Source organism: Raphanus sativus, chromosome 1, assembly GCF_000801105.2.
Source record: "Raphanus sativus cultivar WK10039 chromosome 1, ASM80110v3, whole genome shotgun sequence".
NCBI lineage: Eukaryota > Viridiplantae > Streptophyta > Magnoliopsida > Brassicales > Brassicaceae > Raphanus > Raphanus sativus.
In genome coordinates, this window is record NC_079511.1 from 24604863 (window position 1) to 24816762 (window position 211900).

Below are 211900 nucleotides of genomic sequence, written 5' to 3' on the forward strand. Positions count from 1 at the left end.
TTGGCTAGTGAGAAGGAGGATCCTTCCCACCTTCCAGAGTGATGGGAGGACTGTGAGAGAGAAGCTCTTGAAGCTTGATTGGATCATCTTGGACTGTGGAGTGATGATGGCCCTTGCACTTGAGAATGGCTTAGACCTTCCCTTGCACTTGATATTATACTCAATAGCTCCATCCTTGAGCTTCATTGGGTGGAGAGTGAGGTGTGAGGAGTCTTCTCAAGAGGTGGAGGGTGAGATTCCTTCACAATCTTCTTCTTGCCATGGGAGGCCTTTGTGGGGCTTCACTCACCTCCTCCTTTTGAGCACTTTCCAAGTGCTCACAACTTCTCCTTAGGGGACTCTTCACCAAGAACCTCTTTCTCAATACCACTCAGCTCAGCCTTTGTCTTCTCAATGGAGGATGCTCCACAAGTTATTGTGCCACAATACTCAGGTTTCAACTTAGGTGATTGAAGAGGGTAGGAGACAGCTTTGTTCACATTTAGGAGTGTGACTTTGTTGTTGGCAAAGTCTATGCAAGCTCCCACTGTTGTGAGGAATGGAGTGCCAAGGATCAATGGGACTCTCTCCCAGTTGCCATCTTCAAAACAATGAGGTTCTATAGGGATGGTGCATGCTCCAAGCTTCAAAGGAAATCCTTGATGATACCAATTGGGGTTGTAGAAGAGGAATCCCCCAAATTGGAGCTTAGTGTGTCTTGTAGCATGTGCTCAATCCCTAGTCTTTCATCACCTCAAGTGAGATCACATTCACACTTGCACCAGAATCCACTAGAGCATCATCAAAGTTAAGCTTTCCAAGGGAGCAAGGCAAAGTGAACATCCCTTGGTGTCCTAGTTTAGGGAGGGACTTAGGTGGGATTGGTGGATCAAGCTTGAGTGTAGAGATGTCCAGGAGCTCTGCTACTTCAGCTTGGTGGTCTAGAATGTCTTTGATGAGTATCATCTGGACATGAGCAGCTTGCATGTTGTGAATCTCTGGAAGCCTTACTCCAATATCACTCAAGTCTTTTCTGAATTTGGAGACCACCTTCTTTTGAGCTTTGGTGAGGAATCTCTCTGGAAAAGGGAGCTTTTCATAGGGGGATAGCTCAACCTAGTGTCTTCCTGCTTCACCACATTCAGCCTCTGATCAGATATTCTCTCAACTGGTTTCTCGGCCTTGTGCTCTCTGCTCTGCTCAACCTTTGCTGCAACTATCCTGTCAGCTTCTTGCACAATCTTGGACTCAGCTGTTGCAACAACCACATGCTCAACCTGTTCAATTTCAGTTCCAAACACCAATCTTTCAAACTCATCTACCTCTCTCTTGTAGTTGGCGACCTGAGAAGTGTCACTAGAGAGGAGAACATTGCAATGTTCTCTTGGGTTTGCCTCTGCTTTCCCTGGTAGAGTTCCCATAGGCTGCTTGGAGGATGAAGGCAAAGAAGCAACCTGGCTCTCTAAAGCTTTGACGTGAGAGGCAAGTTGCATGTACTTGTTGTTGAGGTCAGAATAAGTTCCATCAATCTTGGCATGAACAGCCTTGAACTCATCTCCAATGTCCTTAGCAAATTTTCCTTGAGCTTCTAGGATTTGTTTGAACATAGATTCCGTGGTTGAACTTGGAACTTGAGCTTGAGAAGAGCTTCCTCTAGCTTGAGTAGGTTGGTTGCTTTGATAACCACCTTGTTGGTTGTTGTAAAGGGCTTTTGCTGGTAGTTGTTTTGGTATTGAAAGTTGGGCTCTTTCCTATACCAAGTTCCATTGTTGTTGATAAAGCACACCTCTTCATGTCCTTCCAAGCCATCAATCTTCTTGATCTCAGCAACCTGCTTTTGTTGCTGTTTCCCAACTAATTTCATCTGATCCAGCTTAGCTTTATTGGCAAGAAGTAGGTCCAGCTTCTCTTCCAAAGACTTGAGGTCTTTCTTGGTCTGCTGATCATCACTTCTGTTGACTCTATCATGATCCTCACTGTATACTGAGTCACTCTTGGCCATGTTCTCTATCAGCTCCTCTGCATCCACCTCGTTTCTGCCCAAGAAGAATCCATTGCTGGCTGTATCAAGTCTGTTTCTACACTGTGGTATAGCTCCCCTGTAGAAGGTACTCAACAAGCTTTCTTTGGAGAAGCCATGGTGTGGCAATGAGCTTGGTAGCCTTTGAACCTCTCCCATGCTTCACTGAAACTTTCTAAGTTCCTCTGCTGAAACCCAGAGATCTCATTCCTGATATTAGCTGTCCTGGAGATGGAGAAGAACTTGTCTAGAAAGGCTTCCTTGCACTCATCCCAAGTAGTGATAGAGTCGCTTGGGAGAGACTTCTCCCACTGTCTTGCCTTGTCTCCCAGAGAGAAAGGAAAGAGCCTGAGCTTCAAAGCATCTTCTGACACTCCATTGGTCTTGGACAAACCACAGTAGCTATCAAACTTGTCCAAGTGGTCAAAAGGATCTTCAGTAGCAAGACCATGATACTTGTTGTTCTCAATGGTGTTGAGTAGTCCTCACTTGATCTCAAAGTTGTTGTTCTCTACAGCAGGTGCTCTGATTCCCAACATATGACCATGAATGTGAGGGCGATCATAGGTTCCAATAGCGCGAGCTTGGCGCTGTGGGTGTTGTGGTCGAAGGTTGGCAGCTCCTTGACCATTTTCCTCTTGGGCAGCTTCCAAGGGGATCTCTCTATCTTGATTCGGGTTCTGATGGTGAGCCATATCAAAACCCAATCTGTTGAAATGAGCATGTTGCTCCTCTTCTCTCCTTCTTCTTGTATTCTCTCTTTCCAAAGCCCGGATGTCTGATACCAGAGGAGTGAGGTTTGTAGTCCCTCTACTTCTCAAGTTCATACACCTGAAATGAAAAAGAAAGAGGAAAAAGCAGAGCCAATATAACAATAATAATAAAAATGACTTAGTCTCAAGCAAATGACTAAATCTCAATGTCAAAATCACAATAGAACTTGGCAACGGCGCCAATTTGATAACAGGACTTCTCGGGTCCCTATCAAATGAAGTAGTATGTGAGATGTCGAACCAATCCTATGTGATTTCAATGCACTGAGAATACAAATCTATGCTTAATCTAAGTGCAAACAGATTTTGAATGATGATGTGAACTAGAACTATGCTAAAATGCAATAAAGGAACAAGCTTTCAATCAATCTAGGACAATAGGACTCATGGGGCTAGGCATTTGATTTTAAGTGATTAAGATCCAAGCTAAGGGTGGCAAACTTTAAATCAAATAACTTCCTTAAGTCTAGAACACTGAAATAAGCAAACTCTATGGTCAAGAAGAATGCTCATTTGCTTTAATCAACTAGACATCAAAGGTCTTTGAGCCTAAAAGATCTAAGCAATCATTGGGGATGAGTCTATTAACTATCTAAACTCCCTTAACACAATGGTCTTTGTGTAAGGTAAGTTTAGAGCAAGCTCTACTTGGTTCAGACATTTCATCAAACACCTTGTGGGTGGGAAATGTCTAGAGCTCTAGAATAAAGAGGCCAACTTTAATCTAGCATTAAGAGAAGTAGACAAGCAAGGAAACAAGAGATCTAACACTAAACACCCTTAGATCTTCACTTAATCACCCTAATCACCCTAGCCCATGAATCCAAAAGGTAACTACTCACTAATAGACATGAATAACCCAAAACCCATGGATGATTGAAGGTTAATCATGCTTAGTGGTCAAGATTGATCAATAATCACAAGAGATAAAGATGAAAAGAAGCTCAAGATTAAGTCTTTCACCAAAATAGCTAATGTGATTACAATGAAAACAAGATCTGTCTCAAAATTAGGTCTAAAGGGTATTTATAGAAGTCTAAAAACGAGCTGGGTCAACCCAACAATCCTGGGTCAACCCAATAAAAAAGCAGTCTTTTTCGCCCGTAGCGACCTTGCTTCCCGCTACAGGTAGGTCGCTACAGAACTCTTCAACTCTTCAGGATCTGTAGCGACTTTGCAAGTCGCTATGGTGGTCGCTACGCTCACTCGGGTGGCCTCCTAGCGACGTGATCATGTCGCTACGCAGAGGTCGCTACGGACACTTAGTCATTTCTTGGGTTCTGGCTTCTCCTATCATAGCGACTTGGTAAGTCGCTACGCATGTCGCTATGATGGCTCGGGTTGCGTCTTAGCGACCAGGCGAGGTCGCTATGCTGAGGTCGCTACATAGTTGATATGCCTCCAGTAGATTGATCATAACTCCTTCAATACAGATCCAAATGACTTGAAACCACCTCCATTAGAAAGCTAACTCAATTTACTTTGTCTTCCCAAAATTTAAGCTTCAAAAGATATCTTTAAGGCTTTCATCCATGTTCATCTTTCACCCTTTTGACTCAAAACCCCTCAAATGTCTCCAAAGTCACCAACAAGCATCTCCAATATCTGATAGAGACAAATGTAATGCAATGCAACCTAAATGCACTCTAAATGCATGCAAAGGAACAATATAAGGACTAGAATGAAGCTTAAAAACATGTAAATACACAAGATATCATACGACCACCATGTAAGCCCTATATTAAAATTGTACATATACATATGTATGTAGATTTCCAATTTAATAATATTTGGTTTAAAATATTGGTTTGACACAATAATTGTTCAAATTTATGAACACCTATTGGAAGGTCGGTTCCGCAGAAACATTAAGCCAAATGACCCATATTATTTAGCCGAATGAGATATATATGAATTACCAGGATTCTTCGTCCTACACAATTCACGCCCACGAAAACTCATCTAACTCCCGTATTACATTCGGATCGACCAAGCAACAAGGATGTTGAAAGTTACGGACATAGGTCCAATCTTTCCAGTTCAAAACTTCTCTCCTCAAATTACGAAAGTCTACTGCATTTAGCTACTACACCCACCGACTTACCAGGTAAATCACTTAGCACAATTTCTATTAAACAAACATGGTATCGTAACTAAAAAGGAAAAGAAAAACCATGTGCAGATGTTGTTGGACAAATACTCGTGATGCAAAAAACAAGTTCATACCTTCTAGAGGGGAATACATGGGTCACAGTTGATCTGTTGCTAAATAGGTAATTCTAGACAAGAGAAAGCAACAAAATCACAAATCTTCTTCATCAATACAACTTTATTTCAGGACGACCATGGTTAAGCTCATATTGTGCAATAAGCAAGCAGCAGATTTTAGCATCCTACAGAAGAAAAAATATAGGAAATTTAAAGTTGTCATCTTCACAAGGATAATTCCTAAACTTTTTAAAGGTAAATAATCTTTTACAAACAAATGAAAATGTTGAACAAATCAATTTATTTCCCCGTCACCGAACCAATAATATATAGTATTTTGCAGGCAAGCTACAACTCAATTCATCACCCGCAACAAATTTCTACTTCAACAAATCAATCGAATACATCAAGCATTTCAAAGGGCGAGTAAGAGATCAAGTAAAAGCATGAAATGAAGTGAGATTTAAGATCACACAAAACCACAAGAGGAGAACTCAAAAGAAAGATTCTATCCAAACATCATTCAATTTTTATTCTCATTCACACATAACTTCATACTTGGATTTATTTAGTTTTTTTAAAAAAACTTATCATTGTTGTTTAATTTTAAATTTTTTCTCCAGTTAAATACCCAGTATTAGCCATTCGACTATCTAAAATTTATTTATTTTTCAAGCAACCCGTTCTCTGGTTAAATACCTACGACTATTTCTTGACGATGGTTTCTTTGAAGAAATCTTGGCTCTCAAGAAACAAGATCTCTAGCCTCATTCCTATCTCCTTCGTCACTAGGCTGCCTGATCTAATAACATTGATCTTCGACCAACCAACTAAACGGAAAGAGCTAAAAAGTAACAATAAAGAGCTAAGAACTTCCATCACCATAAATATCCTTCTTACCAATCATAGAAAATAGTAATATATTAAAAAATTGTTATTATAAAAAATCACAACTAACAAAATCTTCTTAATACCAATGATTACAAACACATGATCCACATTATATTTATTTTTTATGGTACATATTGAAGCTTCTCATCTCCAAATGACTTGGTAACTATATCAGAAATTTGATATTCACAAAATTTCCATTATTTTGGATAATTCAATGCTCATACTCCAGACAAACAAATTGAAACTTAAAATAAAAATTCACAATACAGCAACTTATCCGCGCGTAGCGCGGAGACCGGATATAGTTTTATCAAAATTCGTACTCACTGATGAGAGTACAATTGATTTAAAAATTATTAGATTAGTTGACACAATTTAAAGTATTAAACATCTTTTATAATTTTAGTGGTGGGCGATTAGGTGTACGCTAAGTTGGAGACTGAATTATACAAATCTCTAGAATATAATAATATAAGATTTCGTTGTCTTGCCTCCATGAACAAGAATCTTTACTAATTTTGAGTTGTTCAGTTGGAGCTTTGGAGGTTGACTTTATATTAACCGCAGTAATTGCTCTGTTAAAAATGCTAATGGAACAAATGGACCGTGTCTAATTTGATAATCGTTTTATCAAAATTCAAACTGGAAAATATAATTAGAATTTGCCAAATCGAAGAGCGAACCGACATCCCGTTCAATTGGAAGAATCAGATTCCACAGGCACATAAAAACAGGCTATATAATGGACCTAACTGGCCCAGTAAAATAGAAATAAAGCCTGTTTACGGGTTATTTATTTGATTCTGTAAACACATCCTTCCTAATTAATACGTTTACACTATGTTTTCTAAATATACTGACGTTTCGCCTTCATAATCGTTTGATATTTAATGCGTTCGCACACTAAATTTTTTAATTACACTCGAGATAATTTAATGTATTCGAATTCTATTTTTTTTCAATAAGCTCTTTTGGTTAATACATTTTTAACATTTGTAATAATGAATCAAAATTATTTAAAATTCTCTTTGTACAACTACTGAATAATATCATTTAAAAAAAAATATTAAGATTCGTATCAACTAAAATGCTGAAGTGAAAATGTTTTAGAAATTGAAAGTTTCATATCTAACTTGGCTTCTTGAGAAGAGACATGTGACAGATACAATGATGAGTAGGGTCCAATGTTATACTTCAAGTGTATAGATTGTTTCAAAATATTACATGTGATACCAAATAGCGTCTACACAACTCATGGAAGTCTCTTTCAAAGCTCTTCTCGGGTCTATTCTCGGGTCCATGAAAATAACACTTTAATGTTGGGTTCTTTAGATGAACTTGACAAGATTGAGAGAAGGAGACAGGTTGGTGAGAACGACGATGATGATGATGATGATGATGATGATGATGATGATGATGATGATGATGATGATGATGGGAATATAACTCTAAACCATGTTTTATGGTGTGTCCATGGATGGTTGATGGTCTGAACGAGAGTAACTCAAGGGGTTTCTTTGGGGAGATGATTGCACCGAAAATTTTTCTAAAACAATCGAAGTTAAAGGTAAGTGGTTAACTTCTAATGATGTTTTCGTATGTGATTATTTAAATTTAATGTGTTTTGTTTACCGTTTTAGATGATCATAAGATCACATGAAGGACCTGATGCAAGATCAGATCGAGAAGACATGGGAAACATGCTATGCAGCTACTCATATCAACATTAATCAAAATTTACATTATTAAACTCAATAAAAACCAATTTCTATGAATATAAATATACAACTTTTTATATTATGTCTAAGTTCAAACAACAAAAATAATATTATATTATCTTACATAAAATACAAAATCTTAAAATGTCACCAACATTATTTGTACAAACAATACAAATAATATTGGATGTCTTTTTTCTTAAACTATTATTTAAATTTTATTTGATTTTGCAAGCATTTAGAAATTTAAAAATGAAACCATTGGTTCGACATAAGAATTGTCGAAAATTCATATAACATGAAGCCAAACAAATATAATAGTTTTAGGTTTATCACCGAAAAATGAAAAACCTCGATCACTTCAACCGAACAAAAATAAATAATTATAGATTTAGAATGGTATTTATATTTTAGGAGGCTAAAAAATAACGTAATACAGAGCGAATATCCAGATTAAACATATATAATGTCTTTTTATCTTAAAAAGTAGGACTAGGCAAAATATCCAGAATGGAAGAACCGACCCGAAACCGAACCAAAAATCAGGGTCCCTAACTCGATCAGACACATGATAAATAACCGAATGGTTCATAAACTGATGTATCTGAAGAACCGGTACTCAACCCGATCTGAACCGAAAACCGAATGAGTATCCGAAGATTTCTGAAATGCAAATATATATTTTAAAATATTATTTATAATTATATATATATAATTATTTAAAAATTAAATTTAAAATTTAAATTAAATATACTAATTATTTTGAGTATTTTCAAATAAAATATAATAGTTTGTATAGAATTACTCAAAAAACCGTGTCTAATGAGTAATTTTAGTTATTTTTGGTACATTTGGGTAGTTTGGAGGGCCTTTTGCAAAATTGACTCAAAACTCAAAGTCAAATACAAAACTAACCTATGCTTTTTTTGAATTTTTCTTTTGTCTTCTTCACCCCACAGGTTCACATTATTCACGAACATGCCATTAATTTTTTTTTTCTTTTTTTTTCGAAAGTGACATTTTTACTCTCTCAACCTCATCATCTTCAAGTATTTACAAGATTACCATTGCCATCAATACCCTAACCACCATGAACAACCAATTTGAAGCTCTTAATGCATCTCAAATCGATTTACACTCTTTTTTCCCAATTGTTATGAACTAAAAACAACATTTCTTTCACTTTGTCTTCATATTCATCCAAAAAACTCAAGTTTTTGATTATATGGTTGATAGAACCATTCAAGCTTATGATTCTTGGTGGGTTACTTTCGTTTGAGGTTCTATGTGGTTGGAAAAGACTTATGTGTGTTAAAGAAGTCATCTCACTAATTTAAGGTATGAAATTGAATTTTTTTCCAGATATGTTCGCCTAGAAAGACATACAGGTAAGTCTTCTGGCTGTAGAAGACTTACCTGTAAGTCTTCTGGCTGTAGAAGACTTAAGGGTAAGTCTACTGGTCAAACTAGATGACTTACTTGTAAGTCGTCCAGTTTTGTTTGTTAAAAAAAAAAACTTCAGACGACTTACCAGTAAGTCGTCTGGGATAAACGGGTTAGTTTTGTATTTGACCGAATTGTGTCAGATATTTGACTTTTTCTGGACGACTTACTTGTAAATCGTCTCTAGGAAAACAGAAAAATCAATATTTTATTATTTCTAGACGACTTACAAGTAAGTCTTCTCAGGTTAGTTTTGCAATTGGAAAATAAAACTTAAATATTAAAATTTTCCTAGACGACTTAAGTCGTCCAGTCAGACGATTTACTTGAAAGTCGTCCAGTGAGATGACTTAAGTTAAGTCGTCCAGAATTTTTTTTCTGAGATTCTGGTCAAACCTTACTTATCTCAGACGACTTTCAAGTAAGTCGTCTGACTAGAAGACTTTCAAGTAAGTCGTCTAGGAAAAATTAAATATTTAAATTTTATTTTCCAATTGCAAAACTAACCTGAGAAGACTTATTTGTAAGTCGTCTAGAAATAATAAAATATTGATTTTTCTGTTTTCCCAGAGACGACTTACAAGTAAGTCGTCCAGAAAAAGTCAAATATCTGACACAATTCGGTCAAATGCAAAAATAACCTATTTGTCCTGGACGACTTACTGGTAAGTCGTCTGGAGTTTTTTTTAACAAACAAAATTGGACGACTTACAAGTAAGTCGTCCCATTTAAAAGTCAATTGCAAAAATGACCTCTCCAGACGACTTACTTGTAAGTCTTCCAGACGACTTACTAGTAAGTCTTCCAGACGACTTACTAGTAAGTCTTCCAGACGACTTACTAGTAAGTCTTCCAGACTTATGTTTAGTAAACTTTCATTTTCTCTAATAATATAAAGAAATTTTAACATTTTTTTATTAATTCATGTATATTAATCAATATTGGAGATACTGAATGAAATTTATAACATAATTGGTGATATATATGAGGTTACCAATATTCATGTTACTCAAAGTCTCTAGCTAATATGTTTTTAACTCATACATGTTCTATCTTTGTTAATGTGTTTTATTTTGAATTTTTGCAGATGACACGTTAGATACATGCATTATATGGAGAATCAAAGCATTCAGATGTTGTGTATAAAACAATACAAGTCTGAAGATTTAACAATTACAGAAAACTTACCAGTAAGTCGTCTGATAAGTCTTATACACAAAAGATTTACCAGACGACTTACTGGTAAGTCTTCTACAAAAAAAACATTTTCAACACAAACTTGTAAAAAATGTGTTATGCTTTGACTAGTTACTATTATTTTTTTCCATCTCTTAAGTATTTTTGTTATAGAAACCAATGATGATTATTGTTATGAGTTGGAACAATGGTTAAAATGCTTCTTAAAATGTTGTATCAGTATGAGGCTACCAACATTCTTATTTATTACATATATTACATCTTGGGAAACATTATTAATGATTTTACAAAAATGTCACAACTAAGGGAGTACACATGTAAATCACAAAACATACCACAAACAAACTATTATATATCATTTCTCTACAAAGACAAGCTTAGACTCCACTTAATATGGAAGAAAATTTCTTCACAAGTCTTCTAGGAGGTCCAGACGACTTCCAAGACGTCCAGAAGACTTCAAGGACGTCCAGACGACTTCCATGAGGTCTAGACGACTTCTAGGAAGTTCAGACGACTTCCATGAGGTCCAGACGACTTACAGGAGGTCCAGACGACTTCCAGAAGGTCCAGAAGACTTCCAGGAGGTCCATAAGACTTCCAGGAGGTCCAGACAACTTCCAGGAGGTCCAGAAGACTTCTAGGAGGTCCAGACGACTTCCAGGAGATCTAGAAGACTTCCAGAAGGTCCAGACGACTTCCAGGAGGTCCAGAAGACTTCCAGGATATCCAGAGGACTTCCTGGAAGTCGTCTGGACTTCCTGGAAGTCGTCTGGACTTCCTGTAAGTGGTCTGGACTTCCTGGAAGTCGTCTGGACTTTCTGGAAGTCTTCTGGACCTCCTGGAAGTCGTCTGGACCTCCTGGAAGTCGCCTGGACCTCCTGGAAGTCGTCTGGACCTCCTGGAAGTCGTCTGGACCTCCTGGAAGTCGTCCCAGAAGTCTTCCAGATCTGAAAAACCTGAATATCCATATCTGAAAAATCAGCACATCCAAAAACGTTCAAATGGCTTAAAAACATAGAAAATGAGTGGAAGATTAGATAAACATACTTATATAGAACACACAACGTACATATCCAAGTGGAAGTTGAGAACCATCTGATTAAAAACCTGCAAAAAAAAAAATAGATTATTCAGAAAGACATGAGACAAAACTGAAAAATTCATATAAAGTTTGGTGTTTTCAAGTCTAAGAGATTAGAGTGGCTTTGGAGAGTATTAGTTTGAGGAAAAAGGTAAGAACTTTATGCAACAAGAAGTTACAAAATGAAAAAAAAATGAGACATAAAAATACATTTCTAAAATTAATAGATCTACCTTTAAATTAGTGCAAGATGGGAATCATGTGATGAAAAACCTGCAAAAACAAGATAAATTAGTGAGAAAGACATGAGACAAAAACAATTAATTGATATAAGCTTGGTGTTTATAAGTTCAAAGAGATTACAGAGAGGTTTGAGAGTTTTAGAATGATGAACATTACATTTTTGTTGCAGCCATTTGAGAGGAGGAGAGAGAATGTATAAATTTTTCTTTATATAGGGAGACAAAAAATCCAATTAGGTTAAATATTTTAGATTCAGAAGACTTTCAAGTAAGTCTTCTGAATAGAAGACTTCCTAGACGACTTACTTGTAAGTCGTCCAGAAGACTTCAATATTTTTAGCGGGAAACTCAAATATTTTTAGTGCGAAACTAAATATTTTTAGCGGGAAATTAAATACTTTCACTCATCTATGTTGAAAACAATCACTTTTATTGTATCTTAATTTATATCACTTATAACATATGTTAATTACATGATTTCAATTTTTCATTTATCAAAATATTTTTTTATAAATTTTATAAATTATTTTTAAGATCAACTATACCAGAAGACTTACTTGTAAGTCGTCCAGTCGTCTAGAAGACTTACTTGTAAGTCGTCTAGTCGTCTAGAAGACTTACTTGTAAGTCGTCTAGTCGTCTAGAAGACTTACTTGTAAGTCGTCCAGACCCTAAATTTAACCCCTAAACTAAATTGACTAAAATTAACTAACTAAATAAGTTATAAAATCAAATTAAACTTGCTTAGCGTTTACTATACACATAAATAAACACATTTGGGTAAATTTCATATTTTTCAAAAATACTTTTATGCTTTCCAAAATCTAACCCTAAGAACACATACAATACTACAACATATGTTGGCAAAACCTAAACCAAAGAATATCATGACTCACTACTTTCACTCATCTATGTTGAAAACAATTCACTTTTGTTATATTTTAATTTATAACACTTTTAACATATCTTAATTACATGATTTCAATTTTTCACTTATCAAAATATTTTTTTTAAAATTTATAAATTATTTTTAAGATTAACTATACTGGACAACTTTCAAGTAAATCGTCTGGACGACTTACTTGAAAGTCGTCTGGCTAGAAGACTTACTGGGGTTAAAAACGTAAAAAACTGTTTTTTTTTGTTTGGTCATAAGGGGTTGGTGGTAATTTCAATAGTCTTTTAAGTTACTTCTGCATTTGATTCAAGTTTGGGTATACTTTTGCATTTGAAATCAAGTTGTGAGTTATATTTGGCAATTTTCCCTAGTTTGGATACAAAATACCCGAACCTTATCGGATAATATGGTTACTTTGAGTATGAATCAGTTTCAGATATATTAGTTATTCGGCTATTTTAAGGTTCTTTTACATCAAAACCGAACCTACTCGAACCCGGGAGGACTCGACTCGAACCCGACTCGGAATTTTGTAATACATGAACGAGACTTAATTTTCAAACCCGAAAAACTCGATATCCGAAAGAACCGACGGATACCTAAATACTCATGTCTAATAAAAAGAACAAAATCAATAATCTCATCCCGTGCAAGGCACGGGTTATTACCTAGTTTTTATATTAATATAGACTTATCCTTTTAATATACTTACTTATTAACAAAAATAATCTGGTCAACAATTTCTTTCACCTATTAACCTTAATTAATGTTTTTTCGTTCAGATATTTTTTTCCCATTAAGAATATGTTCTAGATCCGCCTATGGTCGATTTTTATAAATAAATTTGGTTATGCATGCAAAGTAAAAAAATAAATGTTTTGTCACAGACTGATTTCTACACAACAATCAAAATGTGCGGTCTTAACATTTTTCACCCTTATGATTTGCTAAGTCAGTTTTTCGAAAAAATCGATCAGCACTCAGAAAGAGAATGATAGACATTTTTGAGAGATATTAGAGCTTTATGAAATGATTTCTTATTAAGACTGAATGATTTATAAATGAGGATCTTACTCCTTATTTATGCAAAATCACCTCCTCAACGAAAGGTGGAGATTAAAACGATCTAATGGTTGAGATCAATTCCCTCTAAAGAAGTACATTCACCATGAAGTAGCTTCACTCTTAAGTACTTTACCTTTAAGTAATCTACATACTTCCACACACTTCTTATAATATAAAATACTTGGATATTTTACAAAGGTACTTCACACTTAAGAAACCTAAGTAAATGTGGGTTTGAATCTTCTTTGATCCGGCCCGATGCTTGGCTGCAAGTCATGGACGTTTTGGGCTTCAAACGGGCCGTGACATCCTCCCCCATCTAAGCCCGAGGCGCCTTCGTCGCCGAGTACACCCTCAGTGCCTTCCGAAATTGCAATAATTCATCTTCTGGTTCCCAAGTCACTTCTGTCTCTGGTAGACCTTCCACTTGATGAGAAAATGAGTTTGACGCGGAACACCTCGCTTCCGTACCTCCTTAGACGCCAACACCTCTTTGATCTCCTTGTCATATGATTTGGTCATGACTGGTGGTGCTCTGGTTAAAACTCCTCTATTCTGGCCGTTGGCATCATCATGGTATGGCTTCAGCATACTCACAGAGAACATTGGATGAATCTTGAGTGTATCTGGCATGTTAAGCCGGCAGAAAAATTTTCCCATCTTCCCAACTATCTCAAACGGCCCTTCGTATCTCAGGATTATGCCTTTGTGTAGGCTCCGGAATGCCTTGAACTGTTGTGAAAGTAATTTCACCAGAACAAGGTTGCCCACCATAGTACTCTGAAGGTCGTCTCTTCTTATCTGTCCATTTCTTAATCCGCTTTTGGACTTCTCCAAACATGCTCGGGCAAGATCAGCATGCTCTTTCCACTTCTTAGCCATTATGAATGCCCATGGACTCTTCCCTTCAGTCCTTGGTGTCGCCATGGTATGTGGAGTCAATGGATGTTGTCATGTTGCAAGCTCGAAAGGACTCCATCCTGTCGCTTGAAGCTTGTATAAGAACTGGGCTATATCCAGCAACTTCGCCCAGTCTTGTTGGTTGGCGCTTATAAAGTCGGAGGTAGTACTCCAACAACGCATACCCGCTCGGTCTGCCCATCAAATTGTGGGTGAGATCTTTTTGAGAAGAGAAGTTCGATCCCCAACATCTTGAATAGCTCGGTCCATAAGCACCCAGTGAATCGAGGATCTCGATCACTCACAATTTCCTGCGAAAGGCCTCATAACTTCACTACTTTCTTGAAAAAACGGCTTTGATGCCTCTTCCGCGGTGCAATCCTGATTGCAAGCCACAAACGTTCCATACTTAGAGAAACGATCCACTATCAACATGATGGATCCGAACCCTTCAGACTTATGCATTGCGATGATTAAGTCTAAGGAAAACGAATACCAAGGTCTCTTTGGAATTGAAAGTGACTGCAATAATCTCGCGTAATACTTGTTCTCTGACTTGTCCAGCTGAAACACAAGGCAAGTCTTCATATAAAGTTCCATGGTATCCCTCATCTGTGGCCAATAGTATCCCGCTTCAACAAGTGCCATCGTCTTCTTCTATCCAGGATGGCCCGCCCATCGGGTATCATGGCACTCTCGAATAATTTATGGCCGAAGACTCTGCCACTTCGAGATATAGATCGACGATCTTTGGTGTAGAGTAGCCCGTCCTCTATCCAAAATCGATGCACCTTCCCTTCGTTGGATAACTTCACTAGCTCCATAGCAACCAGATCACGTTCCATTCCCTCCCGGATGCAAGCCATAATGGTCCCCTCGACTTGGCTTATTGCTGCCGACTCTGCTTTCCGACTTAGTGCATTCGCCACTACGTTCACCGTTCCTGGCTTGTACTCCAAAGTGTAATCAGACTCAGCCAGGAAGTCTTGACATCTTGCATGTTTTGGGGACAACTTCTTCTGGGGCTGGAAGTAACTAGTCGCCACGTTATCCATATTAACCGAGAAATGTGATCCCAAAAGATAGTGTCTCCAATCCTACAAACGATGGATTATGGCGGTCATCTCCTTCTCTTGCACTGTGAATCCTATTCTGCATCAGTACTACCCCAATGGCAAATTCAGAGGCATCCGTGTAACTCGAAAGGCAGGCTGAAGTTGGGTAAGGCAAGGACGGGTTCTTGGCTTGCTGCAGTTTTCAGCTCCTTGAAGGTTTCTTTACAATGTTCGGACCACTCCCATGTCTTCTCTTTCTTGAGTAGTTCAATCAGTGGTGCAACCTTCTTCGAGTATCCCTCGATTAAATGTTAGTAATAGTTGACCAGATCAAAGAAAAATTTCAGCTCCGTCACCTTGGTCAGGGCTTCCCACTCCATGATTGATTTAAGTTTCGGTTCATACATCTTCAGTTTCTCGTGCTTGATGACATGGTTAAGGAACTGAATTTTTTCTGTGACAAAGGTGCACTTTTCTTTCTTCGCGAACAGATCATTTTTTCGGAGAATCTGAAATATTGTCTGTAGGTGCTATATATGTTCTTCTATTGAGTTGTTGTAGATAACGATGTAAAAAATCGCCACAAGTAGTTATGAAACTTTGTATTAATTTTATTTCTGTGATAGAAGTAAAATCGTATATCAATTTGAATTTTGGTTCTTTTTTATCAACTAAAGATAGAAAGAAAAAAGTTAAAAGTATAACAACTTGGTGTGGCCTAACGTAGAAGAGAAATGCTTATCCTTAACCTACTATCTCTTGTTGTCATCCACTGTGTATGCTTTATTTTGTACCATCTGAATGTAAGGACTAAGGGTCCCTTTATAATTCATTAGGTTTGACTAATATTCCAAATTGATTTTATAATTGAAAACCCATTTTACCAAACATTATAGTGACATCCCATAAAGAAAGAGAATCCTCTTATCTTTTGTCGTCCTTTCATTAGCCTAATAATCTAGAGGGAATGTCTAAACAACTTCGGAAACGATATTTATGACTACATTTATGTCGAAGCACACCCCTACACGTTCTTGCAAATTTGAATTTTAATCTGGAGAGTTAAAAGAATGGAGTTGAATAGATGGACCATTAGAGAAAGCAAATTGTTAAAATATGTACCAACCGCACACTATATGATGCTGCTGCAAATAGTAGTACCATTATAATCGAACTACTATCATCTTCTAACTGATGCTTAATTACTACATACTTACAAATTTTAATGGCATTTGTAATAGTTGTAAGACATTGCTAAAAGCTAATTGAATATTGATCTATTTACCATGAGCATTCTTATATTTAAAAATTTCCTATATGTATTTAAATTTTTCTTATAGTGTATTCTTTTTTGCAAAAGTTATAGTGTATTTTTACCACCTTATAATGTCTACTTAGTTAATGTAGACATATTATCAGACATCCAGAATAATTTTTTGAAGCATTCTCATCAAAAAAACTCTGTCACATCACTATAGTAAGTTAATAACCAAAACAAAAGGGTTTATAGTTGTGGACACTATATCAAACTTCCAAACACTTGAATAACCTTTTTATTCAGTAAATATACCGCATATATGACATGCGAGAAGAGAGGACAAGCGAGTTGAAAGTCAAAGTCATGGGTTCGTGCATTTCCTGGAAGGACATGGAAAGGAACACAAAACAAATGCATGTTACATTTTCTTCTTTTCAACCACTTATTTTGCAAATGAAATGCAATCACAAATCCTCAGCTTATCGGCTTTTTGTTATATGAAAATCTGCAATATAAATGTATATTCAAATAAAAGTAATATTTTACTCAATTTTTAAAGAAATTTCTTTATGTTTGTATAAAAGTATAAGAAATGGAGTAGGAACCCAGAAATGAATTTTTGGTCTAAGTGTTTCTAATTTTCAAATATTAATTGGTTATTTTCTCAAAATTATTTATTGTAATATTTTTGATTAAATATTTATTATTGGATCACACCCACACGTATAATATATTACTTCTAAGTGATGTGAATCTTAGGGATTAAAATATTCTCTTGTTTACTATGTTTGGGTCATTATCAAAACTAGTGTTAAGCCATATCAGTGGTAGACATTTTTGAGCTTCTAACAGCAAAATTTACTATTTAAAAACTAAATATATTAAACGAAATAAATATAAAATAATGTTTTCAAAATTTTATTCAAATCTCTCAGACAATTTTTGTTCTATTGTTACGGAAATTTTTTTTAATATATACACATATTTTTATATGAAAATCTCTTTAGATAGTAATAAGTCTTCGTAACAATTATCTTTTGTTTCTTAAAATTGATTATAATCGTGTTATAAATGTGTGTTTGTATGTGTGTATGTGTGTTTTGTACTTCTATATATATTAAAGAAAGATATGATGCGAAAAATGAATTTTCTTCCTATTTATAAACTTTCATCACAAAAAAGAAAGTGATAGGTAATGTCAAAAACCATGTAACAAAAACTGAGAATCTAAATAATTTTGTTTTTGTTACTTATCTAGATAATCTGTTATAAATAGAATGGTCATATCCTCCTGACTACAATAACAAGATATTTGAATACTTAATAACTAAAATCTAAACATAAAACTAACAAAAAATCCATTGATCAATGTTCTTAGTTATAAATGAGAGATTCTTATCTTAAAAATCAGGAGTGTCAAAATAAACATGAGCTTATGAGCTGATTTAGTTCAATTGCTTTTTTCACGAGCACAAGTTATGTATTTAGGCCCATTTTAAATGAGTTTAATTATTTGAGCTTGATGTAGCTTGCGAGTTATATCATATGAATGAGTTTTAATGAACATAAGATAACTCATGAGTTTGATTTTAGAGTAAATAACTATATATATATATAAAATATTTTGTTTTACATTTGAACTATAAAAGATGATAATAAGTGATAGACAAATTATCGTTTTGAAAATTTATTTAAGATTTTCTTATAAAAATATGCATCGTCACACTTAAATTATGCAAAACTTCTTATAAACACATATATTAGATCATTGGTTCTTCCAACATTTATCTCAAATTCACTATTTATCTTTCACATTTTGAAACTATTTATAATATTTAGTTTTAAATTATATTCTAAAGTTTATTTTAATATTTCAAAATTATGATATATTATTATATTTATTTTTGATAAATCACGAATTAACTCATTTAATTCGTGATCATGATAATCTGAATTTGAATTTACATGATCGAGTTTACATGATAAAATTCATATAAAAAAATTTTCAAGCTGAGATAACTTATGAAAGATCCGAGTTCATCATTAGTTGAGCTAAGTTGAGTAAACTAACTCATTTTGACATTTCTACTCAAACCTTGCAACTATTAATAAATATTGAGTATTTTCTAGGTGCACCATTATCCTATTGTTGTTTCTGTAATACATATGTACCTATTGTTAATTTTATATTTAAAATGTTGAAATATTGATTGATACTTAATTAGATGTTCAGAATATGAAGAGTTAAACATGATTCTTAGATGGGATATTTGCAGAATTATGACTGATACGTAGATGTTCAGATATTTTGATTTTAAATGATATCTAAATATTTGCAGAATAACAAAATCTATATAATCACGTAGTCATCATATGTAATTCTTAAAATACCAAGTATTACTATCCGATCCATGTTCCTAATTTGCTCAGTAACCCGAATATCTAAGAGATTGGATCCGGATCCGGATAACAAATTTTCATATCTGTTAAAAAGTTAAAATTAAATTAGGATCCAGATATCTTAATTTTTAAATTTGAAAAACGGATATAGATCCTTTTTAATATACTAAATTTTCATCTTTTATTAATACTTATTTTAATATATTAATATTAATATTTATAAATTAAATTTATAATTTTATTTTCGAAATTTTATAATATATATTTCTAAAATGTTATATAAATTTTAAACTATAATTTTTTTTAAAAAATTATATAACTTTATTTGTTTTTACAAATTTGAATCCATCTACAGATATCAAAAATGTTTAGAGGGATATTTGAAAGTGAAATTCGAATACTGAAAACAGGGATACAGATTTGGATACTCTAAAATTTTCAAATATCCTGATATGTTCCCAGGCCTAAAATACGGTCTTGATTTTGAATGTATCACCACCACACAATGACGCATGAACACAAAAGCGGAAGAAGACATAAGCTAATTATTATGTGAAAAAGGAGAAAATGTGAAGTACATGAAAAAGTTTAAAATACAATAAAGAGAATGCATTAAATCATTCAAAATGTTTGCAGGAGAGTGGGTGAAATTTGAGTCAGAACTTAGAAGAACTGAGACAGACAAAAATAACTATTTTGAGAAATACAAATGGAGAAATTTGAGTCTGATAAGTCAAAAAAAAATCTGAGTCTGATGAACTCTGACACATTTGTTTTAAAAAATACTTGTTTGCTGAAACAAGTAATGAAATAAATTCGGGCTAACGTGCAATTCAAGCGATCTTTCAGTGATAATTGTATCCAACTATTCATACTCTACAGTCTTCCCCACGATCGATCCACAAACATTATGATTTACAGTATAAAAAGGGAAAGTGTCCAATTCTACTTTGTATTGGTTTAAAAAAAAATATTAAAATTCTAAATCGAAATTTACTATAGTTTCTTTTTGGCAAAAACATTTATTATAGTTCTGTTCAAGTTTTGCTTTCGTGTTTCTTGAGAATGTGTGAAATAGTATTTCTGCTACAAAAAAACTTTCGTTACTCGGGATAAGAGAGAAAATACACTCAAGTTATGAAGTTAATATGTAGGAAGATCCATGGATCCCAACGATACCGGCTAGGCTAGCTACACATGTAGCACCAATTATGAATCCAAATATGAGGGTCAATGATCTTATTAATCAGGAATCAAAGACATGGGATGTTGGCTTGCTGGATCAATATGTCAATCCTGAAAATATATCTCTTATAAGGAGTTTGGCCATAAACACAACTCATCGACGTGACACATTCTGCTGGAACTACACAAAGAATGGCCAATACACGGTCAAATCTGGATATTGGGTGGCCCAGAACCTCCTCAAGAAAAAAATGAAAATTAAGTGTTAGAGCCAAGTGTGACTAAGCTTCAAGCCTTTGTTTGGAAGCTAAAGGCGCCAAAGAAAAATTGTCATCTTATATGGCAATTGTTAGCTGGACAAGTGACAATGACGAGGAATTTAGTAAGGCGTAATATGAGATGTGATAACTACTTCCCAAGGTGTGGTGAACCAGAAGAATCAGTAACCCATGCTATTTTTGAATGTCCGCCTGCTCTACAAGTTTGGGCACTATCATCAACTCCAACAAATCCTGATATTTTTCCACTACCAAACATCTATGCGAACATGGATTATCTATTCTGGAGAAAGAATGGCATAATTGAACCTGAAGAAGACATAAACTCTTATTCCTAGATAATCTGGTTTATTTGGAAGGCTCGGAACAAACTCTTTAAGGGGATAGATAGGGATCCTCTGGAACTAGTACGATATGTTGAGAGTAAATGTCAGGCTTCGTTTGATACAAACGAGGTGGTGCCATCAGTGATACAAGAGAACAATGTCGAGGAACCCCAAGTCATAAGCTTGGGTAATATTTGCTTACTAGATGGATCATGGATAGCCCATGATCAATTTAGTGGCTTTGGATGGGTCTGGATGGACAGTGGTGGAAATTTTCAACTCATGGGAACACGAAAACTACCAAGACGAGAACCATCTTTGCATTCAGAAGTAGAAGCACTACGATGGGCGATGGAGAATATGCTTGAACATTCGACATGCTAGAGTTTCGGTACAGACTGCAAGGAGCATATTGCTATGATCAAGGAGTCTCACGCTTGGCCAAGCTTTGCCACGAAAATGGAGAGGATAGAAACACTACTGATATGCTTCCCAGATTTTAACATCTCTTATGTTCTTCGAGCGCCCAATCAGTTTTCAGATTTTTTTAGCTAAGACAACTGGATCCTTCTATAGGGAGTTACTTTTTATTGGTTGTTCTATTCCGGTCTGGTTACCAAGACCACCTCAAATTTGAGTAATAGAATAGCCGTTTGCCGTAAAAAAACACAATGTTTCTTGAGAATTTATTTAACAAAAAATGTTTATTTACTATTTGTTGATTGTCTCCTTATTTAAATCACTTCTTATGTAGTTTCTCTCGACTTAGCCTTCACTAGGTTAGTATTTTTTAATATACAAATTTTAAATTGCATAATCCGAATTAAAGTAGGTTGAGGTATGAGTTATGTTGTTAAAAGGGTTATAGATAAATTTCATGTGGTTGTTCTCATTTTTTTATTATCTTTTTTTTTTCTTTCTTTTTGCTCATAAACAACATTTCATTTAGCCAACGGATTCATCATACATCGGTTTATCGACTTCAACATAATTCTTCAACCACCTAAGCACTACAAAATATAACTTAGATACATTAGATTGAAGGTAAAAGTCTCATTCACTATTCTATCAGCTGCCTTGTTTCTTTCTCTTGAATAATACCTCATTACATAATTCTGAAACTGAGATAAAGATTACTTTATAACCTCGATAGTTGAATGTAGTTTTGGCCACACATCTTCTTCTCCATTCATCATTTTTGAGAGCTATAAAAAAGCTATTTCGAAAATGATGTTTGCATATCCAAATGCAAAACCAAAGTTTCTACTGCCTGCCTTATGGCTATGGCTTCCGCTTCAATACTTGAACTCAATCTTGTCTCGTTTTTTTGCACCAGCCCATAGCATCTGACCCTTCTTGTTTCTCTAAATCCAGCCGACTCCACTGTTATTCCTCTGTTGGTGCCATGCTCTCCATCGGTATTGCATTTTAACCAGTTCATTCCTGGGGTTTCCAAGCTTACTGTTGCTAACGGGGTTGTTATGAACTTTACTCTTCGCCTCACTGGATTCATCCTTGTTCGCGTCTCTCCACCCCTCAACATCCTCATGTGCTTTCCTCAGTAAACTCATAGCCTCATAGTCCTTCCACTTAAACATGTAGTCATTTCTGTTTTTCCACAATCTCCACAACAACCAAGGTACTAAACCTATTGGAATATTATCTCTGGGGAACTCTTTCTCAAAGTTGAGGACATGGAACAAATTTGAGTACAAGAGAATCTAATGTGATACTTCTGGAGGTGCTGGGATTGGTTACACAGCCCACACTAGTCTCGCTAGTGTACACTGAAAGAGGACATGATTTATTGACTTATTTCCTTTTTCTTTGAGCAAACCTTAGACAGCTTGCTTCTTTTGCCATGTGTCTCTTTAACATATTACCCGCAACTGGGAGGGAGTTACTCAGTCACCTCCAAAGAAATGATGCACCTTCGGGCGTGTGTCCATCTTCCATGCCCAATTGATAAAACATGTCCATACTCGGTTGATCCTCCAACACTTCAGCTGACCTCTTGTCGATGATATTTACTTGGACCCAGTAACTTGACTTGACTGAGTAATAATATGCCTTTGTGTAATCCCATACATATGTGTCTCTGCTCCTTCACCAACTTCTTGTTCAATTCCCAGAACTTTTTCTCTTCTTTCAACTGAGATGTTTTTATCAAAGTAGATACTGTATTTTTGATAGTTGATCTTCTAGGTAGAGGCAATGCTGTAGTTTTTCAAGATCTGCACTAGTTCCGCTAGCTTTTCTTCATTGCTTTTGCAGTAGAATATACTATCATCTGCATATAAAAGTGAGAGACCGGTGGAGCTTTGCAAGCTACTTTAAGTCATGTGATTCAATTTTACCTCTCCGACTTATGCAGCATCTGGACCAGCATTTCGGTGCAGATGACGAACATCTACGGGGATATATGGTCTCCCTACCTTAGTCCTCGAGTTGGTCTAATATCACCATATGGAGTGCCATTGATCAGTACCCGGTATTATGCAGATGATATGCAAGCCATAATCAGATAACACCACTCCAGAAAAATCATTCTTTTTCATTATTTTCTGGAGAAAACTTCACTTTTCTCTGTCGTAGACTTTAGAGATATTAGTTTTCACTATGATGAATTTTTCGCAAAATGTGTTGTTCAAGTTTAGCACATCAAGCAGCTCGTGCGTTACCAAGATATTGTCTAAAAATGATTTTTCCTTCCACGAATGATGTTTGCGTATTCGAAACGAGGTTGAGAACACCTTGATCAGCCTCTTGGCAAGTATTACTTATTATCTTTTAAATGAAAATGTTTGTCTATATTTTCTCTCTTTCCAATCTATCTTATTAAAACAGAAACATTACAACTTCTTCTAGGTGAATTTTAAAGTTGGACCTTATGTAATTAATGTTATATTAATTTACTTATTGTTAGACATGCCTTTTTATAAATAATTAAATATCAACTATTACCATAGTTTTTCACTTCTTACCTTATTATTATACCCACTACGCATATTTCCTTATATTGCATATATTTTACTATAAGCTAGATACATCCACTAGCATATTATACTATAAGATAGATAATTAATAATACATCTACTAACATATAATACTATACGACAGATTACTAATAATGCAATATATTATATGTATTCATTAACTTGCATCGATCAATATTAGCAATACTATAAAGACAACTAACTCTATACTTTGAACCTATAAACCATGATATACTAATTTATAACAAAATGATATTACTGTTACAAATTAGTTTTTATAAAAAAATATTTATAGCAGTAATTTGCTATATAAGATAAATTTAATCAAGACCCAAATTTTTTGTTTCCTGTTCAGAAAAAAAGAAACATACAAATATATACTGTTAAGTTAGCCAAAAATCTTCCGAATAAATAATAAATCTCACCAAACCAAAAAAATGAATTAAAAATATAACAAAAGATATTATGTTTGAAATTTAGCTCACTCGGTCGGGTATAAATCTGTTCATTTCAAGTATGAGTTCTTCGAATTCTCAACATTTGGATTTAAGTAGGTATTTGATTTTTTTTGTCCGGGTCGATTTTTTTTGGTTTCGGATCATTCTAATCTTTTTATATTATAAATATTAAATAATATATAACATGTATACAAAATATATGAATCAAAAGATAAATCCGCGCATACGCGCGGGTCATGATCTAGTAATGTTATTAAGTGAAAATCAACTGAAGTTGTCATAAATAGACGTTGAAGTGTATGACTCAAAGTCTCAAACTATTACTCCAGCAGTAATAATGAAATATCATAACAAAATATTTATATCATTAACATAAAAATAATTTAATACTGTAAGTTATAGTATATCCAAAAGAAAAAGAGCTTTCAGAGTATCCGACACCCACGTGCAAGGGGGAATGAAGAAAGTCACATTAAGTATTTTCTTATAAGACACTCACATTCACTCGCATCATTGTCACTTTATTATTCACAAGGTTTACAATGAATTGCATTATTGTACACTAATTACATTGAATATTGTTGAAAAATACACTGAATACTTCCACACATTATCTTACTACTGGAGTTATCTTTCTCTACATAATTCAGCATTTAAAAGGAACATATAAATTTTTCTTTTTGATCAAAAGGAACATATAAATTTTGGACTGAATTAATTCAGCAGTTCTTTTTTTGTCAACATTTATTCAACATTTTGTGAGATTTTATGGATTTTCTGGCAGAGTACTGTCAATAAGCTTGACTTGTGAGCAATGAGTTACGACTGATGGGACGAAACCGGAACAATAGCTTTTTAATATGATTGCACTAACTTTAATGAGTTCTTTATCATTCTTTAGATGATAGTATGATACTAACGAATAAAATATTTAAGAAAATACTAGTCTTTAACGGAAAAGAGAGAAAAATAAAAGAAATCAGAGACAGCGAAAGAAAAAAAAGCTGGTAATCTCATGGGATGTTTCGGCTTGTTCAATTATTTCGATACTTTTGATATGATTTTGTTCCATTCCTTTTTTGATTAATCGGATGTGAAAGCTATCTGCTTTGTTTATTGTATAAATGATGAAGAGTTGTAATTGTTTCTTTTTTACAATTACATAAAATTGTGCAGCTCGGCTTACCGGACACCCCAATTTTTTTAATAAGAATTTCTTTATAAAAATTTTCAAGGGTGTCCACTACCTCAGCTAAAACTCTTTTAGAGTAACTCTAACCGTTAAAAACATATAAGTTTCTAAAACAAAAATTATTAATATTATAATTGGCCAATTATATTTTATCTTTTTAAGCTAACAAAAACACTAACTTATTCTCACATGATGACATATTTGTTTTGGGTATACTATTACTTTCTGAAAAAATATGAAATAAGAATTTTTGGTCTTCTCTTTCTTAATTTTTAAATTTTGTTATTTTTCTTAAATGTTTAGAACTCCTATTGATACTTATTGTTGGAAGTGTTCTTACCACTGCGTAAAATTATGCAGCTCTATTTTTCTTTATAGAATCTCTGTTTAATTCTTATAAAGACGAAAGGTTAATGGTGACTACACAAATTCTATGGTCACTACAAAAATTATACTCCTATTTGACAACTATTTTTCTTAATCATAATGCGCGCTACATAATTTTTTATGGCAAAACCAAATTTTATGGTTATTTTAACGTAATATAAAGTACAAACATAACTGTTTTCCCTCTTTTTTTCTTTATATTTGTAAACCATACGAACATGGTCGAATAGAATGGCGGATTTAGAAACTGCTAAACATTAGAGTTGAAAACTACCAAACTCATATTTATCTATTTTTATGGTTAGGTAACATAAATATCTATAATTTCGTTGAAAGCAATATGGTTTTCCAGATGCCACGGTGGATAAGCCTCAGGGAATTAATCGCTTGGAACTTGGTCTGTCGGACAATTATGAAAAAATTGTATTTGTAAACTAATTTTTGATCTAGTGATAAAAGAAATCCAGCTTGAATTTTTTCCTTGGGTTCGAATACCATTAATCATCTATCTGTGTTTTAAATAGATTTAATTCGTCTGTATATGGAAATAAGGTTTTGTGAGATTTATTTTTGGATTTAGAAAATATTTAGGATCTCCACATTTATAAAAAAATACTATATTTGTATAGTATAATAATGATATTAAGTTATAGTATGCATTATTGTTAGGGTATAATAGTTGTTGAATATATTTATATGCTAGATGTTTTTTATATTTTGAAGATGTTTGTTATTATGCTTAGATGGCATAAACAATTTGGTTGGGTTATTACAATATTTATCGGATGCAAGAAATCAATTTTAGTATATTAAAAAATACCCTCATCACAATTTTTGTACTTATAATCTGAATTAAAACCAAATTCGAACCAAACCGATTCTGAATATAAACTAACCACATATAACCAAATTTATAAATGATTGTCTTCCTTAGTATGTAACCACATATATATTAACATCTATGCCTTTCAAACTTTTAATTTAGTTTGTTCAGCAAACAAAGAAAACATGTAGTCTTTTCCATTCTTCAAATATTAGAAAACAAAATTGTAAATATGTTTCTGCGTTTTGTTTTTTTTTTTACATAAAATGTCTTATGCATTATTTCCTTGATGTTAACATATACTAAATATAGGGAGATACATATTTTACATACAGTTATAATTAATAATTACAAATGATGTCTCTGCAAAAGAGAACAAAAGGAAAGGAAGAATATTGCAATACATTAGACGGAAAATATAAATACCAATAACAATAGAAATTTAGTATATCCGAATAGCCAAAAAAAAAAAATACATATAGAGAAAATAATCAAATATCTAACTATTTCTATTCAAGTCCATGTTAGTCCAATTATGATTACACCATCTAAACTAAAATCCCTTTTAATACACTATTTTCACTAATCTGTCTGAAAATGAAGCAGATATTCCTATATATTACTATTAATTGCACACTTATCGTGAAAATGAAGCAGAGATACCTCTCTATCTGAAAAAAAAAATCGCATTAACTCTCAAATCACTTAACAAAGACAAAGATCTTCCTCTTCTTGTTCCTAGCTTTTACCTTCCTCTGTCTCTCTCCTATATATAAACACACCACACCATAGTGTTCATCCACCAAACAAACTGAAACAATGGAGAACCCAACGAATGAAACAGAGGCTAAGCAAATCCAACTCAATGGAGAAAAGAAACCAAAGGGTGGAATCATCACTATGCCCTTTATCATAGGTATAGTTACATTTTCAAAATCTTCTGATTATCACTTCTCTTTGATTTCTGAATATTTATATTATATTGTTAATTATTATGGTGAAGCTAACGAGGCTTTTGAGAAAGTGGCGAGCTATGGATTATTACCAAACATGATCATGTACTTAATCAGAGATTACAGATTTGGTGTAGCAAAAGGAACCAATGTTCTATTCATGTGGTCTGCTGCAACAAACTTCACGCCTCTCTTGGGTGCTTTTCTCTCTGATTCCTACTTAGGTCGGTTTCTCACCATCGCCATTGCATCTCTCTCCAGTTTCTTGGTAATTTTCAGTCTCTTCTCATTTTTTTTTCTGGCAAGATTCACTAAACCGGTTTACCTTAACCATTCTCGTTGGATTTTGAGACGGTTGTTTAATTCATTTGGTTTCTATGCTGAAATACGACGGTGTAACTTGGTTTTTAATAAACCGGAATTGAAATTTCCGACCTCTCTTCGGATCGAACTAAACAAAAAGAAAAAATATATATATATCAAAGTTCCGGTTTAGCTGTCGGTTTGTGAAATTCCGTAACTACTCACTATGTCACTAGACTGATAGAATCCGTAACGGATTTCGAAAAGCGGACAGTCTTTTTAAGAGTTCCTACAATATACTTTTCCGTTATATTATTACTTGTTCAAAATAATTTCTAAACAATATTCCCTTTGTTAAATAATATAAATTGGTTTAATAGAAAAACATGAATTTTTTTTGAACGAAACAAAAAACATGAATATGAATATTAAATAATATAAAATGTTTAAACATATGTATAAACCAATTAAAGAGTTGTATAAGTGTAATGGTTATCCAATATCTAGTAAATATAAAAATTATATACAAATATGAAAAGTAATTGTTGAAGGATAGTGGTACGAGGTTTTTCTTTTATTTTTCAGGCTTTTTTATAATAAAATGTAGAATAATTTTTTATAAAAAATTGAATATTCGGATGTATTAGAGCGGATTAATTTAGTGTCAGTCGTTTTCATCTTTGCTGTGCCATTAATAACGTCATATTTGTATAATATTAATTTTAAACAATACTATACAATAATAATTTGTACAGTTTTAGTAATTTCACACTTTGCATGTGACCTGTAAGACATTTAGAACTCGTTCTATGAAAAATTTTGCTGCGTTATTGTTTGTTTTCTTATGTTTTTTTTTTTTACTGAAAGTCGTTATTGTTTGTATTGCACTAAAAGTCGTTCTCGAATGAATTTTAACATGCCAATTCCATGTGTTTTGTGATATCTAATTTTCAATAATTGCTAAATTTAAGATGTCGCTTGCAAGTGGTGTGAATGACTCATAAGTGACCACAATCCCATAATTTCAGATGTCACAATATTCCGTTTATGCAGATCAAAAGTAAGGTGTGTGATTGCATAATAAATAAAGAAAAAAACTATTATATACACAAACAAAAATTAGTAAAAGAAACTTTTTGGAATAAAAAGGGTATCTCTAAGTTGAATAACTTTGATACAATGCATGCGACTTTGAATTATTTGTTCCATATCGTCGACGGTCGACATGTAGATGTTATCAGGCCTAAGCAATTTCAACCGTGCGTGACCATACTTTTGTACAACTTGTCCAATTCTAAGGGCATAATTATCGGGGGATTTAAGTGGGTTTCTTAGTGGTGGATCTCAGTAGTTTTGCAAAAATTGGTTCTTAGAAATGTGAAATAAGAATCAATTTTGGAAAAGTTTTTGCACTATTTGCGGATTCTGCCGAGACATGACGGCCCACAATTACACAATTAGTTCGTTTTTTAATTTTTTTTTCTTTCCAAAAAAAATTGCTAAGAGACTTGTTCACGATTTCAGCGCTAACGATGGTCTTAGATAAAAATTGACCATTTTATTTTTAATTTTATTAGATGTTTGAAATTTTGTTAATGTCGACTGATTTGACATGTTGGTACAATTATTTATCCCTATCTTTTGATTTTAATTTTGGTAGGGTTAATGACATAAGACTTTACATTAACCTACCAATATGTGGACGTGGTCACGGTTTTGCTGCCGATATGAATATTGGAATTTTCTTCTTGGAAGTTTTTCATACGTTTAAAAATGTTTTTTTTTGGACAAAAAGTTAAAAATGTTTAAACATAACAATATGTAGCTGGACATTGTGGGCTACAAGTAATTTAGTAAGGATTTTAATAAAAATATCTTTTTACGTAGAGACTAATTATATTTATGTAAATTATTTTTTGAATTTAGAAGCCATATGCCAATATATCATTTGCCTATGCATATGACCGGCTGCTAAAGTTTAACTGGGTCATTTTTGAATCATATCACAGGGAATGGTGCTTCTATGGCTTACAGCAATGTTACCACAAGTGAAGCCATCTCCATGCGATCCCACAGCGGCTGGAAACCACTGTGGTTCTGCAACAGCATCTCAGTTGGCTCTTTTGTACTCTGCATTTGCCCTTATATCTATCGGATCAGGCGGGATCAGACCGTGTTCATTAGCCTTTGGAGCTGATCAGTTAGACAACAAAGAGAACCCAAAGAACGAAAGAGTTCTCGAGAGTTTCTTTGGTTGGTACTATGCTTCCTCAGCTGTGGCTGTACTTATCGCGTTCACTGGCATTGTTTACATTCAAGAGCATCTTGGATGGAGAATAGGTTTTGGTGTACCTGCGGTTCTCATGTTGATCGCTGCTTTGCTGTTTGTTCTAGCGTTTCCTCTCTATGTTAGACGCAATGTGACCAAGAGTCTCTTCACTGGTTTAGCTCAAGTGGTTGTTGCAGCTTACGTGAACAGGAAGCTAAGTCTACCAAATCAGCGGGACTCATCAATTACTTATTATCACATAAAAGATTCTGATCTCAAAGCTCCAAGTCATAAATTGAGGTATGTTTTCTCAAGTCTCTTGAGTTCTTGATTATTTCACAAGCAAGAAAGTCCACACTGTCTTGATTAGTTTTTTTAGGCAAAGCAGTCTCTTCAATTTAGATGCTCTCTTGATATATTTTTTTTAACAAAGCTTGTTATACAAGAAACATGCTCTCTTTATTTTTTTTTATTTTTTTTTTTGTCAAACTCTCTCTTTGTAACTTCTGTTTTATTTTTTCTTGATTAGGTTTCTGAATAAAGCTTGTTTGATAAGTAACCGAGAGGAGGAGATTGGATCAGATGGGTTTGCTTTGAAGCCATGGAGGCTATGCACAACGGACAAAGTAGAGGAGCTTAAGGCATTGATAAAAGTCATACCGATATGGTCCACAGGTATTATGATGTCCATAAACACTAGCCAAAGCTCATTTCAGCTGCTGCAAGCTACTTCCATGGACAGGCGCTTGAGCCGTCATGGTTCAAGCTTTCAAGTACCAGCTGGATCATTCGGTATGTTCACCATCATAGCCCTAGCTATGTGGGTTGTTCTATATGACCGTGCCGTCATCCCATTAGCTTCAAAGATCCGAGGAAGAACATTTAGACTAAGCGTTAAGCTAAGAATGGGATTAGGGCTATTCATGTCATTCTTAGCAATGGCGATATCCGCAATGGTGGAAACCTTTAGAAGGAAGAAAGCTTTAAGCCAAGGGTATGCAAACAATGCTAATGCTATTGTAGACATCTCGGCGATGTGGCTCGTGCCACAATATGTGTTACATGGGCTAGCAGAAGCTCTGACCGCGATAGGACAGACCGAGTTTTTCTACACCGAGTTTCCTAAAAGCATGTCTAGCATCGCAGCGTCTCTGTTTGGTCTAGGTATGGCTGTGGCTAGTCTATTGGCTAGTGTGGTCCTCAACGCCGTCAATGAGCTCACCTCGAGAAATGGTGAAGATAGTTGGGTTTCAGACAACATTAACAAGGGTCATTACAACTATTATTACTGGCTACTGGCGATTATGAGTTTCATCAATGTGATATATTACGTGATATGTAGCTGGTCGTATGGTCCTTTGGTCGACCAGGTGAGGAATGGTAGGGTGAATGGTGTGAGAGAAGAAGAGGAGTTGCTTGACATTGTTGGGAAAGGGTTCAAAAAGGAAGATCTAAGAGACATTGTTAAAACAAATTAAAGGAATTAAAGATCTTGCAAGATTGTATTTTGTCTATAGGATTGGTGTCTATTGCATTTGGTGTGCGTGTTGTACTCAGGTATTAAGGTCTATAATATAAGATTTGTAATTAGATTAAATTGTTGTGTGTTTTCATTTTAGGGGTTTTGATACAAAAGGGTTTATGATTCTTGGCTATGTAATTCTTTTACATGCCAAATTGTTTGTTGTGTTTTATCGTGTCATTGCAATTGATGGTGTCTTCTTTGTATATATTGTTGGTTTGTTTACTTAGTTTTATTGTCACCAATATAATTATGTACTAGATTTTGATCATCGCTTTAAAAATGTGGGTATATTTTTATTTTAATATAATATAACTGTATTTATAATTTTGATTAGAGAATAAATAATTTTAAAGTTTTCTATTTTTGTTTTAAAAAATTGTTCTATTATAATAATTGATTTTCAAGCGTTGTTTTCATTCCCAATCCAGATCTATGATTGAACCGATAAATTCAGTGATATGATAGTTCAGTTCAATTTAATAAAAAAATTATAATTATAATCTTAGAAAAACTGTTAAAAATCTAAAAATCCGCTATTAACCTAAGATCCGATATGAGATGACCGCTGAAAACCAAAAAAATAAATAATATTTTTGAAATGTTTATTAAATAATTTATACTTCTTAATATTATATAAAACTGAAAAAGTAATTATTTAGACTTTAATGAAATTTGTATTATGTCATTTGAAAAAAATGAAACAATAATAATATGAAACTTTATTATTGATATAATCGGTGCTCTAAAGATTTCAAAATACATATATATGTATATGTTAATATTAATATTTAATTGTAGAGTTATTAACTTTACGAAAAACACAACCCAAAATATCTGAAAAATATCTGAAAACAGATACTTTAAATTACTGTTTCCCGTAAAATTAAGAACCATATAATTAAATACTAATATTAACATATACATACACATATATATTTTGAGATTCTCAACTCTACATATCAATGGGATGCTCTAAGAATGCTTTTGGCCAAGAAGTGTTTATATTTTCTCCAACCAATTTTTGTGGCGCTTCCGAAGATTGAAGTGAAAAAAGATCCATAAATCAGAGAATGATGACTTGTAACTATCTAAATGAACAAACAAGTAACGTCATAGTCTAACGGTGTCCACGATGAAGACTTTGCCTTCAAGGCTTCAATATATATATACCTATATATATTCCAATATACTGTAGTAGTATAATTGATCGGTGCGTTGATTCCACCTTTTTCAATTGGTTTTTCTTTTCTCGGAAATGCCTTTAAGATTTTAAGTTAACATAACATGATTAAATATATTTGGCGTCACTAATTATTTATATTTTGTTCTTGCCACTATACCATTTGGTTAAAGCGGCTGAAAACTTCGTCATTAGAGATTTTGATTTATGAGGAAAGGATACCCTTACAAATCAATTAGGTATTTACAAATCGTTCGGTGTTTTTCTATTTTGGCGAAGAATTCTCCATGAAAGCAATCCTGGCCGTTGATTGACCAAAAAAACTTATGATAAAAGCGAACCTAGTCGTTAATTTTCTTGCAATAGAATAGCATTTTTATGAATATTAAATTTATTCAAATCAAAAAAATATTTTTATTTATTCAAATCAAAAAAATATTTTTATAATGAATATGTCCTTTAGTTAATAAATTTTGAAATATTTAAGCTTAGGAAATAATATTTCAGAGCATTTGCCCAATGACAAAATCATCTCGTGGCGAACCAGAGCTGCCTCAGCATAACATTCATGAAGTTTTCCTCTGGACGAGTCAATTGGAAATATAGCATTTTTTAATTATCACCAAATTGTGGATAATTGTATAGTTTTTAACCGAAAATTAAAGCAAGGTAAACTAATTGTTTATCCATAGTCCTAGTTGAATTGAGGAAATATCTTTACCCTTTACTCAATTAGTTAGAACCGCAGAGAGCAGAAAAAAATGGTAGAGCAAACCCGTTGACAAAACAAAAACCAATTTAGTTACTTCAACAAATAACACTTTCACAATAACCAACAACTGAAAAATAAATCAAACCAATTTAGTTACGTAAAGAAAAAACGAAAACAACAAAGTCCAAAAACTTGAAGATGTGGATGTCTTTTGTTTTACATTATATAATACATATACCACACTGGCATTGTATGATGGTCGCAAATAATGTATATAAAATTTGGAGGTTAACTACGGTATAAATCTTTACTTAGACATATATTGCTTTGGTGGAGCAAAGCTTGGTGCGTCACTCTCATGTTGTCCTTGCCTTTGAGCAAGTATCCCATTCCAACCTGCAATTATAAACAAATTTATTCACATTATTAAATATATATATACAGACATTATCTTTTATAGAATTGAGAAATTCTTCTATGAAAAGCTCATAATATTTTCTAGATCATGAAACGGCCTGTTTAGTATCAAACCGTAAATCAAAGTATTAGTATGTTTACTCAAATCCGGTTATGATAGAACCAAATACTTCCCCTCTAAGGCTCTAACCGATTAGACCGACACCATTTGAACATATATAAGTAAAGACTGGAATTTTAAGTTAGTACCCAAAGAAGGATCAAGATTCCTAGCCTTGAGCTCTCTATATTCTTGACAAAGAGAGCAACAAGAGCATAAGACATGAGTGGCACAATCTGAATATGGAGCTTCCACAAGATTAAATCTTCTCCTCATTTTTTCCCTATACTTTGATCCCATCACCCACTGTGAGCACAAAGCCGGCATCATCAACAAGTATATGAAACTTCCAAGAGGACAAGCTGCATAAACAATTGTGTATATGAGCTTTATATTAATGAATAATCTAGTCTTGGTTTCAAATTGTGCAAACCATAAACATACTCATCTCGCCTTCATCCAACACCTCAGCTATTTGTCCAAATGTCAAACATGGTAAGATTGCTGTCATCACGGCTGCACAAAGTAATAAAGATTAGTAAGTCCATTAATATTGAAATTATTCAATAACAATAAAGAGATCTATGACTATAATTAGACTAATATGGATACAATACCATTGGTTTGGTCTTCTTGACAATCAAACAAACCACTTCTCCATGGAGTCCCAACCGATATGTTAACATTAGCTTGATGATAACTAGGCGGTGCAAACTGGCTCATGGGAACTCCGGTTTGTTGGACCGGTATACCGGTTTGCTGAACTGGTGAACTGTCATCTGGATTCTCCCTTTGTGGAGTAGTAACACGACCCATTGGTTGATAAGTATAGTGTAGCTGAGCTAGTTTGACGTGAAGGGTTGTTTTATAGGAGAAGGAGAAGCCTTCTTATTTTTCTCCTTTTTTTTTTTGAACAACTTTTTTCTCCTTAACTTATGAAATAATCCAATAATATTCAATAGAAAAGTTGCGTTTTTCTTATTGATAAAACAAAGAAACTTGTAATCTCTTACGACGAAAAGAAAGAAGAAATTTCGGATTACGTAGTTCACATTTAAAGTTTTGACTTCTTCAACGGTTGCTAGGGTAAAAGTCAATGGGTTATACGAGTATATGTCTTAATCGAAGTCAACGTCTCGAACCTATCGTTTTGATTTTATTTGTTTTTTCAAACAAGTTGCAAGCGTAACCAAATTAATCTGATTAAATACCAAATTAATTGGTCTACTTAATACTCCCTCTGTTCCTAAATACTTGATGTTATGGATGATGGCACAAGAATTAAAGAATGTATTTTTATCTTAAAAAGTAGCATTGGAAAAAAAAATTAAAACTAATCCAACCAATCATCAAAAAGATTATGAAATTCTATTGGTCACACAGTTTTCAATAAAGCTATAACTAATATAAAAATATCAAAACATCATCTATTTTGAAACATCCAAAACTCTTCAAAACATCATCTAATTTGGAACGGAGAGAGTATTTGAATCATATTTTTTTGTACAAGTAGGGCTTTAAGCTTGATACGAAATATTTTGGATTTCTAACTTTAAAATAGGAAACGCGTTATTCAATACAAAAAAAAAATCAAAGAAAAAAGTTGCAACACCCAAAACATTTTATTTGAATACCTATATATATATATATATATAACTTATATGTTCTTCTAGATTTAAAATATATATGAATCCTAAGCTCTTACAAATAAATAAACTGTGTTTAAGCAAAAACTGATCTTGATGTCTTAATTCTTTATATGAAATGATTGATTTGTTCACAAGAAACAGCAACCAAAACCCAAATACAGTATTTACAGGTTCAGAACATGAACATGAACCAGAGATAACAACATCTATCATGTCACAAACACAAATCATCTCAGGATACCACATGCATTTACTGCCTTACTGGCCAAGTATATTTTTTTTTTCCTTTTGAGAAAGGGTTTTCTACTGGCCAAGTATATTCGTCACTGATTTCTTGACAATTTGGGATAGCTCCTCTCTGAAAGAAAGAGTTTGGTTAATAGATTAAAGAAAAACACTTAATTTAATTTGGTTTCAAGAACCGTGTTTAAACGAGGACTTAAATTACCTGTCGGGTTTGAACAAGAGATATCGATATGTAAACCACTGCCAAAACAAAGATCAGGTTACATGAATTAGAGTGATAATCCATATACATATACTCGTATTGATATGATCTCAAAGCTTACTTACCGTGGAGAACAAGATACCAACTAGTTCAAACCCAGAGGAGATAACAGGCAATTTGTCGATTGCCTAATGAAGAAAAATAACAATTTTGTGAAAAAAAAATCTCAGAATATTTAAAACAAATATACAACCAAGAAGGTTTTAAGTGTTTTATACTATACCGTGATTATGTTAAGTGACGCCCAAAGAGCTACAATAGCAGCAAAACTCAAACCAATAAGACCTAAACGATCTTCAGACTTATCCCACTGAAACAAGTTACATTCCAAGAAACCAAACAATGACCAAGTCAAAACTTAACACATCATGTGTGTTTAAATAGAGCAGAGGGGTTTTAAGAACTTACAACATTCTGAATTGAACTAATGACGTCAAGATCAGTCGATGATTCAGAACTTTTACCATTAGCTTTCACCATAACACCCATGCTAGGGCTTCTTCTATCTACAAGGAAGCTCAAAACTCAGAAACTCTGATCTCCTATCAAACAAGGAGAAGTATGAATCTTTACCTCGAATAAGAGAAAATGGGATTTTCTGAACTGATGTGAGATTAGGTTTTCTCTGAGTGAGCAGCAATGGTGGAGGCAAACTTGCAGAAACTGACGCCATTTAGAGATTTTTTTCTCGTTTATCTGAGGAAGAAGAGACCGTCCAAGTAATTGTTATTGGATAGCAAGAAACAACTTTGATCCGAAGTTTTAGATAGCCTTATCTTCCTCTAATCCACGTGGCATCTCATGAGTGGCATACGAGATCTCAGAGATGAAAACGCATTTCGCCACGTGTCAAAACAACATCCAAGTGAAGTAGATTCTCTAGATATATACAAGTTACAACAAGCCAGTCACTTACTTTAGCAACAACAACAAGGAGAGAAGTCTTTATTGTGTGTTTGATCTGAGAAACATGGCATCGTTTGCAACCATGGCCGCGGTTCAACCATCCTCCGCTGTGAAAGGACTCGGAGGAAGCTCTCTCACCGGAGCTAAGCTCTTCATCAAGCCTTCTCGCCAAAGCTTCAAACCCAAATCCACAAGGTATATAATAAACCCCTTTATTATTTGGAATGTTGGATTGAGATTAATGAGAATGTTCCTTTTGGGTTAGAGCTGGTGCCGTGGTGGCCAAGTATGGAGACAAAAGTGTATACTTTGATTTAGAAGATTTGGGTAACACAACAGGACAATGGGATTTGTATGGATCTGATGCTCCTTCTCCTTACAACCCACTTCAGGTTTTTTTTCTTTTTTCGAAACCCTAAATATCTTAGATGCTTCTTCAAATTATGAGACAATGATGAGTATGAGCGTTTGCTTGCAGAGCAAGTTCTTTGAGACATTTGCTGCTCCTTTCACAAAGAGGGGTTTGCTTCTCAAGTTTTTGATTCTTGGAGGAGGCTCTTTGCTTACTTATGTCAGTGCTTCCTCAACTGGCGATGTTCTTCCTATCAAGCGAGGTCCTCAAGAGAAGCCTAAGCTTGGTCCACGTGGCAAGCTTTAAATTAGCTTTCTAAATCCCTTGAAAACATCAGAAACTTTCTTCCCAAGTCTCTGAACTCCTGTTACTGATCTATGTATATTGTGTTGTGTTAATTGCTTTGCAAGCTGCTGAATTGTAATGAATCAATGAAAAATTTGCATTTCAAGTCTGCTACAACACAATGGTGTCTTTTTTCTTTTTCATTTGAATCATGGAAAAATCAATTGCATTTAAAACCTAATTTTACAAGATTTTTTTTTCTCAAGAATATCTTGCGGTTGGACTCCTCATAGTTCCAAGATTATCAAGATAAGAACTCTTTTTGTTGGGTGTCATAATACCTGTGACTTTAGACAACAATGGTTTCTCTTTATCTCCGTAATAGCTCTCTTTCTTCACTTCATTGTTTTTATTACCCCATTGCATAACATCTGAAAGTGATGTCCCTGAAAGCCTTTCCTCTGAGAAACTAACTCTTTCCTCCTTGGGTTTCTCTGCCTCTTTCACAGAAGAATATCTATTCTTATTAGGTGCATTTGTAGGTTCTTGAGTAAGCTGGTCAGCGTAGAGCACGTCTTCTATTCTTGACATCACTGTGTGAGCCAAACTCTCAAGCACTCTTGAGTAACTCTCTAGTATAGCAAGTCCTACATCCTGCAAAAAACAATCCAAAAACCCTAATAATCAGAAGGGTCAAAACAGCAAGTGCTAACATCTTAAAAGGTGCATTTGTAGGGTTTTTGTTTTTACTCTGTTGCATTGAATCTTGGTGATATCGAGTGTGGATTGAGAGATTCCAGGAAACCCTAGTTTGAGAAGAAGCAAGATTGTTTCAGCTCTTTCTTCAAACTGTTCTCTCTTCTCAGTACTCACTGTTGACCCCCAAGCAGACTTTGTGTCCTTCTGTACCATTTTCCTCTTCCATATCACAATCGACGCTTCGATTCTGTTCTTTAGATCAAGAATCTTGTGCTCAGATGATAAATCCATTTCAATTAGGAACTGATCTGCATCAAACATCTCTACTGTTATCATTTTGTATATCACATCTCCCAAGCTAGCTCTCCCATTCTGTTTCCAATAAAAGAAAAAAAAACATCGGTAAGGACCAGATCATTAACAGATTTTTGATGAATGTTTATGTGTTTGTTGAAGTAAATAACCTTAGGAAGTGATTCTAGGTAGCTCTCAGGAATCTCCATTTCAGACAGAACTTGAGCGTTTATTGCCATTGCAGCTTTAAGAACTTGGTTAACAGATTCCTTTTGGCTCTGTAGAAACCTTCTTGATATCTCTGAGAGGCCATTAGGTGGGACTTTAACCGCTGGCAACCACCATTTATCATCGTTTCTTGTCTCGCCAGAATCAGGAGAATCCTTTTTGACATAATAAAACTCGTCCTGATCTTTGAATTTATCAAGACAATCCTGCAAGCAAACAAACAAACAAAAATGTAAAATTTCAAGAAAATGAATATAAAATGAGAGAACATATTTTTAGTAATTTGTGTTATTGTTCCTTCTTACAAGGAGCATTGCATCTAGTTTCTTAAGTGCAGGAATGTTGCAGAGAAGATCTGTTCTCTGTCTTGTTGACATGACTTCCATTGAAGTTCCATCTTTGTTTGTTTGTTGCGTTGGAGCGAACTCAACTATATGATCAGCCACAGAGATAAGCCATCCAATTTCTCTTCTCCACCGCGCTTTTCTATCAGCCGCCATTGGCTCTAAACGCCGTTGTTCACCAAACGCAGACGCTGCTAGATTGGTAATGGCATTAGATAAAGCCAAAGCCGAAGAAACGCCTTTTCCTCCTCCAGACATGTCTTCTCCAAGAAGCAGTTTCGAAAACTTTTCTTTCATTTGATCCATTGCTGTAATAACATAAGCAGAAACTTTGTTTTATTTGCCCTAACTTGCGACCCAAGAACAACCCTAACTTGGGAGACAAGAAACATAGAAGATATGAATCAGTTTAATTCGATTCTCACCTGCTTGTAATGCCTCCACGGATTCGTATGAAACCATCCTCGCAAGCTTGTCGTTGCGGTTGGGCGTTGAACCACCGCTTAAAGGCAATGACGGCCGGTCAACGCTACTGGCTTTCCCGGGTTGACTTCTGAACATCATCATGTCATTGTCATCTTCATCAGAATTGTCTGTACCGACGCAGTCTGAGCTCCAGCTTTTAACACGTCTTGAAGCTGAATGTTCGCTCATGTTCTTGAAATGAAACAATCTTGATTTGTAACTCTCTTGTTCTTGCTCCATTGCTTTGACCCTTCTTAATCAAAATAATAAAGAACGAGAAGAATTCTGTATTTTGAATTTTCTTTTTTTGATCTCTCTTGTTTTCTTTATCTCTTTTAATAAAGAGTAGTTTTAGGACATTATGGAGAGAAAAAACAAACTTAAGCTAACCGAAAACGGGGTTTGATTTTTCAGACTTAGCAAATACAGAACACCATTGTTTGCTTCCTGTTAATGGTTTTATTTATTTTTCTAAATATCTGCTTTATTTTAGTAACTATTATGATTCGTTGTCCATAACCATAAACAATTGAGTCTGGTCAGATTCTTCAGGAAAATTGAATTTATTTATTCTTGGAATGTTTTTACTATTTATAAGTGACTACTTGGTGGAATGTGGCGTGCACGATATTTGGAAATTTAATTTCTCAAGTATACTTTTCTAAAACCAATCGTATATCATCAAGGAGGACATGTTACAAACCCTTATCTGTAACTATTATTATTTTTTCTCTTGTTGCATCCGAAAAGATAAAAGATCTTAAATCAAATTAAGGATATGGATGATAATGTCATCCTGGAAGGCTTCTATTTTTAAAGACTCCGAATAGTTTACTATATATATGAAGCGGAGTGGATGGGACATTGCCCATAAATTGTGCTAATGATGGTTAATCAATGAACCTACTGTTGGTGGAGATTATGTATGCAATTTAATAAATCTATTCTATTAAATAACACTAATACTTATATATAGAAGTATAGAACTATATTATTTATATAATGAAAAGAAAATTTAATCTCATTTGCTCTTTTAGCTTTTGTTTATTAGTCTAGTCCGGCGGAATGTTTTCCCCGTTAGTGTTCTTTCCGATTTCGTCTACAATTTTTGTACGGAGCATAATAGTCCTATTGTTTTGATAGAGAGAAAAATCTATGATTAATTTTCCAGAAAATTGCAATAAAATTATCCAATCCAGAATGGTCCTAAGAAAACATGATCCTACGCAGATACTTGATATGTTCTTTTTTTCCATGCTCATCACAAGAGAAATATGAGTATTTATGTACACGTTTGGATACATATGGGTTTCTTGGATTTTAAAATTAAATTTCACTTAGATACTCACTACAAGAAAACATGCATATACCGAGGGAAAAAATCGTCGGTATGTCGTCGGAATAAAGCTATTCCGACGACATACCGAGAAAATACGTCCTCGGAAAAAACTCCTCGGAATTTTATATTTCCTCGGAATTTCCTCGGAAATTTCTGACGGAATTCCGAGGAACACAAATTCCGAAGAAATACCGAGGACCACTGTTCATCGGAATATACCGAGGAATACGTCCGTCGGTATATACCGAGGACTATTCCGAGGAAATTAATCGTCGGAAGTTCCGATTTGTACCGAGGGTATATTCCGAGGAATCCTTCTCTCGGAAAATTCCGAGGAATTTGTTCCTCGGAATTTTCCGAGGGAAGTGTTCCTCGGAATTTTCAAAAAAAATTTATTTTTTAAAAAAAAAATATTATTTTTTAAAATTAATTTTTGAATTTTAAATTTGAAAATATAAAATTTAAATTGGAAACATATTATTATATAAAATTCAAAGTCGTACAAATAAAAAAAAACATTTCGAGTTTATAAAAAAAAAGCTACGGGCTTTGGACGTTCGGGTCTGGCATGGTCGGGAGCACCTCGTTCGGGTGCAACCTCCTCATCATCTCCAACATTTGCTCGTTGAGCTTCTTCTGTGCCTCCCAGCCCGCATGTTGACTTGCCACCGTGGACTCCAACGCAGATATGCGATCATCCTTGTCCTTCATCTGACCCAAAAGTACTTCTGGATCAACAAAGGGCGGTGGTGCAGCAGAAGACGGAACCGACCGCGAACGACGACCCAAACCGAACAAACGTCCCTTCTTCTTTGGAACCCCCTGAAATAGAAAAGTGTCAAAATTAAATAATAGAAAAAATAAATTGAACATTAAAAAAAGAACTTACCGATTCAACGATTTCGTTAATCCAAACCCGAGGCAAGTAGGTCGAACCCGTGGAATCGTCATCCTCGGTTTGAAGCTGAGATCATCAACCGGCTCGCTATCATTAGGGCGAGATCATCAACCGGCTCGCTATCATTTTTCTCCGCCTTGTAAAAAACATAAGAATAGTACTGATCATCATAAGACCTGTATATATATATGTAAATATATATTTTTTTAAAAATAAAATCCCAAATAATAGTTTTTAATCACAAAAGATGTTTTAATACATATATTTTTTAAAAAATATAGTTTAAATATATAAAAATAGTTTAATAATTACAAAACAGTTTTAATATATTAAATTTGTTTAATAATTACAAAAATAGTTTAAATACAAAAAAAAAGTTTAAAAATGACAAAAAAATAGTTTAAATATATAAAATAGTTTAATAATTACAAAAATAGTTTTAATATATTAAAATTGTTTAATAATTACAAAATTAGTTTTAATATATAAAAATTATTAAAATTTATAATTTGTTAGTATACATGATTTATACATCTATAAAAAATTATAAATCGTTTATAAATAGAGAAAAAAGGTTTATAAATTTTTTAAAAAATTTTAAAAAAACGTTTTATTATTACTGGAAACTTGAAAAACGTTTTTAAAAATAGAAAAAACGCTTTTAAAAATCAAAAAACGTTTTAAAAATAGAAAAACGTTTTGAATTTTAACCAAAACAAAAAATAAATCCAAAAAAAACTAAAACAACAATCAAAACAACAATCCTAACTTAAACTACCCATTCAATCCTAAACTATCCATCTAACAACCTAAAATCCGAAATTCTAATCTCACAAACCATAATCAATCAAATTTTTTGAAGAAAAGAGAGAGGGATAGGTGCTTACATGATTTGGCAAAGAATTGGAGGAAACAAACGGTGGGATTCGCCGGAAATCGATGGAGGAGGAGGAGGAGCCGCGTAGAGGAAGAGAGGAGAGGAAGAGAGAAATGGGGAAGAAAGAATCGAGATACCCTAATTTTATGAGGGGTCCGACGGACATTTTCCGTCGGAATTTCCTCAGTATATTTTTAAGGGTCGTCGGAATTTCCTCGGTTTAGATATATCTGATTTTCCCGAAATGTTTGGCGGCTAGGGTTCCCGGGTAAATGAAAAAATTCCGAGGAACAAGGGTTCCTCGGAATTTCTTCAGAATATTCTGAGGAAATTCCGAGGAACCTTGGTTATGTTCCTCGTAATTTCCTCAGAATATTCTGAGGAAATTCCGAGGAAACAGGGTTTGGGGTTTCAAATTCCAATTTTTTGCCGTATTTCATTTCTTATACAAATGTAATGCATACCATTGATGATTCTTTGTATAGATGATCATAAACCATGAAATAACAAAAATTCAAAAATAATTGTAAGTATTCCCTTTTACGTTTATTAAAGTGTATAAGTGTTTATCTTATGTTGTGTGGTTTTCGTTCAAGCAATCGTAAAAGTGTTTGTTATTATGTAAAACACCAAAGTTTGACTTCATAATATGGTTAAGACACTTAATGAAGGTTATATACGTGTTATTCAATCCGCAAAACGTTGTTTTCGGTTTAAAACCCCAAGTTCCTCGGAATTTCCTCAGAATATTCTGAGGAAATTCCGAGGAAATTCTGAAAATCAGTACTTTCCTCGGAATTTCCTCGGAATTTTCTGAGGAAATTCCGAGGAACTAGGGGTTTTAAACCGAGAACCCACATGTTCCTCGGAATTTCCTCAGAAAATTCCGAGGAAATTCCGAGGAACAATACTTTATAATCAAATTCCTAAATCGAGAAGGTAAATTCCGAAGAAATTCCGAGGAAACCCTAAAGTCCCTCGGAATTTTCTCGGTATTTCAACAAAAAAAAAACAAAAAAATAAAGCTACTCTGATTCTGAGTCAATGGCTTCTTTTTTATGTTTTGTGAAGGAGAAGTGATATCTTGCATATTTGCATTGTTTTATCCATTCGTTCATAAGCATTTGATCATATAGATTAGGACTTAGACATGTTCTGCTTCCGGTTGTCGGCGAACTAACCTCATGAATTCGGTTATACCTCGTTGGTATTCTTTCGTAAGCAATCTCGTCTCCGGATCCAAATGAGGTCGATCGATCCAAGAACGAAAATAATTTGAAGAAGACATGTTTTTTTATATCAATTTTGTGATAGTAGGAGAGAAGAAGAAGAAATGGAGTGAATGAAAATGAAGAGGGGTAAATCCAGCCGATATAGTGAGGAAATTCCGAGGAAAAACTACCCTTCCTCTGAATTTCCTCGGAATTTTTAAAATCGTCCAACGGCTCTCTAACGGCTACAAAATATCCTCGGAATTTTAGAAATATCCGTCGGTTTTTTTCCGACGGACATGGTTTCCTCGGTATTCCCTCGGAATATTCTGAGGAAATGTGTTTTCCTCGGAATTTCCTAAGAAAATTCCGAGGAAATTCCGAGGAAATCACATTTTTGGCTTTCCTCGGAATTTCCTCGGTTTTTCGTCAGAAAATTCCGAGGAAATCATTTTCCCTCGGAATGTCCCTCAGAATACCGATGTTTTCTTGTAGTGACTATATGAATTTTCAAAGAGTTCAAATCGATAGGTTCATAAGAACTTAAATATATCTTATATATATAAGTTTAAAAGTGTCACTAAACAATCTATAACAAGGTAAAACTAACATCTGCGCGGATATTCACATCAAATTCTAATGATATGTTATAACATATGTAAGAAATAGTGTGGAAACGTAAACGAAGAGATTAACTAAGTCTATGGACAGAGAAATTTTATTAATGGGTGTGAAACATATTTCATATACAATATGGTATAAACACAAACATTCTGATTGGTTGGGTTGTAGCCTGTAGGTGTATAAACCGTACTCCAGCTTAAAATTCTAAACTAATAGGCTCAAAAATTTTGTTTCAATAAGAAATTACTAAAACGAAAACTGAGTCCCGTATAAGAAAATAACTTATACCGTTTAATGGAAACTCTTGCTATCTATTGAAGCAAATTAGAGAAAAATTAAGAGATATATGAAGACCGTGTACATTACATTTTTGTTGATCACCAAACACATGATAAAACCTGGAAATAAAATTCCCTGCATCTCATTGAAATCAATAGCCCATCTTGGGTCTATTTACAGACCTAGATTCAAAGCTATAAAGAGCAACAAAAGAAAAAGAAAAAGATCTTGATAGGCTCTTCAAGCTTTTCTTTCACAGATTTTCATAGAAGGATAGAAAAAGATTTAACATTGGCTTAGGGTTTGTTTTATTAAGGAGTACAAGAGCCTTTGAAGACTAGGAACTTAAGTGTCTCCAATTGAAAATAGATGAATGTCCCTTTAGAATGTGTGAAGAAACATCCAAAATTTGATCCCACCACACATTGCCATCCACTCCCATATCTCTCATCAAACTCCTGAATTCATTACAAAAATAAAATCATCCAATGAAGTATAGATGATGATGATAATAAATAAAAAAGTATAGACGATGATAATAGTGATGATAATGCTAATGCAGTAAAAATATCCATTTATCTAAAATATTTTTATAGCCAATCAAGATCTTAAACATAAGATCACTACATATTGTCAAACTAGGATTCGAGTCATCTGAGAGTGAAGATTCTAACCATGGGACCACTACAAATTGATACATAGTGACAATGTAATCAGGAGTAAATATGTATGTATGTAAGAGTTTGATGATATAAAAGTGAAGAAATGGAACCTTCTTGATGTGGCCAGCAATGGATTTACAGTCAACGACATCAAAGAGATCAAGAGCTTGAGAAGCCAAAGCCATGGCTTGTACCTGCATTTTTACTGGCATGTCTGAATCTTCCACCATTGCTTTTCCTTCCAACATCTTCTTAATCTTTCTCTCTTTCTCTCTCAAAAACGTTTTTCAGATAATCTGCAGAGAAAAAAGACAGACAACCAAATCTTTATAGACACCAAAAAGACACAAATTCAAGAAAAGGCCATACGGAGATAAAATATGTCTGCTCCTATTTAAGCATTGAGAAATTTCTTGGGAAATGTGCCTCTAACCTTTATCCTTTGTCTTTTTTCTTGACTGGGTTTGAGATGATGCTTCCTCACGGGTTCTTGGATGATATCCAAAAGAGAAAACACAATGGCACGAACACAAAAGCACTCGTTTGTGTTCTTTAATGTTTGAACTCAGGAATTTCTTTTTAATTTAGTCAAAATGTTGAAAATGACGAAGCTGTTAAAAAGGCAACAAATCTGATATTTTCGGCAGGTTAAAAGAAGGAAAGACAGTAAGAAAATAATTTATTTTAAAGGCGTAATGACTCATTTTGAGTAATATGCGTCTCTCTCTTACGTGTTTCCATGTCCTTTTGTCTTTGGCCTTTATAGTGGATAACGATGGAGAGGTGCATAATTGATTACAAGTACATTACTGCTGTACATGTAAATAATACTATATTTTTAACTTTGAAATTAAAATATCCAGTTTCCACTAAATATAATAAATTATAAATATAAATAATTATTATATTTTATAAAAAAATTTCAGTATTATATTTCACAAAATTTATTATTAAAAATAAAAATATTGTTCTATTATATCTAAAGAGAGAATCAAATATATATCCAGTTAAATATATAGAAGCTTTACTGAATATATATTCAAACACCAAATATTCAAATAGTTATAAAGTAGATAAATTACCGATTTAGACAAAATAAAACTGATCATGAATACCTCAAAACTCTGAATTAAGGGTAGGTGTTCGAATATTCACTTGGATTCGAATTCAAATCTATTCAGGTCTTTAGGACTAAATATTTCAATTCTAGTCGAATATATCTAAATTTTGGTTTGGATTAGGTTCAGATCTTTGCGGATTTGGATAACTCACTGAAATTATTTTAAAAAATTTAAAATTCATTATATACTTTAATTTTTTCAAAATCTATAAACAAAATAGATTACATATAAATTTGAATAGCATATGTGAAAATACATAAACTTAACATATAAATTAGTTTGGTAGGATATTTAGATCGCAATCAATAAATACTTTAAGTATTTTTGGTATTTTGAGTATACTTTAATTAGTTTATATATTTACTTTTCACTATATGTATATATTTTAAATATTTTGAAAAGTTTAAAAATATCTTATATATATATTGAATGTTTAGTATACATTAAATCCAAAAATAATTACTATATATATAAATATCTAGATATATTTCGGATACATTCAAATACCTAAAATAGTTTACTTCGAATCAGATTCGATTTTCTAAATATCAAAATTTTAAATTCATTTGAATATTTAATTAATTTTAGTTTGAATTCAATATTAATTTTTCAAATCTGATTTGGTATGATTCTTCTAATTCTTCAACTTTGAACATCCACTTCGTTGACTAGCATGAGCTTCCTATCAGAAGTGTCGGCGTGTGTACCAATGGTATCAAAAGGCCCATTACTAAAGTTCAGGGCCCATGTGACATATGTCCACTGACTCATATACCTCCCGCCGTAAATCCCGGTGAGATTTTAGTCTCCTTCCTCAATTTGACTACCATCGCTTCTCTTTCTCCGATCAATCTCACTCCCCCCGACGAACCAACAATGTCGATTCATCCAAAACCTCAATTCTTCATCCTCCTCTTACTCCTCACTTCTCTAATCATCTCTGCCTACTCATCATCACCCGACGCCGATGCCGAACCGAACCAACCCGGATCCGACGAAGAATCCGACGATCTGGAGCAGCTCCTAGCGGTAGACGAGCAGTTACAGCAAGATCTCCCTCCTCACCACCACCACCAGCAATCGGAAGCCGAGACGGTGAGCAAGGCGCAGAGGATCGTGCTCGAGCTCAGCGGCGACAACGCGAAGCGAGTGATCGGCGGGAACGAGTTCGTTATGGTCCTAGGCTACGCGCCCTGGTGCGCGCGCAGCGCGGATCTGATGCCGAAGTTTTCGGAGGCGGCGACGGATTTGAAGGAGATCGGGAGTCCGGTTGTGATGGCGAAGGTGGATGGAGATAGGTACTCGAAGGCCGCGTCGGAGATGGAGATCAGGGGGTTCCCTACGCTTCTTCTCTTCGTTAACGGTACTTCTCAGCCTTACACCGGTGGATTCTCTGCGTAAGTTTTCGCTTCTTTAAGTTTGTTTGTGAAGTGTAGAGATTAGAAGAGGTTTTGTGGTGTTGTTGATGATATGATTGTTTAATGGTATTTCTGAGAGATTATAAGAGGTTCTGTGGTATTGTTGGAAGGCCTGTGCATTTCGGGTAGTTAAGATCGGGGCTTGAGGATCTATTTACTACCTGAGGTTAGCAGTTTCGGGTGGGTTTGGTTCGGATTGTAAAACTAGGAACCAAAAAATATCATAAAAAACAAATCGGTGCTCATTTGGATTCCGATTCGGTTATTTCGGATAGTTCAGATCAATTAAATATCGGGTATTTTAGATAATAATTAGAATAATTCAGATAAGAAAATTTATATATTTCGGATTACTTTAGATATTTCGGACAAAAATATTTGGATACTTTCGGTCTGGTTTGGTTCGATATTTTGGCTCCGGGTGCGGTTCTTTGGTCACAGTTTTTTGACCTAGGCATAGTTGATATGATGTTTAATGGTATTTCTGAGAGATTAAAAGTGGTTTTGTGGCATTTTTGATATGATGTTTAATGGTATTTCTGAGAGATCAAAAGATGTTTTGTGGCATTTTCTATATGGTGTTTAATGGTATTTCTGAGAGAATAAAAGGGGCTTTGTGGTATTGTTGATATGATGTTTGAATTTAAATGGTATTTCTGAGTGATTTCTGTTTTTGTTATCTTCAGAGAGGATAGTCATATGATGTTGGCAGTTTCGGGTTTGGTTTGGATTGTAAAACTAGGACCTGAAAAATATCATAAAAAACAAATCGGTTCTCGTTTGGATTCCGGTTCGGTTATTTCGGATAGTTCAGATAAGTCGGGTTAAATATCGGGTATTTTAGATAATATATTGAATAATTAAAATGATTCAGATAAAAAAATTACATATTTCGGACAAAAATATCCCGATATTTTCCATCTGGTTCGATATTTTGGTTCCGGGTGCGGTTCTTCGGTTACGGTTTTTTTACCTAGGCCTAATTGATATGATGTTTAATGGTATAGATTAAAAGTGGTTTTGTTGCCTTTTATATATGATGTTTAATGGTATTTTTGAGAGAATAAAGGGGCTTTGTGGTATTGTTGATATGATGTTTGACTTTAATGGTATTTCTGAGTGGTTTCTGTTATTGTTATTTTCAGAGAGGATATAGTCATCTGGGTGCAGAAGAAGACTGGTTCACCCATCATTACAGTTAACACAGTTGATGAAGCTCAGAGATTTCTGAACAAGTATCATACTTTTGTTGTTGGTCTCTTCAACAAGCTAGAGGTAACTATATATCAATTATACTGTGATATGCAGGCTTGCGTTGGAATTTGACTGTTGATATCTTGGTTGTTTATTTGTTTGTTTTAGGGTTCTGAATATAATGAATTTGTGAAAGCTGCAAAATCAGACGACGAAATTCAGTTTGTAGAAACAAGTGATATCGATGTTGCGAGACTTCTGTTTCCTGAGCTCAAGACCAGTGATGTGTTTATTGGCATGGTTAAAACTGAGGCGGAAAGGTACACTACATATGGTAAGCTTGCTGCTGATTGTGGAAGACCTTTCTTGTTATTATAACAGTCTGTATGTTTGATCTTTTGTTAAGATGTTTTTTGTTGTGATGGTTTTTTGGAACCATGATGATAAAGTCTTGTTGTGGTTCATGTAGATGGACTTTACAAAATGGAGAAGATATTGGAGTTTCTAGGCAAGAACAAGTTTCCGTTGATTACAAAATTGAGTGAAAGCAATACTGCTTGGGTTTACTCTAGTCCTGTTAAGCTTCAGGTTTGAAGTTTTTGTCATTTCAGTTTGCAGTGTACCTCTAACCAGTTTTGGTTCTATCTTTGTGTTTTTAATAGTAGTTCTTTTTTTCTTCCTTGGTCAGGTTATGATCTTTGCCAAGGCTGATGACTTTCAGAATATGGCTCAGTCTCTTGAAGATTTTGCAAGAAGATTTAAATCGAAGGTACTTTCTTTATGCTGAGTCTTAAAGGCCAGATAGATTTAGTTCTTTAGATTCTCCCTTAACGTATGCTGTTATTTTGCTTGCAGCTTATGTTTATATATATTGATATAACAAATGAGAACCTTGCGATGCCATTCTTGACCTTGTTCGGAATAGAGGATGCCAACAAAATTGTCGTAAGTATCTGATGTTGTTTCGGTCTGCGTGATTGACACTTTGTGATCTACTGATAATAAAGCTACAAGCAATTGTGGATTAATCTATTGTTTTATTAACAGGTTGCTGCTTTCGATAACAAACTCAACTCCAAGTATTTGCTCGAGTCAGATCCTTCACAAAGCAATATAGAAGTACAATTTTTCTTTGATCTTTTTTCTTTTGTCTTTTTTTTTAATTTCAAATACTCAATATTAGTAACTGATTCAAGTGATCTGTACTGGATTTGCAAATTAGGATTTCTGTTCAGGACTTGCAGATGGAACCGTTCCTCGCTACTACAGGTCAGAGCCAGTTCCAGATAATGTGAGTAATGAAAATTGTAATCCTCTTTGACGTTTTTTGGGATATATTGGAGACTGTGTACGAGCCAAGCTCATATAACCCCATGAAAAACTGCAGAAAAATGCAAGCATAGTGACTGTGGTAGGAAAGACTTTTGATGAGTTGGTATTGAACAGTCAAGAAAATGTTCTTCTTGAGGTAAGTGAACCCAAAAGACCTCTCTGCTTAACCAAAGTTTCTATTAACTGAAACCGACATAAAAACTCATGGATCTTGTGGGTAAAACAGGTACATACACCATGGTGTGTGAACTGCGAGGCAATGAGCAAACAGGTCGCCAAGTTAGCTAAGCATTTCAAAGGCTTTGAGAATCTTGTTTTTGCAAGAATCGATGCGTCTACAAATGAGCATGCCAAATTACAGGTGAATCAAGTCTTACCTGCAACAAAGACTGGCCCATTACCCAAACATGAGCTAATCTTATTGATTTTGTTGATGACAGGTTGATGATTATCCGACGATCTTGCTCTACAAATCTGGTGAAAAAGAGAAGCCGGTAATACTAACTTCTCTGATAGAGCATCTCTAGCTTAGGTCCTCTTTTGACTTCTTTAACTTTTTGTTTTATCTTAACTGGTTTGATTTTGCAGTTAAAGCTATCAACTAAATTGAGCGCCAAAGACATGGCTGTTTCGATCAATGAAGAGTTGAAACCAAGAGGTGGTTCTGTTAAGGATGAGTTGTAGTCAAGTTTTTCTAAGGATATGTAGACAAAAGAAGAGACAGAGAGAAAGATACACAATGTGATGAAATTACATGTTTTTAATGTATCGTCTGTTATTGGAAAACAAATCATTTCAACGAACTGACATTACAATTGATATTGTGTGGTACAAAATAAAAATTTGAAAAAGAAAAACAGAATACTAGTAGACTAGTAGTACCCTCTCTGTGATTAGCATTCACACCCTGTTGATCTTTGTTGCTGACCTCCAGCAACATCAATGGTGTCTGGCATGTACCTGCGAGTTATTCACGGGAAAACATGGAGTTAAGACTACAACAACAAAGGATGTGTGTTGCAGAAACTAGTTGGTTGCTTACGGTTCTTCTTCAGGTTCATTCTTGAATGCGTTTTTGGTAATGCACTCAAAAGCTGCATCTACATTGAACCCTTCTTTGGCAGATGTCTCAAAGTAAGGAATGTTTCCTTTAGATGCACACCATGCCTTTGCTTTCTTCTCAGAAACCTGAAACAGTTTGAGATATGACAGACTTTGAGCGTTAAACCAAACTCTCAAGTAATCTAAATGAGACAAAGAAGAAACAAAACGTCTCACCACTCGGCTTTTGCCACCATCAACATCGGTCTTGTTTCCCAACACGACAAACGGGAAGTTTTCAGGATCTGATGGGCTAGCCTAAACAATCAAGACAACAAAACAATTTGATTGTAAATACTAACCAAATTCTAATAGTAGAATGATATGGGTAGATGGAGGGAGATAAGACCTGAATCAAGAACTCTTCTCTCCAGTTATTAAGATTCTCAAAAGACTTCATAACATTGACATCGTTCACAAGAACACAACAATCAGCTCCTCTGTAGAAAGCAACTCCCAAACTTTGGAACCTTTCTTGCCCAGCAGTATCCCAAATCTGTAAAATGGACATAACAATAAGAGATGTGTATCCCTACTTATACTACTAGGTAGGCACTATAGTTTGATAAATCTCTATAGACAACAGTACACATTGTAACACAAGAGGAGAGTCAAAATGTTTCTAGAAAAGCCAGATTTGAACTTCTCCTACTTAATAAATAAATTAAAGAGTCACAATGACGCCAAAATAAAATAAAATAAAATAAAATTAGTAAAATGAAAGATTGAATAAGAATATTCCAAGAATCATAAATGCAAAAAAAATAAAAGAAAAAATAATAATTTTTCAAATTATTATTCAATAGAAAGGAAAGATTTTAACCTGTAAAGTGAAGATCCTGTCATCAATTTGAACCTCTTTAGTCAAGAAATCTGCTCCAATCGTCGCTTTATACTGATTGCTAAATTTGCGATTCACAAACCTAATCAACCAAAACCCAATTTCATAATTAAAAAACAATAAGAACATAGATTAATATCAAATCTATAGATCTGTAATAACAAAAACGTACTGATTCATCAACGATGTCTTCCCAACCCTGCAACAAAAAAAAAAAGAAAAAAAAAACTCTTATCAATGGACAAAAAAAGAAAAACAAATCGGATTTGAGTTTTGTGGAACGAAAACAGAAATGGAAGAGATAAGAAAAATGACCCGCTATCTCCGAGGATGATGACTTTCAGAAGAACTCTCCGGCGAGACGACATTGGCGGAAGATTTTAATTTAATTTTTCTTTCCGGCGAAGAAACTCTCTCTTTTTCTCTTCTTTCTATTGTCGCTCTGTTTCTTCGTGTGTGATTCAGACAAAGGCGAAACTAACTAACTACAGCAAAGAAAAGGACACTATTTTAAACAATTTTTTTATTTACACAACTGACCCTACTTAAATTAGTCATTACTATTCTCTCTCTATTTTGAAAACAAAATTAAGAAAGTAATGATCATACGTACCAAACGGTCAAATGGGTCCCGATTATTATTATTACTTTTTAGCTGTTTAAAAGTCTCACAGCGAATACAGTTTAAGGCTTTGAGCTGATGAAGCTGCTGCCTTGTTCCTTGGCTTAGCTTCGGTACCTAAGCACGAGAAAAGTGCAATGGTAAAAGGAAAAATAAGCTAGTGAAGAAAGATTCAAAGAGTAACAACATTGCAAAGATACCTCATCCTTCCAGTGGATTGCCTTCACACTCCAGTTGTCTAACAACAATGAATAGACATATCAATCAGAAATTGCAGGTTACTCGAATTCAAAAATACATCAATTTTGCTGAAGAAATAAAATGAAATCAAAGAAGCCGAACATGAAGAGACTAATAAAGTGGATGTCTTTTGTACTGATGTCTAATTGAACTGTCTGATAATCAATTAGATTTTGCAGTACTCAACTTATCTGTTTATTAGGAAGTAGAAACAGTCACTAATTCAAGTGAAGAATGGTTCAAAACATACATGAAAAACCAAACATAAGCGACTGAAGCATATATTTTGTACTGCTCTCTCATTCTTACCGCATATTTTATATGCCGAACACAAGTTTAATCGAAGAAACAAGTTCTGGCTGAAAATTAATTAGATTTGAACCTTATACTAGTTTCAAATGAAGAATGATTCATGTGGCTAACATAGCCTTACACAAAGAACTTGAATTCAAAACACGAATTCAAAAGAAGAAGGATGCATTTCTCAATCGAAATCAATGAAGAATAGGTCAGAAGGAGAGAAGCTTACAGACGAAACATAAAAGGATCCATTTTTGGGTTCACAATGCACTTGGATTATTATTTAAACTTGAAACATAAAAGGGTCATTACTAGCACAACCGAAAAGGTTCAAAGCGACAAGAAAACAGAAAAAGAAAAACAGTTCAGACGATCCATTTTCGCAGAAGCAAACAGAGATCACCCCCCAAGTGCATTAACGAAGCTCAAACAACAACACTTTTGACCGCATAGCTCAGAAGCTTCCACCACGAAGACGAAGAACCAAGTGAAGAGTCGACTCCTTTTGGATGTTGTAATCAGCCAAAGTCCGACCATCCTCAAGCTGTTTCCCAGCGAAGATGAGCCTCTGCTGGTCCGGAGGGATCCCTTCCTTGTCCTGAATCTTCGCTTTGACGTTGTCGATCGTGTCAGAGCTCTCGACCTCCAAAGTGATGGTCTTGCCTGTCAAAGTCTTGACGAAAATCTGCATACCACCACGGAGACGAAGGACAAGATGCAACGTAGACTCTTTCTGGATGTTGTAGTCCGCAAGCGTGCGACCATCCTCTAGCTGTTTCCCGGCGAAGATGAGTCTCTGCTGGTCCGGAGGAATGCCTTCCTTGTCCTGGATCTTTGCTTTGACGTTATCGATCGTGTCTGAGCTCTCAACCTCCAGAGTGATGGTCTTGCCTGTCAAAGTCTTGACAAAGATCTGCATACCACCTCTCAACCTGAGAACCAGATGGAGAGTTGACTCTTTCTGGATGTTGTAATCGGCAAGAGTGCGTCCATCCTCTAGCTGCTTACCGGCGAAGATGAGCCTCTGCTGGTCGGGAGGGATGCCTTCCTTGTCCTGGATCTTGGCCTTGACGTTGTCGATCGTGTCAGAGCTCTCGACCTCGAGGGTGATGGTCTTGCCGGTGAGTGTTTTCACGAAAATTTGCATCTGGAAAAAACAAGAAAACAAAGTATTAATCCATCATCCAAGAACTAGAATACAAATCAAACCAAAGCGAAAATAAACGTATCTAAGAAAGACAAATAATAAAGATCAACCGTCAGTTTTCTCCAGACGTTCACAAAGAAACCCTAAATAGAGAATCAAATCATGCAAAGAAACTACAAATTGCGATTATAGTCATCAGCGTTCATATATATTTACCAATAAAGCTTAGCTAGATCGATCAAAACCAACCAATAATTTCTATCATAGGATTCAATACTCTTTATGAAAACAGAATACGAGAATCAAGATCATCATAACGAAATCAAAAGCATTAGTTCAAAGATTATACCTTGAAAGAGTGAGAGAGAGAGACGTAAGAGCGATTTAGGGTTTCTGAGAGAGACGAAAGGATGAATCAGATTGTTGGAAGAAGGTCTTTCTTATATACCCGACGAGTTTAATTAGGTTTGTTAAAAAAATGTCAAATAATCAATTTTGAGAAAATCTCTTTATTTTGAATTTAAGATTTAGACGTTTGACACGTGTCTTTATTTAGCACCGTTCGTTTCATAAAGACCGACTCGACTAGAAACATCCATTGGTGGATGGATTAGGTGATTGATGGATGACTTTTGCACGCACCCACTGCCAAAACTCAAATAATATCTTTCCTTTTTTTTTGTGTGCCAAATTTATTTATTTACTAGATTTTGACCCGCCCTTTAAAAGGCGGGTATATATTTTATTTTAATTTAATTCTCATATTTGTGTTTTTATGATTATATTTGTATTTTTCTCTATAATCATATTTGTGTATTAAATTTTTGTTAAATAATAACAATTTAAAAATTGATCCGGTATATTGCTGGCCGAACCCGCCAATCCGCGGATCATATAAACAAAACTGAAATCTGCGGATTGGCGGATTCGACTGGCAATATACCGGATCAATTCTTATATTGCTATTATTTAATAAAACATATTTTGATTAATATTTATACACAAATATGATTACAAAAAAATATAAATATAATCACAAAAAAACATAAATATGAGAATTAAACTAAAACAAAAATATATCCGTCCTTTAAAACGCGGATCAAAATCTAGTTAATTATAAAAGTAATTTACTAATAGTTAATGACTTACTTAAGTATTTAAAATATTTATAGAAAGATATTGAAATGTAATCTTAGAAAAAAATTAGGGTGTCTTTTTGGTTATTTTTGGAAATATTTAAATATTTTATGTATTTTCGACCTTATATTAGTAACATGAGGAATTTTCAATTTATTAAATCATATATGATGATTTCAATATTAAAGTTTGGTCGTAGTTTGTAAAAGTAAAAGAAAACAGTGAAAATGGTTATATGGAATGGTTGATATAATATTACAATTGATGTTCTCAAAAAAGAAAATATTTCAATTGCATGTTTAATTATAAAACCAAGGATTTCAAATGCAAGAATTTGCTATCATGTCATGTGTCGTTTTCAAAAAATAAAAAAAGAATTTGCTATCATGTGTAGATTAAGTGATTAACTGATGGTTGACAAAAAAAAAAAAAGTGATTAACTGATGCATGACCGTATTATATGTGAGTGAGCTTGCTTGTTTTCGTCAACAGTTATTAAAACAAAACTCTTCATTTATATTAAAGTCCCTTAAAGTTAAAATACATAAATGTGAAATACAAAGCCCAAAGGTAAAAAGTCCAATAACTGAAACACAAGATTAAATGTACACATTTAACAACACGTATTTAAAGATGAAAGATGAAGGCACCACGCCACTATGGCTTTTCATCGCTGCCGCTTTTCGTTTCAAACTCAATCCGACGGTGATTTCTGGGTTTTCCGGACAATAAAAACTAACTTGAAAATCAGAGATAAATCTAGAAAACAGAAGTCAGATTGGATTCATTTGACAGACTAAACACATCTAAAATCAGAAAATAAGTTGAAATCGCTAAAAGTCAATTAGAAAAAAAAAGATGAAATCTCTAACATGATCTGATTTGGATGAGAAACATAACAAAAACTAAAATTTACGGTTTAAAATGGAAGTTTATTCTCAAAGAATTTGATGTGAGAGAAGAGAGAAGTTATGTGAGTGGTTATCAACATTAGATTTATTCCCCCGTATTATGTGGCGTGATATGGTGGTGATTAAGTTACAGTTATTATATAAAAATGGACATAACTTCATATCAATTGGACATGTTGAAAAATTAATAGAATAGATTTGGTCAAGTTTACCAGATTCTTTCTATTTAGTTACAAAAATATTCTTTGTCAAGAATATGTCTTCTGCCAAGAATATGTCTCGGTTCACCCAACGCAACAAGTAATTTTTTTTGTCAACAACAACGACTAGTAAATTACTATATTGATTATGATAATATATATTTTTCTTTTAATATTAACATCATCAATATTTGGTGCATGGGATTCTCTTCTACTTTGATCTATACTATTAAAGTAAAATACCTAATAGGTATTTGCTTTTGGTTTTTAAATTATTTACAAGAGAACGCCACTGCCTTTTTTAATTATTTTAATTATTATCTCCACATATTGTTCAACCAATGGCAGGTTTCCTTTTTAAAACCATCCGAAAATCTCACGCTTTAGATTGTTTAGGGCATCTCCAACCCTACTCCATTTTCTACTCCAAACATCATTTTGGAGTAAAATTTTCTCCAACCCCATTCCATTTCCAACTCCAAAATAGAGTAATGGCTAGGATTATTCCATTTATGGAGTAATCTTACACATTACTCCATTTTGGAGTTGAACTTTTTTTATTTATGAAATGGTCTTTTAGATATTTAATGTTCTTATTTTTTATTTAAATAATATTTTAAAATAATACAACAACATAAGTTATTTCATTATTTAATAATTTGACATAAAATACATAACATAATTAAATAACAAAAATAATATAAAATAAAAATATAAAATAAATGATTTAAATATCCGATTTCAAAAAAAATTACTCGATTTAAGAATATCAAAGATAAAGAAACTCATTTTCATTACGAAATGCATTAATCGATCATTTGTGGGGAAATATTCTAATGCTTATTATTGAACCAACTTATACATTATGTTTTATTCTATTTTTATGATTTTTTGTACCTTTTAATAATAAATTTTTAATTTAAATAAATTATATTTTAAGTATGTTGCAAACATAAAATAGTTGGGGTTAATTAGTAAACTTTGATAAGTATAAGATACTATTAAAAATTATTAACTATTTTTGAAGTAAAAAATGGAGTAATACATTAGAGTAAAACATCATTCCATTTTGGAATAAAATTTGGAATAATACATTGTAGATGTTCTTAGGAAAGTGAAAAAGTATTTGTGGCAAATGTTAATGACACCATAATATGGACATATGTGCCAATAAGACTAAAAATGAAAGTATAAAACGGTCTCGGTCAAAATTTTACCAACACATAAATGTAAAGCCCACCATTAAACACACCTTTATGTGCTTTATTATTTATTTTCAGTATATGTTTTATATCTAAATGATTTTAACAATATGTCATAACCTATACTATCATTATTATTTTGATCAAAACAACAAGCAATATAACAATCAAATAGTTAACGATATTTTTGTTTATTTTCATCGAAAATCTAATTTAAATATTTTAACGTATATATGTTATTGTTACCTAATAAAATAGCCCATATCTAATTTAAATTCTGTATTTATTTAACAAACAAGAACATTCCGAGAGTCAAAATTAAAAAGTAAATATTTTTTAAAATATAGAAATTTTAAAAATAAAAATTTAAAATTTAAATAATGTATAAATTCTTTATTATAAATATATTTTTATAATAATTAAACTAAATAATGATTTTAAAAAAAATATATATAATCCTCAGATAACCACAAAATTGTGCGTGTACATAATTATTTATTTGCGGGTCATGTATGTCAGATTTTTTTACCGAAACAAATCTGAAAATCCGCGGATTGGCGGGTCAGCAGAGCCTTAACTGTGCGTATACCGTATCAATTTTTAAATTGCTATTATTTAATAAAACATATTTTGGTTAAGACTTATACACAAATATAATTACAAAGAAAAATAAAAATATTATCACAAAAAAACATATATATCAAAAATTAAATTTAAGACAAAATATATATCCATCCTTTTAATGGCGGGTCAAAATCTAGTTTTCTATTAAAAATAGAACTTATCTACCATTGACCAACAATAAGAAGCTATCTTGCTAAAATAATTTAATCTCCTAAAACTTTAACCTAATCTTAGGAAACACAGTTAAATTCTTTAGATTCAATTCACACTCTCACGTGTATGTGCGTGTATGTACGATGATAAAAACAATATTACTACTTTCTGGTCAAAAAAAAATAACTATATTACTTATTCTTTACAAACTGGTTATATTTTGGTAGACGGAAAACCGAATAAAGCCTAAAATGTGGCTTTAATCGAGCCCAGAAAACTACGAATTGCATCACCTTATATGTGTAAACAGGCCATTACTGTTTCAAGTCCCAGTTTATTGTGATACAATGATCCAACTCATTGGATTGTGATACAATGATCCAACTCATTGGCCCATCAGGAAGCTGCTTATATGTTGACTTTCTTTAACTATGGTGGTAAACTCTACTATAACCTGAGCTAAATAAATCCAGTATACTGTTCTTTAGCTAAGTTATTGTCTCATTAGTGCTCTTCTCCGGTTCGATCACTCGCGTTGTACATTGGACTTATGTTTTAGTAATATCTTACAAAAAAATGTAAAAAGTATCACTAATAATATTTTCATTTCGAGTTATAATAGTATGATATTAACAAATGGTAAAGCACTAAAGCACAACAGTATCTACAACTGTAGCAGCGACCGCTAGTTAAACTTACTAGATCGTTTTCCGCGTTACGCGCGGATAATTTCTATTTAAATTTTACTAATAATTTTGTTGCGTTAAAATAAAATATTGTAAAATTTTCTTGTGTTTGTAAACTATCTAGTGTGGAAAATTTAGTATAAAAGGAGAGACATATTTGGTTTTTTGTTGTTTAAATATTGCATACAATTTTATCTTACAATGCCGATGACTTAACAATCGTTTTGGAATTAAACTATTCTTAAAACATCTAGTAAAATACGTGTACAATCATAAAGCTAAAATAAAAATATGCATACTAATATATTAATAGTTTTTATATATTAAAATATTTTAAATGGCAGTTTAAAATTTTTATTGCATATCGTAAAAATACTTTTTATATTATAGTAATCTTAACAAAAAAAGATCTTAACATTTCTAGAATTAATGCATTTTCGAATTCAAACAGACCACATAACTACTAAATATTAAAAATTAAAAACTTCTTCATGTTGATTATATTTTGCTAAAGTTGTAAATATTTACAACCAAAATCTTCACTTAGATTATATTTTAATTAAAAAATATTTGCACACATCATAGATTAAACTCTTGGTTCTTAAGATTAAGCGGAATAAGTATTTAATTAGATTTTCTTTTAATTTTTTTTTGTTTTGTCTCTACCTTTTTTAAAACTATTTTGTGCTTAATTTATTGATATAAATAGATAATTTAGTTTATTTCTTCCCCAAGAAAAAGAAGCAAAACAAAATTTTAATTGTTCCCTTTATAAAAGAAATATTTACCTGCATTCCTAATGCGCGAGCTTCATCCCTTATATGTCTATTGACTAAAAGTTAGAAACTAAAAACCCTTAACATTAAATTTAACATTATTATGAATCTAAAAATTAAAGCTGAAATTACGTTATAATATATATAGATATAATTCGGTTAATAACTAAATATATGTTATAAAATTTTATTAATATTTGACCTAAAACATATTTAGAAGTAAATAAATATATAATATTTTATCAAACAAATTTTCGTATAAATTATTAAAATATCATGATTTTATAACAATGGATTTAAAGAGTTTTGGCTGTTTTTTGTTTTTGTTTTTGGGAATCATGAACCAAGCGATGTGTTAACATATTTCCTATTTATCTCAGCAATATATTTTTCTTTGTGAGTCTTTCTAAAGAAGTAAAAGAACTAATCATTTATAGTTTATAATTCTTCATGGAAGCTTTATGGAAGATAAGCACAATTTTTTTAGAAAAAAGTATAATTAAAAAGGAGTTATTCTTGGGTCACCCTAGGATAAACATGTAGGTTCACCAACCAATATGAATATGTTATTTCATAATTGATATTTTTTTAAAGAAAAATAAAATATTCCAAGTTATATTATGTTTTAAAAATAGAAAATATAAAAAATAAAAATAAATAAGTAGTCGTTGCAAACAAAAGAATATTTTAAAAATATTTTAACGTCGTCAAAAGAGGACTAAACCCTAAACCTTAAACCCTTGAATAAACTCTAAAACATTGGGTAATCCTAAACTCTAAATCCTAAATGCTAATATATGCAAAAATTTATTTTCTTTTGTATATTAAAGAAAAGAATGTTTTTTAAAAATATATTAACATGATCAAAACACTAAACCCTAACCCCTAAAATCTAAACTCTAAATTCTTGGGTAAATCCTAAACTTAAACTCTAAATCAAAACAGTAAACACTAAATCTTAAAAACAATTAAAGATTTAATGTTTTTGATTTAGGGTATAAGATTTATCTAAGAGTTTAATTTATCCAAGAATTTATGGTGTATAAAGATATATATGTAAACAGAAACAGAGATAAATATATTTTTTTATCTTTTTGCTATAAGCATTAAAATATATTTTTTATTTTTGTAGCTTATACTACTATTTTCTTTTATTTTTTGAAAGCAGAAACAGAGATAAATCTTACAATTTATTAAGGTATTATTAATTATTTACAACATCTAACTATATTAAAAGGGGAATAAGATCAAAGGGGAGGCTGTCCACGTCGACAAGAAAATTCGACCAATAGGAGTCTTTCTTTCTGCCACGTCAGAAATATGTGGGTCACACTTGAATTTTTTTTAAAGTTTTCAGACGACGTCGTAGAAGTTTACCAAAGGTTTCCTGCATCGCTTCAGACAGCCTGGAAACTCACATTTAAGTTAATTGCTTCTCAAATATAATAAAAGGCTTGCAAGAGTTTACAATACTAATACCCCAATGGATAACAAATGGGAAATATTATCAGGAAATCTTCATACACACTCAGTTGGCATAAAACGAATGTGAAATCGCAAATTGTACAATAGATTTTTCAGTAAAAAGGGACAACGAATAAAACCAAAAGCAACCAAATGAGGTTTTATTCCATCTCCAATTTTCAGACATGGCACTCTCCTTTATTGTTTTTCACTCTTCGTCAGAGTAAGAACATGTAGACAACACTGTCGTGAATCAACGACTTCTGGATCTGTGTAACACATTCACATATCCGCATTAGGTTCATGTTCTCCTACTTCATCAAACTCATATATTCAAAGAACACTGCATAATTGAACTGTAAAACTCGGCCACAATTAGTATCAGGCATGAGTTCAGAAACAACTATAACAACACATGACTTACGTACACCAAACACTTGGCTGCTTCCGCATCAAATTGCTCAAAGATAAAGAGAGACCTAAAGAGTTATACAGATGATAAAACTTTCTTACCGTCCAACCTTCAAAGTTGTAGGACTTGTAGATCCAGGAATTCTTCTTCGCTCTATGCCTCTATCCCGAGCTTAATTTCTGGAAAATAAAACAGAAGCTAACGTCAACAAATGTCTGTCTCAAAACAAATATCATTCGTCGTGACAAACTCATTGTCTCTCAGTCGTGTACCAGTTAATACCTAATTAACAAATAAAGTTGATATTCAACAAATACGGGTTTACTAACCAAGTGATTTAAATAGAAACTCAGTTAGTCTAGTGGTGACTTGTAAAACACTGATGACAAAAGCAATCACTTCACACAGAATCTAAGTGGAACCAATACGCCAATGGTTTGTGATAAAGGATTGAAATATTACCTCTTCGAAATGTGTGAGCTTGAAATGTTTTGTTCCCAATCTCTGTCCACCTGACCCGATCACAGCCTTCACCATTTTTTTTAGAAACCTGGAGCAGAAAACATAAACACTGAGCCTGGAAACAGTGTTCAAGGTTTCCACTTACAGGAAAGCTTAGTATCTCTAGTAGCAGAGGTTGTACAATAGACAACTCAACTTTGTTGGTGTTACCTCAGAATCAATCCGGTCGGCCATATGACCTGTCTTTGCAAAAGAATTAATAGGAATTAAAACTATTGCACCACCACAGCTTGTAGTTAAAACCGAATGGAACGAAAAAATAACATAAAGTCAGATAGTCATCTTTCTTTATATGAGGAAAGACGCCATCTCCAGTATGCACCATCCATAGAAACCAGAGTATATCTTTGAGACATTCCACATCTAATATATCTTTACATATAGCAAGCTCCTCGTGACCATATAGATAGCTGTAATAGAAATATCAAAACCATGGTTATAAAAATTAGTTTAGAATGTTATACCACTGAGTGAACTATCAGTTGATTGCAGAATGCTACTTACCTGAGACAAATTTTAAAGAAGAGTTTCTCAATGTCCTCTCTTGTGAGCTCAGTGCCAATGCGGCATAGTAAAATGAACCAATTATCAGTAGCTTCATTCTCCATTCTTCTTCGAGCTGATCTTTGTTTATTCAAATATCATTCTGCTCATCGTCTGAGAGAGCTCCTCGATTTAAAATCTCCCCTTGAATGCCTAAAGGATTGTAATCATGTTTCCAGCAATCTTCATGTCTATAAACTGAGCTACCAAAGATTTCTCAAGACAATAAGAAGCTAAACCATCAAACCTGTTCTTTTGTGCCAGATCTATCTAAACCCAGTATCTATATATACAATTATTTCAAAGCATGATGATCAGAGGATATGACACCACGCTGTATGCTTGAGACCTAAAACAATGTTCATATTTATCTGTTTAAGAGCATTCACGAGGAGAGGAACTTACACAATGGAACCGGATTTCAAAGATGGCCGGTAGTGATTGACACGTCCCACGGGTATGAAACCAAAGATCACGGAATTCTGGACACAAAAATATAATTTATAAGTTGTAACACAGATCAGAAACCCATATACGATATTACAATAACAAAGAGACAAACTTTTCTCCGCAGATGATGTCGGTAATAGTCAACTACTCTAGCTAAATTGGATTCAAAGATCAGAACTTTCAAACATGAGAAATCGATCTACTGGAATTCACATAAACTGAGAACATATTAACACCACCAGCTATCACACACAATCCAGTGAAAACAATTATATTGGAGATATGTGAGATCAAAGATATATTTACCTTTTCATTAAGGAAAAGAAGCATGACTCCCATGAATTCACCTCCTTTCTTGATGTTGCGTGAGTCATATAGAACCGGAGGAGACGACCTACTATGGTCTGAGTTGTACGAAGAAGCCGGGGGGAGTCGAAAACTGATGAACGGACATTTGGATAAGAGTATAAGAGTAAAGTCGATCAATTTGTGGAAGATGGAGATTTGGTCGGTTTAAGATGACGGATATATAATGAGGGTTCAGAGATGAAACGAATCATAACCATTTATGATGAATTGATTAAAAAGGGGAACATGAAAAGTCTGCCGGAAATAATCAGATAACGAAAAGACAAAGGAGAAGAAAGGTGAGTTTCCAGGCTGTCTGAAGCGATGCAGGAAACCTTTGGTTAACTTCTACGACGTCGTCTGAAAACTTTAAAAAAAAATCAAGTGTGATCCACATATTTCTGACGTGGCAGAAAGAAAGACTCCTATTGGTCGAATTTTCTTGTCGACGTAGACAGCCTCCCTTTTGATCTTATTCCCCTTTTAATATAGTTAGATTAGAACAAAGCGCCATAAAGTGGTCGTAAAAACGCGAGCTATATTGCAAATTCTGACAAGTAGTCAAGATGTAGGTCTATATTGATTTGACGTATACACAATCGATTTAACTTATATACTGAGAAGATTCATAAACAATATAATAACAGTTTTTGGTCAATGGTAGATAATCTCCTAAAGTTTATGGTCAAATTTAATTTGTAAGCATGGTTTTACGGAATTGAAAAACAAGAGATCAAATTGCATGAATCTAATTGATACAGTCAATAAAAGACGATAGGGTAAGAGACTTGCAAATTGAAGAGGCAAAAGAAATTTCATCCAAGTTCAAAACTTTTTTATAACAAGTAAACAACACAACGAAAGATATTACTAATCAAATGATCAATAATAGTTGTAGTACTGCGAACAAACTCAGAAGCCAAAAACTAAGTTTTAACTCTTTTCCCTGCGAATACTCAAACAACAGTTTAAGCTGATGAAGCCGCTCCCTTGTTCCTTGGCTTGGCTTCCGTACCTAAGCAAGAGAAAGGTGCACAATAGTTAGATTACAAAACACACAAGATTCAAACTGGTGGAACTGTAAAAGAAACATTAAGTTTAGTGAAGAAAGATTCAAAGAGTGTACCTTCTCTGAAACCGGTCTTGAACCTGCGAGGCACATTGCGGAGATACCTCATCCTTCCTGTTCCTGTAGTCTTTCTACGGATGGCCTTCACACTCCAGTTATCTGTTTACATTGAATACAAACCACCAATCAGAAACTGCAGATTTCTTAAATTCATTCTTTTTAGACATAAAATGAAAAAAAAAAGAAGAACAGATGTCTTTTGTACTAAAGTCTGATCGAAGAAACACAATGTTCTGTCTGAGAATCAATGAGATCTGAAATATTCAACATATCATAACCCTCTAGACAGATAGAACCTTACGCTAGTTCAAATGAAGTAGCACACTAATTCGTGTATACAAATGAACCCTAATTGAAATGCTATCAAACTAAGTAGAGATAGAGAAACCGAACATAAGAGACTAAAGCAAATGTGTTATGAAATAGTGTACTAATACAAATAAAAAATGATTCAGGTGGCTAACATAAACCCTAATCACTATACGGATCCAAACGAAGAAGGATCCATTTCTCAATCGAAATAATAGATGAGAGAGAGAAGCATACAGGTTCTCTTGCGAGCGGCGGGGTAAGCACAGGCGGAGCAACGGCTCTTCTGGATGTGGAAACTGCGGCGGCCACATCTCACACAGAGAGTGTGACTCTTGTTCCTCCTCTTTCCGAAACTCCCCGTTCCCTTCGTCTGCAATCCTCAAACACACAAACCAACAAATCAGCTTCAATCGATCAAATACACGAAACATAGATGACAAATAGAGAGAATCGTAGAATCACCATTGCAGAGGATGCGAAATAACTTTAGGTCTCTGAGAAGTGACGGAACTAGGGCACCAAAAAACTGTTTATAAACCTAGGGTTTTCTTCTTAGGGTTTTTTAAAAAATGGATCATTTAGAGGCCCATTAAGGTTTCAGTCGGATCATCAAGCCCACGATTTGTTTTGTGTAGGCTCATTAAGGTTTTAGTCGGATCATAACGCCCATATGTGTTTATTGTTATGTTTTTTTTCTGAAAACAAATCCAAACGACTTTTTTTTTTGGTTCTTTTGAATAATGTATTCAATTTTCAAATTAAAAAAAATTCAAAATCATAAACATCTTATTATATAAAGCTTGGTTCTTCAAAGTTACTAATTAACACGATCGCGACATGTATCAGTAATTTTTTTAAGATTGTGACATGTGTTAAAATACATATATGTAAATAAAATCAATCTTATCTTTTTAAAAGATTAAACCAAAAATATTTAAACAATCTTATTATATAAAGCTAATTTTCCTTTAACTTAATGCTAATTTTCCTTTAATATAAAAGACTTTTAAATGCTAATTTTCCTGAATTCAAATCCTAATTAAGAAGTGCATAACCCAAAAAATATATTTACATATATAAAAAACGATTTAAAAAGTTAAAATAAATAAAAAGTAATATTTACATATATAAAAACGATTTAAAAAGTTAAAGTAAATAAAAAGTAAAGATAGCTATGAAAGAAATAAAAAAAACTGTACATAAATATTAAATGTTATTTTCCTTTTTTAAAATGTCGAAGAGTTTTTAATGTTAATTTTCTTTTTCTAATCCGGCAAGGCAGTACTCTATTAGAAGTTGTTATGAAGTCAGTGGTTATGGCTTTACCAAATCATGTAATGTTCATGATCTTAATTTTAAGATCGCGACACATGTCAGTTATATATTTAGGATTGTGACATATGTTAAATAAAAATTTTGTTTTTAAAAAAACTAAACCAAAAGAATTTTAAAAGTTAGTTTACTTTTTTCAAAAAGCCTTGAATAAAAAAAATGTAAAGAAATAAATATTTCCATATAAATAATTAATTAATAATATCTTTTTAAACGTGGGTTTAAAATAATTATAAGATACATAAAATTTTGTAAGATAATTTTGTTAAAGAGATTAAAATATTTTTAAAATATTTTTTATAAACTTATTATAAAAAGTTTTATTCTTCAAATTTTCAAGATCACAACACATGGCAATTATATATTTAGATATAACATGTGTTAAATAACAATTTTCCTTTTTAAAAAACTTAAGCCAAAAAAGTCTTAAACAAGTTTGGTTCTTAAACAAGTCTCATTTTTAGAAAAGTCTTAAAAAATTAAGCCAAACAAGTTTTCAAGATCATGGCACTTAGCAATTATATATTTAGATATAACATATGTTAAATAACATTTTCCTTTTAAAAAAACGACACATAGCAATTATATAGTTAGATATAACATGTGTTAAATAACAATTTTCCTTTTAAAAAAATTAAGCTAAAAAGTCTTAAACTTAGTTTCTTTTTTTTAAAAAAAAATCTTAACAAATTTGGTTCTTCAAAGTTAGTAATTAACAAGATCGTGACACATGCCAATTATATATTTATGATTGTGACATGTGTTCAATAATATTTTTCCTTAAAAAAATCAAAAAAAAATAAATGTTAGTTTTCTTTTTTTTCAAAAAGTCTTAAATAAAAAACTGTAAGGAAACAAATATTTCAAGTTAGTAATTAATGAGATTGCAACACATGTCAATTATATATTAAAAATTGTGACATGTGTTAAATATTCGTTTTGAAAAAAAAACAAAAGAATTTTAAAATTTAGTTTTCCTTTTTTCAAAAAGTCTTAAATAAAAATAGTAAAGAAACAAATATTTCCATATAAATATTATTTAATAATATCTTTTTTTAAGTGGGTTTAAAATAATTATAAGATACAGAAAATGTTGTAAGATAATTTTATTACAGATTAAAATATTTTAAAAATATTTTTTCTTATAAACTTATTATATAAAGTTGATTCTTCAAAGTTTTCAAGATCAAAACACATGGCAACTATATATTTTGATATAACATGTGTTAAATAACAATTTTCTTTTAAAAGAAAATAAGCCAAAATAATTTTAAAACTTAGTTTCCTTTTTCAAAAAATTCTTAAACAAAAAAACCGTAAAGAAACAAATATTCCCATATAAATAATTATTTAATTATAGTATTTCTTTTTTTTCAAACATGAGTTTAGGATAATTATAAGATACAAAACTATTGTACGATAATTTCGTTACAAATTAAAATATTTTCTTATAAATATTTGATAGTATTTTTCATGTTAAAAATATTAAATCAAAGAGGACAGTAAAAAATCGTATAAGTTAAACAAAAAAATATTGGGTTAAAATTTTATAAAACCTATAAATTTATTTTAATTATAATTTTCATTTTTAAAGAACCTTATTTTCAAGCTCGAATAAAATATATGGATTTAAGATAATTACAAAATCAGTAAACATTGGTTTAATACGAAGAATTTTCTTAGTAACAAAAATAATTAAGAGATGAGTTTTTTGTTATATAAAAGTTGGTACCCAAAGGTCCTAATAAGCATAATCATGACACATGGTAATTATATATTTTAGATTATTATATGTGTTAAATAACAATTTTTAAACTTAAATCAAGAATTTAAATAGTTTGTTTTTTAAACAAAGTTGTAAGCAAAAAAAAACTGAAAAGAAAAAATATATTTCTATATAAATAATTATTAATAAAGTATTATATTTTAAACATGGGTTTAGATAATTACAAAATACAAAATATCATTAAAAAGTTGGTTATAGTAATTGTTTCTTGAAAGTTAATATTTGATAGTTTTTAGTTTTATGTTAGTAACATGTACTAGAAAAAACATGTTCAAAAAGATGAAAATTACGAAAGAAAAGAAGATAGAAAAAAAATTAAGAAAATGACATTGCTTTAACAAAATTTAGAATAAAAATGTGTATTAAAAATATCTATAGTAATTAGAAAATAATATTTTAATTTAAAAATTAAAATAGTATTAAGTAAACTATTTTACAAATATTTTTCTTAAAGATTTTAAAATGAAATTTATCTTATAAATTACAATTAAATAATTTTTCAATTTAAATATAATATTTAATAATTTGAAATATTTTTTAAAATTAATTTTTAGTTTCGAAGTATATATATTTTTAATCATAAAATATTCTTATTTTGCAATTGTATTTTGTTGAAAATTTTAAAATGAAAAACTACTATTAAATAATATTTATGATTTATCATTAACAAAAAATGTTTTTGTTATCTTAGTATATATATTTATGAGATAATTTAATGCATATCCCATTTTTAAATATATAATTATCATGTGTCACAATTATATTAACTATACTTTTGAAGAACTATGCTCAATATAGTTTTTATAATAAGATTTCATTAAGATTTTAGAAAAAGAAAATTAGTATTAAATAAATTATTTTTAAAATCTGTTTTTTTTGTTAATTGAAAAAGGAAAATTTCTACAAACTATTAAATAATTTTAAAATTGTTTTTAACATTAAATAATTTTTAAAATTAGTTGTTTCAAACTTCATTTTTTATTTTCTTGGTACATATATTTTAATCATTACATATTTAAACACATATCACAATATTATAAAACAAATTACTATCAAATAATCTTTTGCAGTTATCTTTTGGTTAGGATTTTAAAAATGGAAAATTACTATTAAATAATATTAATATTTTTTTAACAAAATTTGTTTTGGTTATTAACTTAGTATATATACTTTTAATTATGAGATATATTAGCACAAGTCACAATTTTTAAATATATAACAGTCATCTGTCGCCATTATATTAATTATCAAATTTGAAAAACCAAACAACTTTTAGAAAAAAAAATATTAAACAAAAATAAATTATAAAATACAACAAGTACAATAAATTATTTAGTAAAAATCATGAATAAAAACTATCTTTTAAATAAATAAATAAATAAATAAAACTCATCTATGCACCATGATTATAAAATACAAGCTTTGACTTGAACTTAGGTATGAAAATATTTTTTAAAATATAAAATAAATATCACAAAACATATGCAAATCAATCATAAAATTAAAATTAAATGATTATTATTTTATGCTCTTTATTGAATTAAAAATCAAACAAAACCCGTTGCAACGCAACGGGCTCATATCTAGTTATCTAGATATATTTTAGACTTCAAGTAATATCGAAAATAATATGGTCCCATTACATTTCGTTTTATCAATTCAAACTAAAACAACTGAGATGTTCTTATAAAAACGTCAATTACTACTATTTAGACCAATAAATTGCATTTGGTTCAACTACTCAACTGTTAAATTTCAATACTAGATTCATCGATCAATGAATAAAACTTTGGTTAGGATCTCGAATGTCAAGAATGAAATATTGATTGGATATTTGGTAAATATTCTAATTCAATAAATTCAATTTTTATTCTAAGTATAAATCTCATATTCCTTCAGAAGATATATGAATATGAGAATAAAGGGAGGGAAAAAATCACCATTGAAGCTATTGCGCATTAAGAAAATGGTTCCACTTCAGAGAGACGGAGCTTGTCTACGAAACTTTATATAAAGTTAGAATTATTATTAGTATTAGTGTTTTCTAAAAAAAAAATTCTTTTTATTTTAAAATATTTAATGTTAAATTTAAAAATAAGATTTTATTATTTTTTAAAATTATTTGTGGCTTTAGTAATTAAAAATATTTATTATTATTTATTATTATTTTTACGAATTAAGATCCGAATATACTGATAAGACAATATTTAGACATATATTCGAAAGTTAAAATCTGGATACGGATACTAAATCAACGGATATCCGAATCCACATACACCAAATTTTCCGGATATGTGGATTCGTCCCAATCCTAACGCTTGGTATTTTTTAGAATTTTTGTTAAAATAACAAAAAATTGAAATGTTCTTATACTATGTTACAAAAACAAAAACAAAAAGAGATAAAATTTCGTTTAATTTATAGAAAAACAATTGGACAAATGATTGCATATGGTTGATTTAGTTTTAAACTAATATATGTTTGTTTCTTGTTTTGTTTTTTGAAAAAGGGAATAAATTAATATATGATTGTTAATTTGTAGTATATCTATCTATCAAGAAAACTTTTGTTTGAATCTTAAGTTTTCAAGAATGGAGTATTGATGCGAATGCTTGGGGAACATTCTAATTCCATTATTGTGGTTTTTCTTCCAAGTATCAATTAATTGCCTTTTTCCATATATGTTTGTCAGTTTTCCCTTTTTGTTTCATCTTGTTTCCTTTTGACACATGTATAAATTCATGCAAAACCATCGACTATTTCAATGTTAACATATAGGAAGGTCACTAGAGATCGCCAAGAGGAATCACAAAACCATCTTCTCTGCTGAGGAAACCATCAATTCATTGCTCTCCTTTCATGGTAACTTTCTTCTACCCCTTTTTTGAACATTCTTCTCTTTATTTGTTTTCTTCAAAGAATTACATATTCAACAAAGAACATGTTGGTTCAAGACTTCACGTAACAGATTCACTTGAATATTTAATCGATGTTATACTTTGACATGCATAGGAGATAACAAGCATTACTCAAAAGAACTTCTTTTGTGCTTTAGACTTTTATCAAGTTGGTTTTTAAAGAATTTTTATTTTTACTGTCCCGTTTAGGTGATTGTACCATTGCTAAGTTCAACAGTGAAGCTAGTCACTTCTTTGGCGGCTAAACCAGTGGCCTCCGTCTCCGCCTTACTATTCTACGGTGGTCTTCTTCCTCGGAATCTTCAATTGGAAAGGCTAACCGGCCGAGAATTTTCAATTGATGGCAATGACCACATTGTCCGGTTTATTGTATCTTTTTTAAACTGTGTATGTTAGTTTTCTTTTCTTCTTTTAGATTGTTCATTCATTTAGCTCCTTTTTTGTAAAGACACATTGATCAATGATTTCAATTATCAAGAGAGCCAGAGAGATTATCGCTGTGAAGTTGTGGTCGCATTATGAGTAATGGTACTGTAAATTTGTTAAATTCCAAATCTAACACCATTCATATATTTCTTTCAATTGTTTTGTTTCTAATAATTTTCTAGTATCGGTGGTAGGCGGTAGGCTCGACTCCTTTGAAAACGTTTCTTTTTAATAAAACTGCTATATCTTATTTCCCACCAATCGTACGAACTCCAGTTTTTTAATTGGATCTGCCCCTCGAGGTGTCTCAAGTCCCATTGTTGACTTAAAGCTCCTCACATGTCTTGTCTTTGCTCCTGACTATCTTCCTCTCTCTCTTCTCTCTCTCTCTCGCCGTAGACTATGGCCACCGTCACCACCGATACGCCAATCCGAATTGGAATAATGGGATGCGCAGAAATCGCTAGAGAAGTCTCCCGTGCCATCAACCTCGCTCCAAACGCCACTATCGCAGCCGTTGCAAGCCGCTCTTTAGAGAAAGCCAAAACGTTTGCTACCGCCAATGGCTACCAACAATCTGTGAAGATCCACGGTTCCTACGAATCGATTCTTGAAGATCCAGAGGTTGATGCTCTTTACATTCCTCTCCCCACTAGCCTCCATGTCGAGTGGGCCACACGCGCTGCCGAGAGTGGAAAGCACATCCTTCTGGAGAAGCCCGTGGCTATGAACGTAGCTGAGTTCGATAAGATCGTCGCGGCTTGTGAAAAGAATGGTGTTCAGATGATGGATGGTACCATGTGGGCTCATCATCCTAGAACGGCTAAGCTTAAGGAGTTCCTCTTCGATTCAGACCGTTTTGGTCAGTTTAAAAACGTAAGTACTTTATCAAGATACTATTTCGCTAAACGTTTGATTGTCAGATGATTCAATAGCTCTTGTTCTCAGATTAGTGGTATAGAGTTTGGATTTATTGAGTTTCTATTTTATGAAAAAACTTACTAATCATCAAAATCAAGATTTCAGGAATTTGATATTTCCCTTCTTTTATAATATTTTTTGTTCAACGATTTTTTTAAAAACAAGTTTTATCCGTGTTTCCTATTTTATTTCAAAACATATAATCTACTTTTCATATTTCAAAACCAATCACATAATATGATCTCTTATTTTTTGGGCAACGCATAATATGATCTCAAACGCAATAGACAGTTGGTATATAGCAGACGAATATTTCAAAATTTATATATTTTAATTTTAAGAGAAGAAGTAAAAAAGTTTAAATAAATATTATTATGTAAGAAAAAATTATTTTAATGATTTAATAAAATTATAAAAAGACTTTTACAAATGTAAAAAATGGAGATAGATATATATAAGTTTTAAATGAAATTTGATAGGTTAAAATCTAAGAAGAATAATTTAAGAAAATCAGTTTCACAAAAAGATATATAAGGAAAACAATAATTAGAAGATTAGTTTCTGGCTAGTGAAAAATGTCAGTTAAACAATACTACGTTACTTTACTTCTCAAATTCCTAAGTAAACAACATACAACATAACTTAATGTGGTTGCTTCTCTTGAAAGTCTTCGTTATTGGACATGTACTGCAGATGCATAGCTGCTTCTCATTGGTGGTGGATGAAGATTTCCTCAAAAACGACATCCGTGTGAAACCGAATCTTGATGGTCTCGGTGCCCTCGGAGACCTTGGATGGTACGCAATCCGAGCAGCCCTTTTCGCCAACAACTTCGAGCTTCCCAAAATCGTGGCGGCCTCTCCAGGCACTGTCCTAAACGAGGCTGGAGTGATCCTCTCGTGTGGTGCATCTCTGAGCTGGGAAGACGGACGAACCGCAAGCATATACTGCTCTTTTTTGGCAAACGTAGGGATGGAGATAACTGCCGTTGGAACAAAGGGCACACTTTGTGTTCAAGACTTTGTTATCCCCTTTGAGGAGACCCAAGCAACGTTCACCACTTGCTTGAAATCTGGGTTCAATGATCCATGGGTTAGTCGCCCGACCGAACACACGGTTAAGACAGAGTTCCCGCAGGAGGCGTGCATGGTGAGAGAGTTTGCAAGGTTGGTTGGAGAGATCAAGAACAAAGGTGCAGAGCCTGAGGGTTTTTGGCCAAATATTAGCCGGAAGACACAGCTGGTGGTTGATGCTATCAAAGAGTCTGTTGATAAAAACTGTCAACTGATTAGTCTTTCTGGTCGTTGAACCTTATGTTCATTCCATGGTGGCTTTTAGGTAGGCTTTTCACGTTTCTCCTACCTCTTTGTTTCTTTGTTTGTGTTGCACTGTTAAGAGCTTTGACTTACCAGTTTTTCAGGTTTCACTTTGTTTATTTTGTTTCTTTCTTCTTTAATTTGATAATAATAAAGGGAAATTATGAACTTGGTTTAATCAATATTCTTGTACTTAGAATGTGCAACCGTTAGATGTGGGGTACTCATTTAACAGAAGTCCCAGTAAAACACTTTTAGTTTGACCACAGAACTCTTGGACATTTCTTTGTTTAACTATTTTTAATGCAAAAAGAAAGATAAGATAAGAGCCAACAAAGATGTTTCTTGGAAGTTTACAGCTAAAGTGCTTCTAAACCAAGTAGCTCTGGATAATTAATTGAACTTGCTCTCTAAGCTTCATAGAATATATAAAGACCATACTGAAAGGCATTTCAAGAAAAAGTCATTCTTCTTTTGGATAACAGATAATCTTGAAGTCTCTTCAGAAGATACTTTTTTGGTTCGTTTCTTTGCTTCATAGCTTTTGTTATATTCTGATTCTGAGAATTACTTCGATTCTGGTCACTAAACCACCGGTTGATTCTTCCTGATTTGCATATTTAGCATTGGTCATTTTTCATTTTTTCTGCCTCAAGAATCTAAAAAAATGAACATCTTCCTTAGGTGTTTCAAGCCCAAGTTCTACAAGAAAAGGTCAGCTTTCTTTGCTCTTTGTCGAATGAGTTTCTTTGAGGTACTTACGAATTATCGTTGTTGAAATGAAATGTAGTAAATCTGCAACAAGTTACCTGAAGATGCGGCTCGATATAGTAAGGAAAAGAAGGATTGCAATGGTGAAGTTTTGGAAAATGGACATTGTTGAGTTTCTCAAGAATGGTGATGATTATAATGCTTATACAAGAGTAAGACTCACTCACCCTTCTTTCTAATATTCTAAAACCCTAAGCTTCCTCTGTTATTGAGAGTTTTTTAATTACTTGTTATTGAAGGCAGAAGTATTACTTGAAGAACTTAGGATTATATCGTGTTATGATATCATCGAAAGATTCTGCGATTGTATCTCCGAAAATCTCCCACTTATGCTGAAGACAAGGTTCTTAACTTTGTCGCTTTTAATCTACTGTTTTCACTTTAAATATTTACTAACTTATGTTTTTTGGTTTTCCTTATAGGGAATGTCCTGAAGAATGCAGAGAAGCTGTTTCCTCTTTGATATATGCAGCTGCATGGGTTCCTGATGTTCCTGAACTTAAGGATTTTCGGGCCGTGTTTATGCGTAGATTTGGGAACTTCACTGCTTCTTCTGTAAATTATGAGGTTGGTTTGTTGCACTTAGTAGTCTAAGGTTTGCTTCTTGCACTTATTGACAAATATATTTTCTTGAAATCTTGCAGCTCGTTGAGAAAACTGAACTGCGAAAAAGACCATCACGTGAGCTCAAGATTCAGACAGTGAAAGATATTGCAAAAGAGTTTTCTATTGATTGGGATCCTACAGCTTTGAATCTATTGCTGCTTAGACAAAGTTCAGCTCTTCAAGTAAGTTTGTATACCTATCAAACTCTCAGCCTTTGTTGATGGCGAAACTAGGTGGAAGGGTGTGGGGGCAAGTGCACCCACAATTTTTTTTTAAATTTCAAATTTTGTATGTAAAAACATCAAAAATTTGTAAGTTCATATGGTAAAATGTAGTTTGTGCACCCATACTTTTCAACTGTCGATCCCTTTTATATGCATTTTTTATTTTTATTACCAAAGGTGCACCTATGAATTAAATGGTCTAGCTTCGACTCTCTAATGTCCAAAAAAATATGTGTGTTAAATTTATTCATTCTTTCAAAAAAAAAGTGTAGATTGAGGATAAGGTCGAGACAGGAGCTGATGATCCGAAGATTGAGAGAAAGAAAAGTATTGTAAATGATCAACTCGAGGATGAATCGGTTCTTTCACAAACTTGGACAAGAGATTCATTGTCAAACCGTAGTTTAAGTTCGAGTTCAAGCTCGAGCGTTGGTACTCCAAGAAGAGACCCTGAACAGAAAAAGAAGAAGAGGATGTTGCCTTACGGAATAATCTCTTCTCCAAACACGAAACCAGGAGGGCGAAACGATGAGAAAGGACAAGAGGAGAAAGAAGAGAAGAAGAAGAGTATTGATCAAGAAAACTCGTTACCTAAGCCACAAGACAGCGATAAGGAAGCTTCATTAACAAGAAAGAACGAGAGAACGTCGTCGTTTCAGAGACCTAAGCTCTTGAAGTATGATGATGTAGTGGCTCGGCTTGCAGCTCTTCGCTGGAGATAAGGTTTTCTAATTGTAATTAGCTAACTAGATTGCATTAACTCTGTAAGTATATATTCTTGTTAGCTTGAAGTAGTTTAGCAAAATCGATATCAAAATGTAAATATTTGGTGTTTCTGTAAATTATTTTGACGTTAATTTCAAAATTTATTGAGAAATGTTTCATCAATTACATTTTATAACCTTTTGCATAATTGACTGAATTAGTATAATTTTCTAATTTTTTTGAAGAAAAATAGTTTGTATTTTTAATTCTCGTGTTAATACATTTTAAAATAGAATGGATATTATTTATAACACTTTTGTTTTCGTGACAAAAGCATTGTACTAGTTTAATGATTTTATCGACTGAAATATTAAGCACAAAGCTTCTTCTAATGCTTGACAAGTAGACGACAGCGAACAAAGGGTGGTGAAGGCCAAGCCGGAATCTACAGAAAGTGAACCTATACGGCTATACTGTTCAATGGGTCCCATGAAAAGCATCTTCTCCGACAAATTTAAATATAAACAACCTTTGCTTGCCGGGTCGTTCGTAGCCAAGTGGCTACTGAGCTCTGCCTTCGGGCCCTGGCGTGAGGAGTTCGATCCCTCCTTACCTCAGTTGGAGGATTAAAGGTCCAAAGTGACCAAAATTGACAAAAAAAAAAAAAAAAAAAACAACCTTTGCTTATTTAATTCTGCTTATCTTCCATGAAATTTACACACCTAATAAGAGAAAAACAACTTGCATGATATGATATCATTGATATCAATCAACTTCGTAGATTAGATATATATATACATATATAATTAACCACTGTTTAAAGTATTTTAAAATAAATTTATCGTTTTTAATAATATTTTGAGTATTGGAAAAGTTTATATTAGTTCAAAAGATTCGTGAATTGTAATTAGCAAAAACATTGGACTCTTCCATAAATCCTAAAGATTAGGGGGGGTTATTGGGAGATGAATTTTCATGAATTTTGGAAATTTTGAGATTCCTTTGTTATTGGTTCTTGGATTTCATAAATCTTAATAGAATCCATTGTTATTGGTTTAAGAATTTTTAAAATCCATTCAAATCCATTGTTATTCAAAAAGTTTTGTTATTATAAATTCTCTAATTCTAACTAAATCTATTGTTATTGGGACATGAATTCTATTCATTTTTATTCATGAGACTCAACTTTCAAAATATCATATGTATCCATGTGATTTTCAAAATCCATGTGCAACTTTTACCAAATTATGTCCAAATCAATAATTCATTACATTTTGTATACCAAGTGTGTCTCTTTAATGAAACCTCTTTTGGTAATCCAAGTTAATGAAAAGCTAGACAAATCTAAGAAAATCATGATCAAATTCTATAAGTCAATGTATATACATTTTCACAATCCACATAACTTTTAAAATCAATCAACTCTTAAAATTCACAAATTCTATACAAATTCTTCTCCCAATAACCCTCCCTTAGTTTAGCTTCGGCTTGAATAATCCAATTAAAAAAATGCAAAAAGAAAACAATTTAAAAAAGTGAAAACGTTATATTCGTTCTTCACCTTTAACTTTGTCCACGTCATTACCTAGAGTAGCTGAACGACAAATGGAAATATCAAGGGAAAGAAAAATGGAAAAGAAAAGCAAAAATTGCCTTTTCTAACCACTAAACCGACGTCGTAACATCTTCCTCAATTATTCTTCTTACAAAACTTAACTCGAAAGCTCCCCCCCGAGCTTAACTTTTTGTTCTCCTCTCTCTCATATCTCTTCTGTCCCCAGTGATTAGATTCGATCGATCCGAAACTGTAACTGGTGAGAGAGAGAGGAAGATGGGTTGTGCTCAATCCAAGATCGAGAACGAAGAAGCCGTTACTCGCTGCAAAGAACGCAAACAGTTCATGAAAGACGCCGTCGTCGCTCGTAACGCTTTCGCCGCCGCGCACTCCGCTTACGCCATGGCTCTCAAGAACACCGGAGCCGCTCTCTCCGATTACGCCCACGGCGAGTTTCTCGTCTCCAACCACCACTCTTCTTCCTCCGCCGCCGCCGCCGCCGCCGCAGCTTCCTCCGTGCCCACCGCCGTATCTCCTCCTCCGCCTTCCTCCACCGCCGTGATTTCCAACTCCGTCGCTTCCTCCTCCTCCGCCGCCGAGATCTCTCAGCCTATGCCGGAAACTCTCCCGCCGCCTCCTCCTCCGCCGCCGCTCCCTCTCCAGCGCGCCGCCACCATGCCGGAGATGAACGGTAGATCCGGTGGTCCGCCCGGGAGTGGACTCAGCGGGGCTATAATTGAGGAGGACGACGACGGCGACGATGACTCGGAGGTGGAGAATCACGACCGGTTGGTTAGGAAGTCGAAGAGCCGCGGCGGCAGCACTAGAGGCAGGCCGATGATTGATGATGATGATGATGATCGCCGCCACCACCATCATAACCAAGAAGCTCCTCCTCCTCCTCTTCCGCAGTCCATGGCGGCGAATTCGAGGCCGATTCCACCGCCACGTCAGCATCAGCAACAAGAGCACTTGGTGTACGACTACTTCTTCGCTAGTGAGAACATACCTGGAACCACTCTAGAGGACACTCCTCCTCCTCCGCAGCCACATGCCAAACCTGCTCCTCCTCAGCCAGTTTCACCATCCTCAGAGGAAGATGATGAACTTGATGAGGAGGAGGAGGAGGAGGAGGATGAGCCGGTGGTTGAAAGGAAACCGCCGGTGGTTGAGGAAAGGCCGAAGGCGAGTGTGGAACTTGAAAAAGTTGCTAACTTTAGAGGGATGAAGAAGCCTATCGGCGGAGAGAGGAGAGGAGGAGGAGGGAGGTTTCCGGCGACGGCGACGAACTTGGCGAATGTGTTCAATGAGCTTGATGATAATTTCTTGAAAGCTTCTGAAAGTGCTCATGAGGTTTCCAAGATGCTTGAAGCCACCAGGCTCCATTACCACTCTAATTTTGCAGATAATAGAGGTATGGTTAGTGATTTCTATCCTCCAATAAGATTGTATCATTAAGCTTAAGATGATGTTTTTGTTTTTTGTAGGACATATTGATCACTCTGCTAGAGTGATGCGTGTAATTACATGGAACAGGTCGTTTAGAGGACTACCAAATACTGATAATGTTGGGAAAGATGATTTCGATTCAGAAGAGAATGAAACTCATGCTACTGTTCTTGACAAGTTGCTAGCATGGGAGAAGAAGCTCTATGACGAAGTCAAGGTAAAAACATATCAAACTTTCTGTCTTATTATGTTTGTCTTTTGAGGAAATATTCTTGTAGCTATGTTTAGTCCCTCTTTGGTAACTTAGCTTAGCAAAGATGATGCATGTGTTAAGTCCTGTTGGTTTGGCTCTGAGTCATTTGGTTTTCAGTTTCGGTTAGCACAGTATTGTGCCGAATTGAACCGAACAGAAAATAGGTTCGGCATTCAGATGGTTCGGTTAATGAAAATTCTACCAAGATTAACCGAAGTTCTCGGTTTCGGTTTAGTTTTGGTTAAAAGTTCTGTTTTTCTGTTAAATTAGGTTAATTCGGTTCAGAATTTTGTTTTGGGTTTTTATGGTTTAGTTATAATTTTTTTATGACATGGAAAACCGAAGCTATAACCGGTATTTGCATAATCTACCGAATTGAACCGAACTTGAACCAAAAACCGAAGTCTAATTTTGGAATAAACTTTTGTTGTGTGTTTAGCAAGGTGAACTGATGAAAATCGAGTACCAGAAAAAAGTCGCTCACTTAAACCGGGTAAAGAAGCGAGGCGGCCAGTCAGATTCACTAGAGAGAGCCAAAGCAGCAGTTAGCCAGCTGCACACAAGATACATCGTCGACATGCAGTCCATGGACTCCACAGTCTCAGAGATCAACCGACTCCGCGACGAACAGCTCTACGTCAAGCTCTTTCACCTCGTCGAGGCGTAAGTATCTTGATCATATCCCTTATAGTATGTTACTATGTTTTAGACTATACAATTCTGAGTTTTTTTAATTGTTACAGAATGGGGAAGATGTGGGAGATGATGCAAATGCATCACCAGAGACAAGCCGAGATCTCCAAGGTTTTGAAATCACTAGACGTGTCACAAGCGGTTAAAGAAACAAACGATCACCACCACGAAACGAACCATCCAGCTCCTGGCCGTGGTACAAGAATGGCACACGCAGTTTTGCAGGATGATTGATAACCAAAAGCTATACATAAAATCGCTCGGCGGGTGGCTGAAGCTGAACCTCATCCCTATAGAGAGCACGCTCAAGGAGAAAGTATCGTCGCCGCCGCGGGTTCCGAACCCCGCGATACAGAAGCTTCTGCACGCTTGGTACGACCGTTTAGACAAGATTCCCGACGAGATGGCGAGGACGGCGATCATCAACTTCGCGGCGGTTGTGAGCACGATCATGCAGCAGCAAGAGGAGGAGATGAAGCTGAGGGACAGGTGCGAGGAGACGAGGAAAGAGCTGGGGAGGAAGATCAGACAGTTTGAGGATTGGTACCATAAGTACATGCAGAAGAGAGGGCCTGAGGATATGAACGCGGATGGGTCTGAAGGTGATAACGAGCATAAAGACGAGGTTGTCGTAAGGCAGTTCAATGTGGAACAGATTAAGAAGAGGTTGGAGGAAGAGGAAGAAGCTTACCAGAGACAAAGCCAACAAGTTAGAGAGAAGTCGATTGCTAGTCTTAGAACTCGTCTTCCTGAGCTTTTTCAGGCAATGTCTGAGGTTGCGTATTCGTGTTCGGATATGTATAGAGCGGTTGCGTATTATGTGACTCAGCGGCAAAGCCAAAGCGAACGGCATCAGAGACCACCAAGCCAGAAACCACAAAGCCAGGGACAAACTTCCGTAAGAACCGATGTAAGACAAGAGTGATGTCTTTCTTTTTTCTTTGGTCTGAATTTTTCAGCACACACAAATACAGCTTATAGCATATAGTTATCTTTGCTTTTTTTATATATTATGTTTTGGGGTTTTATAAGGTTTGTTACGTCTGTGTTATATATAGACTTGATTTTTAATGAATTGGTCTCGAGTACTAAGAGTCTTTGTATTTGACTATAGAGATCGTGTTGCAGTTGTAATTTTGTACAGTCATGAATCTTTGTAACGACTGAAAACCTATATTGTACAGTGCTTTTTGGTAGGTTTGGAAATTATCCTGAACCAAAAGAGCTGAGCCAGATTAGAAGATTTAATTTGGTTTTGTATTTTGGTTGTAATTAACTCATCTTGTTTGAATCAAATCAAAATTGAATAGAATCTGAATGAATATTCAAAATATTATGTTTAAATTTAAATTATCAAAATATGCAAAATAATAATTTTAAAGATTTTAGATTAGAAAAAAAGTAATAACTAAATAGAGATATTTAGCTATATATACATATCTAAGGATGATATTAGAGAACTACACATAATAAAACATAAACATGTTTCATCATATCTTTGGCACCAAAGAAGTTGAAAATACCCATTCTTTCTTCTTCCTGATTAAATTCCTTATATATATATATATATATATATATATATATAATTTTTTTGGCATCTAAAACTCCATATTCTTATTAAGATGATTCCAACCAAGCGGTGTCAATCACCAGTTAAGTTCGGACTTCTGTGTGTACATGGAAAAGCAAAGACCACGAGACCGTGCACTTTTGGCAAGGCGATCAGCTCGGAGGTTCTTAGTACGAGAAGTAAATAATATGGAGCAAAACATAAACTTTGAACGGAGAACAATAAATTCATCAAACTCAGCCATAAGACTTGGCCATTCTTCTTCTTCCTCAATTAGCTTGACCAAGCAATCCGATACAAACGTCATCGAGTCGTGACCGAGAAGTAGTGAGAATTTCATGGCCTATAACAGAGTTAAACTCGGCATGTACGGGGGACAGTACTCGGTTACTAGCAATGAACCAAATACTGTGATCCCATCCTCCTTCTCCATCACGAAACCGCCACCATACCTAGCATCATCGTCTTTCCACGATGCATCAAGCTTGCATATCGGCTTCGGTAGTGGTGGGTTTTGTAATACCTGAATAGGTGTAGCGTCTTCAGTTACTGGTTCCTCCGGGGCAGCTTGTGCAAGGTTCCAACTGATAGACTCAGCAGTTGCCGCCTGGATAATCTCCAGAGGCAGGGTATCTTTCTCTTCGAAAACCTTGGCGTTTCGCGCTTTCCATAGGAACCAGATGATCCATGGAATCCTAGCTAAGTTCTCCTCGGTTCCTTCCTGGTTTTGAACTCTGAAAAGAAGGTAATCAAAGTTACTATAGATGGAAGAGCACGGGAATTATCCCCGAGTGGGGAGCATAGCTAACGCCCACGTTTGTGATGCCGACGGGCATTCGAACAGCATGTGGTTGACGGTTTCATCTTCGTGTCCACATTTTTGACACGTACGGTCTGAACGGCAATGGCGATCCGTCAGGCGACTGCAAACAGGAACACAATTTGTTAAGGCTTGCCACATGAAGTGCTTGATTTTCCGAGATGTTTTTGTCGACCACACTTGCTTGATTAGCCCGTTTGTGCTAGGCTCGAGGCAGCAGTCAGTGTTCTGGTCATTCTCAAACCGACTCATCGCGTCATAGCCAGTCTAGACGGAGTATGCTCCTGATCTCGTATGGATCCAACAGAAGCTATCCATTTTAAAAGACCTACTGATCCGCAGGCTAAGAATCAACAGGATGTCTTCGGGCGCGACTGTTGGTCTCAGTGTATCAACGTTCCAAGTTTTGGACGTGCGATTAATGAGTTCAAAGACCAGTAGGTTCGGTTTCTGAATCGGGGCTATGGCAGTCGGTGATCTAGGTGGGTTTGAGGGAATCCAAGGTTCGTCCCAGACCCTTGTATTATATCCCGAGCCTATAAATTTTCGCAGGCCAGACTTCAGGAGCGGCTTGGCTGCCATTAGGCTACGCCAGACATAAGATGGTTGGCTAGCTTACTCGACATCAATCAGATTGGTATTACGGAAATATCTTCCTTTCAAAACCCTGGCTAATAAAGATGATGGGTATTGCACCAGCCTCCACAATTGCTTGGCCAGCAAGGCTAGATTAAAAGTTTTCAGGTCTCTAAAGCCCAAGCCACCTTTATCAACAAGGACACAAATCTTTTTCCATGCAACCCAGTGCAGACCTCGGTTATTTTGTTTAGTACTCCAACAGAATCTTGCTATTGCGCTTGTTAGTTTTTTAATAATGTCTTGCGGGAGAAGAAAGCATGACATTACATAGGATGGAAGAGCTTGCGCTACAGATTTTATGAGAACTTCTTTACCACCCTTTGAGAGTAGCTTTGCGGACCAAGAGTTTAGCCGATTCACAAGCCGTTCTTGGATGAAGGCAAAGACTTGTTTCTTTGATCCACATATGTTCTCTGGAAGCCCCAAGTAGACTCCCATACCTCCTTCTCGAGTTATACCCAGCGCTTCCTTGAGCTCAATTTTGATGGCAGCCGGGACCTTACTACCAAAGAAGATCGAAGATTTGGAAATATTTAGCTGCTGGCCCGAAGCTCTGCCGTAGTCCTTAATGATCTTCATAAGCTCTCTACACTGTTGGGTTTCTGCTTTAGAGAAAAAGAAGCTGTCATCCGCGAAGAGTAAGTGAGATATTGGTGGGCTATCTCTCGCAATCTTTAGGCCAGTGAGTCTCCCTTCATTTTTCGCGCCATGTATCTGGGATATGAGTGCCTCCGTTCAGGGAGACCCACTCTTTCCTTATATATAAATCTAAAATTATTTAAAAAGTTATAACATGTAGTTTTTACTAGTTAAAAAATTGTACTGCCGAATTGTCACATAATTGGAATACTAATTTTACTTACTTGACAACTTGAGAATCAATTGAAAATTTCTTTAGTCCAAAAATAAATTGTTAGAAAATGTTATATTATATAGTATGTCCATTGTGTTACAAAAAATATATAGTATGTACATTATAAACCATTTGTTTATCAAATTGAAATTTATTAATTATTATTTCCTTAAATAAAACCTACGGAATTACCTAATATGATTGAAATATATAAGACAATTACTGACTTTAAATAATAAAAATTTGCTAACAATCTCTATACTTTCTATCATTTTTGATTAATTCTTTATTATTAAAATAAATTACACAATTACATTAATCATATAATAAAAATATATTTTTGTATATGTTGTATTTTGAATTTTTCAAAACGAGTATAAATTATCAAAACTGTTAAAATTATCACATATATTTTTGTAATCAATGTTTAATTTTTAATGTAATAAGATACAATGATTATAAAACCATATGATTAAATATTTTTTTAATAGGTGTTTATGTTTATATATATATATGTGTGTGTTTCATATTGTTTAAATTAAACAATACATCATATGAAAACACTACTTATATTTTAATATTTGAATTGAATATATATTGAAAAGTTAATATTTTAATTTTGAAATCTTCATTATTTTTCAAAATGATTATAAATTATTGAAATCACTAAACATCCCACATTAAAAAACAATTTGTTGGTGTAAAATTTTGTTACACAAATATGTAAATAATCATAAAATCATATAAGTAGAAAATTCATTTAATAAATATCCATATTAAAAATATACTATGTATCTATGTTAATATAATTTAAATTTAGTTATACATCATATACATAGATAAGATTGATTATTTTGATATATTTATCCTAAAATGATTGTGAACAAATAAGAGTGATCGTTTGATTTATATGCACACACCAATTTATTACATAATATAAAATTATTTCTTAGTTATTTAATATATAATTATCATTTTATTATTTTATAGTACGCAGAAAAACATAAAATAAGTAATAAAATATAAAATATTTATTCTGCACAAGACGCATATCTTAACCTAAGTATATATCTCTTTAATAATTCTAAATCTTAAACATTTCTAAATCTCAGATCAAACAAAAGAAAAAAATGAGAATAAACACCAATCAATATTTATATCGAGTAATAACCAAAATGAGAAAAGCAAACATAAAAGGAGAACAATATTGAAGATAGATATGATTGGCACGTGAACGTACATAAACTTCTTATAACCATAATTAACTTTTAAATTGCTAAATCATGATATAAAAACGAGCTGACATAGTTTCATTGTAACCAAATAGTAGGCCTGAGATTCTTCGACCTAAACGTTAGGTACTTATGCGATAAGTGATTTGTTGACCAAAAATATTTTTAAAAATGGGATCATATCATCAGTAAACAAATTATGTAATTAACATTTTTCTTATAAAAAATTGTTTAACGGCCAAAATACTAATTCAATCAAGAATATAAATTTTATGTTAAACTATTTCTTAAATAATTTTCATATAAAATTCACCATGCGCAAGGCGCATGTCTTATCATAATTAGATTGTATGAACAGTGTTGAGCCTTTAGGTCTGCGCATATCAGGTTCACAACATACTTTTCCTGTAAAAGTCTCTCTCTTCTCCATCTTTTTTTCCAATATCTCATATCACTTAAAATATTCTTTTCGATAAAAGAAACATTAAAATTACCTACATCATTTCTCTCAAAAACATCACGTTCTTAGAAATTGTTTTTTTTTTATTTGAAGTTCAAAAATTAGGCTTTTGATGTCAAGATCTGAAGAAAAAATTGTGGTTTTGAAGATGAAAACTATGTGAATTTTTTAGCAATGAAGTAATTCTATTAGAAATTTGTACGCTTTGAAGAGAAGAAGAAGATGAGTTTTCGGCTGAGCACAATGAGAGAAGGTGGCAAGAAGAGGAGAAAGCCAATGAATCTTCTTTGTTCACTCCACTCTTCTTGCCTGGTTTTATCTTCTGCTTTCCACAGCACTAGTGACGACAACAATGATGATGAACATATTTGCTTTTGATTGGAATTAGCAATTAAATCAAATTCATAATTGTGATCTCTTTAAGTATGTAATGGAAGTGTTTCACAAAGAAAAATCAAAATAAAAGATAAATGTGATTGTGGTGTTAAAGAAAATAAGAATTGCAGCTGCTTAACAAAAGGTTTAGTTGCTAACAAATTTGTTAGCGTTAATTTTGTTTGTGAGTGCTACTGTCGATGCTTATCAGGCAACAAGAGACTTAACTGATAAAGCAAAAATCTTTCTTTGGTTTTGTTAAATAATAATTAGGAAGGAGAAGAAAAAAGGGACAACTTGTACGTCTGATGGTTGGTGAATGAGAAAGGTTTCATCAAGGGTTCATGAGATTCCAAGTCGATCATACAAAAGTTAACTACGATGTGGTGCTAAGGAAGAGATTAGATAGAATTTTAAATAAGTAATTTCATAAAGAAATATGTAGTTAACAGTTAATAAAATGATTGATTGTATTATGTATGAGGGATCATGGTTGGGTGTAGGCTAACTATGAGGTTCTTATGGACATATGAAGTTCTTATAGACATATGTATCGCAAAGGAGATCGAGGAAATACGAAGAACAACTATCTCTTTAACAAGAGCTGAGATAAACCCACCTATTAGTCATCTACCAACTCAAGGATACTTTTTTTTGTCATCAAACAAACAGACTCATATAGACTCTGCGAACCAAGCTGGGAGCTCTGCATCCATGTGAACGACGAAAGACGATTGCTGCCTGGCACTGCGTGCTAAACGATCCGCCTTTGAATTCTCCGTTCGTGGTACATGAATGAGCTGTGAACTCTGAAAACTGTTTTGTAGACTCTTAATATCCTCCAGATAACTTGCGAATGCTGGCCACTCTTCTGGTTCCGAAACCATCTTCACCAATTGAGAACAATCGGTTGCAAACGTAACCTGAAACTGTCGTAAATTTTTCATACACTCCATTGCCCAAATTAAAGCCTCTACTTCCGAGTGGAGGGGGGACATACTTGCCCGCACATTTCGCGCTCCCATTAGTCCCTCAAATCCTTCCAAAGTACTATACCAACCTTGTCCTGAGAAAAAATCTTTATCCTTCCACGATCCATCGATAAAGCACCATCGCCCTGGGATTGTGACAGTTTGATGCCCTTGAGATGCTATAGTATGTCTTAGATCCAATTCCTGAGCCGCAGCCCACATAGTAGACTCCGTTTCAGCTAACTTTAATGTTTCCCTGACATCGATATCCAGATTACTAAACACCTTACTGTTCCTTGCTTTCCAAATACACCATATACCAACTCAAGGATACTTTCTAGAGGTGAATTAATGGTAATGTAATTTTGTTGTTAAAGATAATCAAGATATATGACGATTAAGTATTAATGTAATTGTTAACTATTTTTTATGTGAAGTTAACTCTTATTTATATGTGAAGTTATATACAAACCATGTATCATTTAAAGATAAATTTTTGTAACATCTTTTGAATCATAGATCAATAATTTGGTATCAAATATATATCAACTAATAAAATATGTATCAGATAACAAATAATTTATCAACTACCAAATTATTTATCAAACAAAATATTAACTAACAGTCGACATATCAACATATTTATATGCTAATAAACCATATACAAAAATATAAGTTGACAAACTATTTATCAAAGTATTTATCAGTTAACAAATAATGTATCTGTACATCATGTATAAAAGTCTAAATATATTTGCATTGTTGTTATGTTGAAAGTTACTATAAAATGTTAGTTATTATATAAAATGTTGACGAATAATCGTTTAATAGATGAAAATATCAGAAGGTATCATTGAAGTAGCATATAAACAAATGAGTCATATGTAAATGAAAATATATTTTTTAGTTTTTAATATTAAATGTTATAAATTACATTAACGCCTAAATTTATTAGTCAACTATACTATTGTTATGTAAATGGTAATGTAATAAGTACATTTGATGAAATGTAAAACAATAAAAATATTAAAGGAGAATTATTATGGTTAACAATAATTCATATTGTTAAACGAGAAAAAAGTCAAACACAAAAGTTTATAATTAACAATAATCCATAATGTATGTATCTTGGGCATCAGTTGAATTGATTATATTTACAAAACTATCTATCAATGACATGAATACAAGTCCAAACATGTTGTCAATGCCGTCATCTTCTATCTCGTTCTCCCAGACATAGTTATGTCTAGGACCATCAACTCTATAACGTCATCTAATGTGTATTTCTCATGGATCTAGAATGATATGAGATTAGAGAATTGAGAACCCACATAATAATTTGCTGAAACACCAAAAGTACAATATACATATACCACATAAAAAGTCATGGGGTATCAGATAACAAATTATTTAACAAACAACATATTAACTCACAGTATGTATCAGTTCATTTGCCAACTAACAAAACAAGAATCAAACAATGTACAAGCTGCCAAACCATTTATCAAAACATTTATCAGGTACACAACTCTTAAATCAATTAACACCAAATCTTTTGTGACGTCATACCAATTTTAATCAATATCTGGTATCAACTATTTATCAGCTAACAAAACATTTAACATGTAACAAATTATGTATTAGATAACAACTTATTAAATCAAAAATCATTTATCAATCCATTTGCCAGTAAACAACTCAAACATCACACAATGTACAACCCGACAAACTATTTATCAAACCATTTAAAAGCTACTCAAACCATGTAGGAATTAACGAAGTATTTTGTAACATTATACCAACAATTTATCAAAATTTTGGTATCAAACTGTGTATCAACTAACAAAATATGTACCAAGTAAAAAATTATTTATCAGATAACAAACATTTTATCAAACAACCTATTAACCCCATAAACATGTATCAACCAGTTTATCAACTAACAAATCATGTATCAAACAATGTATAAATTGATAAAACTATTTATCAATTAACAAACCATGTATCAATTAACAACATGCACTTTTTAACATCTTATTAACATTTTATCATTTAGCAGTGCATTGTTCTAATAGCTAACACAATATTTATACATATATATGTTTTTGAAAGAGTGGAAAAATAAGAATCGATAAAATTGAAGATCCAATATAACATTATTACTTTCGGATAAGTGAATTAATATAGACTAAAATAAATGTTACCAAAAATAAAAATATCGGCTAAAATAAAGATCCAAGAAATAAAAGATCCACAAGAACATTTTTATCATTGAAAATTGAAAATGAAAAGCGATTTGGAATTGAAATCGACATTATCGGTGAGAGATAATCAAGATTGTACCTTGTATTTATATTTTACCCCCAATTGAGAAAATCAAAATTTGCGACACCAGACCTAGAAGGAGATTTAAAACAACATATGAAATAAAAGGTAAAAATTAATAGTGAGTGGATGTGGAATGATAGAATTTTGTATAATAATTATTAGAGAAGTTGAGAACATATTCCGAAAGTGAATGGAGAATAAAAAACATATGAAAGGATGACAAAAATATTAGAGAGAAGACGAGAAAAACAGATAAAAGAATCATTTATCTGACACAGTGCATAAGTTTATACAGTAGAGTTTCATAGAATATATGAACAATTTCAGAACAGAAAATAGATGGATAATAGTTTACTAATATAAATTGCTTCTATGACTATATACGCCGGTTTTCTCTAATTGAATATTCTAATGTTTTTGATCCATTAAAAGTGAACATTTCATGGAAAAATCAATTAAAATTCTAAAATTTATAATGTAAACATATTTACCTGAAATTTTTGACATAATTGTTTGTTTGATTTCATTTTTTTTGGATCAAAAGTATGTTTGATTTCACTTAATGCTCAAATAAATAAAAAATTTGGTAATGAGCAGTAATTATTTAAAAAGTAAATGTAACACAACAAACAATTATGTTTCTTCCATGACTTTGTAAAAACTCTCTACAAATGCTAAAAGCTAGCAATCGTAGATAGAAAAACAAGATCACAGATTGACAACAATGAGCTCCATAGCTAAATTATTTGACACACATTGACACAGAAAAAATGATCACCTAAAAACTTTAAAGGAGTGGTTAGTGCAAGTAAACCCACCATCAACCATCAGATTATCACCACTCACATACCGCGACTCATCACTCGCCAGAAACAAAACCGCGTTCGCCACATCATCAACAGTCAACTCAACACCTTTCAGATTCGCGTTCGCAGCAGCGAAACCCCTGAAACCAGCGACCACGCCTTCAGTCCTCTCGTCCTCAGGCAAATGAGCCAGCGCGAGGTTAGTCAAGACAGCGTAAGGCGAAACGCAGTTAACGCGTATCCCATGCTGTCCTAGCTCAGCCGCAACGCTCCTGGTCAAACCTAGAACCGCGTGCTTGGAGCCAACATAAGCGTGCGGACCAACGCCTCCCACAACGCCACCAACGCTGCATAAAGACACTATCGACCCTTTCTTGGCAGGGATCATCACACGCGCCGCGTGCTTCATCCCTAAGAAAGCTCCTTTCACGTTAATATCAAAGACCTTCTCGAACTCGCTCAAGCTGTTGTCGCGGATGTCCGGACACGGGGCTCCGCTTATCCCCGCGTTGTTGATGAGTATGTCGAGGGTCCCGAAACGTTTGACGGCGAAGTCAACAGCGTTGCTGATGTCGTCTTCTTGTGTGACGTCACCGTGGATGAAACAAGCTGACTCATCCTCCGAGTTCGCTACAAGTGTTTTCAATAGTTTGTCTCCGAGATCGTCTTGTACGTCGACGATGCAGACTTTGGCACCGTGCTTGTGGAAGAGACGAGCGATGCTCTCTCCGATCCCTGTGGCTCCTCCGGTTATCAATGCCACTTTACCCAAAAGCCTGTTCAAAAAGGAATGTGCTATAAATGAAACTTAGGAAAAAAAATAATTATTATAATAATATTTAATTTTTAAAAATAATTATAATGTGCTATAATATGACTTATTTCATAATGAGTGATAGATTAGCCTTTTAATGTAAAAAAAAAAAAAAAAATAAAGACCAGAGAGATTGAAACCAACAGAGATCAAAAGATTCGGCATGAGACAGAAGACATCCGAATCAGACAAAACACAACTAAACAGATCTCAAATCTGTTGTTCATCCGACCAAAAGACACTAGTGTATTGAAAATACATTCGATTGGGTTACTGGAAAATTGACTACACGGCATATAAAATTCATAATTTTTAAATAAATAAAAAATGAAGATCTAAAAGAGTGACTGATCAAAGAGTATTATTCAGCGAGCAAGAGATCAAAAAAGAAAAGAGAGAAAAGGTGATACCTTTGAGTAGGGAGAGAAGAGTGTTGAATGTTTTCCGTTGACATGATGATGATGATAGCTACTGATTTGCGCCGCTTTGAAACCCTACTCAAATGCTTCTCTACTCTCTCTGTAGACGACTTATATGTCTCTCTGTGGTTTTTGATTAGATAAGCTTTGACACGTTTTGTACAAATCCGACTCTTAACTACACCACCTTAAATCAAAGATCCAAACGAGGAATCTAATTAAAAAATCATTGACTACAGAAAGAAAGAAAGAAAGACCATGTGTAGACCCACTCGAAATGAGTTGAATCTGTGGCGACAAATGGAGAGAAAGAGATGAGAGAGAACCACTCTGAATTCTTCTCTTTTTGATTTCTTTCTTTATTCCGAGTTGCGTTTATTCTCAGCACTGCCTTTATTAATTAAAAACATAAAAAGATGATAAAGCCAAGAGACCATGTGAAGAAACCGCCGTTACGGACCGGACTCACCCCGCTTTGCTGTGTTCGGGTATGAGCCTTAAGCCCATTAGATAAAAGCAAGTTTTAGATTTGTTTTACACCTTGACTTTTTTTTTTGCATCGCTAATCAAATTGGCAAGTTATTTGTGTTTAGGGCATATACCAACATAAAATTTATAAATAAATTTTGAGAGTATGAACTAATTTTTGTTTAAAATATTTACTATTGTTGACAAAGATACTATTATTTAAACCATAATTTTAAACTTATTCAAAATCTATTTATTTAAATCAATTGTTATTAACTTTGACATTTTATAGAATACTTTAAAATTTAGGTTTTAGCTTGTCATCTGTCTTCTACCGCCTTTGGTGACACTAGATGGTGATGCAACTTATCTCTAGGCTAAACAAAAAATCCGAATATGAAGAACCAAATCGAACTCGATCCGAAAAAATAGTATTGGATCCGAATCAAAATTGATTAAATATTCGAATGGTTTTAAAATTTTGGTATTTTAAAAATCAAAACCAAATCTAACCCGAACCGGAGTATTTTTGATATCCGGAATAAATTTATACACCTAAATATATTAATTATTTTTGATTTAATGTATATTAAAAACACTCAAAATATGTAAAATACTTTTAAGCTGTCCAAAATACTTAGAAATGTATACAAATAATGAAAAATAAATGTATGAAATATCTAAATTATACTCAAAACACCAAAACACTTAATATATATATTTATTATCTATTCAATTCAAACCAAACCAATTTATATGTTCATTTAGGTATTTTGACATATGTTATTCAAATTTATATGTAATCTACTATTTTGTTTATAGATTTTGAGAAATTTAAAGTATAGAATGATTTTTTTTAATTAATGGGTTATCCGAACCCGAATCGAACCCACAAAGATCTGAACCAAATCTAAATCGAAATTTATAAATACCTGAATGGAACTGAAATCTTTGATCCTGAAAATCCGAAATCCGAATATACCCGAGTAGAACCCGAATGAGTACCTGAACGCCCACCCTACTCTTTACCGTGGAAATCACTTCACTCTCATGGTATGTGTCGCTAGTTACTCAATTTGCAGGTCAATAGAGCTCGCTTTGATTCAATAGATGCTGTCTTCCCGTTTCCGATTCATGTATCATGTTCATTGTTGGTTGGTTGTGGTCCATTTGGTCACAGTTGTAGGTGTGCGGTTTCTGTGGTGGAGCGGAGTCTGTACAGTCCAGTTAGTATGTTACTTTCTTGTAAGTGTCTTCAGCCAACTCCTCTGTATTTGCATTTGGAGCTTAATCGACAGTGGAGCTTACAAGTCCATCTGAAGGAAGATATTCTGAAGACGACATGAAAAGATTTTGGTATCCGAAACATCCGAAAAAACGAGAAGAATTTTTTATTTGTCGTAATTTCCGTCGAAGATCGAGAGAGATAACTGATGTTCAAAGATTTAAAATTTGGTCTAGTGGAACACACCGGGAATATGTAAGAGCAAAATTACACTAAGAAAATCTTGATTTATGTGCTTTTGTTCAAGTCAAACTTGTAACCAAAATTGTATCCCTGTTATCGGGTTTGAAAAAAAAAAGATTTATAATATTAAATTAAAAAAGTTTGAGAAAATTATATGGTGCATGAAGAGGAAATGAAGTGACTGGATAAGTCATGGCCTGTGGGAGTGGACCATATTACTTACGCTCTAAGCTTCTCTTTGTTATTCATCTTAAATAGATAAACTTATATTTTTATCCCGGATCTTATGGTTTGAATGGTAAAGTAAAGATCTAAGATTCCAACAATTTTCTAGATCAATCCGTCAGCTACATGAAACTAAATCACATTATAGTGAATATCTATACAAATATAATTTTTTTCGGCCTGTTTGAATAACCAGAAAAAAATATATCTATAAAATGCATTTCTTTTTGGATACTAATCCGAATGCTTCTATAAGTCTGAGATATTTTCAAATTAATAAAAAACTTATATTTCTGAGGTTACATATATTACACCAACAGAAACTTCTATTTTACTATTTTTATAGTAATTTGTTTGTTTTTTGAAAAGATCTTTGTGATTGGCCACCCTAAGCGTTTCACTATTAAATATATCAAGACTAACATTCAGTCAGCTGATTAATCATAATAGTAAGATTTGTATGTTCTTAGAAGTGATGTTTTTAATCTTATCTCAAGATTTAAAATGGCTACTAGCTTTTCTTTCTTTAGCTTGGATATGACTTAAAAGGTTCGTTTGGCCTACTTTCGAGACTTTTTAACAAAAACACCATTTTGTTTTTCGCAATACTTTGTAGAAGACCTATTAAACAAGATGGAAAAATATAAACGAATAAGACTGCAGTATAATTCTGTAATAAAATAGATTATTATGGTTAATACTCCAAAAGGATACTGAAAACCAGGTGTTTAATCAAAACAAAATTCCAAATAAAACTTCTGACACGTAAGAGAATGAAAGAAAATTAAACTTAATCGAATAAAATTCCAACAAAAAGAAATTGAAATAAAAACCTCAAAGTAGGAAGGCTCCGCAAATAACAACCACCATATAAAGACTACAATCTATGAACATTCCACGTAGAGCTTGATACACAACAACTCCTCTTTCAAGAAGCTTCTCTGCATCAGACCAATTTTCACCATTACTACCATCTTTACTCTTAACTTCTTCTTCCATTTCATGACTCAATCTTCCTCCAGAAGCTTCTGTGGTGAGATGAGACATTACTATAGCACAATCTGTAAGCAGAAGCAACCAAAGAGGTCTCAAAGCTAAGATAGTGTCTGATCTTATGATGTTCAATCTCGGAAGTAAAATCACAAACACAGCTATTGTGAGGGAGCTTATACTCCGACTTCTTTCTGAGCTTATGATGCAAGCATTGAGTTTCTTGGAGCTAAAGAAAGTCGTAGGTCGTTGACTTTGACTCTTTACTGATGTTGTTTCTTCTGGTTTTGTTGGTTCACTTTTTAGGGGTTTGTGAAGCGTGGTTGAGAGTTTTGATTCTTCTCTTGGCTTTACTTCCTCTGCACTCATCATGATGAGTATAAATCAGGGACAATAGCCAGTAACCAGTTCAGCTATTTTTAAAAACAAGTGTGTTATGAGTCTGACATCTAATATAATTAGAAAAGCATTTGACTGTCCAAAAGTAAGAGTCAATTCGAGTTTGTTTGCACTTTGACATCTAAAATAAGATTATATCGAAAGTACAATCTATACAACACATAAACAAACACTTTCATAGCTAATGCATGGTGTTTAAATTTCTGTGAAGCCTAACAAAATGCAATGTGTAAAAAAAATGCAAACTAAGGTCTTTTTATGTTTGGGTTTGAGCTTAAAACAAATTCGTAACAACAACATTATCATTTCACTTTTTTTTGTCAAAAAAACATTATCATTTCACTTGGTGAGAGCAAAAAATAATATTATAATATGTAAACGTAACGCACAAAAGGAGGCATCAACCAATAATAAAACAAGAGCAAATATACTATAGTTTGTGTACCTTTGAATTGATACTTAAGAGATGGACTTTCTCGAATTTGACGATGCTCAGATTGAGTTTGTGGCATGAAAGATTCACTGTATGTACGTTGGTGAGAAGTTGATGATGAGGAAGAAAACGATGGCGACGAAGGATCGACATTTTGTAATTGGCCTGTGATTAGAGCTAGGCGATCCGATCCTCTTTCCATGATTCTTCTTCTTCTTTCTTCTCTATCCATCACCATACTGTCAAAGAATAAATGAAAAAAAAAAGTAAAAACGATCAAATAAAAGAAGTTGCCAAAATTTAGAGCAATAAACTTGTGTTATATGTTTAGCTTTTGAAACTCTCCAAATTTAAAGTTTCTAAAGTAGAAAGAAAGCTTAAGAATAGTTCTCTGAAGTCTAAATTTAGAATGTATAAAGATGTTTTCTTCCCTATTTTTAAATAATAATAAATATGTAACAAAAAAAGAAAAAGAAAAAAATAGAGATAGGAGATAATAAATCTGTAGCGGATTCACCGAACTGGATCCAATCCATACCAAATTCGAATCGAAACTGGTTAAATATTCGTATGAGTTCAAATTTTTAGAATTTTAAAAATTCAGAATGAACCCGTTCCAACTGAAATATTATGGGTATCCAAATATATTCGAATCAGATTTATATACTTAAATATATAAGTTATTTTTAGATTTAGTGTCTAAAATATATAAGATATTTTGAAGTTGTCCAAAATATTTGAAATATATAAATAATAAAAGTAAACAACCTAAAACACCCAAACAATACTCCAAACACCAAAAATACTTAAAATATATTTTGATTTTTAACTTAAATATTCAAATCAAACAAGAATTTTATGTTAAAATTAGATATTTTGACATTAATTATTCAAATTTATATGTAATATATTATTATTATTATTATTTTTTTAAAAAAACTTACGTATATATAAACTCAAAAATTTTAAAATAATTTAAACTATTATCTGAACCCAAACCGAACCATCAAAGATGCAAATTAAATCCGAACTAAAATTTATAAATATCTAAATGAGCTAAAATCTTCAAACTCGAAAACTCGAAGTCTGAATAGACCCGAACCAAACTCGAATGGGTATGCATGATTACCCAAAGCATTGTAGCTTTGCAAATCCCATATTCAAAATTTCAACCAAATTTTATAGCTATCTATATTATTAAAGTTGAAGTACAAATTGAAGATGTTTGGAAACAAGGATATTAGAATAAATGAGATATGTTTGGCAACATGGATAGTAGAGATGTGTACTTTCTTTTATTTACACATTTGGCCATTGTATTTTCAATAAATTAATAACAAATGAGAATTGCTTAGAAACATGAATGTCAAATTTAATACTTCTTTTTATTTAAACATTTAGCCATTGTTTTTATAATAAATTAAACAACTTTCTTTCTATATTTCTTTTTATTTACAATTCTATCACTATATTTACAGATCTTTTCATTTACAATTTTTTATGGTGAAAATGAAAACATAAACTAAAATATAAATAGTATATTATATAAAAAAAAATTTAAAAACAGTATTATTATCTTATTTAGTTTATTCAAATATAAAAATTTCAAGAGTTCAATTTTCAAAACAAAAATCATAAAATTAATAATAACTCACAGAAAACTAATGCAAAAAAAATTAAAACTTTGAAACATGGATAAAAGTATGTCAAGAAGAAGAAAATAATGGCTTATGTTATTAATAAAAATTGGAAATCCATTATATCAGTTTTAAAATATACAAAATGGATTAATATAATTACCTAAAAACATTGTTTTGTCTAAAATAATCATAAAATAAAATTTAAATTTTATATACGTATTTCAATCAAAATAATAATTTAGTTGATTTATATCAAAAATTGATTTAAAATATGCATATACTAAAAAAAATATTTTCACTAAAATATTTTCCAATAACCATTATTAAAAATGTTTTCAATATATATAAGAAAAATACAAAAAAGATTAATTTTATATATTAACTTAAATTATGGTTTTTATATATCTATAAAAACCATAATTAATTATATGGTTTTTGTTGTCGAAAGGCTATTCTATTATTTATATAATGAGCCAATACAATTAATTATATGATGACATATATATGATACATAATAGTGACTAGGGCTGGCGTTCAGGTATCCATTCTGGTTCGTTTCGGATCTGTTTGAGTTTTGGGTTTCCAGTATCAAATATTTCAGCCCATTCATATATTTCTACATTTCAGTTATGACTAGGACTGGGCGTTTAGGTATCCATTCGGGTTCGTTTCAGATCTGCTTGGGTCTTGGGTTTCCGAGGTCAAAGATTTTAGCCCGATTCAGATATTTCTAAATTTTAGTTCGAATTATATTCGGATCTTTGCGGGTTCACTTCAGGGTCGGATAACCCATTTAAATTTTTTTTTTTAAATTCATTATATATTTTGAATTTCTTAAAATCTATAAAAAAATAATATATTGTATATAAATCTGAATAACATATGTCTAAATACCTAAACTTAACATATAAATTGGTTTGGTTTAAATTTTGGATCAAAAATCAATAATTATTTTAAATATTTTTGGTATTTTGAGTGTACTTCCACTATGTTAGATATTTATATTTGACTATTTTATATATTTTCAAATATTTAAACCAACCTAAAAGTATCATATATATTCTAGGTGTTTTTTATAAAAATTAAAACTAAAAATAATTAATATATATATAAGTATATAAATCTTTTTCAGATACATTTTGATATCCAAAATACTTTGGTTCGAATTGGTTATGGTTTCGGTTGTCTAAATATCACAATTTTGAATAATTTGGATATTTAATCAATTTTGGTTGGGGTTTGGTATTACTCTTTCGGATCGTGATCGGTTCGGTTCTTCAGATTTGAATTTTTTATTCAGCTTTGATATTGACATGAAAAATAAATAGCAATATATTTTTGAAATATACACCCGCACGAGTGTGCGGGTCAAAATTTAGTTTAAATAAAAATGTAAATATTTAATTAATATTGAAATATGTCACATTGTTTAAACAAAATATTAATGTAAAAATATTGTAAAGTTGCGTTCTAAAACATTTATTTTAACTGCAAGTAAAATAAATATGTTGATTGGAGGGGAATAAAATAAAGCTAGAGAAGCACATAGTTTACCAGAGACACCTTATGTGTCAAATTTATTATAAAGAAAATTTCACAAAATTAAATACATTCAATAACTATAAACAAATAATATATTTCATAAAAGTGAAAAATAATATCCGCGCTTTCGAAGCGCGGGTCAAAATCTAGTTTACATTTAAGATCTTTGTACAAGCCTAGCCTTTTTATTATTCGGCTCTTTTTTTTTTTGACTAAGTTGATTAATAGGCCTATAAGAGGAAGGCCCAACCTACAGTGGCAATTCCGTAAAATTCCCCTACTCAGTCGTTCTTAATTCCTAAGCAAAAAATTCTCTCTCTGTTAGCACTTTCTTAGAGCTAACGTCGTTCGTCCTTCGATCTCCGATTCACAGATTTAAGCGAAGATAACACGAGATCCGAAGGGCACAACATCCTTTCTTCCGCTGTAATCATGGTGAGTAGTGACAATCTCTCCTTCTCTACTCTTTCGATCATCTCCAGATCTCGAGTGAATCTAAGCGTGATTTGAGTTATGGATCGTGTAATCTCAGATCGCTTTTCGATTTTGTATAATCTGATATCGAGTTGTGTTTAATGTTGATGGAATGAAATCGAGTGTACATTTTGGTTTGTGGAATTGAATCAAGGATTATGATGAAGATCTGGAATCGGGATTTAAGATTTTGATCTGTTTTTGATTTACGATCTTTGGTTTGTTAGTCTAGTACTGACTTCTGGTTTTTTTTTTTGGTTGAAACAGCCGCTCAGGCTCGAGATCAAGGTACTATTTCTTTACTTGAGGACTTCTTGTAGATCATTCACTCTGGTTTTATTCTGTGTTAATAATTTGTTCTTTTTTTTTTTGTTTTTGTATCAGAAAAAATTAGCTCAAAGGTCTGAGAGAGTGAAATCTGTGGATCTGCATCCTACAGAACCATGGTAACTTTCAAGCTTTCTTATTTGTGGAGTTGGACAATTTTTTAGTTTTTTTTTACCTTTTATTTTATACACTACTAGTGACTGAATGGAACCTGTTTTGCAGGATTTTAGCAAGTTTGTATACTGGAACCTTGTGTATTTGGAACTACCAGACACAGGTGTGTGAATTACTTTATTCTCTTTATCTGTTTTCTTATGCATATTTTTTCAGTGAACAATTTTGTGAAATGGAATGACCTAAACTGCAGCTGAAAGATTATTTTTCTCAGTGTATTCTATGAGATTTCGCAGTGTTACCATAGATTTTTTACTGTTTCTTTCTAATTATTCCTGAAACTTCCTCCTATCTGAATCTTGCTTGATGTTCCTCAGGTGATGGCAAAATCTTTCGAGGTGACCGATTTACCAGGTATTCAATTTTCGTTCTTTTGCTTCTTTAGTTATAGCGTTTTAGTTTTAATTCTTTCTTGTTATGTAGTCTTGTTTAGTTTGTTACTTTTACTGATTTCTTGTATTATGACTTTGCAGTTCGGTCAGCCAAGTTTATTGCACGAAAGCAATGGGTTGTGGCTGGAGCTGATGATCTGTATATCCGTGTATACAATTACAACACCATGGACAAGGTTAAAGTGTTTGAGGCTCATTCAGACTACATCAGATGTGTGGCTGTTCATCCAACCCTTCCATATGTTCTGTCATCTTCTGATGATATGCTCATTAAGCTTTGGGACTGGGAAAAGGGTTGGGCATGCACTCAGATATTCGAGGGACACTCGCACTATGTGATGCAAGTCACATTTAATCCAAAAGACACCAACACTTTTGCCAGTGCATCACTTGATCGTACTATAAAGGTTCTGAAATGCTCTATGCTTTTAATTCGACTATGGCTTAGTCCGGATGTTTCCCAAACGTGTTAGCTCATTCTATGTTTACATGTTTTTCATCTCCAGATCTGGAATCTTGGTTCTCCAGACCCGAACTTTACATTGGATGCCCATCAGAAAGGAGTCAATTGTGTGGATTATTTCACTGGTGGCGACAAGCCCTATCTAATTACAGGCTCTGATGATCACACTGCTAAGGTCTGCTTCATCTTCACTGCTCTTTTAGATGATACATTTCTACGGGATATTATGTGCTTTCAGGTTATTTACTAGTTGAATTTCGGGAATCAGGTCTGGGACTATCAAACAAAAAGTTGTGTCCAGACCCTGGACGGGCACACACACAACGTATCTGCGGTATGTTTCCATCCAGAGCTTCCAATTATAATCACTGGTTCTGAAGATGGCACTGTTCGCATTTGGCATTCAACTACGTACAGGTATCTTGATATGAACCTTTTGTTTGTTGGAAATTTTGATAATTTATTAATTTAATACGTCTTGTATGCCTGTGTAAACCATGTTTAGTTGGGCTTCATTCTTGCTCATTTTTCTGCTATTACCAATTACTTATGTTGTCCTTCCGTCTGTAATTCAAACTTACTGATGTCTGTTTTCTCTTGCAGGCTAGAGAACACATTAAATTATGGCCTCGAGAGAGTTTGGGCCATTGGTTACGTTAAAAGTTCACGCCGGTAAGCTTTTGTTTTTTTTTGCTTCCTCTGATTAATAACTGATGCTTGTCAGATTTATTTTTCGGGAGTAAAATGTTCTCTTGTGTTGATAGTAAAACAACAATCAATGAACCTTTTCTTTGTTTTTTGGAACCCTTATGGTTGTTTTTCTACTCCCTAACTTTGAGGATTTGTAAAGATTAGGGTTCTTAGATATTGAGAGCTCTACTTGTTTTAAAACTCCATTGAAATTTTCCTTTCGGAACCATAAACTTTGTTGTTCTCACTTCACAGGGTTGTGATCGGATATGATGAAGGAACCATCATGGTTAAACTGGGACGAGAAGTTCCTGTTGCTAGCATGGACAATACTGGAAAAATCATATGGGCTAAGCATAATGAAATTCAAACTGCGAACATCAAAAGTATTGGTGCAGATTACGAGGTATTCTCCGTTCTTATTTCCTCTTATTCTGTGCCAGATGATGACCTATTTTGTTTATTTGTTTGCCTGATGGTGTTATGTTTTTCTTCTCTAAATTAGGTTACAGATGGAGAGAGGTTGCCCTTGGCTGTTAAAGAGCTGGGGACCTGTGATCTATATCCACAAGTGAGTGTTATTATATAATTTATTTGGGCAAAAAGAATTCTGCACTCTGTTCAATGGTTTCGTGATGTTGTGGGCATCGCTAAGCCGTGAATATATATCTGTTCTTGACTTATTTGTGTCTAAAATCTGGATATTCTGAATCTCAGAGCTTGAGGCACAATCCGAATGGGAGGTTTGTTGTAGTCTGTGGAGACGGCGAGTATATAATCTATACTGCTTTGGCTTGGAGAAATAGGTCATTTGGTTCTGGACTGGAATTTGTTTGGTCGTCTGATGGTGAGTGTGCGGTTAGAGAAAGCTCATCAAAGATTAAGACATTTAGCAAAAATTTCCAGGTTCGTATTCGCCTTGTCTGCCCTAAGAATTCTGTTAGAGCATGGTTATTATTTCTAACTGTCTAGGAGATCACTATTTTCGTATCTTGCTCATTCACAAAAGATGTTTTCAGGAAAAGAAGAGTATCCGCCCCACTTTCTCAACTGAGAAGATCTTTGGAGGAACCTTGTTAGCTATGTGTTCAAATGATTTCATCTGCTTTTATGATTGGGCTGAATGTAGGCTTATTCAACGTATTGACGTCACTGTAAAGGTATCCCAGATAACTTTGCTCAGTTTGTTGTGAGAAGTTTCCTTCAAGACATATTTGATATAGTTGAAGCTAATGTCATTACCTTCAGTTGGAGGTTGTCCTCGTTTGTCTCCATACTTAGTGTTCCCATGTAACGTTTGCAGAATCTATATTGGGCTGACAGTGGTGACTTACTAGCCATTGCTAGTGACACGTCATTCTACATCTTGAAATACAACGTGAGGATCCTGTCCAACAAATACCTTTTATCTGTGAATTTCGATATGGTATTCTTTATGCCAGTGCTTACTACGGTGTTCCTGTTTTACAGCGCGACTTAGTAAACTCACATTTTGATAGTGGAAGATCTACTGAGGAAGAAGGTGTTGAGGATGCTTTTGAGGTTCTTCATGAGAATGATGAACGTGTTAGGACAGGTTTATGGGTTGGTGACTGTTTCATATACAACAACTCTTCCTCGAAGCTTAACTATTGCGTCGGAGGCGAGGTATAATGCATATCTCTTGGTTACTTTAGTTTGACCGTTGTTAAGAAAATTGTTTTGATGATAGTTGCTAACATCTTGATACTAGGTAACCACAATGTATCATTTGGACCGACCAATGTATTTGTTGGGCTATCTTGCAAGTCAAAGCCGGGTCTTCTTGGTAGACAAAGAATTCAAGTAAGTGCCTTAATTTGGTAATGTTTATTTCAGATTTGGTTAAGACGTTTCTGATTTCTATTCTCCTGTTTTTATTTGGGGATGCAGTGTAATAGGATACACCTTGCTGCTAAGCCTGATTGAGTACAAGACTCTTGTGATGCGAGGGGATTTAGACAAAGCCAGTGAAATCTTACCTACAATTCCTAAAGATCAGCATAACAGGTACTTGTTATCAATTACTAAAGTCAGCCTAATTGTGATTATTTTCTGCGACTTGATCTATGCACTCTAATGTTAAGCATAGCTGTACACTTATCAATGGTTGTTTCGTGGTCATTCTCTTTATTTATTTCGGAAAATTTTCCAATTGTCAGTGTTGCTCATTTCTTGGAGTCGCGAGGCATGATTGAAGAAGCTCTAGAAATTGCAACAGATCCTGACTACAGATTTGAGTTGGCCATACAACTGGGTAGACTTGAAATTGCACAGGTATGAATAATGTGTAATGATTATGCATTGTTACTTCTTTTGTTGTGGTGATATATTAACGTGTTTTTCTATTAAATGGTTGTAGGAAATCGCTGTAGAAGTACAGAGCGAGTCTAAGTGGAAGCAATTAGGGGAGTTGGCGATGTCATCTGGGAAGGTATGGTTTTTATTCGATTAAGTGGGAGCAGAGAGCAACATAATCTTGGAGTATTAAACTTATCTACTTCCTGTCTTCTGGATTGTCTCTGGTGTAACTCTTTTGCGTTTTCATGTCATCATAACAGCTGCAATTAGCAGAGGAGTGCATGAAGTATGCGATGGATCTGAGTGGCTTGTTACTGCTTTACTCTTCTCTGGGAGATGCTGAAGGTGTGTTAAAACTTGCAACACTTGCTAAAGAGCAAGGGAAGAACAATGTCGCCTTTCTTTGCCTATTCATGCTGGGCAAATTGGAAGATTGTCTGGACTTATTGGTGGAGAGGTAATTCATTAGTAGTATTCACTTTGGAAATCAAAACTAGTGTGGCTTTGGTTATCTGTGTGACAATACTTTCTTTCCCCAGCAACCGGATACCAGAAGCTGCTCTAATGGCGAGATCATACCTTCCGAGCAAAGTATCTGAGATAGTAGCTCTTTGGAGGAAAGATCTCAGCAAGGTTATTCTTGTCCTTGTGCTGTTTGGTGTTAAGGAGAGATATGTTGACAAATTTTCACTTGTCCTACAGATAAATTCAAAAGCAGCAGAATCTTTGGCTGATCCTGAGGAGTACTCAAACCTGTTTGATGATTGGCAAGTTGCTCTTTCCGTCGAAGCAAAAGCTGCAGAGACAAGGTAAGCAAGCAGCATATCATTTGTACATACTGCATTCACTTTCTAGTGAGATGTTCAAGTCTATCTTCTAAATAGACTATTCTTCGTTTACAGGGGAGTTTATACAGCAGCAGAAAATTATCCTAGTCATGCGGATAGATCTTCAATGACCCTCGTGGAAGCCTTTAGAAACTTGCAAGTTGAGGAAGAGGAGGAATCACTTGAAAATGGAGATATGGATCACGAGGTGACCCATTTTCTTTTCCAACGAAGTGACACTCGGTTCATTTTTGCTGTGTAATGTATTAACCAACTCGTTTTCTTGATTACCAGGAGGTGGTAGGAGAAGAAAACGGAGATGAAGAAAAGAATGATGATGAGGGTGTAGAGGAACATCACCACGAAGAGCAAGAAGAAGAAGGAGTTGTTGTTGATGGTGACTCAACTGATGGAGCAGTGCTTGTAAACGGAAGTGAAGCTGAAGAAGAGTGGGGTACGAATAATGAAGGAAACCCATCAGCCTAATAGCAAGTTCGGACAAGGCTGAATTGTTTTTTTGTCTTTCTGGTGATTAATTTGATTCCCCCAAAAGATAATGCCGCCTTTTAGAACATGTTTTGTTTGTTTCCGTGATTCTGTGAATTCATTTGCCTTTAGGAAACATAATACCATGGTTTTTGAAACTATCTACTTCATATTTTTTTGGCAAGGTACATTGTTTCTCGGGTTTCAGCTGTTCAACTTTTGAAACTTACAGATCTTTCTGGTTTCTTTGTGTGTGTTTTTGCAGTGCTTACACCACGCCAGTAGGAGTTTGGCTGCAACAATGGAGATGTATCAACTTTCTTTCTCTTTCTGAGGATTCATATGAGTCAGACTCGGATATTGGAGCATCCTTGAGGTGTTTTTGAGTCCTCTGTAATAAAACAAGTCCTTTTGTTTTCTCTGAATATTATAAGATTTTTTCTTGATGATTTAGATGAAAAGAGAGTTAAGGGAAACGGTAGTGTTACTTTATGTTTGTCTGTTTTGCACTGAGACTGAGATTCTTATTAGTACATGGTTTTGTTTTCTGTTTTTTCTTGCAAATACTTTCAAATTTTATCTGATTGTTTGTTTTATCTTCTGGCCTGAAATGATTTGTTTTAATTTTGTCGTTGTTGGATGAATAATCTTTCGAAGCTTTGTTTTTCAAGAAAACTACCCATCAGTTGTCCTCTTTTGTCATTTGTTTGTCTTGCGGTTTTATTTTTGATAACGTGAAAAGATTAGATCTTTCATGGCCTAGGAACACTTTGGATTCTGATTCGTTGAATTAGCTCAAACCTAATAGATATAAAACAAATTTCAATAAATAAGAAAGCTATAATCTTACGAGATATCAACAATTATAAAAAATTATTAAAAAAATTATTGGTGTGACTCAACTCATAACAATAAGATTTATAATAGCTTTGAACAAAATAAAGAGATTTATAATAGCATTTTAACCCATTTTTAAAATTAGAAATTGTTATTTTTCTTTATTTATAAAAGAATAAAAATTATATTTTATTTTATAATTAGAGATTGATATTTTATAAAATTATATTTGAGTAAATATGAGCTCTATTAAATAATTTTTCATTTTAGAAAAAAAATAGCAGATAAATTTAAATTTCTTTCAGTTATTTTGAATGTTAATTGTGTATTTATGAATTGCATTTCTTAAAATTAGTAGGTTGTAATTAAGGTTAATTGTGTGTTATGAATTGATTTTCTTTAAATTAGTAGAGACTATAACTATTGTTGGGAAAAGAATCGAGAATTATCGAATAATGGACTGATGCAATGTATTTTTCTGAAAGGAGAAGGAAATACGAACCTTTGTGTGAAACAATAATAAGAAACTGACACATGTCCCGAAAGCCAAAAGAATAATAATAAAAAAAATATCGATAATAATATTTTCTTCTACTTAACCTCATCAGACAGAGAGAGAGAGACCAGTTCGCTCCTCCGGTGATAGGTTTTTATTCTGCTGCTCCTTTCCGTAAGTCCCTCTCATTTTCACATTCTCCGCCCGCCGCTCACGTTCCTTTCTTCACTCGTAATTTCTCGGACTAGCTGCTCCGATTCTAGGGTTTTGAAATCACTACTTGTTTAATCTCTCTTGTTATTATTTTCGTTTGATTTCAATAGTGAATTACAACGCAAAAGACGAACCCTTTTGTAGATTAATTAATAGGTTAACAACAGATTCTCACTATTGTTGTAGATCTGTAAACTCTCTTTTCCTTTCTTCATCTAGGGTTCTTGATTTCAATAGCGTTTTTGTTTTTGTTTTTGTTTTTGTAGGTGTGTGACTGTTTGTTTGTATTCACTCAAAAACAATTTTTCCAAATGGGAGACTCAGAAAACGCTCAGCCACCTTCAAAAAAGAGAGGTGCTTTGAAGCAGATATCTCGTGAGAATCCAGATGATGATGATGATGTTTCAGCTGGATTGGAGAGTGGGACTTTCAAGAAAGCCAGTGATGAGGTTTTGGCTAGTAGGAGAATCGTCAGAGTCAAGCGCAAAGAGCCTTCCTCTGCTCCACCACCTGCTGCAGCAACAACCAATCCCTTTGCTGGAATTCAATTGCTCCCTACTGCACCTGCTTCAACTGCTTTTGGAACAACTCCACCTCTGGCTGAGTCTAAGTTGGCTCCTGCTGAAGCCGTAGTTGAAGACAATCAAAAGGAAACTGATGCAGATGAGGACGGTGATGAAGTTGAGAGTAAGAAGAAGGTTGATGATGTCAAAGACTCTGCTCAGGAAGTGACTAAAGATGATAATGAGCGTGGAAAGACATCTGATGACCAGACTACTCATGATGATGTTAAAGAATCTGCTGAGGAAGCGACAAAAGATGATAATGAGCGTGGAAAGACATCTGATGATGATGTAGACAAGACTGTCCAAGGAACAGACCAAACTGAGGATCTTGTTCAGAAGGAATCAGTTGGTGATCAGACTGAGGGAAAAGAAAAAGAAGGTGATGAAGCAGAGAAGAACGGTGATAAGAATGGCTCAATGACTTCGTTCCAACAGCACTCAAGTAGCAAAAACGCATTCACAGGGCTCGCCACTACAGAGTCTTCTGCTCCTAAGTTCTCGTTTGGTGATGGTTCTGGATCTCCCTTTGGTTTAGGCCTTTCAACCACCAACACCCCTTCTCTTTTCGGTGCATCCATCATCAAGAAGAGTGAAGGTAGCGGGTTTCCTTCAAAAGAAGAGGTTTCAACAGAAACAGGAGAAGAGAACGAGAATGCTGCCTTCTCAGCTGATTCCATCATGTTTGAGTATCAAGACGGAGGATGGAGAGAGCGCGGTAAAGGAGAAGTCAAGGTAAACGTCTCAAGTAACGGTGGTAAAGCGAGGCTAGTCATGAGAGCTAAAGGGAACTACAGGTTGATCTTAAACGCGAGTCTCTACCCGGAGATGAAACTTGCGAGCATGGACAAGAAAGGAATCACATTCGCTTGTGTGAATAGTGAAGGCAAAGATGGTCTCTCTACATTTGCGCTCAAGTTCAAAGACCCAACGATCGTGGAAGAGTTTCGTGTAGCTGTTGACAAACATAAGGGTAGTAAACCAATTGAAACAGCTCCTCCTTTGAAGACACCTGAGAACTCTCCTACCGCTACAGATGCTTGAAGAAAGGTAAAGAAACATGTAGCTATACTTCTCTTTGCCTTTATGTCTTTGTTTTGTTACATTCGAGTAGTTGAATTTTGAGGCAGAGAAAATTAGAGATTTGAAGAAGTTTGTTGTTGTTTCTTTTCTACAATTGTTGAGACTTGGTGGGTTACCTTGAGACTTTTATATCTGCTTATTACTCTATTTATATGAACCATTTGTATGCTTCCTTATATCTGTCTTTGATCCTGTTTTGTAAGGTCGTTCTTAAGAGAGAGATTTTAACAACTTCGCCGGATTAGACAGAAACAGACCAACTGACGACACTGTGCTAAATAAATGTGAGATAATATGGGCTTAAGCATTCATATGTCACTTACTATTAGCGGGCCTGGACCCAGATCTTAAACATTTAAACATTTGGACTCAACTATAAGTTAGATGAACTCAACAATATAGTTAAAAAAAATCGATTTGGGTCTGTGTCGGTTTTTCTTTCGGGGTCAGATCATTCAGATATATAATCAAAATATATGGTAGCTTTTGGGTACTTGTTCGGGTATACTTTGTAACTTTTGTGTACGTGTTTTGGCGTAGGTCGGTTCGGATATTTTTAATCTAAAAACTCTCTGAAATACTCAGAATAGATGTTGCTCGAAAAATAGATTGTTCCTTTGTTCTCCCGGATCTTGCTGCTTCGGACTTTCAATTGTTTGGGCCATTCACCATAGGAAGTTTCTTTTCTCGATGGGTTGATCAAGATCGTCTCCATCGTCTCTCCAAGGTTCTCTTTCTATGTCTACATGCAATTGTTCTATCTCCATTCTGGATCTGTTTTATTTGTTCATGATGTCTTAGTTGTAAGCTTGTGTTGTATTTGTCTTTCGGTTAGTATTATGTGTTCATATTATGTGTTCATATTATCTTCCGGGGATGTTTGTCTACTCCGCCGGACTGTTTTTCCGGGTTTACTTGTAATCGCCGGACTGGTTATGTTCTCATGTACAAGTTCTTGATGTAATCTTCAGAATCAATATAATCAATCAGTGTTTAAAAAAAAAGATGTTACTCGAAAAAAATTCAGGATAGACCTGTTGACTCGAAAATATTTGAAATCCAAAAATACCTAAAAACTCAAAAATATTCAAATATCTGAAATATATCTAAAATTTTATCCAAAACTTGTATCAAAGATCTAAAAAGAGCCAAAATTTTATAGGGGTTCTTTTTTTTGTAACAATTTTTTTTATAGGGGTTCTTTCAAAAATGACTCAAAACTTTGAGTCAAACACAAAAATAACTTATATTTTTTTGAATTTTTGTTTTGCCTTATTTCAACGAGAAATTTCCAAAAATAACACTTTTATGATACCACTTTTCATATATACACTAATCAATTTTACCATTAAAATTTTAATAGGTAAAATACCATAATAACCCTAACTAATTAAACCTAAAGATATCTTCTTCCCCCTCTTTGACGAGTTCTCCGGTGCTGAGGAGTTCTCCGGCGAGATCGTGGTGAGTTTTACGGCGCGAGATTCGACGATGATGACGAGCTTAAACGAACAAGACAATCTCTATGACAAACGCTAACGAAGTCACCGGGTAATCGATGGTGATCGTTATCACTCTCTTCGCCAGACTCCATCACTTTCTATTATCCAGGTAGGCATACTCTCTTTACGGGTAATCGTTGCCCAGTCAGCAGCAAAATGATCTCTCTATCTATGTATCTCTGTATTATCTCTAAACCTATAGATGTTTATGAACCCTAATCTTATCTACGTGTCAGAGTTCGTGGATTCTCCTTGATTCCTCTCCTCTTTCGATCTGATTCCAACGCAATTGGAGCTCACAACGTTTCACTATCTCACAAGGTTCTCTGGTGGGAACCGAACGGATGGGTGTGATGTTTATGATATCGAGGACTGGTAGAAAGTTCCGGCCGAAGGTTTCGACTGAATCTGCTTCTTCTCCAGACTCTCCAGAATAGCTGAATCCGAAAATCAATCGTTCCGCCAGCTAAATCAAAAGGTAAATGTATGTAAATCTGATTCTGGTTTTGGAAGTTGAGATCATCGTGAAGAAAAAAATCTGATTTTTTTTTGAGGAATTGTGTTTTTTTTTTTTAATTTCAGGCCATTGTTGGTGATGCTGCTTCTGGGTTCTCGGAGTCGTCTTTGTTTCATGTGTCTCCAGGTTAAGCTTCTTGACAGAATCGTATGCTTTTTGCTGCACTCGAGCTATATTTAAATTTGGGTGCTTTATTTGCAGATCATGAAGTTTCCTTTGTATTGAGTCTCTATCCGAATGGGTACTCCATTGGCAAACCCTCTGAGGTATTTATATACTCATTAATATTATATAGTATGAGTTTGTTATCTTGTAGTTTCTCGTATTTGATTTTCTTATTTTTTGAGAACCAGGCTGTGCAGCAGACATCGTTTAGAGATGCTCCAAAGGTCTTGCATCCGTATGATAGAGCAGCAGAGGGTCTACTTTCGGTAAATATTTGTTCTTTTTATATACTCCCTCTGTTTTTTAAAGATGCATTTTCTAGGATTTTCACACTTATTAAGAAAGCATATTAAAACTTAGTTATTAATGCATAATTTTTTGTAATTTTATATTTTCTATATTTTTAAACCAATAGGATTTCAAGAAATGCAATTAATGTTTTTGAAACACACAATTTTTCATTATTAGTTGACAAAATATGCTTTGAAAACATGAAAAATACATCTTTTTGAAACAAAAAATTTTCCTAGAATATATATCTTTCTGAATGATTACAAAGTACTTAGAAACTGAGTTTTGAGTTTGTATAGAGACACACTAGATCTTCTAACTGATTTCTTTTATAAACATTTATAAAGGGTTTATAAATTTTATTAACTTCTTTATAAGCCATCTTACAAATAATTAATAAACATTTATAAATGATTTACAAACTTTATAAATGATTTATAAACTTTAAACTGTTTGTTTATAAACTTTACAAAAGATTTATAAACTCTTATTAACCCTTATTGATTATTTACATATTCATTGGCTTTGTTGATTTTGATAGAACATTAGTTTGTTATGTGATCCATTGAGGTCTCTTTTAGGCGAAATAGCATCTGTTGAATCTGTGTCTGACCTTTAGAAGCTTATGTATGTTGCTGTTAAAAACAACGTGCATTTTTTTATGAATTCTTTATTTGGATGCAATCAGAAAGATGTATTGCCATGACTTGGATATTCTGTTTATAATGCTAAAAGGTGGATGCTTTTCCAATGACCATGATGTTTGGGATGTGCTCTGTACTCCAGTAGTTTGTGAGTTTCTACAGGTTTCTCTGTGTTTTTTTTTCTGTAGTCTAATTCTGTTTCTGTTTGACGTGTGCAGCCGATGAAAACTTGCGTCTTTACGGACTTCCAAACGGGTCATGGGAGGTTGATCTCCCTGTCGACGAGGTCCCTCCTGAGCTTCCTGAACCAGCTCTTGGCATCAACTTCGCAAGGGATGGTATGGCAGAGGAAAACTGGGTTTCTCTGACTGCAGTTCACTCTGACTCTTGGCTCATCTCTGCTGCCTTTTACATTGGTGCACGTTTCTCTTTTGATAAAAACTAGAGGTATAACTTAACTACTATACAAAAGATCATTTTAATTTTTTTGTGTCTTTGGATAGAAATTAGAACAACACATTAACTTGAAATTTGATATCTGAAGTTATGGTTTAACGAAGCCATGAAATAAAGAGGCTTTATGGGCAGTGTTGTGTGATTTGTTCAAGGATGTTAAGAGTTTTACTCTTCAAGTAACTTTTACTTAAAAGAGAAACATATGATTTTTGTGATGCTTTTGTGGTTTGTATCTAAGTTTGCTTCTGATTCTTTTCATCTCAGAATTCATATTCAGGCATAAACTTATGGAGCAGTTGGGTATGAAGGTTTTGTTTATTTCCTGAGTTGTATCTACACTGGGAGGATAAAGCCATTTCCTTTGGAGGTTTCCACTTGTGTTGACTCTGTTTGTGCTCATGATTCTTGTTGACCTGTTATTGATTTCGTTGTTGAGTTGATGTATGCTTCATCCATTCTCCAAGTGCCTGAGCTTGTTTCATCTTTTCAGGTGTGTAAATGAAGCTTTCTCTTTGTCTTCTTGATTCAAAGATTGTTTAATTTTAACAGTTTATGTTGTGTGTTTGCAGCGGAGGCTTTGTAACTTTGTGGAGAAGTAAAAGCCATGAAAATGTTTGATCTGATCATCTGGTGTATCTTTATAAAGACATATAAATCTCTTGTAATTATTATTTATAAACTTTTATAAATTAATATATTTGTTATACCAATTATGAACTTTTATAAAGCTATTTATAAAATAGTCACTACAAGAAAAATGCGTTTTAATAGCGGACGAATAACGCTATATAACGATACGATAGCGGTTTCTTAAGCGCTGTATCATCGCCCGTCATAATAGGTCGAGGGCATTAAATAGCGTTATTTCGTTGTGCTATCTTTGCTTCCGTTACGATAGCACTTTTATTTCTGCAATTAAATATTCTTTAGTAGTGTATATTTTTTGTTATTATTTTCATCATAAAAAATTAAAAAAAAAAAAAAATTAAAAATTAGAAACATAATAAAATTTTAAATTTGTTTATATATTTAAATTTTTTATTAAATAAAATGATTTATAATTAAACAGATTTACAAAAACAAAATATGATTTACAAATTAAAAATCTTAAACCAAAACCTACTAAACCTACTAAACCAAAAACCTAAACCAAGATTAAACCTAATTACTAACTAAACCTATCCAGCCGCCGCACATCCACCTTCATCGTTCTTCAGCTTCTGATCTTCAGACTCTTCGTGCCTCCACCTCCTTTGCCGCAGAGCTCCGCCTCCACCTTGTCTGTTCGCTTACTCCAACCATCACGAACTCCTCCACCACTTCTCTTTCCCGTTTCACCATCTTCTCGCACCACCACTTCTCTGACTCCACTTCTCTTTCCCGTTTCACCATCTTCCTACTTCTCCCTAAAAACCAAAAAACGTTTCAATCAATTTTGAATCCAGGTTTCTGGGTCACTGTAGTAAGAAATAACAAGAACATACCTTGCTGAGAATCAAATCGAAGAAAGTAAACACGGCTAGAGGTTGCGAGAGAGAGAGAGAGAGAGAGAGAGAGAGAGAGAGAGAGAGAGAGAGAGAGAGAGAGAGAGAGAGAGAGAGAGAGAGAGAGAGAGAGAGAGAGAGAGAGAGAGAGAGAGAGAGAGAGAGAGAGAGAGATGGTGGTTGTGACTCTGGAACGGCAAAAGAACGGACGTGGTGTGGTGGTGGTGATTGAGAAATATACAGATTCAAAGGAGAAGAAGAGATTTGTTTAAGATCTGAAACTAAAAAAAAAAGATGTCGTGACAATGAAAGAGAGAGATGTGTGATTGCTAGCCATAGGATAAAAAATAATCAATGGTCAAGATTGCTATCCTTGTGTTTGAGAGATTGACCAATAAAAAGAAGGAAAAAAATAAATAAAACATTAATTTGTGGCCTTTAGATTGAAATCAATCAATGGTCTAAAATTAACTCATTAGAAAACTGTTTCTTTTCATATAATTATAATTTATATGTAATTTCGACCAAAAAATATAATTAATGTAGTTATAGTTTGGAGGTAAAGTTTCAAAAAATATTGAAAAATTTATAATTTTTTAAGTTATGAATCAATTTTATAAGGGTTTGGACTATGAGGGTTAAAGGGTTTGGATATTGATTTAAGATTTGATATTAACTTTTGAAAAATATTACTTTTGAGTTTTATTAAGATTTAAAGTTAAAGTAAAGATTTGATGTTAGATATTAGAGTTTAAAGTTTGTGTTAATAGTTTAGGGTTTAATGTATAGGGTATAAAGATTGAAAAACCAAACATAACATTTCAAATTTTAAAATAAAAAAACTTGAGTTCAAATTCAAGATTTGAAGTTATATTACGAAAATATAAGAGTTTTAAGGTTTATATTTTGAGTTTAGTGTTTACAATTTGTTTAGGGTTTAGAGATTTAAAAACCTAAATATAGCGTTTAAATTGTTTTGTTATCAAATATATGCTATCATAGCGTTTCAAAATATACTACTCTATCATAGCGTTTCTAAAAATACAAACGCTATCTAAAACTAACGGATATGTCAATTATAGCAAAAAACGAAAAAACGCTATCCTGGTCTGCTATTAAAACGCATTTTTCTTGTAGTGAGTTATATAAAGCTCTTATAAACCCTTATAAGATGATATAAATCATTACAAAATTGATAAATGGTTTTATAAACCTTTATAAATAGTTATATAAATATTTAAATGGTTTTAGAAACCTTTATGTTTTTTTTATAAACCCTATATAAACTCTTCAAACCCCATTAAAACTTTATATAAACTCTTAAAATCTTATATAAATTACTTATAAACTTATTTAAATTATTTTGCAAACTCTTATAAATTATTTTACAAACTCTTGTAAATTGTTTTATAAGTCTTTTTAAATTATTATAAACTCTTATAAATGATTTAAGAGACTTTTTTGAAATCCAGAATTATATTTTATAAAGGTGTAAAAAAAATTGGAACAAATTGAACTTTTAGCAAATAACTGTATGATTAATGTTGCAGAGAGAAATTCAAACACAATACTGAATTGAACAACATTTAGAACATATTCCTATAAATTATTTTTTTATAAATATTTTATAAACTCTTATAAATTATTTACATACCTTTATAAATCCTAAAAAAAATTATTAACTCTTATAACTTGTTTTTTTTGTCAACAACTCTTATAACCAGTGTTTTGAAAACCGGATCGGACCGGCCGGTCGAACCGGTCCGACCGTGACTCGCTGAAGAAGCCGAGTCCGGTTCGTTTAAAACCCGGATTTGATAAAAACCAGTAAAACCGGCTGAAACCCGGTAAAACCGGTGACCCAGTTTAGTTTTAAAACCCGGTTTTTAAAAATTAACATATAATTAAGTGTTTTAAATTATTACTAGCTAAAATTTAATATTTTATAATTAATGTTCAACTATCACTATTTAATTGATTTTTTATTTTTCTAAGAAAAAATGTGAAAAATATATGTTTGACTCTCTTTTTTTTTATATATGTTTGACTCTCATATACTATTTTTATTTTACCATATTCTTAAAATTTGAAATGTTAGTTGTAAAAATAAATAAATATGATTGTTTTAGCTGTAAATCATTTTTTTTTAATTTGTAGTTTACATAGGAATCAGATTTATGTTTGTTGTTTATTTTGATTTAATAAAAAAAGAATAGAGAAAGTATTATATGTAGAAGTAAAGTTTATATAGTATAAATATATAATTATATAAATTTTTATATAAATAAAAAATCCGGTTCGACCGGTTGAACTGGTCTAACCAGTCAACCAGTAGTTTCACCGAGTCGGTGTCCGGTCCGGTTTTCAAAACATTGCTTATAACTTGTTTAATAAGCCTTTCTAAAGGGTTATAGACTCTTATAAATGATTTAAGTGATTCATAAGCCAATAAACCTTATAAATTGTATACATGCCTCTTATATATAATTTATAAATTTACATAGCGTTTTTTATAAACACTTATAAATGATTTATAGACTTTATTAATTGTTTTATAAACATTTATAAATGGATTAGAGACTCTTACAAATAATTTATAAGCCCCGCACTTTGATACACAAGATTAAATTCATAAAAATAAAGTACACGTGCAGGCTGCAGGCTTTATAAAGAGATAATGATACGTGGTAGATTCTAAGGCATATGCAGACGGGAAGCAAGGTTCCACCGCTTCAGAAATTTTACATACCTTTATAAATTGCTTTATAATCCTTTATAATGGTGTATAAACTTTATAAATTCTTTTTATAAATCCTTATAAATTATTTACATACTCTTATAAACCCTTATATATTATTATACAAACCATTTTAAATTGTTTTATAAGGCTTTCTAAATGGTTATAGGCTCTTTTAATTGATTTATAAACCTATGCAACTCTTAGAATACCCCTTATCAATTGAATATAAGCTTTCATAAAGTTTTTTATAAACCCTTATTTATAGTATCCATACCTCTTATAAATTATTTATAAACTTTTATAATTTTCTTATAAACATTTATAAATGGTTTATAGATTTTATAACCATTTTTATATGTCTTTATTAATGGTTTATATACTCTTACAAATAATTTTACATACCCATATAAATTGTTTTATATTGGTGTATAAACTTTATAAATTATGTTTATAAACCCTTATAAATTATTTACATACTCTTATAAACCCTTATAAGTTATTATACAAACCATTATAAATTGTTTTATAAGGCTTTCTAAATGGTTATAGGCTCTTTTAGTTGATTTATAAATTGAATATAAGCTTTCATAAGTATACCTTCCTGAGATTGGTTGTGTTACTGTCAGTTACTCCATCGACACTGAAGTCGAGCTTGGTAACACTTCTTCTGGAAGGTATACTGAGAAGTTAAACTCAACATGGCTGAGGACTAAGAGGAACCGGAAGCTGTTGAAGTCTTGGCGATTCAAGTTCAAATTCAAGTCATTAGGGTACAATCTCTTGGCTATGGAAATCTCTGAGAGTGTTATAAGATATGTACGCAGCCAGTCTGATGTGGCGCACTCAGGCCCTTCATGGTTACAAGCCACATACAACTCGAAGCCTCTGGTTCCTCGTAACCCGCTTGGCTCACAAAGAGGATCAGGAGCCCCAGTACTTTATGAATATTTACTTCTAAAGTTTTGTAAAGATTTATAAACTTTTATAAACGATTTATAAACTCTTGAAAAAGATTTATTAACTCTTATAAATTGTGTTATGAAAATATTAAACTCTTGTAATTTTTTATAAACCTTTCTATACAGATTCATAAACTTTTTTAAATATATTTATAAAATCTTATAAATGGTTTTATAAACCCTTATAAGAGGTCTTATAAACCCTTATAAGAGGTTTCTAACATGCAAGATAATATAGATCAGCTAGAGCCCAAGTTTAAATTCCATCCCATATATCAAAGTCAAGGTCTCACAATAGAGTGTTGTAGTTAAACAAATCAAATGAATATTAATACAGAAACACAAAATCCTATTTTAATGTAACAAACACTTCCACGAGCTCCCTCCTCCTCCTCCGGGAGGACTCTTCTTGAATCTACTACCTTTCACTGCATTTGGAGTCAACAGATTGTGGTCTGGTGGAGAGTAGAGCTTAGAGTATCTCCCCCTTCTCGAGTCACCACCACCACCACGGAACGCAGGGCGTGATGGAGTGTTTATGTAAGAGGATGATCAATGACATAACATGTTCATGGAAATGCAACAAATGGGGATAGGTAGTAAACAGAACTACTCCATGTACAAAAACAAAAACTGCTTTCTTGGAGCAGAAAAATAAGAAAACTTTGGTCGGATCAAGAGCTAATGACGCCACTGATGAGCCAATATCAAATGATTAACATCCACCACAACAATAGGTGTTACTACTTCAGAAATGGTAGACACATATAAAAACTTACATAACGGTTGAACTTCTCAACAGCAGTCTCAGCTTCTTCCACGGTACTCATTGTCACAAATCCGAACCCACGACTCTGGTCCGTCTCCCTATTGTAGATAACCTTCAACCACAAGAATCCAAAGAACACTTTAGGACAGATACAAATTCAATCCACACAATCCTGATCACTTCGATAGTAATCTCAAGCAATAGATAGATCCAAACACTTAAAAGCCACGAACTTTACTTTATCTCTCAACCAATTAAACAATGCACAATGTACACAAACGCATCAATCAAACAAGCATCACAAGAAGGAAGCAGCAAAGTCATATTCACCTCAGCGATTTCAACAGTACCGGCTTGCTCAAAGAGCGTAGCCAAGGCTTGACTGTCAGCGTCGTAAGCCAAGTTCCCGACGAAGAGCTTCGCTTCCTCCGGTGGCTCCTGAAAGTCACCTCCTTCGCTCACCAAATTTCTTCTGGTCAACATCACCACTGAGAAGCTTCATTTAGCCACCACCACAGTCAAGCTTCTGATCGTGCTTGACTGAGAACTGGAAGACTAAGGTTTTGTCACTGGATTCGTCGATTTTGTCACTGGAGTCGTTGATTTCATCGCCGGAGTCGTCGATTTCATCGCCGGAGTCGTCGATTTTGTCGCCGTGTGAGAGAGATGCCGGAACTCGACGGGGAGGAGGAGAAGATGAATCGCGTCGAGAGAAAGAGAAACAGTTGGAAAAGGCTAAGATAGGGGGTACCATTGTAATTTGCTCATTAATAAAAAGTGTATTTGTAAAAATGTCTCTAGGATGGTGGTAAAATTGAAAAGTGGTACCAAACAAAGTGTAGTTGTGAAATTTCCCCTTATTCAACCTAGAAGTTCTAGTTATCTACGAAAATGTCATTACTTTTTTTTTTTTGAAAATGATGATTTTATCTTATCATCTTCATCTTCACCAAGTATTTACAATATTGACATTAACATCAATACCTCAACCACCATGAACAACCAAATTGAAGGTATTAATGCCCTAAAGTTTCGATTTTTTCTCATCTTTTCACACTTCATATCCACACAAACCACATATCTTACACTTTATCTCAAAATTCATCCAAAAAACTGAAGACTTTGATTAGCAATTATGTAAGGTTCATATAGGCATTAAAGCTCACAATTCTCATGATTAACGAGTTGGTAACTGTTGTGGTGAAGTTCTGGGTGATTGAAAAAGCCACACAAGTCATCTCACGGGTTCAAGGTATGAAATGAATATGAAATGAAGAACCACATTTCATTTTTCAGATCTGTTCGACGATTAAGACTTCTAAAGAAGTCTTCCTTTGTCGAGAAGACTTCTACAAAAGTCTTCTGGTCAATGCATAGTTTACTTTTGCAATTGACCTTTTGTGTGTTTTCAATAAGGAAGTCTTCTGACTTTCCTTTGTTAACAAAAAAATCGAAATTCCTAGAGAAAACTTTCCAAAAAGTCTTCTCGAATAAACAAGTTAATTTTGCAACAGACCAAAATTAGTTAGAAATTTGACTTTTTACTGGAAAGTCTTCTTGGAGAAAACTTCTAAAGAAGTCGTCTGAAAGTCTTCCCGAAGTCTTCTCATTGTCGCAAGATGTGTGTGTGAGTTACTTTTGCAATTGAAAAATAATAGTAAAACATTTAACATTAAGAAGTCTTCTATACAAGAAGACTTCTTTAGAAGTCTTCCCAAGTTTTATTCCGGTTTTTGGTCAAACCTAATAAAAACTCTCCCGAGGATTACACTCGAAGGTTGGTGATGGATAGACTTTGATCGAGAAAACGACCAAAGGAAGGTGGAATGGATGATAGATTGAAGTCGAAGATGGAAGATGAACTTCAGAGACTGATTTACGAATGAATCAATCCCTTGTGTAGAAGTGTCTATGATCGAGCAGGTCACCGCTCAGACGTGATCACTAGATAGTTTGCTTTTGGGAATTCCTCCCCTAGCATTACGATATTCAAAAGAACAAAGGATTCAACAAATCTAAAAGTAGTTTTTATTAACAAGGTTGAATGAATAAAAAAAAAATACAATAGCAAGCCTTTATATAATAGGCTGTGGATAGAAATAATTATTCTAGTCAATCCTGGAAACTATAAAGCTCTTAAAACCTTTAGACTTGACTAGGAATATTGACTTGACCAAAGACTAAAACTTTTGATCGAATTTCAAACGTTGTGATCGCAAGACTCTTCGGCTGGTCACGCCCTTTTGCATGGTCGTCGGTCTTTGAATTACCGTCAGATTGATATATTATTTCGCCATAGCTTATATTTTCTTGTTGGACCCTTCTTCTTTGGACTGAAGCATGATCATGAGCACATTTTTAGTAAATCTTCAAGCCCATGTCGTTTAAACCAAACCCTCAACTGATGATATTTTATTGTTGAATAGGGTTACATCATCCCCTCCTCCTTTAAAACAATTTGCCCTCAAATCCGTCATAATGTTTGGTCAAGGATCGCACAGGTCACTGTGCAGAATTGATCCATGACACCAGCCTTCGAGAATTCCTCCTCTAGCAAAAACACTACGAAAGATGATTGAGCTGTCTCGGTTTAACTTCATATTGGATGATCTCTTGGCTTCTCGTAGAACTCTTTTTTCCGTAGAAAATGGAAAGATGAGAATGATGGATGACAAAAACGAACACCAAACCCTCAAGTGGCTCTGATACCAAATAATAGAAACTCTACCGATGATTACACTCGAAGGTTGGTGATGGATAGACTTTGATCGAGAAAATGACCAAAGGAAGGTGGAATGGATGATGGATTGAAGTCGAAGATGGAAGATGAACTTCAGAGACTGATTTGCGAATGAATCAATCCCTTGTGTAGAAGTGTCTATGATCGAGCAGGTCACGGCTAAGAAGTGATCACTAGACGGTTTGCTTTCGGGAATTCCTCCCCTAGCATTACGATGTTCCGAAGAACAAAGGATTCAACAAATCTAAAAGTAGTTTTTATTAAAAAGCTTGAATGAATAAAACAATACAATAGCAAGCCTTTATATAATAGGTTGTGGATAGAAATAAATATTTTAGTCAATCCTAGAAACTATAAAGCTCTTAAAACCATGAAGATGTGACTAGGAATATTGACTTGACCAAAGACCAAGAATTTTGACCGAATTTCAAAAGTTGTGATCGCAAGACTCTTCGGCTGGTCACGCCCTTTTGCATGGTCGTCGGTCTTTGAATTACCGTCAGATTGATATATTATTTCGCCATAGCTTCTATTCTCTTGTTGGGCCCTTCTTCTTTGGACTGAAGCATGATCATGAGCACATTTTTAATAAATCTTTAAGCCCATCTCGCTTAAACCAAACCCATAAGCCAAACCCTCAACTGATGATATTTTGTTGTTGAATAGGGTTACATCAAAACCTTTGGCTGCAAAAGAAGACTTCTAAAGATGTCTTCCGTCGGAAGACTTCTAGAGAAGTCTTCTCTGGAAAAGTCAAAGAAGTCTTCTCTAAAAAGTCAAATTTCTGACAAGCTTCGGTCAATTGCAAAACTAACATATTTATCCTAGAAGACTTTTTTGGAGGTCTTCTCTGGCATTTTCGAAAAAATTTCAAATTCAAAAGTAAGGCAATATTTACAAAAGAAGACTTCTCAAGATGTCTTCTGTAGAGTAGACTTCTTAAGAAGTCTTCCTTCGTAAATTTGCAATTGCAAAAATGACCTAAATGGAAGACTTCTTAAGACTTAAGAAGTCTTAAGAAGTCTTCTACGTAAATCCTTATTAAACTTCAAATTTCTCCAAAATTAAAATGAATTTTTAATATTTTTTTCTTAATTCATGTTTATTAGTCAATATTGGAACTACTGAGTGGAATTCATAACTTAATTGGTGATAATTATAAAGTTACAAACATTGATATTTAATAATGTTTCTAGCTAACGGAGAAGTCTTCTGTAAGTCTTCCTCATAAAAGACTTACAGAAGATTTTTTTTTGAAGTTTTCTCTAATGATTTTGTTTTATTAAGTTGATTTATGTGTTTGTTAATGTGTTCTAACTTCAAGTTTTGTTTTTTGTTAGATTTTCAAGAGTGTTAAGTAACTTCAAGTTATGTTTTTTTAACTTTCAAAAATGTTAAATAACTTTTAAAATATCAAGTCATAAGGTTTAATGTGTCTTTTAGATCATAAGATATTTTGTGAATTTGACTAAGTTTTCTCTCTTAGTTTTAGTAAATTTAACTAAGTTTTGTGTTGTTGAATTTTTATATGAGTGAGTAGAATGGTTAAAACAATTTCTTGGTATGTTGTATCAATAACTTTAATAATATCAAGTACTTTTGTCAAAACATGAACATATTTACTAATTTCTTTTGATTAACATCTCTTAAAGTTTACAAAAATAATTCACAATTACAATAGTACACTTATAAATCATAAAACAAACCATTAATAAAATTATTACACATTGAGCTAGATATTATTCCTTAACATAGATAAGTTTGGACTCCACTTGACATCATCCCTTTGTACTACTTTGGATAGAATACTTCGGAAGACTTCCTGAAGACTTCGTGGGAAGTCTTCGAGCATAATATACATTAGAAGACTTTACAAGAAGTCTTCCGAGAGTCTTCCGACCGAGAGTCTTCTGACAGTCTTCCGAAAGTTTTCCAAGAGTTTTCTCACAAGTCTTCCAAAGTCTATCTCAAATCTGAAAAATCTGCATATTCGAAAGCATTCAAATGGTTTCAAAATAGAGAACACTTCAAATATAAATTTTTATTCTTAAATAATAAACAAGACACTCACATTAGGTTGGATCTATAACTTTTTAGAATCAATATATAAAACACAAAATGTTATGCTACAATATATACAAAACAATTACATTAGGTTGAATCTATAGCTTTTTAGAATCTAACATATAAAACAAAAAATGCATATCAGAATTTATAGATCTACCTTTGAAAGAGGAAAATATGAAAATCATATAAGGAAAACCTGCAAAAAGAAGATAAATTAGTGAGATTACATAAAAAAAATGAGAAATAGATATAAAATTTGGTGATGTTCAAAGAGATTAGAGAGAGGTTGGAGAGTTTTAGACTGATAAATATTATATTTTTGTTGCAGCCATTTGAGAGAAAGAAAGAGAATGTGTAAATTTTCTTTATATATGGAGACAAAAATTTAAATTAGGTTAAATATATTCGAAATAGAAGACTAAGAAATCTTCTAAGAGAAGACTTCGACTTAGGCGGAAAACCCAAATACTTCTAAAATTTAGGCGGGAAGTCTTCCCTGAGTTTTCCAGACCCTATAATCTTCTAACCATTCATCCTAGACGACTTCTCAAGAAATCTTTTAAAAGTCGTCTGACAGTCTTCTAAACCCTGAAATGAAATAACTATGCACAAAACACTTTATTAAACTTAAAATAAACTTAGAAAGTGTTTAAATCAAGTTATTAGATAGTTACTAAACATATATAGGTCAATTTGAAAAAACAATTAAGATAAGATTTCAAAATCTAACCCTATAAATACCAACAATACCACAATATATGTTATCATACCCTAAACCAAAGACTATCATGACTTAATCTATATTCACTCATCTATGTTAAAATAATTCAATTTCAGTAAATCTAAATTTCTATCTTTTACAAATGTATATTAATACATGATTTCGATTTTTTTCTCTTTGAAAATATTTTTTATAAAATTTATTAATTACTTTTAAGATCTAATCCATGGGAAGACTTCCTCTGGAAGACTTCTGGAAGACTTTGATTTAGGCGGAAAACCTAAATTCTTCTAAAATTTTAGGCAGGAACCCTAACTTTTACTAAAATTTAGGCGGGATATATGAGAAGACATCTTTTAAGTCTTATGTGAGTCTTTCAGACTCTAAAATCAAGTAACTATGCAAAAACATACTTTCTTAAACTTAAAATTAACTTATAAAGTGTTTAAATCAAGTTATTAGATAGTTACTAAACATATGTAGGTCAATTTGAAAAAAAAAATAAAGATAAGATTTTGGAAACTAACCTTAAAGATACCAACAATACCACAACATATGTTACCATACCCTAAACCAAAGACTATCATGACTTAATCTACATTCACTCGTCTTTGTTAAAAATAATTCAATAGTAAAACTAAATTTCTCTCTTTCAGAAATGTTTATTAATACATGATTTCGAATTTTTCTCTTTGAAAATAATTTTTATAAAATTTATTAATTACTTTTAAGATCTAATCCATTGGAAGACTTCTAGAAGACTTTGATTTAGGCGGGAAATCTAAATTCTACTAAAATTTCGGCGGGATGTGTCGGAAGACTTCTTTTTAAGTTTTTTTGTGAGTCTTCCAGACCCTAAAGTCAAATAACTATGCAAAAAAAAACATTTTCTTAAATTTAAAAGAAACCAAGAAAGTGTTTAAATCAAGTTATTAGATAGTTACTAAACATATATAGATCAATTGAAAAAGCAAAAAAAATGAAGATAAGATTTCAGAATCTAACCCTAAAGATACCAACAAAACTATAACATATGTTACCAAACCTTAAACCAATGACTCATGAACTAATCTATATTCACTCATCTATGTTGAAAATAATTCAATTTTAGATAAACTAAATTTACATCATTGAGAAATGTTTATTTTTACATGATTTCAATTTTTTACCTATCAATATATTTTTTATAAAAATTTTAAATTATTTTCAAGATCTACTGAATGAGAAGACTTACAAAAAGTTTTCTTTGTAAGTCATCTCTAACAGAGGGTTAAAATGGTAAAACTGAATACATGTTTTTTGTTTGTTCATAAGGGGACTGTTGTAATTTCACTAGGCCTTTAGGTTACTTTTGCATTTGACTTAATTTGGAATACACTTCTGTGTTTGACTCAAAGTTTTGAATCATATTTGGCAAATCCCCCAATTTTATACGTATATCCAAACAATATTTTAGAAAAATCCAAAAATCTAATTGAAACCCAAAACTCTATTTGAAAACCAAAACCAAAACCAAAGTTTTTTTTAATATAATATTGAATATTACCAAAATAATCATGTATATATACATATATAATATTTCAGTATAGATCCGTACCCAAACTTGAACCTGTATTTTCAGATTGATTTCGATATGGTTTTAGCTCCAGGTAAAATGGCAAGCCTATGTGACATATAAGTTCTCTAAGAATCGTAAGCTCAATGTTGGTAATTAAGAAGTTTGTCATCCTACGCTCAAATTATAAGAGAATTGAAAGGATACATTGTTGGAAAACAAATATTTGCCTAGGGATATACTCCTTCTGTTTTTTATTGTAAGTAGTTTAAGCAAAATTTATTTGTTTCAAAATATAAGTAGTTTTCATAATTTTAAATGATTTCTTTTTTTATTGGGTTAAGTGTGACCAATCAAATAATATTTACTTATTTATGATTGGTTTAACTACACTTAATTGATACATCCAATGCTACTTTTGAAAAAATTAATGACTTTCTTAATATTTGTGCATTCATCTAAAACTACTTACATAAAAAAACAGAGGGAGTATATGCTTATACAATAATATAATTAAGATAGAGATTAATTTTGGTCGTTGAATAATAAACTAAGCACCTCAACAAAAGTTAATAATCATCAAGAAATGTTTGTCTAGTATTTTGATATTTTTCACACATATTAAAAAATAATTAAAATGTATTTATGTTCTTATTAATTACGCTCATTTGATCAATGATATTTGTGATAAATAAAATTATTTATAAGATCAGTACAGTTTAAAATTTATATTAAGTTGAAAATAAGAAAAGTTTTCAATGGAATTCTAAAATAACTCTTTTGTGTAATAATAAAATGTTAAAATGACATTTTTTTAAGAAATTGAGAAAGTAGCAGTCTTTAAATGGTGATAATTAATAATGTTTTTTTTTTAAGAACATACTTATAAATGTTGGTTTAGGTCAAAATCATATCTCATTATCCAAAAATTCTACTAGCATATGACTAATCTCATTCACAAAAGAAATATTTAAAATATTGATACAATTCTGACAAACGCCATTGTATTGATACAATTCCGACAAAGCATTTCACTTTTTGGAACTAGAGCACGTACAATAGCCAATTACTACAATCTGTATGAAAACTATGACATTGAAAACAGATTAATAAAATCAACCAACAAAATCAAAGAAAATGAAATGGTTTCTCATGGATCAAATTCGAATCTGACTCTACCCAACTAATCTGGGCGGTTCCAAAAGAAAGCCTCCAGAGCTCTTTGGAATTCTCTCCTTCTTGAATACTTCAGGTGTATTTCTTTTATTCTTAGGATCTCAAATGGTGTAACTGAGACATCTTAAGTTTTATTCAAATGATGTTTTCAAGAAAAAAAAACTTTATTCAAATGTTGCTGAACAAAAAAAGTTAGTATTTGTCCCAAAAATGTCTCGGTTAGGTTGTTTACAGTTACATTAACCTCTGAGAGTATTGTAGTTTTCTTCAAATTACACCATTTACGTTCTTAAATCGGAGTCCTAATTTATTTACGTTTAAATTAAGAGAAATTGCACTTCTTACCCACAGCTTATACACTAATTAATTATATACCCTAAATCTCACACTATGATACTTTCTTTCATAGACACAAACTTGTCATATTATAGGTATTTTCTTAATTTCATCGTTCTTTACGAGAATCAACCAATCTATACTATTAAAAAAGAAAGAATCTAAAAAAATCTACTTATAAAAAGTTGTTGGACCTTTTTACTAACTAATACCATAATACTTTGACTAATAATAAGTACCCTTAAATTTCTCTAACAATCATTTAGTCCATAATTTTATTTATTAGGCCACATCTTTTTTGTAGATAAAAGTTATATGATATTTTTTTTTATGTCAAGTTATATGATATATACGTTGATTTATTAAACCATATAATTTGCTACACGAAAATAATATACAACATATATTTTATTAAACTCTTCTCTAAACATGTCTCATTAATCTCATAATCCATAGAAGACTCATTTCATCCAACAAATATTAACCTAACAATATTCACAAGAACTATTTCAAATATTCATCATTTTTATCACAATTCATTATTGTTTTATCAATGTTTATTAGTATCAGCTACATAAAACCTTCATAATTCGTTATACATTGCTGAAATTTTACCATACTTAAAATCTGTGTTTGCTTAAGTATATTTTTATCAGACAACTAATTTTAATGAATAAAAACTAATGAATCACATACCATTTTATTTTAAACTATATACTTAAAACTAATGAACTTCATGTACTGTTTTTTTTTTTGGTTTTAAAGGGTCTTAAACTGTATACTTAAAATATTTTAACTTATTAATGCTGATTTATTAAGATCACCTCGACATGGTTAACAGTGGGAGTTTAGATTTTTACTAAATTCTAACGGATTTTAAATTAACGATTATTTATTCGGTCTGAACCGGATTATATATGAGATATCACTATATCAGGTTTACCGTTGCGACTACGGGTACAAATCAGTTATGAAAACATGTATACAACTCAAACATTATAATATATAAAACAACTCTTGAATTATATATTTTCTAATAAATTTTTATAACTTCATGCAAATTATATCAAAATGGTAAACAAAGAAAAAGACGTCCGCGCTTGAAAGAACAAGTCAAATATAGTTGTAACTTCTAAATCGAATAAGGATAAAAAAGCGTAGGTTGATCTGGTTTTAATTATGATACAAATATGCAGTGTTTTGAAAACCGGACCGGACCGGCAGGTCAAATCGGTCGGACCCTAACTCGCTCTTCAAACTGGTTTCAAATTGTGTTAAAAACCAGATTTAAGTTAAAATGGGAAACCCGGCAAAAAAAATGATTAAACTCGGTAGAAACGGTCATCTGGTTCGATATTAAAATCCGGTTTTCTCAAATATAAGTTAAAAAAAATTGCAAGTCTTAAAAAGATTTCATAAAAAAATTCATACTGTTTTTTTTATCAGTCTGAATATATTATTTTTCATCATATTTTATATTATTTTGATGTTTTAATTTTACTTTCATATCATATTTTGATTTCTAACATGATATAAAGTTTTTTGACCAAAAAAACATGAAATAAAGTTTTATCAAAATAATTTATAGTTATACACATTTATATATTTACTTAGTTTGGAACTAGATTAAAATTTAAAACCAACCAAACCGGTTGGACTGGTTTGACCATTGACCCAACTACAATGCCGAGTCAATGTTCCGTCCAGTAAGAGAACTTATTTTCAGTTTAATATCGATAATTAATATCGTTATTTATTTTCAATAATGAAAACATGTTATTCTTCAATATAGAATACCTATATTATTAATCACACATATCATTTTAAATCTATTTCGAACAATGGCACATTTTAAAAGAACAAAGAATAAAAAGAAAAGTAAAAACTCAATTGTAAGATTCAAAACAATATAATAATGATAATTTTAAAATAATTAAATCAATAGGTGAAAAACAAATCCGCGTTTTAAGCACGGATCAAAATCTAGTTAACTTTTAAATTAATATGAAACTTATAAAAGAGGTTTAGTTTAGTTTTGATACAACTGTAAGTTAGTTGGGTCCAAATACATCAAAGCAGGAAAATGTGCAACATGTGGGCTAATGGTGCAATACTGACCATATTTAATAAAATCTCAGTGATGGGTGTTGATGTCTCTAGTGGCACCGTGGGGATAAGCCTTCTCGAAAATCTTAATATCTTTATATCTATTAAAAAAGACAAAAACAGAAATAGTTTATGTATTTTTCAGGTTTAAAGAAAAGCGTTTGTCGTTGACAAAAAAAAAACATTTGTAAAGTCAAATCTTTTCAATAGGATTTTTTTGGGAAATTATGGCAGATAGCCGCAAACAAAGTATAATGTAGCTAGTATCCCCTAAACTATATTTGAAAAATGATTTTGCCACATGTCCTCTCTACAATCAGTTTCATAAAAAAAAATATGACATGGCTACTACAATTGATGACATAGCTTCCGAAAAATATGACATGGATTATTTCATTTAATGTTGATTTATATTTTTTGTAAACTTTTTAGAATATGGTAATAACTCATACCTTACATTTAATATTGATATTTATTTTTAGTAAACTTCTTTAAATACGGTAATATCGCATCATCATCTCTAAAATAAATATATTCATATATAACATTAAAATTTCGAAATTATATTTTATTTTATTTTCTATAAACAATTTGTATTACTAAATCTTTAAAAAATTGCTACGATTTTTTGAAAAATTTGATTTCTAATCGTAAAATCATTAGATTCTTATATATCTACATATTCTATATATATTGTTAGTTAAATTTTTTGATAATTATACAATATATTTTTAAATAAAAATTCATTTTATTTTAATTTAATATTTAAATAAATAAAATCTATATTTAAATATCGGTAAAATAATAAAATCTATAATATTTAATAAACCTTATTTTAAATATAAATTAAAATTTGAAAACAATTTTACTGCACATGGTGCAGGAAAACACCTAGTCTAACCCAAAAAAAAAGTGTATCCACTATATTTATAATATTACTATATTATTCTTGATATCCATTTAATGAAATTTTAGATTACCTTCTTTTTTTCAATTATCAATTACCACTAATTTTCTTCTATTTCCACCACTTTTTCCTATGCTATTTTATTTTGTTCTATTACATTTGACAGTTGATAAAAATGTTCTATTTGTTTAGAAATATATTTTGATATTTGGAAAGGGTTTACAATTAAATTAGGGTTTACATTCGGATTATGGTTTAGTGATTATAATTTAGGATTTAGTATTTATAAGATGAGAGAGTATGGTTGAAATCAGCATAAATTTTTTTTATGCAATCATAGACATTTCATAGTTTCACAATTTGTACTATGTTATTTATTATTGTTCCGTTCTATTTGGGTTTAGAGTTTTTTTTTTTTGGGTTTAAAGTTTATATTTGGGTTAATGTTTATATTTAGGTTTAAGGTTTACTGATTAGGATTTAGGGTTTACTGATTAGGATTTAGGGTTTAGTGTTTGTTTAGAAATATATTTTGATATTTGAGTTTAGGGTTTACATTTGGATTAAGATTTACATTTGGATTAGAGTTTAGTGATTAGAATTTAGGGTTTAGTATTTATAAAGTGAAGGGATATGGTTAAAATCAGCATTAACTTCTTTTATGCAATTATAGACATTTCATAATTTCACCATTGTGTACTATGTTATTTGTTATGCTCTATTTTATTTGGGCTTATGATTTATATTTAGATTAATGGTTTATATTTAGATTTAGTATTCAAAGGTTTGGATGGAATTGAGATAAGGTCTAGTATCTAGATTTTAGAGGTTAAGATGGAATTGGTGTTCTATACTATTTTGGTGTTATGGAATAAAAAGTTTAAACTTTGACATGCTTTTGTTAGTACATGGCTGAATTGTATGTCATAAAAAAATATGTTTATGCTATTTGTTAATTGTAGTCATACATGGTATAATATTTAAACAATTTTATGCTTTCGTTAATATGAACTATATCATTTATAACATGTTCTATTTTATTTATATAATAGCACTATAGTCAATATCTTCGTCGATATTATAAACACCACAACAATAATCTTACCGTCAACTTTCTTACAAAGTGGACAAAAGTGGAAGAAAATACAAAAAAGCTAGGAGCTCTAATAATGTTAACCTCACTGTCATGTTCTTAATTTTCTTCTCATTTTTTGCTATTACATAAATTCACCCATTTTTGTCGACTTTTTAATAGGATTTATCAGCTGATCTAGTCTTCGGAAAAAAACAGCAGAATTTCTTGAATTTCATATTATTTGCTCCTACGCTCAAATTATAAGAGAAATCAAAGGATACATTGATATATACTTATACATACATAACTTAATTAAGAAAGAGATTAAGTTTGATTGTTGAATAATATTAATAAGCAAGAAATGTTCATCTAGTAAAAAATTTCAAATGGAAATGATAATGGATTTATATATGGAGTGCTCTGTAACACTGCTGCTGAGACGAGAAGCCATTTATATATGGAGTGCCCCTTCAGTTATGGACTCTGGTCTCAGGTCGCCGCTAAGTGTCAGCTTCAACCGCTTCGAAGTTGGTCGGATCTCCTCAATCAGATGACCACTCTATCGGCCCCCCGACCGAAGAAGCTGCTCTGTCTTCTAGCTTGGAAATCGGTGATGTATTGGTTGTGGAGAGAGCGCAACGATCGGTTGCATGCACAGATTTTTAGAAGCGGAGATTCTCTGTTCAAAACTATTGATCTCCAGTTGCGAAATCAGATACAGAGTTTCCGAGAAGCTTCTCCCTCCCTTGCTTCTCAGATGATTCAGTTATGGTTCGCTTAATCGCTCTCCCTCTCAATCGACTCAGAAACCTCCCTACTGCTCACAAACGACTCTCTCTCTCTCGATGTTTCCTTTTCCCTGGGCTGGTCCTTACTTGGGCCTCCTCTATCTAACTAATGGGTTTCAATTAAGGTTCTTCTTTTGTAGTGGGCCATGCTCTTTTAAACCTTGGCTAAGCCTGTAAACTCTTTTTATTTTTTCTGCATTTTCTAATGAAAGCCTTTTTTCAAAAAAAAATGATAATGGATTTTTTTTCTAGAACTTGGTGTGGTGCTTATCAATCTCGGTTTAGGTCAAAATAAAATACCATCATCTAAGGACTCAAATTATTGGCCACTCCTGGCCTCTGTGTGTTTGATTTTTTTCTTATTTTAATATATTAGTAAATTAGTTTGAAACGCCATTGTATTGATCCAACACTAACGAATTCTACACTTTAATGTATACTACTTTGTTTGAATTTAATCACCTATAAGCCAGTTACTACCATTTTTATGATAAGTAGCACAATGTTTTCTTCTCAAAAGGAAATCAACATATTTTGAAAGAAGTAACTCCTAATTTCCGTGCTAGTGCAAGAGTTTCTTAACTGGGATAAGATACGGTTCTTAGTTTTTTTTAGATTTTAACTAAAAAAATTTAAGAACCGTCTTTTAAATAAGAGATATAAAAACCGTTTTTAGTCAAAAAATGTAAAAAATGAAATAAAAAATAAAAATCTCAAATTATGAGTTAAAAATTCCGGCTAAAAGACCGTGGTTAATCATGAACAAACACTTTTGGCATTTGTTCCACTAACTTTTGTTTGTTACATCATAATATCAAAATCATATGACTTATTGATAAATGTTATGTCCAACTATATATTTTATTTATTTAATAGATTATTTTATCGAATTACATTAAATATTAAATATAACTATAAAAATTAAATATAAAAAATTAAAAAAAACTAAAACAAAAAATATATCAATTTTTTTGAAAAAAATATTCGGTCAAAAAAAAACTTTTTGAAAAATAGGTCAGAATCTAGTATATTTATACAAAACATGTGAGGAAGAGAAAGACATCATACGTGGCCTTTATTTGTGTGGTGAATTCACTACATTGCTATTGCAGCTAAAAAGGAAGTAGAGATTTTGTCTCCGCACGTTTTCCCTCGTCTCCTGGTTGTTAAAGCTAACTAACACATGATTTTGTCACGTTTTCCTTATTTCACCACGGTTCGTACAAATTCCACAAACATTATTATTAGCTGCTTTTCTTTTGTCAAAATCCAGCCTTTTAATTTTATTTTGTTGGGAGCATATTCTGTTTTGGTAGGAAAATATTTCTCCGTTACTAAAAAATGGTTTATAGTTTGTGTAAAATATAAATAATGTATTGATAGAGGTAAATACTGATTTTGAGCAAGAAATAAATCCGTATTATTCTAGAAATATAGTTGCTTGTTGCTTGGTAAGATGAGGTTGTGATAGATACTCGTCGCATCTGTCTCCTCAGGATTAGTTTTCATAAAGTACAGATTATGAGATACTATGACTTCTTGTTTTGATCATTCATAATCCAGCTCATGTGTATATTCAACTGAATAAGAATAGTACATTTGTTGCTCTTTTCAGAAAAAAAGAAAAAAGAATAGTAAATTTGTTTCGACAACTTTCTTTTATTGTGGAAAACCAATAAAAATGCTAATATTAGTACTAGATTAGTTTCTAATAGTTACTCAGAAACACAAGAACCGGATGATTCACCATATGGAGAAACAGATCGGACGACATGCCTTCTCCACTTGCTGCAGAATGCAAAAGTTTCAAATGGAAAATAGAAGTTATAGGTAATATAACTAAAAACTATTATTTTCACTTACTTGAAATTTATTTTCTTCAAACTGTTAATTTATTTAGTCATCGGATATTCTTAATGTGTAGAGAAAGTTAAATTGAAATTCAGAGAACATATTATTAAACGTAGTCATTGCAGCACCGTCCTTTATGTGGGCAAGGAAGATTCAGTATACAGTCAATTTATTCGCTATAACGTATTAACTTAGTTCATCAAAAGAGCTAATGTTTATTCTTGCACAATGTCTTGTCTAGATAATCTGCTTTTTTTGTTGCAATGCTTATTCCTATATGCTCCGTTCAAAAAATAGATACTTCATGCTAATTTAGTCTATTATATAACACTCATATTTTTTTTATTAACAAGATACTGCTGGGAAAATCGAAGGCAAAATGATAACATCTAAAGAAGTTTGGAAAATTCAAAATAGCAAAATGATTGTTCATTTTGACGAAGTTAGTGGCCAACCAATTGGAGAGTCGGGAGGTTTACTAGGGTTATGGTTAGGTCAACTAAACAATGATGTGAATTTGCTACCCAATAACTACAGTGACTAGAGAATGGTTAATCCTCACATAAAAAGTAAAGTTTGAGAAGTAATACAGGTAATACATAACATTTAATCTTTTTATAAATTTTTTTCTTAACTTCGAGATGTAAGATAATATATTCGTCTGATGAAGATGATATGTTTTTGTTATTTCAGACCAAATTCTGGTTTGATGATCCACCGATGAAAAGTATTTGTAATGAGTGCATTAGGTAGCAGATGCAAAGATGTCAAACTACGTCTTTGGAAAGAATACAAGTGAAATAGTCTAAGTGAGACATTTCTCAATCGACCAGAAAATATCCCTGAAAATTAATGGGGTCATTTCGTTCATATGAGATTCACTGAAAAGTGGAAAGTACAGTTTATTTGTTAGATATTTATATAGTTATATATCAAATAGAAGCAATATTTTTTGTATGTGAGATTTCAGAAAATGCAAGAAAGGAAAACAGAAAGCCAAAAGAAAAATATCATGTCTCACGTATACGGAAGAAAAAGTTTTTCAAGGAAAATAAATGATATTGTAAGTAATGTAAAGTTAGTTTACTATATTGATATAAACTACTTTACTATAATAATATTATATATTTTTATGCATGTTACAAATACAATCAAGACTGGAAAACGACCATGTCGAACAGAGTTTTTCATCGAGACTCGCACGAAACCTAATGGAAGCTTTGTATGTGAAGAACCAAAAATACCGACGGTTAAATTCAGTTAATATTATCATATATTTGTAAGTTAATTCTACTTGATATTTATTCTTCATTTGTATTTTAGGAAGTACTTACGATGTTGATGGGTCAAAAGTCACATGTGGCAAACAATGCTATTGCTAGTTTGGATGATGAATATGCACAAGTTTTTGGTCCAGAACGTCCAGGACGAGTATGGTGTGTTGGTCATCGACCTACACCTTTAAAATTAGTGAACCATTCTCTTGTTACGAGACAAGAGATAGAGAATTCAGAAATGGTTGTTAACCCAAAGTCACAAGTGAAAGAATTATCAGATCTAGGTAAGGGAATGACTATATTCATCCAACAAGTAATTGGTATTTCAAGTGGTGAACAGGTACTAATATAGCTTATAAGTTAATTGTATTTTTAAACTTTTGATATGTAAACTAATATGCCGAGCTAATTATTTAGGCAAGAGTATGTGGGCTTCCAGTTTTGTTGTAGCTTTTGCTAATATACCGAATCCAGTTTTTGCCAACGTACTAAGTCCACCAAATCCAAATCAGGTAAATTCTAATTAAGTTTATTTTTATAATCAATAATTATTCAAAATATTAACTAATTTGTTGTATAATTCTATTTCAGGAACAAAGTGATATGCTGTTAGAGATTAAGACTCACGCGTTGAAAGCCATGGCAATGATTTTCATCAACATTAGTTTAATAATATTTTTAGCAATTTTATTTTATGAATTTGCATGATGGATTAGTGTGATTTGATTTCTAATACTTAATTTATTAATCTAAATCAAGTTTTATTGATTTAATTAATTTTCCTTCATTTTTATATATATTTAAAATTAATAAAAAACAAATTCGTTTCTATTAATATTAATATAAATCATAAAAATGTAAAAAATAATAATATTTGTATCATTTATATAAGTGAAATATATTATAATCATTTATGAAAATTGATATAGATTTAGCATCAATTATATACAAATGATAATAGAAATTTAAATCACTAAATTGTAAATGATACAATTATAAAAATCACTTTTTAAACTGATATAAATTTAACATCAATACGCAAAATGATAATAATACTTTAAATCACTTGTTTTAAATGATATAATTATTAAAATCACATTTAAAAAACTGATTTAAGGTTAACATCAATTGTTTAAAATGATATAATATTTAAAATCGGTTGTTATAAATGATACAGTTACTAAAATCATTTCTAAGAATTGGTATTACTGTTACATCAGTTTATAATAAATGATTTAACAATTCAAATCAGTTTTTCTAATTGATAATAATACTAAAATCATTTCGCATAACTGATTTTAAAGTTAACATCATTTTTCTTACAAATAATACTGTTTAAAATAATTGATGTAAATATATAATTTTATTGCATCAGTTTTGAATAGATGAGGTAAATTATTTGCATCACCATTTTTAGAGTCATTTACTTTACATCATTTATAACTAATGCAAATATATAAAATAAATGATGTAAACTAGTCTCTTTTTTTTGTAGTGACCTAACTTTTCTGTACTATAACTATAATTACCTAATTATTTGCAGCATTGTTTTAATATTTTTTGGTCTAAATTGTTTTAATAGTTTTTTTTGGTAAATGTTTTAATAGTTACCTCAAAGTTTTAACCATTATTTTATTTTTAGAAAGAAGTTTCAACCATTGTCCGTTTATAAATCGGCACATTAATGTTATAGGTTAAGTGATTAATATTGTAGTGGGTTTTTACTTTCTAGTTAAATTATTCAGAAAATTCAAGACAGCAAATATTTCTGTAAAATATAAATCCAACTTAAAACCCTGCCATATACATGAATTATTGCAAGCAAGTAATTGATTTATATTCTTATATATTTACTTGATCGATATAAATAACCATTCATGTGATTAAAGATGTATCAATTTACAAACATAATGTGAGCAAATAACAAATAATATCAGTTTTCTAAAAAAAAAGCAAATAATATCGGTTACTAAAAATTAACAAAGCACGTGTTTTGTTTACTCCAACCTAACTCTGCATGGTACTGAACTGAAATCAAGCTTACACTGGCAGAACCCTATATAAGCATAAGCTCTCCCCTTCATCTTCATCAAATCCTTCACCACTGTCTTTAGAGAAAAACAAAATGGTGAAGTTCGAGAGTTTTCCTATACTGTTAGGGTTAGTTCTGGTTTTAACTCTGGTCGGAGCTCCGACCAAAGCCGATGGACCTGTTTGTCGTCAGGCTGAGAAATTTAGCAGAGCTAGCTTTCCTGAAGGCTTCCTTTGGGGAACCGCAACTGCAGCGTTTCAGGTCAATCTTTTACACTTCTATCAAAAATTAGAGTTATTCTTGGGTTCCACCCTTTAGGGTAAACCTTTAGGTTCACCAACCAATAGAATTCAAGTATTTTATATTCAGTATATTTTTAAAAAGGAAACAAAATATTATTAAATTATATTATGTTTTCAAATAAATAGCTAAAAATAAATAAAAACAGTTGTAGTTGCAAATTTTTTTTTTAATAAAACTCTAAACCCAAAATACTAAACCCTAAACCCTAAATACTAAACCTTAAACCCTTGGGAAATCCGGAACCCTTGGGTAAACTCTAAATCGTTGGGATGAATCATAGTTTTAAAAATTAAAAAAAAAAATCTTTTTTCAATTACTACTATTTTTATTTATTTTTAGTTATTTATTTTAAAAACATAATATAATTTAATAAGATTTTGTTTCCTTTTTAAAAAGATATTAAATAAAAAATACTTGATTCCTATTGGTTGGTGAACCTAAAGATTCACTCTATGGAGTGAACCCAAGAATAAGTCCAAAAATTATTAGTTTTATGTTTTTTTTTTTGTTTTTTTTATTACCTGATCTTTTTTTATTATGATGATATATAGGTTGAAGGAGCTGTTGATGAAGGTTGTAGAGGTCCAAGCATGTGGGACACTTACGCTAAGAAATACCCACGTATATTTTTCCCACTTATCGATATATAAATGTTTATATATAGTTTGAACATATGTAACTTTAAAGAGAATGTTGAAATAAATTTCCAGATAGATGTAAGAATGATAGCGCTGATGTTGCTGTTGATTTCTACCATCGTTACAAGGTAATACATAATCATCTTTTTTTTCCTTCTCTTAGTTCTCCTGATTTTAAAAGTCTTTTGATGGTTAACGTAACATCTACTTAAAAAATGAATTTTGTTTTTTTGAAACTTTTGATGGTCATCATATTTTTTGAAACTTTTTAAAAATGATATAACAGGAAGACATTAAGTTGATGAGAGACCTCAACACCGATGCTTTCAGACTTTCTATTGCGTGGCCCAGAATTTTCCCACGTAAGTTTTTCATCATTGTTATTCAATATGTTTTTTTTTTAACAATGACGAAAAACTTACTAATAGTTACAATATGTTTGTGGTTATTATTATTACTAATAGTTACAAATAATTACAAATGTTTGTGGTTATTATTATTACTAATAGTTACAAATTGTTAAAAAAATATATGAAAATAAATGCAATTTAAAGTTTGACCCAAAAAAGACAAGTGAAATGCAAATTGTTTAACAGATGGAAGAATGTCTAAGGGAATAAGCAAGCAAGGAGTCCAATTCTACCACGACCTCATCGATGAGCTTCTCAAAAACAGTAATATCTTTCACTCCAAAAACAATATTAATTAAAAATATCATGTTAATCAATTAACTCTTACAGTTGCTTTTTTTGTGTGTGTAAAAATTTAGAGATAACCCCACTAGTAACAGTCTTTCACTGGGATACTCCTCAAGACCTAGAAGATGAATACGGTGGTTTCTTGAGTAGTCACATTGTGTAAGTTTTTGTTTCATGTATAAATAGATTAATTTCTTGATAAATAAATAAATATAAATATATATATATATACATATTTAAATTTGTGTGTTTTAGTAACAATATATTATTTATAAATACAGAAAGGATTTTACGGAATATGCAAACTTTACTTTCCACGAATATGGACACAAAGTGAAAAACTGGATTACATTCAATGAGCCATGGGTGTTTAGTCGTGCCGGCTACGACACCGGGAAAAAAGCGCCGGGACGTTGTTCACCATACATCGAATTAGAAACGGGGGGGCAATGTGAAGATGGACGGTCAGGATTCGAAGCTTATCAAGTCAGTCACAACTTACTCTTGGCTCATGCTTATTCCGTTGAAGCCTTCAGAGCATGCAAACAGGTTTATGTTAAATTACATGACTCAATCTTTTATTTTTAACAAAATTATTTTCAAAAACATTAATCTAATATTCTTTTTTTCCAAACTTATAGTGTGCTGGAGGTAAAATTGGAATTGCACACAGTCCAGCATGGTTCGAACCAGCCGACCTTGACAGTGTTGGAGCTCCCATTGAACGTGTGCTTGATTTCATCCTTGGATGGTAATTAAAATATTTAAAACATTAATATAAATTCACACTAGCTAAATTATAATAAAAATGTATGTGCTTTTAAAAAAATTTAGGCATTTGCATCCAACAACTTATGGAGATTATCCACAGTCGATGAAGGATCGCATCGGTTACAGATTACCAAAATTCACAGAAGCTGAAAAGAGAATACTAAAAAATTCTGCAGATTTTGTCGGAATGAATTATTATACCTCACAGTTTGCAGCTCATATGAAGACCGAAGATACCAAGAACATAAGTTGGACGTCAGATTCTCTTGTTCACTGGGAAAGTAAGTATTAAGATGTTCAAATTATTTTTATTGTTCTAATTAATACTGACACGCGTTGCTTAATCAACCAGACAAGGATGTGGATCAATACCAGATTGGTAGCCAGGTAAACGAATCATTTTATTTATTAATATATTTCTCACACTTAACTTTTCCTTATCAGTAATACCTTATAAATTTATAATATATTGTTTCTTTTAGCCTGCTGGGGGTAAACTGCCTGTGTATTCAAGAGGAATGAGAAAACTTTTGAAGTATATCAAGGACAACTATGGAGACCCGGAGATTATGATCACCGAGAATGGTTAGAAAATGTTCAAAAATTTTTTCAGAAATAAGTTTCCATTTTGTCTAACAAAACTCGATTTTTTTTCCTTAAAGGATATGGAGAAGACCTTAAAGACCTTCATAATGACGTGAAAACTGGGACAAATGATCACAACAGGAAATATTATCTCCAGAGGCATCTCTTGAGTTTGCACGAAGCAATTTGGTAAGTAATTAAAGAATTCAACTCAAACCGAAAAACTAATAGAGAACATTATATGCTGATTACATCCTGCATAGATAATCTAATGAACTTAATTATTGTTTTTGTAGCGAGGACAAGGTGAACGTAACGGGATACTACGTGTGGTCTTTGATGGACAACTTTGAGTGGCAAGATGGATACAAGGCGAGGTTCGGGCTTTACTACATCGATTTCCTTAACAATTTGACACGTCACCAGAAAGTTTCTGGCAAATGGTATTCCGATTTCCTTAAGCCTGGATTCCCAACTTCCAAGATCGTGAGGGAAGAACTCTAAGATCATGAATCCAAATCATGAATCCTCCGAAAAAAAAATATATTGCAAGAGATCTTGTTCTTGAGGATTAATATCAGTCTGTGTGTTCTATCTATAGATCATGTTTATCCTTTTTATTAATATGTGGTTTCTTTTGATGCTAGCATACTTGCGAGTTGTTGAAGTAGTCATTGTAATAATAAAATGTTGCTTACGTCAACAAAATTAATAATTACATGGTGCCGTCTTCTTTTAAGTTCGTGTTAAAACAACATTATAAATGAGAAATCTTTTATGCCATAACATGGGACCTATTTAAGAGTTTACCTCTTCATTCAACTTTATAAATCGTTCCAATTTTAATCCTACTCCCCCTATTCACTACTTTATCTTAGTTGTATCAGTAACATAGATTAACAGTATTATTAAGAAAAAAATAATGGACTTGTGTTATTAAAAAAAATTAGAAATACATTATATTATGAGAAACTATTTTTTATGAGCCAGCTTTAAAAATATACGAAAATTGGTCAATCTAATTACCTAAAAACATATTTATATAAAATAATCATAAAACAAAATTTTAAATTTTTATATACATATTTCAAATCAAAATAATAATTTAAAGTTGATTTATATCAAAATGATTCAAAATATAATTATATTTAAAATTTTATTTTTAATAAAATATTTTCCAATAACCATTATTAAAAAATATTTTCAATATATATAAGAAAAATACAATACAAAACCCCTTAAATTATGGTTTTTATATTTTATATTAAGTTTTTAAAATATAATATATGTGATTATTTATATGATGATACATATAAAATACTATTAATTATATGATTACTTATATGATGATACGTATATATGTATAATAGTGACTAAGGGTGGGGCGTCCGGGTACCCATTCAGGTTCAGTTTGAGTCTGTTTAGGTTTCAGGTTTACGGATCAAAGATTTCTCCCCATTCAGATATTTTTAAATTTTGGTTCAGGTTCCATTCAGATCTTTGCAGGTCCGGTTCGGGTTTGGATAACCCATTTAAATTATTTTTAAAATTTTAAAATTTACTATATACTTTAAATTTCTCAAAATCTATAAACAAAATAATATATTACATATAAATTTGAATAACATATGTGAGATTACCTAAACTTAACATATAAATTGGTTTGGTTTAAATATTTGGATAGAGAATTAATAATTATTTTAAGTATCTTTGGTATTTTGAGTATACTTTAGCTATTTTAGATATTTAATTTTGACTATTTGTATATATTTTCAAATATTTAAACCAACTTAAAACTATCATATATATTTTGGATATTTTTGTATACATTAAATTTATATATATATATATATATATATATATATAGGATACATTGGGATACCTGAAATACTTCGTTTCTAATCGGATTCGGTTTTGGTTTTCTAAATACCAAAATTTTGAATAATTCAGATATTTAATCAATTTATGTTCGGGTTTGGTACTACTTTTTCGGATCGGGATTGGTTCGATTCTTTGGATTCATATTTTTTCCCAACCCTAATATTAACATAAAAAACAAATAGCAACATATTCTTGAAAACATATATCCACGCGGATCAAAATTTAATTTTTAATTAATAAAAGTTAAACACTTAATGGATTTTTAAAAAACATATCCATTGATAACTTAAAGTGTAATATGTATTTACAAAATTGTCAGAAAACAAGATCGCAGTTTAGATGACTGATTAATGCTTTATCTCATTCATGTCCCAGTAGTAAAATTAGTTACACAAAAAAAAATAGTTACACATATGTTCCACGTTGAAAGGGCCTTCCATGGGTATTATTATTATTATTTTTTGAACATTTCATCGGTATTATTTTTGTGCTCTTGAATGCGAAGACACAATAGTTGATATAAAGTTAAAAACTATCACATCAAAATCTGAAGACACAATTGGATAAGTTGCTTTTTGACATAAACTAGTCACGAGTTATGGCTTGTTATAGAATGGTTGTAACCTTTTGATAACAAAATAACAAAAAAAAAAATTGATAAAATGGTGGACAAATGGTATATTCTAACATGTGATTTAAATATCAGTATAAATAGTGTATTACATGTACCATAATATTTTTATTACAGAGACACACATAGTAACCAACATAACTTATACTCTCTCCATTTCTATATAAATGTCACATTGACATTTTTTTCCACAAAGATTAGTAAAGTAAGAAAATATATATAAGTTATTATTAATTACATCTCTTTGACCAATAATATTTGAGATAAATAAAATTATTTATAAAATCAATACAAATTACAATTAATTTTCAACTGAAAGTAAGTATAATTTACATATAGAATTATAAAGTGATAATTTTTGTGTAACAAAAAAGAAACGTCAGAGTCACACTTATTATGAAACGGAAAAAATATTTATTAAAACATAAATGTTTTTGCAATCTAAACCTTTTACAGATAAAAAAATGTTACCTGGTGCATCTTACACTAAGAGAATATCATAAAGGTTAAGAAAAGAGGATATTACACTTTGTTTATTATAATAGACTTGCTGTTTTTAAAAAGAATGATTTTTAGGTTTCTTCTTGTTTTTAAAAGATTGACATTTTACGTTTAAATGCACCTCTAGCTGACTAATATTAATAAATTGTGAATTTCAAGTAATATTAATTGAGAGTAAGTGAATTCTTGAATTCTTATTGGGTTTATAGTAGTTGGAAAATATTTAATTTTAGAAAGTAATGTACTTACAAGCAAATGGTAGTTGTATTTCTTGTGTGAAAAACTAAAATTCATTCTATCAAAAAGGAGTATTATTTTCTTTGGAAATAACACCTAACTAAATGTAGTATACACTCTATATTTTATAATGTATGATGTTTTGAGTTAAATCACAAGATTAAAAGTTTCAATTTTCTATATAAGTAATTCTGAATATATAAATTAAAAATATTTCAACCAATTATAAAAGAAACTGTAAAATCTAATTGGTTAAATATTTTCAGTAATTTAAAATTAACATAGGAATGTCAAATCATCTACAATTTAAAACAACAAATTTTTTATAAACATCATATATTATGAAACAGAGTGAATACAAAAAGAATCTGAAATAAAATCAATACAAGTAGGATGATGAAGTAGTAAATTGACAGACTAATAAATGAAATTTCAATTAACTGTTTTTTTTTGGGTGTAATTGAATAACTAATTGTATGTGTATGGATTTGATTTCTTATACTTATAAGTCATTTTACTTGAATTTTTTTTAATTCGTCCTCTCAGCTGATTCTGTCGGTTGGGGCTAGGGACGAACTTAGTGCTAGAAAAAGAAAAGAAATTTTACTACACGCATTATGATTTCGCTAGAAGAGCCATGAGATAAATATTAAACCCACGTTTGAGTTAGTTACAACTGTTTCTTTTTAAAAACGTTTCCACACACCATATGCTTCTTCAAGCTTTAGAACACTTGTGTCTTTCACTCTTGTAATGGAAATATCCCCCATGAGAATGAATTTTCTTGCTCTGGGTTTGTCTCTGTGTCTTGTTCTTTCGAGCTTCCATGGTGTTTCTTGTCAGGTAAGCACCAATAGAAAAGTGTTCTTTTTTTGACCAAAAAAAAAAAAAAGAAAAGTGTTCTTTCATTTCTTTCTCTTTCAACCTTAAGTAAATTTGGAGCATTTGGTAATATATTTAGGATGATGGTGCTGCAAGTAGGTTGAGTCATTTGGATCTTATAGAACGTGAATACCAAGGTAAAGAAATACTCAGAATCATCAAAAGTGTCCTTCTTTTCTGGTTTCTTGAATTATTTGTTTTCTTTGAATTGCAGATAGTGTCAATGCTCTTCAAGGCAAGGAAGACCAGCGTAGGATCTCTCTCCGTGTCTTCTTTTCTTGAAAATATTTTGTTCTTTGTGACAGCTTCTAAGTTTGTGTGTATGTGTCTTCAGCTGCAAGTGTCCAGAGTGAGAACCAGAAGAACACTACAGTGACTGATAAGAACACTATCTCTCTGTCTCTGTCAGATGAATCTGAGGTTATTGTTATGATCAATCTGCCTAAAAGTTTTCTATAGAGTTAGTTCATTGTAGGATTAAGGTGCTTTTTGTCTTATTTTGTGGTTAGGTTGGAGCCACGAGTGATGAAAGTGTTACACGTTCGAGTCTGTTGGATGAAATAGATCTTGAATTTGAAGGTAAATTAATATCTTGATCTCTCTTAGTCATTGTGTTTATGGTTAAAGGTTGAATCAAGAAAGGCCCTTTAAGTGATCTTGATTAATTGCAGCTCATCTCAATGTTCTTAACCAAGCTGGATCTGATGACGTTAATGCTGAGTCAAAAGATGATGAAGAATTATGTATGGAACTTTTTATCGTCTACACTAGTTTTTTATGAATCCTTTTGTCTTTCCTACTGAGATAGTTGTTATGTGTCTCTTGTTTCAGCTGCTCAGAGACAGAAGATGTTGGAAGACATGGAAAGCGATTTTGAAGGTTTCTCAGAGATGCTCTATCCATAGCTTATAGTTAGTTACTATAAGCCTCACTTATAACTTTGTCTTCTGTTGCTTCTCTTACTTGCAGCTGCTTCAGCAAGTTTGAAACAAATTAAGAGTGATGAACTAAGTGAAGGAACTGATGAGGAACAATGTAACAAACTTTTCCTCTCTGACTTTTTGTATGTGACTCAATTGTGTATCCTTCAATAAGACACATCATTGGTGTCTTTGTTACAGCTGCAAAGAGTCAAAGTTTGCTGGAGGAGATCGAACGCGAATTTGAAAGTATATTCTCTTTGAGACCTCTCTTTCAAATAACTCTTCTGTTTTTGGTGAACTAAGTCTTGAATCTAAAAGATTCATTTCCTAACTTGTAGCTGCTACAAAAGATCTTGAACAACTAAAGATTAATGACTTCACCGGTGACAACTATGATGAAGAACAATGTAATAAACCTGTCCTGATCCTTTATCTCTGTTTAAGCATTTTGTAAACGGTTTTGTGTGTGTTGGTTACAGCTGCAAAGAGAAAAAGCATGCTTGAAGCTATTGAACGCGAGTTTGAAGGTTTCTTGAAAGACCACTAATTTTTGTTCATAACTTCCATTGATTTGTGAGAAGAATGTGAGTGTCATCTAAGAGTTCGTTTGTGTGTTTTGTATCTTTTTAAACTCCTACTTGCAGCTGCTGTTGAAGGCCTTGAAGAACTGAAGGTTTCTGATTCTACCGGAAACAAAGATGATGAAAAAGAATGTAAAGCCTCATGATCCCTTTTAGTTTTCTCTGATCCATTGTCTCTGAAGCTCCTTTAATGTCTTGCTGCAGCTGCAAAGAGACTTAGTATGCTGGAAGAGATCGAACGGGAATTTGAAGGTAAACATACCTCTAAAATGTCTTAATAGAGTTTATGTTTCACCTAGAAAGCTTTGTGTTTACTTGAGAGTATGTTTCTGTGTGTGTGTTTTATCCCATATCTGCTACAAAAAGTTAACTAGTTCATATCAGAGCCTTGAGTGTTATCTAAGAGTCTTGTCTCTTCATTCATACTTACAGTAGCTACAGAGAGCCTTAAGCAACTTCAAGTTGATGGTTCTAGTGAAGACACAGAACAAAGTAAAGTACTCTTTATCTTCTCTTAAGTTCTGCTTTATATTTCCCCTCTTCATGTAATCTGAGAAGAGTTTTGATGTACTGTTACAGCTGCAAAGAGGCAAAGTATGTTGGATGAGATTGAACGTGAATTTGAAGGTACCTTTATATCAATTGCAATAGAATAAAAAATGGTTGAATGTTATGCTAAGAGTGTGCCTACTTGCAGCTGCTAGAAGTGATCTTAAACAACTAAATGGTTTCACTGAAGGAAATGCTGATGATGAAATATGTAAGTAACTTTTTTGCTTCTTATTTCTATCCTAAATTATTATGAGACTTATGTATCTTCTATGGTTTTATCACAGCTGCAAAGAGAAACAGTATGGTAGAAGAGATGGAACGTGAGTTTGAAGGTACATTTTCACATAACATTTGTTTATCTCATCTTTGTTTCTCTCTATGTTTCATCCTAAGATTCAGTTTCTCTCTTATACTTACTTGTAGCTGCTACAAAAAAACTTAGAGTTAATTATTTCAATGAAGGCAGTAATAACGAAGAACAATGTAAGTGATTTCATCCTTTTTATTGTAATGATTTCAATGAAGGCAGTGATAGTGAGTTACTTAATTATCTCTTGTTACAGCTGCAAAGAGTAAGAGTATGCTTGAAGAGATTGAACGTGAATTTGAAGGTATCTGTCTAGATTAGCTCATATACTTCAGATAAAATCTTGAACATGTTCTACAATTCTTCTTGCAGCTGCTATTGGAGGTCTTAAACAGATCAAAGATGATGATTTTAAGAACACTGAAGAACAATGTAAAACTCTCTGATTCCTTTTCTTCTCTTTGCATCCTTCTCATGAAAGATGTTAACGCTTGTTTCAGCTGCTAAGAGCAAGCTAATGTTGGAAGAGATCGAGCGCGAATTCGAAGGTACTTACAAGATTATATTGGTACTCATAATCCTAAGCAAAGACTGTGTCTGACTCTACATCATTGTTCTGCAGAAGCTCAAAGTGGCTTTACCACAAATGCTAATAAAGAAGGATGTAAGACACAGCCAAAACTCTTTTTAACTCTTCTGTTTTATACTTTTATTGGTTGTCTCAGCCAAGTTTCTAAGACAGTTCATGTTCTCTCACAGCTGCAAAGAAACATAGTATTACATTAGAGTCTCTTGGACTAGGACAGTCAGGTGTCTGCGGCTGTTTTAATCAAGGCAACGCTGGTTTAAAGCGAGATGAAGAAGCTTCAATCTCTATATCAACAAAATATAGCATAGAAGAGATCCTCTCTGAAGAATCTGCACTACAGGTTTTGTTTTCTGACCTTTCTTGAGCAACAAGAAAACGTATAAGTCACTTGTTTTCTGACCTTTCTTATACAACAAGTCTCTGATTCCTGTTAAGTTTTCATGATTTTTTTGCAGGGCACAGAGACTTCTTCTAGTCTCACTAAGTCTTTGACTCAACTAGTTGAGATTCACAGGAAAGAAAAGGAATCTCATAGTGTGCACACTTCATCCACAAGTGAATCAGCATCCACATCAGAGACTGTAGAGAGCCTTAGAGCTAAACTGAAAGAGCTTAGTGTCTTAACAGCTCGTCAGCTCGTGACACGTCAAGACTTTGAGAGCATTCTCGTTATGGCTGCAACTTTCGAAGAGCTAAGCTCAGCTCCCATCAGTTACATTTCTAGGTTAGCTAAATACAGAAACGTCATAAAAGAAGGACTTGAAGCTTCTGAGAGAGTACACATGGCAAAGGCACGAGCTACAATGCTCGAAGAGACTTCCAGAGAGAAGCAGATCTTCGTGGACGCTAACTTCGAGGAGGCTAAAAGGCTTGCTCAAAGAGGAGACGCCTTGTACGTTAGAATCTTTGCGATCAAGAAACTGTTGAGGAAGCTTGAAACTGAGAGAGAATCTGTTGATGTGAAGTTCAAGGAGATTGTGAAAGGTCTTTCTCATCTTCTTGTTGATGCTTCTGAGGCCTATGAGGAGTATCATGGAGCTGTAAGGAAGGCTAAAGACGAGCAAGCTGCTGAGGAGTTTGCGAGAGAGGCAACGCAGAGTGCAGAGATCATATGGGTTAAGTTTCTTAGTTCTCTTTAGAGAAGAGTTGAGATAATTGGTTGTCTTTAGAGCAAGTCTGGAGCTCTTGTTGGTTAGTGTTTTGTACTTTGTGTTTATGTTCTGTTTCAGACTTTGTGGGTTAGTTATATCAAGAGAGAGGGGAAGACAAATAAATTCTAATAAAATAACTTCCAATAATTCATAGAAACCTTTTGCATACTTTGTAACTAGGTGTTTTCCTACAGCATGTGCAACAATAATTTTTTTTAATAATTTATATTTAAAACTAAAATTTTACTATTATTTTAAATTTTATTATTTTCTTGCTAATATTTTAAAATAAATTTTGATTTATTCGAACATAAAATTAAGATAAATTAAACAATATTTTTTATTTTAAATTATATTTTAAATAGATATGTATATATTTTCAAAATTATAATCTTAAATAGATATTTTACTTATTTCTTTTAGATAAAATATATTAAATCAATTTGTATAAAATTAATTAAAAATTTGAAATATATTTTGATATGCAATAACCAAAACAAAATTTTGAAAATGAAAAATTTAAAATAAAAAATTAACTAAATTATATCATAAAATATGTATAGATATAGTAGTTTGTATATACAATCACATTATATATCTATAAATATGCGGATCGGATCAGATATCCGGCTTTCCAAAAAAAAATTGTGATTTACTTCTATTTTTACAGATATCACATTTTACTATTTGTTTTTATCAGAAACTTTACGGATATCCGATCAAATTTAACAGATAATTTGTCCAGCTCTACTGGTGTAATCGTCCTGCCAACTTCATTGCTCAAAGGAAATAGAAGAGTATGTATCTAAGTCTTCGTATCTTTGTTTTGGATATTGATTAATGCGTAAATATCTTGCACTGGTTGATGGTTGACGCTTGGTTGTAAATTTGGGTGGTAAGAACGTTATTTGTCCTTAGTCAAAAAAAAAAAAGAACGTTATTTGATGATAAATATGAATACGTTATATTTATATGAATACGTTCCAGCGCGGAAACCGTGATATATCCAAGTTTTAAAAGGGAAAGGAAATAGAAGAGTACGTGCCGACTACTCGTGAATACATGTGTCTGTATCTGGTAAGATTTGATATTATTTGGCAATAAAATTCTACAGACGTGCGAACTCGAGACATATATTAATGGGTAAGTACAATAATTTATGTCTATTTATACACAACATAATAAACGTTACCAGTGTTCAAGAAAGCGCTAGACGCTAAACGGACGGCGACCTAACGCCTAGCGTCTAGAACGATTAAACGGACGCCTAGATTATTAGTTAAGCGGTTTAAACGTTTATAAATTATATCAATATATTAAATATATGTAATGTTTTATACTTAATAATAGTAAAAAATATTATTTATATATGAAAAATATTTTCATAAGAATATATATTAAAATATATTAATTATTATAATTTATGAATAAAAAACTATATATTATTTATTATTATAATATTGTAATTATCTAGGCGGTTTAAAAAGTAATCGTCACGGTCCTATAACGCCTAAACGCCGTCTAGGCGGCTGCCTAGACCGCTTTTTAGAACACTGAACGTTACAGATACACTCGAAAAACATGTATACCGAGGAAAAGAAGAAAAATACCAACTATGGGTCAATCTTTGTCTACTGCTTCGTCGGTTTGGTTCTCGTTGTGGGGGTCGTAAGGTATGCAAAACCTTATTACAACCTTCAAAACCTAATGGAGACAGAAGCAGTAATAGAAGAAGCATTCTTGGGTGTGGAGAAATCACTTCCATGTGCCTCAAGGAGCTCTGTATCTGTTCCTGCCAGGAATCACCAGAAGCTCTCATCAACAGTAAAGGAAGAGACTCGAACTCGTCCCCCAATTTCGTACTGTGTGAAGTTCGAGTCATTTTCCACTATGGCGAACCTGGTCAAAGACAACGGTGACAAGTACGAGTCACGTCCATTCTCAGCCGGTGGATACAATTGGTACGTACACGTTGGTTGGGTGTAGCTTATAATTTCTCTCTTTCATAATGTACTAGGATCGGTCCGAACTACAGGCGGGAAGTTATATTTAAAACTATTTTATTATGTTGAATAGTATTTATCTTTGTGTTTACAAACTAATTTTAAGTTAGAACTTAAAGTTTTGACCTAAAATAGTATTTATCTGATAAGATAATTCTATTTGTAGTAGTTTTATAATGCTGTGATGATTTTATATTAGTAGTTTGATTATGCTGTGATTTGTTTAAAAAGAGAATTATTATTAGAATAGTCGCAACACTTTTGAGAGTTACATATTTAGTTCCCATTAGAAATTCTATAATATAGGTGACAAAATATTATTCCTTCTATATTATTTGCGAAGTGATTTGACACATGTCACTTCTACAATCACTTTCACCGAAAAAATATGACATGGCAAGGTATAATTGATGACATGGCTAATGAAAAATATGACATGACAATTACATTTAATGTCGGTTTCTATTTTTGGTAAACTTTATAGAATATGGAAATAACTCTTAATCATTATAAAATAAATATATTTACATAGGATATTAAATAATGTAATGAGTAAAAATTGTTTTGTAAATTTCGAAATATTATTTAGTTTATTTTTATATTACATTTAATGTCGGTTTTTATTTTTGATAAACTTTACAGAATATGAAAATAACTATTAATCATCATAATATAACATTAAATAATGTTTTATTATATTTTATAAATTTTATAAACAAAAATATTTTATAAAATTTAAAATAGTATTTATTATATTTTTATAACCAAGCAATTTTTATTACTAAAAAGATTTACAAAATTTTATACAATTATTTTTTTCAATATAAACGTAACACAATTTATTTCATATATATATTTATAAATTTTAAATTTTTGAAATCCTATTTAATTTTTTTATACATATAAAAATATCATATCATTTTTAAAGAAAAAATATACATATTGATTTAATATAAATGAACAAAAAGAAATAATGAAAATTTATCAAATATTATAATTTTTAATTATATATTTCTTAAATATAATTGAATAAATCTAAATGTTTATTTTATCTTAATTTTATGTTTGACTAAACTAAAATTTATATTAAACTACTGATAGAAAAAAATATGGAATATTGACATAATTTTTTTTTTTAATATAATTTTTATTCCTGCACATGGTACATGAAAACACCTAGTTTATTGATAAATGCAACGTGCATATATTTCTTGTGTAGCAAACAATGTAAGTACTATTTGAAAACATAAACGGATTGGCTAATAGAGATACAATTAAATATAAGAACTTGAAATCTCAATGGCCTGGAGGCAATGTTGTACAGTAGTAAAACAGTATACTAATTTCCTTTCCTATATCTATATTAATTTGGAAGCCAAAATGATGATTGTGTTATTGAAAGTAAAGAAAAGGCAACTATGTGGCTCATAAGTGGAGCAAAATATCTTAAATATCAACTAAAGAGTTTATGGAATTATTTAAAGGGAAAAAGACTTGAAACAAATTCTAATAGGATTCACGAACTTCACGGTTATAGAAATTATCGAAGCCACAGAAATTATAAAAAGATGGCTTATTCCCAAAATAGCTGCGACAATCAGAGAAATTTAACTCAGCCCAGCTCTGCTTAGCGCTAGGTGCTTCCTCTTCAGCTAACTTCTTTTCTCCAGTGTCACAGTCAGTTGCAGGATCCTGATACATTACATTATCAGAGACAGCTTGGCCATCAACATTCACATTAGCTGTGAAGTTGTTAGTGTTCATTCAGCCGTTCAGGTGAGGATCAGAGTGCCCACAGGAGCATGTGTTTTGCTCCAGCACCGGGCATATCATCTCCAGGGTTGTCATGTCCTCCTTGTGAAAGTGAAAACTCAGTCAAGAATACTTTGCAGAGCAGCTAAACCTATCATCAACATTCCTACTCACGTTTGCGTCAAAATTAGGTAGAGGAGGGAGCTGGTCGCATTCAAAGATGGGAGCTGGTTGCATCAGCTAAGCTCTGATGTTTTCATGGGAAGTTGAATTGGGTGGGAGCGCGAGATGGAAGGTTAATGTGCTTCCAACAATGTCTTTGAGGTATTGGGGAAGTGCTAATTCTTGGATGTCTTGGTCGCCCTCGCCCTCGCCCTGTTTCATGGTTAAATATTAGTTAGCTAAAATAATCCTTCTACCACTGGGAGAAAGGAACAAACAAAATTGTAAAGCAAACCATTAGCTGAGATATGTCTGCTGCCCTGAAATTTGTAAGCTTGGTCATTTCACTGTCAAAAGCTATTATCTTAGCAGTTATACGCATCCAACACATTCATTTGCACACGGTACCTAGGCCAAAAAAAAATATAAGGCAACGGATGATAAGTGTGAGGAGTATATAGTTTGGGTTTGCTGTCAGCACAATTTTTAGCCTACTAAATTACCTTACAACAACCACTGCATTGTCAGCTTGATATGCAGAGCATGTGAAAGCTGAGAATCCACGTTGGAGCTTTCGGTAGCACTTCCAGCATGAAATATAGCTCCACCCATTTCCCGTCTCAATACCATTGACAACAGCTGTGCAAAGGAACTCTACTTCCTGAGAGCTATACAATGCAATCATCTAAAACAACCAAATGATTTGTATTCATTCGTTGACTAAAAAGTGAATAAAAATTTGGTTGTGTAATGCTTCTTTCTCAACAATAATAAAGCATAGAAAAGAAACGAATTCCACTAATTCAATATGACCTATGATACGTGTATACGAATGAATACAAATATATATCAGTTTGAACACTGTTTACATTTTTCTCTGGCTCATAAAAGATCAAGCAATTTTGTGGCAGTTGTATATCTGACTGAGAGTATTGGACACAGCTACAAACAGGTGTGAGCTTATTCAATGATTACAATACCACAAAGGTTTTGAACTTAGCAGCAATATGAGTGAAAGAGTTTAAGAAATATGAAGAGTAACAGAGATAAGTAAGTTACCTCCAACTAACTTTGGGTTAATATTGGTTGCAACTACTACCTTTAGGCTTTGGTTCAACACCAGAGGTTAGCAATTTTTTATCCTGAGAAGCATCAAAACCTTCAAAAACAGTAAGGCAGACAGAGTTCCTAATTTTTAAATTATTAAAATGCATATCATCGTGTGAAAAATAAGTCTCATATTTGTTTAACATAAACACTCAAAGAAGAAGGTGATTTGTGAATTACCTGTCAAGCTTACTGGTAGCCATGAGGCGTCGAGCCGTAGCTTGACATTCCAAGACCATCAGATTTTTCTCCTCCAGCACCTGCCGGAGATCCCTGAGCGGCCCATCGGAAGACGGTAGCTTGACATCCCTGAGGAATATACTGACCCCATCGAAGATAAGGTAATCTGAAGTTATGGAGTCGTTTCGATCTCTCTGGCGGAATGAATTCCATTGATTGAAGAATTATAATGTATTGAGAGTGAGAAACTGATGAATTTTACATATACTTACCTCCTTATTTATAGGTTAAGTTTCTCAACCTTTTAGAACGTCAGGTTTCATTGCGAGTCAGTGAAGGTCGTAAATTAATGGAGTGAATAAGGATGTAAGTGATGCAGATTGAATGAAACCATAGACTGTTGCACTTCTGTACGGTAAGAGGCGGCTAAGGGGCCGAGATTTAGTAAAGTTTCAGCCCAATAAATAAGATCGACTCTTTGTTTTAACGCCGAGTTTCATTGATCAATGACACGTGTCAACGTGAAAAAGTTTGAATTTCTTAGCTGTCATCCTAGCTGGACACTGTGGGAGGGATTGAAACCCTTCTTTATATAAATAGATATAGATATAGATGACGTTTTATTTCAAGAACATATATCAAAACTCTAATTTTCTAAAAAAAATATCACTAAAATTTAATTTAGAATTAATTAATTTGTTTATATATAAAAACAAGAAAAAAAATATTCTTTATATGTTTTTAATAAAGTTAAAGTTATCTACATGTATGAAAATATCTTATATTGTAAAACAACGAAATTCTCATAAAACATGTTAGATACTAGCTGATGGAGTATAAGTTGGGAATTCCATATATATATATGCGTGACATATTAACACAATGCTGTAGATTTCATCAGAATCCAATTTGTACTTGTTTTAACTATATAACTTGACCCGTTTAGCTTAATATGTTATAAGGACGTTCCTCGTCTACCCAAACGAGAACAAGCCAGAGGGCTCTGGTGGATACGTTTCGGTTTACGTAAAAATCGATAACTCAACTCTCATCACCTATCAAAATGAAGTGTATGCGTGGATCAAATTCCTCCTCTACAAAAGCAATACAGACACGTACTATGAGTTCCATGGTACTACTTAATTACCTAGAGAGAGGGTGATAAATAATTGTTCTAAACTTTTATGGTTTCTTAACTAGTTTTGATCGGTTTGCAGCGACTGAGGCGCAGAGATTTCATTTGTTTAAACATGAGTACGGAATGCTCAACTTTCTTAATATTCAGTATATCAAATATCCGGAATATGGATACCTTTTCAACGGCGGACAAAGTGTGTTTGGCGTTGACATCGTGGTTTCTAAACCCTCTGGCACATGGGAAGATGTCTCTTATGAAGAAAATATTCGTGACCCTGTTCTTGATTGGAGACTCACCAACTTTTCTATCCGCGATCAAGTCTCTTACACTTCTGATACGTTTTCATCCGGAGGGAGAGACTGGTAACTCTCTCCACATATATATATATATAGTACGTATTAACTTAGGTGATGTATTATATGTATAAAGTAACTTATGTGATGTATGTGTAGGGTATTGAAAGTGTATCCAAATGGAGTTGGGTCTGCAACGGGTAATTCATTGTCACTATACTTGTTGAGTGCGTCAAACCAGAAGGGTTACGTGAAAGCCAAGTTTAGAGTTATTAACCAGACCCCATCTAACAATGTTGAGAAACAAGGTTAGTGCCTAAAATAAAATACTAAAATAGGCTTATTTGGAAGATGTTAAACTAACTTTTGATTTGTTCCTACAGTGGGGGGATGGCCCAATGCACAAGAAAATGGATGGGGTTTAGACAAACTTATACCTCTCGCAGATATCAAAAATACGTCCACAGGTTTCCTCGTCAAGGATACCATCAAATTTGAAGTCGAGATCCTGGCCTTCTCTAGAGCCGACGCCGTCTCTAACTAAGGCTTAAGATAATCGTGGCTCGTACTTGTGTTGTTTTTTCCTATCATAACAGGAGATACTTGGTAGTAACTCCAAGTAAATTACTATCACTTTGTTTCACTGTTTTTGTTTCCTTCCAATAATAAAGAGTCCGAGCTTTTTGTTTTTCATAACGAATGCGAGAAAATAATACGGAAAACATACAAATACATTGTTAAAGCAAACCACACAACACTTTAACGGCTTTCACCAAATTACTACGGGCAAAATGATATTTTATCATTAGAAATTGCCAAAAATACTATTTTGATAGTACCAGTTTTCATGTTTATACTAATCACTTTTACCACTATTTTTAATGACGGGTTTAGATTTGAAGATTTAAGATTTAGAGTTTAGATTTGATGTTTTATGGTTTAGGGTATATAGATTAGGGTTTAGAGTTGAAGATTTAGGGTTTATAATTGATGTTTTAGGGCTTAGGATTTAGAGTATCGAATTTAGGATATAGAGTTTAGGGTTTAGGGTTTAGAATTGGAAGTTTAAGATTTAGAGTTTGGGGTTAAAATTTTGAAAAGCATATAAAAATAAACATATAAGAATTTTTAACATTTTAATAAATAAAGTATTTTTGAAAATGTGTTTATATTGATGTTAAAGATGAATAATGGTACCTTCAAAGTGGTATTTTTGAAAATTCTCCTTTATCATTGGAGGCGATTTTCATATTTCATAGTATAATCAGTAGGAGTAAAAGAATATAAGATATGTAACAATATTTTGCATCATAAAATCCTCTTTGATATGGAAAAATTCAACTCATGGGAACATGAAATCTTCCTAGAAGAGAATCAGTCCTACACTAGGAAGTGAAAGCATTGCGATGGACAATGGAGAATATGTTTTAACACTCAACATGCCAGAGCTTCGGAATAGACTGCAAGGAGTTGATTGCTATGATCAGGGAATCTCACGCTTGGCCAAGTTTTGCCACAGAATTGGAGAAGATAGAGACGCTACTGATATGCTTTCTGAATTTCAACATTACTTATATCCCTCGAGCACACAAACAGATTTCAGACTTTTTAGCTAAAACATTTAGATCTTTTCATAGGAAGTTACATTTCATTGGTTGTTCTATTCCAGTCTGGTTACCCAGGCTACCCCAAGTTTGAGTAATAATATAGCCGTTTGTCGTAAAAAAAAAAGAAGAAAAGACAGGACCAACACTAACTTCTAAATCAGCTAAATGATATTTTATCATTGGAGGCGATTTTCATATTTCATAGTATAACTGAATATTTTATTTCTTTTAGATAAAATATATTAAATCAACTTGTATAAAATTAATTAAAATTTTTAAATATATTTTGATTTATTGAACATAAAATTAAGATAAATTAAAAAAAATATTTTAAATTATATTTAAAAATAGATATGTATATATTTTCAAAATTACAATCTCAGATAGATATTTTATTTATTTCTCTTAGATAAAATATATTAAATCAACTTGTATAAAATTAATTAAAGTTTTGATATAAAAATTATATAATGATAAAAAAGTAAAATTAAACAGTATTTCTAAAATTGCAGATATATAAGCTAATGATACTACAAATAAAATTATAATTTTATAAAAAACAAAGAAATTTTGAAAATATTTTCTGGTAATAAAATTGTATAATTATAGAAAAAGAAATAACGAAAAGTTTAAAATATTATTGTATTTATATTATTATATTATTTAATATCATATTTTAATAGATTTACTTTAGTGATGATGTATAATTTATCACCATATTTTAAAAACATTACCAAAAATATAAATTAGCATTTAAATTAATCATCCATGTCACATTTAATTATAGGTCATGTCTTTTTTTTTAATACACCATGTCACATTTATTTAGTGAAATTGATTGTAAAAATGACATGTGTCAAAATCACTTTGCAAATCTATAACAATAAAGTTGGGAAATCTGCCTTTTCCCGCTGCCACGTCACCCTGGAGAGAGGGGGCGTTTTGCACCACGTGTCGAGACTATATTAAATTGTGTGTATCACGCGTTGTTATCTCTCGCGCGCGTCTGCACATACTATGCTTTTATTATTGTTTCGGTGTAACTTTATTAATCTCTCACTCTACGAAACCAAAAAATTTTGCTTCCTTTGTATTATTTTATTTGGGCTTTTCGATTTAAGTCCAGGCCCATTGTGGACTTATCTTTTGTTTATGTCCAACCCCAATTTATCATTTGCTGTCTCAGAGAATGTATCTAGGTCACAGCGCCGTCTTTGATATTGTTAAGAAGGCGCCTCCGATGAGAATCTAGAAACGCATGCGGCTATATTTAATAGGTCCTTTAATCCAGGGAGTTAACAACCTTCATCCCACTCTCCCCACTATGTACCATTAATCAGAGCTCAGACCCTTCATCTTCAAGCGGCCAAAGTTCTCCTATAAATTGCCATTGTGTAGTGATGAAGACGGCCATATCAATGGAAACTTCAAGTCTCGACTCTGCTAATTAACATCTCCAACAATGGTTCCTTCACCATGTTTTCTTATTTGGAAGGCGGCCGTTGTTCAACTATGGCGGAGGTCCGTCTTCTTCGCTTTTGGGAGGCTCGAGATATTACTAATGGGTGTCACGTTAGAGCGACTACATACAAAAACAGGACTCTCAGGCTAAGGGTCAGAGAGGCTGATAGGTTTAATGAGAGGTTTGGAATAGGGGAAGTCGAGAGTGGTGGGACTTTGATTCTGTAAGACAACATCAACACTAAGATACAGAGGTAAATTGTTTTTCTTTTGCGTCTTTGAAACCTTTTATTGTTAATGAGTCTACAGTGATATTACCCTTATGGTGTGCAGGATCAGAACATTGAGAGGGGCTGTGTTTTAGAAATGCGTAGAGATGCTCTTGAAACTATATGGGACTTATTGCATGGTGATGCTTCTCTTACGTGATAAAGAAACCATATAATGTTGCTTTGCTATTTCAGATTCTCTTTTGCTTTTTAATGTGTTTTGCAGTAACCTTTTTAAGTTGTTTTCTTGGGGATGTGAAGGATTGAACTTATATATTGTCCAAAAAATAACATAATTTCTATTTTGTGTCCATGTCAATCTGCCTACGTTAGTTTGACTCTGAAACTTGTAAAGCTCGCATGTCTTAAACCGTTTGCGGACTAAACCATTCCATTAATTTTTTTGGTTTTGTTACCGGTGACGTCGTGTTTGTGAACTTGGCATGACTCAGGCATACAAAAGCTTCCTCATATTATAAGTATTTTAATCCTAAACTAGGCAAGGCAATTAAATGTAAAAAGATTCCCAGTCACCAGAAAAAATGTTTTTCTAAATATATGAAATTGCAAGATCTTTTACTCTGTTTTGTACACATGTTAAATCAATAATCACGTCACGTCCCAAAGTCTTATAGAAGAATGACACTTCTTTTAACAGAAACACAATGTTCTCCTGTTCCATAGGTCAATTGAAGAATAATAAAAGGGAGCGAAGAGTCTCTTAATGGAAGACACTGTTCTCCTGTAAAATCTTTCTGTAGGAACTTCAGAAGACGTTGAGTCAACAAAAGGTAACTTCTTATGCGATATCATCTATCTGAACCGATGAATAGTTGTTCTAGAAAGTCTTCTTTTTTTAGTTTCAGGTTCAGTCATGCTTTATATTCCTCCACATAAGACTTAAATGATCTGAACATACCTTCTTCTGTTCCAGATTCTCTTGAAAACTTAAAGAGCAGCAGTGCTAAAGGCAAAGTTATTACATATTCAAAAGATGCCATTTTCAAATGGTTTCTTACGGGGGCAATAAGAAAACGAGACGTTCACTATCTGTTTGGAAAACTACAAGTCTACACCCATGGGAACAGCATATGCTCTCTTATTTGTGGGGACAACTTTCATTTTGTATGCATCGATCAATGGCTTCATAAACCGTCCGGTATTTAAAGAGACTAATTTGTGATTTAAATCTTACTTATCATTTCCCAATCACCATTTGTGGTGTGCAAATATAAAGTCCAAATCATGGGCTACGATAAAAGAGCTGCGAACCTTCACCTTTTTAAATACAAAAGAATGCAACTTTAACAAAAATATTAAATAACTCAACGAATAAAAATATAATGATTTAATTTGGAGATATAAAATAAAAATATTGTACATATACAAACCAGATTTACTGGCAGTTGCCATGAATTTAGAAATGCTTTTTACTGTATATTTTGATTTAAGATAAGATGTGTGTCATTATATTCAAGATGACATGAAACAAAATTAGTTCCTTTCGACACTACAAGATCAAATACATTATAAATAAAAAAGTATATCTATGATAAATTTACAAACTAAAATTGCACAAAAAATCCAGACAATCCGCGCGTAGCGCGGACACACCACTAGTAATGTATATTTGATAGGTCTTGGTATATTAGCCGAGAATTGAAAACCGAAACTGAACCTATGTTCACAAATAAGAAACAGTTTCTATATTTCTGGAATAAAAAAACAAATTAAATTGGAACCAAACAGAGAACTAAATAGATACCCCTAATATCTTTTTTTTTTTTTTTGCCATCTGGAAAATTTTATTAAACAAAGGCAGCCCAAAAAGAGCAAGCCCAAACCGAAACATACAAAGCCCAAAGGCCCAAAACACTAAGCCGAACAGACAGAGAGACAGAAAAACAAATGGGCCGAGAAGCCCAACTAAACCGAATCGGCGCCACCTCCAACACGCGTCCGAGATCTAGGCTCAGTCTCCCACGTGTCCATCAGCACCGCCAAACGAGACACGCGTCTTCGACTTCACCGCAAACCCGAGAAAACGCCGGTGAAGACTTCCGGTCGCCGGTTCCCGTCATCCACTGGATCTAATCGGAGAACCCCGTCTCCGTCAACACGCCGGCGAGAACCCACCTCCAACGACAAATATTGGAGATATAGGGTCCTCCCAGCAATCAACCCGGCTAAAGACCACCGTTACCACAACGGCGCTTCACCGGACCACAACTTTGGCATGCGGCAAATCCGCATCCATCTTCATCAACACCACCCCTTTCACCGGAGAGACTCTTCGAAGAGAATAGAGAGCTCCACCTGAAAGCGGGTCTGTGAGGATACCAGGGAACCACCGAGAGCCGGCCGTCAGCACCAGAGAAGAAGCGGTGACGCCAGAAGCAGAGCCGGACGACCACCATAGGATAAGCGAGTCGCCGGATTCAAAAGTCGGAAAAACCCGAACCGATATTACTACTAAGCTAAAAAAGAAAACTAGAGAAGACTAACGGAAGACCTGGCCGACGGTGGCTATGGTAGCCCACCCCGTCGGCCGGTGACGGAAATCGCGCCGGAGCTTTTCTTTTGTAGAGAGAGGTCGGAGCTTTTTTTCTGATTCTCTCTCTTTACTTATGTTAAAACTTTATCGCCAAGCGTAGAGATACCCCTAATATCTAAAACACATATATGTTTTTTTTACTCCAAATTTCCATTATTAAAATAAAAAACGTTTTTACAAAGTGGAAGTCTTGAAGCCCAACCAGCTAAAACACATATATGTATTACTAGTGGTTTTCCGGCGCTACGCGCCGGGTTCGTATGTTTTATTATTAAATGAATTTACAATTTAATTTATGGTTTAGGTAAAGAAAATATGTTCAAAAATATGAAGATGGATTTATGTTGGAAGAAAATAATACTTTTATAATCCATTTGACAGAGATTAACGACGATATTGTATTACTTTGTTTTGAAGTTATTTAAGTCAAATGTATAATAGCATAAGTAGTTGTGACTGATCGGTTTGATAAAAATAGAATAAAAAGCTGATAGTCATAACAAAATAAATTCATATGATATTTAAACATAAAATAAAGTTGATGTTCGAGAAGGAAAAATGTAAATGCTTGTATGCGTTTTTGTGATTATCTTGTTTGAAGGAATATAATAAATTGTTTTATCCTCTTAGAAGAGTAATAATCTTCGTATACTTTGTCTTTGTCAAAGATGTGGCAATTTGTATGAAGCTTCATTGTGGCCACGTGTACGTATTGGTTAAATACTTTGTTTTCGAAGGGATCCTCAATCCAGTAAGTGAATTCTTAATCATGCTCTAGCATTGATCGGACTTGAATTGACTATTTTCCTAGGATAGCTTATACAAAAGTTCTTTTCAATCTTCAAAATTGCCTCTTCACAATATTAATATACCATAAAGATAGATATCGTTGTCATAGTTTTATATGCGGATTGGTGAAGATGGTTGAGTCCTTTGATAGGAGAAATACTGATTTAACTCTATGATATTTGTGCAACATTGTGTGTAATTTGGTTTGATGAATTTGTGGTAGTTTTGAAAAGTATTTGATGTATTTGATGTTGGTATTTTCGTAAGAACATCGCATTACTGTGATCCATTGGTTGGAGTTCCATGATTTTGTTTCTTACTAATATTTTTAATAAGCTTGAGCTTTGTCAGAAAAAAGAAAGAAAAGGAAAATCTGTAAAATTTATTTTTTACAGTATCTGTATGTACAAATATCGCAAACAAAATCTCTCTTTTTTTTTTGTTCTTCTAAATTTTGTTTATCAAATTTTTTTAACCTTTGTTTATAACATTGTTCATGTAACAACTTTGTTCCTTGCCAATACAAACACTAACATGTGTATGTGTTAAGATGTAGATGCTCAGTAGAATAAATATTTGCTTCGAACCCTCTTCTTGCTCATGATTGGCGCCTCACCACCTCTCTTACAGGTGAACTTGGTGCTTTAGCACTGATGCTTTATCTCCAGTGACATAAGAACAGATTATGATCCCAAATTTGGTCAAAAATATTCAGCTATCATACTGAAAAATAGACCACAAAGTAAGGGGATGATGAAGCCATTACCAGGTTAAATATGTAGACAGAAATATCGCTGGATCCTGTGTGTGGCCTGTGGCTTAAACATTAGAATCTTCATCCAGGTCTACCAAACTCATTGCTATGTGGTGCCATGGCTCGTGTCTCGAGATGAGAAAACGCAGGAATATGAAAAATTCCCAAATAAGCAAAAGCAGTCTCAATGTTTCTTTGTCCACCTTACCTTATACATTTTTATGGTTGACTTGGCGGGAGAAAGACCAATCGCCTCACTCGCTATTATTCTTGTAGCTTGAATGAGATTCCACAGACTGATCCCTTTAGGATACGTTTCATCAAGTAGGCGGAGATTCCATCAATCTTCTTGCAAGGTCTTGTTTGGAAGTCAAGACTCGTCCTAGAGTTGTACTTATCAATAACCTTACATGAAGATTTCTTTACAGTTTTGGTATGCGCACGACTCATCTCTCCCCAATTCTTTTACTTAGCATAACGGATTGGCGAGGAGCTGTATAGAAGATGAAGCGGCAGCAAATGGAAGAGTCTTTGGCTAGTAACAAATCATCAGATTGTTCTTGATCAAACCTCCATAACCAAAGAAGTTGACCTTGATATTTACACTAATCCAATAACAAAGACCATGTTGTAACAATAACAGATACAGAGGTATGATGATCATCCATAAGGTTACATGATTCAAACCCAAAGACTATTGCATTTGCCGCCGCTACATGCTGACTAAGCCACACACAACCTAATGGCAATCATGGGTAACAATTTCAGAGCCAGATATGAAAAATCCACACACTATAGAAAAGGAGAAAAAGAAAGTATATATCTTGTAAGAAGTCTTAAAGCAAATTCAGCGGATGACAACTTCTCATCGGCAGAAAGTATGTAACTGAAAACAAAAAGTTATTGTAGGAAACAATGAAGTTGGAAGAGAGAAAAAATTTAGCTATTAACTTAGTTTTGAGCAGAAAAAGGGTGTATTACGTAATTGTAAGTATACGGATGTCACATTCTTCCTAAAGCAGACAACGTTTCCGGACCAACCATCATATAAAAATGTCAATCGATGAATGTTGTGTGATTATTATATGTTTAACGTCTTTTTAAGATGAATTTTGCAAAGACGTTGTCGAACACTGACAAACGTGCAACTGAAATCAATGTTCAGATTAGTATTAAGCTTTGGTTTAAGGTTGAATATGAGTAAAGTGACCGAAGAAGAAGACGAACCTCAGCGTTAGGAGCACAGCCTCTTGAAGTTCATAAAGGAACGATGAGCTAGATCTCTGTTGGAAGGAGAAATTAAAAACAAATTGCAGAGTAAGATTTACGGTATTCAAATCACAGACAGAGTTTTCAAATAGGAAAAACTAAAAAAAAAAAAAAAATAAAGATTGAGGTAGTCAATAAAGATCATCGTTTGTTTCATATTTTCTTGGGGTCATCAAATTCATCCTCATCGTAGATATAGAATCATATAAGGCCGCTCCTGAAAGTCAAAATCCACACAGAATAAACTATGAAATTTAAAAAAAAAAACTGAGATGGAAAAGAAATCAATCGAGAAGGATATGAAGCGAGATGAGACTTTACAGTTTTAGTTAGAGAAAACGAATCAGCAGGAGCAACCAAAAAAAGAAATTTATCAGAGAAAAAAGCAGTGAGAGAACTCATAGATTTATAGTAGAAGCTTCCGTCGGAGATGTATAGTCGGAGCTTCCTTCCGTTACGCTGGGAGATGAATTTTAGTAATCAAGTTAAAGCTCAGAATAAAGAATATATTAATGCAAACCAGAGACGTAACTGTGAGATGATCGGGAGTCTGCTGCAATTTTTAGACGATTAAAACTCTACATAAATATCAGACCACTGAAGAAGCGACACGTGTCGCAAAATGCCCCAGCCTCCAAAAACGACGTGGACACGTTGAGAAGCCAGAGAAATCTGTTTTATACATATAGATACACCTAACATTATTAACAAATTAAAATTATCAAATATTTTTGAAATGCTACTTATAAAACTGAATACCCAAAAAATAAAATACCAAATACTTTTATCCGTAATATTTAAAATTATCCGAAGTAGCTGAAGAACCGAATTAACCAAATAGTTTAACTTCAAAATATTTATATATATCCGAGTTACCCGATACCTAATCAAAAAAAAAACTGAATACCCTTGATTTTTTTACAAGACCTCTCCGAAATTAGCCCAAAAAAATGAAATTGAAATTTTATCGAATATAAGCAGTACCTGCAAGTGTTACCCAAACCAAACCAAAAATCAAACGGTTCTTATATTTGTATAACCGAAAAAACTGGTAAAAAAAATTGGACTGAACCGAAAAACAATCACCATGCCTACATATTTATCTTATAATATGCTTGGGAGGTTCTTAATGTCAAAATAAACAAATCTTTACACTGTTTTTTATAAAGAACAAGTATGTATGTACTCCATTACACTCCTTTACAAACTCTCAACTATCAAATCATGAACGATTAAAATCAAAAGTTGAAAATGAAGAAAACCAAAACCAGATTCTTGCAAAAGAAAAAAAAAAAGAATTGTGTGAATCAAACAACATATAATTAATCTATTCTCGTTTCTGATGATTCTCTCTTATAAAAGAATCTCTGAGCTTTCATCTATAGCTTCAACCTCCATTGTTCTTGTTGAAAAGTGGAATACTTTCAAGATAAGCCATTTTATCCTTAGTTTCATTCATCAACATCTCCACAACCTCATACATTGTTGGTCTCTTCCCTGGCTCACTCTGAGCACACATAAGCCCTATCAAAACTACCCTTTTCAGCTCCTTCTCCACATACTTCCCATCCAGCCTCTGATCCACAATCTCATCATACTTCTTCTCGTAAACCAGAGGTAAAACCCATTCGGTAATCCCACGTTTTGTTGTTTGGTTTATCCTTTCTACAGGTCTCTTACCAGTAACCAGTTCCAACAACAGAACACCAAAACTATACACATCTCCCGTAGATGATTCTCTACCTGATTCAACACACTCTGGTGAGATATAACCATTGTTGTTAGTTTTAGTAGCTCCATCTTCCTCTAGCATCAGCTTCCCATATCCAAAATCAGTAACACGAGCTTCGAACTCAGAATCTAGCAGCACGTTGCTTGCTCTCACATCTCCATGGACTACTCGAGGTGTTGCATGATGATGTAAGTATCTGTAAATAAAAAAAAACGAATAATCAGTAAGATATATATATACAAACCATCTTGATTTTTGAAGACTTACGCTATAGCCTGAGCAGAGGTTACTGCTATTTTCATCCGCCTGGTCCAGTCAAGAAGCGACTCAGATGAATGAAGATGCGAGACAAAGCTCAGATTTGGCATGTACTCATACACAACGAGCCGTTCTTGTCCTTCCGCACAGTAACCTCTCGCAGTCAACAGATTCTTGTGGCGAATGCCGCCTAGAAGGTTGACTTCCACAGCGAAATTCATCTCTGGTCTGCTGCCACTCCATGCCTTCAATCTCTTCACTGCAATCTATAGAACAAGAACAAATGATGCCACGGCAAGAACAGGCTTCTCTACAGAGCAAGATTAAGGTCATTTCATTACCTGAGATCCATCAGGTAGCTGACCCCAATAGACACTACCAAACCGACCTTCGCCGAGTTTGTTGTCGTAATTGAAACTGTTTGTGGCTGCTTGAAGTTCCTTTTGTGTGAACTCTCTCCATGATGGCTCAGTCTTCACCTCTTTTTCCCTGTGTAAGTTTATGACATCAAAACAAAAACATAAAGATATTAGTTTCTTTGTGTGTTCCCCTTCTCAAACTGAAGCTAATCCAACAGTAGAACACTAAAGAAGAGATTTTGAAACATGAATAGGGACCTAAACTCAAAAAGGAAGAAACTTTCGGAAGAACCCATCAAAGATAAAACCAATACTTACCGATCAAACCCTCTTCCACAACATAAGCAACTAGAAAATCGCATCTTTGAACAAACCCACAAACAAACAAACAAAAAGTCTCTTAGTTTTCGTCAGAGAAGCAAAGGTACCACCGCCTTTATTCCTGGAGAATGTAACAGTAAAGCAAAGGAAACTCCTTTGATACTCAAAACTCCGTTTTTTTTTTATGACCTTTACTTCTTGAAGAAGAGAAACATATAATTTTCTTTTAGAATCAAATCTTCTTGGCTTTGAATTTGGTTCTGTCTAGCTGTCTTAATTTTGAATAAAATATATATACTAGTAGTTTATAGAAAAGGAAGTTAATACGGGTGCGAATGATTGTGCATATCTACATATACTTATGGTTGGTTATCTATATATTATTTTTTATAATATAAAGTAGGTATTGTTTATTTTAAAGTTTTGCTTTTCATGACCTGTTGATGATGAATCATGACAGCTAATCAAATTTCATTAGTCTCCTTGGTGAATATGCAAATAAAAGTTGTCAACAAATCTTTGCAGTTTTTAAACAACTGTAACTAATTACAAGTTTTTATCGTATGTGAAAGATCTTAATATTTATTATATGTGAAGATTTTTAGATACAGGAAGTAAGGGTCCAACAAGTAACTATAGTTGAAGAAAAGAATAGTATGTTCCATAATTCTCCAACGTTCCTTTCTCTGTAAAGAACTATATCATAAATATATTTCATACCAAATCTTATAAGGAACAATTATTCCTTCAATTCTTTTTATAGTTCCTTTAGATTTCTTTCCCAGTAGTTTATATCATTCCTAAAGTGGTCACCAGTTGGATTAGGCCTGACCATTCGGGGTCTCAATCGGATTTCGGCTTTATCCAATCGAATTTCGGTTTTTCGGGTTTATCAAAACAACTCCATTTGGATTATATGAAAGTTCGGTTCGCAATCGGATCGGGTTTTATCGGGTTCGGGTCGAGACTAGTAAATTTTCAAAGACCTGGTGTAATCCGATGTACTTTCGGATTCAGATCCCAATCAGTTCTTCGGTTCAAAAGTACCTGATTTGTACCTATTTTGTAATCAAAACATAAGTAACATTGATTTTTCGGTTTTAAAAAATTTGATTTGTACATATTTTGTAACCAAAACATAAGTAAAATCGATTAAAAATAAGAAAGGAACATCAATCGTGATCATTCAAAAACAAACGAAAGGTAAACATATCTATTGATAGAAACGAAAACCAATTCTCATGAAATGAGAAACATTATTCAATTGGAAATAAAACCAAAACTAAAAAACTCCAAACTTCGGCCGGCACCTTCAACCATCAACCTTAATGAATTAAAACCATCAACCTTCATGTAATAGATAATTATTTTATATGTTCAATATATCTTAATAGATTGTGGATACAAATTTAGAATTAGATCATTTTTGGTACACGATTTTTTTGGGGTTTTGAATGTTTCAAGTTCTATCGGATATCCATTTAGATTCGGGTTCGGTTCGGATAATACCCATAGCCCGAAATACCATAAAACAAGACCCATTCGATATTTATATTGGGTTCGAATCAGTTCGGATCCATTTTTATCGGATTGAATTTTCGGATTCAGTTTATTTACCCAGTCTTAAGTTGGATCATAATTTTGTTGAGTTAAGGGCTGATATAGATATCCAAAAACTTAAAGGTATTTGGATATTTTTTAAACGCTGGATAATGATGATATTCCAAACTACGAGAATATTATGAACGACTCTACAGCCAACAATTCTACCTGCCTTATGAGGATTCACGTCTGACTGCATCACCGGAGTTGTCTTATCAGATTCACGCTTGATGGTACTCCTTGTGTTATGATGCAGATCTCTTGTAAACCTTATCTCCATTAATTTGCATAGTTCCGCTTTCACTGAGATTCGAAACTTAAACCTCTTATTTTAAAAGTATTAACTAGATTTTGACCCGCGCTTACAAAGCGCGGGATTATTTTTGTTGACATATTTATTATCCTATTTATTTGTTCACTAATATGTTTGTATGCATTTGGTTTTCGGTTTGGTTCTAATTTGTATTTTTTTTTGTTTTCAGATTCATTCCAGTTTGATTTCCATTTCTCGATTCAAGAAATATAAGAATAGTTTGGTTATTTATGAATTTAGATTTGATTTTGGTTTGGTTAACTTAGTTTTCGGTTTGGTTCGAATAACAACGTTAAGAACCCGTTAAAATTTTGAGTTCAATTCGACTATGGTCCGGTTCTTGTTTTTAGATAATTTAGAGTAATTGGGGTAAAAATGATCGAATTTTTGAAAAAATAACGGATAATTCATATAAATATAGATATTTTAGCTAAAGAGTAATCGAGTGATTCTATTCTAGCAGAAAATTAAAATAATTTTAAATATTTTGGATAAAAAATAGTATGAAAATTCATCTTTTGGGTAGAAATATAAGAATTGTTCGGTTATTTATGAATTTGTATTTGATTTTGGTTTGGTTAATTTGGTTTCCGGTTTGGTTTGAAAAACCATTAAAATTTCGAGTTCAATTCGACTATGGCCCGATTTGGATAACTTAGAGTAATTAGGGTAAAATGATGTTTTTTTGAAATTTCAGAAAAAAATAATGGATAAGTCGGATAAATTTAGATACTTTGGATAAAAAATATTCGGGTGATTCTATTTTAGCATAAAATTAAAAATAATTTCAAATATTTTGGATAGAAATAGTAGGGAAATCCGTTTTTGCGTAGTTCAGTTTGTAGATAGTATTTTAGAATATTTTATCATTTTAAAATTAAATATAATAAATATTTTAAAAATATATAGACTGTATTTTGAATATTTGGATATCCATTTGGTTTTTAGTTTGGTTTTGATTTGGTTGCAGTTTTTATATCCCAGGATATAGGACATGTTTAGATATTATAAATATTAATCCGGTGTTGATTTTATTTTATTTTTATTTGGAAAATACTATTACTAAGAACATAATAATAAACTAAATTTATTTTAAATGTTTGGTAAATATTATATCATATAATAGATACTTTAACTAAAAAAATATTCAGGTGATTCTATTCTAGCAGAAATTAAAAATAATTTCAAAAATTTTGAATAAAAATAGTAGGGAAATCCTTTTTTTGTGTAGTTCAGTTTATAGATAGTAGTTTTAGAGTATTTTATCATTTTAAAATTAAATTTTATCATTTGAAAAATATATAAACTTTATTTTGTTTATTTGGATATCCATTTGGTTTTTATTTTGGTTTTAATTTGGTTTTAGTTTTTATGTCCCCAAGATATAGGAATTGTTTAGATATTTATAAATATTAATCCGGTGTTGATTTTATTTTTTTAATTTGGAAAGTACTATTACTAAGAACATAATAATAAATTAAATTTATTTTGAATGTTTGGTAAATATTATATCAAATAAGTATACTATTATAGTAATATTATTATACTTATAGAAATATGTACTCAGTTATTCATTTAATTAGGATTACATATTGAGAATAATTGATATATTCTGAGGTGGACAGTAAATACAAAAAATTAACATATTATAACTTACCATATATTTTCGATTGTAAATAAGGTGGGTCTGCAATTTATTTTTATATATCAGCTATTTATTTGGTTGTTATAACTAATTTATATAACTTATTAATTAAAATTAAATGATTATGGCACTCTTGTAAATAGTTTAAAAATCAAGGGATGTCTGAAATATATCTGCTGTTTTAATTGTATTGATGAACTCTTAATCAAACTAGTAGACCAAAAGGGCTTTCACAAGGTATCTGGATTTGGATTCGAAATAAACTTTTAGTCAAACCACTAGACCAAAGGTCACAAGGTATCTGGATTTGGATTCGAAATCATCAGATCTGTAGATTTAGTCCATATTTGGGTTCGTGCCTTCTGAATATCTGAAATTTGAATATATGTCTAGATATCATATTACATGCGGGTAAATGGATACAAATTCACAAAAATGATTTTTAAAAAATATGTTTAAAATATTAAAATTCTAAATATAATACATAAATTAAAATTTTATAAAAACTTTATAAATAAATAGATGTATATAATATTACAAAATAAATATAATATTATAAAACTATTTTTTTTTAGGCCAGAGACAGAACAAGTACAAGTAAGCAGCTCGGATCAAGTTCAAAAGAAGAAGATGCTCCTAATGATCAAGTCGAAAGCCAAATCCCCCACCTAAGTCCTTAAGAAGAAGAAGTTGTTTCTAAACTGACTTTGCTCAGTACTTGAAAACTTTTTTTTTTTGGTTATATGTGTGGGTTGGAGAAATCTTTGTCATGATAATATATTCATGTGGCTTTTAATTGAACTACTTTTTTTCAACTCAGCTTAGTGGATGCATTACATAATTTATCTTCTACTGGTTCTTTTTACAAGATAGAACGGTGCTTCCGGAGGATTTAGGACACTATATTAGGTTGCTGAGAAGGCTGGACCGAATACCTCATATTTAGTTACCTATCCAATCAATCTCTCCAAGATTCACAAGAATTTCAATATTTTATTTCCCATCACATCTTTGTAATTGGAAGCAAGAATTTGGAAACTAACAATAAGAAGTTCTGTTATGAGATGAAATCTTCAGTTAGTTTCAGAAAGAATCTCACGGTGGCATTGGTTGGGCTAGTTTCTGTTCTTCTTGTTTCCTCCATCACTGTCGTTACCATTAAACAACATAGGAGAGACATGTATGACTTTGAATTTGGAACAACAAAGGCTTTAACCTTTTACAAACTCTGCTCAACTTAGTTCTGACTTTGGTGTTTGCTTGTGTTTAGACATGGCTATCAAGAAAATGATTGCAACACTAGCGGGTAAGAGTTCCTGAGAACCGCTTTTCTGAATCAAGTTACTAGAGATTGTCTTGTAAGTAAATGTTTTGGTTAAACGTAGTCCTGCATCAGAGGGATCATTTTGTTATATCAGCTGCTCCCAGGTGGTCCTGCAAATAGGGCTCGAGTTTCACCTGGCGATGTTATCTTTTGGGATTTATAATACAACCACAACCACAGAAACTCTCACCTCAAATTCATCGAAAGACTCCCAGTTGTCTCATGATAGAAACTTCAACTTTTGCTATCCACAGGTTAGATAAAGGAGTGATTGTGTATATTTGCGATAGCCGAGGTGATACTGATGGAAGCAATGCTATAGCAACCTCTGAGCCTCTTTCCCTTCTGGTATGATGTATCTCCTTGCATGACGTAAATGTCATGGGATCATTAGCACTCACTCAAAACAAAACAATCTTCTTCCTTTTTTCTTTCAGGTACACAAAGGCACAGCAAGTGCCAGTGAGATACTGGCTGGCGCCTTGAAAGATAACAAACGTGCTCTGGTTCAGAGAGAACCGACTTATGGAAAAGGGTAAACTAAAAGGGTGATCTTGATTCATCTTCTTCTCCTACAGTCAGTGTGGTTCGGATATAGACAAGGTCTGGAGTTGTTTTTTTCTTTTAATCTTAGCTTATAAAGGTTTCTTTTGGCCCAAGTTTGAACATATATATATACGGGATTGCTTTAAGCCCAATTTACGGGCATATATATATATGTATATATAAAATGTAGCTAGGGTTTCCAGCAGCCTCCCTCACAGAAGTGTTGCAATGCTGTATCTAAGAGCTGATAATTATTATGGTACCGGTAGGCGGCGCCTCTCGAATGCGCGTAGGCCAGTGTTCTTTTGTACTTCTCATATGCCAGGGCGCACTAATATTGATTATGCTGCGGTGAAGGTTATTTTACTTTCTTTCAATATAGTTTTCCTTTGCAAATCGCAATTGATAAGTTCATGTCATATCCTAGGCCTTTGTTATTTTGGTTGATTTGATTTCATCTTATATTGTTATAACAGAGAATCATGAAGCTCCGGGCTAAGGCATCAAGGTATCACATTCATGTGTAACCATATCTCCACTGTGTATATATATATATATATATCAAGTAGCTAATCAGATGGTTATTGATGATTTATATTTTTTGGGGGCCAGGGACAGAAAAAGTAAGAAGCTCGGATCAAGTTCAAAAGAAGAAGATGCTGCTCCTAATGATCAAGTCCAAAGCCAAATCCTCGGATCAAGTTCAAAAGAAAAAGATGCTGCTCCTAATGATCAAGTCCAAAGCCAAATGCTCCACCTAAGTCTGGAAGAAGAAGAAGAAGAAGAAGAAGATGCTGCTCCTAATGATCAAGTCCAAAGCCAAATCCCCCACCTAAGTCAGCAAGAAGAAGATGTTGCCTTTAGCTGGACGAAGATTTAGTCACGACACTCAGTTTTGCCCCACTTCTTTTGTGTTGAGAACAATTCACGTCCCCCTCAGTTTTATAAAACCAACAAACTTGGAATTGAAATGGTAAAACTACTTTTTCAACTCAGCTAAGTGGTACATTATTTCACTTTACATAATTTATATTACCGGTTAATGTTAATACTTAACCATCTGTTCTGCCTATGCATCTCCACGACCATGAATATGCATGATACGTGTATCTTGCTGGGTCTAGACGAGCATCATATGAGCTCCTCTTACTGCCGTGACAAGAGTATCGACTTAATACTTCTTATATCCAATCAACTCTCTCATCATCGAGATTCCCAAGCATTTCAATATTTTATTTCCCATTAAATCTTTGTAATTGGAAGCATCCATTTTTCTCATCCTCTCTGTGCCGGACCTTGGATCAGCAAACTGAGACGCGTACTTGTAGACTTTCGTACTTAGATGATCAATTTCTCGTCCCAAGCCTCTTTCAAATCTTGTTTGCGTTTTTTTTTTACTAAAGCTTTGTTAAAGAAAATCGAGATTTTATAACATGTTTTCAATATAATTTTGTATGATTAAATTTAAATCATATAATTTTTGGTTCTAAATTTTATAACATATATATATATATATATATATGCTTCCAATATGTACCCGTTTTCTAATTTTTTTAAAAAAAATCGCTTCTACATATAAAATACGTTTAAGCTTTCGCATATCCCACTTCCGTTTCCATGTAGCATACGAAAAATACTGATGATCGAGAACATCATGTTAAGTAAAGTATCACTTTCAGCCAGTATCAGTCAGCCTTTCCCAGAATGGTGTTGAGAGGAAGTGGTCTAAACCTGAGCCCAACTGGATCAAATGCAACATTGCATCGTCATGGAGAGGAAGCGATGGAATGTGTCGGTTAGCTTGGATTGTAAGGGATCATAGAGGTAATACTTTGTTTCTTGGTCGCATAGCATTCAGCTATGTAAATTCCCAAAGGGAGATGGACCTGCTAGGGATGTACTGGGCTGTTGACTCTATGGCGAACATGAAACATAATGGAATTATCTTCGAATCACATCTGGAAAAAGCGAGAGAAGCCATGATCCTTTCAACATCATCAATCCAGTTGCAGAACATGGTGCTGGAAATAGAGCGATGCCTTGCAAGAATATGCTCATGGTCCCTAAATCATATCTCGGTGGAGAGGAATCAAGCAGCTATGAAGATTGCTCTAAGTGTCTCTCAAGAGCACAGAACTCAATCATACATAGCCACAAAAGGACCGCATGGCTGCAGCGTGTCTTGAATGAGGAAGCTCAAAACTGACAAGCTCATCTCAACTACAACCTAAAGTTCACCGATGGTTTTTTTAGGTTGCTCTATTTTCTCTTCCTTTTGTGCTTCTGCTCGAAGCTCATTATGTCATCTACTGATGATTTTTCTTTTTCTCAGTACTTTGAAATTCTGTAAGGACAACATTACTTTTCTTTTGGAATAACTACAGTGTTAAAAAGGGTATTTCTATGGTGAGGTTGAAACTTGTAACAGTAACCATTGTCATGTATATGGTCTCATTTAAATATATTCATGTTTTAAGCTTATTTTCTGTAGCAGGGATCAAACATTAATATAATCAAGCATATAAAATGGACAGATGTGATGAAATAGAATAATAATGTTTTAATTATTATTATTGTACATGTAATACCAGTTAGCTTATTTAATTTTAATTGAACCAGTTTGCACTTGAACCATATAAATTATAGATGGTTGGGTGTATCAATGTGGTAGACTATTTTAATGCCAAGTTATTTAATTTTCTAGAGAATATTTTTCTAGTCTGTAATTTGTCTAAAATCACTGTGAGACTACCATAATACAAAGAGATGATACCTCATCAAATTCATAATGTAAACAAAATTAAAGTTACATCTTTTTAAAAGGTACTCAATTAATAAGCAGGGTTTAACGATTATTTAGCTTAGAAAATAAGCTAGACTAGCTAGTAGTGCCTAACGGCCATGCAACCACTTATTTCTACTTGCTTATTAGATATAAGACCATCTACGATGGTGTCGTTGCCAATTTTTTAGCTTCAAAACCTAGATAAAAAATAGTAAAAAATTTGATGGATCTTGTAATATATTAAGGATTGGCCTTTTCGTATTCTTTTTTAAGGATCAATTCGCTTGCAATATTGTAACTGTTTATGGATCTGTTGTTAGTTGGCGCCATTATTAGTTATTTTTTTTTCAGTTAAAAAAAGTAATAAAAAAAAGTATTATAAAGATTTCTAACCGGATATCACGGTTGTGAATACTCTAACGTGTCCTAGTGGTATTCATATATCCTCTTGATCAGTTGTTTTTTTTTGTAAACTGCATTCAATAAAAATTACTTATGGGTACACTTGGATCGTTACGGCGAGTGCAAAAATGGACAAACAAAACGACGGAACCTCTTGATCGTTCGTACACTTGGGAGATAATTGTTGCACAAAACACGGGAAATAGATGACATTATCTTCGGAAAACTTCGTCTACCAAATCAGAAATAGTTTATAATAATGACACACAACAAACACATATAGGGATACAACATTCTTCCATTATTCCTTATTCCGAAACAGTAAAACTCCATAGAGCACACCATGTCACCTATTCAACAGAAATCTCCTGAACATCCTTCTTTCGCATCTCCATCCTAGGAATCACAACATTAAGCACACCGTTCTTGAGCTCCGCCTTGATTTCCTCCACCTTAGCATCATCAGGTAGAGACAAGCTTGTGTTGTAGTAACCATAACTCCTCGAAGACCAGTGCTCGTCATCTTCAGGTGATCCTTCTTCTTCCTCCGCCTTGTGTTCTCCTTTAATCATCAAAATTCCATTATCTACCGTGATCTTCACGTCATCTTTGGTTAGCCCGGGAACCTCGTACCTCAGCTTGTAACAGTCATCTTGCTCCTTCACTTGACCCATTAGTTGAGATGGTCTAACGTCGAAATTGTCGAAGATCCTGTTTATGTTTTCCGTTGCTTGCATTAGAGCATTTCCAAGACTCGAAGGAAATAAACCTGTTTTCGTTACAGAACAACCATTTCGTCAATAAGGTTCATGTGATTAATGCAATATATATAGCATAACCAAAAGCTAACTCCAGTATATAAGCAAAAAAAAAAAACAGTATCTCAAAATAAAACTAAAAATAATATATGGTACACTTGAATCGTTACGGCGAGTATAAAATAGACAAACAAAAAGACGAAGCGTAAAATTCTGCAATTTTCAAGAAATTAACTTAACTTAATAGCAATGGATTCAATTTCTAAATTATGATACACTAAAGCACACAGAACATATCCAATACAAGTTTTAATATTTGCAAAAAAAAAAAACTCATGTTTTTTACTTTTACAAAAGGAAAAAAAAAATCTGCAAAAAGATGATATACCCAAACCAAAAACCTGCGTATAAAACTTAGGGACTTAAAACATATTTGATCTTGATCAAAAAAAAAACATATTTGATCATATTATTTAAAAACTCATTGATTATTGTTGCATCTGTGTGTATTAAATCTTTGATGTACCAGTAAAATGCCTAAAATACCTAGCACTCGTCCACGTAGTCTACTTGATATACGTCTACTTGATATGTCGGTACGATATACCTTTTCGGTTTAGGAAAGTTACTATTTCTATTGGAAAAAAGAAATCGGATTTTTTTGAAGTTGTATAAATATAGGTCTAAAGATTTGTAAATTATCATCACATCATTAATAAAAAACCCTAAACATGTATTTGCTTCAATAGGTTTTCTTCTCTATTCTTTTTCTGACCTAGCAACGACTGTTCACATCGATCATAATTTGAAAACTCATGTTTCTTATTATTTCAGTTACATAAATACTACTATCATACCATTTAGTGCGGGAGCAAAATAGTCCTGATCGTCGGTGTTACGCCACAGACTTTTCCGACCACGTCTCCTGGGGAAAATCCGTCTAGGGGACTTCTTCTCGGACACACTGACTTCTTTACTCTCCTTCTCCTCTTGTTCACCACTGGAACTAGCCATGAATCTGTTTAGCTTACTCTGGCTATGTCGGTTCCCGACCAAACATTTTTCACCACTTGGACACATGAAGGTAGAAAACCTTTGTTGAAGGTTTCTCAAAGCCAAATTACGTGCCAAAGCCATTTCTATAAGCAGATAAATCTTCTTGATTTTGTTTTCTTGTTTCAAATTTTAAGGAAGTAGCCAGACTTGTTGGGTTTATAAAGATGGGTCTTCACTTTATGGTAAGCTTTATGAGACGCGGGTGTGAGAAGTTTCTAAGAGTTTCTAGTTTTGATTTAGAAACCTAAAACAGGGCAGCTTCTTGTTTCTTCTACAACCTTTCTCTGGATAATCACAAGATTCTTTTCTTTTTAATATTTTGGTTTCCGAAAAGGGAATTAATCAATTAGGACGAATGGCTGAACAAAGAAAACATGAGACAAGACCAACCGTCTTTACTCTTGAGCTAGCCACTCCTAGAAAAATCGAGAACATTTAATTTATTCTTAACTTTTCCTTTTCTTTCAACCAAATTAAAATCACAAAACGAACTAGTTTTGCGATTTGTTCTAGACCATTTGTCTAAGTTTCCAAACAATTCAATCACTAATTTATTTCTGGCCATCTTTAGTTTATACGAGAAAACAAGAAAGTTATAACACTTTTTGCTGTATATTTGGTGGAAATACTGCATCTTAATTCATTGATCAAATGTTTTTCATTCAAACACTATTGCATGTGTCTAAATATTTATTTTAATACAAATTTATAGTATCTAAAAAGTTAAGATACATAAGAGGCAAAAGCGAAGGGTTTGGATGAGCACCTTCATCTCAAAATCTAAATATTTCTATACAATATAAAGATAATTAATTTATATATTTTGCAAAAAAAAATCATAAAACTGAATTTTCTGCTAAAACTATAAATTGTCAAACTTTAAAATTTATATTGTTTATATATATATATATATATAATATATATATATATATATATATATATATATATATGTTTTCCACAGAAATTTTAAAATTAGATTGTCTTATCAAAATTAAAATTATATTTTCTGCCTAAATCATAAAACCACGTGTTTTTGCAACACAGTATTACGTTTTTTCACGAAACCAAAACCAAAATTTAAATTTTATCGTCAAAACTGTAAATCAAATTTTCAATCTATAAATCTAGATTTTCTCCAAAATCGACTTTTCATATATTAGTAAAATTAAGTTTCCGCTAAAAACAGCAAAATCAGATATTTTGCCCAAAACAAAAAAAATAAGCTTTTCTACTAAAACAATAAAATCAAGTTTTTCCACAAAACCGCAACATTATTTTTCTCAAAAAAATGAAAAATCAAATCTTTTGTCAAAACTTAAAACTTAGTTTTTTACCAAAACTGTAAAAAACTACTTTTTAGCGAAAACTAAAAGTGAGATTTTCCACCAAGTCAGAAAATTGAGTTTTTTCTTCAAAACTGAAAAATTAAGTTTTCTCACTTGAAACTTCAAATCATATTTTTGTCATAATCTAAAACCGTAAAATCACATTTTTCCGTCAAAACTACCAAATCATTTGTTTCTGCGTCAAAACTGTAAAATTATTATTTTTAGTTAAAACCTTAAAATCATATTTTACTACCAAATCGAAAATCATGTTTTTGGTCAAAACAAAAAAAAAGAATGATTTTTTCTTGCCAAAACCCAAAAAGTTTTTTGTTTGCTAAAAATTATAAAATCACATATTTTCAACAAAACTGTAAAATAAATTTTCTATCAAACCGTAAAATCGGGTTTTCTGTCAAAATTTTCCAAAAACATTATTTGTATATAATAATTATTTTGGTTTCTTTTGACAAAATAATAATTATTTGGTACACATATAATATAAACATATTTATTTAAACAATGGTCAATTCATCCTTCATATTTATATAAATCATTTTTATAAGCTTTTGAACTTCTATTATACCAATGTTATTATAAAATCAAAATACAAACAAATCATCCTCTAAATATAAGATACAAATAAAAATTATGAAAACGAATAGGTTTGGATAAAACATCCAAATATTGTATGCAACTAGCTATAAACTTAACACATGATGTTGGTATGCTGCGACATCGACGCAAATGACAAACCGATTCTCAAGCTAACTATCAATAGCCAAAATCACACACGCACTAGAGGCTTCTGTTTTTTTCCACACTTAAGTTCACTAGAGGCTTTGATCAAAAAAAATAAAAACTTCACTAGAGACTTCATATTTGCCGTTTTCTTTAGCAACCCTCTTTCTCTCATATTATATATTGGCCAATTGCACGCTATATACATGGAATAAAAGTTATTTAGGTGATCGGTGTGCTACTGTGTAACTTTTGTTATATCCCGCTTTTAGCTTTATTACGTATAGAGTACTGAAACATGTCTAGTTTAGCGCCGCCTTCCACTCCACCGCTAAGCCACCGTCCGTCGCCGTGAACCCAACTCCTTTTAGTCTCGACCTGAGCGACGATCTCACGCTCACCGGCAACATGGAGTAGAGATCGTCTCTAGCATCGAGACCCACCAGCTGTAGTTGTTTTATCATATTCTCCATCACCACTATCAGATTCGCGTAGTGAAGCGCCGAGCCGGATCCGCCCAGAGTTGTCTCCGGCGGTTTCAGAAGCCTCGAGCTCTCTTCAAGAAAAGTGGAAGAAGACGAGGACGCCATTCTGAGTCTCTCCTCGTCGTTTGGGCTGGGGTGGACGAGATTTATCGATGATGAAGAGGAAGAGAGAGAGCGTGGGAGAAAAGACACGACGGTTGGGCCCACGTGGCAGCGGAGGATGAGAAGACGGATTTGAGTCTTGCGAGTGCGGTGAAGACCGATCTGGCGAGAATCAACACGACCGAAGCTTTTGTTCCATAGAGATCTGTCTTTCAGATACTTCACATGCTGTCTCTGTCTCTCAATCTTTTGCTGTAGATTCATCACTTTCTTGTTGTTGTTGTTGTCTTCTTCCCATTTGATCCCAATCTGTGAACTGTGTTTTCTCAGGGAATTTTCCAAATTCGTGAACTGTGATTCCATTTGATCCCAATCTGTGAACTGTGATTCCAAATTCGCATGGGGACTTCAATGTAAATTCGTTTCGTCTGTTTATACCGGACAGCTAATTAATTTTTTTTTTGCATTGATGCGCAAATATCTTATGTTTTATGGTTTTCTAGCCAAATTGACCTTATATATTTTCCTCTTTGGCATAATTAGTTAAACCGTATTACAAAGTGTAACATTCCGGTTGTTTTGTGATATACAAAAATAATTAAGAAAATTGATTTAGCTATCTATATCATCAAAATTAACTTACTTTTTCTATCACATATCTGTTTAGAACTATGGAGTTAAACGTGCTTGCACTGGAATAATAAAAAGATGGATGAACTATCAGAAAGTGATTCGTAATAATGTGCGAGTGAGCCCAAAGTATGGAAAAAAGTTGAGGGTAATTTCAGGGTTAGTAAACAGTGATTTCGAGTCTTTGAAAAAATTAATAGACTGATCGTTGGAATGAGATAGAGCCCACAGACCGAGTAAGTGAGCATGGGTGGCCCACGGGATGAGTAAGTGGTTGTGGGGTCCATTAGCCGTATGCGGTTGGAACATTATAGATGATATCAGAGTTGGTTAGCCATCTCGGTTCTAACCTGAGAGACATCCTGAGACCTGTCATGGGACGCAACAACGATATTACATTCTTTGAGAGGAAGTGAATTGTAACATTCCGGTTTGTGGTATATAAAAATACTTAAGAAAAAGATTTGGCTATCTATGTCACCAAAATTCCGTCACATATCCGTTTAGAACTCCATAGTTAAATGTGTTTGGACTAGAATAGTGATATGATGGATAACCTATCAGAAAAATGATCCGCAATATTGTGTGAGAGAGGCTAAAACACGGAAAAAATCGAGTGGTGATTACAGAGAATAAACAATAATTTCGAATCTTCAAAAAATTTAATGAACCAATCGTTGGAACGAGATGGAGCTCACGGACCAAATAAATAAGTGTGGATGGCCTATTAACCGTGGAAGATCAGGACGTTATACAAAGCCTTCGGCGGAAAAAGACTCGGCATTCAGATGAGTCGAACGGTGGTGTGGGACGAAGGAAGTGGGTTTATAATACGTCCTGACAAAACCGCTCCGAAACGAACAAAAGATGCGTGACGCACTCACGAGGTTTATATATCAATCTCAATCAAACCGGATGAAATGAGAGCCGGATCACACTTCTCGAATACTAAATATACTAGTCAACAAGACCGAAATTAGTTGTATATTTTTAGTTCGAAAACTATTCTTTCCACCTTATTAGTTAGAACTTATAAGTCAGATATATAGACAAAACTGGTTTTGATCCTCTACTCATACGCTCGTTTTACACTTTGATAAGAAGCAAAGTTTGCTTCATCTTCATAACAAGCCCCTATAAATGAAGAACGAATTGTGCAAAGGCATGAATCATGATCCATCCTCAGGATTGCAATTATAATCTGCTATATTTTATGTTTTTCTAATTTTAAACCCCTTTCTGATTTTCTTTTTAAAAAGACAAAATGGGACCGGTAACGACCTCGAAAGCCATGTGTCCAGAGTATTGTCGAAATATTTGCTTTTGGACCGACCTTATCCATCTTTGGACCGTTGTTGGTGCCAAAAACCAAAGAAAATGAAATGAAGACTTTAAAAAGCTGAAGGGACGTAGACGTATGTTAGGTAACGGTTAGTGGGTAAACTTCCGGGGAGAAAAATGACAAATAAATTAGTTTTAAGAAAAACATTTGATTATGTGGTATTGATTGCATGCAAAAAGCAATGACTAGTTTTATAAAATAGTTTAACATAGCAAAGAACTAGTAGACACGATATAACCAAAAAACTAGTAGACACGAAAGGTATTCTTTTTGGTGGACCATCACGTGGTTTCGGCTCTAGTACCAGCAAATTTGCGATCTAACGACCGGTTTGTTTTTGTTATAGTGGCTCACTATGGTCTGTTCCCGTTCACCAAACCCTATACGTGGAGACTGAGTTTAAGGTAACCAAAATGGATTTTGGTCAAAATCACATGAGTTATCCGTCACCGTCGAAGACCTAATAATCATTTTTGTGTGGTAATGTTGTAACTAATGTTATGCTAACTAGCTAAAGAGTAAAGGACTCCTAGCAAAAAAAAAAAAGAGGAAAGGAGGTTATACGAATGTCGACAGATAATGTATTGTATAATATTTGGAATATTCGTGCTTCCCTGTAGTTCACTTTTCGCAAAAGATTGAGGTAATATTTTTATTTTTTAAGATTGAGGTAATACAATACCAATGTAATTGAATTGTGTACATCTAACCTCTTTTAGTTTTATCCATTTCACGACATATAACAGTTCGTCCTGAAAATGTTTCTGTTTCAACTTCTAAAAATATTTTCAATATTTATAATAGCCCCACAAATATAAGATCATCTAAGAATTCAAATCTGACAACATATAAAACAATTTAAAAGAAAAAAAACGTAGACATAACCAATATAGATACAGTTTAATGAAGCAAAGGTAATATATAAGTTATATAACCTTTAAATTATTTAACAGAGTATTGATTTTTTAATAAATTATTTATACCTCTCAGAATTTCAAATTTAATTTTTAGCTTTTTTTTGTCACACAAATTTAATTTTTAGCTATTACCATTTCCTTGTTGCTAAACAAGTAAAAAACACTGTTTTAGTCTTTTAGATATCAATCATTTACACTGATTTTCTAGAAGAAATGTACATACAGAGAACCCAGAAAAGCTTATAGGAAAAAGTTATCTACATAAAAATTTTATTTCTTTTTTTGACATCAAAAGAAGAAACAACAAAAGTTAATAGGAGCACTGAACTCGATGATCTCTGTCTCTAAGAATCCCATTGTACAGAGCAATCCGGTTCGCAGGCATGTCGTTTCTACAGACAGAACTGGTCTTACCCGGTTTAATCACTGGTTCCGGTACGATTCTCCTTAGACTTTCCCTCTTTCTACGATACTCTTCACCGTTCCCTTTAGGCTCTTTCACATTCTCTGCAAATTTCACCTTTTTATTCTTCTTCTTCCTCTGTTTCTTCGTTTGCTCTGTATTGAAGAAACAAGAAATTTTAGAAAAAAAAAAAAAAAAAAAAAAAAAAAGAAATTTTAGAAAAAAATCTTTCAAAAAAATAAAGAAACTTAGAAACTTTTTCTAACCGGAGGATGGTCGGAGAAGACAAAAGGGTACCTGAACAAAGACATGGACGGAGGATCTGTTGATCTGATGTTTGATGATTACCAGATAATTGGCGGGAAATGGTCAGAAACAGAGCGGTGCTTGAGAAAACCATGGCGGTTGCGATCACGACGCCATGAGAGCAGCTTAGTATGCAAGTCATGTGGATCAGAGAAGAGATTTTTCGCTCAAGATTCAGATGAAAAGAAACTAACTTGATGAAGAAACAGAGAGAGAGAGAGAGAGAGAGAGAGAGAAGAGAGGTTGTTGATCAATGAATGAGTTCAATAGGAGGGCAAGTGTGTGTTGCAGAGAGATTGGTCGTACCAACAACGTCACGCAACAAGTACTGCTTGTAGTTGAACGGTGAGGGATATCTTCTCTAAAGCAGAGAAAAAAAAGATTGGAGTTTATTTAGAAGTGGGTTTGAAATAAATTGTGGGAAAAAGTTCTGACAATAATCATAGGTTTGGAGTTTCTTTGTGTGCTGTCTTCTTTTTATCTTCTGCTGGAGAGAGAGAGAGAGTGGTGTTTGGTTTTATTAGTCACAGGCTCAAAAATCAAGTGGAAATGATAAAATCTTCTATCGTAATAAAAAAAATCTTCATTGTCTTTAGTTTCTGACCATATGTAATGTATTACTAGATTCACTGCATGGACTTATGGATAAGAGGTATAAGATAAATACAGTTGATGACAAAAAAAATACAATTTATAAGTTAATTATCAAACTTATCTACTGTTGTTAACCTGTGTACCCATAATTATTAAAATCTATAAAGATTTAATTATAAAGTTATTCACATATTATATAGGACATCTTGCTGCAATACATTTTTGTTTTAGTCTTATAAAGACCTCGTTTTTTTTTAGAACTGGCTTTACATTTTAAAAAATGACAAACTGGGTCAAAAAATGACCTTCGTCCCTTTACATTTAAAAAATATTCTAATAATATTTTAATTTGAGTTAATATGCTTTCAGCCTTTGATTTGATTTTAAAATATGTATTATATTTTAAAATTTAATTACTAATTATAAATAATAAATATTATATTAATAAAAGAGCAAAATCCATAAATCACTAATTATAAGTGATAAATATTCTATTACTAAAAAAATTACAGTGTTTAGTTTTATGTTTTTGTCCCTTCTTTCTCAGATTTTGTCAAAGAAATTGTCATAAAACTATAGATTAGTTTCTGGTTTCTGGCTAGCTTACTCTCTAAACCAACGAGTAAATCAGTGAAAAGGGATCTAGATTGGATATATGTTATTGTTAGATTATTTTTATTTTTTTTGTAAAACTGTTATTGTTAGATTATGTTTAACAAGTATTTATGTTTTCTTTAGTTACTAGATATTTCTTACATGTCATACGTTTTCAACAAGCATCTTCTAAATACCTATTAATTAAGGAAAATATGTGTTGAAGAGAAATATAGAAAGAAATACAATAGATTCAAAAGAGCTCAATGAATCTCTGTCTCTTCCACGCACTTTGATGCCACCTATGTCATTAACTTGAGGACAGAACCTGGCGTTTACATGCGCACGGGCTGTTGCCGCGTGTCCTGTTTCAGAACCTAATTTGCCGCGTTTAAAGACATTATGGTTATGCCTGAAAATGTTTTTCTTTAAAAACATATGCTTTAATATGTTTGTGCCAAAAGGAAAAAATGTTTATCAATAACTTATACAAGCAAAGTATAATCCGGAATCTCTTATTTTATTTATCAGTTAACAACTTGTATTTATATTTTAGTTTTTAAGATTTATTAGCGTATAAATTTATATTTATAATAAATGTACTAGTTAACCTCTTTTGTAAGTGAATGCATTTTACTAATCTTTATAAATATAAGTACATAATATTTTTTGTTTAAATTGATCCGTTTGAATTCAAAACGAATACGCTACGAAACATGTGTTACATGAAGTTTGTAAAGAGGACTGGTCAAAGTGTAATTCTTCCAGAATTTCTTGAAGTTTTTGATTGTGATATAAAAAAGACTTAGACCAACTTCTCTATCTTCTTGTGCTTTAGTACTTGATTCCGTGTTCTACACAACTTTCAAAGATTTACATATACATATGCATGGATTACAGCAATTTGTGGTCCATATATTGGAACTCATATAGATTTATCTAATATCGTTGTGATCGTGAATTCAAAACATAATTTTGTTCTTAGTATATCCGGCTTTATGTACAAAATCTTGACAACTACGTATAACAAAATATACATAGCAAGAGATAAGACTATAGCATCTACCATCATGGTACGGCAACTTGTTTATAGGACATTAACTAATTGAAAGAGAGATAGCACAAGAGGTTAAAACTTAAAAGTCTTAAAAGTTTTGAGAGAACCAGAGAAAGAAAGAGATGGTCACATGGGTCGATTGACTTTGACGTCCGAAATAAAATCAACCTCACACGTTTACTACACCCTTTCGTTCAATTGTATTGACACTTATCAACGCCCAATGATGTTGCTGGTAAGCCAAAATAAGTTGTGAACTTCCTTTATCTAGTTATGACAAGAACGGATTTGGTTTTGTGAAGTTTTGGCAAAAAATCTTAATCAAGTACAATCTAATATTCTTATAGCTAGTACCAATCCTGCCAGAAACGATCCAATCCATGAAACGTGTATTTTTATGAAGTTGCATTTTTAGTGGTTAAGGAGAGACAACAGATTATAAGTAGTCCGCAAGCTTACAAGATTTTACAGTCTAGAAATTTTACATCCTTAATATAATCACCATAATTCCCCTCCTCGAATCCTTAAATATGGATTCTTCCCCCAATTTTCTATTTAATATTTTTCTTCATTTAGCTCTCAATCTCAAATCGGCCATGAGAGTGCCAATGACTAAACTTAGAATGTGGCACCGTAATACCGATGTTCGGTTTGTATCAAGTGTGGACATGATACTATCAAGTAACAGTTTAATGTCTACTACATTTTGGAAAAGGAATTTGTGAAAGAAGATATAGGTGTGAACAAAAAAGAAGAAGATATAGGTTTAGAGGGAGAATGTTTTTTAACTGATCCCTTAACTAATATATTTATCACTTTATTATATTCAATTCATATTATTCTTCACATGTTTTGGAAACTTTAGTGTGGTAATTCAAAACTCTTTCGTTCATCCACTTATTTCTATTAAATCAGAGTAAATTTTGTGAGATGTGCTAGATAATTTTTAATGCAAATGTGCTACCAAAAACACAATAACTTTGTCAAAAAAAGATAATAGGTTTAGAGATTTGGAGAGGACATTAGGTATATTAGGTATTCATATTACGAATCTTTAAACATCTGTTAACTAGGTTAAAAGTTTGACTAAATACGTGTATATAATAGCCTGACCAACCAAAATAAATTATGTACTCGTTTCTATTTGATAATTGGTGACTAAAAATGTCAGTTAGATTTTTCCTTTAAATTTGGAAGTTGGGAATATTTTTGACAAATTGTTGCTAATGGAGTAAACATCTATTAACGCTTGTTAATGATGGTTTAATGGCTGACTAACTGTGTATCTAAAATAGTTTGATCAACGATAATAACGAGTTAGAATGCCCTTTTTTCAAAAAAAAAAAAAAAAACGATAATAACGAGCTTTTCGTGTTTGGTTTAAAATCTAGTGTTGCTCCGTTTCTGCGGTATATAAACCGGTGTGGTACATAGGTTTTCTGTGGTAAATTAAAATCCAGTGTGGCTCAGTCTGGTTAGTTATTCTTCTCCAAGCTGGGTTTTGTTTGGAATCCGTTTGGTTAAAGATTAAACAAAATTACCAAACATAACTGTCTAATGCAGTCAATAAGACTAAAAAGTAAAACCCCTAACGTTGGCCACAAGTTTTTCCGAATCTTTCTCTCAGCTTTACATTTTCTCCAAAATTTTCGGGAAATCAAATCTAATCCTCAAAACTCAACCAAAAAGCCAACGAACAAACGCGCGTTATACTCTTTTCCAGAAATGGGGAAGAGACCGCCGTTACCACCAGACATAGAAAACGGAACACCACCATTGCCACCATTACCACCACCAGCTCGACCGCAGTTTCGTCCCCCTGTTCCCGTGCCATGGTACGCATGGCTCGTGCCTCTCATCTTCGCAGCCAACTTCATCACATTCGCCACCACAATGTATCTGAACGATTGCCCCTCGAGATCAGATAACTGTCTCTTGTTTGATGTCCTTGGAAGGCTTTCGTTTCAGCCTATAAAGGAGAATATGCTTCTTGGTCCTTCTATTCCCACGTGAGGAACAAAAACAAGTAGTACAAGAATTACGTTACAACTTGGTTATATAAATAATGGATTCATATTTGTTGTTGGTTTAGGCTGAGAAGACTTGGAGCTCTAGAAAGGAGACTTGTGGAGGAAGGTGAGAAATGGCGTCTCATCTCTTGCATATGGCTTCACGGTGGGCTCCTTCACCTGCTGGCCAACATGATCAGCCTCCTATGTATTGGAATGCGTCTTGAACAAGAATTCGGGTTTTGTAAGAATCCTTAAACCTCCTATGCTGTTGAGTCTGAATTTACTTTGCAGCGATAACTTGGTATATCAGCTTTACTACCATTAACTAAAATATGTTCATGGTTAACTAATTGACGTGCTTGAAGAATAGTCAAAGCTTATCTAATTTAAAGAGTTTTGATGGAACTTGCAGTGAGAATAGGAGCTTTGTATGTGATTTCCGGCCTTGGTGGAAGCATTATGTCTTGTTTGACAGATTCAAGAGGAGAACGTGTGTCAGTAGGAGCATCAGGCGCCTTGTTCGGGTTACTCGGTGCAATGCTCTCAGAGCTGATCACAAACTGGACAATCTATGAAAATAAGGTAAAAGTTTTATCATCTTCAATCAGCATGGTACATTATTGAAAGCTGATGTTAATACTTTTTTTTTGCAGTGTACATCACTTATGACACTGATCCTGATCATTGCACTGAACCTAAGCGTTGGATTCTTACCGCGTGTAGACAATTCTGCTCATTGTGGAGGATTCTTAGCCGGTTTTTTCCTAGGGTTTGTCCTTCTTCTCCGTCCGCAGTACGGATACGTGAACCCCAAGTATATTCCACCTGGTTATGACGTGAAACAGAAGAAAAGACACAAGTGTTATCAACACGTCTTCAGGATTACATCGCTAGCCATTCTTCTTGCGGGGTAAGTTCACCAAAGACTCAGTGAATCATCCTTCATAAACGCACCACTCTAACACTTGATTCAAGGACTAGATTTTCCATCTGTATAGCCTAAAACCCAAACCTACCAGCACATTATTAAATCATATATAACTTGAAATTTGTGCAGATTCATTGCGGGATATACTAAGCTTCTAAGAGAACATACCGTAGAGAGCGTGCCGTTCAGAGATGTCAATTAGCATCTGTAAAAGTTCATTTCACAGGATCCCAAGATATTTCCATATTTGATACAAACACCATCACCAGAAAAGGTTTTTCATTTGATGATTCGAGAAGTAATTACATATGTATCGGTTGTTCAAGGGTGTTGTAACTATACATGTGTATGAAAAAGCATATATTAACCTGTAGGAAACATTTTTTATATATCTAGTTTCTTTTGTAGAAAATTAGGATCACAAATCAATGATGTATCAAATTAGGATCACAAATTAATTATGTAGCAGTAGAACTGCTGTTTCCTTCCTTTAGCATGAGGCGTCTCCGGTCTCCCCAATTTGGAAACAAACCTAAGAACATTGAATTTTGAGCAAATCTCTATTATTAAAAGAGAAGTACCCATATGAATTGCCCTTTAGTTTTCTCTTTTATTTACACTTCAATGCCACTGTAACTATTTATTATCTTTCCTTTAAATATTCTTGTCTTAATCGATTATTTAATTTGGTGCATAAAAAACGGAAAGAACAGCTCAACGTGTTCTACTAAATTGCATGAAAACTAAGACCTTCACGTGTTCAACTAAATTACATGAGAAGACTATAGCGAAAGAAAGAAAAAATTATTTTATACCTACACTATAAGAAATTGAATAACTTCAGAAGTGAAATAGCTAAACACTTGAATCTGCAATTCTGTTCTTCACGTAGACCTTTGTATTTGTAGAGCTTGGTATTCCTGTTTAGATAACAATGGCGTTAACTTTAGTTCTTTACAAATAAATAAAATCAATAGTTCGATTTTTCATTAATATCAGACTAATATGATTATTTACGCCTCAAAATATTTACTTTACAGTCACTTTAAAATGGATTTATTTGAATTATATTTTACATGACTTATAAAATAGAAAAAATCAGTTATACCAATTGATGATCTAATCTTTCCAAACCAACCAAATCAATAAATTCAAAATCTAAACAGAATATATTTGCCAATAACAAATTCTTACTTATAATCACGAGATAAGAATTAGAAACAAAATATCTTTGCGAACCAAATAAATTGATGATACATATAGAAACAAAAATTCATTTTATTTTTAATAACATTCAAACATATATAAACATTCACACAGTCGCAAAAAACCGAAACACAAATAGACTTTAACCGAATCAGAGTAAAAACCCAAATAAAAACTCCTAACTTAATCAATGTAAACGGTCAAATATTAAAAATACATCATTTACTATTGAGATAATACAAAAATTAATCAAAAATTTAATACCCGTCCGGTCGGACGGGTCAAGATCTAGTAAACCTTATAAATCAAAGCAATGTCAATTTTGTTTTTATCTTCACAAATGTAGTGATAAAAAATATAAACATTATGTACGCACGTTTTCATTAATGATAAATGTAATTAATTTCAGGATATTGATTTTGTGTAATATCGATTTCTATAAATATTTTCATAGTGAAACCCCTTATAAATCATCTACATATTATCAAAGACTAGTGTTTTATCATATTATGTTTTGAAACCCCAAAGCTAAATTCATCGTAATCCATTGGAATTTCGTTGGAAATTCTATGGAATTAGATAAAGAAGAAAATGTTGCTATTATTTTGTTTAGTTAGTAACAAAATATAAAATTTACCATAATTTTAAACTTAAAATCTTAACAAATCTACATTTGACTGCAATAAATAAAGTTATATAATACCTAAAATTAATTTAAATATAATTCTGATTCTAATTTGATTTGATTTCATTCCATCTCATTCATATAATTATTTATTTTGAACTGAATATCTTACAGTATTGGATCAGGTGTTCAAATACATTGTTCTCTGCTTGTAAGCCACTTTCATTCAAATGTCTGTTCTTTGAGACATTATCATCATCACGTAAGTATAGTCTTTATTTATGAATTGAGTTGAGAGTAAAGAAGATAATACCCAAACCAGATTCACTTCGTATCTTAGTATCGTCCTAAAAGGTGTTTAATTCGATCATAACCGAAAATGTTTTTGGTTAAAAATCCTAAGGTCAACCCTGAATCTCTGAATAAACCGGAAAGGAAAACTAAACGAAGTATCTAAGGGCCAAAATTTCCCAGTGCTTTAACTAACCGGTTCAAGTAAGCACTATCAAGTTGCTATATATGTTGATGGACGTTTGTGAAATTAATAGGACTTTTTCATTCTAATCTAGAATACACTTAGTTGTTATTTTTTATGATTTTAAAATACTTCTGTGACAGTGTATATGATATGTGATTTTGCATATCCATATATATTTTTATTTGATCAATCAAATAATAAAATTGTATCTACCATGTTTAAAGTGTATACGATAATTGATTTTGCATATTTATATTTCCTTTTATACGATTGATTAAATAATAAAATTATATCCACCATGTTTAAAATGAACTAAACCAAATCCAAAATCCTTTCTAGTAAGACAGACAGTTAAAACAACAAATTTATTGAATGACATAGTGATTACTGCTTAGCAGTAATCATTGGGATAAATCATTCATCATACTGTATATAAGTTATTTAAAATGGATCCAATCAAGCATTTGAATGTGATTAGTTATTTGGTTTACTGTTTTCACATTTATAATGTTTTACTAATCATATCAAATGTAAGATATCTACTTTTATCATTGAACAACTAATTTTTGTTAGCATTTTTGTGGACAAAGCCAAATATCATTTTTTTTCTTCCAATGCACTAAATCTGCATTGAACTTCTGGAACACCAATTTTTGTGTCCTTGTTAACAATCTTTCGATGTCAATTCGTCATTCGGTAGACAACCAATTGGTGAGAGCTACACTTATCTTAGAATTTATAAAGAAAATTTAAAATAGTGATCAAGACAATGTTAATGCATATAAATTTAAAATTCGATTTAGTTACGCATCGATATTGTTTCTGCCTCCAGAATGGACTCACTGTACTTCCATGTACGAGATAAAAATACACCATTATGTGGTGCATCAATGGTAATGCGTGGTGGAAGCTTTACAGATCCAGTTGATTGTTTTGGTTTGAATCATCTACTTGAGCATTTGTTATTCACATGATCTAGAAGATTTCCTGGTAACAGTGAGATATATTTCTAAGAACTTTAATCTTATGGTTATTCTTTCAAGATGTATAATTGTTTTCTCTAAAATGTAGTTTGCAGAGTTCATCCACTTGAACGGAGGGGATACTAATGCGAGTACAGCAATGGATCATTCCGTCTTTACTATGTCTTGTAGACATAATAGCTTTATTGAAGCTCTGGAAAAGTACAATCATTCTTTAATTGTTTTCTGTAATTATAACATATTTGCTAATTTGATTGTTTTTTCTTAATGATAGGTTTTCTCAGTTTTTCATCTCCCCACTTTTCCATCTCATGTCCATTGAAAACGAGATCGCGGCCCTTGAGAATGGTTAGTATTCTGATACTATTTTAAAGGAAAATTTTGTAAAAAAATATGACCTTAATGTTTTACATCATAACTAAATGTTTTCCAGAGTTCGAGTTAAAGAGACTAATTGATGATGTGTGCCTTGACCAACTAAAACTCACTTTTCTTACGAGGGTCACATCTTTAACCGCTTTTCCTGGGGTATAGATTCTTAACCATTTCTTCTTTCTATCTATCTTTTTTTTTTAACTTTCTTTTCTTTTTTATTCAAAGAAACCGAAAGTCCTTTTCAAGTCACTCAACACAGTGTATCCGTGAACAACTTTTAAAGCTATTCAAGAAATTGTTTATTGGAGGGTCTATGTACTTGGTTGTCTTGTGTCGAGGTAAATTTTGTACTTAGTGACTTTTTCATTTAACTTACTTTCATCTAAAGTAAAGTTTATAATTGTAGAATCATTTGAGAAACTTCAATGTTTAGTTACAAAGTTTTACTCTCCCATTAAGTGTGTTTCCGAGAGGAAACTTGAAACCTTTGTCGAACTAAATAGTACATTTTGGACCCCTTTACAACTTGTTTGCTTGAAGGCAATGGGAGATGTTGATACTCTCTAACTTATTTAGAGGAATTCTCCAAAGTCCTCTGATCCACATAAACCTGAAGGTTATCTACAACTAGTGTTGGAAAATCGTAAGTGTTCCTCATTTATTTTGTTCTCTACAATTTTTTTTTGCTAATGTTGTTTTTTTTTGTCAGGTGGGAAAGATTCACTTTTATCCTTTCTTAAAAAGAAAGTTTGGATTAATTCCCTAGATGTTATTACAGGGAATGACGATGAAGTTTGTGGAGACTATATTGCACATCATTGGGTCGCATGTTCACCATTTCTCTACAACTCTCAGGACATGGGACTAAAAAGGTACTTATAATTTTTAAGTATTGTATTAAAAATCTCTGTTAAACCTTGTTATTGACATATTCTAATATACATATTTACAAGATAATTGAGATGGTATTACATTTCCTCAAGTTTTTGGAAGATTCGTATTCTGCTTTGGTAATGGATGATTACCAGCAGATTCACATTTATAATGTTTTACTAATCATATCAAATGTAAGATATCTAATTTTATCATTGAACAACTAATTTTTGTTAGCATTTTTGTGGACAAAGCCAAATATCATTTTTTTCTTCCAATGCACTAAATCTGCATTAAACTTCTGGAATTTGTGGCTTGGAGTTGTTACCTGAAAATAGTTTTTGAATGAGACATTGTATTTGAGGGTGTGCCAATCTAGAAGGGTAAATGTCTTTATATTTATTTAAAAGAGAAGGAAGCAACTACTGAAGAATGTTCAGTAACTTCTTCCAAGTTCTTCAAAGTGATTCGTGTCCTTGTTAACAAATTTTCGATGTCGTAGACAACCAATTGGTAAGAACTACACTTATCTTAGACTTTATAAAGAAAATTTATAATAGTGATCCAGACAACATTAATGCATGTATTAGTTTAAAATTCGATTTAGTTACGCATCAATGTTGTTTCTTCTTTTTATAATTTTTATTATAATTAATTTTATGACAATTATATAAAAATTAAATAAAATAACTATTCATTAAGGACAATATTGATAATAACCGGTCTAACAAATAATAATATAGACGATTAGATAAATATATTGTAAATTTCAGTATATGCCACATTATGTGTATATATACATAATACATTAAAGTTTTAGTTTTTATTTATTTATTGAATGATATTTTAATAGTTTCAGTATATGCCACGTCATGAAAACGTAGCCAGCCACGTCAATTAAAGTAGCCAGCCACGTATGTAAACCACGTCACTGAAAATGTAGACTCTTCTCTAAAATATGAACCGGATCTAATTTGTAAACCGGTTTTGGGAAGAAATCTAGCGTTAAAGCATTGACCCTGACCCAGAGAGACTCTTCTCTCCTCTTCTGCTTCGCTTGAAACAAAACAACGTTCGTCGTCTCCGCGATCTGGAGAAAATCGAAGGTGGAAAGATGGGCTATATCGGAGAAACCATAGATTCAATCAAATCTATACAGATCCGTCAGCTTCTCACTCAGGCCATAAGCCTTGGTTAGTTACTTCTTTTCCTCTCTCTCTCTCTCTCCTCCTTTATGTTAATATCGAATTCAGTCTTTGGTTTTAGCTCCAAAGTTGAATTCTTTTTACTTAAATTAGAGTACCCTTTTGGTTTTTACAAGTGATGAAGTCAATGCTGTTTCATAAGATTCGTTTTCCTGCAAAAAGTTGTCGACTTGATTTAACTCCAAATGTCTTTGTCTGGTAGGGATGATTGTGACGTCAGCTTTGATCATATGGAAAGCTTTGATGTGTGTGACTGGAAGTGAATCTCCCGTGGTTGTTGTTCTCTCCGGAAGCATGGAACCTGGTTTCAAGAGGGTAAAAATTGAAATTATATTACCATTTATTTTTTACTATGCGTTATGCTCATAGTGAAATAAATGTGATATATAAAATCTTGTAGGGGGATATATTGTTCTTGCACATGAGTAAGGACCCGATTCGAGCTGGCGAGATTGTTGTTTTCAATGTTGATGTAAGTTTCACTAATTCACTTTCCCCTTTGATTACTGGATCTTAGTCCTAATTGGTATGTTTTGTTTCATGCTTCTCCTATCAGGGTCGTGATATTCCAATTGTTCATCGTGTCATTAAGGTAATGTTTTTAATAATTATCATCTCTCGGAACAGCCAGTAAAACAAGGCTGATTCTCATTCTCGGGGTTGATCACATTATAGGTACACGAAAGAGACAATACAGGAGAAGTCGATGTTTTGACAAAAGGTAGTTACTGTCTTTATTGATTTCTTAGTGTTTAATCTTCAACAACATTCACATATATATCATATTTATTGTTTGCACAGGTGACAATAACTATGGGGATGACAGACTTCTCTATGCTGAAGGTCAGCAATGGCTTCATCGACATCATATAATGGGTCGTGCTGTCGGGTAAATTAACTTACTTGTAGCCACAAAGCTCTAACGCAATATATATATATATAGTCTCTCTCTCTTAACTTGCAGTTTTGTCTCCTTTTAGGTTCTTGCCTTATGTTGGATGGGTGACTATAATTATGACAGAAAAGCCTATCATCAAGGTAAATAATAATAATAATAATACATTATCACTCTTTGATCCAATCCAAAATGAAACTTGTAGGTTTTTACATTTTGTATTTTCTTTTCTTCTTGTTGCAGTATATTCTCATAGGTGCATTGGGTTTACTTGTTATAACGTCCAAGGATTGAAGTCTTTTAGAGATGGGACTCTGCAAACCTTTGTGTGTTGTGTTATCATCCTTCATGTCTTGTTATATCAACTTGGTCATTTTGTGGTTTAGACCACTTCTAAAACAGTATAATCAATCAGAAGCTAACTTTTTAATTTTAATCGTGGAGATTAGTTTTACCCCAAAATTCTAGAGTCTTGCTTATTTATGAACAGCAATCAATATAAATGAAACAAGAATATAAATGGACGTCTGTGTTGTTTGAACCGAAATCGGTGCTTCGTTGGGGGTAGACTGATTTCGATGGTGGGGTTAGGAGAGGTCTTCATAATGAGCTTGAACTGGATAGATGGAGAGTAAAAGAGGTGTAATATGTTATAGCTGGACCCGGTGAAGGGTTGCCTACGTACCCCGAAAGAGGATCAAGCCAATCGTAGTTCTACAACGAAAGGTCACAAGTGCTTAGAAGAAAGCATGTGATTTGGTGTTTCTCTCTAAAAAGTGAGAAGAGAGGCAAGATCTCAAAAAGAAGATCTTTCTCAAGGAGGGGATGCCTCCTTATTTATAGAAGGAAAATGTCTAGGGTTTTCCTAGTCAAAGGAAGAGGTCTAGGGTTTTCCTAGTCACCTCCTTTTAAATGGGCTGAGCTTATTATCTTATAGGCCTTGTTGGGGGTAAAACTCATGTCCAACAGTAAGCCCCCCAGTTCGTTGAGAGAGATGAAGTTAATCTCTACGAATTTTACGAAGAGGTTTATAAGACAATGGACTCAGCGCATTTACATTTAACGATCCAAGCGAGTTTACTTTGAACTTGTGCCTAGTAGAAGGCAAGTTTAAATAAACTCGTGCTTAGGAGTCGTAGCTCGGCGAGTAACTCGTGCCTAGTGGAAGGCAAGTTTACCGTGCTTCGGCGTATAACTCGTGCCTTGTAAAAGGCGAGTTTATCAAACCCATGCCTAAGAACTATAGCTCGGCGAGTAAGCCATGCCTAGTAAAGAAAGAGTTTACTAAACTCGTGCTCGATAAAGGCGAGTTGTCGGTAACTCGTGTCTAGAAAAAGGTGAGTTGAATGAAACTCATGTCTAGTAGAAGACAAATTTATTCAACTCGTACCTAGTAAAAGACGAGTTTACGACTAACTCGTGCCTAGTAAAAAGCAAGTTTGTAAACCCATTTCTGAAAAAGGTAAGCTGTACTCGTGCCTTAGCGTAAGTAACTTGGCAAAAGTCCAAATTCAATTAGGATCAGAGAGACAAAATCATACCAAAACCTTGCCTCTGTTACATGGCAATGTGATGAGCTCTCAGCGAGAAACTGCGCCATGTGCCGACCAAAAGCCTCCACTTGTGCATCTTCCCTCAACTCGAAATTGTGATCGACAAAAAGTTGCAAAGGGAAGCGAGATGAATCTTCTCCTCCACGTCCGAGTAACCGCAAGACTCTCAACCTTGTGGTCGTGTAACCGCGGTCCCGAGTAACTGCTAAAGACCGAGCTGAGTGACTGCGAGAGAGAGTGATCCGAGTGAATGCAAGAGAGCAAACTGTGCCAAGTAACCGCGAGAGATTGAGCCGTGCCGAGTAACCGCGAGAGAGCAAACCGTGCCGAGTAACCGCGAGAGAACGAACCGTGTCGAGTAACCGCGAGAGAGCGAACGGTGTCGAATAACTGCGAGAGAGCGAACCGTAACGAGTAATCGCGAGAGAGTGAACCGTGCCAAGTAACCGCGAGAGAGCGAACGGTGTCGAATAACTGCGAGAGAGCGAATGGTGACGAGTAACCGCGAGAGAGAGAACCGTGCTAAGTAACCGCGAGAGAAACGAACTGTGTCGAGTAATCGTGAGAGAGCGAACGGTGACGAGTAATCGCGAGAGAACGAACCGTGTCGAGTAACCGCGAGAGAGCGTACCGTGCTGAGTAATCGCGAGAGAGCGAACGGTGACGAATAATTGCGAGAAAGCGAACCGTGTCGAGTAACCGCGAGAGAACGAACCGTATCGAGTAATCGCGAGAGAGCGAACGGTGACGACCAAACGCTCAAACGGACTCCGAGTCCAATCTTCTTCGAAGATACTTCTCCATGCCCCACGGTGGGCGCCAATTGTTTGAACCGAAATCGGTGCTTCGTTGGGGTAGACTGATTTCGATGGTGGGGTTAGGAGAGGTCTTCATAATGAGCTTGAACTGGATAGATGGAGAGTAAAAGAGGTGTAATATGTTATAGCTGGACCCGGTGAAGGGTTGCCTACGTACCCCGAAAGAGGATCAAGCCAATCGTAGTTCTACAACGAAAGGTCACAAGTGCTTAGAAGAAAGCATGTGATTTGGTGTTTCTCTCTAAAAAGTGAGAAGAGAGGCAAGATCTCAAAGAGAAGATCTTTCTCAAGGAGGGGATGCCTCCTTATTTATAGAAGGAAAAGGTCTAGGGTTTTCCTAGTCAAAGGAAGAGGTCTAGGGTTTTCATAGTCACCTCCTTTTAAATGGGCTGAGCCTATTATCTTATAGGCCTTGTTGGGGGTAAAACCCATGTCCATAGAGGGTCATCCCTCGGCAGGAGGATTTTTCTTCTCAAGAGCGTCCGAGCTGGAGACGCGACCGAATGGCCTCACGGGAGGAATCTCGCCGGCGCCTTGACCATCGTTCGGCGGAGAGACCAGGCTGATCTCGCGGTTCGGATCCGAGAGGCCTTCGCTCGCATCAGGATCGGAGGTTCCGAGAGACGAGCTGTCGGAAATCGTGACCAACCTCTCCGGGACGTCGGCGGCGTCGGGACGAGCAGGAGATTGTACCGTGTCGAGGAGATCCCTAATAAATCCGTCACTCGGGGATCGGAGCGCTCTCGCAACTTCGGAATCGATCAGTTCGAGATTCGACCCGTGTTTGTTAACCTTCTCCAAAATTTCCTCGATCACGAACCGGGATTCCAGCACCAAAGGGGATAAGGTCAGATCCGATTCCGGAATCGCGCCTACTTCCAGGCGAACCGTCTCCTCTTCATAATACTTCTCCAAATCGGAGTACGTATCAATGGTCTCCTGCGGGATATCCTTTCCCGATTCCCTCAAGGCCTCGAGGCAGTCTCGCATTCCGCGCGCTTGACCGAGCATGCACCGCGCGTCCTCGAACTCGTCACGACGCTTCTCCCGATCCTGAATATTCCTGAAGCGTCGGGCGCATTTCCCGGTCATCGCCGCCATCACACGGACTCGTTCATGGGTGACCTCAAGCTTGCGAGACTCCCTCAGGCGATCCATCTGCTTGGAATACTCTAAGGACGCAGCAACCACCTCTTTCTCGAGGGTCGTGTTCTTGCCCTGCAGCTCGGCGTTCCTCTTCTGCATCTGGGTTTTCTCCTCCTCCGCCCGCTTCACCAACTCCCGGGCAGACGCCAGTTCGGTCGCCATGATCGCTCGCTGCTCGTCAAGCTCTTTCTTCAACTCTTCCTCCCGAGCAACCGCCTCGTTCTTTTCACGAACTGAGTTATTCAGAGCCCGGGTCGCGCGTCTGCTGAGTCCCTTCTGCTTACGAACCATCTCGAAAGCCCCCTTTAGCTCTTCGTCATACTTCCTGACCAAGATGTTCCAGTCCCCGTGACTCTGCAAAACGAGCAAAGGTTAATACACTAGCAAACGAGTAGAGAGAAAGAGAGATGGGATCAGAAATCCGATTTACCATGATAGAGGTACGAGATGCAAAGTTGTACTCCTCCTTGAAGATCAGATCCTCGACCGGCGGCAGCTCACCTCGATCTCCCCTAAATTGACGGACCAAACGACCGCATTCCTGTTCGTCGTGCGCTAGGGGGACATCGCGATCATAGGAAAAAGAGACCTTGTCAGGACAACTCCTCTTTTTCTTCTTCTTCTTCTTCTTCGAGACAGCCACGGTCCCTTCGGTGACCTGAGGAGTAGATTCAGCTTGCGCGTCCTCATTCTCCGGAGCCAATGTTTCCCCGGAGCGGGTGGCGTCCGCCAGCTCGTCGTCCAGCTCTTCGGAAGAACCTCGAGGAATCACTTCAGCGTTCCTCTTCTTTTTCTTCTTCTTCTTTTTCTTTTCAGCCTTTGACGAAGTTACTGGCGGATCTTCGTCACGGCTACCAGTGGGCAGCGACTCGGGGACCACCTCATCTTTGGAGCCGCCACTCGGCTCCAGGTTTTTGAGCTCGCCTTCCTCGACAGACGAGGACCGAATCGCAGAAGAGTCACCCCTCGCCTTCTTCTTTTCCCTCTCTGGCCCAGAGTGTCCTTGGGGAGAGGCAGTACCAACGTTTGCCTCTTCGGCAGCCGCGTCCTCTCCCTCTCGCTGCCTTTTTCGGTTCGTCTTCCTCACCAGCCGAGCCTCAACATCGGACTCAGTCACGTTGGGATCTCCGAAATCCGGCGAAACTGCAGTATCAGGCTGCGGCTTCTTCGCGAGGCCGGCTTTCTTCGCGACCACCAGGCTCAAATTCGGCAAAGTCCTCATCGCTCTTGCTCGATTTACTTCCCTTTGCTCGGCTGAATTGAATAAATTGAGCCTCTTCGTCTTATTCGCGATTATAGGGATTGTATCCGAACGCCAAACCTCTGCGACGAATAAAAGAGAGATCAGATTCTATAGCAAAGTATGCAGCGAGCAGAGGAAGTCGCAAAAGAAAAGACTTACGCTGACTAATCCACCCGATCGACCGACTAATTCTCTGATAGGAGAAAGTGTTCCAATGGGCCTGTTTCTGCGATGCGATCAGACGCGCGCTCTCCAAAAAATCCTCCTCGTACTCTGCGGTATTCGGAAGAGCCACTGCAAAGAGAAACAAACGGGAGTTAGAATACGAGAAACGGAAAACGGAACTGACGGGTAGTCTATACCCATCTCTCGATTCCATAAAACACGGTAGCCGGTCTTCAGCGGTTCTTCGAACGCAGCCCTGTCAGATTTGACGTAAAAGTAGGAACGCTGCCAGTTGTTCGTCTTATTGGGGTAGCCGGTCACCACATTATAGTTGGGACGGATCTTCAACGAAATCAATCCGCCCTTTATCTTCGCCGACACTAATTCCTCGAAAGCTCGAACACTGAGAGGAACACCGGCTTCCGCTCCGATAATCGTCAGTGCGACGGCCAGCCGCCACGCACCATTCAGAAATTGACTAAGAGCGGCTCCTCGTCGCATCGTAAACGCGGTGATGATTCGAGGAATCGGAAACCATAGCTTCGTGTCGCCCTCAAAGTACGACTCGTAGACACATTGGTAGCCTTTCGGGGGAGACCAAGGCCGTTGGTCGCTCTTTGGGATTATAAACGTAACCCCCGCTGCGTCGCGAGCCCGTAGAAGTCTTGTCACCGACTCGACGGTTGATCTCGTCTTCTCGACACCCCGCCAGTCCTGGCCTCCGACGTCTGAAGGACGTACGCGCTCCCGATCAAGCGGAGGTTGCTTCTCGAATATGTTCCCCGGATAAAAGCTAATCGGGATCATCTGATCGTCGATATGATCGCGACCGTCATCGTCCTTCCGCGATTGCACCCTCGATTCCGAAATCAAGACGCGCTGCGCACGACTCAAGTTCTCTGTATCCATCATCGCTTCGCGATGAACCGCCTCTTGGCTTCCCTCAGAGCCGCGGACCGTCTCTAAGTCGTCACCAGATCCCGACGAAGCCGCGCGCATCTTCCCCTTTTGTTCTCGAGAAAGTTTCTTACTTGTCGACATTACCGAGTAAACGATAAAATGAGAGCAGAGGAAAGAGAGAGAAGCAACTTAGAGAGAGAGAAAGTACCTGAAGATTGCGGAATAATGAGATATCTGAAGGAAGATCTCTTATTTATAGGAGAGGAGACGCGCGCCCAACGAGGCGCCATAATTAGCCCTAGACGGGCCTAAATGGGCCTCTAGACGGGCTCGCGCGTCGGTCTCAAGCGCGACCTTTCGGTTTTCCGGTCCGAAACCTAACGACGTTTCGGCTTCCCGATCCAAAATCTAGCGACGCTTCGGCTTCCCGATCCAAAACCTAGTAACGGTTCAGCTCCCTCACTACAATTGGCGACGGTTCGACGTCATATCACGAATCGAATGCGATCAGACCCCCGGTTTAGAAAGACCGTTGTTCGGCATCAATCCAGACGATTTATACCGAACAGCGGAAGTTCCTTTCTCCAAACAATTTTTGGCGGAGCCGTCAAAATCAACAACGAGTCTCCTGTTCTTCGAGCCCTAAAACAACTAGCTCACAGCGATCGTTTGCTCGACCGACTATGAACTAGGGGGGGACTTATTGTTGGGGATGGATTGTCACCACCCACAAGGCCCAGCGAACAGGAGGCCCATTACCAACAAGGAGGGAGCGGTCGGCTCGGCGTCGGCTCCTCGACTGACCCCGACTCGGCTCGTGACTACTTTAGCTAGAGGACGAGCAGCCGAAGCGAGCAACCAAACAGCTCGGTCCGAGCAGTCATCCCGATTGGGCCTGTACATCGAAAAGCCCATGACCAAAGGGAGGCGAATTAGGTCGAGACTAACCGACCTAGGAGACTATATAAGGAGTTGAGGACAGGAAAGAAGGGTATCACCACATAGACAGACAGACTTGCGGCTAGATTAGGGTTTCCTTTATTCTCTTTGTATCTCGCCGCTCTCTTGTACTTCCGGCTAGGAGCTCACCGAGCATCGACTAGCCGGCTTTCTTACTCTTGTACCCTCGTTATTCCGACTCTAATAAAACGTCTCTGTTCATCCCACTCTTGAGTTCTTCTACTTTCTGTTAACCAAACTCACCTTAAACATGTGTCTACACCTGAATCCGACTCGGAAAATCTCAAATTCAAACCTGATCGTATATCAAAAATATTTGCAGGAACAATATAGTGATGTACTTTAGATATTGTCTGAAAATCCGAAAACCAAATTAGAATATTTACCCAAGGACTTGAATTAGTATTCCTATTGTATATTTAAAATTTACATAAATACTTTTAATATTTAATTACATTGTTTTCTCAGATATTATTGATGTCTATTAAGTTTTGTTTTTCGATTCTATGAGTTTTTGTGATACTACATCCGAGCTGATCATAAAAATTCGAAATCCGACTAACCGGATCAAACTCAAGTGGTTCTGATTGATCACATTTGCGAGGACTACTATGTTTCATACTAGTTATACCAAATAAATCTTCTGAAAGAATCCAATTATCAGGTCTAATCTGAAACAAATCTACTAATCCAGAGTTATTAGTCTGAAACATAGTAAAACCGAATGAATCTTCGGAGCACTTGAATACAAAAGTTTCGGTTTTTGGTTAGCCTGAACCAAATCTAAATTTAGGCAGATATTAACAAAGAACTAACAATATGAGGGACCTATCTGAAAATTTAACACACTTGGATTGCTCTCCCCCTTAATGGAATCAAACAAGACGTTGACAATTAAAACAAACAAATCAAATGTCTAAAACCCTTCTCTCTCGCATCAAACCCCTCACCACTCCTCCTCTATCTCACTCTCCCATCACTCCCAAACTCAAAAAACAAGTAAACGACACCGTACACCTCCTCAAAACCAATCCGAACTGGCCCAACCTCCTCGACGACGACGACGACCAACAACTCCTCCTCCACATCTCCCCTCTCCTTTTCGATCGAATCCACGACGACGTCGAAACAGGGGTCAAGCTCTTCGATTGGCTATCGAATCGGAGAAAAGACGAGCTCTTTTCAAACGGGCACGCTTGCTCCTCGTTCCTAAAGCTCTTAGCGAGACACAGAGTCTTCGACGAGATCGAAGATGTATTGGGTAATCTCAACGTCAAGGTTACTCACGAAGCGTTGAGCTACGTTCTTTACGCTTACGCTGAATCAGGGCGTTTGGAGAGAGCTTTGGAGGTTTACGAGTACGTGATTGAATCGTATGATTATGTGCCTGATGTCATCGCTTGCAACTCTCTGTTGAGTTTGTTAGTGAAAAGGAAGAGACTTGGAGATGCACGGAAGGTGTATGACGAAATGCGTGAGAGAGCTGATAACTACAGCACTTGTATATTGCTTAAAGGTATGTGTGGGGAAGGGAAAGTGGAAGAAGGTAGGAAGCTGATTGAGGAGAGATGGGGGAAAGGTTGCGTTCCGAACATTGTGTTTTACAATACGATCATCGGTGGGTACTGCAAGAGGGGTGAGGTTGAGAAGGCGAGTTTGGTTTTCAAGGAGTTGAAGTCCAAGGGGTTTATGCCGACGTTGGAGACTTTTGGGGCGATGATTAATGGGTTCTGCAAGAAAGGGGATTTCGCGGCGAGTGATGGGCTTTTGAAGGAAGTGAGAGAAAGGGGTTTAGTGGTTAGTGTTTGGTTCTTGAATAGTATTATGGATGCTAAGTATATGCATGGTTCCAAGGTTGAAGTAAGTGAGAGTATGAGATGGATAGTGGCTAACGGTTGCAGGCCTGATATAGCAACGTATAATATTTTGATCAATCGTTTATGTAAAGAAGGTAGGATGGAAGATGCTGTTGGGGTTTTGGATGAAGCAGCGAAGAAAGGGTTGGTTCTGAACAATAGAACATATGGCCCTCTTATACAAGGTTATTGCAATATCAAAGAGTATGAAATTGCTTCTAAGCTGCTTCTGCAGATGGCTGAGAGAGGTTGCAGACCAGATATAGTTACGTATGGGATTCTTATCCATGGTCTTGTTGCTTCAGGTCATATGGACGATGCGGTTATGATGAAAGCTAAAATGATAGATAGAGGAGTTTCACCGGACGCGGCCATCTACAATATGTTGATGAGCGGATTGTGCAAGAGAGGTGGGTTTTTGTCTGCCAAACTCCTCTTCTTGGAGATGCTAGACCGGAATATTTCGCCGGATGCTTATGTGTATGCTACCCTCATAGATGGATTCATCAGAAGTGGTGACTTTGAGGAGGCAAAGAAGATTTTCTCTCTCTCAATTGAAAAGGGTGTGAAGGTTGATGTCGTGCACCACAATGCTATGATAAAGGGGTTTTGCAGATCAGGAATGTTGAACGAGGCATTGATGTGTATGAAGAGGATGGCTGAAGAAATCTTGTACCTGATGAGTTCACTTATTCCACAATCATCGATGGGTATGTAAAGCAACAGGATATGACTACCGCCTTGAAGATTTTTCGAGACATGGGTAAGACCAAGTGTAAGCCAAACGTAGTGACTTACTCATCCCTTGTTAATGGATTTTGCTGCCAAGGGGATTTCGAAAAGGCTGAAGAGACTTCAAAGAGATGCAATCTTGTGGCCTTGTGCCTAATGTTGTTACTTACACAACACTCATAAGAAGTTTTGCTAAAGATGCTAGTACCCTTGGGAAAGCAGTTTACTACTGGGAGCTAATGCTGAGAAACAAGTGTGTGCCTAATGAAGTTACCTTCAACTGTCTACTTGAGGGATTTGTGAAGAAAAAATCTGGACAAGTTGTTTCTGAACCAATGGGGTCTCTGTTTTTTGAGTTTTTCTATAAATTGAAATCAGATGAGTGGTCGGATCATGCTGCTGCTTACAGTTCTGTCATAGTTTCTCTCTCTGTACATGGAATGGTGAAGACTGCTTGCAGGTTTCAGGATAGGATGGTGAAGAAAGGCTTCTCTCCTGATCCTGTTTCATTTGCTGCTATATTACATGGTTTTTGTGTGGTTGGGAACTCGAAGCAATGGAAGAACTTTGTCCTTTGTAATCTGGACAAAAAGGGTTTTGAAGTGGCTGCTAGGTATTCACTTGTTTTAGAGCGACACTTTCCTCAAGCTGTGATCTCTGAGGCTTCAAGTTTGTTACGTTTAATGGCTAAAAATACAGACACAGAAAAAGAAACTGAAGAGTTATAGAATCTGATTTGCAGAGCCGGTCTTGGATGCAATTGATGTGCTATTGGTTTTGTTTCTTGAGCTGTTGTTTTTGTATTTGCAAACATGAGGGTTTCTCAAAGTCAATAGTACATGAACAAAGTGTTGTTGTTACAAACGTTGTGTCAACTCAAAGAATGAAAGGAGAAAAGAATCTGCATTTTACAGCTCAAATTCACAGAAGCAGTCTGGCAAAGCAAAACCTCTACCAATTGCAAAATCGTTTTTATGAACTTCCCAAAGAGCATTCTTCAGCTCAGCGCCTTCAAGACCCTGAGAAGTGATTTCTGCAAACGCTTTTCTGTTCAGGAACAGAGTATTATGCATCTGTTTATATGTTCGCATAGCTGCAACTATCTTATCCATGTTTCCGAAGTAAGTCGCCACATACGCGTCACTGTTGATGGAGACATAATAATCCAATGCAGCTTTTGTGTTTCCATGCATTCTGGTGAAATCCTCTTGGTTAAGTAAAGCAGACTTTGTGTACACGTTTGTGTAAACAGATGTGAACCCTTCCATCTCCATTAGACCGTCTCCAGCTGCTAAGTAAATGTTTGTGTTCGTTGGGATGTTCAGTGACTGAAGCATCAAAACCGTCTCGTTAGGAGTCAGAGGGCATTTGCCTCGCTTCCTCCAAATCTGAGCTAGCTCTCCTGTCCATGGCTTCCTGTCAACACGAGCGGCTTCGATGGCGGCGACGGATGAACGAGAGAGGCTTGTGTATTCGCATTGGCTGTAGGCTACCATGTCTGGTTCAAATCTGAGGTGAAGCGACAAGAAAGGTTTGGGAATAGCGTCCAAAAGCCCGGTGGCTTTCTTCTCCAAGGAGCTAGTAAGGCGTAGTGCTGAGTAACAAGCTTGACACAGAGTGGCTTTTGCATACTGGGGATACCTGAAAACGACATTAGTGTAAGAAACTTGAAAAAATGTTTAAGAGAGAAAGGCTAGTTAGAAAGTGTTACCTGTCTCTGCGTTGGCTCATTGCTGGTGTAAAAGAGATGTAATGATGTTCCAATAACGATGGAAGAACGCTCTCAATGTAATCAAATTGACCTTTCCTTTTGCTACAATCTACTCTGAACGGTTCTACCGATGCAATATCTTTTGGTAGCTCTTTTACGACATTGATAAAACCACTCATCTCTGAATGAAGTAGTCTACATCAAACACATCTGCAAATCCACTGCACCAAGAGGAGCATCACTAACCGTTCTCTAAACAACAAAAAACCCAATTGAAAAATTTGATAACATGAGAGCCTAACCTTGACTCGTTCCAATAGGCAGCCACCTCAAACTTTGGCAGAACAAGTGTAGCATTCAGCAAACGAGCAATCCCAACTCCATCACACAACTACAAAGCATTATCATATCATCATCATTACCATTTTATCATAGACTTTCATGCTTTCTCAAATGTACTTACATCGCGTCTCATCTGATTGAGGCCGCCATAGCAATCAACACGGATGTATCCATTATTTTGAGCTGGTAGAGCTGCAGTATTTGAACAAAAAACCAAAGCAGTTGTCTGCAATGAACCCCATCACAAAGTTCAGAGAAGTAAACTCTCACTACAAGCATTCTACATTCTACACAAACAAAGTCATCACTTTTCAAATCAAAACGAAAGTTTGTTTTTGTTACTGTAACCACAAATCAGATCAGAACCTATCAATGGAACAAAACTAGAGCGAACTGTTTTCAACTCAAAGACTTAAAGAATGATAAGACAAAGAGTGAGTGCATACGAGTGAGATGTCCTTCTAACCACCACTTGCAAGGCCTCCACTCTATTGTCCTCTTGACGCCCCATATTACAGAACCACCCCTGAAGCAGACCAAAAAATAAAAAAACAAATCTTCTTACTTGAAGAAACTATACTGATTTGTCCATCTTTATCAGCCAAGAAGACATTTTGAATACTTGTGATATTTTAATAAAATACGGAGACGAAACACTTACAGTGATGAACCGGAAGGAACCGGTGGAAGAATCTGCAGGAAGTGTGGCGAGGGAGATAGAATGATAACGACGAGGAGAAGAGAGAAAGTCAAGACGAAGAGGAAGAGTGGCTTCACCGGAGATGCAATCATTTGATGGGTTTGTCTAATTCAACTCCAGATCAGAGTTTGCAAGTGTATTAGATCTATAAAAGCTTCACACTTTCCTCGTCGGTGTCAACACTCTGTTTCATCAAAGAAACTCTTCTCCGGCTAAAAAGGAAAAAAAAACAGACTTTTTAAACCTTCTCCTCGACTTAAAGGGTTTCATTTAAAAGTGTTTATGGTCAAAACAATGGACAAGTCTAATCTTTATGTTCATGATGTGGACAAGATCTCCCCTGCCAATGGTTTTGATATAGGAGACTATAGAATCCTTGTTTGGAATCCTACCATGAGACAGCATCTTACCTTACCCAAACCGAACTCATGTTCAAGCATAAATGTAGCTGTTTTAGGATACGGTTTGGTTGATAATGAAAATAAAGTATTGTGTGCATCTCAAACCATCATATATACATTGGGACCTCAAGACTCACTTGAGTGTGAATCAAAAACAGCAATTTACATTTCCCCATATCGTCCTCCATAAGACAATGAGTATAGGTATATACACATCATGTGTATAATCAAAGCCAAGATACGTTTATATACTTAATGATACTTTTTAAATAAGAAGAAAAGATACTTAAGAACAATGTGTTTAACATTATGATCCAAGGAGAAACCGTACAAGGATGGTCTATTGTCAAAAACACCACTCTCGAAGATTTCTATTGTCACATGAGCCACAGTGCGAGTCTCTTGTCTCTAGAGAACGCTCCTCGCCATGTTTCTCCTATAGTCTCTTGTCTTGTCTTTAGAGGAAGTTCCTCATCAGTGAGAAATCCAAGCTACTACTTGAGCCCATCCAGATCTTGAATTCATATAACTCCAAAATCTCTTCATTATTCTTCATATGTTTCTCTCATATTATCTCTTTCAAGCTCAGAATCATCATCTTCGCTTCCTTCACTCCTACGTCCCACTCTCCTTCTCCTCCCTCTCATCTCAACCGCCATTTCTCTAACCTTACAAGAACTGCTCCTCTCCATCTTCCCCGCCAAAACATCCACAACATCCATCTGTCCCCAACCCACCAACCTGTTCCTCAACATCTCAACCGTGGTCGAATACGGCGGAATCCCATCGTCAATCATCATCTCAAAGTACCTGCAAGCCTCCTCTAGCTTCCCTTTCTTCCTCACCAGCCCATGGATCATCACAGTATACGTACCAACCGCCGGATAAAACTTCCTCTCGCTCATCCCTTCCCACATCTCCGTGGCCCGGTCGAACCTCCCTATCCTTATCAGCAGCTTGAGAACCATATTGTAAGTGTGCCTATCAGGTAAACACTTGTTTCTGTCCATCCTAGAGATCAGGTTCGTCGCGCGGTTCACCTCGCAGTGGTCGCAGTGGTAAGCCATTATCGAATTGTAAGTCCAAGTATCCGGATCAGCTCCTCTCTGAATCATCTCGTCCAACATTAAGTAAGCATCATCAACCTTCTCCTTCTTGCATAGCGTCTTTACAATGTGGTTGTACGTGTACACATTAGGCACAAGCTCGTACCTCTTCATCCTATCAAGAACCTTATAAGCCGAGTGAACATCTTCCGCGTCGCAGTACGCGTGGATGAAAATCGCGTAGCTGTAAGCGTCGGGCTCGAGCCCGAGCTTACCCATTTCTTGAAACATCTTATACGCTCCGTCGACGTCACCGGACTTACACAAAGAGTCCAAAAGAGCGTTGTACGCAAGCAAATCGACTTTGCAGTTTCTCTCAAGCATTTCATCGAACACCTTGCGCGCACCAACCGCATCTCTCACTCTGGCATAGCCTCTCACCAAGATGCTATACGTCTTCGCGTTCAGCGGTTCGAACCCGTGTTTTTTCGCCTTGTCGAAAACCTCCTGAGCGTGTTCCACGTGTCTCCGATCGCAAAGCGAATGAAGAAGCTGGTCGAGATCGTCGACACTAGGCTTAACCCCAAACTCAACCATTCGATTAAAAGCTCGAATCGCTTCGCTGGGTAAGTTAGCTCTACTGTAAGATCTAAAGACGATCCAAAACACTTTAGGACCAATCTCGAAGTAGTTATACTCTCTAGATTCGATCAAGAAGTCCCAGAGCAGAGCGAACTGCTTGCTGCTGCCGAGGATCTCGACCAAAATGTGGTAACTCTCCGAGCTGGGTTCGAGGCCCGGGACTCGTCTCGCCCAGAGGAAGAATCTGTGAGCGGGGAAGCCGAGGTTTTTGCAGCGTTTCAAGACTTGTTCGATTAGGTTCGAGGAGAGGCGTGGAGAGTAGGAGGTGAGGGTGTGTTCGAGGTCGTCTTTGGGTTACGGTGATCGCTCAGGACGCGGGAGATCTCGTTTACTAGTTCAGGTGGTGGTGGATCGTGTGGAAGGATACAGAAGAAGCGTAATGAATGAGGTTTTGGGGTTTGGTGAAGAGTGGCGCGGACAAGAGAAGCGAATGTTCGAATCGCCATGTTTGTTGTGTCTGGACAAATGCTGGATCGATTAATATAACGCAAAAGCCCATCATGGGATCTTTATATTATATGTTGGGCCCAAGACTTTTGATTCATCCCTTCTGTTGATGCCATTTTGATTGTAATGTATCTTCTAGTTTAGGATTTGTTTCTGGTTATTCCTCTGCCAAAAGGATTCTTAGTAATAAACCATGTTTGTCCTAGTGTGGAGGTTACAACTTAAGATTGTATTTTTATTTTTTTTAGAACTAGAAAGTCTATCTTACAAAATAGTTGGAAAATTGATCCACCAATAGAAACAAAAATAGGTTTTTAAATAAAAAGAATGATGACTTTCATCAAATTACAAATTCCGTTATTGTATATTTGATATCTTTTTATGGAGGAAGTAAAATTATTTCGAAAAAAAAAAAAGATTGTTGTTGGATGATGAATTCTGAAAAAATTTCCACATTCAAACGATTAAAATATATTTGATATATTAATTAATAAAACTGCCGTAAAAAAACTTGGTTATATTCGCTTTCTTTATTTAGTTTTCCATGTCCATTGTTAATTGGTGACTAATCTTGTATTTTATTTTTAAAAGTCTCTAATATCAATATATTGATTAAACCGGAATAATCTGCCATTCATGTCCATGTTTTCTTTAGAATATGTCTATTATTTTCATGTCCATCCCAACAAAGAGATCTAAAAAATTGAAGCAAACGAGTTTTGACAGATTCAGAAGGACTCAAGTAGGATGTGATATGACAAATTATTTGTAAAATGTAGGCATAACAAAGATTTTAAGATAACTTCTTGACATGTTATCCACAAAGGGTGACCAACCAATATAATAGATATTTTTAAAGAGAGATTTGTAATATTTTACTAAAACAAGAGGAGAATTCTAGCTAAATCCTACTCATACGATAATAATACAAAAAAGTCTTCATTTGTTATTTGATTGCTAATTGGCGAAGTAGTGCAGAGTTTCATCAGAACATGTATTAATCACTTTCATCGAGCGACAAAGAATATCTATACTATTAAAGCAGGATCCTATTGTTTTTTTTACTAAAAATACCCTTTTCTTTACAAAGAATATACACTACTTTTCAATATAAATCGTGTCTTAGAAAAGGATTCTCCTGTAATTTTGTGTCTTCCACGAAATTGGGACTTAAATTAGATTTATAAGCCCACGAAAATTGTGTCTTCCACTTGCTCTTAATACAGGCCCACAAAATTATAGTATAAACCACGTTGAAGTATATAGCACTATTGATATATTTCTTTATATTGCATTAAATTTTTTTAACTTGGCCATGAAGCATATGTGATAACTACTCAAATATTTCGTTTCATTTAAATCATTGATATTTACTTGAACACTACTCTACGTATTTCCTAAACCGAATGGGAAAAGGACGAGATTTTTTTTACGATGTAGAAGAAACCCTTTAATCAACCCAAAAATATGAAAATCGGATTAAACCAAAGGTATTACAGTGTAATCACAATTTATCAATTAAAGTAAATATGAAACAAAGTTCTGTAAAATTTTTTTTTTAAATATTTATCTCTTAAACAACAACTAATTTACAATATCGTTTGGATACCAATTCTGTTCTGAAGTATATTCTTTAACTAATTCCGTAATCTTCGTATTCAATTTAAAAATCTAGATCATGGGGACTATTCATAATTTTAACAACATAATGTTCCCTATTCGATACCTATAATAAATGTAAAAGAATATCCTGGGCTTTCCATACTGGTAATTGAATTTTCCTAATATTAGCAATTAATGATATCGATAATATAATGCACAAAATCTCGTGAGATGCAATCTACAGAGTATGCTACAAGTTTCTCCCAAAAACCTAAACAAATTCCCCATAACCTCTTCCTATTATAAATAGCAACGTGTCTACCTAATCAAGCCCACACAGTCAAACAAACCAAGGCTTCTAAAATTAAACTCCTAACATCGAGTGCTTCTAACGAAAAAGTCACCGGAATTAATGACTTGAGGCCATGGAGATACACTTGTTTGTTCATGTGACAGTTCTATCAGGGGAAACCATGAGATACAAAAATACATGCCTCATGAAAGAAATCATACTTGGAAGTAAGGGACGACTTTTTTGTCGCCATTAGTGTATTATATCCACAAGTGAGTTTCGTCGTCATCGGTTCAACGAACTTAGTAGAAATATGTAAGTGCCATTGCTTCCTCTCCATCGTTTTGAGACTTTTTGAGTTTTCTCATGTTCTTCTCAGATCGGCCGAATCACTTACAAGAAGAAAAAGGCTACAAATAAACGAGGATTTTAACGAGTGTCTCGAGCATGTTTATATAAGAAAAGACCAAATTAATATGTAATGACATTTTGTATATCATTGTTTTTAACTTTGACTGACTACAGTATATATAAGAAAATATTAAATAAACGAGAAGGAATATATACCTGACAAGGTATACTTCAATAGGTGCGATTGTACTTCTAAGAATGATCATGTATCTCCTTGGGGGTGGTCCAACTCCTGT

The 211900-nt window shown here is 33.7% G+C and overlaps 30 protein-coding genes, 6 long non-coding RNA genes, 1 other non-coding gene and 1 pseudogene across 53 annotated transcripts; 20 read left to right on the forward strand and 18 right to left on the reverse strand.

Moving 5' to 3' along the window:
* Window positions 1-2111: 2111 nt before the first annotated feature.
* LOC130497923 (small nucleolar RNA R71) lies at window positions 2112-2217 on the forward strand. The gene has a single exon (XR_008936971.1). It is a non-coding gene; the product is annotated as a small nucleolar RNA R71 (small nucleolar RNA).
* Window positions 2218-27400: 25183 nt separating this feature from the next.
* Window positions 27401-32032, forward strand: LOC108812164 (protein NRT1/ PTR FAMILY 1.2). Its single transcript, XM_018584347.2, has 4 exons — window positions 27401-27695; window positions 27783-28000; window positions 30045-30604; window positions 30834-32032. The coding sequence occupies exons 1-4, from the start codon at window positions 27599-27601 to the stop codon at window positions 31780-31782; spliced, it is 1824 nt and encodes a 607-aa protein (XP_018439849.1). The 5' UTR covers window positions 27401-27598; the 3' UTR covers window positions 31783-32032.
* Window positions 32033-33787: 1755 nt separating this feature from the next.
* On the reverse strand, window positions 33788-35278 carry LOC108851922 (protein PLANT CADMIUM RESISTANCE 8). The gene is made up of 4 exons (XM_018625401.2): window positions 34856-35278; window positions 34683-34754; window positions 34388-34600; window positions 33788-34117 (listed from the first exon to the last, which is right to left on the reverse strand). The coding sequence occupies exons 1-4, from the start codon at window positions 35052-35054 to the stop codon at window positions 34029-34031; spliced, it is 573 nt and encodes a 190-aa protein (XP_018480903.1). The 5' UTR covers window positions 35055-35278; the 3' UTR covers window positions 33788-34028.
* A 694-nt stretch (window positions 35279-35972) lies between these two features.
* Window positions 35973-37132, reverse strand: LOC108815259 (protein CURVATURE THYLAKOID 1C, chloroplastic). Its single transcript, XM_018587905.2, has 6 exons — window positions 36969-37132; window positions 36804-36901; window positions 36619-36705; window positions 36461-36523; window positions 36336-36373; window positions 35973-36245 (listed from the first exon to the last, which is right to left on the reverse strand). Exons 1-6 carry the CDS (start codon window positions 37066-37068, stop codon window positions 36191-36193), a joined length of 441 nt encoding a protein of 146 aa, XP_018443407.1. The 5' UTR covers window positions 37069-37132; the 3' UTR covers window positions 35973-36190.
* A 166-nt stretch (window positions 37133-37298) lies between these two features.
* On the forward strand, window positions 37299-38104 carry LOC108815268 (photosystem I reaction center subunit VI, chloroplastic). Its single transcript, XM_018587913.2, has 3 exons — window positions 37299-37496; window positions 37567-37693; window positions 37780-38104. The coding sequence occupies exons 1-3, from the start codon at window positions 37366-37368 to the stop codon at window positions 37957-37959; spliced, it is 438 nt and encodes a 145-aa protein (XP_018443415.1). The 5' UTR covers window positions 37299-37365; the 3' UTR covers window positions 37960-38104.
* Window positions 38105-38132: 28 nt separating this feature from the next.
* On the reverse strand, window positions 38133-40226 carry LOC108815249 (rop guanine nucleotide exchange factor 11). The gene is made up of 5 exons (XM_018587896.2): window positions 39929-40226; window positions 39465-39811; window positions 39102-39365; window positions 38689-39009; window positions 38133-38592 (listed from the first exon to the last, which is right to left on the reverse strand). Exons 1-5 carry the CDS (start codon window positions 40206-40208, stop codon window positions 38200-38202), a joined length of 1605 nt encoding a protein of 534 aa, XP_018443398.1. The 5' UTR covers window positions 40209-40226; the 3' UTR covers window positions 38133-38199.
* A 5015-nt stretch (window positions 40227-45241) lies between these two features.
* Window positions 45242-46468, reverse strand: LOC108815275 (uncharacterized). The gene is made up of 3 exons (XM_018587922.2): window positions 46292-46468; window positions 45969-46154; window positions 45242-45654 (listed from the first exon to the last, which is right to left on the reverse strand). The coding sequence occupies exons 2-3, from the start codon at window positions 46104-46106 to the stop codon at window positions 45508-45510; spliced, it is 285 nt and encodes a 94-aa protein (XP_018443424.1). The 5' UTR covers window positions 46107-46154; window positions 46292-46468; the 3' UTR covers window positions 45242-45507.
* A 1305-nt stretch (window positions 46469-47773) lies between these two features.
* On the forward strand, window positions 47774-51742 carry LOC108813081 (protein disulfide isomerase-like 1-5). Its single transcript, XM_056988669.1, has 12 exons — window positions 47774-48376; window positions 49543-49672; window positions 49760-49925; window positions 50061-50179; window positions 50280-50360; window positions 50447-50536; window positions 50639-50710; window positions 50814-50882; window positions 50979-51059; window positions 51150-51284; window positions 51364-51417; window positions 51512-51742. Exons 1-12 carry the CDS (start codon window positions 47856-47858, stop codon window positions 51605-51607), a joined length of 1614 nt encoding a protein of 537 aa, XP_056844649.1. The 5' UTR covers window positions 47774-47855; the 3' UTR covers window positions 51608-51742.
* On the reverse strand, window positions 51666-53343 carry LOC108813092 (ras-related protein RABG3d). The gene is made up of 7 exons (XM_018585531.2): window positions 53181-53343; window positions 53038-53064; window positions 52848-52947; window positions 52374-52520; window positions 52202-52282; window positions 51966-52111; window positions 51666-51883 (listed from the first exon to the last, which is right to left on the reverse strand). The coding sequence occupies exons 1-7, from the start codon at window positions 53231-53233 to the stop codon at window positions 51817-51819; spliced, it is 621 nt and encodes a 206-aa protein (XP_018441033.1). The 5' UTR covers window positions 53234-53343; the 3' UTR covers window positions 51666-51816.
* A 935-nt stretch (window positions 53344-54278) lies between these two features.
* On the reverse strand, window positions 54279-55647 carry LOC108838904 (polyubiquitin 11). The gene is made up of 2 exons (XM_018611768.2): window positions 55524-55647; window positions 54279-55174 (listed from the first exon to the last, which is right to left on the reverse strand). Exon 2 carries the CDS (start codon window positions 55172-55174, stop codon window positions 54482-54484), a length of 693 nt encoding a protein of 230 aa, XP_018467270.2. The 5' UTR covers window positions 55524-55647; the 3' UTR covers window positions 54279-54481.
* Window positions 55648-62313: 6666 nt separating this feature from the next.
* Window positions 62314-63390, reverse strand: LOC108835382 (uncharacterized). The gene is made up of 3 exons (XR_001946955.2): window positions 63202-63390; window positions 62841-62918; window positions 62314-62596 (listed from the first exon to the last, which is right to left on the reverse strand). It is a non-coding gene; the product is annotated as an uncharacterized LOC108835382 (long non-coding RNA).
* Window positions 63391-65397: 2007 nt separating this feature from the next.
* On the reverse strand, window positions 65398-66623 carry LOC108838903 (60S ribosomal protein L37-2). Its single transcript, XM_056988676.1, has 4 exons — window positions 66506-66623; window positions 66278-66413; window positions 65729-65830; window positions 65398-65617 (listed from the first exon to the last, which is right to left on the reverse strand). The coding sequence occupies exons 1-4, from the start codon at window positions 66506-66508 to the stop codon at window positions 65571-65573; spliced, it is 288 nt and encodes a 95-aa protein (XP_056844656.1). The 5' UTR covers window positions 66509-66623; the 3' UTR covers window positions 65398-65570.
* Window positions 66624-72753: 6130 nt separating this feature from the next.
* LOC108857877 (uncharacterized oxidoreductase At4g09670-like) lies at window positions 72754-74920 on the forward strand. Its single transcript, XM_018631891.2, has 2 exons — window positions 72754-73381; window positions 74120-74920. The coding sequence occupies exons 1-2, from the start codon at window positions 72908-72910 to the stop codon at window positions 74732-74734; spliced, it is 1089 nt and encodes a 362-aa protein (XP_018487393.2). The 5' UTR covers window positions 72754-72907; the 3' UTR covers window positions 74735-74920.
* Window positions 74921-75391: 471 nt separating this feature from the next.
* Window positions 75392-77203, forward strand: LOC108835451 (uncharacterized). Its single transcript, XM_018608701.2, has 6 exons — window positions 75392-75456; window positions 75533-75665; window positions 75753-75856; window positions 75936-76080; window positions 76158-76301; window positions 76616-77203. The coding sequence occupies exons 1-6, from the start codon at window positions 75410-75412 to the stop codon at window positions 77063-77065; spliced, it is 1023 nt and encodes a 340-aa protein (XP_018464203.1). The 5' UTR covers window positions 75392-75409; the 3' UTR covers window positions 77066-77203.
* A 1546-nt stretch (window positions 77204-78749) lies between these two features.
* LOC108809936 (protein ALTERED PHOSPHATE STARVATION RESPONSE 1) lies at window positions 78750-82109 on the forward strand. Its single transcript, XM_018582072.2, is given in 5 exon segments — window positions 78750-80017; window positions 80091-80269; window positions 80745-80968; window positions 81049-81169; window positions 81171-82109. Coding segments are annotated over 5 exon segments (2415 nt in total). The 5' UTR covers window positions 78750-78879; the 3' UTR covers window positions 81924-82109.
* An 8719-nt stretch (window positions 82110-90828) lies between these two features.
* LOC108860834 (xanthoxin dehydrogenase) lies at window positions 90829-92738 on the reverse strand. Of its 2 annotated transcripts, XM_056988691.1 has the most exons (3): window positions 92612-92738; window positions 92277-92472; window positions 90829-91828 (listed from the first exon to the last, which is right to left on the reverse strand). In XM_056988691.1, exons 2-3 carry the CDS (start codon window positions 92318-92320, stop codon window positions 91021-91023), a joined length of 852 nt encoding a protein of 283 aa, XP_056844671.1. In that variant the 5' UTR covers window positions 92321-92472; window positions 92612-92738; the 3' UTR covers window positions 90829-91020. The 2 variants fall into 2 exon arrangements, with proteins under 2 accessions (XP_056844671.1, XP_018490222.2); XM_018634720.2 differs by having other exon boundaries at window positions 92277-92654.
* Window positions 92739-95280: 2542 nt separating this feature from the next.
* LOC108806585 (uncharacterized) lies at window positions 95281-96506 on the reverse strand. Its single transcript, XM_018578740.2, has 2 exons — window positions 96281-96506; window positions 95281-95795 (listed from the first exon to the last, which is right to left on the reverse strand). Exons 1-2 carry the CDS (start codon window positions 96504-96506, stop codon window positions 95281-95283), a joined length of 741 nt encoding a protein of 246 aa, XP_018434242.1.
* Window positions 96507-99735: 3229 nt separating this feature from the next.
* On the forward strand, window positions 99736-106154 carry LOC108806595 (coatomer subunit beta'-2). Of its 2 annotated transcripts, none has more exons than XM_056988694.1 (25): window positions 99736-99885; window positions 100192-100212; window positions 100309-100370; window positions 100474-100528; window positions 100743-100779; window positions 100899-101224; window positions 101324-101455; window positions 101549-101697; window positions 101884-101952; window positions 102226-102376; window positions 102476-102541; window positions 102688-102876; window positions 102990-103130; window positions 103274-103348; window positions 103441-103617; window positions 103703-103794; window positions 103882-103998; window positions 104151-104265; window positions 104351-104422; window positions 104550-104746; window positions 104829-104922; window positions 104992-105098; window positions 105192-105324; window positions 105411-105644; window positions 105868-106154. In XM_056988694.1, the coding sequence occupies exons 1-24, from the start codon at window positions 99883-99885 to the stop codon at window positions 105600-105602; spliced, it is 2772 nt and encodes a 923-aa protein (XP_056844674.1). In that variant the 5' UTR covers window positions 99736-99882; the 3' UTR covers window positions 105603-105644; window positions 105868-106154. The 2 variants fall into 2 exon arrangements, with proteins under 2 accessions (XP_056844674.1, XP_056844678.1); XM_056988698.1 differs by having other exon boundaries at window positions 105411-105570.
* Window positions 106155-106979: 825 nt separating this feature from the next.
* LOC108814803 (nuclear pore complex protein NUP50A) lies at window positions 106980-109783 on the forward strand. 4 transcript variants are annotated; one of them, XR_008935719.1, is made up of 4 exons: window positions 106980-107109; window positions 107415-108761; window positions 108998-109078; window positions 109335-109783. XR_008935719.1 is itself a non-coding variant. In XM_056988707.1 (3 exons), the coding sequence occupies exon 2, from the start codon at window positions 107460-107462 to the stop codon at window positions 108753-108755; it is 1296 nt and encodes a 431-aa protein (XP_056844687.1). In that variant the 5' UTR covers window positions 106980-107109; window positions 107415-107459; the 3' UTR covers window positions 108756-108761; window positions 109335-109782. The 4 variants fall into 4 exon arrangements, 3 of the variants coding, with proteins under 3 accessions (XP_056844687.1, XP_056844685.1, XP_056844682.1); XM_056988707.1 differs by lacking the exon at window positions 108998-109078 and having other exon boundaries at window positions 109335-109782; XM_056988705.1 differs by lacking the exon at window positions 109335-109783 and having other exon boundaries at window positions 108998-109263.
* A 392-nt stretch (window positions 109784-110175) lies between these two features.
* On the forward strand, window positions 110176-111286 carry LOC130503277 (uncharacterized). The gene is made up of 4 exons (XR_008940723.1): window positions 110176-110774; window positions 110879-110939; window positions 111015-111079; window positions 111167-111286. It is a non-coding gene; the product is annotated as an uncharacterized LOC130503277 (long non-coding RNA).
* A 540-nt stretch (window positions 111287-111826) lies between these two features.
* LOC130501717 (uncharacterized) lies at window positions 111827-113063 on the forward strand. Its single transcript, XR_008939862.1, has 4 exons — window positions 111827-112061; window positions 112132-112360; window positions 112634-112859; window positions 112939-113063. It is a non-coding gene; the product is annotated as an uncharacterized LOC130501717 (long non-coding RNA).
* A 20185-nt stretch (window positions 113064-133248) lies between these two features.
* Window positions 133249-135660, forward strand: LOC108849535 (uncharacterized; annotated as a pseudogene).
* Window positions 135661-137027: 1367 nt separating this feature from the next.
* Window positions 137028-140678, forward strand: LOC108860502 (beta-D-glucopyranosyl abscisate beta-glucosidase). Its single transcript, XM_018634375.2, has 13 exons — window positions 137028-137213; window positions 137807-137876; window positions 137966-138021; window positions 138180-138255; window positions 138490-138567; window positions 138663-138750; window positions 138873-139140; window positions 139233-139342; window positions 139426-139643; window positions 139715-139749; window positions 139845-139947; window positions 140025-140136; window positions 140244-140678. Exons 1-13 carry the CDS (start codon window positions 137046-137048, stop codon window positions 140449-140451), a joined length of 1590 nt encoding a protein of 529 aa, XP_018489877.2. The 5' UTR covers window positions 137028-137045; the 3' UTR covers window positions 140452-140678.
* Window positions 140679-143825: 3147 nt separating this feature from the next.
* LOC108839855 (TSK-associating protein 1) lies at window positions 143826-148348 on the forward strand. Its single transcript, XM_018612634.2, has 24 exons — window positions 143826-144040; window positions 144159-144216; window positions 144294-144329; window positions 144414-144499; window positions 144589-144658; window positions 144751-144822; window positions 144911-144958; window positions 145049-145114; window positions 145201-145248; window positions 145341-145409; window positions 145482-145529; window positions 145647-145715; window positions 145788-145835; window positions 146016-146075; window positions 146163-146210; window positions 146281-146343; window positions 146420-146467; window positions 146559-146618; window positions 146699-146746; window positions 146815-146874; window positions 146943-146990; window positions 147065-147106; window positions 147202-147371; window positions 147487-148348. Exons 1-24 carry the CDS (start codon window positions 143951-143953, stop codon window positions 148168-148170), a joined length of 2139 nt encoding a protein of 712 aa, XP_018468136.2. The 5' UTR covers window positions 143826-143950; the 3' UTR covers window positions 148171-148348.
* Window positions 148349-149763: 1415 nt separating this feature from the next.
* Window positions 149764-155361, forward strand: LOC108849545 (uncharacterized). Its single transcript, XM_018623106.1, has 5 exons — window positions 149764-150143; window positions 154349-154518; window positions 154604-154886; window positions 154977-155125; window positions 155201-155361. The coding sequence occupies exons 1-5, from the start codon at window positions 149764-149766 to the stop codon at window positions 155359-155361; spliced, it is 1143 nt and encodes a 380-aa protein (XP_018478608.1).
* On the reverse strand, window positions 151639-153802 carry LOC108833603 (uncharacterized). Of its 7 annotated transcripts, none has more exons than XR_008935728.1 (6): window positions 153659-153802; window positions 153387-153515; window positions 153159-153258; window positions 152603-152767; window positions 152395-152507; window positions 151639-152312 (listed from the first exon to the last, which is right to left on the reverse strand). It is a non-coding gene; the product is annotated as an uncharacterized LOC108833603 (long non-coding RNA). The 7 variants fall into 7 exon arrangements; XR_001946749.2 differs by having other exon boundaries at window positions 153387-153527; XR_001946760.2 differs by having other exon boundaries at window positions 153159-153241; window positions 153387-153580; window positions 153659-153778.
* Window positions 155362-157501: 2140 nt separating the features above from the next.
* Window positions 157502-158465, forward strand: LOC108858909 (uncharacterized). The gene is made up of 2 exons (XR_001950417.2): window positions 157502-158139; window positions 158219-158465. It is a non-coding gene; the product is annotated as an uncharacterized LOC108858909 (long non-coding RNA).
* Window positions 158466-161854: 3389 nt separating this feature from the next.
* On the reverse strand, window positions 161855-164077 carry LOC108805061 (uncharacterized). 6 transcript variants are annotated; one of them, XR_008935735.1, is made up of 6 exons: window positions 163919-164077; window positions 163479-163737; window positions 163233-163399; window positions 162460-163137; window positions 162264-162380; window positions 161855-162159 (listed from the first exon to the last, which is right to left on the reverse strand). It is a non-coding gene; the product is annotated as an uncharacterized LOC108805061 (long non-coding RNA). The 6 variants fall into 6 exon arrangements; XR_001942533.2 differs by having other exon boundaries at window positions 161855-162153; window positions 163842-164077; XR_001942411.2 differs by having other exon boundaries at window positions 163842-164077.
* A 558-nt stretch (window positions 164078-164635) lies between these two features.
* On the reverse strand, window positions 164636-166476 carry LOC108851713 (PTI1-like tyrosine-protein kinase At3g15890). The gene is given in 5 exon segments (XM_018625175.2): window positions 164636-164909; window positions 164911-165448; window positions 165520-165776; window positions 165852-165999; window positions 166188-166476. Coding segments are annotated over 5 exon segments (1023 nt in total). The 5' UTR covers window positions 166232-166476; the 3' UTR covers window positions 164636-164873.
* A 5325-nt stretch (window positions 166477-171801) lies between these two features.
* Window positions 171802-172831, forward strand: LOC130499409 (uncharacterized). Its single transcript, XM_056993435.1, has 3 exons — window positions 171802-171977; window positions 172097-172128; window positions 172233-172831. Exons 1-3 carry the CDS (start codon window positions 171849-171851, stop codon window positions 172498-172500), a joined length of 429 nt encoding a protein of 142 aa, XP_056849415.1. The 5' UTR covers window positions 171802-171848; the 3' UTR covers window positions 172501-172831.
* Window positions 172832-175045: 2214 nt separating this feature from the next.
* On the reverse strand, window positions 175046-176990 carry LOC108834132 (26.5 kDa heat shock protein, mitochondrial). Its single transcript, XM_018607488.2, has 2 exons — window positions 176423-176990; window positions 175046-175576 (listed from the first exon to the last, which is right to left on the reverse strand). The coding sequence occupies exons 1-2, from the start codon at window positions 176700-176702 to the stop codon at window positions 175158-175160; spliced, it is 699 nt and encodes a 232-aa protein (XP_018462990.2). The 5' UTR covers window positions 176703-176990; the 3' UTR covers window positions 175046-175157.
* A 1568-nt stretch (window positions 176991-178558) lies between these two features.
* On the reverse strand, window positions 178559-179742 carry LOC108834131 (protein PSK SIMULATOR 3-like). Its single transcript, XM_057010848.1, has one exon. The coding sequence runs from the start codon at window positions 179635-179637 to the stop codon at window positions 178990-178992; it is 648 nt and encodes a 215-aa protein (XP_056866828.1). The 5' UTR covers window positions 179638-179742; the 3' UTR covers window positions 178559-178989.
* Window positions 179743-182317: 2575 nt separating this feature from the next.
* LOC108841306 (uncharacterized) lies at window positions 182318-183419 on the reverse strand. The gene is made up of 2 exons (XM_018614082.2): window positions 182864-183419; window positions 182318-182721 (listed from the first exon to the last, which is right to left on the reverse strand). Exons 1-2 carry the CDS (start codon window positions 183012-183014, stop codon window positions 182474-182476), a joined length of 399 nt encoding a protein of 132 aa, XP_018469584.1. The 5' UTR covers window positions 183015-183419; the 3' UTR covers window positions 182318-182473.
* A 3196-nt stretch (window positions 183420-186615) lies between these two features.
* On the forward strand, window positions 186616-188426 carry LOC108857455 (RHOMBOID-like protein 5). The gene is made up of 5 exons (XM_018631446.2): window positions 186616-187126; window positions 187210-187370; window positions 187542-187711; window positions 187783-188039; window positions 188187-188426. The coding sequence occupies exons 1-5, from the start codon at window positions 186675-186677 to the stop codon at window positions 188257-188259; spliced, it is 1113 nt and encodes a 370-aa protein (XP_018486948.2). The 5' UTR covers window positions 186616-186674; the 3' UTR covers window positions 188260-188426.
* Window positions 188427-193596: 5170 nt separating this feature from the next.
* LOC108850874 (uncharacterized) lies at window positions 193597-195133 on the forward strand. Its single transcript, XM_018624337.2, has 8 exons — window positions 193597-193790; window positions 194005-194117; window positions 194203-194274; window positions 194359-194394; window positions 194478-194523; window positions 194604-194691; window positions 194783-194840; window positions 194941-195133. Exons 1-8 carry the CDS (start codon window positions 193712-193714, stop codon window positions 194989-194991), a joined length of 543 nt encoding a protein of 180 aa, XP_018479839.1. The 5' UTR covers window positions 193597-193711; the 3' UTR covers window positions 194992-195133.
* Window positions 195134-202372: 7239 nt separating this feature from the next.
* On the forward strand, window positions 202373-205952 carry LOC130496573 (pentatricopeptide repeat-containing protein At1g52620-like). Its single transcript, XM_056988736.1, is given in 3 exon segments — window positions 202373-204003; window positions 204006-204188; window positions 204191-205952. Coding segments are annotated over 3 exon segments (2400 nt in total). The 5' UTR covers window positions 202373-202394; the 3' UTR covers window positions 204799-205952.
* Window positions 204863-207029, reverse strand: LOC130494555 (O-fucosyltransferase 13-like). The gene is given in 7 exon segments (XM_056988741.1): window positions 204863-205711; window positions 205782-205962; window positions 205965-206002; window positions 206084-206172; window positions 206245-206315; window positions 206570-206649; window positions 206785-207029. Coding segments are annotated over 7 exon segments (1323 nt in total). The 5' UTR covers window positions 206916-207029; the 3' UTR covers window positions 204863-204978.
* Window positions 207030-207475: 446 nt separating this feature from the next.
* LOC130496582 (pentatricopeptide repeat-containing protein At1g52640, mitochondrial-like) lies at window positions 207476-209525 on the reverse strand. Its single transcript, XM_056988753.1, is given in 2 exon segments — window positions 207476-209202; window positions 209205-209525. Coding segments are annotated over 2 exon segments (1587 nt in total). The 5' UTR covers window positions 209359-209525; the 3' UTR covers window positions 207476-207769.
* Window positions 209526-211900: the final 2375 nt, after the last annotated feature.

Coding starts and splice junctions, on each gene's coding strand:
- LOC108812164 (XM_018584347.2), top strand. CDS start 27,599: ATGGAGAACCCAACGAATGAAACAGAGGCTAAGCAAATCCAACTCAAT. Junction 27,696..27,782: donor CACTATGCCCTTTATCATAG/GTATAGTTACAT, acceptor ATTATGGTGAAG/CTAACGAGGCTTTTGAGAAA. Junction 28,001..30,044: donor CATCTCTCTCCAGTTTCTTG/GTAATTTTCAGT, acceptor ATCATATCACAG/GGAATGGTGCTTCTATGGCT.
- LOC108851922 (XM_018625401.2), bottom strand. CDS start 35,054: ATGGGTCGTGTTACTACTCCACAAAGGGAGAATCCAGATGACAGTTCA. Junction 34,755..34,855: donor TCAAGAAGACCAAACCAATG/GTATTGTATCCA, acceptor TACTTTGTGCAG/CCGTGATGACAGCAATCTTA. Junction 34,601..34,682: donor GTTGGATGAAGGCGAGATGA/GTATGTTTATGG, acceptor TTGTTTATGCAG/CTTGTCCTCTTGGAAGTTTC.
- LOC108815259 (XM_018587905.2), bottom strand. CDS start 37,068: ATGGCGTCAGTTTCTGCAAGTTTGCCTCCACCATTGCTGCTCACTCAG. Junction 36,524..36,618: donor CGTCACTTAACATAATCACG/GTATAGTATAAA, acceptor TTTCTTCATTAG/GCAATCGACAAATTGCCTGT. Junction 36,374..36,460: donor TTGGTATCTTGTTCTCCACG/GTAAGTAAGCTT, acceptor TTGTTTTGGCAG/TGGTTTACATATCGATATCT.
- LOC108815268 (XM_018587913.2), top strand. CDS start 37,366: ATGGCATCGTTTGCAACCATGGCCGCGGTTCAACCATCCTCCGCTGTG. Junction 37,497..37,566: donor TTCAAACCCAAATCCACAAG/GTATATAATAAA, acceptor CTTTTGGGTTAG/AGCTGGTGCCGTGGTGGCCA. Junction 37,694..37,779: donor CTCCTTACAACCCACTTCAG/GTTTTTTTTCTT, acceptor GTTTGCTTGCAG/AGCAAGTTCTTTGAGACATT.
- LOC108815249 (XM_018587896.2), bottom strand. CDS start 40,208: ATGGAGCAAGAACAAGAGAGTTACAAATCAAGATTGTTTCATTTCAAG. Junction 39,366..39,464: donor AACTAGATGCAATGCTCCTT/GTAAGAAGGAAC, acceptor GTTTGCTTGCAG/GATTGTCTTGATAAATTCAA. Junction 38,593..38,688: donor CCAAGATTCAATGCAACAGA/GTAAAAACAAAA, acceptor TGTTTTTTGCAG/GATGTAGGACTTGCTATACT.
- LOC108815275 (XM_018587922.2), bottom strand. CDS start 46,106: ATGTTGGAAGGAAAAGCAATGGTGGAAGATTCAGACATGCCAGTAAAA. Junction 45,655..45,968: donor TTGCTGGCCACATCAAGAAG/GTTCCATTTCTT, acceptor TAATGAATTCAG/GAGTTTGATGAGAGATATGG.
- LOC108813081 (XM_056988669.1), top strand. CDS start 47,856: ATGTCGATTCATCCAAAACCTCAATTCTTCATCCTCCTCTTACTCCTC. Junction 50,711..50,813: donor CTTCACAAAGCAATATAGAA/GTACAATTTTTC, acceptor TTTGCAAATTAG/GATTTCTGTTCAGGACTTGC. Junction 51,418..51,511: donor CTGGTGAAAAAGAGAAGCCG/GTAATACTAACT, acceptor TTGATTTTGCAG/TTAAAGCTATCAACTAAATT.
- LOC108813092 (XM_018585531.2), bottom strand. CDS start 53,233: ATGTCGTCTCGCCGGAGAGTTCTTCTGAAAGTCATCATCCTCGGAGAT. Junction 53,065..53,180: donor ATCATCCTCGGAGATAGCGG/GTCATTTTTCTT, acceptor TTTTTGTTGCAG/GGTTGGGAAGACATCGTTGA. Junction 52,283..52,373: donor GAGAAGAGTTCTTGATTCAG/GTCTTATCTCCC, acceptor TTGATTGTTTAG/GCTAGCCCATCAGATCCTGA.
- LOC108838904 (XM_018611768.2), bottom strand. CDS start 55,174: ATGCAAATTTTCGTGAAAACACTCACCGGCAAGACCATCACCCTCGAG.
- LOC108838903 (XM_056988676.1), bottom strand. Junction 65,831..66,277: donor CGCCGCTCGCAAGAGAACCT/GTATGCTTCTCT, acceptor CAATGTAAACAG/ATAACTGGAGTGTGAAGGCC. Junction 65,618..65,728: donor CAAGACCGGTTTCAGAGAAG/GTACACTCTTTG, acceptor TCTCTTGCTTAG/GTACGGAAGCCAAGCCAAGG.
- LOC108857877 (XM_018631891.2), top strand. CDS start 72,908: ATGGCCACCGTCACCACCGATACGCCAATCCGAATTGGAATAATGGGA. Junction 73,382..74,119: donor GTTTTGGTCAGTTTAAAAAC/GTAAGTACTTTA, acceptor CATGTACTGCAG/ATGCATAGCTGCTTCTCATT.
- LOC108835451 (XM_018608701.2), top strand. CDS start 75,410: ATGAACATCTTCCTTAGGTGTTTCAAGCCCAAGTTCTACAAGAAAAG. Junction 75,666..75,752: donor ATTATAATGCTTATACAAGA/GTAAGACTCACT, acceptor TTGTTATTGAAG/GCAGAAGTATTACTTGAAGA. Junction 75,857..75,935: donor CCACTTATGCTGAAGACAAG/GTTCTTAACTTT, acceptor TTTTCCTTATAG/GGAATGTCCTGAAGAATGCA.
- LOC108860834 (XM_056988691.1), bottom strand. CDS start 92,320: ATGTCAACGGAAAACATTCAACACTCTTCTCTCCCTACTCAAAG. Junction 91,829..92,276: donor TCTTCTCTCCCTACTCAAAG/GTATCACCTTTT, acceptor CTTTTTGAACAG/GCTTTTGGGTAAAGTGGCAT.
- LOC108806585 (XM_018578740.2), bottom strand. CDS start 96,506: ATGGTGATGGATAGAGAAGAAAGAAGAAGAAGAATCATGGAAAGAGGA. Junction 95,796..96,280: donor TCTTAAGTATCAATTCAAAG/GTACACAAACTA, acceptor TGATGAGTGCAG/AGGAAGTAAAGCCAAGAGAA.
- LOC108806595 (XM_056988694.1), top strand. Junction 101,225..101,323: donor CACTTGATCGTACTATAAAG/GTTCTGAAATGC, acceptor TTTCATCTCCAG/ATCTGGAATCTTGGTTCTCC. Junction 104,266..104,350: donor GTAGACTTGAAATTGCACAG/GTATGAATAATG, acceptor AAATGGTTGTAG/GAAATCGCTGTAGAAGTACA.
- LOC108814803 (XM_056988707.1), top strand. CDS start 107,460: ATGGGAGACTCAGAAAACGCTCAGCCACCTTCAAAAAAGAGAGGTGCT.
- LOC108860502 (XM_018634375.2), top strand. CDS start 137,046: ATGGTGAAGTTCGAGAGTTTTCCTATACTGTTAGGGTTAGTTCTGGTT. Junction 137,877..137,965: donor TTACGCTAAGAAATACCCAC/GTATATTTTTCC, acceptor ATAAATTTCCAG/ATAGATGTAAGAATGATAGC. Junction 138,256..138,489: donor GTGGCCCAGAATTTTCCCAC/GTAAGTTTTTCA, acceptor ATTGTTTAACAG/ATGGAAGAATGTCTAAGGGA.
- LOC108839855 (XM_018612634.2), top strand. CDS start 143,951: ATGGAAATATCCCCCATGAGAATGAATTTTCTTGCTCTGGGTTTGTCT. Junction 145,836..146,015: donor GATCGAACGGGAATTTGAAG/GTAAACATACCT, acceptor TCATACTTACAG/TAGCTACAGAGAGCCTTAAG. Junction 147,372..147,486: donor CTGAAGAATCTGCACTACAG/GTTTTGTTTTCT, acceptor ATTTTTTTGCAG/GGCACAGAGACTTCTTCTAG.
- LOC108849545 (XM_018623106.1), top strand. CDS start 149,764: ATGTATACCGAGGAAAAGAAGAAAAATACCAACTATGGGTCAATCTTT. Junction 150,144..154,348: donor TCAGCCGGTGGATACAATTG/GTACGTACACGT, acceptor ATATGTTATAAG/GACGTTCCTCGTCTACCCAA. Junction 155,126..155,200: donor TAACAATGTTGAGAAACAAG/GTTAGTGCCTAA, acceptor TTGTTCCTACAG/TGGGGGGATGGCCCAATGCA.
- LOC130499409 (XM_056993435.1), top strand. CDS start 171,849: ATGCTGTATCTAAGAGCTGATAATTATTATGGTACCGGTAGGCGGCGC. Junction 171,978..172,096: donor TTGATTATGCTGCGGTGAAG/GTTATTTTACTT, acceptor TTGTTATAACAG/AGAATCATGAAGCTCCGGGC. Junction 172,129..172,232: donor CTCCGGGCTAAGGCATCAAG/GTATCACATTCA, acceptor TTTGGGGGCCAG/GGACAGAAAAAGTAAGAAGC.
- LOC108834132 (XM_018607488.2), bottom strand. CDS start 176,702: ATGGCTTTGGCACGTAATTTGGCTTTGAGAAACCTTCAACAAAGGTTT. Junction 175,577..176,422: donor TTTTGCTCCCGCACTAAATG/GTATGATAGTAG, acceptor TAACGAAAACAG/GTTTATTTCCTTCGAGTCTT.
- LOC108834131 (XM_057010848.1), bottom strand. CDS start 179,637: ATGGAATCACAGTTCACGAATTTGGAAAATTCCCTGAGAAAACACAGT.
- LOC108841306 (XM_018614082.2), bottom strand. CDS start 183,014: ATGACTTGCATACTAAGCTGCTCTCATGGCGTCGTGATCGCAACCGCC. Junction 182,722..182,863: donor CCGTCCATGTCTTTGTTCAG/GTACCCTTTTGT, acceptor TCTTCAATACAG/AGCAAACGAAGAAACAGAGG.
- LOC108857455 (XM_018631446.2), top strand. CDS start 186,675: ATGCAGTCAATAAGACTAAAAAGTAAAACCCCTAACGTTGGCCACAAG. Junction 187,712..187,782: donor GGACAATCTATGAAAATAAG/GTAAAAGTTTTA, acceptor TTTTTTTTGCAG/TGTACATCACTTATGACACT. Junction 188,040..188,186: donor CTAGCCATTCTTCTTGCGGG/GTAAGTTCACCA, acceptor AAATTTGTGCAG/ATTCATTGCGGGATATACTA.
- LOC108850874 (XM_018624337.2), top strand. CDS start 193,712: ATGGGCTATATCGGAGAAACCATAGATTCAATCAAATCTATACAGATC. Junction 194,275..194,358: donor TTGTTGTTTTCAATGTTGAT/GTAAGTTTCACT, acceptor TTCTCCTATCAG/GGTCGTGATATTCCAATTGT. Junction 194,524..194,603: donor AGTCGATGTTTTGACAAAAG/GTAGTTACTGTC, acceptor TTGTTTGCACAG/GTGACAATAACTATGGGGAT.